This window comes from Schistocerca serialis, chromosome 6 (assembly GCF_023864345.2).
Source record: "Schistocerca serialis cubense isolate TAMUIC-IGC-003099 chromosome 6, iqSchSeri2.2, whole genome shotgun sequence".
Lineage (NCBI taxonomy): Eukaryota > Metazoa > Arthropoda > Insecta > Orthoptera > Acrididae > Schistocerca > Schistocerca serialis.
Window position 1 is genome coordinate 190,653,593 of NC_064643.1, and position 288,358 is coordinate 190,941,950.

Consider the following 288,358-nt stretch of genomic DNA (forward strand, 5'->3'; position numbering starts at 1 on the left):
TGTCGAATATTTACGACCTGAGACAGTGATTGTGTCAAAATTTTTACAGAAAGTAAAAGTATCAAGTAGTTGCTGTTACTGTTAATTATCCTGTTTATTAATAATAGATCCGTTACAGGCTTCAAACCCGCAGATTCATCTTCAGATGATGTAGGCATATTTATTTTAGGTCTTTTAACTGATGCTGATGAGACATCGGCGGTTTCCAGCCACAGAGAAAGCTACTCAAGGCAGTAATATTCTGCAGTACAGACAGATTTAAGAATTAGGATTTTTATAAAGAAATAAACAGAAAATGACAGACAATATTAAAATAACCGATTTATTTGCTTACTGTATCTTATGCTGGCTGAGAAAGCTTTGTGTGTGCATCCAGAAGGCTGCACATTATGCAGAACTACTGTCCAGAATGCACACTTTTGCATTTTATTAAAATAGGTGAATAATTATATTTCAGCGTAATCCACTGTATTTTTACAAAATTCTTGCAAAGGAACATAATACATTTATGCTATTGTTTGCATCATGAAACATTTGGCTACAGACTGATTTTATCAACTGTTACTTAATCTTATCTCTGTCCAACCAGCAGTGCACTTATGTGTGTTTCATTTACAACTGTAAGTTTGAAAAACGAATATCATTCTTGATATAGACAAATTACAATAATACTGTCTCACAGAATATAAATTATTGGTACCCTGAAGTGATTTATATATAACAAGAATCCACAACAATCCACTCAGAGACAATAAATTTTCAGTAAATGCAGCGATGATACACAAATGTCCATTAACGTAAAATTTGTTTGGAAACGAATCAATAAAAATTGAACTTATTAATAGTACATGATTTCTTTTATCCACATACCCCACACTGAAGCAATATGGTATTCTTTGAAACACAAAATGAATGTGTCCTTTTGAACATGGCAGATACAGTTACAGTATTTAATTAGCTGTAACACTCCTGCTGAAACCCAAACATTTTTGACTTATTGTGTGTGCTCAATAATCGTCAGTGGTGGCCAAAGAAGAGAATGAATTTACATCTTCAAACACAAACATTGGTTTAACAGGAGAAAAGAAATAAAATTACAATTGAAGCCCCTTTGATAACAATTAATATAAATAGTGTTTAGATGTAGAGCTTAGAGATAGGTGCATCCACCGAGTTTTGTCAAAATTGTTCCGGAAACTTGCTGTGATTCGTTGGAACTTCTCACATGTGAACCAGTCAATTTTACAACACTTATATCAGTTTAAAAAGGCACTTCAGTTAATTTAACTACGATATTGTGTCTCAGGATTCGACAACACGTGATAAGAATCTTTACAGTCACTATTAACACAAACTCGTAGCAGAAACTCTTGTCGTTCCTGTATGTTGCCAACGAGGAAAAGATTCGGCTTCTAAATTCTAAATCTGCAGCCCGTCATATAAATTACAATAGAAAAATTACGCCTTTGAAAGACGCTTCAGTTACAAACAGTTCAATGACATAAATGTGGTCTACTGAACATAAGCTGAGTAGGATTATTTGGACAAAAGAGAGACCTCTGTATTGAACATCTAAAATCAATTAGACATGATCTCATAAACTACCTTTGGAAAACATTTATAATGGATTTACATTGCTGTCTCTCCTCAGAACAAATACATCCATCACTCATGCTGTTACTCCATAATTATCAATTTCAATACAATGAATTGTTTTCCAATATTTTTCCCAAGAATTTCAGCAGCTGTACCTGAAGTATAATCCCACGGAGCCCATATATTTAATACACTCTCAACTAATTTAGCTGGCTTTCCACAACTGCACGTTGCATCCACGTTACAGTCACGTCATAGAACTTGGATGAAAACAGTGGTGTTTCTTGAGAAGTCTGCTCATACTTTCCATTACTCTTCAACATTTGTTATTGGACCATTCGTCCATAGATTCCATGTAATGGCAGTATGTTAAGTACTACACCTTGCTCGGGTTTTACTGGGCGGAGACAAGGCAGTCAATAACGTTTCCACGCTTGACTATAGGCAAGTTCGCGTCACTAAGGAGTCCACATGACGGCGGATCACACAGCCCACAGGCCCATCCAAGTCCTTGTGTGCCCCGGCGAGCTTCCGCCGTCATGTCCAGTAGATTGGAGCACCGTCCCAACTAAAGGCTTCGTGGTTGTCAACAGGACGCAATCATCTCTTGCGGCGGAAGCGGAGGACGATCAGTTCGGCAAGCCAGCACAACATGGTCACCAGGATCAGCAGCGACAGGATGTGCATGCACAGCGGGTAGTTCTCCGTCTCGTCTCGGACGTAACCTGTGGACATGAAAAAGGCGTTAAGTATCAATGACTACATGCCACCTAAAAGGGTCAACATCGTAGCCCAGACCGGTGTTAGGTGCAACATCAAAGGACTTTGCGAACCACACCATCCGGTTAGCGCAAAATGTTTCGAGACTGGATTAAAAAATAGAGAGATCGAGCGGTTATAGCCACTTCAGTGCGGAACCACCCGGCTGCTACGGTCGCAGGTTCTGTGGTGTCACCACCAGACACCACACTTGCTAGGTGGTAGCCTTTAAATCGGCCGCGGTCCGTTAGTATACGTCGGACCCGCGTGTCGCCACTGTCAGTGATTGCAGACCGAGCGCCGCCACACGGCAGGTCTAGAGAGACGTCCTAGCACTCGCCCCAGCTGTACAGCCGACTTTGCTAGCGATGGTTCACTGACAAATTACGCTCTCATTTGCCGAGACGATAGTTAGCATAGCCTTCAGCTACGTCATTTGCTACGACCTAGCAAGGCGCCATTATCAATTGCTATTTATCTTGTGATGCATGTACCGTCAGACCGATGTTTACCAATTATGGATTAAAGTTAAGTATTCCAGAAGCTACGTACTTTTTTTTACTAGACTCAACTCCTTTAGCTGTTCCAGACCTCACGCCAGCCTGCGTGAGCTTAAACGCGTGCCTTTCGGCTTCCTCCTAGTGGCTTGGCTGTCTTGCCAAGTCACAACAGGTTCGAATCCTGCCTCGGACATGGATGTGTGTGATGTCCTTAGGTTAGTTAGGTTTAAGTGGTTCTAAGTCTATGGGACTGATGACCTCAGATGTTAAGTCCCATAGTGCTTATAGCCATTTGAACCATTTAAAAATTAGAGGAAAGTTAAGACGGTGGTTTTAAAGTTCCAGACGTCTATACAGTCTCTTCTCACTAAATTACACCGCACAGACTGTCCATAACACCATGTGAAACTCTGGAGAAATCCTTCTTTAAGTCGCAAGTCAGATCGTCTCGCTCTCAGGTTATGTCGTCAAAGAGTTGAGCCGTCATGTGAATTCCTGTATTTTGTCGTGTAGGTTCGTACTGATGACACCAAGACTCGTATCCATGTCATTCTTTCCACAAAAGAACTGTCCCCGTTTTGCGTTTCACTCAAGTCGCGACAGGCTTTCATGCGTCCTTGTTTTTATCCAGTAGTGACGGTGTGCGGAGCAAATATTGCACACACGTTTCTCTTCTTCAGAACATTGAGGAGAACACGTTGAACAATTGACTTAGAGATGTTGCTCCACTGAGGTTCGTGACACAATGATATTGACATACTAAGGCCTCACGTCCTTTATTTAACACTGCCTGCTCAAAAGTTACTTGTCGAATCGCACCAGTTGCTTACGCTAGTTGTTAGTTCAAGCTGCCACTGTAGATAGCTGTGCCTATGTCACTTGTATGTCAGGAATAGAACCAGTCTCTGAACTCTTTCGACGGGCGGTGTAGTCAGTCTTTAGCTAGGGTAAAACTCTCTAAATCATTCTCTCATTAATTCATCTTTCGATATCACGCCCCCCCCATACACAAAATTGGTCTTCTCTAGTGTGTTATAGACAGCCAGTCATTTAATTGCAATATTAATTAGATTATTAGACCGTTATCACATGAGCGTCATGTCCTCTCGGAGGGGGAGGGGTGTTCTTCCGGTGTGCGTAATAGACACAAGAGACCAGATAAAACTGATACACTTACAGCGTTTCTCACTGCTGTATCTGCTGACATCGATTATTACTCTTGTTACCAGCAGGTCCACTCCACAGTGAACACAAACCATTTGTTGCTGCGCCTGAGGGTTTCGCAACTAATTTTCTCGATACAGCACTAAAAAATAAATACTGGCGCTCCGAGTAATATTATACAAACGCCACGCTCCTGGTCTATCAGACCTCGCTACTTCTATTTTCGCCGATATCAGTGTACATTTTGCCGCGCAATCATGGCTAGACAACAAACATTTATAACGGAAATTAATAAAATTGCTTCTGTAGCACGGTGCCGCCAGAAATGTAACAAACATTTTCACGTTCCCCTTGAACTTTGAAAACTACGCCACCGCGTATTAACAATTAGAACAGCAAGTTTCTATCTTAGCAGCGGAGCGGAACATACTGTTTTAAGCATTTTATTGCCTTCTTAATTACAAGCCAAGCTGGCGTTTCTTCCGTTACAGTCATGAATACAGCAGAACAACAGGAGAATATGCCGATGAAAGCGTGACAAGGGGCGACATTTATAGCGCTGCATCTACTAAAACAACTACGAATTCGAATTAATACGATACTTTTTCAACGTGCTTCGCATGTCTGCTTCAGAATTGGATGTTAACATTGGAGTATAAAAAAGAATAAAGTCACAGAATTGCAATAAAAAAAAGACTTACGCCTTTCCCTAGAAATACCGAAATGTCGAAATGTCTTGACGCATTATACGCCACGAAATACTTCACATACGATGTAGAATACTTTTACGCCACCTTGGAGCATAAGCGTGATTTCCATCATTCTTCGTACTCGTATTTTAGACGCTTTAGTTTTAGACAGATTCTGCTTCAGGATCGTTGAAAACCAGGAAGAAGCCCAATGTCACTCACATGTTTAATGGATTCGATATTCGCTAGAAAACAGAGTAAAGAATAGAGCGTGGGAATCCTGCTCAGTTCGGATTGTGGTATGAAGATCTATACGGACTTTAAGAGATAAGTTAGCATTCCCCAATAAATGGCGCCAGCTACCAGCAACTACAGAACTAATGAGCCTACGATGAAACTTTGTCTCTTAAGTAGAGTGTGTGCTATGCTGTCAACAAACAGTCAATGTAATTTGTATACTAGACGTATCTTGAACCTCAACCTAAACTTTTCTAGGATATACCTCTAGCCAACGAGACCAGAGAACACGCCTGACGGCGGTATTTTAAATTTACTTTTTTGTCAGTATCGCCATTATAACAATCTCCATCAATTAGATAACAATAACAGAATAATAGGAATCAAACACACTGGACAAATTCATTTAGCTTTGAAGTATTATAAGCTGCCAGACTGAATTAGACACTGACAACTAACTGCAGAATCATCAAATGACATGAGGAACAATCAATGGAACACTGAGAAATAAAGTGAGGAAAGACACAAAAATCAAGTTTAAGAAGGTAATGTCCATCCTCACATAGCGAAACTAGGACAGCTACTAAAAAGCAACAAAGCAGAATCCAAGAAATGAAATTTCTAAGAGGAGTTAACGGCTGTGCAAGATAGATAGACTAAGAAACGAAGACATAAGAGCTGAGCTTGACGTATATGCTATAAAAGAGAAGATCAAGTTTAATCGACAAAGCTGGCTAGAACACCTACAACAATGCCAGATTCAAGACTACTAAAACGAGCCTTAAATTTTAAGCCCTTAGGAACGAGATCCTTAGGAAGACCAAGAAAAAGACGGCTGAATACTTAGAAGAAGTAACAGACCTATGACCTAGACCATCATGAAAGAAGGTCAGATGTACGAACTAAACTGTGAAATATATCTTCAGTAATATGATGGTATTTGTTTCTACATTCCTTTATTAAATTGGTGACATACACACGGTATTTCAAAACTACAACCACAACGTTGAATGTGTTGTATGGGACGGTAAAAATAACTCTCTACAAAAAAAATCCGTGTCGGGACATTAGGGACTTGGGCGCAGTGACCCATCGAAGTTTGAGAATTGTAGCATCAAAATTTCGTTTAATAGATGCTGGGGTGTTTTTCTGCTTATTAGTTCATCTTACCGAAATAAATGTGTATCAGAGTAAATGGAGAATTTATTGTGTCTCACACGTCATAGATTTGGCTGCAATATGGTATCTACCAAGTACGGGAATGTTGTATGGCCGTGAAAAACTGATAATCAGGGCATTATGCTACGTACAAAAAAATAAAAAATTAAAAAAAGAGAAAAGACGCACCACGACAGACTTAGTCAAATCGAATGGAAATCGGTATATGTGATATACATGGACTGACAAACAAATGACTGAAATTTCAGAAAAACTGGATACTTATTTAAGAGAAAGAGCTTCACAAACTGAGCTAGTCAATGAAGCGTTGGTCCATCTCCGTCCCTTATGCAAGAAGTTACTCGGATTGCCATTGATTGAAAAAGTTGGTGGATGCCTTATTTTGAAGATGACAAGGATGTTTGTATTTTTGGGTCTAAAAATATAAAATATGATGACAATACGGAGCTTTTGGATGAAAACTAACTCACAATGAGCTAAATGGTAGCAAATCTAACTGCAACAAGTCAAGAGTATGTTATGAAGGAAACCAAGATTATTTCCATTGGTATAAAGGATGGGAAGATAACCTTAATACCAGGACATGATACAAATGGACAATTAAAAATTTTCTAATACTTGGGCTGAGGTGAGGGGCTGACAAAAGTCATGGGATAATGATTTGCACATGTACAGATGGCGGTAATATCACGTACACAAGGTATAGCCGGCCTGTATGGCCGTGCGGTTCTAGGCGCTTCAGTCTGGAACCGCGTGACCGCTACGGTCGCAGGTTCGAATCCTGCCTCGGGCATGGATGTGTGAGATGTCCTTAGGATAGTTAGGTTTAAGTAGTTCTAAGTTCTAGGGGACTGATGACCATAGATGTTAAGTCCCATAGTGCTCAGAGCCATTTTTGAACCACAAGGTATAAAAGGGCAGTGCAGTGGCGGAGCTGCCATTTGTACTCGGGTGATCCATGTGAAAAGACTTCCGACGTGATTATGGCCAGAAGAAGGGAATTAACAGACTTTGTATCCGGACTGGTAGTTGCAGCTAGACGTATGGGACATTCCATTTGGGAAACAGCTAGTGAATTCAATATTCCGAGATCCACAGTGTCAAGAGTGTGCCGAGAATATCGAATACCAGGCATTACCTCTCACCACGGGCAACACAGCTGCCGACGACCTCCACTGAACGACCGAGACCAGCGCCACTGACGTCATTGTCATTGTCATTGCTAACAGACAAGCAATACTGCGTGAAATAACCGCAAGAAATCCACGTGGGGTGTACAACGTACGTATCCGTTTGGACAAGGCAGCGAAATATGGCGTTAATGGGCTATGGCAGACGACGACCGACCGACTCGACTGACTTTGCTGCAGCGACTCTCCTGGGCTCGTGACCATATCGGCTGGACCCTTGACGACTGAAAAATCTTCGCCTGGTCAGACGAGCGCCGATCTTAGTTGATAAGAGCTGATGGTAGAGTTCGAGTGTGGCGCAGACTTCTTCAGGAAGCCACGGACCCAATCAACAAGGCAATGTGTAAAGCGGTGGAGCCTCCATAATGGTGAGTGCTGTGTTTACGTGAATGGACTGGGTTCTCTGGTCCAACTGAACCGATCATTGAATGGAAAACGTTATGTTCGGCTACTAGAGACCATTTATAGCCAGTCATGGACTTCATGTTCCCAAACAAGGATGGAATTTTTATGGATGACAACGCGCCATGTCACTGGGCCACAATTGTTCGTGACTGGTTTGAAGAACGTTCTGGACAATTCGAGCGAATGATCAATCCCATGGAGCATAATTAAGAGGTCAATTCGTGCACAACATCCTGCACTGGCACCACCTTCCAACTACCAAAAATGGTTCAAATGGCTCTGAGCACTATGGGGCTTCTGAGGTCATCAGTCCCCTAGAACGTAGAACTACTTAAACCTAACAAACCCAAGGACATCACACACATCCATGCCCGAGGCAGGATTCGAACCTGCGACCGTAGGGGTCGCGCGGTTCCAGACTGAAGCGCCTAGAATCGCACGGCCACAGTGGCCGACTTTCCACCTATCGTCTGTTATACAAGGCGGCCCATCTGAAGTTTCGGATGAGATTATCTCGAAAATTATACAGCAGGTAAAAATAGGGGCTAAGACAGGTTTGTAAGCTCGAAGGGAGACTTCAAATAATACTACACATGAACTCCAGCCCCCACCCCCTTGGGTGGGGCGGTGGGCAACTTTTAAATCATAAATTGAAACACCCATTTTTAATTGCAGATTCGGATTCTCCATAAAAAAGTAATCAAGTTTTGTCTGAAACAATTTTCAAACCATTTGCAGATGGCGATTAAATCGAGAAAAAAGTAAAATTGGGGATGAACTCTGATTTATTTAGAATTATCAGGAAAATACGCATCAAACTGATAAAAAATGTGCACCAGTTCTTTCGTTACGCCAAATTAAGCTATTTTTTGTACAAAATGTACTGTATCCTACTTTAAGCGTTAGCAGGAACAACGACATGGACGTAGTAGAATGATGTTGAGTCCCCTTGCCTCTTACATGTTGGGGCGCTTTATTAGTGAGAGTCCCCTTGCCTCTCACAATTTGGGGTGCTTAATTAATGACATTAGCTACGAAGAAATTGTTCAAAATTATCCCCATTTGCTTCATTGCATAAAGTCAATCGTCTGCGCAAGTTGTCCACAGTTTTGAGCAGCACATCCCGTGGTATGGCTGCACACGCTCTTCCAATGCTTTGCTCCATATCGTTTCGGGTTGTGGGCTGACTGTCATAAACCATATTTTTTAGCTAAGTAATGCAATTGTGAAGAGTTCCCTATTCCCTAACGAGATTTTAATACCATTCCGCCTCCCTCCCTCAAAAACATTTTGTAAAAAACATTCTGTAAAAAAAAAAACCTTAATTTGGCGTAATGAAAGAATTGGTGCAGATTTTGTATCGATTTGACGCGTCCTTCGTGGATCATCTAAATAAATCGGAGTTCATCCCCAGTTTTAATTTTTATTGATTTCAGCGCCATCTGTCAATGGCTTAAAAATGTTTCAGATAAAACTTGATTAATTTTTTATCGAGAATCCGATTCTGCAATAAAAAAAATTGAGGTTTCCATATAAGATTTAAAATTTGCCCCCCGCCCCACCCAATTTGGGGGGGGGGGGGGGGAACTGGGGGTCACGTGTAGTATCATTTGATGTCCCCCTTCGGGCTTACGAACTTGTCTTAGCCACTATTTTTACCCGATGTATAGTTTTCGAGATAATCTCATCCGAAACTTCAGATGGACCACCCCGTAGAAGCAGCATGGTTCAAATATTTGTGCAGGGGACTTCTACCGACTTGTTGAGTCGATGCCACGTCCAGCTGCTGCTCTATGGTGGGCAAAAGGAGGTAGGACACGATGTTAGGTGGTGTCCTATGACTTCTGTCACCTCATTGTAAAGCAGGAAAGGATTAAAAACCAGAGCTGTAGTAGTTACGGAACATTCAACAGGAAGAAGATGCTATAAGTGGAAAATTGAGCAGACAATTGAGAGGAAGACTGTTTAAATGCTTCGTGTGGACTGTGGTTTTTTACGGCGCACAAATCTGAAAACGGAAGGAAGATGATAATAGACTGGAAGCCTCTGAGATGTGGGTTTGGAACGGGATGGAAAAGATAAACCGGGCAGAAAGAGTTAAGAGTGAAGAAGTGTTAAGGAGAGTTGGTGAAAAAAGACAAACATTGCACTACATTTTATACAGAATATACGAGGGTGAGTCAACTGAAAACCTTAAATAATTTTTTAAATATTATTTATTGTGCAGAAGTGGCACAATGCTGAATCAGTTTTCAACATAATCTCCCTTACGCTGAATGCAAGTCTTCCAGCGCTTACAAAGCGCATAAATTCCTTTAGAAATAAATTCGTTTGGTAGTCCGCGCAACCACTCACCCACCGCGTGGCATACCTCTTCATCAGAACGGAACTTCTTTCCTCCCATTGCGTCTTTGAGTGGTACAAACACATGGAAATCACTTGGAGCAAGGTCTGGTGAGTATGGTGAATGAGGAAGACACTCAAAACGCAGGTCTGTGATTGTTGCAACTGTTGTACGGGCAGTGTGTGGCCTTGCATTGTCATATTGCAAAAGGACACCTGCTGACAGCAATCAACGTCGCTTTGATTTGCTTGCAGGCGGCAGATGATTTTTTAGGGTATCTGTGTATGATGCACTGGTGACAGTGGTCCCTCTAGGCACGTAAATCTCCAAAATGACGCCTTTTTCGTCCCAACAGAGACTCAGCATAACCTTCCTTGCTGATGGTTCTGTTTGAAACTTCTTTGGTTTTGGTGATGAGGAATGGCGCCATTCCTTGCTCGCTCGGCTGGTGGAAGTAAACCCAGGTTTCGTCTCCAGTAACGATTCTTGCAAGGAAGCCATCACCTTCTCGTTAAAATCGCCGAAGAAGTTCTTCACAAGCATCAACACATCGTTCTCACATTTCAGGAGTCAGCTGCCGTGGCACCCATCTTGCAGACACTTTGTGAAACTGGAGCACATCATGCACAATGTGGTATGCTGACCCATGACTAAGCTGTAAAGATGCTGCAATGTCATTGAGTGTCACTCGGCAGTTTCCCTTCACTATGACTTGAACTGCTGCAATGTTTTGTGGAGTCACAACTCGTTGTGCCTGACCTGGACGAGGAGCATCTTCCACTGAAGTCTCATAATTTGCGAACTTCCTACTCCATTCGTAGACTTGCTGCTGTGACAAACATGTATCACCGTACTGAACCTTCATTCGTCGATGAATTTCAATAGGTTTCACACCATCACTATGCAAAAACCGAACAACTGAACGCTGTTCTTCCCTGGTGCAAGTCGCAAGTGGGGCGGCCATCTTTATACTGACAGTGCGACGGTATGTGTGTACCTGCTCTATGCTGCCACCTACAGGCCATTCTGCACGCTGTTTGTAGCACGCTTACCAACTTACAGGATAACTGCGCGAAATTTTTATTTTTATTTATTTATTTATTTATTTATTGTTCCGTGGGACCAAATTAGGGAGAAGTCTCCATGGTCATGGAACGAGTCAATACATGAAATTATAACACGATATGACAAACAGATAAAATGAAATATAAGAAATATATTCAGGCGACACGTCATTAGTTTAAATAAAGAAAATCAAGAATGTAACACTGGAATTTGCTTAATTTTTTAGCTCTTCCAGGAGCTCGTCGACAGAATAGAAGGAGTGAGCCATGAGGAAACTCTTCAGTTTAGACTTAAAAGAGTTTGGGCTACTGCTAAGATTTTTGAGTTCTTGTGGTAGCTTATTGAAAATGGATGCAGCAGAACACTGCACTCCTTTCTGCACAAGAGTCAAGGAAGTGCATTATACGTGCAGATTTGATTTCTGCCTAGTATTAACTGAGTAAAAGCTGCTAACTCTTGGGAATGGGCTGATATTGCTAACAACAAACGACATTAAAGAAAATATATACTGTGAGGGCAATGTCAGAATTCCCAGATTTTTGAATAGGGGTCGACAAGAAGTTCTCGAACTTACACCACATATAGCTCGAACAGCCCGTTTTTGAGCCAAAAATACCCTTTTTGAATCAGAAGAATTACCCAAAAAATAATACCATACGACATAAGCGTATGAAAATATGCGAAGTAGACTACTTTTCGTGTTGAAGTGTTACTTATTTCAGATACTGTTCTAATGGTAAATAAAGCAGCATTTAGTTTCTGAAGAAGATCCTGGACATGGGCTTTCCTCAACAGCTTATTATCTATCCGAACGCCTAGGAACTTGAACTGTTCCGTCTCGCTTATAATATGCCCATTCTGTCTGATTAAAATATCGGTTCTTGTTGAATTGTGAGTTAGAAACGGTAAAAACTGAGTCTTACTGTGATTTAGCATCAAATTATTTTCCACAAGCCACGAACTTATTTCATGAACTACATTATTTGTTACTGTTTCAATATTACACACAAGATCCTTCACTATCAAGCTGGTGTCATCAGCAAATAGAAATATTTTTGAATAACCTGTGATACTAGAAGGCATATCATTTATATGAATAAGAAACAGCAGTGGCCCCAGCACCGACCCTTGGTGAACGCTCCACTTAACAGTGCCCAATTGGGACTGAACATCACTACCACTCTCAATATTGCGGAGAATTACCCTCTGCTTTCTGTTCTTAAAGTAAGAGGCGAACCAATTGTAAGCTACATCCCTTACTCCATAATGGTCCAACTTCTGCAGTAATATTTTGTGGTCAACACAGTCAAAAGCCTTCGTTAAATCAAAGAAAACACCTAGCGTTCGCAACCTTTTATTTAATCCGTCCAAAACCTCACAGAGAAAAGAGAATATAGCATTTTCAGTTGTTAAACCATTTCTAAAACCAAACTGAACATTTGACAGCAAATTATGTGAATTTAAATGCTCTAGTAACCTTGTATATACAACCTTCTCGATAACGTTAGCAAACACCGATGGCATAGAAATAGGTCTAAAATTGTCAACATTATCAATGTCTCCCTTTTTATAAAGTGGCTTCACTACCGAGTACTTTAATCGGTCAGGAAACCGACCACTCCTAAAGGAAAAGTTACAGATATGGCTGAGAACTGGGCTAACATACATATAACAATACTTCAGTATTCTGCTAGATACCCCGTCATATCCATGAGAGTTCTTGGTCTTTAGTGATTTAATTATTAACTCAATGTCCCTCTTGTCAGTATCATGGAGGAGCATTTCAGGTAACAGTCTCGGAACACTTTTTTCTAAGAGCGCTATATGATTCCCTGTTGGGACTAGGTTTCTATTTAGTTCACCTGCTATATTCAGAAAGTGATTATTAAATACTGTACATATATGCGACTTATCAGTAACACGGACATTCCCACTACGCACTGATTCTATATCCTCGACCTGTCTCTGCAGACCAGCAACTTCCTTTACGACTGACCATATGGTTTTAATTTTATCCTGAGACTTAGCTATTCTATCTGCATACCACATACTTTTTGCCTTCCTAATAACATTTTAAGCACCTTACAATACTGTTTGTAATGGACTGCTGCATTTATATTTTGACTGTTTCTAACGTTTTGATATAACTGCCACTTTGTTCTACAAGCTATTCTTATCCCTCTAGTCAGCCACCCAAACAATTTCGATTTGTTATTACAAATTTAAGGTTTTCATTTGACTCATTCTCGTAAACATGTTAGGACACTGTGTAAGAAGACACTGCTTTACAGATGTTTTAGGAGAGATGGAGAAAGGAAAAAAAATAAGAGGGAGGGAGTGCTACCAGGTTACTGATAATGGCAAAGGTGCGGAACATGTAATAACAAAAGGAATGGTAAGATACAGTGAATGTGGAAAGCCGGTATTACGTAAAGGTCTGTGTAACAAGAGGAACAGGAAGTATGGTGTGTCGTAATCCTACCTAGTGTGGAGGAGTGGGGGACGTCTGACCATAGGAGGAACTCCCTTACCGAGCAGAGGGCCGAAGGTGAGTATGGAGATGCCCTTGAAGACCATGTTGAGTCCGACTGCGGCGGGCACCTTCTCGTCGACGCAGGCCTCCGAGACGCACAGGTTGATGTTGACCACGACGGAGCCTCGGGAGAAGCCGCACAGAGCGCAGATGACGCACAGCGCCACCAGGTCGCTCGTCATGGCGATGGCTGCAACACGTCACAGACCGTGAGACGAGGTGTAGACCACATATCGCGTAAGCTCTTACACTACTCGACTTGTACAAATTGAAACTCATCACAACCAGTAGTTTCTACCACAACCTTTTGTTTTCTGTCTTGTCTGCCAGACTGTAGAAAATCCTGACTTTTGCCCTAACCCATTTTCTGAAGACAACACTGGCTCACATACTCAAATAACCTATGATTGACAGCAGCGTCAACATAAACTTGCAGTCTAAAACGGTCACAACAACGTCGAAGGAACCGTCGGTTTACGTTAAAAAAAAATGGAAATTATCGTATGGCATCATTGTCTGGGGGGCCCCTATTCGGAGAAGTTCGGCCGCCAAGTGCAAGTCTTATTTCATTCGACGCCACATTGGGCGACTTGCGCGCCGGAATGAGGATGAAATGATGATGAAGACAACACAACTCCCAGTCCACGAGCGGAGAAAATCTCCAACCCGGCAGAGAATCGAACGCGGGCTCTCTTGCATGGGAAACAAACACGGTACCACCCGGCTAAGCAGGCGGACGTATTACGGTTCTTAGCGCCGACAGTCATGGTTTTTGCTTTGTTTCTTGATACAAATTTCATATTTGTAAATATTTTGCTCCCACAGAGTTAACACTTCGAAAAGTGTCACAAATACAGTACACCTACGTTATTTACAATATAGTATTTGTGGAGAGGGACTGAAGAAGAATTTTTCTTATGTTTATTCACTACGTACAGCAATAAAATGATAGAAAAATGTATAAACCCTTAATAAACGAAGAAAGAAATAATGGCACTGTAAACTTTTCAATAATATCGAAAATGGTCTTGGATAATTAATGAAATGAAATGTGAAGTATGTTTAAAACTTGTAAGTACTGCATAGTATCATACTCGTGAATGACACACTTTCGTTCCCGTTACTGTATTACAAAAATTAATCAAAAATGGTTAAAATGGCTCTAAGCACTATCGGGCTTAACATCTGAGGTCATCAGTCCCCTAGATTTAGAACTGCTTGAACCTAACTAACCTAAGGACATCACACACGTCCATACCCGCGGCAGGATTGAACCTGCGACCGTAGCAGCAGAGCGGTTACGGACTGAAGCGCCTAGAACCGGTCGGCCACAGCGGCTGGCAAAAAATTAATCAGCAGCATCAGCAAAATGAAAATACAGAACTCTATACAAAAATTACAGGAAGGCCTACACTTTCTCCTATGTTTCGCTTTAAAATGTTGTACAAACGTGATGAACTGTATCTCTCATCTTGAAAATATATAACACACATAACCACAAAACGTCAGTAACGAATATGCTATTATTCCACTCTTATACTTTGATAAAATAAGACATTAGGGTTTTTAATTTTCTAATTTTGTACAATCACAGCAAAGACAGTGTAGTTTTGTTTTCTAAGCAGCTACTTTAAAATGCAAAACAGTGACCCATATACAGTGTACTGTCCCACCTAAATGAGTTGCCTTTGTTTGCTTTTGGCATTGAAAAGGTGCGTACACACTTTGTATCTGACGATGCATTCGTTTTAGCGCCTGATTTGAAACTAACAATCTGCAAAAACAAGAGTTTGAGAATAAGTGTTACATTGCTGTTAGCAATTCAAAAATCAGTAACAAATTAAATGAACATTGGACGTTATAGGTGATATATTTCTTCGAAAATATAATGAAAAATACGTCGTTTTATATGATAAGTCGCAATACGCGATGCCGTACTAAGAGTTTTTTTTAAATGCAGCCTTTAAACGGGTTTTAAAGGTGACCGATTTTGTTTGTATAACCAATACGTCGTTAAAAGCGATATCGCTATAAACGGTGTCGACTGTCAGTTCTTCGCATTTCAAGAACATCACACCTAAAGGTATCGCACTTAATCATTTCGTGTCACTATACAGCGTGCGGCAGAAACAGTGACTTCCTATAAAGATTTTATTTAACCATGAAGTTTTACAGTTACACGCTGCTAGAGTGCATTGTTTGTCAAAAGACTTCATACTATGTTATTAGACACGTCACTTTTTACAAATTATGTCCTTTAGGTGTCAACGACTGTCGGCAGTGCAATTCTCGGAACGAAAACGTACATCCACTATAAGCTTGCGATGTGTCACTTGTTATGGTTTAGATTTCGGCGTGAATGCTGTTTCTCAAGTTCTCACTAGTTGCCGGCCTGGTAACATACGCTTTGGGTTTCACAGTGGCCAGTTATACGTTACCAAAGCAGGAAATAAGACGCTCTGGAACCATTCTGCGTAATGGCCGTTCAAGTTGTGTGAGTGGTCGCACCGTCCTTTTGGAACCGTAACTGCACACGGATATTCTTATGACACTTTTCCTGCCTTAGGAACTGTGTAATATAACATCATCTGGATCTGATATTACTATGGCACTGCCGCCAGCATCATTCTCAAAAGAGTAAGGACCAACAGCAGCATTCTTTGTAGAGATGCCACACTACACAGTATCTTTTGCACTATCAAGTGTTTTCATGCATTTAATGAGGGTTGGTCGGCACTACGATTTTGTTTGTTCACGTAGCCCGATACATGGAACTGCACTTCGCCAGGCCCCATGAAATTGTTGAGGAAATCGGGATGAATGCTAATCATTTCCGGAGAATTGTGACGTGCTTCCCGATCTCTGGGCAACAACTGTTGCACCATTTGGACATTGTACGGATGGAAGTGAACACATTTCTGTCCGAGATGTGAAGGACTTGCGAATGCCGACGACTCTATTGCGCTGAACTTCGCTGAAAAGCAACTGTAACTGTTGCGCCCTGTTGCTCTCATCTCGTAAATCCATCTCGTAATCGCCTTGTGGCACGGAAATTAATTATTACGACCAGCGTCGCAATGTTGCCGTAACATACGCTCTGACCACACAATCACCCCATCTGAAAAACGTTTCTGTTGCGAAAGCACGATGTTCGTTTGACCAATGACTCCTACTGATTGGTAATGCTTTGAATCGCACTTCGCAACGCTATCTGCATCAACTCTCCAGGAATCCGTGTTCAAAAGTAGCGCCGAATTTACAATGGGTCATTGTTTCTGCCATATCCCGTGTATTTATCCAGTCGTATCTGTCGAACCCCCCATTTCATTTCACTGCATACTTGCTTCATGGGGATCTGGTGTGTCGGCGTAAACCACGGTCTTCCAAAGACTCCGCTGCCCATGTGGTGCTGTCCTCACAAATCCCTGGTAATAGCGTTTCGAAATCAAAGATGAAAACATCAGTAACAATGAAAGTCTGAGTCAGACCTGGAGGTATGGTCACATAGTCAAACGGTCAAGGTGATTACTCGCTGTAAGCAAGGAATTCATGCTCCGATTGCTCTCTGGAACAATTTTATTGTCACTACATATTCACATACAATCGAAGTAAGTGCTTGGCTTCCCTCTTTCCGACTACAAAGCAAGTGTTTATATATTTGGTACAAAAATTGGAGAGCGACATCCGTGAACTGCCTTCACTAAAATTTAAATACACGAGGCCAGGGGAGCAGTGCAACACAACAGTTAAATGACTGCTGAGCTTGACGTCCATGAAATGTTACACGCTGTCAAAAATTTTTGATGTTGCGAGAAAAAGAACGTGCAAAACAACAACAACGGGAATATCAATGGTGACGCCTGGTATACATCATCATAAGCTCAAGTGGATCACAGATGTGTATTACTCATCGACAGTGAATCCCTGTTTGCACTTCAGACCATACGCAAGTGATTCCAGTGAACTAAATATTGCACAATACCCAAGACAATCTCCTTCGATAAGGGAAGGAAGTGTCACGGTGACGGTAATGAAACAATGCTTATAGGACATTCCACGTCATGGCCTTCAGTGTTTAAGGGAATGTCATTCTCCTGGGTACGGCGTCAGGAAAACGAGCAAGCCGACACAGCAACAAGGATTGCTTGATAGGAAAATGTCCCTAGTATTGGTTAAAAACAGTCTTAGTTGCAATTTTATTTAATTTTTTTTAAATTTTTTAACGACGCGTTTCGCCTTATTTAGGCATCTTTAGGTTATCTTTTCTTGATGGACGCGTCGTTGAAAAAAAATCGCAACCAAGACTGTTTTTAACCAATACTGTTACGTACTGGTTTGCTGTTATGCCACATATGGACTGGAAGAATTTCTAAATGTCCCTAGTGGTTATGATCTGAACGCCGAGATCGTGAATAGCCCCGTGTGCCTGTCACGGGGGCAGCTGGGCGCGCTCACCTGACCGCAGGACGGCGAGGAAGATGGCGCCGACGAGGAAGGTGTAGCGCGCCTTGGCCTGCATCTTGTCCGTCACGGGCGGCACCGTGAGCCGCGACACGAAGTCGCCGCCGGCCATGAAGGACATGCACAGCGCCGTCTGCGCCAGCGTCAGCCGCACGCCGTTGTGCAGGTAGAACGGCAGCAGCATGTTGAAGTTCACGTTCGTCGTGTACACCGCCGCCGTGCCGATCGTCACGTTCAGGAACACCGGGTCCTTCAGCAGGTCCAGGTCCATGAACGCCACGAACCGCTGCAGCAGCGTCCGCCGCTCTGCGAACACGAGCACTCGCGTCAGCTGGGAAAACAGGTACAAGGGACCGCAGAGAAACGCCAAAATTACAGAAAAAACTGCCAAGGAGCGAGTCGAAACCGCTCTCTCAGGGTATCTTACAAACTTAATGATGTACATCAATAGTTGATCCACACCATGAACCGAAAACCACTACCATTTTTGCCTGTTATCGACACTGATGCTGGGAAGATATCAGTCCCAGGAATTCCAATATTTCTGAGAGCGTTTTAATTTCAATAATATAAATTGCATCAATAACGCAGGAGGCGGGCTACCATTATTATAACAATCATCATTACTCCATTTAGAGTGAGTGGATCGCGATGGTAAAAGTCAAATATCAGGCACGGAATGACGCATTTCAGAATTTATCCGTCATCAGATATGCAGGAGCGATTATTGCATGCAGATACGGCGTTTCAAGTTGTCTGTGAAACAAACATTCGCAGACTTTTTTTTTTACAACAGCGACCCAGCCCGCCTGAATGCAGAACTACCGATTGTTTTAATTTCAAGTTTGATGTCGGATAACAAATGACAAAAAAAAAAATAGTTTTTTGTGTGATATAGTTACAAATTTACGGTTTTCATGTCTCTACCTTTGGTTGTACTGTGAAATCTTTCTTTTTCAAATTTCATGATTCTAGGCCAACGAGAAGTATCATGTACCCCTTGATACGTGAGTTTTTCAAGTATCCAAATATGTGACATAAATGGGTGTATCTCTTGACTGCACTGACTTAAAAGCTTCAAATTTCTTTCTGGGCTTGCCGCAGTGGTAACACTGGTTCTCGTCAGATCACCGAAGTTAAGCTCTGTCGGGCTGGTCTAGCACTTGGATGTGTGACCATCCAGTCTGGCAAGCGTTGTTGGCAAGCGTGGTGCAGGTGCACTCAGCCCTTGTGAGGCAAACTGAGGAGCTACTTGATTGAGAAGTAGCGGCTCCGGTCTCGTAAACTGACATAGGGCAGTGAGAACGGTGTGCTGGCCACATACCTCTCCATATCCACATCCAGTGACGCCTGTGGTCTGAGGATGACACGGCGGCCGGTCGGTATCGTTGGGCCTTCATGGCCTGTTCGGGCGGAGTTTAGTTTGGTATTAACATACCTATGATTGAAGCTTTCAGGAGATAGTTACATGCAAAGTAAGAACACGAAACATTCATGGTCGCTGTAGTAGTGTCTTAGAATTTTAAGTTTGGTGTGTTGCTGGTTCGCATCTCACTGGATCCCATTTTTTTTTCTAACGTTCGTGATTTCTAATAGGTTCTCATGCTTTCTTATTAATTTAATAAAAGCATATTCTATGATATTCTATGTTATGTAAATATAAGTGCGCTCTTTCTGAAGAGTGAGTTTGTTCAATTGGCTTAATCTACAAGAAGGCTTGCACTATTCACAGGAAGCTGATATTTTGCACTTCCTTGTTTTAAGTCCTGCATTTCATATGTTGTAAGGATTCGGCTGCTGAATAGGTACAGTGATCAAGTAAGAATAATCTTACTATTAAAACGTTAGAACGGCGATATAATTTTTCTGTTATGTGTATAACTACTGTAAATTTGTATCGCATTGTTTGTAATGGAACTTTTATAAGCCGATGACCTTACTGACTCATAACATGTTCACGGATATTGAAGTTTTCATTTATGTACACAACAGACAGAAAAACATGACTATCATATGGAAAGGGAGGAAATGTGTTTTTAATGGAGCCAACATAGGAATCACTTAAGACAGTGATACATTCTTACCATATGACTCATATTCTGTGATGAATAGTGAGAGCAGGCGAGATGCCGTATAGACCTCTCACAGAAATGAAAACAACAAATAAACGGTGTGAACTATGGTACAACGCCGGCCGGGGTGGCCGAGCGGTTCTAGGCGCTACAGTCGGGAACCGCGCGACCGCTAAGGTCGCAGGTTCGAATCCTGTCTCGGGCATGGATGTGTCTGATGTCCTTAGGTAAGTTCGGTTTTAGTAGTTCTAAGTTCTACCGGACTGATGACCTCAGAAGTTAAGTCCCATAGTGCTCAGAGCCATTTGAACCAATTTTTTTATGCTACAACTTGGTAATTCAAGAGTCAAAACATTCAAACCGGAACGCAAGGGGCATAATATGTTGTACCTGTGTACAACAAATCGGAGGTACGTACGTCTGGACGTCCCTTCGTTACACGCCACTATTGCAAACTGACATTACGCCACGACACATACACAAATTTCAATACAGCGAATGACCGGATGGAAAGTTGAAATTTTGTGAAGAAGAAAACATTTGAACCGAGAGAGATTTCAACTAGAATCTATCGTGTTGCATCCCAACACCATGACCACAGAACCATGACGCGAAAATCGGTTACCTTCCTCGACATTCCACACATTTCTTTGGACGGTTCACTGTTTTGTTTTTCTTCTTTTTTCCACAGCTCAGTACACCTTTTTCCTATCTTCATGTTTTATTTGTGTTTAGTTTTTGACGGGCTATCCAATAGGACAACTTACCACTAAATCTGAGGGAGGGGGGTTCACGATGGGAAGTTTTCCTTGTTAAGTGTTCAGCAGAACAATGAACTCGGTATGCTCAACGTTTGACGTTCAAAAGCACGGTCTGTGTGCCTACGGCTTAAGGTGATGAACTGATTTATCATTACCTGAAATGACTCGATCCCAAATAAAATCCCTACCCCTACCTACATTATTACTGCACTTCTCTCTCTCGCGCATCAGTATTTTCTTTCCTGTTAAGTTCACTTGTAACGTGTCTCTCCCATCCCAAACCCACTCTCATGCCACACGTATATACTGGCAGTTCGTCTTGTCGAACAAAAAATCAGTATTATCTCATAAATATGCTGAAGCCCTCTCAAGATGAACTCTTCTAAACTGCAAATATCGATAAAAGTTAAACAGTTTAAATAGTTCATCACTCAGAGCTGTTGGACAACAAGTTATCTTTAATTTACAGAAATGATAATAAAAAATAAAAATAAAGATGAGAACTTAAAAAAAATGTAATCAACGATCTCTCCTTTCTAGCGTTTACTCTGTTTACAGTGTCCGATGTCTTCATGATGTGGCAAATTTATTTTTGTTTAACTTTGTGCTTCCATGTCCTTCCTGTAGCCCCAGAATCGTCAGTTAACCTAAATGTACGCGTCCACAGGCAGAAAAGTAGAATTTATGTGTTAGCGGAGAACCAGGAATTTACAAGGACTGCATCATGATTGGAATACCTGCTGTCCATTCCCCCCCGAAACACAAAAGTCCAGAGAGGGCAGCACGTTCCAGTGACGCAATCGAATGTAGCTACCGAATATATCAGCCGCCGAAGAAATATTAATTTACTTTCTAAATACTTCATGTAAATACTACAATGCCTGCGAAAGCTTAAAAGAGAATACATATGAAAATACATACGGAAAATACCTACGGAAATTGAGTTTTTCGACTAGCTATTCTGCCAATACATAGAATTTGTAACTGGCCCCAGAAAACCACAATCACATAAACACGAAATGCACTGAGTTATCTGATGTAAGGTACACACAGAACAAAGAAAGTATAACATACAAGGTAAAAATCACGGTAAACGTTCACTTTTGCATCGGAACACTCGTAAAGGACATGAATGATAAGATTCGCTGATGACATTGTTTATCCTTAGTCAAAGTGAAGCAGAATTACAGGATCTGTAGAATGAAGTGAACAGTCTAATGAGTACAGAATATGGATTGAGAGCGAATCGAAGAAAAACTGAAGAAATGAGAAGTAGCTGAACTGCGAATGTCAAGGAGCTTAACATCAAAACTGATGATCACGAAGTAAACGTAATTAAGTAATTTTGCTACGTTGGAAGCAAAATGACCCATGACGGGAGAAGATAGGACATGAGAAGCAGACCGGCCAAAAAAATCTATCAGAATCAAACATAGGCCTCAATTGGAAGAAGAATTTTCTGAAAATGCACGTCTGGACCAGAGCTCTGCATGGTAGTCAGTTATGGTCTGTGCGAAACTGGAACAGAAGAGAGTCGAAGCATCTGTGATGTGGTGACTGCTGATATTTTTAAAAATATTAAAGAAGTGGTATTAACGGCTCTCGATAAATCGACAAAAAGTATCGACATACATAAGGAAAAAGTATCGAGATATCAGCCAATAAAAATATCGGCCGCACATTGCAAATATACTGGTCATTTAAGAGTTGTATATTTAATTACTGATTTATTCTTAGATATTCTGTTCATCAACAAGGTAGCAACCTGCCTATTCCCTTAGAGCAAGAATTGAAAGAAAAACACTTAATTTCAAAATCTGTAAGTTGATAATGGGACTTTATGCAGATGAAAAGGGGGTATTACAATTCTTTTTTGGTTGACTGTTGTGTTATTAATTAACAGCTGCGTACATGGAGGATTGTCATCCAATATTTCATTTCAGTTAACCTAGTTCAAATGGCTCTGAGCACTATGGGACTTAACATCTTAGGTCATCAGTCCCCTAGAACGTAGAACTACTTAAACCAAACTAACCTAAGCACATCACACACATCCATGCCCGAGGCAGGATTCGAACCTGCGAACGTAGCAGTCACGCGGTTCCGGACTGAAGCGCCTAGAACCGCACCGCCACCGCGGCAGGCTTCAGTTAACCTCTCATACCTTATTTTCTTAATTTGTCATTGGCTACACGTCGAGATAAACCGTTTTTCACGCTGATGTAGGAAAATTGCGTGGTTACGCTAAACGTTGCATTTTCTGTTAGTAGCGCCGAACAGAGATTGCGACAGCATTTCCCCTCACTCGTCTCCACCCGCCGCAAGGACCAATCTTGTCATTTAGATTTTTATTCATCAGTTTTTGAAGAATGTCGATGTGAAAAAATAGCACACTAGCTGCATTAAAAGTTGTTTTTTAATACAGTTGGTGTGTTGTTTCTTCTCATCAGAAATGTTGTTATTCTACTCACATCGCCACCCTCCCCCCCCCCCCCCCCCCTTGCCCTGCTCCCTTGCGAAGTGCAATCGGACTTCTTCTTTTGTGGCACATATACTTGCTTCACCTTCTCGCAGAGAAAATGTAGTAAGACCCCTTCACACAGTGAAAGTAAAATTAGGTTCTACACCTGTTTAAAAGAACAATTACAAATGTTTAGCGAAAATTGGGAAAAAATGAAATATAAAATAAAAATATCAGTACTCGTATTGCTGTTTTGATATCGACATATCGGAGAAGAAAAAACCGTTTGTATATATCGATATTTTCTAGGTAATGTTCGATGTATCGATATTTTATCTATAGTCTTAGGTGCTACAGAAGAATGTTGCAAAGTAGGTGGACTGATAAGATAAGGAATGAGGAAGTTCTCTGTAGGATTGGAAAGAAGAGAGCATGCAAAAAAAAAAAAAGCTGGCAAGAAGAAGGGACAGTATGATAAGACATTGGGGAGTAACTTCCGTGGTATCGATGGAAGCTGTAGGGGGTAGAAACTGTAGGGTAAGACAGAGAGGATTGCACCAAAAGTAAGGTTCCCAATGAGCTACAGCGACGAGAGGAGGTGCTAGGCTAAATCCGACAACAGTACAGTGCGCATTGGTTCCCCCACTCTCGAGCCCGCCGTCCGCGTTTCGCTACGTCGCTCAGTGTTGGCACTGCAAACTCAGAGATGAAAGTGTTGACCGCCGCTCCCGCGAAGTGCGAGGTTCGAGCAGTAATCCTGTTTCTCCACGCAAGGAAGTTACCGCCTGTGGAGATTCATGAGGAATAAAACGTTTCATTACAACCGCGAAACAGAACAACAGTCTCGTCAGTGGCGTTACTCCGGTTTACCGCCACCAAAGAAATTCAAACAAACGCAGTCGGCAGGAAAGGTAATGGAGACTGTGTTTTGGGATCAGAAGGGGGTACTCATCGATTTCATGCAACTCCGGACGCCGTGCGGTCTAACGCATGGCTTTCCGGGCGGGAAGGAGCGGCGGTCGCCGGTACGAATCCGCGCGGCGGATTTGTGTCGAGGTCCTGTGTGCCGGCCAGTCTGTGAATGATCGCTACTGTCGTAGGTTCGAATCCTGCCTCGGGCATGGATGTGTGTGATGTCATTAGGTTAGCTATGTTTAATTAGTTCTAAGTTCTAGGCGAGTGATGACCTCAGAAGTTAAGTCGCATAGTGCTCAGAGCCATTTCAACCAACCTCGGACGACTATAAACTCAGACAGATATCGTGAAACATTGACCAAACTCCGGCGAGCAATCCAGAATCGCTGAAAGAACGATTGACGGAGGGAGTAGTGCTTCTTCACGACAATGCTCAACCCCACGTCGCTCGTCAAACACAGGAGCTGTAGGAGAAATGTGGGTGGACTGTCATGCCCCATCCCCCATACAGCCCGGACTTAGCCCCCAGCAATTATCACCTCTTCCTCAAGATAAAGGAACACTTAGGTAGCAAACGCTTCAAGAGCGACGATGAAGTCCGAGCAGAGGTCACGTGCTTCCTCAGCGGGTTGGCGGGAAACTTCTTCGGCTTAGGAATACAAAAGCTGGAGCACTGTCTTCAAAACTGTGTCGAAAAAAATGGAGACTATGTTGAAAAATAGACAAAAGTGTAATCTTTTCAACGATGTATAAATTAATAACAATTTGTAAAAAATATGGGAACCTTACTTTTGGTACAACCCTGTATAAGCAACAAATAGAGAAAGGTCCCACACACCCTTAGAGGGACTGCGACCCCAAAGCTAGTCACAAAGAACGAAAGATAAATACATGAAATACAGGGTGTTACAAAAAGGTACAGTCAAACTTTCAGGAAACATTCCTCACACACAAAGAAAGAAAATATGTTATGTGGACATGTGTCCGGAAACGCTTACTTTCCATGTTAGAGTTCATTTTATTACTTCCCTTCAAATCACATTAATCATGGAATGGAAACACACAGCAACAGAACGTACCAGCGTGACTTCAAACATTTTGTTACAGGAAATAGCCGGCCGAAGTGGCCGTGCGGTTAAAGGCGCTGCAGTCTGGAACCGCAAGACCACTACGGTCGCAGGTTCGAATCCTGCCTCGGGCATGGATGTTTGTGATGTCCTTAGGTTAGTTAGGTTTAACTAGTTCTAAGTTCTAGGGGACTAATGACCTCAGCAGTTGAGTCCCATAGTGCTCAGAGCCATTTTTTTGTTACAGGAAATGTTCAAAATGTTCTCCGTTAGCGAGGATACATACATCCACCCTCAGTCGCATGGAATCCCTGATGCGCTGATGCAGCCCTGGAGAATGGCGTATTGTATCACAGCCGTCCACAATACGAGCACGAAGAGTCTCTACATTTGGTACCGGGGTTGCGTAGGCAAGAGCTTTCAAATGCCCCCATAAAAGAAAGTCAAGAGGGTTGAGGTCAGGAGAGCGTGGAGCCCATGGAATTGGTCCGCCTCTATCAATCCATCGGTTACCGAATCTGTTGTTGAGAAGCGTACGAACACTTCGACTGAAATGTGCAGGAGCTCCATCGTGTATGAACCATATGTTGTGTCGTACTTGTAAAGGCACATGTTCTAGCAGCACAGGCAGAGTATCCCGTATGAAATCATGATAACGTGCTCCATTGAGCGTAGGTGAAATAACATGGGGCCCAATCAAGACATTACCAACAATGCCTGCCCAAACGTTCACAGAAAATCTGTGCTGATGACGTGATTGTACAATTGCGTGCGTATTCTCGTCAGCCCACACATGTTGATTGTGAAAATGTACAATTTGATCAGGTTGGAATGAAGTCTCATCCGTAAAGAGAACATTTGGACTGAAATGAGGATTGGCACATTGTTGGATGAACCATTCGCAAAAGTGTACCCGTGGAGGCCAATCAGATGCTGATAGTGCCTGCGCACACTGTACATGGTACGGAAACAACTGGTTCCCTCGTAGCACTCTCCATACAGTGACGTGGTCAACGTTACCTTGTACAGCAGCAACTTCTCTAACGCTGACATTAGGGTTATCGTCAACTGCACGAAGAATTTCCTCGTCCATTGCAGGTGTCCTCGTCGTTCTAGGTCTTTCCCAGTCGCGAGTCATAGGCTGGAATGTTCCGTGCTCCCTAAGACGCCGATCAATTGCTTCGAACGTCTTCCTGTCGGGACACCTCCGTTCTGGAAATCTGTCTCGATACAAACGTACCGCTCACGGCTATTGCCCCGTGCTATCCATGCATCAAATGGGCATCTGCCAACTCCACATTTGTAAACATTGCACTGACTGCAAAACCACGTTCGTGATGAACACTAACCTGTTGATGCTACGTACTGATGTGCTTGATGCTAGTACTGTAGAGCAATGAGTCCTGTGTCAACACAAGCACCGAAGTCAAAATTACCTTCCTTCAATTGGGCCAACTGGCGCTGAATCGAGGAAGTACAGTACATACTGATGAAATTAAAATGAGCTCTAACATGGAAATTAAGCGTTTCCGGACACATGTCCACATAACATCTTTTCTTTATTTGTGTGTGAGGAATGTTTCCTGAAAGTTTGGCTGTATCTTTTTGTAACACCCTGTATAAACGAAGTGTGCTTGTGGAACATCTTTCTCCAAAAGAACCCAACACTAGATCCAACATTAGTCTCCTCAAAACGTAAAGGAGCAGACGATGGGAAGAGCGTTGGAGGGACTTACTGGGCTCCGGCCTGGTCTCCTGCGCCTCCTCCTCGCCGGCCTCCTCTACTGTGGTGGTGAGCTGCGGCCGCTTCCGCTCGTCGATCTCGATGTCGATGACGTCACCGGTGCTGGAGCTGGCCAGTGACACGGCGGACGCGTTGCGGCGCGGGCCCTGCCTCTTGGGGGAGAGCAGGCCGTCCTTCTTGTCGGGCTCCCTCTCCCCCTCCTTCTTGTCGCCGTCGTTGTTGTTGTTCCCGTTGGCCTTGAGCGGCTCCAGCTCCTGCGGCACGGGCTGGCGCTCGGCGTGCCACTCCAGCGGGTGGAAGAGCAGCGCGCCGATGAAGCCGTGCATGGTGAGTCCGCCGATCACCAGCACGGCGCCGCTGAAGCTGAACGTCTCCAGCAGCAGCCGCACCACGTGAGGCATCGCCATCTGGCCGGCGTTGGTGCCCGCCAGCGACAGACCCACGGCGCGGCCGCGCGCCTTACGGAAGTACGTCTTCACCGCCAGGAAGTTGGACGGCGTCACCAGGCCCAGACCCAGACCTGCCGACATAGGTTTCACTTACTCAACACAACCTAGAACATTCTCAATCACAAGACGTTCGTGAAATTATATCACCTAGATCAAACATTGCTGCACCCCAACCAATAGCATGGTGGAAGACTGCGGTGCAAAAAGTACAAAGAAGGAGAAGGGCAGCTCGATTTGTATTATCGCGAAATAGGGGAAATAGTGTCACAGACGTGATACGTGAATAGGAGTGGTAATCATTAAAACAAAGGCGTCTTCCGTTGCGACAGGGTCTTCTCATGAAATTTCAATCACCAGTTTTCTCCTCCGATTGCGAAAACATTCTGTTGGCACCCACCTACACAGGTAGAAATGATAATCACGATAAAATAAGAGCAATCAGGGCTCGCACAGAAAAATTTAAGTGCTCGTTTTTCCCGCGTACGGTCCAAACCGTCAAAAAAAAAAAAAATTATGCTAAGGACAAACACGCACACCCATGCCCGAGGGAGGACTTGAACCTCCGCCGGGACCAGTCGCACCGTCCATGACTGCAGCGCCTGAGACCGCTCGGCTAATCCCGCGCGGCGCGTACCGTTCGAGAGTGGAACGGTAGAGAGACAGCTTGAAGGTGGTTCACTGAACCTTCTGCCAGGCACTTTATTGTGAATAGCAGAGTAATCACGTAGACGTAGATGAAGGGTTTTGATCTTCACAACGGTTGGAGCAAAAGAGCGCCCAATGACAGTTTAGACAGAGAGTAACAGAAATTTATGTTTGGCCCTACTCGGCACGCCTTGGCGAGAGGAGTACAGAAGCTGCGTTATAGTCTATATACGTAGCATTGGCGTCTGCTGTCGATACCACAAAGTTGCTCACCGATGGAAGTTCTCCGCACCACAGTCAGCGGCCTGTCTTTAAATGGATCGACGCACAAACACGGAGTCAGTTCTACATCATGCCATGGTCTAGTCAATGCCTAGTCCACAGCAAGCAGCGAGAAGGGTACCATGTCTGGCGGCAATGGGTTTAGAGACAAACAGAAACTTTCTGGCAGATTAAAACTGTGTACCGGATCGAGACTCGAACTCGGGACCTTTGCCTTTCGCGGGCAAGTGCTCTACTTAGAGACAATCAGGTAGACTCTTCAAGTTAATGTGTAGGTCCTTGCATATGTTTGTGGACTTTGTCTTTGAATAGTTCAAATGGTTCAAATGGCTCAGAGCGCTATGGGACTCAACATCTGAGGTCATCAGTCCCCTAGAACTTAGAACTACTTAACCCTAAGTAACCTAAGGACATCACACACATCCATGCCCGAGGCATGATTCGAACCTGCGACCGTAGCAGTCACGCGGTTCCGGACTGAAGTGCCTAGAACCGCACGGTCACCACGGCCGGCCTTTGAATAGTGCTACCAGCGTATTCTATAGAACGAACAGAGTTACGAGAAAGAGTTTCTATTAAACAGTGCTCCGATTTGTATTCCCAACGACAATCTATTTCAACACAAGTTTTAGGCTGGTTCTGTCTATTGAAAGGTGGCTACACTGAGTCACAGCGCCAGAGATTGCGCCAAAGATTATTATTCCGCTGCCTCCACTGGCGCAGTAGTAGTTCAGAGGATGTTGAGGGCAGTTGTTCTGTTGGGCGAGAGAGTAGACGATCTGAGTGTTGACTGAAATGTTGTACTGTTCGGTTGGTGTAATGTATAGATCGAAGAAGATGCAATAGTCAGAATATAGTTGAGAAAGGAGATGGGATTTGATTTATGAAGCCGGTGATTATGGAATATTTTCGTCAATGTATAATGATGTAAAAAGGTGTTAAAGTTTTCTTTAATAACAGTCCCTCTTGCTCACAGGTACAGTCAACAAAGCATCTGGCTCGTGTTCATTTATTAGACTTGTAATTCTGGTTTCTGTGTGCAATTATAGTATTTCTGGTTTCTATGTGCAATTATAGTATTTCTGGTTTCTGTGTGCAATTATAGTATTTCTGGTTTTTCAGTTAGTTCATTGTAAATGGCGTTTAAAACATTTTGTCGTATTGAGAAAGAACCAAGCCAGGTACATGTACTTTTCTGCCTCGTGATGGCTGGGTGTTGTGTGATGTCCTTAGGTTAGTTAGGTTTAAGTAGTTCTAAGTTCTAGGGGACTGATGACCATAGATGTTAAGTCCCATAGTGCTCAGAGCCATTTGAACCATTTTTTAGATACATGTACGTTGAGTCACACTACCACACACAGAACAGCTACACTTGTGCTTTGTTGTTTCGTAGTTTTTATAGTTGCATAGTTGCAGGGGACTTAATTAATCAATTGTGTTAACGGAAATTCCTTCTCATTCTTTATTTTTACTTTATGCAGTCAGATTGCGTGCTAATAATAGTCAGGGCCAACCGGTTACGAGACTTCGTAACCGGTCACACAGCTTGTAAAATTATTGCATTTATTCATTAATATTAGTCTTTTCTTTTTAATTAAGCCCCCATGCACTATGTACATGAATGTACCTACGTTCTGATCCACAGTCATCGCAAAGGAGAAATTTTATAACAAAAGGTAAGATTTGATTGTAAATGTATTTCAATTCTTAGATTTTACGCGTGCAAGAATGATGTCATTTATCACCTGATTAGAACCTAATTCATTTACGGCAACCTATCGCAACGGAATCTGTCCAAATACGACTAAAAACAATGATTTCCTCACATGGCGGCTCCAAAATCTAGAGTAAAGCTTTTCAAACAATGTGTCCCGACGCCCTGACATCTCGTGTAGTAGTATCAGCCGCGCGGAGTTTAGAGACAATCAGTTAGACTCTTCAAGTGGCCGCGCAGTTAGAGGCGCCATGTCACTAATCGTGCGGCCCCTCCCGCCAGAGGTTCGAGTCCTCCCTCGGGCATGGGTGTGAGTGTTGTCCTTAGTGTTAAGTTAGTTTAAGTAGTGTGTAAGTCTAGTTTGGTCCCTTAGGAATTCACACACATTTAGTAGTATCAAGGTTATCACGAGACAGGTAAATTCAGAACGTGAAACAAATGGAAAACTTGTGACAAAGTAATACAGAACATCCTTCTCTTAGTTCAGTGTAACCACAGAGCACGTATTAAACAAGTGCAGCTAATAACAAAATACATCCATCAATTCTTGATCATTTAGTGGGGCTGGAAGAGAGGATGGAAATTTCCCAACACTAGATACAAATCAGTGTGACTGGAAAAGAAATCCTTTCGCACTTTCCAGTATTTGGGAACTTTGACTTGATAAAGAAGAGGATCTGACAGGCCTGGAGAACAACCCCACTTTAAAACTTAACTACTAAGAAACAGATTTGTGCAACTTCAGGATTTCTATTCAGTCACCCTACTTCTACCTGAGTTAAAGAGCATGCAAAGTTTTGCTGTAGTTGTCTACAACATATTCGTGTGAAATTGCATTTCCTCTTATGACCAATACACAAATAGTTTAACGTGGAAGTTTGAGAAAGTTGTATGAGGAAATCCGTGACAGTTGGTCCAGCACTGAGCTAATATAAGACTTATTTGTAATGCTCGTCAATCCCATATGAGTCGTTGAATTCATAATAACTTTTGAAAGCAGTCTATCTGCGCAATTTTGTGCTTAAAAATGAAATATAGGGTGAGTCAAGATGGACTTTATAACTTTGGAATTATACAGAAATTTACATAATCGGTAGATATGTCAATTTGTAGCAAACAATAAGTTTCACATAAAAGTGTCACTTGTCAAAAAAATGGCTCTGAGCACTATGGGACTTAACATCTGAGGTCATCAGTCCCCTAGAACTTAGAACAACTTAAACCTAACTAACCTAAGGACATCACACACATCCATGCCCGAGGCAGGATTCGAACCTGCGACCGTACCGGTCGTGCGGTTCCAGACTGAAGCGCCTAGAACCGCTCGGCCACACAGGCCGGCGTCAGTTGTCATTTTGGTTCCATGTGACTACCACTTGTGACGCGGTAAACATCCCGCCCAGTAATCAATTTCTTTCCACTCTCCTTTCAGTGGCGCAGTAGATTCGATTTCTCAGGTCGGCTAAATTGTTTAGTAGTGTAGAAATAAACACACGGTCTTTAACGAAACCCCAGAGAAAGAACTCCAATGGTATCAGGAAAGGGGAGCGAGGTGGCTATGCGATTGCTCCTTCGAGGCCAGTCTACCGACCTGGGAGGCGATTATCGAGGAAACCTCGAACTTCTGTGAGGAAACGAGTTGGTCGCACCGTCTTGCTGACAATAAACGATCCTATCTCGGTCATCTTCATCGACCTGTGAAATTTAAAATGTTTTCACACATATCCACATACACAACACCAGTGACAGTTTTCTCCATGAAGAAGATTGGTTGGTTGATTTGTTGGAGGGGACCAAGCAGCTAGTTCATCGGGCCCTTCGGATTAGGGAAGGATGGGGAAGGAAGTCGGCTGTACCCTTTCCAAGGAGCCATCCCGGAATTTAGGGAAATCAAGGAAAACCTAAATCAGGACTGCCGGATACGGGTTTGAACCGTCATTCTCTCGAATGCGAGTCCAGTGTGCTAGCCACTGCGCCAACTCACTCGGTCATGAGGAAAGGGCTGTACACTTTCAATTTCCTAAGGGCGCAAAACATATCAACTTTGGAGCTTTCACGAACGTATTCCAGGGTTGCATGTGAATTTTCGTTGTCTCATATTCTACACTTGTAGGTGTTCACCACGACACTGATATGAAATGTTACTCATGACCGCAGATTAATGTGTTCAGTAATGTCTCGTCGTTCTCTATCCGATGCAACATTTCCGCGCAGAATTCCCCACGAGCAACCTTATCTGCATCGCTAATGTGCTGCGCCATTGTGAATCTGTATGGTTTCAGGTATAAATGTCTACGCAGTTTTATTGCGGAACGTCAGTGTGGTGTCACCGCGAGACACCACACTTGCTAGGTGGTAGCCTTTAAATCGGCCGCGGTCCGTTAGTATACGTCCGACCCGCGTGTCGCCACTATCAGTGATTGCAGACCGAGCGCCGCCACACGGCAGGTCTAGAGAGACTTCATAGCACTCGCCCCAGTTGTACAACCGACTTTGCTAGCGATGGTTCACTGACAAAATACGCTCTCATTTGCCGAGACGATAGTTAGTGTAGCCTTCAGCTACGTCATTTGCTACGACCTAGCAAGGCGCCAGTACCAGTTACTATTGATACTGTAATATTGTACCGTCAAGACCGACGTTCACCATTTATGGATTAAAGTTAGGTATTCCACCAGCTACGTCCGTTTTTTCTAAAGTCTACTTTCCCTGTCCTGTCCCAGACGCCAGCCTGCGTGAGCTAAAACGCGTGCCTTTCGGCTTCCTCTTGTAACCCGGTGTTGGCTCTCCTGCCAACCACAACAGTCAGTCTCGCATAACCATATACTCGCAGGCGACGTGGTGATTTGTCATTTCGCAGTGAACAACCTGTCTCAACAAAGTGCTTCTGCCAAGAGTAAATTGTAGACCTGCTTGGAGTTTGTTTAGCGTATTCAGTACGAAATTTAAGCCGAACAGTTGTTGCCGAGTTCGTCTCATGAAACCTAAACCCACAGGGAGCACACTCCGCACCAGCGGAATTAGCCATTTTAAACGTACATTACACTGGCGCTCCTGGTGGCGGAATGAGGTACTGATGTACTACATGAATCGAACTTGAGGCTCTTTGCTACAAAATGATGCATCTACCGATTCTATATCATTGTTGTAAAATCCTTTTTGACTCGCTCTGTATCAAAATTATTATTTCATTGAAATATCAATTGTTACAACAGAATCGCTTTTATTAATATTAATGAACGGGAGTCTTGTGAAATCGTAAATATTAGAAGGGTGTCGCCATGAGGAAAAGTTTGGAAAACATTGATCTAAAGATAGAGATTGATGATGATGAGGTCCCATACTCCGAGGGGCGTAGGGGACGGTGCCCGAGATCCGCACCGCCGCATAGGCAAGTTCCTAGCGGAGATGGTTTGCCATTGCCTTCCTCCGACCGTAATGGGGATGAATGATGATCACGAAGGCGACACAACAACAGCCAGTCATCCTGAGGCAGAGAATATCCCTGACCACGCCGGGAATCGAACCCGGAACCCCGTGCGAGGGAAGCAAGAACACTACCGGAAGACCATGAGCAAAAGTTCGTTTCCTTATTTTGCAGCAAAGAAGAAAATTTAGAGCTACATTCTGCCAGATTCGCAATGAATTTCAAAGAACTCAGTAAACCTCAAGAACAGCCAGAAGAAACACTGAATGGTTTTTCTGCCTTATGTCAATGGAGTGTGCTTTAGGATCACACTGCAACGGGCAGGAGACTAGCTCTCTTCCCCCCCCCCCCCCCCACCTCTTCCCCTCTTCCGCCCTCCCCCTTCCAAATCACATGGCGTGACCCCATAGCTTCCAAAGCGGGGTAAAGCTGCCTACGCAGCGAAGACAAGCCGGTGCCCTTTCCAATCTACATTCTTACAACCAACCCGCCGGATGCCCTCTTGTTGACTACCTTAACTGTGAGCTCGGAATACGTTTCGTATTTGGCTGTGGCTGAATTTCTCTTTGTGGTGTGACGGACGTGGGCCTTATTCACGGATTTGCAGTCTTTCACAATGTTCATTCTTTGTGTAAAGACTGTTAATCGGAAGTTCGTGATGTGCGCTGAACTCTCAACTTGTACCGAACTCGTAACTAGTCTTATACGAATGACGGTAACAGATGAGCTGCTCCACACACTGTCCATCGATGTTGGTATCGTTTTATTAGACCCTGAATAAATGAACTGATGAATAGTTATTTTCATAATGTTTTAAGTTGCTTGAGGTGGATAACTTGGAACGTTTAGTTTCGTAGGCAACGCTGTCGCCGCCGAACTCATGATTCGCCTTCACAGCTTTACTTCTGCTTGTACATCTCTCCTACCTTCCAAAATTTCCAGAAGCTCTTATGCTTACATAGTGGGAGAAGAAAGAAACTGAGGAGAAATGCCTTAGACACAGCCTAAGGCGGCGTTTCCTTACTGAATCCTTCATTGTGCGGTGGACTGCGCGCATACTCCGCTGCAGACTCAGCGATGCATTCTGGGTTCTTGATGTTGTTCGCAGAACACGGTGTTCTGCGCAGGGAAGTAACAACGTGAAAAAAAAGTCATAATGAAATACTATGAGATCTCTGTAGGGTCGACAATTCGCACAGGACTCACAGTTGACCTCCAACATAAACAACTACAATGCTTTGCGCATAAATAGGCAGAAAGATCCATTGTTGTTCGCTTAGACGACTGCTGGTCAACGTCACGCCTTTTGCGAATGCAACAGGGAAGGGGGAAGCTGCAGTCGTACAAGTACTGTTTGCTTTAGACAGCGCTTAGCTTCTGGAATATAAGCGCAGATGTAACTGTATGGAGCAGATAGGTACCTGCCATGCTTGGACAACAGGGGGCGCGCAGGTCGCTAGCCAGGTGCGTATCATTCCACAAAAATCTAAAAACGACGGCAATAGCTAAGACGAGTGCCGAGGTAATACGCTCGGCGCATTGACATGCTGTGATACTACCCGGAAACAACACGCTTACCTTTCGTGACATGAAAAGTGGGCTTCTAAGCCGACGTGGCACATCATTCGCCATCCGCTTGCAGTCTTTTTCAGGTTTCAACTGCACCACTGCTCCGAACACTCCACTCTAGAAATGAAAGTAACAAGCCCAGTGACTGGTATGTCCGATGATTTCTTTGCGATTAGAAGTTGTGAACGTCAGATAAATCAAGATGAAACGAGGGCACAGGGTGATGGCAAATTTACGATCCTGGTCTGCACCAATACGCTAAGGTAAATGTGTACTGAGGCAGAGTTGTGGTAATGAACAGTCATATTGAAGGAAAATTTAGGAACACTGCAAAAGCATGGGGTGCTCCTAGGGGTACGTACGGCAGTAGCTCTTCTGCGTTTGTAGCTGTTCTATGTAAAACCGTACAGAGTAGGGGTATTGGAAAATATGTTACTGTCAGTACTGTTAGGTTTTAGCCTGCCGAAAATATCCACTGTGGTGTCACCGCCAGACGCCCATTTGCTAGGTGGTAGCCTTTAAATCGGCCGCGGTCCGTTAGTATACGTCGGTCCCGCGTGTCGCCACTATCAGTGATTGCAGACCGAGCGCCGCCACACGGCAGGTCTAGAGAGACTTCCTAGCACTCGCCCCAGTTGTACAGCCGACTTTGTTACCGATGGTTCACTGTCTACATACAATCTCATTTGCCGAGACGACAGTTTAGCATAGCCTTCAGCTACGTCATTTGCTACGACCTAGCAAGGCGCCATTATCATTTGCTATTTATCTTGTGATGCATGTACCGTCAGACCGATGTTCACCAATTATGGATTAAAGTTAAGTATTTCAGAAGCTACGTACCTTCTTTGCTAGTATAATTACTTTACCTGTTCCAGACCTCACGCCAGCCTGCGTGAGCTTAAACGCGTGCCTTTCGCCTACCCGTCACAGTGGATTGGCTGTCTTACCAGTCCACAACATCCACTATATGTACGTAAACGAGCTTTATCCCTGCACTCCCCGAACGTTTAATTCAGATGTCGTACGTTCCTCGTTCTATGGTCACTTTGTAGATCCTCCTAATTTATTATAGCGTTACGAAATCTGTGCGTTATTTTCTTGTATGGACGTTCCTATTTTATTGTAGCTTTATGAAATCTGTTTCGTTGGCGAAACATTGGTAGTGAGTTTTATTTTGAAATAATTATAACGCTTCAACAAGAACCCAAGTAAAGCCAATATACGCTAAGTCACGGGATACCTCACAATATCGCATCGAACCTCATTATTTGTTCAGGGGATTTCCGAGGACTAGCTCAGTGCACGCCACGTCGAGTTGCTACACTAGGCTGGGAAAAAAAAGAGGTCCTGCCTGATGTGAAGAGGTATCCGGTGACTTTTGCCACGCCTTTGTTTGATAAAACAACGTGTAAATAGGCTGTTTTGGTTTTTATGTGGGTAACTCTACCATCTGGTGAGTAAGATGTATGAAACTGGCGAAATACCCTCAGATTTCAAGAAGAATATAACAATTCCAATTCCAAAGAAAGCAGGTGTTGACAGATGTGAGAATTACCGAACAATCAGTTTAATAAGCCACAGCTGCAAAGTACTAACACGAATTCTTTACAGACGAATGGAAAAAGTAGTAGAAGCCGACCTCGGGGGAGATCAGTTTGGATTCCGTAGAAATGTTGGAACACGTGAGGCAATACTGACCTTACGACTTATCTTAGAAGAAAGATTAACGAAAGGCAAACCTACATTTCTAGCATTTGTAGACTTAGAGAAAGCTTTTGACAATGTTGACTGGAGCACTCTCTTTCAAATTCTAAAGGTGGCAGGGGTAAAATACAGGGAGCGAAAGGCTATTTACAATTTGTACAGAAACCAGATGGCAGTTATAAGAGTCGAGGGACATGAAAGGGAAGCAGTGGTTGGGAAGGGAGTAAGACAGTGTTGTAGCCTCTCCCCGATGTTATTCAATCTGTACATTGAGCAATCAGTAAAGGAAACAAAAGAAAAATTTGGAGTAGGTATTAAAATCCAGGGAGAAGAAATAAAAACTTTGAGGTTCGCCGATGACATTGTAATTCTGTCAGAGACAGCAAAGGACTTGGAAGAGTAGTTGAACGGAATGGATGGTGTCTTGAAGGGAGGATATAAGATGAACATCAACAAAAGCAAAACGAGGATAATGGAATGTAGTCGAATTAAGTCGGGTGATGTTGAGTGTATTAGATTAGGAAATGAGACTCTTAAAGTAGTAAAGGAGTTTTGCTATTTGGGGAACAAAATAACTGATGATGGTCGAAGTAGAGAGGATATAAAATGTAGACTGGCAATGGCAAGGAAAGCGTTTCTGAAGAAGAGAAATTTGTTAACATCGAGTATAGATTTAAGTGTGAGGAAGTCATTTCTGAAAGTATTTGTATGGAGTGCAGCCATGTATGGAAGTGAAACATGGACGGTAAATAGTTTGGACAAGAAGAGAATAGAAGCTTTCGCAATGTGGTGCTACAGAAGAATGCTGAAGATTAGATGGATAGATCACATAACTAATGAGGAGGTACTGAATAGGATTGGGGTGAAGAGAAGTTTGTGGCACAACTTGACCAGAAGAAGGGATCGGTTGGCAGGACATGTTCTGAGGCATCAAGGGATCACCAATTTAGTATTGGAGGGCAGCGTGGAGGGTAAAAATCGTAGAGGGAGACCAAGAGATGAATACACTAAGCAGATTCAGAAGGATGTAGGCTGCAGTAGGTACTGGGAGATGAAGGAGCTGGCACAGGATAGAGTAGCATGGAGAGCTGCATCAAACCAGTCTCAGGACTGAAGACCACAACAACAACAACAACGTCACGTAGCGCTCTGCGTTAAAATTAGACTTACCTGCAATAATACTGTAGGTGACGATCATGTGCCAAAGGGAATTGGCGAAGCTGGTGAGGATGAGCCCCGTAGAAACCAAGACTCCCCCAGCTATGGCCACCTGACGCATCGTGTACTTCTTGAGCAGCGGGCCCGTGAAGAGTCCTGCAAGAAGAAGGAGCGCATGAGTACATCGGGGCCCAAAGTTCCCCACGTACATTCTGAGCACCACGGTTTCCCGACCCGACAAGTGCAGTTAGTATGCATGTGAATGTGCTAGACAGACTTGTGGTGTTACTGACCGGGAGAGACCCCGAAGGAAGCCCACCTAATCGGAAACGGTTTCCCTCCTCATCGTTCAGTGGACCCTTTCCCCGTGATTTATAACAGTTGTGTCATAAGTGTATCTGTTCAGTGTAGGTGACGGTTTATCGGTGCGCGTATAGCGAGCTGTCATATAAAGATAAGCGAAGGGAGAGGATGAAACCCTGTGGCGGCACGTGGCTCCTCGCGTACAACCAATAGGGTGACCGAGACTGACGACCCAGTCCGACGAACGGTTCCCACCATCAGTCACATGCTCACTTAAAGCACCGCAGAGGGGGTAGGAACTTCATCCTGAAACTTGGCGCAAAGTCTGGTGATGAAGAACTTTGAGCAGCCCACTGCCGCCCAGACAGGGAAGGTGAATATTTCTTCCACCTCCAGGTGGCCGAGAACCACAGCAAGGACGTGCGTCAGCGACTTCATCTACAGAGGCGGCTTCAGTCAGTCGTGAACTCTGATTCTGTCACTTGTCACAGGTCAACGATTTTTTCACCAATATTACTACGCATATATAACTGGACACGTTGTTGTTTAACATAGTTTCCAAAAATCTTTAAAAATTCTTCACCGGTTTACCTCAAATTTTTACGCGATACTCTTACAAACATTCGGACAAACACAGGAAATATAGTTTTTAAACGACAAAGCACATGTTATCTTTTGTAAGTAGGCTGTTTAGGTTTTTATGTTGGTAACGCCACGTAGCGCTCTGTATGAAAATCCCTGACTGTGCTGTGTGCAGTCTGTGGCTGATTTGTATTGTTGGAATATTTGCTGTTGTAATGTTGGGCAGCTGGATGTGAACAGCGCGTAGCGTTGCGCAGTTGGAGGTGAGCCGCCAGCAGTGGTAGTTGTGGAGAGAGATGGCAAAGTTTTGAGAACGGACGATCTGGACGTGTGTCCGTCAGAAAAAGGAAGTTTGTAAGACTGGATGTCATGAACTGATATATATATTATGACTTTTGAACACTATTAAGGTAAATACATTGTTTGTTCTCCATCAAAACCTTTCATTTGCTAACTATGCCTATCGGTAGTTAGTGCCGCCAGTAGTTAGAATCTTTTATTCAGCTGGTAGTATTGGCGCACGCTGTATTGCAGTAGTTTGAGTAACTAAGATTTTTGTGAGGTAAGTGATTCACGAAAGGTATAGGTTATTGTTAGTCAGGGTCATTCTTTTGTAGGGATTATTGAAAGTCAGATTGCGTTGCAAAAAAAAAAAAAAAAAAAAAAAAAAAAAAAAAATTGTGTCAGTTTACTGTTGATCAGAATAAGTAAAGAGAGAAATCTCTGAGTAAGTTCAGTTTTACTCACCTGTTTGAAAATCAAATAACGTAGAGGTTTACCAGCACAGTCATTTTTCTAAGGGGACGTTTCACTTTTAAAACCAACTGCGGGAAAGAAAATGTTTTGCAGTGCAGTGAAAAATGTATGGTTTCGATTTCTTTATCGTATTTAATTTCAAATTCGATCCTAGAGCACGTAAACCATTAGACAGATTTTTTTCTCCAATAGATATTCTCTCTCCTCAGATATATTTTCAAACAAAAATTGCATACACAACAAAGTACTGTTCTGCTTCTTTCTTGCTGGTGGTTTTCAGAAAACAGAAGAGAGGAATTTTATGGTTTATTGGCCTATGATTAGAATACTATTACGGAATCTCAATCGTACCCATCCACAAATTAAAACTATCTTAAATACTATCATCGAAGATATTATCCTCACAGATCCAACAGCTGAAGTCTGCCTCATACCCCGTATAACAACGATACGTATCGATTTATTCACTCATTTTAAGTGACTTCAGCTCTCAATCAAGGTTCCGTCGTAGTAACAACAAACAAGGCTCAAGATCAGACAGAGGAGTAACATGACCGATGGGTGGTGGTGGTGGGGGGGGGGGGGGGATAGGGGGAATGGCCATAGAGATGGGGGAGGAGTAGAAGGACAGAGGGGCAAGGGGTGATGCACAGAGAGAGGGTGAATGGGCGAGATGGACAAAGAGAGAGGGCACGAGAACATAGAGAAAAAAGGGGGCGACAGATTAATATGTATACTTTGTTCCATACATATTTACCAGTTGCAAACTACTACCGGGTTCGCGAGTACGTTACAGATACAGATGTAAGGCAAGGTGATGGCTTCCAGACCTCATCAACTGTGTATTAGAAAAACTGAAAGAATATCAAGTATCATCAATAAAACTGGGAAGAAAAAACACTTTTTTGATCTAAACTGCCTGGGGTTTGCAGGAAGTTTTGCTGTACTATCTGAAAATGTAGTAGATGCAGAAATACAGGTAATCTCTTAGAACACACTGCCTATAAATCGCGTTTAGGAATCTCTACAGAGAAGGCCATATTTATGGCTAGCAGTATGAAGAAAGCTAATTGTATGCGGATAGACTATGGTCATATAGAAAATGACAATAAGTTCACGTATCGATGAAAGATAAGCTAGTTAATTGGTTACAAAAATCTGTCATGACTGAAAGAATGCACATAATGGACGAGGAATATGGAAATAAAAAAAAATTATAATAAAACATATCAAATTGTTCAAAAATAATGCATCACAACATGGTAGTGAAATCAGAATGTCTCTAAGCAAGTGGTGTCCAACACTAAACTTTAAATTAGACTGACTAGAAATATTATAAGAATTACAAGTCCAATGAGATGGAAGTAAGCCTTGAAATTAAGAAGCAGTAATTCAATATATGTAATCGTATAAAAAATTATACTAACAACAAGAAAAATAAGATCATTTGTTTGTGCTTCGTGTGGGAAGAATGCAAACAGACTGACGGGACTGAATTTCAAGTGCTCTCACTGGGGAAGGAAATCGTAAACAATCTGGATCCGAGTTGTTGAAAATATTGGCGTATAAAAGTGGAAGAAGCTGCATCAAAAAGACATATTTTCAGAAGTAAAGTGTTAAATTTAGAAGGATTACAAGGCAAAAGTAGTAGGCCAACATACTTGAAATGCTCTGAAGAAAGAAAAGAGGCGTGAAAATATGCCAGAATATTCGGATAAAACAAAAGGACAAATAAGAAGTAACTGCCATTATGTCCCTTGTGGCCAAAACGGAAGGGAGAAAAGAAAAATAAATTTAACATGACGAGCGCCTTAACTGCGGTCATCGAAAACATTATTAGTTCGGGATGTAATACAAATTTTATGTCGTATGATAATAAAATTAGCTTATATTTCCGTTTTATGTTCTCTTTAATGTAAAAAGAATGAGTTTTATACTTAAAGAAGTTTTGGAAAAATGTCATGCACAAAATCCAAAGGCCACATCATAGGGCCTTGAACATATTTTGATACTTTGATGATGTCGTGGAATTTTATGCCATGAATGATAAAGTGATGTAGTGTCGGAATTCATGCACGAATTAGAGGTGTCCTACTGCTGAAAACTTCTAGCTAAGCATTGAAATTATTTACGAATTTTGACTAAGTGGGTTACAGAATTAATAGAAATAATACAGTGAAACTTTTCAGTGGTAAATAATGTTCGTGAACTGCGTAGAAGTTTAGTGAAAGTCACAAGAGTGAAGAGCAAGGACTCCCTTTGAAATGAAACAAAGGACCACTTTGTTAAGTATTACAACTACATAGGAGTCTTTTTCACATACTAATATAGTAATCGTTGCAATTCAGTTCCCTATGACAAGTAGCTGCACTGTCAAAAAATATTCAACGACCTTCTAGGTCGCTTAATATATGTTCACCAGTTACAACGGTTCGGCTTCTGCCGTGATCAGATCAAAACTTAGAGCTCGTAATACAAAATTCAGTGTCAGTTACACTATTTCTGATCTGTTGACGGCAGCAACTGAAACGTCCAGACCGCTCTCTACATAAAAATTCACAGTGATAGCTGTGGCATACAAGCAGCTTAAAGCCTTTACAAATATTACTGTACTTCAGTGTGTGAGACTCTGGAAGAAAAGTTATCACCGTCTTCCTTTAACACAAACACCGTGCTTCTGGACACAAATTTTATTTACACAGGTCAGCTTGGTGTAATTTTGGGGCCATATTACTATTCACTGCGGAATTTTTTTTGTTAGTTGTAAAGATAGCTGCCATGATTGCCAATCGTTGCACTACCGTTGTACTGGAGGATTTCAGTTTATGTCTACGCCTCTGACACAACAATCTTTCTTGTTACATGGACTCCAGTTTGGCTAAAACCGATACGCTGCCTGCGAAAGTACGAGGAACGGTAACCAACATACACTGATAAGCCATAACATTGTCCACTGTCCACATTGTCCACTGTCCACTGCCGCCTGGTGGCGTTACGGGCTCGTGACGTGGTAACAAAAGAATGCAAGCGCAGCAGAAACGGACGAGAGATCACCTTAACGAAGATAAGGGCTGCAAATGGAAAAATCCACTGAGTTAAGCTACTTTAACAAAGAGCAGAGTGTTATTATACAGAGCCTGTGAATGACAGTCTCTAAAACGGCGAATCTGGTCGAATGTTCACGTGCTACTGTCGTGAGCGTCTACGGGAAGAGGTAGGGCAGTGAAACTACCACTAGGCGCTAAATGGTTGGACGTCCACGACTCTACAAAAAAGGTAACTTCCGGAGGCTTGTCTGCTTTGTAAAGTGGGATAGATGGTGATCATGGCATCTCTGCCGAAAGAGCACAATGATGGTGCACTCCCAAGTGTTTCAGAGCAAACCGCTCATCGTGCATTGTTGAATGTGGAGCTCCGCAACAGACCACTGCTACGTGTTCACATGTCGACCCAATGATGTCGTCAGTGATGACTGCAGTGGGCACAGGACCATTGGAATGCGACCGCCGATCAACGGAAACGTGTCGGCGCTTCGGGTGAATCACATTTGCGCTGCACTATGTCGATGGTCGTCTAAACAAACGAGGTGAACGGCGGCTCCACACGTGCAGCGTACCACGGACGCAGGCTGGTGGGAGCAGTATTGTTCTATGGGAAACATTCTCCTACGCTAGCATGGGACCTGGGACAGTAATCGAACCACCTGCATCCCATCATGGTTGATGCCTTTTCTGACGGCGATGTCGTCTCTCAGCAGTATAGTTGTCCGTGTCTCGGAGCCAGAACCGCGCCACAGTGGTTGTAGTGAACTCACGTTGATGTGTCGGTGACCAAATTCGCCTGATGTAAATCGTATGGAACCCATCTGGTCGCTATCGAGCGCCATCACCGCATACGCAAATCAGCGGCCCGTTATCTATGCGAATCTGTGCGTAGACATATAATGCCACATACCACCACAAACCTATCAACAAACTGATGGATGCCCGATACACAGAATCAGTGATGTATTTCATTCCAAAGATGGGCGGACAAGCTATTAAGTATATGGTCATAATGTTTTGGCTCATCCATGTATGCGGCGATCGTGTCTGCCTCCTGAGTATTTTAAACCAAGGAAACCCATTAATATCTCCAACGATTCACCTCTAGAAGCACTTGCTGAAGGGTTGATACTGAATTACCTCGTTCTTAAAATTGAAGCCGTTCCATGCACCACGTCAGAGCAGTTTACATAAAAGTTTTAAAGCTACGTCTTCTCTTTTTCTGGCTTGTCGTAATAAGAAGAAGAAACGCAAAACTAATATAAGTACACACTCCGTCCAAACAAATCGTCCAATATAAGCAGCAAGTAGATTTGGAAAATAATTCGCTATAGACATGCTGGTCTCAGATTTTTGTAGCTGCGTATATAATTGGAAGATTCCCTGTGAAATTCATGGTGGAGGGTATGATTTATTACGCCACGTTTATCGTGGAGGAGCATACCAGGAATTAATCTGTGCTACCTGTTATTATTTGGACTACTTCTTGGGACTCGAGAGACAGATGTTTAGGGAAATCAAGAAGGTTTGACGGGCATATGAGCTGCCTTTCTTCAAAGCGGCTGTGTCTTCAGATTTTCCAGCATTTCTGTGAAGCTCTAAGTCGAGTCAAAGGAGCGTGGCCCTCCTTCCCTGTACAGTCGATATTCTCTGCTCTCCAAGTTAACGTAACGCCGAAACTGACGAAATATTTCAATATGGGCTACAAAAGGCGCTGTTACAGTATCCTTCTATTGAATCGTTGCTTCCTATTTGCTTCACGTACAACTGAGCACGGTTATTCAAAAGTCCGCTTTTACGCAGGAGCAAATTGTATGAGCTGTTAGTATGAAGGGCACTGAACTTACACTGACACGTAAGGAAATGTTCAGATGGAACCAATATCAGGCAGCCTGTATGACGTACCTATACAAAATGACGGAGAAGGTTCTGATGGCGGTAATTTATTTTTTATGAATTCTGCAATAATAAGTAATAGTGTACGGTATTGTGTCACTCAGGTGTGGCAACTTTCTTCGGGATCTGTTATATGCTACGATTCTCTAAAAAAATATTTAAATAAAGGAAGGATTCTTAATTCATTTTTAAAGTTTGTTTATGGGTATAGTATTTTTTGTATAAAAAAAATAAAAAACCATAGTTAGTCATTCAGCATTATTTCATCTTTCAGAATTGTTTCTCCATCGATGTGTAAGACATGACTTTGTAAAAAAGAATATTTTTACGTCTTGCAGCTTCTCTTTATAGTTCTGTAAGGAACAGATCTCCTCTTGTTATTCATAATAATTATTTTGACGTTCCGAAATTAATTGACTATGGCACGTAATTTGACGGTTGCTGCAACGTCTAATGTGCTCGTATAACACTTCACAGTTAATGCTTTCAGATTGTACAGTGTTGCATATGAAATACAAATAGCATTTCGAGATTATTTTTTTCATGTGGAATGGAAGAAACATCTACCTCTGCTCAATAGTAACTGGGGTTTAACATGTAATGATAGTCCACGGTCGATGAAATCATCATATTCCATGCTGAATTCATCGATTCTGCAGCGTGAATCTCATTCATACACCTACTAATAAAAAATAAAGTGAAACACGAGAAGGGGAGGAAAAATAAAAATGAGACCTTTCCGGTAGAGATGGTATGTGATTACAGAATCGAATAAAATTTGCAAAGACCTCGCCAGTATGAGTCCACTTATCAGTATAATGTTGCACACCTTCTGGCAGTGGCGGCTCGTGACGAAAGAAGATGGTGGTGCATTTTCCTCACGAAGCAAAACATCAACAAAAGACAGAAAATCAGTACACTGATCATGTTTTTGTAATGCCTGATATAAAGAGTCGCCCGCTCGTGTCACTCCTGCATCTTCTCATAATAAAACCAAAGGGTGTACACAGAAAAAAGTATTACTTTTGCAGTATAAAGGGAATTACAATCAACTGCACCTCTATGTACTCAAAAAGGGGTAGGCATGCCGTACTAACATTTTTTTAGCGGGATTGATGTTAACGCCGTTCAATTTTATCTCTGAATTTGAATGTGGTGGTGATCACTTGTAGCACCGAGAACTGCTCGGCCACCCGGGCCGGCTGGTTTCACAGGGATCTAATGAAGGGTAGAGCCGTAACACATCTGAAATGTTACGTCTACTGTTCAAAGTGCCGTCAATGCGAACAAGAGGTGATCGAGACGTGTAACCAATGGCACCCCATATTATCAAGCCGGGTGATACGCCAGTATGGCGATGACGAATACACGCTTCCAATGTGCGTTCACCGCAATGTCGCCAAACACGGATGCGACCATCATGATGCTGTAAACAGAACCTGGATTCATACGAAAAAATGACGTATTGACATTCGTGCACCCAGGTTCGTCGTTGAGTAGCCCTACTCCATCGCAGGCGCTCCTGTCTGTGATGCAGCGTCAAGGGTAACCGCAGCCATGGTCTCCGAGTTGATAGTCCATGCTGCTACAAACGTCGTCGAACTGTTCGTGTAGATGGCTGTTGTCTTGCAAACGTCCCCATCTGTTGACTCAGGGATCGAGACGTGGCTGCACGATCCGTTATATCCATGCGGATAAGATGGCTGTCATCACGACTGCTAGTGATACGAGGCCATTGGGATCCAGCACGGCGTTCCTTATTACCCTCCTGAGCCCACCGATTCCATATTCTGCTAACAATGATTGGGTCTCGACCAATGCTAGCAGCAATGCGCGAAATCGCGACAGGCTACAATCCGACCTTTATCAAAGTCGGAAACGTGATGGTAGGCATTTTCCCCTCCTCACACGAAGCATCACAACAACTTATTACCAGGCAACGGCGGTCGTATGCTGTTTGCGTATGAGAAATCGGTTGGAAACTTTCCTCATGTCAGCACGTTGTAGATGTCCCCACTGGCGCCAACCTTGCTCTGAAAAGCTAATCATTTGGACATCACAGCATCTTCTTCCTGTCGGTTAAATTTCGCGTCTGTAGTACGTCATCTTCGTGGTGTAGCAATTTTAATGGCCAGTAGTGTACACCATATTCATCCTTGCTGTCCTTTATAATAAATTTTTCTTCATCTAACAATCACAAGTCAGCAGAGCACTGAATACTGTACAGCCATCACCTGCCACATTTCAACTGAGAATGTATCAGACTACGCAGAAGCAAAAATTTTGCCACAACAATACCAAAGATTGTGCAACAGTAACGTAACTCGCTCGCTTTCCCTCTCCCTCTCTCTCTCTCTCTGATGTGCACATCGATTTCTTACAAAATACACCTCACATTCTATTCTTCTTTCCTTCGTATTTGCAAATCATTCCATCACTCTTTGATTGAAGTCTGCAATTCCTAAAACGAGGTCTCGTTCAATAGAGAGCTTCGCGAGTGCTGACAGTCTTTCTTGGTCCTTAGCACTCCGCAAGAGGGTTTTGACGCGTTTCAACGAAGAAAAACAACGTTCTGCTTCTGATGTGGTCAGTGGAATTGTAATTATCGCTTTCAGGAGTTTTACAGATTCCCTCAGTGTTTTACATAGATTGTCTGTTATGTAATTCAGAGATCTGAAAGCTCCACATATACTTTTGAACTCCTCTCTTCCATAAATAACAGAGAGTTCTGTTCGAAGTTTCTTTGCTTCCAAAATAGAGTAGCGTTCAATAGCAGCTCTGAAAGAAGTTTCTGGAAAACTGGAAGAGTAAGTTGCGAATTTCTCTGGTAGAAAGAGAGAAGCTGCAAGTAGGTGTCCAGTGAATTTCACTCTTTTTATTGCCTCACAACTTGACTTCTTTTGCCTCCCGCAGTAGATTACACATCGCTGCGCCATCTTCAGTTTTCCCTCTTTCATTCTACTCGTGTAAACCTGTTGAATTTTCTGCACTAAAATTAATGTGAAGGAACGAAAAACACCAGTATGTACTCTAAGGGCAATTCCGACGCACCACAGAATCGAATACAGTTAATAATTAGATTCAATATGTACCTATTATCGGTAACTTTTTGGTTGTGTAATGCCACGGACCTTCTGTATGCACTGTCTAATTGGGTAGCTATATTTACATTGCCTAGATTTGCCACATTAAAAACGTTATTTATATAGTCTGAAGAAAGTTCGTGTTTTCTAATTTTGTCATGGAGGTGCTGAATGTCACAGACACCGCGCTTAGACCATGAAAGATCTCCTCCAAAAAATAAACAAGGAAAACAAAATAGGGAATTTTTCATGTCACAGCCACACAGCCATTCATGCTTGTTGTACAATTCAGTGTTAAATTTCCTATTGAATTGGCGGCTTTTCGTTTTAACGGTGTGCGAAATTGTTAAAGCAGGAGTCGGCCTACCTAGCCTCTTAATTTCTAATTTTTCTGCAAACTTCCATGAACTGAAGGGTTCAGAGAGCTATGAAATTACCTGATTCATTATTTCACGTATTCACTTGTCACTTGAGCCTCAAAATTCAGGTGCCAGCACACGCTAAAATAACTAACACAACGCACAGGAAATAGTTCGCTCGCAGCTACACCTGAACTGGTAAGGTGGCGCGAGAATCCCACTGTGTTCGAAGATCGGATAGTTCCGTTTCGCTTCAGAAGAGTTCGGGCCCTCTTCCTGCGGCTGGCAGGTTGGCGCGGGTGAGGTGTTTATACACACAAGGCCCTCATTCGAGTACAGTGTTGCCTAGCGTTGCCCCCGCACCCCGCACCCCCTCTGAGACACCCAAGTCTGCGTTTGCAGCCACAGTGCAGCCCCCTGTCGCTGTGGGCACATTCCGTCCAACTCCGCTGCGTTCGGCGTTTGGAGCCCGGGCATTTCAAAAGAGATAAACAGAGCGCTACTTCTCCACTAGTATAGAACGCTCAAAGGCAAAGACAGTTGAACAAAATTATTCCTTGGGGGTAGCGAAAACCTGCAAACCTATACAGGAGCCGCCCCTGCCTTCTGGCCTGGAGGAATGCACCGATTCGATTGTAAAGGGTGTCATAAACCTATTGTATACTCTCCTCAGCCAAGATAACGCTGAGCTGTGGTAACTGATCTTTGATATGCTGGACACTGGCACAGGAACGTAATTGACGTCCGAGCTGGACACACACGTTTTCTATCGGTGGCAGATCTGGGGATCTTCCTGACTTCGGGAGTACCTCAACATCGCAAGGATAGTATGTAGAGAAACGTGCTTGGTGGACGAGCATTTCCTTTCGAAAAATGACACCACGATGGTGTTACATGAGAAGAAATACTTGCGGACGCTGAATGTGTGTGGCGCACCGTTGCCCCACCAGGGTTCCCTTAAAGAGTACCACCTTTATCAGAAGTTGGACTCGACTGCCCCCCTCACGATGACACCAGGAGTAACACCATGTGAGGTGTATTTTGTAAGTCATCGATGTGGACATCAGACAGAGAGAGAGAGAGAGAGAGTGAGAGAGCGAGAGCAAGTTACGTTACTGTTGCACAATCTTTGGTGTTGTTGTGGTAAAGTCTGCGTAGTCTGATACATTCTTAGTTGAAATGTGGCAGGTGATGGCTGTACAGTATTCAATGCTGTGTTGACTTGTGACTGTATCTGTTAGACGAAGAAAAATTTATTATAAAGGACAGCAAGGATGAATATGATATACACTACTGACCATTAAAATTGACACACCACGAAGATGATGTGCTACAGACGCGAAATTTAACCGACAGGAAGAAGATGCTGTGATGTGCAAATTATTAGCTTTTCAGAGCAAGGTTGTCGCCGGTGGCGACACCTACAACGTGCTGAAATGAGGAAAGTTTCCAACCGATTTCTCATACACAAACAGCAGTTGACTGGCGTTGCCTGGTGAAACGCTGTTATGATGCCTCGTGTAAGGAGGAGAAATGCGTACCATCACGTTTCCGATTTTGATCAAGGTCGGATTGTAGCCAATCGAGATTGTGGTTTATCGTATCGCTACATTTCTGCTCGCGTTGGTCGAGATCCAATGACTGTTAGCAGAATATGGAATCGGTGGGTTCAGGAGGGTAATACAGAACGCCGTGCTGGATCCCAATGGCCTCGTATCACTAGCAGTCGAGATGAGAGGCATCTTATCCGCATGGCTGTAACGGATCGTGCAGCCACGTCTCGATCCCTGAGTCAACAGATGGGGACGTTTGCAAGACAACAACCATCTGCACGAACAGTTCGACGACGTTTGCAGCACCATGGACTATCAGCTCGGAGACCATGGCTGAGGCTACCCATAACAGCGCATCACACGCAGGAGCGCCTGCGATAGTGTACTCAACGACGAACCTGGGTGCACGAATGGCAATACGTCATTTTTTCGGATGAATCTAGGTTCTGTTTACAGTATCATGACGGTCGCATCCGTATTTGGCGACATCGCGGTGAACGCACATTGGAAGCGTGTATTGGTCATCGCCGTACTGGCGTCATGGACTGTGTGGCTGGTCCCAGCGGAGGTTCGAGCCCTCCCTCGGGCATGGGTGTGTGTGTTTGTCCTTAGGATAATTTAGGTTAATTAGTGTGTAAGCTTAGAGACTGATGACCTTAGCAGTTAAGTCCCATGATATTTCACACACATTTTGAAAGTACTGGCGTGATGGTATGGGGTGCCATTGGTTACACGTCTCGGTTACCTCTTGTTCGCATTGGCGGCACTTTGAACAGTGGATGTTACATTTCAGATGTGTTACGACCCGTGGCTCTACCCTTCATTCGATCCCTGCGAAATCCTACATTTCAGCAGGATAATGCACGGCCGCATGCTTCAGGTCCAGTACAGGTCTTTCTGGATACAGAAAATGTTCGACTGCTGCCCTGGCCAACACATTCCCCAGATCTCTCACCAATTTAAAACGTCTGGTCAATGGTGGCCGAGCAACTGGCTCGTCACAGTACGCCAGTCACTATTCTTGATGATCTGTGGTATCGTATTGAAGCTGCATGGGCAGCTGTACCTGTACACGCCATCCAAGCTCTGTTTGACTCAATGCCCAGGCATATCAAGGCCGTTATTATTACGGCCAGATGTGGTTGTTCTGGGTACTGATTTCTCAGTTGCTTGAAAATGTAATCACATGTCAGTTCTAGTATAATATATTTGTCCAATGAATACCCGTTTATCATCTGCATTTCTTCTTGGTGTAGCAATTTCAATGGCCAGTAGTGTATGTATGAGAAGGAGAAAAGAACATAAATGTTAATAATGTTACTAATTTTGAAGGCAGGAAGATTGAGGCAAGACTGCAGCACTTTACAGTAAGTCTGCCGTAATAATTATTGCCAGATAGTTAACTTGCTCACAGCTGAGAGAAAGACCACCCCACTTCCCTGAGTCATGCACTAACATATCAACTGATTAAGCTGTTTGATTTTTGCAGAAATTCTTTGTTAACATTGTACACCTTTCAAATCATTGATCACTTTGTCAAGCATGAATATTGTTCAGATCAGTCTTGTGTGTGAAGATGATGTGAAATTTTACTCTGTCTTTCTGAAGACATACTTCATTCTAAAATCGTTGTCTTGGAATGTAATTTCGTATGAATGATTACTCTCCCCATACCACTGTTTATTATCACCTTGTACTATTGGTATGCAACAGTTGGATTGTTCTTTGGTAGTTTAATTTAAAAAACAGAAATCTAGCTTAGTCGCTGCCTACTTGCTGCTGGCTGTTGTGCTTTCGACAAAACTGGTACAATGTTGGTAGGACGCGAGATAAGAGAAAATTTTGATTAGGGCGAGATAGTTGTTTTAATTCATTTGCGCATTTATTGTCAAGAAAAGTTTTATTCAGACCAATTACAGTTCAGTTTAAATTTTGTGCTACTTTGTCAAAGGTTACCATACGAATATAAGCTGAATAACAGTTCATAGTTTTTGTAGTACGTAGATTTTTTTTATGGAATGGAAGGTAAATTTGGACTAAATGTCATACAGAACCGTTTAGTGGGGAACTTACAACCGTTGCGGCTCTGCAGAAGAATGGGATCTTTCCAAAGGTCGTCCACAGCTCCTGGTCTAGTGAGTATCGTTGCTGCCTCTGGACCACGGGGTCCCGGGATCGATTCCCGGCCGGGTTGGGGATTTTCTCTGCCGGGGGACTGGGTGTTTGTGTTGTCCTCGTCATTTCATCATCATTCGTGACAATGGCTACATTGGGCTGTGTAAAAACTGGACTGTGTCAAAATCGGGACCTTGTATGGGCGCTGCTGACCGCGCAGTTGAGCGCTCCACAAATCAAACATCAAACGTCAACACCTTTCCCAAGATCACTGTTATAGTCGCCGACGATGGTCGTCCGGTGTAGAGCAGAAGCGCCATTTTTAGCTGAAAGCAATGCGACGCCACAGATCAGCAGTCCATGCTTCCCAGTTACGGCACCACTCCAAACGCAGCCGTCTGTGTTGCTGATGATGATGATGATGATTAGTGTTTTAGGGCGCACAACAGCGAGGTTATCAGCACCCGTTCCCAAAAGTTCAATTCAGAGCCGAATCGTGAGAGAAGTGGTATTGTTCAAATTGCAAGATTGGACACAGCACATCAAAACAGGGAGATAAAACTAAAAATAAAATATCAGTACAAACAGGGAAAAATAAGTAACGGTGGCTGAGTGACCACTTACAAATAATGGGTGACCAAACCACTGGACAGCACATTAAGACTTCAATCCCAATATTTTGGGAAGAAGGCCAGACATCACACAAAAACGTAAAACTCTAGTGACACTCGCCTCATTATTAGTTAAAAGAGAGGGTAGGTCTGGTGGGAAACTGAAATCTTCCCTCAAACCCGCATATAAAACACACTCAGTTAAAATATGCCGTATCGACAACTGTGTCCCACAGTCTGTGTTGCTGTGTTGGCAGCAGTCCATGCATGGGACGATGATTCCCTTGTGCTGCTGCTACTAGAATCCGACAAACGCTGCATGGTGAGATGGAATGTTGCGGTGAGTCCGTTACTTGTTTTCAGATTGTAGGTATAGATATGAATGGGTTACTATGTGCTTGGTTCACAATATGCCGATCCTCCCTTGTTGTCGCCAGGTGCGGTCGACAAGAAAGTAGGTAACGGGTATGCCTGCTGTGACGTTCCCAGGCAGTCCACTATCTGGACACAGTGACATTCGAGTGCTCTACAAATCTGGATATTGCACGATTCGACCAGCCGTCCAAATGGAGACCGACAAGGAGGTCCCTCTCAAACACTGTGGATGTTGATAACGGTGTCTCACAGTAGCACGGTGTAGCTCCGTATCCTTCACAGTGATTATTTAACATCCGACATCATTCACACACCCTTACATACCCTGTCAGGGTATTCCAATCAGGTCGCCATTCTTCTTGTCACAGAAAATTGCAAGTCATATCGCTTTCAAACCCTCCAATAGTGTGTGCGTGCACAAAGTTGCACTGACATCAGAGTACGTCTTCTGGGCGCTTCCCTTTTTTTGTCAGGCAATGTATGTGCGTTCCCACACTTAAAATTTATGAGCACTTGTCATCTTCGCTAGCGTGAAACGCATCTCTTCTACTGAAAAAAAAAAACGCTCACTAAACTAAACTCCACCCGAACACACCATGAAGGCCCAACGGCACCGACCGGCCGCCGTGTCATCCTCAACCCACAGGCGTCACTGGTTACGGATATGGAGGGGCATGTGGTCAGCACACCGCTTTCCTGGCCGTATGTCAGTTTCCGAGATCGGAGCCGCTACTTCTCAATCAAGCAGCTCCTCAATTACAAGGGCCGAGTGCACTCAGCTTCCCAACAGCGCTCGGCAGATCGGATGGTCACCCATCCAAGTGCTAGCCCAGCCCGGCAGCGCTTAACTTCAGTGATATGGCAGGAATCGGTGTTAACACTGCGGCAAGGCCATTGGCGAACAAGTTCTCACAGCTCTTAAAATATACATTTCAGAGCCCGTGTTTAACTGACTTTTTTCCTTGTTTTGGTCCATACTACCTCCTCCCAAAATATGAAAAGCAAAGACCATATAGCAGAAGAGATATGTTTCATAGTATCGAAGGTGAATCGAGTGCTCATACCTCTTAAGGTATGCTTTTCAGGGCCCTTATTTGCTAGACATTTCTTCCTTGTCTTGGGGTAAGGAAGCCGGCCGAAGTGGCCGTGCGGTTAAAGGCGCTGCAGTCTGGAACCGCAAGACCGCTACGGTCGCAGGTTCGAATCCTGCCTCGGGCATGGATGTTTGTGATGTCCTTAGGTTAGTTAGGTTTAACTAGTTCTAAGTTCTAGGGGACTAATGACCTCAGCAGTTGAGTCCCATAGTGCTCAGAGCCATTTGAACCATTTGGGGTAAGGAACATGTCACTTAAGTTTGTCGATGTTTTTTTCGGGACATCCTGTATATGGAAGACACATTTCATTATCTGCGGTCAAAATAATTATTCCAGAAACGTAAATGCGTGTTGAACATCCAACACTCTTCTGAAGGTATACATTGAATTAAGAAGTACGTTGCGTCCTATGGGACCCTATTATAATAAGGGGCTACTTTGGTACAAGATATTAATTCACAGGGACGTTCTCTGTAAGTAGGACTGCATAACCGTATATTTTGCAGTTGCAAGCATTGTCTTCTTACAGAGTGTAATGGAAAAACTAAATCAGTAATGAATTTTCGAGAGTATCTGCTGAGAAATAAAAGCAAAGAAATTGAAACGGAAAGCATCCGAAATACAGGAAATATTATCGGCTGTTGTGAGCAGTGCGTTTGAATAGCAGCACTTTCTACACGGCAGAACATTTTTGTCACAACGAACATCGACACAAGTAACATTCGTCTGAATGCGGTCTTACACCGCACAGTGTTGCCTCCAGGTAGTAGCGTAACGCAAAACCGTCGTGACGGAGCGACTCACCGGAGAAGTTGGTGACGGCGCTCATGATGTTCATTATGAGCGCTGCACTCGTCGTCTCGTGCCCCATGGACGTCAGCTTGTCTCCGAACAGAAGGCTGAAGACGGAAATCAGCGACTGGCACGTCATCTGGAAAGCGAATTACAAATAACACATTAATTAAACGTTCGCATAGCAGAACTTACTTTGAAACGTACTGGCGAGTTAAGACTGGGTGCCGGACCGGAACTCGAAACCGGAAGCTATGGCTTTCGCGAGCAAATCCGCTACCGACTGAGCTATTCGGTAGAGCATGTCGCCGCGTAAGACAAAGGTTTCGGAGTCGCGTGCCAGTCCGACGTACAGTTTCGTTTTGCCAGAAAGTTTCTAAAAACAGCACACAGCTTCAAGGTGAAAATTCAGCCAGAAGAAAGACTTTTAGTCGCTTAGCTTACGTATTACATCTGTTAATAGTTCCAGGCACAGAGACCAGGTCTATGGATTAAACTATTCACTAACGTTTCGCCCGTGCCTGCGGGAAAACATCGTCAGGGGGAACATATTGGGAATTAGATCGAAAGCTGAATAGACCCCGAATTCATACGATGCCTTTGCATGTTTACGAATGCATACAACTGTTCTTGACGGGTGGCCTCCCGTCTATTCTAATTCTGTGGTGAAGTTTACCCGAGGACGTACGGAACTGAATTGTAAGAGAAAGCCGGCCGGTGTGGCAGAGCGGTTCTAGGCGCTACAGTCTGGAACCGCGCGACCCCTACGGTCGCAGGTTCGAATCCTACCTCGGGCATGAATGTCCGTGATGTCCTTAGGTTAGTTAGGCTTAAGTAGTTCTAAGTTCTAGGGAACTGGTGACCTCAGTAGTTAAGTCCCATAGTGCTCAGCGCCATTTTAACCATTTGTACGAGGAATTCCTCGAGCTTGTCTCTTCCTTGTGACCCTATAAATAATGTGTAGTCAACGTGCCGTAAAAAATTGACGTCCTATCTCAGAAGCCGAGACCTAGGTTGTTGTAATGAACAAATGCTGCTAGTATCACCTTTTCCCTTATGAGTGATTACCGGTTTCGCTCTACCCAGTAGATCATCTTCAGATCTGGCGCGCGAAGTGTAGACAAGCTACAGCTTGCCGCGTCAGATCTGAAGATTATCTGCAGGGTAGACTGAAAACGGTAATAATTAACAAAAGAAATAGTGACGCAGGCGGTGTTTGTTCATTCATTATGACGCTAAAAACACGTATGTTTCCAGTGGACCGTTGCCAGTGTTCCATTTTTTAAAAAATAAAATTCCTCCAACTGTACTTAAGATTTTTTGTTTACTTCGCTACTAGTTTCGGCGTTGCATCAACGCCACCTTCAGGCCCGTACACATTGCTGAAATCAGTTATGTGTGGCTCAGTCTACAAGTAGCTAGTTACTGCCTGCCATCCATGTGGGCCACATGTTGATCTCACACCGCGGACTTCTAGATTGAGCCACACACAACTGATTTCAGCAAAGTGTACAGGCGTGAAGATGGCGTTGATGCAACACCGAAACTAGTAGCGATGTAAATAAAAAATCTTAAGTACAGCCGGAGGAATTTCATTTTTAATAAAAATTATACCAGCTGTGTCCCACCTTCATCGAGTTTAAATGTGGATATACGAAGAAGCGTTCCATGTTCATATTGGCCTCCAGTGAGAGTGGACTGTTCTTAGCGCTATTGGTCATATGGGGGTAGCATACACGGTGTAAAAGAGAAATATGTCGATGTCATAATGTTACTGAACAGGTTGGTAGTTTCTAAGCGGAATTCATATATGCTGAGTCTTAAGTATTCCTGTAGTAGCGCTTAAACAGCCACGCAACGTCAAAGTGAACATGTATGTCAGAACCTTCTAGCCGGAAACTACTGAGTAGTTGCACAAAGTCTACGGAGTTACGAATGCAATGTTGTTATTTGATAAGGTGAGCGCTATTAATTCCTTACGGTATTGTTATATTTTTGGCGACGTATTTCTTGATCTTTGAAACAAGGACGTCGATCGCTCGTAGAACCAACACTGACTCCGAACATTCCTTCCCAGCAGATGAGATTCCGTTACTGTGCTTAGCTGTTGTTACTTGAGGTTCCGCTATTCTGCTCGCCGTACGCTGACAGCAGGGTCAACCTCCTTCCTCTCCCCCTCCCCCTACTCCTCCCCCCCCCCCCCCCCCCCAACCCTACCCACCCTACCCTAGCAGCTATCTTTCCGCTCCACTGTTTGCCGAGGCCTCTGGCTCCAGTAATCCTTTTATCTTCTCGACCAACACGCTTTGCCTCTCATTTGTTGTGGAAATGGTGAAACTGTTCTCTTAAATGTCACGAGATTTATTTCGCTCCGTAAGCCGGGAGGAGTAGGAATTCACACATGCAGCTAGAAATGCCACCACATTATCCCAGGTGAGCAGAGGACGCGGCGTTGGTACCTGAGTGATACAGTATTACATATGGTCACTAGTCTCTAGATTAATAGCGAGAAACGATATTACGTAACAGATGGACGGAATGACGAGTGTGACTTAGGAGTCGAAGAGTAGCACAAGGTTTCACAGCTTCTGCCCACGCACCGATAAAGAAATATTGATTTTTGACTGCCGATTCGTAAATAATTTTGTTCTTACAGACAATAAGACTACACTATAGTAAACTGTATAAAACACTTCGGCAGGCTATGATACAGAGGATAAGATGAGTAAGAAGTGTGTTGTACACTTTCCCTGTTATGTACTTTCTGGCTCCTTTATACGTAGAAAAATGACAGGAAAACAATAGTGTTAATTCGTAATGAAGTACGAACCTATAGTATTCTACGCATGTACAAAATCCATGCATTGTTTTGAAGAGGTGCCGAATGTCGGTTTGTGCGATGAAGTTCGATGCCTGTTTAATTGGCGCAGTAAAATTTTCACAGTAAAAAGTCAATGGAAATTTCTGCAAGTGGCGGTCACGAGAAAACAAGTGAAGCAAGACACGAAATTTAAGTGGATATAATGCTGAATGTATCATAGCTCGTATACAATTTGTACGTATTGGAAAACATACGGAAATATATATAAATGGTTCAAATGACTCTGAGCACTATGGGACTTAACATCTGAGGTCATCAGTCCCCTAGAACTTAGAACTACTTAAACCTAACTAACCTAAGGATGTCACACACACCCATGCCCGAGGTAGGATTCGAACCTGCGACCGTAGCGGTCGCGCGGTTCCAGACTGAAGCGCCTAGAACCGCTCTGCCACGGCGGACGGCTATGCAAATGGTAATAAAAGTGAAAATATCAGTGATTAATTATAACTACGTCTTATGATACATATTTCGTTTATAAGCAACAAAAGAGGAAGAATGTATACACTCTCTGACAAGAAATGTGAAGGACCCAGAAGACAAGGTCGGATATCGTAAGCGTGCTGTATATACTGGGTGTCCTTAATCAAAGTTACAGTTTCAAAACGTTGTAGAAAGAAAACTGCTCAGAATGAAGTCAAATTTTAACAGCACGTTATTGACGGAGAGAGAAACGTCATGGCACAAAAAAATTCAACAAAAATTTGACCAATAGACACTCAAGGGTATGAAAAAAGTTACTGGTCCGGTATCTGCAAAGTGTCTGGAGAAAATGATTACAAAATTCGAAAAGACAGGTTCTTTTGAAGTCGTATGTGACACAGGATGAAAAGCAATTGATGCGACGTCTGTCAAAGATGTGGCCACAGCACTGCAGGACCGCAAAGGACTTGGAAGGACAATGGGATGGACCGGATAGTATCCTGAAAAGAAGTTGTAACATGAACGTCAACAAAAGTAAAACTAGACTAATAGAATGCAGTCGAATTAAATCAAACGATGATGAAGGAATTTTACTATGCAACGAGGCACTAAATGTACAAGGGGTGTTCAGTAAATTATGCAACACATTTTTTCTCGACCAATTTCGGTTAAAAAAAGAGTGGAATATGTGATGGCACACTGTGGAATAGTTACGCTGTAGCCTCTACACTTTCATGAAGCTCCAGTAGATGGCTGCACTGTACCAGCCTTCAAAGTAGCGTCTGTAACAAAGGTGGGACCCAACTAGAGAGCAATCATTGAGTTTCTTTTGGAGAAAAGATATTCGTAGGTGCTTGCAAATTATATACGGAGGCCTGGCAGTGAACAAAAGCAAGGTAAGTCATTGGGCGAGGCGTCTGTCGTCGTCGCAGCAAGGTCGCGCACACCTGTCCGATCTCCAGCGTGCCTGCCGGCCGCACCCAGTTGTGACTCCTACAGTGTTGGAACGTGCGGACACTCTCATTCGACGTGACGGACGGATCTCAATGAAACATCTTGTTGCTAACATGGTACCACTCTACTGCTCGACGTCGGTCCCAACGTCTTGCTGCATCAAGGACCTCTCCATCATCCACGTACTTCATTGGCCTTCGACTGCGTGTGGCATGACGGCCTCGTGTATAAACTTTCTGTACACGGGGTACCGACGTCACACGTGGTCCTGCTGCGCTCCTATCTCTCAGGACGAACATACCACGTCCGAGCAGACGGAGTCATCTCCACCGATCGGCAGATTCGCGCGGGAGTGCCGCAGGGGTCGGTTCTCGGCCCCCTGCTGTACTCCCTCTACACAGCCGGCGCTCCGCGGGTGGCACGCGTGGAGTTAGCACTTTATGCTGGCGACACGGCGCTGGTCACCCGTAGCATGAACGCGGCCGAGATGCGCCGTCGCCTCCAACTCGGATGTGACGTCCTGGGTGCCTGGTCCACTAAATGGCGTTTAAAATTTAACGCTGCGAAGAGCCAGGCCATCGTCTTCAGCAGAAAGAGGCTGCCTCCGGACCTGCAGCCGGTCACGGTCATGGGAGGCCCCATCCCATGGTTGCGGACTGGCAAATACCTCGGGGTGACGCTCGATCGGCACCTGACGTGGCTGCCTCACGTCCGTGACGTCAGGGGGCGAGCAATGGGGCGCCTTCGTGCGCTGTACCCACTGCTCAACCCTTCCTCCACACTCCCTCCACGCCACGGCCTCACTCTGTACCTGGCCTTGGTTCGGCCGATACTAGAGTGCGCTGCCGTGGTGTGGGGCAACGCTGCCGCCACGCACATCGCGACGCTCCAGCGCGTCCAAAACAGGGCGCTGCGCCTTGCCCTCCACAAGCCGCCTCGCTACCCAGCGAGGATGCTTCACGAGGAAGCAGGCGTCCCGCTACTGCGGGATCGCTTCCGGCACGTCGCCAGAGTGTTCTACAACACTGCAGAACACTCTGGCAGCCGCCTGATTCGTGGGCTGGGCCGCCAGGTCCACCACAGGCCGACAACACGTTGGCCCGACCTCCTGCAGGAGTAGCCAGAGCATCTCCAAGGACGCTCACTGAGGGCAGCTCAACCAGATAGGCAACACAGTTCAACCCTGAGGTCAAAGCAGGAACAGCAGCTACGCTGCTTACACTGCCCCCACACCTGGCAGATGACGCCAGTGTTTTACAGCAGCAGCGTACTTCATTGAGCCAAACAGATGGAAGTCGGAAGGTGCGAGATCCGGGCTGTAGGTCGGATGAGGCACAACAGTCCAGTGAAGGTTTCTGAGCTCTCTCTGGTGCGCACACTTGTGTGAGGTCTTGTGGTGTTACGGAGAAGGAAAAGTTCTCTTGCATTTTTTTTTTTGTGGCGACGAACACGCTGAAGTCGTTTCTGCAATTTCGTGAAGGTTGCACTATACACTCAGAGTTGATCATTGTACTATTAGGGAGTACACCAAACAGAATAATGTATTTAGAGTCCCAGAAGATCGTCGACCTGACTTTGAACTTTTTCTTCGGAGAAGGGGTTGTGTGGCGCCGCTCCATAGATTGCCGTTTTGTTTCTGGTTCGAAATGATGAACCCAAGTTTCATCGCCTGTGACGACGTTCGATAAAAGTGGTCCAAATGGCTTTGAGCACTTTGGGGTTTAACATCTGAGGTCATCAGTCCCCTAGACTTAGAACTAAAACCCAACTAACCTAAAGACATCACACACATCCATGCCCGAAGGAGGATTCGAACCTGCGACCGTAGCAGTTGCGCGGTTGCGGACTGACGCGCCTAGAACCGCTAGGCCACCGCGGCCGGTACAACGTTCGAAAAAAATTGTCACGATCAGCCTCATAACGTGCAAGGAAATCCGCACAGACGGTCCTTCGTGGCTTTTTACGATCTTCTGTTCGGCGGCGAGGATCCAAGTGGTCACACACCTTTGAGTACCACAAGTAGTGGGCGTGAGTGTCAGCACTACCAACAGAGACGTCCAGTTGAGCAACAAGATGTTTGATTGAGATCCGTCCGTCACCCCGAATGAGTGTGTCCGCACGTTCCAACCCTGCAGGAGTCACAGCTGTGTACGACCCTGATGCGATGACGATAGACGCCTCGCCCAACGACTCACCGCGTTTTTGTTCACTGCCAGGTCTCTGCAACCTCCTACAAATATCCCCGATGCTCTGGTTTTCCACCAAAAGAAACTCAATGACACAGCACTGCTTGGAGCGCACTTACGTTACAGACGCCATTTTGGAGGGTACGTATAGCACTGTCGCCTATCGGAACTTCATGAAACTATAGGGGCTGAAACGGAATATTGCACCATGTCCCCATAAGAAAATCCGGATTTTTTTTCAACCGAAATTGACCAAGGATAGAAAAACGTATTGCATTACATACTGAACGCCCCTGTAAATCATGTTGTTAGTCCCGCAGACCTTCCAGGAGCAAGTATCAGGGATTGATTTTGCTTACAGATAAAAATATGGATACTCACCATTGGAGTAAAAGAGAACTACGGTTAATAATAATGGTTTTTGACCTGAAAACGCTAATTTCCTTCCACAGTTCAAAAAAGTTTCATTTTGGCGCCGGTAAAGCACTGCCATGTTCAGTCAACTTTGGGAGCTTTGACCACTTAGTTTTTTTTTTTTTTTTTTTTAATAGTTACTTAATGCAACTTCCGAAAGGTTTAAGTGCTGTGAACATCTCCCTTCTGGTGTTTCTCAGAACTGTTCTAATTAGGGAGCTAAAACCCAGTGCAGCTTCCCGACCGAAGTAGATTATTCTGGATGTTTCTTTCGCGAAGAAATTAGGAACGCTTCAATGTCTGGCTTTGGGACAGAAAGAGTGAATCAAGCTGCCACAAAAATCTTTGGTCATCTAGAAAATAACATTAAAAGTCTGACAGATAGCCAACCAGCATTTCAAAGCAAATTAAAAGAATTTTTGAATGTCAGCTCCATCTACTCAACAGATAAATTTTTAGTTGTGAAGTAGTACTTGTAAAAAAGAAATAGGTATGAGGTAGGAAAACAATTATATTGTGTAAAGAAAACTTCATGTTAAGCTGACAGCATTCATGCTCCAGCTCTGTTTTTAATGAGAGGGAAGCTAACACCTCTGGTTTGAATCCACTGGGACAGAGACTTAGGTAAAATCGTAACTGACTTCAGCGACTAGGTGTTACTATAACCTGCAGTCGGCGGATCTAAATTTTCCTAATAATGTCCTTGGCACGTAGGACACACAGAAGTGGTGGGATGAGGGACAGTACAACCGCACTATGTGGAAGAGAATAATTCAACTGTCATGTTTTTCAGGATATCGTGAAAGATTAGCTTATGCAGCGTGATAAGGCTGCATCATATCGCTTGAGATATCACATAATGCAAGCCCTCTCTATATCGTTTGCAATACTTACGTCGATGGAAACGTCGGACGAACTTTCTCACTAGCATCAGTCCGCCGTGTTCCGCAGCATTCAACAATATTGTCTGCATCTCGTACCAGGGCCCGATGCATGATAGAGGATAAGGTACTGTGTAAGTGCTTGCAAACACACATAGCTCTCAGCGGTATGAGCCAACACCTATTCGGCTTCAGAACTGGCAAATCAATAGATGATGCCGTCAATCAGCCCCTACACATAGTTAATACTACATCACAGGGATACGCCATGGCAATAATGATTGACACTGTCGGGGCATTCGATAATCTCTGGTGCCCCGCTGTGTTTCAAAGGTTAAGACATCGTGAGGTACCACAATCACTGTAAAACGGCTTCCTACACTACTGTAAAGACCGAGTAGTCGAACGGCAGATTTACAGCCGAAAAGTAATTAAAAGAATTACCAAAGGCTGTTCTCAAGGGTCGACCTGCGGCCCCATCTTCCGGGACATAACAATCGAACCCCTCCTATAAGTTCCAGATGGGGATGACAGGTTAGACGGAATTGTCGCCTACGCAGATGATCTATTAGTTGTAGTCACTGCAAACAAATGAGCCCAGTTAGAAGAGAAAGACAGTGGAATACAACAAAGACTTATACAATGGTGTCACAACAGTAAACTCAGGATAGTCGATAATAAAACAACATACACATTACAGAAAGGATCGCTCCAAAGGAATCCTTCAGTTAAAATTGGGGACACAAACATCAAACGAGCACACGTTAAGCGCTATCTTGGGGTACACATAGATGAGAAACTGAGTTTCCACGAACACATAAGGCTAAAACAGACGCATCAGAAAAAATACTACACAAACTGGTGCGGCTAAATTCGAAACAGTGCAGACCACCTCTATCAGTCATACGGACATACCACTGTGCGCTCTTCGAATCAGTACTCACAAGGGAACCTCCCCATAGCACCCCCCTCAGATTTAGTTATAAGTTGGCACAGTGATCAATTGAGAAAACAGGAAGAAGTTGTGTGGAACTGTGAAAAAATAAGCAAAATATACAAACTGAGTAGTCCATGTGGAAGATACGCAACATAAAGGAGGACGGGAGCTCAGGAGCGCCGTGGTCTCGTGGTAACGTGAGCAGCTGCTGAACGAAAGGTCTTTGGTTCAAATCTTCCATCGAGTAAAAAGTTTAATTTTTTAATTTCAGTTTATGTGACAAACTCTTATGTTTTCATCACTTTTTTGGGAGTGATTATGACATCCACAAGAAAACCTAAATCGGGCAAGGTAGAAGAATCTTTTTACCCATTCGCCAAGTGTACAAGTTAGGTGGGTCGACAACATATTCCTGTCATGTGACGCACATGCCGTCACCAGTGTCGTATAGAATATATCAGATGTGTTTTCCTGTGGAGGAATCGGTTGCCCTATGACCTTGCGATCAAATGTTTTCGGTTCCCATTGGAGAGGCACGTCCTTTCGTCTACTAATCGCACGGTTTTGCGATGCGGTGGTAAAACACAGACACTAAACTTATTACAGTGAACAGAGACGTCAATGAACGAACGGACAGATAATAACTATGCAAAAATAAAGTAAAATTTTCACTCGAGTGAAGACTTGAACCAAGGACCTCTCGTTCTGCAGCTGCTCACGCTACCACGAGACCACGGCGCTCCTGAGCTCACATTGTCCATGATGTTGCGTATGTCGCCCATGGACTACTCAGTTTGTATATTTTGCTTGTTTTTTCACAGTTCCACACAACTTCTTCCTGTTTTCTCAATTGATCTGTGTTCAGTTTATCAAGGCCTATCCACTGTGCCAACTTATAACTAAATCTGAAGGGGGTGCGATGGGGAGGTTCCCTTGTCAGCTTCGCAGCTAGCACGTGGCACTTAGACTAAACGTGGTCACCAACAAAGCATATGTCAGAAGAGGGCACGGAAATGTCTTACTTAATCTATCTGGGGCCTTCGGCACCACCTCAATGGATGCACCGTGCGTGGTGCTCGGAATATTCCCCATTGATATCGCGATCAAATACAGAGCTGCACGGTACCGATTAAAGATGGGGAGACTAGATAAGGTACACACAATAATTGGTGTGCCGATACAGACAATACGTCACCTTAAAAGTTGGCGTTTAGATACATGGCAAGGTGGACGGGATTTAAGTGATAAGGGACGTAGACTGCACAACTTCCTCCCTGACATAAAAGAGCGGTTGAGAATGAAATATATCGATCCTACCTGCGGCATGATATATTTCTTAACCGGACACGGGCCTTAACCCACGCACTTAAGCCGCGTGAGTCTGAGGCAGACACCTACATGCACATGCGGGGAAGAAGGTTCCCCAGAACACACTGTCTTTTTCTGTGCGCATTATGCGAACAATAGACATACACTAAGACTACACAGAAACAGACATAGATATATACACAGCAATAAGAGACGAAGAAGAATGGGTACAGCTAAACATATAGGCAAACAGTATTTCAAAAACGACACAAGAAGAGTACCTGCGGACACGACATAACAGATATGCCTTTATGCAACGTAATAACAATCTCCAGGGGGTGGACAGCGATAGCCACAGTGACAGCGAAAACAGTGACAATGAAGAGGAACATGGGGAGGAAGACGAGATGTGACAGTAAATAAGCATAAGGTGCTGGTGATCCAGCCAAGAAGTCACGAAATGCTGTACACGAATGAGCAATTCAAATTTCTCCTCTATCCCATCACCTCTTTATATTCTTCTTAAAAAAATTATTTATATTTCAACCTTAAAATATTGTTGTTTTGAAAAGTATTATTTGTAAAATATTTTAGATAAAACAAAACAAAAGAAAACTGCAAAAAAGATGAAAAAAGAAATTTGTATGTTGTACGACTTGTTTGAAAACATCAGGTAACAGGTCTATAATTTGGCAATAAATAAATAATAAAAAATATATGATAAATAAAAAATGATAAATTTCACATGTCCTCACAAACAAAAGCCTAGTGGGCTTCGTTGCACAGAATGTGGAGGATATGAAACTGGTCCACTTCTTCCCATATGTTTGTCACGTAATACTGTGAAAACAAGAATTACGACTTAAATGGAAACAACCATCAGTGTATTTTCAACATGTCCTGTAAGAATGTTTCATCTGAAACAGTAATATGTTTTGTTCGCTTGTGTTCCCATGGTGAACGTACTGTAAAAAGTTGTAGAAAATGACTTCTAGAAGAATGTGTCGTGAATGTTTGGCAGTACCTTTATGTTACGTGCTAAATAAAACGATTATCATATCTACGTCAACGTCGTAAAATGTGAAGTGCCTGGCGAGATGAAAGAGGCCTCCGTCTGTTCGAGATGAACAACCAGTATTATAAATACTTCCGGAAGTATCAGCATAATCAGCAAACCAGTAAAATATTTAATCTCGGTATTAATGGCCACGCAGAGTGAACCATCTTCCAGTTCCGTTGGCAAATGCCCCATCCGCCCCAAGTTTTGGTAGGATGGTCTGTCTTTCAGACCATGGTCCTTAACAAACTAATAACAGCTGAAAATCATGAGTTTCACTATTCAGAAATTAACAGCCGTTACATCCTGATCGCAGGTGATCATGCGAGGAACAGCCTTGACGTTTTCGCCAGCAGTGTTTCAGTACTTTGTAATCAGTCGTTAACGTGAAATGCATATTAAATAGGAGGGCTTTCAGATATGATGCTTCTTCGTTGGCTGGCAGTTCTGATTTTTAGTACCGCAACATGGTCTTAAAGAAAGCAATAATGTTAGAAATTTGTTCCTTCACTGCGGCCAATATCGCTGAGCCGGAAACTAAGCTGGCCATTCGGTAGTAACCAAAGACTCCAGATCATGTCATGAGTAATAAGTGTTTGCAGAATGAGATTTTCACTCTGCAGTGGAGTGTGCGCTGATATGAAACTTCCTGGCAGATTAAAACTGTGTGCCGGACCGAGACTCGAACTCGGGACCTTTGCCTTTCGCGGGCAAGTGCTCTACCGACTGAGCTACCCAAGCACGACTCTCGCGCTGTCCTCACAGCTTTACTTCTGCCAGCGAAAGGCAAAGGTCCCGAGTTCGAGTCTCGGTCCGGCACACAGTTTTAATCTGTCAGGAAGTTTCATATCAGCGCACACTCCGCTGCAGAGTGAAAATCTCATTCTGGAAACATCCCCCAGGCTGTGGCTAAGCCATGTCTCCGCAATATCCTTTCTTTCAGGAGTGCTAGTTCTGCAAGGTTCGCAGGAGAGCTTCTGTGAAGTTTGGAAGGTAGGAGACGAGGTACTGGCAGAAGTAAAGCTGTGAGGACGGGGCGTGAGTCGTGCGTGGGTAGCTCAGTCGGTAGAGCACTTGCCCGCGAAAGGCAAAGGTCCCGAGTTCGAGTCTCGGTCTGGCACACAGTTGTAATCCGCCAGGAAGTTTAATAAGTGTTTGTTTTTTATAGTTCAACATACAGTCACAGTTGTAAAGCTGTCTTATTATGACAGAACACTGAGACCTACCTGTAATTTATTTGATACACTAACGCCAGCCGCTGTTAGTACTACTGGATCCCAAATCCATAACTCCCGTGGAAACACACTTACTTAGCGCTCGTTTGTTGACCAATGTTGCAGGTCCACGGTTTCATTTTGGTTGACTAAGGTATTTCGAATAAACTTTATAAATAACAAACGAAACCTTTGCGTAATGGCCGTTTATTTGGCTTCCAAAATGGAAAGAATAGCACTCAGCTATCTGGCTACATCAGTGTTGCTTCACGCTAGGAAGAAACAATACAGCGTCATCTTGAAAACAAATGCACATCATTAGCTGTCAAAGCGTCCGATAACTATACCCGTCAATATCATGTCACGACTCTCTCCTTTACCGTCCAAGTGCCCACCTTTAGCTTTCATTTTAGTCGCTTTTCATGTTGCTCCCAATCTCCTAATTAGAATTACGTGTCTTAAGAATATAATTACGTGTTGTGTAAATGTGTGTTAATGGTTAATTCAAATGGCTTTAAAAGTCCCTCTTATATTGTCGGTTCTTTTCACGTGTTGAGTGGTCAAAATGAATTAGACCTTCTGCTATATCACCTTTATTACTTATTATACAACACTTCGAGTACAGGCTCCCTCAACAGAGTCCCCACTATCGGCAATACACCGTTCCCTTCTTTCTTACACTTTTGGAAAGCCTCCGATACTCGTTTTCTGGGACGGCACGCAAGTCTCTTGTCGCATTGCCCTGAATCTCCTTTATGGTTTTGAAATGACGTACTGTCAAAGTGGTTTTAAGTTCTAGAAACAGGAAAAAGTCTGTTGCGGAGAATACAGTGGAGAGGCCGCAACGGGAGTGTGACGTTTTGCTAGATAGCTGCGGTCGAGTGACGCGTGAGCCGGTGCATTGTCATGATGCAACATCCAAGTCCGGAATTCCCATAATTCAGGCCTCTTCCTGCATCTCTCGTGCGCGCTGGATTTGTCAGCAGCTTCTCGAACCACAGCAAGAACTCTCTCGAAACGGTCATCTGTTGATGTGTAAGGTCGTCCATGCTTCGGATCGTCACCGACCGACAATTTGTCTTGTTTAAAGCATTTAAACCACTCTTAGCACAGCGTGCGTCTCACACAGTCCGCCCCTTACGCTTGGCGTCAGAGAAGCAAATTGCTCACTTCAGCCGCTGTGGTTCGCTTACTAAAAAGTGGTCGCTGGCCAGTATACGTACGGTTCATTTTAGTGCTATAAGCACTATGGGACTTAACATCTGAGGTCATCAGTCCCCTAGAACCACTCAAACCTAACTAATCTAAGGACATCACATATATCCATGCCCGAGGCAGGATTCGAACCTGCGACCGTAGTGGTCGCGCGGTTCCGGACTGAAGTGCCTAGAACCGCTCGGTCACACTGGCCGGCCATTTTAGGTCATAAATTCCTGTGTACGAATTGTAACTAACATATCGAAATTATTTTTAACGCTTGAAGGATAGCCGTATCTCTTTCCAGTCCAAAGTAAATAAGCGATATGTATTGGCATTTGGCCACAATGGCCCAAGATGCACCACACATGTGTCTAAGGCCCCTCACTATGTGGAGTTGTGCCTCGTGTTTTTCTTTCGCACGCTGTTTACAGTTACTCACACTCTTTGTTAACATTGCAGTAATAGGTATTTCATTTCAAAAGTAGAGACAGACGTTTCTTTGTTCGATGGGCGAAGTTAGCTGTGTATTATAAATGTCACTTTTGTTGTCTACACTAACAGTTCTCCTTACGAAATATATAGTAACTATTATTGTTAACAAAGTTTTTTTAAAAAGTAAAATCGACCAGATAATTTATGTAGCAACTGAATAACAACAGAAATTCAAGACATGAAAGAAAAAGTGTCTTTATCGTTCCAGTACAGCGAGAAACATTTTAGAATCTTGGTTTGATTTGTAGTTGCGAGGAGGTTAGGCAAATAGGCTCAGTTTGCTTTCTCCCTTTTTTTTTTTTTTATTTGGGACGGTAGTCGTGATGGAGCCTCGATAGTGCACTAGTGGTGTCCGTAGGACAGAAAATCTTAATTAAAAAGAAGGAAAAAGAAAAGGCACTGAATGTACTAGGTGCATCCAGCAGCGAGTAGTCGGTTGCTGCTAAAATTTTTTACGTTGTCTTTAACGAGCTACGAGCAGATGAATCGAAATTTTTCATCTGTGTCTGAGTGTGTTTTTAAGGCCTTGCTGGATTACTTTGCTCTCTTAGAAACGCATTATAGAAGCAAGACAAGAATATCAGATTAACTGTACCTTCACTGGAAATATATCCTATAAATCTGATGTCTTATATAAGACATAATATGAGCTGACAAACGCATTTCCCTTTACAAGTAATTTTATTGTTCTATACTGATTGTTATTTTCGGTTGTTGTACCTGTAAATTCGTCTCAAACATAAAACAAACTAATGTGACAGTGTTGGTTCTTTCAGGCTATCCGGAAACCCACTGTACAGAGTGCTTACGGAATGCCGTTTTTTTAATGTTCTCTTTTACTCATGTATCACTCTTTACAATACCGTAATTGTCCAATGCGATCGTGTGGCTTCATTCATGTGATGCTGAAACACGTATGTATTCATTACCAGCGATGGCGAGGCATGACAGAATCTCTGACCAGAGAGTTATTTATCGTTGCTAGTCTGCGCTTGACCGCGCGAGAGTTCAGTTGTGTGTGGCGAGTGGGCAGAGAGAGTAGTCAGTTGGAGAATAGTAGCAGTCTGGTACAGTTGCGAGTTGCACTCTGTCTGCAGTAGTAGTCAGTCGGCAGTAGTTGTACCGAGCGGACGGTTGTACTGAGCAGGCGTCGCCATGCGTCGACGGCGTGCTCTTCTTCCGAATCTGGTCAGGATTGTGGTGGACGATGTGTATTGTTGTTGAAGGTAATGAAGCAGCATTGCGCTCAGCTAATAACGTATGTTAATTATGTTATATTGCTAGAGAAGGCCGAAATGCACGCGTTAAACTCACGCAGTCTGGCGTGAGGTCTGAAACAGGATACGTAATGAATGCTATAAAGAAAAGTACTTAGCTGCTGGAATTCTTAACTTTAATCCATCATTGGTGTACATCGCTCTTGACGATACAAGTTAGACTCTTTAGATACATGCAATATACTGTTAATGGCGCCTTGCTAGGTCGTAGCCATTGACTTAGCTAAAGGCTATGCTATCTATGGCTCTGAGCACTATGGGACTCAACTGCTGAGGTCATTAGTCCCCTAGAACTTAGAACTAGTTAAACCTAACTAACCTAAGGACATCACACACATCCATGCCCGAGGCAGGATTCGAACCTGCGACCGTAGCGGTCTTGCGGTTCCAGACTGCAGCGCCTTTAACCGCACGGCCACTTCGGCCGGCTATGCTATCTATATTCTCGGCAAATGAGAGAGTCTCCGTCCGTGTAGTCGCTAGCAAAGTCGTCCGTACAACTGGGGCGAGTGCTAGTAAGTCTCTCGAGACCTGCCGTGTGGTGGCGCTCGGTCTGCGATCACTGACAGTGGCGACACGCGGGTCCGACATGTACTAATGGACCGCGGCCGATTTAAAACTACCACCTAGCAAGTGTGGTGTCTGGCGGTGACACCACAAATTGTAATTAATTTGTCCAAAAAATGATGCCCCAATAATAACCTTTTATAAAGTAACTCATTTAAAGAAAAAGATTCATTTCAATTTAAAGAATATTTCCTATGCATTCCCTCCAAGAATCAAAATTAAATGTAGGCCAGCATGGCACGGAGCTGTGCCGAAAAATAAGAGCAGATATAGATGCAGTTTTACTGAGGTAAGAATTTATCAGGTTTAATTATTTCACAGGGCCGGAGGTCAGCGCAGCTGCCCTTATAAAATTTTTCAGGTTTAATTATTTGTGTTGAGATTTTACATTCAGTTCATGCTTCATTATCTAATTAATATTGTTGTGGGTTTTTGGTCAATTTTCATTTATCAATTTTGTGGGGAGTTCACACATGGTTTCATTTCACATTTTTTATTAAATATTATTTTGTTGGGAGGTTACGCCTGGCTTCATTTCAATTTAACGATATTTTGTGGGAAGTTAACACTTGGATCAGTTTTACTATCATTGACTTTTATTTCTGTGGGGAGGTTACAATGCAATAGAATCAATATCATTATTGCCTAAAATGAGCGAAGGAACACTATCCTTTGCCATACCTGATAATAAATGATAATTCATGATGCCACCAATGTTTCAATCTAATCGGTGATTCATTGCAGTAGTTATACATGTTTACAATAAAATAATTAACACATTAGATGTTTATTGTTACAGCAATAATAAGTGTATTACACATGTATCTCGATATCCGTAGCATCGATCAATCACGCCGCGAATACTTCAGAAATCACATTATCGCTAACCCCGTAAATATTTTGTACGCCTACTCCATAGATGTATATTTTTTTTTAGAAAAACTAGTTATTGAATCCCACAATAACTGCAAGTGAACAAATCTTTTTCCTGGATTGTGTCAGAAGCAGCAAGATGGGACTAGGGGCAACGAATGCGCAGATTAACTGCGGAAAATGCTGCAGCATCTACTTCTCATCGACATAGCCAGACCATACACTGATTTTCGTAGTGCGCTCGCCAGCCAAGCAAAAACAGGAGTTGGTAGACACAGATCGTAACACGAAACGAACATGGTACTAGCCGATTCGGCAGCAGATTACACGTCGCCTTTGGTTTCTGACCTTAGCGCTCAAGAGAAGCTAAATTGTTACACTTGAAAGACTAAGAGCAGGACGTACGAATAATAATAAAACAAGACGATTGTAAAATGTAATTCCTACTCCAAGCTGCGCTTTCTGACTCATTGACTAGGACTCTATACGTACGTATATTCATAAAATGTGATAAATACCGTCATCCAAGAACAATTACACAGTACAATATTTTAAAAATTGAACTTTTCTCTCTTAGAGTAGCTCTAGTTCCATGAATAGGTCCATTGCCAAATATATTTGCCATTTCATTCGTCTTTGTAAAAGGAACTTACATATATGTATATAAACAATTTTATGTTAAAGTTTCGCGGCTTTTATTGGTACGGGGCAGTGAGACTAATTGACTTTGTTGACTCCCTGTCTTTTAATTACGTTTTATATTTGGCATTGAAATCAGACCAGTGTCGTGTTTGCATCATTATGTGCAATAATTATGTAAAGTGAAATGGGCTCTCTCTGGAATCAAATAAAACAAGATAATAAAATAAAAACAGACACGAGATGTAACGTCTCAGCGCTAAGAGAAAAGTAGGAGTTTCTCAAAGTTTATCACTACTGACGTATCTCTGAATAAAAATTCGTTACGCGTTTGGGGAAAGTAAATCGCTAATTTTGTTACAATTTCGACTGATCCTTTAACCCAATGTATTATAATAATGGAAAGAAAAATCTTCCAGTAGATTTTCTCTTTCTACGTGTATGCCCTGAGAAACCAATAAATAATTCACGAAAAATGTAATGCCACGCCGTATCTTTCTTCTTTCTATCGTTGTATTCATCGATCCTTATTAAGTCACGGCAAAATACTAACACAGATCATTTACAGAAGAATGGAAAAACTCGTAGAATCTGACCTCAGGAGAGATCAATTTTGATTCCGGAGAAATGTAGGAACACACGAAGCAATACTGACCCTATATAGTTTAAGGAAGGGCAAACGTACGTATACAGCATTTGTAGTCTTAGAGAAAGCTTTTGGCAATGCTGACTGGAATACTCTCTTTCGAATTCTGAAGGTGGCAGGGGTAAAATACAGGGACCACATGCCTATTTACAATTAGTAGCGAAAGCAGAGGGCAGTTATAAGAGTCGAGGGGCACGAAAGGGAAGCAGTGGTTGAGAAGGGAGTAAGACAGGGTTGTAGCCTATCCCCGATGTTATTCAATCTGTTTATTGAGCAACGGTGAAGAAAACAAAACAAAAATTTGGAACAGGAATTTAAGTCCAGGGAGAAGAAATGAAAACTTTGAGGTTTGCCGATGACATTGCAACTTTGGCAGAGACATCAAAGATCAGATGAACGGAATAGACAGTATTTTGAAAGGAGAATATAAGGTGAACATCAATAAAAAAGCAAAACGAGGATAATGGCATGTAGTCAAATTTTGTCAGGTGATGCTGAGGGAATTAGATTAGGAATTGAAATGCTTAAAGCAGTAGATGAGTTTTGCTATTTGAGCAGAAAAATAACTGATGATGGCCGAAGAAGAGAGGATATAAAATGTAGAAAGCTTTTCTGAAGTAGAGAAATTTGTTAACGTCGAGTATAGATTTAAGTGTGAGGGAGTCTTTTCTGAAAGTATTTGTACGGAGTGTAGCCATGTATGGAAGTGAAACATGGACGATAAACAGTGTAGACAAGAAGAGAATAGAGGCTTTTCAAATGTGGTGCTACAGAAGGCTGCTCAGGATTAGATGGGTAGATCACGTAACGAATGAGGAGGTACTGAACAGAATTGGGGAAAAGAGAAATTTGTGGTTCAACCATACTAGAAGAAGGTATCGGTTGTAGGAGACATTCTGAGGCATCAAGGGATCACTGGAGGGAAGCGTGTGGGGTAATAATCATAGAGGGAGACCATGAGATGAATACAGTAAGCAGATTCAGAGAGATGTACGTTGCAGTAGTTAGTCGAAATGAAGGGTCTTGCACAGGATAGAGTAGCATGGAGAGCTGCATCAAACCAGTCCTCGGACTGAAGACCACAACAACAGCAACATGTTCCAGGCATAGGCCCTCATCTCCACCTCCACTGCTAAAATATCCGTGTCCATTTTCTCTGTGTCTGGAGGACAAATTGTAGAAGACAGTTTGTAGTCACACATAAGACAAAGCAACGCAGCCTGCTGTCAGCTGGTCACCCTGATCCCAGAACTAACTGCCTCTAATCAGCTGGCTCCTTTTCGCAAACCTGCCGCACCGTCCGTGTGAACTGCCGAATTCATCCCCGCGGCCCATAGCAATGCGTCATCCGCCACGCGACTTATGGAGATGCAGTAGGCAAGCGGCGAAATTCAGCAGCCGCAGTCGTTCCGTGTTGGCTGCTGCATGTACCGAGTGCGCCAAAGCGATGGGTTCATTTACCTCGCAACTGAGGTTCCGCAAATACACTGAGATGACGAAAGTCATGGGATACCTTGTTACTGTCCTGTCGGACCCCCTTCTGCGCTGCGTTGTGCAGAAACTCGACGAGGCATGCACTCAATAAGTCGTTGGAAACCCCTGCAGAAAAACCGAGCCATGCTGCATCCACAGCTGTCCATAATTACGAAAGTCTTGTCGGTGCAGGACTTTGTGCACGAACTGACCTCTCGACTATGCCCCATAAATGTTCGATGGGTGACCAAATCATTGGCTCTAATTGTTCAGAATGTTCTACAAACCAGTCACGAACAATGGTGTACCGGTGACATGGTGCATTGTCATCCATAAACATTCTGTCGTTGTTTGAGAATGGCTGCAAATGTTCTCCAAGTTGCCAAACATAACCGTTTCCAATCAGTGATCGGACCAGAGGACCAAGTCCATTCCACGTAAACACAGCTCACAGCATTATGTAGCCACCACCAGCTTGCATACTGTCTAGCTGATAGCTAGCGTCGCTGGCTTCGTGGGGTCTGCGCCACACTAAAACCCTACCACCAGCCCTTAGCATCTGAAATATGGGACTCATCCGATCAGCCAGGGTCAAACCGACATGGTCAAGGGTCCAGGAGAGGCGCTGCAGGCGATGTCATGCTGTTAGCAAACACACTCGCATCGTTCGGCTATGGGAGCCACATATCGACACACTGTCTTAATTGATGCGTTCGTCGCACGGTCATTTCTGCGGTCATTTCACGTAATGTTGCTTGTCTGTTAGCACTGACAACTTCACGAAAACGCCGCTGCTCTCGGTCGCTAAGTGAAGGCAGTCGGCCACTGCGTTGTTCATGGTGAGTAGTAATGACTGATATTTGGTATTCTCTGCACCCTCTTGACACTGAGTATCTCGGAATACTGAATTCACTAAGGATTTCCGAAATGAAATGTCCCATACTTTTGTAAGTAGGCTGTTTAGGTTTTTTTTTATTGGTAACGCCACCTCTGTATGAAAATCACTGGCTGTGCTGTGTGCAGTCTGTGGCTGCTTTGCATTGTTGTAATACTCGCCATTGTAGTGTTAGGCAGCTGGCTGTGAACAGCGCGTAGCGTTGTGCAGTTGGAGGTGAGCCGCCAGCAGTGGTGGATGTGGGGAGAGAGATGGCGGAGTTTTGTAATTTGTCATGAACTGATATATATATTATGACTTTTGATGATATTAAGGTAAATACAGTGTTTGTTCTCTATTAATATCTTTCATTTGCTAACTATCCCTATCAGTAGTTAGTGCCTTCAGTAGTTTGAATCTTTTATTTAGCTGGCAGTAGTGGCGCTCGCCGTATTGCAGTAGTTCGAGTAACGGAGATTTTTGTGAGGTAAGTGATTTCTGAAAGGTGTAGTTTAATGTTACTCAGGGCCATTCTTTTGCAGGTATCTTTGATAGTCAGATTGCGTTACGCTAAAATTATTGTGTGCCAGGTTAAGCACAGTCGTGTATAATTGTTTGAAGTTGACGTTTCAAAAGTGATTCTGATCTTTTATTTTTGTACTCATGTCATAATTCCTGTAACACTGATGTATATGTTTATTTCTATTCTTTTGTAAAGCCCCTATTACTACAAATATTATCTGTATTGTTATGTTTTTAATGATGTATTTTGTACCTTTGTTATTGTATTTTTATGTTACCAAATTGTAATTGTTACCAGTTCTTCAAATTAAGTAACATTTCACTGCACACGTTTCTGTTGGTCATAGTACATGAACAATATGTGAGAAGTAGGGACTGATAGTGTTTGCACGTGTGTTAATAATTCAGCAAGGGACTGGATAACAGCATTGCTGGTTCTAAGGACAATTCCAAGCACTTTGTGAGTGCACAAGTGGTGGTTTATGGACTTGCTATATTCTCCGCCAGACTCTTCGATGGTGATTGTGCACCTGCACAGTCGCAACAGATCGCAACAGATGGCTGCTGGCCATCTCTACAAGGACTACAGTGGGTCTGCACCTTCGATGGCCCACCAATACCGTCATCTCTACCAGGACAACAGTGGGTCTACATCTTTGATGGCCCACCAATACCATTATTTCTACAAGGACTGCAGTGGGTCTGCACCTCTGGTGGCCCACCAATACCATACTCTCTACCAGGACTACAGTGGGTCTGCTCTGTGATGACCTACCTACCAATACTCTTCCAAACTACGACTGACTCTGCTGTGGGTTTGCTCTGTTGTGGCCCATTATCTGTCAGCATGTCAAGAGTCAGCACTGTCTTTCCGTTGGAAGGACAACACTACTTCTTCAAGACTGCATGGAAATCCACTACTTCCGTGTGCATTTTCTTTTACTGCTCAGACTTTGAGAAAAACTCTGCATTTTACTGTGATGAACAATGTGGACTGTCTTTATGGACTGTGAGAAATTTTTAGCTTTTGACCAACATTGTATCAATAAGTGTGTGCATTTGATTTCTTTGTTATTGTAATTATGAAAATTTTTTTTCAAATCTGTATTGGCCACTGCCCAATCCAATTTGTAAAAATTTTTGTGGGGAGCATGGGGGCTATGTAAGTAGGCTGTTTAGGTTTTTTTTATTGGTAACGCCACCTCTGTATGAAAATCACTGGCTGTGCTGTGTGCAGTCTGTGGCTGCTTTGCATTGTTGTAATACTCGCCATTGTAGTGTTAGGCATCTGGCTGTGAACAGCGCGTAGCGTTGTGCAGTTGGAGGTGAGCCGCCAGCAGTGGTGGATGTGGGGAGAGAGATGGCGGAGTTTTGTAATTTGTCATGAACTGATATATATATTATGACTTTTGATGATATTAAGGTAAATACAGTGTTTGTTCTCTATTAATATCTTTCATTTGCTAACTATCCCTATCAGTAGTTAGTGCCTTCAGTAGTTTGAATCTTTTATTTAGCTGGCAGTAGTGGCGCTCGCCGTATTGCAGTAGTTCGAGTAACGGAGATTTTTGTGAGGTAAGTGATTTCTGAAAGGTGTAGTTTAATGTTACTCAGGGCCATTCTTTTGCAGGGATCTTTGATAGTCAGATTGCGTTGCGCTAAAATTATTGTGTGCCAGGTTAAGCACAGTCGTGTATAATTGTTTTAAGGGGACGTTTCACTTTTAGCTCCGACTACCACTCCGAATTCAGCCTGTTAATTTCCAAAGTGCGGCCATAATCACGTCGGAAACTTTTACACATGAATCACGTGACTACGAGTGACAGCTCCACCAAAGCACTGCTCTTTCATACCTTATGTACGCGACACTGCCGCCATCTGTACAAGTGCATATCGCCGTCCCATGACTTCTCTCCTCAGTGTGTGTTCCGCTCCTGTGATCTCAGCCTAAAACCTGCCGCTACGTACGATCAATAGCTGCAGCGCGCTCCCTCTGCCGGTTGGAGCACTATTTCGAAAATTCGATTTCCTTTTGAACTCACCTCGTTTGTTTATTCAGTCGGATTCGAACGCAGCCGAAGGGCTAAAAACATGCAAAATTGTTCGATAGAAAAAAGTTAAAATAAAAAAACCGAATGTTATCACAATGTACATCAAACGATTTGGTCAGAGGATTCTAAGGAACATATTACATTGGTTTTCGGTGTACCTTTATACATTTTTTTATTTAATTTATAGTAATTATAACATGGTCTTTAGGGTGCAACTACTAACTAGAATATATTTTGACCAGATGTTTCGACTGAAATACATCCATTCCTTCAAAACGCTTTTCTGAATAAACATTGTTATACGAAGGGAAAAACGCCGCTCTGACTGTGGGAAGTTTGTTATTACAGCCACTACAGATTTCACGCCAATTCAGGCGCCTTCGCTGGTGATCTACTCGGGGGTTAGAAAGGAAGTGTTTTACGATCGCTCTTTATACACTGGCTTAATAAATATTGTTGTATGGAACCGAACACTCCGCTTCATTAGATAAACTGCATCTACAACATTATTTTACACTGTCCTGAAACCTCTTCCCGCCCTTCACGTCATTGATAAATTAACAACCGCTAGAAGCGCTTGTCAAATTGATAAAAAGGGGGTGCCCCTAATACAAAATAAAATGAATATTTGGTGCGGAGAGAATAAAATAAGCCGTACAAAGCCCACCAATAAAAACATAAACTGGAGGCGATGCGGGCACGGCCATAAGGAAAACTGAATTAGCGACACCCCTATGCAAGCACTCATGAGGAGAACTGCACTGGCCGTGGTACCCGAAATATCCGCTAGATGGCGCTAGTGAAAGTGGGGCTGGAACGCCGAACGGTGAAGCGTAAAAGAGGAGGAAGTGCCGTACATAAAAATAAATAAAGTAAATATAAGTAAAAAGATCGATAAAAAGAGCGACGGAAAATTTCAAGCAACTTTATGTAGTGGCCGAAAGTATCTGTTTTCTTACATCAGAACTCGTATTTGTTGTTGTTGTTGTGGTTTTCAGTCCAGAGACTGGTTTGATGCAGCTCTCCATGCTACTCTATCCCGTGCAAGCTGCTTCATCTCCCAGTACCTACTGCAACCTACATCCTTCTGAATCTTAGTGTATTCATCTCTTGGTCTCCCTCTAGAATTTTTACCCTCCGTGCTGCCCTCCAACACAAAATTGGTGATCTCTTGATGCCTCAGAACATGTCCTACCAACCGATCCCTTCTTCTAGTCAAGTTCTCCCCAATTCTATTCTATACCCCCTCATTAGTTATGTGATCTACCCGTATAATCTTCAGCATCCTTCTGTAGCACCACATTTCGAAAGCTTCTATTCTCTTTTTGTCTAAACTGTTTATCGTCCACGTTTCACTTCCATACATGGCAACACTCCATACAAATACCTTCAGAAAAGGCTTCCTGACACCTAAACCTATACTCGATGTTAACTAATTTCTCGTCTTCAGAAACGCCTTCCTTGCCATTGCCAGTCTACATTTTATATCCTCTCTACTTCGACCATCATCAGTTATTTTGCTCCCTAAATAGCAAAACTCATTTACTACTCGAATTTATTACATGTAATTTACGTTATGACGAACAAAGGAGTTGTTATCTGAAGCTGTCGATTCGTAATTGAGTGAGTGGTAGCAACCGATCGCTGATATATCGAGATTTGGAATTGAGTGAGTGGTAGCAGTCGATCTCTGACTTATCGAGCTGCAAGTTTAGCATAACTATATCACGAAACTGACGACGATTTCGGATACGAAACATGCGGTACTGTACTCGAAGATTTCTGCACAATGAAGCACTGTGTTTACTACGTCTGTCGCACTCTGACTGTATCTGATCTTTGCTCGGCAGCTGGATGATTCAGCACGACTCGCTAGTCTGGCAGCCTCTGTTATCCGTAACGAAAACAGGAAGCCCGCACGGCACTTTATCAGCCAACACGAGAATCTCTTGTTTCTGTTGGCGCGCACGCGCTGTTGAGGGCAGCTGCCAGCCAACTCGCCACCACCAGGGCAAAACGTTTCATCTGTTTCTTTTGTCTCGTCGATATTAGCGCGGTGACGAAGGTAGAGCAAAACTATGTCCGGTTCTCTAGTGGTAGCTCGATGTGCTGAATCATTTAATAACTGGAAAATGTTTCCCAAGACTTGCTGGTATTCAAATACACTACTGGCCATTAAAATTGCTACGCCAAGAAGAAATGCAGATGATAAACGGGTATTCATTGGAAAAATATATTATACTAGAACTGACATGAGATTACATTTTAACGCAATTTGGGTGCACAGATCCTGAGAAATCAGTACCCAGAACTAACACCTCTAGCCGCAATAACGGCCTTGATACGGCTGGGCATTGAGTCAAACAGAGCTTGGATGGCGTGTACAGGTACAGCTGCCCGTGTAGCTTCAACACGATACCACAGTTCATCAAGAGTAGTGACTGGCGCATTGTGACGAGCCAGCTGCTCGGCCACCATCTACCAGAAGTTTTCAGTTGGTGAGAGATCTGGAGAATGTGCTGGCCAGGGCAGCAGTCGAACATTTTCTGTATCCAGAAATGCCCTTACAGGACCTGCAACATGCGGTCGTGCATTATCCTGCTGAAATGTAGGGTTTCGCAGGGATCGAATGAAGGGTAGAGCCACGGGTCGTAACACATCTGAAATGTAACGTCCACTGTTCAAAGTGCCGTCAATGCGAACAAGAGGTGACCGAGACGTGTAACCAATGGCTCCCCATTACCATCACGCCGCGTGATACGCCAGTATGGCGATGACGAATACACGCTTCCAATGTGCTTTCACCGCGATGTCGCCAAACACGGATGCGACCATCATGATGCTTTAAACAGAACCTGGATTCATCCGAAAGAATGACGTTTTGCCATTCGTGCACCCAGGTTCGTCGTTGAGTACACCATCGCAGGCATTCCTGTCTGTGATGCAGCGTCAAGGGTAACCACAGCCATCGTCTCCGAGCTGATAGTCGATGCTGCTGCAAACGTCGTCGAACTGTTCGTGCAGTTGGTAGTTGTCTTGCAAAGGTCCCCATCTGTTGACTCAGGGATCGAGACGTGGCTGCACGAGCCGTTACAGCCATGCGGATAAGATGCCTGTCATCTCGACTGCTAGTGATACGAGGCCGTGGGATCCAGCACGGCGTTCCGTATTACCCTTCTGAACCCACGGATTCCATATTCTGCTAACAGTCATTGGATCTCGAACAACGCGAGCAGCAATGTCGCTATACGAGAAGCCGCAATCGCGATAGGCTACAATCCGACCCTTATCAAAGTCGGAAACGTGATGATACGCGTTTCCCCTCCTTACACGAGGCATCACAACAACGTTTCACCACGCAACGCCGGTCAATTGCAGTTTGTCTATGAGAAATCGTAGGAAATTTTCCTCATATCAGCACGTTGTAGGTGTCGCCACCGGTGCCAACCTTGTGTAAATGCTCTGAAAAGCTAATTATTTGCATATCACAGCATCTTCTTCCTGTCGGTTACATTTTGCGTCTGTAGCACGTTATCTTCGTGGTGTAGCAATTTTAATGGCTAGTAGTGTAATTCTGTCTGGAAGGCACGCGACGTTACCGCTTTGTGTCAGCAGAATAAAAAAATGTTCAAATGTGTGTGATATCTTATGGGTCTTAACTGCTAAGGTCATCAGTCCCTAAGCTAACACACAAACTAAATTATCCTATGGACGAACACACACACCCATGCCCGAGGGAGGACTCGAACCTCCACCAGGATCAGCCGCACAGTCCGCCTTAGACCGCTCGGCTAATCAGTAGAATCAAACTAGAAATATGGTCCTTGCATTAAGATAAATAACGACAACTGAGCACGTTATTTCCCAAGTAAACACTGATGATGGTAAGAAGAGTATCCTTGTTTTACATACCAATCACGTAAACTGGAAGATCATTTGACTAATTTCACTAATTTACCGATCGGCATCAATAACACGCAAGTTAATAAATAACGCTAGTTACCTTAAATTATTAAGGCAGGATGTGCAATGAGTGGATGCTGTGTGAGATGCAGTCCAAGCCGTGTTTTTCTCGAGACACTGCCTGTTTAGCCTCCAAGGAAATTATTTTTCTGCTGATTGTGTTGAACTGAAAGTGAACGAAGAACACAATTTTTGTAGTTTAAAATATTTCTTCATGGAAAGCTGCGCAAGTGTTCTCGAAATATGTCGCTGTACTCAGCCATTCAGGCGATGCGACCGGAGACCTACAATGGAAATCACAATGAACCTATACGTCTACATCCATAGTCTGAAAACCATTGTGAAAATGCACGGTAGAGGTTAATTACCTTTCTACCACATTCACTGCCTTCCAAAAAAGGGAAAAATCTGGTAGTGGAGGACGAATAAAAATAGAACATCACTATCTGAGATGGTACGTGATGTTATTTCAGTGATGAGAAAATAGATTTACAAACGACTTAGCATTGTGCCCCTTCTTACCAGTATGACGTTACATCCTCTCTGGCCTAGTGTACCCTCACCCGCAGCAAACTGACCCACAACTGCTGTAACTAGTCGTTGATAAACTCGATACTGGTATTGGAACGTATTTGACGCCCACCCCTAAGCATGTTCCACCGGGGACAGATCTGCGGACCTTGCTAGCTACTCAAGTTCCCCAACACCATCTAGACAGTTCATGGGGACCCGCACCATGAGTAGAGGAACGTTGTCCTGTTGGAAAATGGCACCCCGCTTATCACGCATGAGGTATAAAATATGAAAACTCAGGACGTTCGTGACATACCGTTGTTAGAGCAGCGTGCCCTCAATCTGTGCCAACTGTGACCTGAAGTCATAGCCGACAACTACCCTATCATGACGTGGGGATGGGAACCGATACCGGTATTTTAGTTGTTGATAACCAGTATCTTTCGATATTTATTTGACCTCGTTTTTAACAGGTGTACCTTTAATAATAGCCAAATAAAAGCACCGAAATATTACAGCATGGCCAAAATTTGTCGTTTTTAAATAAACCTTTCCTTTAAAGGAAGGAGTAATTTTTGTTGATGTAATTTGTATTGGTGTGAAATATTGCATTATTATAGAGAATGGGGAAAGCGATCAGTGCTGTTTTAATCACAACGCCAACAGAAACGAGCAACAAGTAACTACACTATGTGATCAAAAGCATCCGGACACAACTAGAAACAAACGTTTTTCATACTAGGTGCATTGTCCTGCCACCTACTGCCAGGTACTCCGTATCTGCGACCTCAGCAGTCATTAGACTTCGTGAGAGAGCAGAATGATGCGCTCCGCAGAACTCACAGACTTCGAACGTGGTCAGGTGATTGGGTGTCACTTGTGTCTTACGTCTGTACGTGAGATTTCCACATTCCTAAACATCCCTAGGTTCACTGTTTCCGATGTGATAGTGAAGTGCAAACGTGAAGGGACATGTACAGCACAAAAACGTACATGCCTACCTCGTATGTTGACTGACAGAGAAAGCACACTGTTGAAGAGGGTCGTAATGTGTAATAGGCAGACACCTGTACAGACCATCACATAGGAATTCCAAACTGCATCAGGATCCACTGAAAGTACTATGACAATTAGGTGGGAGGTGAAGAAACCTGGATTTCATGGTCGAGCGGCTGCTCATAAGCCACACATCACACCAGTAAATGCCAAACGACGCCTCCCTTGGTGTAAGGAGCGTAAACACTGGGCGATTGAACAGTGGTAAAACGTGGTGTGGAGTGACGAATCACGATACACAATGTGGCGATCCGACGGCAGGGTGTGGGTATAGCGAATGCACTGTGAACGTCATCTGCCAGCGTTTGTAGTGCCAACAGTAAAATTCGGAGCCGGTGGTGTTACGTTGTGGTCGTGTTTTTCATGGGGGCGGGGGGAGGGCTTGCATCCCCTATTTGTTTTGCACGTCACTATCATAGCACAGGCCTACCTTGATGTTTTAAGCACCTTCTTGCTCCCCACTGTTGAAGAGCAATTAGGGGGTGGCGACTGCATCTTTCAACAGATCGGGCACCTGTTCATAAACCACGGCCTGTGGCGGGCATTCGCCATATCCACACCCTGCCAACGGATCGCCACATTGTGTACCGTGATTCGTCACTCCACACGACGTTTTTCCACTGTTCAATGGTCCAATGTTTACGCTTCTGACACTAAGCGAGGCGTCGTTTGGCATTTACAGGCGTGATGTGTGGCTTATGAGCAGCCGCTCGACCATGACATCCAAATTTTCTCACCTCCCGCCTAATTGTCATAGTACTTGCAGTGGATCCTGATGCGTTTTGGAATTCCTATGTGATGGTCTGGATAGATGTCTGCCTGTTACACATTACGATCCTCTTCAACTGTCGGCGATTTCTGTCAGTCAACAGACGAGGTCGGCCTGTACGCTTTTGTGCTGTGCGTGTCTTTTCACGTTTCCACTTCACTATCACATCGGTAACAGTGGACCTAGGGATGCTTAGAAGTGTGGAAATTCCGCGTATAGACGTATGACACAAATGACACCCATTCACCTGACCACGTTCGAAATCCGTGAGTTCTGCGGAGCGACCATTCTGCTCTCTCACGATGTCTAATGATTGGTGAGGTCGCTGATACGGAGTACCTGGCAGTAGTGGCCAGCACAATGCACCTAATATGAAAAACGTTTGTTTTTGGGAGTGTCCGGATACTTTTGATCACATAGTGTAGTTGCTTGTTGCTCGTTTTTGTCTGCGTTATTAAAATAGCACTGATCGCTTTCCTCATTTTCTATAATAACCCAATATTTCACACCAATGCAAATTATATGAATAAAAAAGTTACTGTTTTTTTTCTTTAAAAAACAGATGTGCATTTTAGCAGTCAGTTCTGGACACACAGTGTCAACTAATATATGTGCAACCGTTATGTGTCAGTATTGTTGCGTCACATACCGCAGTGGAGCAACATCTCTACTTCATGTGTCCAAGACATTCTCCAGTACGTTTAGCAGAAGAGCAAAGTGTGTGCCAAATTTCTCTCACACGCCCTGACTTCAGGAGAAAAATGGCAGCTTGGGTCCCTGCGTCTTGCATGGACTCAAGCTGCGATTAGATCTAAATGCAGAACATAGACGATCCTTTTCTGAAAAATATCGTCACGGGTGTCGAGACATGGTGTTATCAATACGAACCTGCTACAAAACGACAAAGGGTCAACGCTTTGACAACATAACCGAGATTCATGCCAATGTGACAGACGAGAGAAACAGCTCCCAAAGAAGGACTTCTCTGATAGTTTCACGTGTTTGATATGAACGTCCTATACTTTGCACTCAAGTAGGGAGGAATCAATCTAGAGCGTGTGAAGCAATAAAACTACCACCTCAACGTTTGTGTCCTTTTTCATCAAACCACCCTCGAAATTTTTTGTCTGACGCGGTATACACCTCTGTGCGCGCTATAATTGTTATGGATAAGTTAGACGTTCTTCTCTGTATTCGAGACGATACAAAGATGATTCCAGACAGCTTGCAGCACTGTTGTCAGTTTTCAACTGGGAAGCGCTAAAAACAATAGCCGTCCACAGAGTTGTGACAACACTGAGCCGTTGCCAGAGGTACGCTTACAAAACCGCATAACATTATTGGCTGAGGTAGGTGCTCGAAGCTAACGCCCCCAGCCCACTACAACTGCCAGGGATCAACTTAGCGCCAACCCAACTTCCAGGCGTGAGACGACCTCAGCCTAAATTTCCACCACATCCGCAACCATTTCCTTCGTAAGTGAGCGCATTTCTCTTCATTATCGTTACTAGTTGTTTATAGAGATCCTCAGTTTTCTTTGTCTCTCACCAATATGGCTACATCGAGAGTATGGTCGGTCATAATTGCCTGATCGAGTCTTATCTCTCTCAGAAAAATTTACTGCTGTATTTTGTGCTTTATCTCAATGCCTGTAAGGTATTTTCTGCGCGGGAATACAGTCTAGTTTCAAAATATTTCTTAGTGTCAGACCAAATGGCTCAGTCTGGAAATTTCGCATATAGTCCCTAAAAAGGAAAAGCTCTATACATTCCTTTGCCTTATCAACATTTATCTTATCTTCTGGTCAACACCGATACACATACGTGCTGGCAGTAACGTTTTCGGGATACTACGGCACGTTAACATAGCTGAGTTTTGTTAGCAGTGCTGTTGCGTTGAGGAATGGAAAAATTACACCTGCTCTTACTCTGTGCACTGGAAATTCATTATTCAGTAGAAAAGTAAAGGGTGTCCCATAAAGAGCGCAATTTTTCGATTGACCGCCGCCGTTAGTTGTTAGGTTGCCGGTCCTGAAAATTAAGCGACTGTCATCTGTTGCTAATGCGATTACCGATTGTCATTGTCAGTTGGCGCTTGGGCGTTTTATCAGCTAGAATCGAGCTGTGTAGGATGGATCAACGCATCCAGATTTTGAAAGTGCATGGTGAATGCTGTGCAGAAACCGTTCGAAGACTTCGTGTAATCTTTGGTAGGAGAAATGCGCTAATGTGTCAACAGTGCAGAGACTGGTAGGGAAATTTGTAGATACAGGATCGACAGTGAACACCAAATCACCTGGACGTCATCGTTCTCGTCGATCGTTAGAGATGTCCAACGAAGTCGATTTGCCGCCGTTCTCAACGGTTAGCCATTGCGAGAAGCCGTTTACATCAAATTTTAACTAAAAATCTGCATTTATATCCTTTTACGATCAAACTGACACTGATGGACCATTTTAGGCGTCGAACATTTGCCGACTGGGCATTCACAAAACAAGAACTCAATACGTAGTGATTTTCATAACAAAATAATCTTCAGCGAGGAGGCACAGTTCCATATTATTTTATGTTATGTCATGTTAACCGGGGACCTAGCAACGACGGAGAGGCTCCGTCCCCGCCGCAGCTGCAGTGGTCCGCAACCCCACGACGACTACCTCAGTCCACCCCTCCGCCGCCCCACACCGAACCCAGGGTTATTGTGCGGTTCGGCCCCCGGTGGACCTCCCAGGGAATGTCTCACACCAGACGAGTGCAACCCCTATGTTTGCGTCGTAGAGTAACGGTGGTGTACGCGTACGCGGAGAACTTGTTTGCGCAGCAATCGCCGACATAGTGAAGCTGACGCGGAATAAGGGGAACCAGCCCGCATTCGCCGAGGCGGATGGAAAGCCGCCTAAAAACCATCCACAGACTGGCCGGCTCACCGGACCTCGACACAAATCCGCCGGGCGGATTCGTGCCGGGGACCGGCGCTCCTTCCCGCCCGGAAAGCCGTGCTTTAGACCGCACGGCTAACCGGGCGGGCCACTTCCAGCTTAAACGTACTGGTAGAGTACGTCGGAACGACCAGCCAAGACTAGATACGAGGCGTTCAGGAGTACAGACAGGGTGGCAGGATTCTGGGAGACGTGCGAGGTATGCAGATGAATATACAAATTGCGCAGGTCGGCCGCAATAGACAACGCTTGCAACGATTGCAGCAGCGTATTCCAACGTTTATTAAACTGCCGTCGTTTGTTGCTAGCCGGACGACTTCAGCAGCGTGGCTTCTCTAGATGCGCTTGTTACTCGCTTGCTTTCGCTGAGGCAGCCCCCTCCTTCTCCTCCCCCCCCCCCCCCCCCGCCCACCAGTCACCAGCACGGCACACGCACGGCTGAATTAAAACGCGCCCACTTGGCCCCCGCCGCTGTATTTATTTTGCCGCTGCCACGCTGGGCGGCGCTGGCGTCGCGCGACTTCGCTCCCGGCTTTTGTCCTGGCCGAAGCTGCTTAAAATGCTTTAGTCGCTGCATAATCTTATTATCTCTCCACCCCATTGGAGCGGCCAGCGCGGAATACGAAACACTTAGGCTTATCTGTGTGGGAGGGGGTGTGGTGGGAAGGGGGAAGAGTTAGGGGCAGGGCGGAAGCGCCGACACACACACCTGCGGAACCCGCCAAATTCTCTATCGGCGGCCACGATGCCCGCTCCTAAGCCCTGTATCGCGAGTTCCGTTAATATCCGATAAGTAGATTAGCCCAGCTAAAGAACGCGTAGCCCTGTGTGCCGAGTGATAATGTTCTCGAGGATTTAGTTGGACCGCCGCGATTCGGCAATAAACCTATTATTCTGTAACTGTGTGGTCTGAAATTCCTCTAAGAGACACAAAGAGTCATCAAATAACTTTCCTTATCGATGTACTTGTAACTATAAATTTATTTTATGTAAGAAATTAAGTATTAAGGTTCAAAGCGGCCGAGAGCAAGGTTTTGGCCACCGTGTGAAACTCAGATAAGGACAGACTTTTCTGCATCTGCATCTATACCCCGGAAATCATTATGAAGTACATCACGGAGGGTACATAGCATTGTAACTCCGCTTGTGGAGAGCAGGGAATATGGCTGCTTAACTTCCTTCGTTTGCGGTATAATCAGTCAATCCTGTCTTCTGTGTCTTTGAGGCGACTGACTTTCTTCTCTAGCTTCGTCACTTAATACTGAAGCTTTATAACTGGGCTTTCGTGAGATAATTTGTATCTTCAAGCGACTTCTGTGGTTGATCCTACGATAAATGCCGTGCTTTTAACATGTCAGGAACGCACTACAGTACAGACTGCAATTTTGTCTGTTATCTGATCTTGCTCCTCTTTATAAAAGTCTCATCATCGTGAATTTGGACATAAGCCCTTCATAATTTCACTTCTTACGGTTTACTATTCGCCTATACAGGCGTGAGAAACCGTCTCCAAACACACACATCAAAAAACGTTTTGCATCACCTTGGTTCCGAGAGTTCAGGAACCTGTACAGAAAATTGGAATAGAGATCAACATAAACGTCATTTCCGCCCTTTTTATTGCTCATGGAAACCACACATCGTATGTTGTACCACCATACAGCGAGACCTTCAGAGGTGGTGGTCTAGACTGCAGTGCACACCGGTACCTCTAATACCCAGTCCTCTTGCATTGATGCGTGCCTGTATTCGTCGTGGCATACTATCCATAAGTTCATCGAGGCGCTATTGCTCAACGGCGATTCGGCGTAAATCCCTAAGAGTGGTTGGTGCGTCACGCCGTCCATAAAAAGCCCTTTTCAATATATCCCAGGCATGTTAGGGTAGAACATGCTGGCCACTCTATTTGAGCGATGTCGTTATTCTGAAGGAAGTCATTCACAAGATGTGCACGATGGGGGCGCGAATTTTCGTCCATGAACACCAATGCCTCGCCAATATGCTACCGATATGGTTGCATTATCGGTCGGAGGATGGCATTCACGTATCGTACAGCCCTTACGGCTCCTTCCATGACCATCAGCGGCGTACGTCGGCTCCACACATAGCCACCCCAAAACAGCAGGGAACCACGACCTTGCTGCACTAGCTGGACAGTGTGTCTAAGACGTTCATCCTGACCAGGTTGTTCCAAACACGTCTCCGACGATTGTCTGATTGAAGGCATATGCGACACTCATCGGTGAAGAGAACATGATGCCAGTCCTGAGCGGTCCATTCGTCATGTTGTTGGGCCCATCTGTACCGCGCAGCATGGTGTCGTGGTTGCAAAGATGGACCTCGCCATGGACCTCGGGAGTGAAGTTGCGCTTCATGCAGCTTATTACGCACAGTTCGAGTCGCAACACGACGTCCTGTGGAAGCACGACAACCATTATTCAACATGTTGGCATTGCTGTCAGGATTCCTCCGAGACATAATCCGTAGGTAGCGGTCATCCACTGCAGTAGTAGCCCTCGAGCGGCCTGAGCAAGGCATGTCATCGACAGTTCCTGTCTCTCTGTATCTGCTCCATGCCTGAACAACATGGCTTTGGTTCACTCCGAGACGCCTGGACACTTACTTTACGAACTGCGGTATTGACCGTCTAGGCTCGGTTGAACTACAGACAACACGAGCCGTGTACCTCCTTCCCGGTGGAATGACTCGAACTATTCGGCTGTCGGACCCCCTCCGTCTACTAGCCGCTGCTCATGCATGGTTGTTTACATCTTTGGGCGGGTTTAGTGACATCTGAACAGTCAAAGGGACTGTGTCTGTGATACAGTATCCACAGTCAACGTCTATCTTCAGGAGTTCTGGGAACCGGGGTGATGCAAAACTTTTTTTGATGTGTGTATATCCAGCCTCGACACTGTACCAGGCCAAAGCGTTTATAGAGCTTGAGGATTCCTGCTGAATATGTCTAACAAAAAATGGTTCAAATGGCTCTGAGCACTATGGGACTTAACTTCTGAGGTCATCAGTCCCCTAGAACTTAGAACTACTTAAACCTAACTAACCTAAGGACATCACACACATCCATGCCCGAGGCAGGATTCGAACCTGCGACCGTAGCGGTCAGTTCCAAACTGCAGCGTTTAGAACCGCACGGCCACACCGGCCGGTATATATCTAACAGACCAGCGTTCTGAGCATTACGCTTCAGTATCGATTTGAGGGGTGACATGTTAATGAGAGCAGTGACGTAGATACCAGTATGTCTCATTTATTTATCTTGAAATTAACAAAATAAAATGTGAGTTTGCCGTGGACTTAAAGATCATTCAGAGAATGAAAAGTAGATTTCCATATGCGTATCTTTCTGCTCATCATGCCAGTAGGCTGCCAAGCTACGGAACATCAACTACAAGTTTCACAGCACTCCTCGACTGTCAGAGAGAAAAGCTCTGTTTCACTATCATGTCTGTGTGCCACACCACTTACTGTTGGCTCAGCGTCTTCATGACGATATGAATGTACATAAAATGATCCTGGAAAATGCAGTTTTTCTTAATCTTGAACAGTGCGGTGACCAAACAGAAGACACAGCTGAAACTTGTGTACAGCAAATTTAAACGATGTAATTTTTTGAATTACTATGTTCCTGAGATTGTTGACCACTACTGACTGCATCACCACAGAGGAATTGTCAGAAACGAATTTTATTTGATTAGTGCCCGAACTACAGTAGCACAAGGATACAATCAGCTGAAGGGTTTATATCAGACATACTGTTGCAATTTTTTTTTGAGGGGGGGGGGGGGGAGGAAATTACTCCCTCCAATGCAAGACAAGAATGTCATAGGCACATATATTCGAATACCATTCGTTCCTTCGTGACTAATGAAGCACGTCCCACCCCACTGTGTGATTTGAGTAAATTTTACAAGTCAGTCGAAAGCATTAAATTGTTATATAGAGGAATTCATAAGCTTGATCATGAATAGTAGTCTACTTGACAATGGAATGATATGTTATCAGCGCACCTGGATACATGTAACGCGCGGTAAACTCGATAACATCAGTATCGTTTCTCACACAACACGGACAAGGCCTCAGATAAAAGGCATTACTAACTTAGGCGATTACGTGATCAGAGATGCAACATTACATGGAGCTCACATGGAAAGTTGTAGACGCATTTGAATCGTACACAATTCAACACTTTTTAGATACTCCCTGGGAGTCTTTTCGGCGACATGCCTGAATAAAACCCTTTCGTTTTTCAACCCATGTGAATTTGGAGGGTTCTGTGCCATTCCCGGCAACTAGTAACTTCTGAAAACGTCGGGAGTGACACCTTCTAAGCTTGAAAACCGAGAGCATTTCATTCGCTTCTAGCGGGAATATTAAGTTTTGTTTAACTGTAGCGATGAATACGAGACACAATGCTGCTGTAAAGAGGCGTCATAATATTTACATAAAATACCAATTAAGTTTGTGGTCTGTGGTGACTGGAAATAAAAGCCTGCTAAACAATGCCAGGAGGAATGCATTACTGACAGCACTTTTCTGGTCTCCAACCAATCTGTATAATCGTCTCTATAGATTTTGAAATGAATGATTGACATTGACTGTTGACGTATATCGTATCTCCTGCCGCTGAATTTATAGACAGTTTACATGTTTTAGGAAACTGACAGAGAAAATGTGACACAAACATCATCTATATATAGTTAAAAAAAAATCCTGAACTGAGCTAAATAAAAGTGTCATTTCTGTTCCTCTCAATGCGTATTTCTTTCAGTTACCTTCTGCATTATAATGTAGTAGTTCTTTCTGTATATGGTTAAGTTTTATTGAGCAATGTTATTTGACCGTGATGGATCATCTGTTTCCAGTCAGAAAGTTCACAGTTCGTAGTAACTGACGGAAAGTCATGAGTGAAACAGATGTAATATCTGGCGTTCCCCAACGAAGTGCTGTTCCTGACCTACATAAGCGATTTAGGAGACAATTTGAGCAGCCTTCTTAGTTTGTTTGCGGATGATGCCGTCATTTACCGTCTTGTATAGCAATCAGCTGATCAAAACCTATGGCAAAATGATTTAGACAAGATATCTTACACGGTTCGAAAAGCCGCAAATGACTCTAAATGACGACAAGTGTGAAGTCGTCTACTTGCGTACTGAAAGAAATCCGCTAAATATAGGATGCACGATAAATCACACAATGTAAAGGCTGTTAATTCAGCTAAATACTTAGAGATTACATTTATGAATAACTTAATCGGAACGATCACTTCGAAAATAAGACTGCGATGTATTGGCAGATTGCGTAGAAAATTCATCAGTTCTGCTGAAGAAAGTCATCGTATCACGCTTGTCCGCCCTCTTTTGGGGTATTGCTGTGGCGTATGAGATTCGCATCAGATGGGACTGACGGAGGTCATCGAAAAAGTCCAAAGAAGGGCAGCAAGATTTGTACCGTCGCGAAATACGGGAGAGAGTGTCACAGATATGATACCCGAACTGGGGTGGCAATCATTTAAACAGAGGCGTTTTTCGTTGCGGCAGGGTCTTCTCATGAGATTTCAATCATAAACCTTCTTCTGCGATTACGAAAATATTTCGTTGGCACTCATCTACATGGGAGCAATTGACAATCACAACAAAATAAGCGAAATCAGAACTCACACGGAAAGACTAAATGCTCGTTTTGTTGGAATATTCGCTATTGTAGTGTTGGGCAGTTGGATATGAACAGCGCGTAGCGTTGCGCAGTTGGAGGTGAGCCGCCAGCAGTGGTGGATGTGGGGGAGAGATGGAAGAATTTTGAGAGCGGACGATCTGGTCATGTGTCCGTCAGGAAAACGAAATTTGTAAGACTGGATGTCATGAACTTATATTTATAATGACTTTAGAGCACTGTTAAGGTAAATACATTGTTTTTTCTCTATCAAAAGCTTTCATTTGTTAACTATGCCTATCACTAGTTAGTGCCTTCAGTAGTTATAAGCCTTTATTTAGCTGGCGGTATTGGCGCTCGCTGTATTGCAGTAGTTCGAGTAACGAAGATTTTTGTGAGGTAAGTGATTCATGAAAGGTATACGTTATTGTTGGTCAGGGCCATTCTTTTGTAGGGATTGTGTGTCATTTTATTGTGTGTCAGTTTATTGATGGTCAGGATAAGTAAAGAGAGAAATGTCTGAGCACGTTCAGTTTTGCTCAGCTGTTTGAAAATCAAATAACGCAAGGGGTTTGCCAGCACTGTCATTCATAAATTTTTCTATGGGGGGTTTCAAATTGTACTTAAGAGTATCGAACGGAACAGTACTGCTGACTGCAGTTGTACCAGTGTATCAGCTTTGCTGATAACATATTACAAGGAAACATTTAACGAATGATTGTTAATCATTGTCCGCTGCCTTTCTTCTGTTTCGTGTTTCTGGTTCCTGTTCGGAGGGTTTTTGAAACCACCAGTCCCTAAGTCGCGATATTATGAAAATTTGATCTGGCACCACTAGCGGGAGGCGTCAGTCAGAGGCCCACCAGGCAACGCCCGATAACGGATCCAGCCTGTGTACCGCTACCGCACCACACGGACGCTGCAGGTGAACTGGCGCGTTGGCGTGGCGCTTTGGCAGTTGCGGGCAACTTTGGTGTGATGTTGAGAAGTGCCGTATAACCTGGCAGATGAAAAAATGAAATGTCGTGTGACGAGGGCCTCCCGTCGGGTAGACCGTTCGCCTGGTGCAAGTCTTTCGATTTGACGCCACTTCGGCGACTTGCACGTCGATGGGGATGAAACGATGATGATTAGGACAACACAACACCCAGTTCCTGAGCGGAGAAAATCTCCGACCCAGCCGGGAATCGAACCCGGGCCCTTTGGATTGACAGTCTGTCGCGCTGACCACTCAGCTACCGGGGGCGGACACCTCGCAGATAATACTAATTGTGACCTCACACCTTTTACAGATGGTGCAGTTATGTATTAAAAAAAGTACTCCCTAAATAGAGCTGCGCCAATATTCGGTCATACTTTGAAAAAAATGTGTCTAAAAGTAGCTCAAAGATCGACAGCTTGGTTTAAAAATTCAGAAACATAAAATCTGCAAAACTGTTTAAACCACCCAAAGTCAAAGTAAGTTACTGCACAAACAACGGAATACAAAACAAAGTAGTTCATAACACTAAAATAGCCAACCCACTTTTTCACAAATCTGGTATATATAAATTAACCTGTGACAGCTGCTCCTGCAACTATGTAGGGCAAACAGGACGAAATTGACAAATTCTATACAAAGAACACGCAGAAGCACTATGTTTAAAAAATGTGAGTAATTCTAGTTTTGCAGCCCACCTAGCACAAAACAGCCATTCAGTTACAAACATCAAAACAAACCCCCATATCCTACAAATTACAGACAGAGTAGTAAAAATGGACCTCCTGGAACAATTAGAGATTTTTCGGCCGTAACAATAAATCACCCCACGCCATTTTAAATGGACAAGCGGTATTTGCAAATAACCCAGTTTCCCAAACTTTCAAAGAATCATCAAACCTGAAAAACTAAGTAACTCACAAAAAACCTCTGTCTCTCCTTCACTCTCCCTCCCTCCTCTCTCTCTGTCTGTCTGTCTGTCTGTCTGTCTCTCTCTCTCTCTCTCTCTCTCTCTCTCTCTCTCTCTCTCTCATTCTCTCTTCCACATTGGCATTGGCACCCCGCTCAACGCTCTCTCTCTCTCTCTCTCTCTTTCTACACACACATTAATGTTATTTAAACAAAAGATAAATGAAATGTCAAACAAAATTTCAGAGCTAAAATTGAATATGTAATATCTTCCAAATTCATTGTTTAATTGATTTTATAAACAGCACATGTCAGTTTTGCCATACAATTACAAATTATTTTTGCAGTAGAGAAATAGATACACACTTAGGGTCGCCAGTGTGTATAACAAGAGCTGAAAACAGGCTCTCTGCCCCAACACAAACTCTTTGACATAACTTTTGCGTATGTCGCGACACTGCTGTGAAAATTGTTAGTGTCTGACAGTTGGTGCTACACTAGCGCCCCAAGCGGCTAGAAAGCAGTCGTAAAATTGGAATTTCTTTTTAGTTATGTTTCCACTTGGTTAGCGAAATAGTTATTACATCCTTGCGCCCCAGGCATTAATAAATTATCAACAGACGTGAATGATCACGCAATACATGTAACAACAGCCGAATGTCCCCGGCTCCGTGACATACGCTGCAGCTTAATGATGAAGAAATAGTATCGAATAAGGGTATAACTGCGGCTTACTCCTATGAAAACAAGAGAATGCAAACACATATTTCATGCATAAGAAGAATATATTTCTTTCCTTGTCTGTTCTTATTATGACAGGCATTTTTATTGACACCTAAGGATTTTGTAGGGAGACTAATATTTCGCACAGTCTTACACTTCACTTGGATTTCTAATATGTGAATATTTTTGTATATGTAATTACTTTTGCTTCAAAAGTGAATGTGTTGAAGACTCTTGCCGTTTGTGGCTCATGTGGAGCAACAGTTGTTGAACTGGTTTCTTCTATATAGGGGAAACAGTTATATTGCTTTTTTTTCTTTTATTAACGTCTGTGTAGTTTTTCCTTTAGCTACAGTTGTGGTATCTTATCTGCTACGTTAAATAATGTAGGTATTGCATTCCATTCACGTTCCCTATGTCCCACATTCACTGAGTTGGCTGGAAGTATAGTGAAGAAAACTTAAGCCCGCATCTCGTGGTCGTGCGGTAGCGTTCTCGCTTCCCACGCCCGGGTTCCCGGGTTCGATTCCCGGCGGGGTCAGGGATTTTCTCTGCCTCGTGATGGCTGGGTGTTGTGTGCTGTCCTTAGGTTAGTTAGGTTTAAGTAGTTCTAAGTTCTAGGGGACTGATGACCATAGATGTTAAGTCCCGTAGTGCTCGGAGCCATTTGAACCATTTTGAAGAAAACTTGACGTTTTTGAGTAGATATACGACGTTTTGCTGCAAAAGGTCAGGTCTTCTGCTGTTTACTAGTATTTTTTGTTCTTAAAGAACACGATATTCTCCAGTAAATATCTGTAAGTTACAAGAAAACAGTAAATAAACTGTTCTATAATGTAGCGGTTCACACCTCCTAGGGACGTCAGGAAACCTAAAAAAAAAAAGACAGGTGTGTCTTCTTCTTGTTGCTGCTGCAATTTATTGCGCTACAGACTCTCCCGTTCGTAAAAAGCATACTACAAATTGCGATTCCATTTTGGCTTTCGCAAGATCTCGCCGAACTCACACACATCCATGCCCGAGGCAGGATTCGAACCGGCGACCGTAGCAGCAGCGTGGTTCCGGACTGAAGCGCCTAGAATCGCTCGGACACAACGGCCGGCATCTTAGCGTACTGTCATTTGCCGAAAACCTCGTTTCGATATTTGAAGCCGTTCACGAAATAAAAGGAGTTTTACGTCTCATGTGACTTACCCTTTCCAGTCACAGCTGCAATCGAGTAATTGATATAACCAACGAGTGAGGTGGTGCAGTAGTTAGTACACTGGACTCGCTTTTAGGAGGACGACAGTTCAAACCCGCGTGCAGCCATCGTGATTTAGGTTTTCCTTGATTTCCCCAAATCGCTTCAGGCAAATGCCGGGATGGATCCTTTGAAAGGGCACGGCCGATTTACTTCCCCATCATTACCTAATTCGATGGGACTGATGACCTCGCTGTTTGCTCCCCTCACGCAAATCAACCATCCAACCCACCAGTTGATACAAATACATCGGTGTACTATCTTGCAGGCATATGAAATGGAAAGATCGTGTAGGCTCACTCACAGTAAAGAATAGTAGTGAACTGCAATCAGTCTAATAAGAAGATCGCTTACAAAACAGTAGCTCGACCCAACTCAGAATACTGCACGACTGTTTAGTACCTGTACAAAATAGATCTGACTGGGGATGCTGTCACCGAATTGTCGACCCACGGGAGTACATCACGCAGATGCTGAAACAACCTAAACTGCCAGGCGCTTGGACGTCAGCTACCCAGCAAAAACTTCTTACCGTCTTAAGAAACAGTATTAAGATATCTAAAAATATACCTCAGCCCATAGTGTATCACTTCCGTAGTGGCCGCGAAGAACAGTTTCGACCAATTACACTCCAACAGTCATCCACATCGCGCTCCATACGCGAATCGGACGGGGGAGAGAATGCAACACGCGGTGCCATGACTTCCAGGGTGCGTTGCAGAATCTGGATGTAGATGTAAAGCGGCAACGGCGAATGTTCCGTGTACTACACTGAGAGCGCTGAACCAACATAACGTAAAGAAGGGTAAAAGACGGACCTGCAAAACTACAGATCAGCATCTTTAACATCAGTCTGCTGCAAAACTCTTGAATATTTTCTGAATTCGAATACAATAAATTTTCTTGAGACGGAAAAGCTTCTATCTACAAATCACCACTGATTTAGAAGGCATTGTTCGTCCGAAACTCAGCTTGCTCTTTTCTCACATGATATTCTCCAAATCATGGATGGAGGAAACAGGTGGATTCCATATTCTCAGATTTTCGGAATACGTTTGACACGGTACCGCACTGCAGAACTGTTAACGTGGGTACAAGCGTATTACTTAGGTTCCCAGGTATGTGACAAGTTCGAAGATTTTTTAAGTAACAGAACCTAGTAAGTTGTCTTCGACGGTGAGTGTTCATCTGAGACATAGGTATCGACACGGTAAACTGAGTGCTCGAGTTTGTGGGATCCCCAACAGGTCGGATTAAGGGATGACATCGAAACAATTCGTTACGTGCTGTTAGATTTGTTATCAGTGGCTTCGATAAGCAGCCGAGTATTACGGAGATGCTTCGTGAACACAATTGGGAATCCCTGGAAGTAGGACGACGCTCTTATCGCGAGGCACTAACGAGAAAATTCAGAGACACAGAATCTGACTGTGACTGCAGAACGACTCCACTACCTTCAACGTACATTTCGCGTAAGGACCATGAAAGTAAGAGAAATTAGGGATCATATATCGTAGAGGGAGACCAGGAGAAGAAAGATGTAGGTTGCACAAGATAGAGTAGCATGGAGGGCTGCAACAATCTAGTCTCTGGACTGAAGACCACAACAATAAACAACGAAGGGATATAAACAGTCTTTTTTCCTTCCCTCCATTTGCGAGTAGAGCCGAAGGGAAATGATCAATAGTGGCATTCGCAGAATGTATGTACACTCATGCTCATAAATTAAGGATAATTGCAGAATGTGATGCCACACAACGTCGCACTACACAAAACCGGCGCTAATTGCATAGGCACAGACGGAACACACATGGCACAGATCTGTAAGTCCACGGTATTGCTGATAAACTGAGAAAACTGTCCCGAAACACATGTGCTACAAAACGCCACTGTTTCCTGCGCGTGTACCCTGACATCAATATAGAATATGATCACCATGCACACGTACACAGGTTGCACAATGGGTTGGCATACTCTGGATCAGGTGGTCGAGCAGATGCTAGGGTATAGACTCCCATTCTTGCACCAGTGCCTGTCGGACTTCCTGAAGTGTCCTATGGGTTTGAAGAGGTGCAGCTATACGTCAACTGAGAGCATCTCAGACGTGCTCGATGGGGTTTATGTCTGGAGAACAGGCAGGCCACTCCATTCGGCTGATATCTTCTGTTTCAAGGTACTCTTCCACGATGGCAGCTCTGTGGGGCCGTGCGTTATCATCCATCAAAAGGAAGGTGGGACCCAGTTCACCCCTGAAAAGGCGGACATACTGGTGAAAAATGACGTACCGATACACCTGACCTGTTACAGTTCCTCTGGCATAGACATGCAGGGGTGTACGTGCACCAATCATAATCCCACCCCACACCATCAAACCACGACCTCCATACAAGTCCCTTTCAATGACATTAAGGGGTTGGTATCTGGTGTCTGGTTCACGCCAGATGAAAACCCGGCGAGAATCACTGTTCAGACTAGAACTGGACTCGTCCGTGAACATAAACTGGGACCACTGTACCAATGACCATGTACTGTGTTCTTGACACCAGGCTTTACGGGCTCTCCTGTGACCAGGGGTCAGTGCAATGCACTTTGCAGGTCTCCCAGCGAATAAACCATGTCTGTTCAGTCGTCTGTAGACTGTGTGTCTGGCTACAACTGTTCTAGTGGCTGCGGTAAGGTCCCGAGCAAGGCTACCTGCAGTACTCAGTGGCCGTCTGTGGGCACTGATGGTGAGATATCGGTCTTCTTGTGGTGTAGTACACTGTAGACGCCCCGTACTGTAGCGCCTGGTCACGGGTCCTGTCTGCTGGAATCGTTGCCATAATATTGAAATCACACTTTGTGGCACACAGAGGGCCCGTGCTACGACCTACTGTGTTTGACCAGCCTCCAGTCGCCCTAGTATTCTACCCCTCATAACGTCATCAATATGTGTTCTTTGAGCCCTTTTCAACACACAGTCACCATTAGCGTGTCTGAAAACGTCTGCACACTTACTTGCTGCGCCGTCCTCTGACATGCACCAACACAACTCTGCGTATGTGGACTGCTGCCAGCGCCACCGTGCGACGACCGCAGGTCAAATTCACCGCATGGTCATACCCCAAGGTGATTTAAACCCGCAAACCGCCCACCAGAGCGCTGTTTCACCATGTATCAGCATTATCCTTAATTTATGAGCATGAGTGCAGATGTAGATGTTGATGTACGTGTTAGAGTAAGTAGCGCAATAAATTTTGATGAGGCTGTGCATGAGGAAGAACCAACCGACATCTTATGGCTAAGAGTTCCGAAGTAGCCGTTCGCGCAAGACTGGACTGACAGCCGTCCAGTCACGCCGGTCGAGTGATCATCCGCGCTGCACGTGCAGCAGACAGGCAGTCTGCGGGCGCCAACCGTCGCTGTTGCCCGGCAACCAGCGGTCGCGCGGTCGCTGTCTGACAAAGGTGTCCTTGGCTGCAGCGGCCGGTCACGCGCTTCTAGCGTGCGCGCAGGCGCTTCCACGCGTGCCCGGCCCACGGCTGCACCTGCTTAGCAATGCCAATGCCGCCTCGCTTCCGCAGTGGGGCGGAGTCAGTTCCTAGGGTCCGATTCCAATCATCGCTTTTGAGCAATGACGTCAAACCTAAGGCAAATACGCTACATTTAGACAATCTCTGAAATCAAATGATCGTATTCGAAAACAAACGAATGTAGCGTACGATAAAATTTCAATCAGAGTTCACGCAATTGATTACGCGTTACGCATTGTATTGAAAATAACTGAAGGTAACGAAAATACATAAGAAGAGAAAAAGAGAAATATACATGTCTGGTAACGTAATTTATGCAAGCAAGAACAGCACAGATAACCTTTAAATCCATTACAGTGTAACGCATGGTGAAGTTGTAACATTGTGAAATAGCGTTAATCTTTTACAATAATTATTGAATCTAACTACCGCGGGCAATTGGGTGGTTTTGGATGGGGAGAAAGTAAAATGTAACACAACAATGGGAAAATGAAAGAAATAATAACGTATATGAAACATAAAAAGAACAATAGCCAGTGCCAAAGTAACGAAAATTCACAGAAAGTAACATGTAGGTCAGTTCTAGTTACCTATACGACCCATTCCATAGTTCATTATTTAGATTGTTTTCTCAAATTGTGTGCACTGAATGTAACGAGATTACAGCATATGTAGTTGCTCTCTAAGTACTGCGAAAAAATGACAAACATTGAAATCGATAACTAGAATTAAGCTACCGATTTCAACACCTACGTGGTTCATTATTTAGATCGTTTTCGCAGGAAGTGTGTGCACTGAAATGTAATATGATTTCTGCACTTGTAATTGCTATATGAATTTCTGCATAAAAGCACCTACTGCTGGATTCGGTAACAACAATTAATGTATGTGGGTCAATTCTAGCTATCAATTTCAGTGTTTGTTGTGAATCTACTAAATTTCTTTAATTGTGCACTGGTTTTTAAGGACTTGTGTATCGGTGGTTTTTCCACATTTTTAATTGTCATTTGCTTCATCCCCCCCCCCCCCCGCCTCCCCCAAAATTCCCACTTTCCCACCATAGTTCTGTGAGGTCCAATAAAAACTATTATAATTTAACGCTATTAGGACTTCACCAAGCGCTATAATGCAATAGAATATTCGCAAGTATGTTTCTCTTTTGTTTTGTTCTTATTTATTTCCGTTATCTTCAATTCGTTTCAATATAATTCGTGACTAAGTAAATAATCGCACGAACTGGATTGTAATTTTATCGCCTTTTCCTTTGTTTACGTATATCGTCTCCAGATTTCACAGATTGCCTCACTGAATCGTCCTTGCCTCTGGTGTGACGTCATTGTTCAAAGCCGACGAGTAGAATCGGACATACAGAATTCATCCGTTAGAGTCACCTCGCGACCGATGCTCGACATTGCCTGGGCGTCACATTTTTCCAGTAGCTTGTCAAACGCTCACCTCTTACAGAGTTTCATTGTACGTGAGCAACAGAATCATAGGAACCCCCGTAAGTCGTCGTAATGTATATTTATTCGCTGGTTATATGTGAGCAAATATGCAATATAATAGATTAAGACGGACACATGATGTGATTTTTTGTGAAGTAACACTGATTTTTCACTCCTCATCCTCAACATCAACATACTGAGCAGATACCAGATAATCGCCATAACTTGGTTCAAATGGCTCTGAGCACTATGGGACCTAACATCTGTGGTCATCAGTCCCCTAGAACTTAGAACTACTTAAACCTAACTAACCTAAGGACATCACACACATCCATGCCCGAGGCAGAATTAGAACCTGCGACCGTAGCGGTCACGCGGTTCCAGACTGAAGCGACTAGAACCGCACGACCACACCGGCCGGCAATCGCCATAACTCTTAATACTTTTATGCCTCTGTTACACAAGACGGTCAGTGCGTTCATGGAAAAATGGTTCAAATGGCTCTGAGCACTATGGGACTCAACTGCTGTGGTCATCAGTCCCCTATAACTTAGAACTACTTAAACCTAACTAACCTAAGGACATCACACACACCCATGCCCGAGGCAGGATTCGAACATGGAAAAATGTTTGCGGTTTCCTACGGAACCATGACTGTAGCAAAGCGTGCACCTTTTCGCTCGAAGCAAATCGACAGCCACGAATGTCTCTCTTCAGGACTCCAAAAGCATGGAAATCGCATGGGGAGGGATCGGGACTGTATGGAGGATGTGTAAGCGAAACTTCTGCAGCGTACTAGAAATAGCCTCGGCCGCATTAAGGCACTCACTGTCTTGCCTCGCAGTATTAATAGGTATGGCGATTACTTTTGAAATAGAAAACAGGTTACTTACTTTTTTCACATCTCTCGTTTTCATTTGACTGCCCCTTAAATAGAGATCGGAAGGCAGTAAAGTTGTTGTTGTTGTGGTCTTCAGTCTGAATACCATGCTAGCCTATCCCGTGAAAGCCTCTTCATCTCTGAATAGCTACTGCAACCTACATCTGCTTCATCAGTCTTGAAGAATAAGGGTATTTTGCCTGCTCCATCTCGAAATCGTTTGCGATATTTCTTTGACGGACGACCAACGTTTCTCTTTCCTATTTGGTTCTAAAAAATGGTTCAAATGGCTCTGAGCACTATGGGACTCAACTGCTGTGGTCATAAGTCCCCTAGAACTTAGAACTACTTAAACCTAACTAACCTAAGGACATATAACACATCCATGCCCGAGGCAGGATTCGAACCTGCGACCGTAGCGATCGTGCGGTTCTAAAATACTGAGGCTTTTATTACCCTATTATTAGACACACTTTCACTTGGTCTTCCCATTCCAGTCTGTATTTTTCACTGGTAGTTGTAATGGGTTCTGCATTTAATTCTTTTCTAATATCCAGCTACAAAAGGGAGGAACATCATCTCTGAAGATACGATTTTATGTAATCCCACATTCACTACCATACATCAGCAAGGGCAAGACTACTACTTTCCACCGTTTAATTAACTATTCTTTCTATTCGTTGTGATTTAATAATGTACATTGCATGGTTCCACAGTAACGTCTGAATCATTTTAACTCTACGTCATCCGATTCAGAAAATTTAAAATTGCACCCCAGATATTTCAATTCACTTACTTCTCGTATTATTTATCCATCTATAACAAATTTGACCCTTACGCGTTCCAGTCCTTGAAGTACCATCACTTTTCTTTTTCATCTGTCGATATTCTCATTCTGTATTTGTCGACAGTTTGGCTCAACTTACGTTCTGCAACCTGGAGGTTTTTCTTCGGACCCTCCTATTAAAAGCTCATCATCAGCAAATAGCGTCGTCATGAAATTAAAATTATCACTTTCTACTTTGACTTACTTAATTATAAGATCTATACTAATTTGACGTTTAATATAATCAACCATATATGAATGATATCGTCGATATGAAATTGAAAAGAGTGGAGGACAGAGGCAGCCTTCTCTAACACCTTGATTAATATCGCCAGACACTGCGTCCCATTCCTTACAGCAGGGATCTTCATTTTATTATTTTTGTACAATGAATGAATCGCAGTAATCAAATGCGCTGGAACTCCGATTATATTTAACGATTTCGCTAGCATTTCTCGTTTTACGTAGCCAAAAGACTTCCATAATCGATACAAACATAGTAAATTGGTAAACTGAATTCTCTTCTTTTGCCACTTACTTGTTCCAGACTCAAAATTCAATCAGAACCTACTGATATGAACCCCTTATTTGTAACAGCAATCTACATCTTGAATTTGCTAAAGTGTAAAAACCTCAGACTCTTTCTACGACATACACCCCCCTCTCTCCTTCCACCAAACGTCCATACAGAGTCACTATGGTAATAAATTGATTATTCTTTGCTTCTTATTTTAAAAAGACGATTCACAAACTACGAGGATAATACAGGAATTAATGACCTTCCCCACTTTCCTGCTGAGGAGGTTTATGTGGGGCTTGTATCCAAGATCGAATAGTTTCCCCCTCATTTTGTATAAGCTTTGCGTCAGTACTAGTCGAAACAAGTCGTTATTGTTCATTCTGTGATTTTTTTAAGTGAACTAAGTGACACGAAGTCCGGCCGGACTATGAGGTCAGAAATGATGTAGAATTTTTGAATGTTCGGCAGTTGAAACCTTGGCAAATTTAGTGTCAACTAATGGAACTGAATGGTAAATTAGCAGTAAACGAAACGAACGTGAGAAGTTGATGTGAAGTGTTTAATACACGAAAACTATGAATGACGAAGACCCAGATGCCCGTCACTCGTCACAGATGATACGAACACCTGAGTGAAGAACGGAACTCCGGCATCCTGCAGAACAGACGAGTAACGTTAGAGAGTTGCAGAATTCTTTCCCGGGGTGGCCGAGCGGTTCTAGGCGCTTCAGTCTGGAACCGAGCGACCGCTACGGTCGCAGGTTCGAATCCTGCCTCGGGCATGGATGTGTGTGATGTCCTTAGGTTAGTTAGGTTGAAGTAGTTCTAAGTTCCAGGGGACTGATGACCTCAGAAGTTAAGTTCCATAGTGCTCAGAGCCATTTGAACCATTTGAACCAAATATTTATCGTTCTTTGCTTGGTAAAATTATGTTCAGGGGGCTTTATTATAGCAAAATTCGTGCTCAAAGGCCTCTGCGGCATCTGAGAGGCCAACACAAAACACAGACTGGCTGCAGGAATGACATTTTTAACGCGGAATCAAACAGATGAAAGTGCCTTCCTCTATCACATTGTTATTGATACTAAGAAATGGGTGTCACACATTATGCAGAGACCAATCGCCAATCGCTCGGGTGGCAACCTTGAAATCCAAATTTATTTGATACTCTGCGAAAAATATGGCGAGCATTCCAAAATCGTAAGCGTGTAATGCTTTTTCCGGTGTCGTACGTCTTCACGACAGTTTGCGATCTCATACTGATGCAGCAACCACAGACTTCCTGGATCAGTGTGGATCGGAAATATTTGATCATTCACCCTGCACTCCGGACAGATTGTCTCCTGTTTCGCAAACCTCAAAGAGGTCCTCGGTGAGAAACATTTTGGACGTAATGGGTTGGTGACGAATGCAGTGGACAGATTGTCTGCTGGACTGGCAGCACCGGCTCCGACATGGGTATCTACAGCTCCTGGACAGATATTACAAATTTTCTGCTGACCGTACCAGCGGCTTTTGATGGGAAGGGGGAGGGGGGGAAGTAACCCAAGCGCTCAAATTTGCCATTTGCAGTGGTGCTAGCTGGGCGACTCCTGCGGTAACCTTCCATATAATAGGTGACAAATGGCTGCTCATCACAACTCCATCAGTGTCTAGCGCATGCCTAGTTTTCCCTCTAACCACACTTGTTTGGCTCGCGTACAGTTCGCATTAGTACCTCATAGTGCTGTCTTCTACCATGCGACTCTCGGCTCACTCTAAAGGATTCCACACAAGATGAACCTCAATAGCAGGATGCAAAAACCTGTCACCGGATGACCACCTTAAACTACCGTAGCTTCCTCTCCACTGTCTTAGCACAGTTTTGTTGATTCGTTTCCAAAAAGTTTTTCTCACAAATTCTTCCCGGTTAACAAGTGTTCGCTTGCTGCCCCATTTCCTCCTTGAAAAAATTTTGTCAGTTAAAGTTTGTTCGTAGGCAGCATACATTAGCTTGGGTTTATTCAACTGACAGAGACTTTGTGTGTATTAACTGCATTCCTCTTTTAATGGGGACAGCATTTTAGGACCACGTTTAATGAGTCAACTCTTTCGTCCCTGAGTCTTTTATAACACAGGTTTGGTGAATGACGTATTTCACTACACATGCCCATTATCACTGTTTTGCACGATATATTTTAATTGTCCTGATGTCCTCTCGTTCCCTAGATTATTTTATTGGAGAACGAATTTTGACACTTTCGACGTTCATCTTATGGTGAATATTTCCGAGTTTAGCCGTTCCATGACCAGCCTTTTAAAAGGTTACGCAACTAATTGATATACAGTTGGACATCGTACATTGTCTCTAGCCTTATGAATTGAAAAGTCGTTTGCAAAAACCTGTTTCTGTTCTCTCGCTATTACACACTAGGTGTTAACATCATTTTATAAAAACGCTTTTTGTATCAATACAGATTACCACCTGAAGACGCACCTATAATGGTGTGAAACCGGTTGTGTTGTCTAATAAAGAAACCTCTGTACAGCTAAGACAGGCCCGAAAATTTACATTCGGTTAAAAAAAACGTTTTAAGATTCTTTTTAAGGATTTTTTGGAGAATTCTTGGAAATTTCTGTAGAGTAACAGTGAATAAAAGCTTCTTTTCTTGTTTTGTTGTGAAGAATTAACCCCAAAACTGTTAAGTCATGGATGTGCCTAACGTAGTGTGTTCATAATGAAATTTTGTTTACATAAAACTCGACTTCCTCTAAAACAATTTGCTTTTCCTTTTCCTAATTCGTTCCGTGAATGCACTTCGAAATTCGTCTATCTTCTTCATTAGGCCTGTTTTCATTTCTGTAAAATAGTTTACCAGACTTGTTTCATATTTTGAGTTCATCAAGTATAACATGTGCATTTTACAAAGTTGTGAATGCTACTTAAAACTGCGCTGATTTTAAAGACTGTAGTGCATGTTAGCATACTTTTATTCCTGAGTGGCTTTGTTCAAAACGAATTTTTTCTTGTGTACACACAGGAGTCGTAACGTGTTTGCCCGCATCTCGTGGTCGTGCGGTAGCGTTCTCGCTTTCCACGCCCGGGTTCCCGGGTTCGATTCCCGGCGGGGTCAGGGATTTTCTCTGCCTCGTGATGGCTGGGTGTTGTGTGCTGTCCTTAGGTTAGTTAGGTTTAAGTAGTTCTAAGTTCTAGGGGACTGATGACCATAGATGTTAAGTCCCATAGTGCTCAGAGCCATTTGAACCATTTGAACCGTAACGTGTTTGCGTGAACAACGAGAAGAGAGGAAACGTGTTTTGAAGAACACGAAGTTAAAAAAAAGAAGAGAAAAAAATTTGTGAACACGGAGAGAAAGCAACAGTAGCTTCTAACCTCAGCAGCTTGATTCTTCGTATTCACAGTTAATATTTTAGATCAGTTTCCATGTGTTACGTCAGCCATCACATACTGTAAATTGCTATATTGCAGAGAGGAGGTTTACGCGTATGCTTAGCCGCTGTTTATCGGTCGTCTCGTATTATCACATATAGCAGCTGCGATAAACACGGCTCAGCCGATAAGGCAGCGCGGCGGCTGGTCCCTGGAGGCTGGCAGTGTTCCGGTCAGCTTGGAAGGCTGCCATGTTGTTCCCCAGCGGGCTGAGAGATGCTAAAAATACTGGCGCGCCAGCGCGGACCACCAGGTACCGACAGCCACGAGGAGTTTCGCACCAGTTAGGCCCCATTAGCGTCCGCGCAACCGCCACTATACCGTTTCGCGCCGCGTCAGCTTTCGCTAGCGGCTGTTATGGACAGTGTTAACACACTTATTTCTTAGCACCTGGTCTGATACCTGTGCAAGGCCAACTGATCCCTCGTGGATTTGCTATACACGGAATACAATGCGGAATAAACCACTTTCATAGCTCAAATTTACTTAAGACTCTGATTCCTATATGACTAGAAATGAGCTCATTCATTTCTGTTTACAAAACGGAGCAGAATAGATGCATTGTCTTGCACCTACGTCTATACTCCGTAAGTCACGGTATGGTGTGTGGTGGAGGATAGATCGCGTACCTCTGTCTCTTACTATACGAACCTGTGACGAAACGCGCTGCTGTCCTTTGGATCTTCTCTGTTTTCTCTGTTGACACTTTCTGCTACAGCTCGCAGACTGACGAGCAAAATTCAGTCGTTGCTAAGGTGAGGGTTCGTACGCTACCTTCTTCTTGGGTGGACTACACTTCACGAGGAAAATCCCATGGCACCTGTCTTACTTACGAGTAGCTTTATGTGGTTGTTCCACCTTAAATCGCTATGTAAGCATACTCCCAGCTATATGACAAAATGACTACTTCCAGTCCTAGATCGCCAATCGTATAGTAATAGGTCTTTCCAGTTATTTAAGCACAATATGCTTCATTACTTCACGGTGAGGGTCAGTTGCGATACCCGGCTCCGAGCTTCGATCGTCTGCTAGGACTTTCCGCACTTCATCACAATTTTATAGCGTTGCAATTTGTCTGTTTACGTTATCCGTTAACAGCCTCATGGGACTCGCGACGATTAATGGTCGTCCAACACTTGTTTGGGATACTTTTACCTATGAAGACTTCTCTCCGTTAATGGTGATCTGGTGGTCTCTGTTTTACAGTCCATTATTCCCAACGTCCGCCTCTTACATAATCGCAGAGACTACTGTGAGCTCTGTAGCTTTATTTTAAAGAATCAGTGTTCAGGAAGAAACTTATGTGAAGCCACAGTTTCTTTTTCACGCTTGATAAATTGCAAAGAGAGGATGGAGGTGAACAGGTAGATTTCTGAAAGGCGTTCGTCACAATGACACTGAAAGAATGACATCATTTGCAGCAGGTCGTTTCGTTGAAATAACGATCTTCTCTAGAATTACTGACCAGTTTCGCCCCTTAGTTCATTTTAATATGGACTAATGCCTGTGGACATATTCTCCTAGCAACTATATATCAAAAGTCACATACCGTGCACATTCACACAAGGTATGGACGCCAAAAGACGTAACTTCGGAGTAAACAACTGGAAATCACCTACACAAAGCTGTTTTCAGTCCGTCCATATGTTATAAGTATGAAATAATCTAAAATAAAATTCTCCGTTTATCAACGCTCTGGTGCACGCACAAAATAAATCAACATTAATACTGTTCGATTGACAACAAGAACTTAATCACACGGAATATATTCGCTTATGGATGATTGACTTGAACAATGATGCAAGGACAGGAAACAGCAACGTGTGTTTCCAAGAAAATGTTGTGGGGGCACTAACGTTTTTACTCTGCAAAAACTGTGTATCAGGTCAGGTTATTAGGTGCTGCCTACAGGCAGTTATCACTTAATGGTGGCAGAGAAAATCAGAACAACATATACAATATAAAACTACGACAGACTGGAACCCGAACCTTGAAGCCGTCATCTAGGAGCGCTAGTTCACCGAAGTGTGAAAGAGATCTTCTGTGATGTGGGGATTCTTGGAGAGTGGTACTCACAAATGTGGTGTTGCGACGGCGGCTCGTGAGCTGCGCGTAGATAGCTGATTAGGCTAGATCATTGCCCGAGAAAAATAACGTCCCAGGGTCGAGTGCTTGTCTGGCACAAGTTCTAATTTGAATTGATATTTCGAAACAGAGGGCACTTGGCTGTCGAGTCAAAGATTAATTCTGGAACCAATTCCACTTGGAAATCACACCTCTTCATCTTTCGGCTAATGGTACAGCAACCTCTTGAGTTGTTCAAGAAAGAACAGGCAGTCTCGGTTGTGAAATGGTTTTTTATTTATTTAATTCGTGAAGTGTTTCACTATCAAGGGTGTCTGATAACGGGTATCTGATGATGCACCTGTGACAGTAAAACGCATCACAAATTAGATAAGCAAAAAACCATTTTGCAACCCATACTGCCTATTCTTTCTTGAATATTCCACTTGATGTACTGAATGGCGGTGTTCCTTAAATGATGGTAAGTGCAAAGCATTATACCAAAGAAAGAATACAATAGCATCCATTGATCTGGTGAAATTACAGTTTCCTGGAGTCGTCAACTTTATCAGATAAAGTTGAGACCCATCTGTCAACTTTATCGAAGATAATGTTGAGACTTATACGTCTCCAGGAAAATGTAATTCCACCAGATCAATACATCATCTACGCTTGAGGTACAGGCAGGATTTCCTCATTCCGTACAAAGCTGGGGTGCTACTCCAGTGCCAGACTCTCGGCTATACTGACGATTTAAGAAAGAGAAAATGGGCTCAAGGTGTGATTTAAAGGTTTTGTTAGGGAGGGCAACTAAGAAGGGTAGTTCGTGCAGCTATGATGGCCACAATGTTACGGTGGTGTAGTGGTTAGCACCTCTGCCTAATAAGCATGAAACCAGTTTTCAGATCCTAGTTATGGCACAAATTGTTATCCATTGCTTCAGCTTCTACCCTTATTGAACAATAGCATCCGATAACAAGATTAACGGTAAACGGTTTGAGTCTGTCATATCCTATGAAGTGGGACGAACATGTGCCATCTGTAGTAGGGAAAACGAATAGACGACATAAGATTTTAAGCAGGGTTTTGGGAAAGAGGTCTACGTACAAGTCGCCACTTACAAGTTGTTAATGTGACTAGTTTTGGAATTCTTGGAAGCCATCTGTTGGAGTATATCTTTCATGTTACTTGTCTTTAGGCGAGTTGCATGTTGCTAGCAAAGACTCACCATGCATGCTCATCGACTACTATAAGTGACACACTCTTTGGTTGCCTATCAAAAGGATAGCTGCACGCGGTACTTCGGAGCGGTGTCTCAGTGCCCAGTCACAGCGGTTGAGATTTAAGTTAATGTTCCCATGTGACGGAGTGGCAAAGAACTGCTGGGTTAGTCACATAACGTGAACACTGCCTGCAATTTTCAAGATTCTGTTGGTTCAAATTCGACGAATTTGTGTAATGTTTTATTTCCGTTTGTGCGCTATAAAAACCGGCAGAAGTGGCCGTGCGGTTAAAGGCGCTACAGTCTGGAACCGCAAGGCCGCTACGGTCGCAGGTTCGAATCCTGCCTCGGGCATGGATGTTTGTAATGTCCTTAGGTTAGTTAGGTTTAACTAGTTCTAAGTTCTAGGGGACTAATGACCTCAGCAGTTGAGTCCCATAGTGCTCAGAGCCATTTGAACCATTTTTGCGCTATAAAGTACAGGAATTTATGACGAGACTGCGCTAACTAGCGTGTTTTAGCGAAATATTTCATCATCAATTATTTTCAGCTTTAGAGATGCACTTTCTTTGCGACGAACGTTAATTCATTTGTGTCAGGCAAGTGCCTGTGTTTCACGTTCATGGATCGATATCGGGCTTTCATTAACTCAGCAGTGAATATATATAGGTTATAACTCACCTTACTATCCCTCTCAGTTAATACTATCGCAGGAATTAGAGATTATATGCAGCGCCTTTTGTGGTATTTTTTATGATCTGTGGTCTTTTATTCTACGTGGTCCCATGGACGAAATATGTAATTTCCTTACATAGATTTTCGAGTTTATTTCATGAACATAATCAAAAGTGATTTCAAATTCTCTACAGCTATCTTTATATCTTTATGTTGAAGCTGCTTTTAATATATCACGTTTCCTTGGTCAGATGCCATGTACTCGCATAATCTTTGTGCAAAATCGTAGCTGAAGTGAGCAAACTGATTGAATAATTGGGTGTATTGGGCGTAATCATGTATTACTTAAACATTTGTTCATCATTCCCTATATTTATCGTTGCTTCATACTTTCGAACATCTCACAAATGAAAGTCAGATCGCGTTGTTATTCATTTATTGGTCAACATTTTATATACGAGGGGAATATCTTGAAAGCATGTTGTGTTATGTAAATTATGTACTCAGGTAAGTTTGAAATGGAGTTAGAGGCTTAGATCCGGCTGCTGCTTTTCGAGACCTTGCCAACTACTCTTGATAGCAGACATCGAAAGAAAAATGAGACGCCCTACTAAAATCGTGACATATCGGCACAGCTCGTAGGGAAGTGTAATGGAGATGCTTAGGGTGTTAAATGGGAAACGCTGTTGGATAAACTTAGAGAATCAGTGTTTGAAGAAAATTGTTTGACAACTCTGCTGTTTCTGACACATGTCATGAGTAGGAATAATGGGAATAAATAAAAATAGAAAGTATCCGGGCACCTGGCTCAAAATGACTTACAATTTCGTGGCGCCCTCCATCGGTAATGCTGGAATTCAATATGGTGTTGGCACACCCTTATCCTTGATGACAGCTTCCACTCTGGCAGGCATACGTTCAATCAGATGCTGGAAGGTTTCTTGGGGAATGGCAGTCCATTCTTCACGGAGTGCTGCACTAAGGAGAGGTATCGATGTAGGGCGGTGCGGCCTGGCACGAAGTCGGAATTCCAAAACATCCCAAAGATGTTCTATAGGATTCAGGACAGGACTCTGCGCAGGCCACTCCATTACAGAGATGTTATTGTCGCGTAACCACAACGGCACAGGAAGTGCGTTATGAGCAGGTGCTCGATCGTGTTGAAAGATGGAATCGCCATCCCCGAATTGCTCTTCAATAGTGGGAAGCAATAAGGTGCTTGAAACACCAATGTAGGCCTGTGCTGTGATAGTGCCACCCAAAACAACAAGGGATGCCAGCCCCCTCCATGGAAAACAAGACCACACCGTAACACCACCGGCTCCAAATTTTACTTTAGGTACTACACACGCTGGCAGATGACGTTCACCGGGTCACCGGGTATTCGCCATACCCATACCCTTCCATCGGATCGCCACATTGTGTACCGCGATTCGTCACTCCACACAACGTTTTTCCACTGTTCGATCTTCAAATGTTTACGCTTCTTACACCAAGCGAGGCGTCGTTTGCCAGTTACCGGCTTGATGTGTGGCTTTGAGCAGCCGCTTGACCATGAAATCCAAGGTTTCTCACCTCCCGCCTAACTGTCATAGTACTTGCCGTGGATCGTGATGCAGTTTTGAATTCCTGTGTGTTGGTCTAGATACATGTCTCTCTTTTACACGTTACGACCCTCATCAACTGTCGGCGATCTCTGTCAGTCGACAGACGAGGTCGGCCTGTAGGTTTTTGTGCTGTACCTGCCCCTTCACGTTTCCACTTCACTATCACATCGGAAACAGTGGACCTAGGGATGTTTAGGAGTGCGGAAATCTCACGTACTGACGTATGACACAAGTTACATCCAACCGCCTCACCACGTTCGAAATCCGTGAGTTCCGCGGAGCGTCCCATTCTGCTCTCTCATGATGTCAAATGACTACTGAAGTCCCTGATATGGAGTACCTGGCAGTAGATGGCAGCAAAATGCACCTAATATGAAAAATGTATGTTCTGGGGGGGGTGTCCGGATACTTTTGATCACGTAGTGTACCTAGCCACTCTTCCACCGCTGCATGTTCGAATTAAATATGAAAGTTGCTAATAGTGATTTGTTTTACCCTGTGCTATTCAATTTACAGTGGCTTTCTTAGGTAAAATATAGATGTGGATGTAGAGCGAATCTGCAGAGTAATTAACACGGTGGACCTGACTGTGTGAGCAAGAGGGTGCGATACTCTGTCTAGCTAATCTGCTTTTTTATGTGGTTTCTCTAAATCAAGCGAGAGGAATTGTCGGTGTGATTACTGTAAACGAGGCACGGCCTTTATTTTGTTGCAAGTCTTCTCCATATCGTCAATGTTGGTGAGCCATGAACGTTACACCAAAACCTTTCATTTCCTGTTACAGGGAGACCCATTCGGGAGCATCCAGAACGAGCCTGTAACGATAATGACGAATTTTGGAACTACTTGAAGAACAGTGTGCCCAGCTGTTCTTGGTCGATCGCTGCGAATGTCTTTGCGATGACGACGTGACGTTCGTTCTTTGAACACCTTTGATCGTGCTAGGCTGCAGTGTACGCGTTTGGAAGCGTTGTCTCTCCCACAGACGATGCTGACTTTAGAAAGCCGAATTCTTCTATAATCTCTGATACGCTGTGATCACGCGTCTTGCACCGATTACGTAGCTACGTGCAGCCGATTAACTGGCCATCTGGTGCCATGTTCACTACACTCCTGCCTGTAACAGACTGCTCAGATGTGATGTCTACAGTGGCGCCATGTCTCGCATCTAGTCGCACCATAGGGCGTCATACATGGCACATCTTTAAATGTGGCCCTTACCGTGGTTTCTGGCCACTCATTTTAGTGTAGTACTAGATACTGTAAATATCTGTAGTTAATTTCCTAGTTTTATTTGTCCTGAACACGTGAACAAGTCCATCTTTTTCTCTCCAAAGCAGAACGCAACATAGTATTCCCTTACGTCCCAAGACACACACACACACACACACACACACACACACACACACACACACACACACACACAAGCTCGATTCAGTTGATCAAGGGGAATACATTTCTTACAGAGCTTACGATTCGTGTCCCATTTTTACAAAGAGGTGTTAATGATTGGTAATATAGAAAACCTAAGATATCACAAATTATTTATGAATTTAATGTGAGTTTAAGTAGCAGCCACTTAATTAAGCACTTATACACACGGATAACCGTGAAGAAATCATTTATAATTTGCACAAAATGTGGCATACAGTGCTCGAAAGAAGGTTTCTCAAGACCTCTTCACACCCTGTTGCTCTTGCATGTGACCTAACATCTACCCATCTTCCCGATCTTCTCTTACCTGTTAGTATCAAAGACATGTATCATCCATTCTCCTGTCTTCATGTTGTACCCATCGCACATTTAACTTCCATTATCGCCATAACTACTTATTCCATCAATACTGAGAAAATAGGTCATAAATATGTCTTTCACAGACATTTATTCCATTATCCGTTTGTTTTCCTACCATTTCTATAGTTCAAATCACGCATCACGTTTTCTCGCTTAGGTCTCGCATTCAAGTTCCATGCCCCAGAGCCGTAAGTAGAAACTGGTGAAACACACCTTTTGTAAGTTTATAATTTGTCGTACTGGAAACTTAGCTCCGAAAACTATTTAAGCATCCCGGGCCTGCCTCAATTTTCTGTTTGTTTTGTCGTCATCCAGTCAGTGTCTTCAACTGCACTAAATACAAAAACTCATTAAGTGGATGTTCACGGCCAATGAAATCGACAACTGTGATTCGTCGCAGAGGTATTTTTCTAGGTTTCTTCTAGATACCAAAGATTTAAATGTTGTGTTCTCCTGCCATCTTATTCCTGATGTAGATAGCTGTTTTGATCACACTGTTGGAGAAACGACTACATCGACTGTAAGTTGCGTTAAGAAGTGATTTAGATGGAGTGCTTCGTGTACACTACGAAAGGTGATACCTGGGCTTCGATTAACGATAGTTACCTCGTATAATGCTGTGGCGTAAAAGCTTGGACTCCAAATCGGAAGCTACATGAAAAATAAGTTACTACATTGCCGCACAGTCAACCGAAGAGGGGTCGAATTGAAGTGTTTGCACTTGGGTGGTAAGCACACTACGTGGAATTGAACTCAGAACATCCAATTAAGAACACAGTCTTTTGTATTTTTTCGTTAGATTTGTATTTTCTCTCTGGCAAAATGGGAATGAAACATCTGCAGTCATGAAATTCGTCTCATTTGTAATGATAACATTCTAGTTAAATAAACAAAAATGAAATATTATCTAACCGGTACGTTATTCTCAGTTGTCTTCTCTCCTGTCACACTGACCCATCTGCCTATCAACGTTTTCCATGTACTCCTTTCCTCACTGATTCTACAGAGAACACTTCCATTGCTTATCAGTCGATTTCACTTTCAGGATCCTTCAGTAACATAGCATCTCTAATGCTTCTATTCTGTTGTTTTACGGTTTTCCACAAACCATGAGTACGTTCCATATCAGAAACTGCTTTGTCAAATTACGATGTGTGTTCGATACTTGTAGATTTCTTTTGGCGAGGAATGTCCTTTATATTTGTGCTCGTCCCCTCCTTATATCCTCCTTTCTTGAACCGTCAAGCGTTATTTACTTTCCTAGGTAGTAGAATTTCTTCACTTCGACTCCTAAGCAGTCTCTGATTTTGATGCTAAGTTTATCGCAAATGTCGCTTCTGACACTCTTCTTTCTATGGTGGTTATGCTGTTAATCAGTGAATATACACTCCTGGAAATTGAAATAAGAACACCGTGAATTCATTGTCCCAGGAAGGGGAAACTTTATTGACACATTCCTGGGGTCAGATACATCACGTGATCACACTGACAGAACCACAGGCACATAGACACAGGCAACAGAGCATGCACAATGTCGGCACTAGTACAGTGTATATCCACCTTTCGCAGCAATGCAGGCTGCTATTCTCCCATGGAGACGATCGTAGAGATGCTGGATGTAGTCCTGTGGAACGGCTTGCCATGCCATTTCCACCTGGCGCCTCAGTTGGACCAGCGTTCGTGCTGGACGTGCAGACCGCGTGAGACGACGCTTCATCCAGTCCCAAACATGCTCAATGGGGGACAGATCCGGAGATCTTGCTGGCCGGGGTAGTTGACTTACACCTTCTAGAGCACGTTGGGTGGCACAGGATACATGCGGACGTGCATTGTCCAGTTGGAACAGCAAGTTCCCTTGCCAGTCTAGGAATGGTAGAACGATGGGTTCGATGACGGTTTGGATGTACCGTGCACTATTCAGTGTCCCCTCGACGATCACCAGTGGTGTACGGCCAGTGTAGGAGATCGCTCCCCACACCATGATGCCGGGTGTTGGCCCTGTGTGCCTCGGTCGTATGCAGTCCTGATTGTGGCGCTCACCTGCACGGCGCCAAACACGCATACGACCATCATTGGCACCAAGGCAGAAGCGACTCTCATCGCTGAAGACGACACGTCTCCATTCGTCCCTCCATTCACGCCTGTCGCGACACCACTGGAGGCGGGCTGCACGATGTTGGGGCGTGAGCGGAAGACGGCCTAACGGTGTGCGGGACCGTAGCCCAGCTTCATGGAGACGGTTGCGAATGGTCCTCGCCGATACCCCAGGAGCAACAGTGTCCCTAATTTGCTGGGAAGTGGCGGTGCGGTCCCCTACGGCACTGCGTAGGATCCTGCGGTCTTGGCGTGCATCCGTGCGTCGCTCCGGTCCGGTCCCAGGTCGACGGGCACGTGCACCTTCCGCCGACCACTGGCGACAACATCGATGTACTGTGGAGACCTCACGCCCCACGTGTTGAGCATTTCGGCGGTACGTCCACCCGGCCTCCCGCATGCCCACTATACGCCCTCGCTCAAAGTCCGTCAACTGCACATACGGTTCACGTCCACGCTGTCGCGGCATGCTACCAGTGTTAAAGACTGCGATGGAGCTCCGTATGCCACGGCAAACTGGCTGACACTGACGGCGGCGGTGCACAAATGCTGCGCAGCTAGCGCCATTCGACGGCCAACACCACGGTTCCTGGTGTGTCCGCTGTGCCGTGCGTGTGATCATTGCTCGTACAGCCCTCTCGCAGTGTCCGGAGCAAGTATGGTGGGTCTGACACACCGGTGTCAATGTGTTCTGTTTTCCATTTCCAAGAGTGTATATATGTAGCATTTGCACATAAACAATTTCAGATATTACAGTTGTTTTAATCACACCAGCTCTCTCAGAGAATGAAAAACCCCTCCTAGTGAGAGTTCTTTGTGCATAACGAACTCGGTGGTATCTTTCCTCCTATGAACCGTAGTTAGAGCTTGCTAGCGGGAGGGCAACGTCAAGCTAGCCCAAAGTATTTCAGTCGGTTCCCTGAAGCGTAGCTGAGATCCTCGCTTGCCTCTAATTCGCTTTGGCGTTCCATACAAAGAAGATTAGCAGAGCGCCTGCGCTTTGGCGACTGGAGAATTTCCTCTCTCTTGGGGTGCGATGGCGCGTGGCGCATCTGCTCCGTCTACACCTCGGCGACGCTGTGAATGGACTAGCAGCAGTTCACAGCGCTCAGTCTGGGATTACAGAGAGTCCCTACCGACAGTCTGCTTCATAAAGCAGTGCTGTTCCTAAAATATGACTCTTAGCAAACGTAAAACTTCGAGTGACAGGTATTACACAAGGGATTAAGGGGGGAAACCACATTAGAAGGTTCAAAAAAATGCGATGTTTTTTTAATTGCATAAATCGTTAGCTTAAATATCCAAGAATACGCTGTCAAAATTTCAAAGCGAAATTCGCATTCGTTTAGATTTTATGAGCATAGAACCGAGTGCACATCGGCTTCATGTTCGAGCGCAGAAGATTAATCAAAGAATGAACGTTCCATTTCCACTAAATCGGAATTAGCTCCTAAGCACTTGCACTCCGGGAAGTCGGTAAAATGGCATCGTATTTAGCAACGGGCTTCTTCAATGAAGGAAATTCATCCCTTCTGATAGTCATGAACGAGCCAGGAATTGTTGTAGGCACGCAAAGCTTTAATTATGTAGAACAAATGGACAACCAGCGCGTGAGCCGGCAAAATCGACGTCGTTCATTGGAATCGAAGGAAGGTCAGAAATCTCGGAAAGCACTGCTGCAAGCGCAAAACGAAGCCTACGAGTAAGAAGAAGGATTGCTATACGGTGCCGGAGTCGCAGATTAATCGGTAAGCAGTTTACATTACTGTTAACTTCCTTGAATTTCTAGTTTCCGAGAATTTATTTTTCAAACGTGTTTATCTCGAAATGACTTTTTTCACATTTGCGTGCTGTCTAACTAAAAAAGTATAGCACCGATATTATGAAAATCGATGGTATGATTCTTTATAGTATTAAGAATTATATGAACCAACTTGTGAGATGATATCGTGATTTTAAGGGTATTTTTCTTTGCATAATTAGAGAAAAAATCGTGAAAACCGAATCAAATTGTTCCAACGCCTGAAAAATTTGTAATTTTCATTATTTTTACCTGCATTGAGGTTCATATTCTTAGAAAATAAGTTATTAATGTAAAATCAAAACCTTTTTGATTTCAGATGAAAATCAGTATTGCTACACTGCATGCAATTGGGGCACTACACCCACAACCTTCAGCGGACATCACATCGTAACTTTGTTATTTTTGGCTGAAATTATTCAAAAACATTCACAGAAACTTTTCGAATTATGAATGAAATGATGTAAAAATTTGATTAAATTCTAATCAATTCTTCCCACCCGAAAAAAAATCCCAAAAAATCAGTGTCAAACCGCCTCCTAATGTTGTTTCCCCCCTTAAACAAGCTGACCTATGGGAGGAATCTTCATTAAGACCTGCTATCTGAAATACACAAAAGGCTTTCCGGAATGTTTCCAGTGAATGAGGGCTGTAGGAGTATAATCTAGAGGTTCTATTTGCTAAACTATTTTATTCTTTTGCAAACCTTAACTATTTGCGATGTTATGTTCGTGTATAAGTTCTTAGTGTTTTTGTTTTGCGTGTTAGTATTCCGGTTGTTAAGGCTTTATTTATGATTGTCATTTTTTTTATTTGTAGTTCACTGTTGCTATTTGAGTTTACGTATTGTCATTTTGTTATAAGGAGATAGTGAGTGGAGCTACGGATGCTAGAAAATGAAGTGACAATTGGAGAAATCGGAGCACGTCAACAATTTTTTCTGTTTGAGTTCAGTAGACGATGGCATTAGCGGAGGCAGCCACAAACATTTGCGTCGGGTATGGGGATGAAACCATCGCGCAGAGCACACCAAGAAAATATGGTTTCTCGTTTTAAGGACGATCATTTTGACATTAGTGGCTCTTCACGTTCGGGAAGACCTTCTGGGTTGGATAAAGATGGGTTAAACGCTTTAATCCATAATTATCCACGTCAGTATACTCAATAACTGGCAAATGTGATGATCTGTGATGATGTCACCACTGTGCGACATTTGCATACAGTGAGAAAGGTTCAAACAACGGGTGTATGGGCACCGCATGCTCTAAGCCAAAATCACAAAAGTCAGCGGCTGGCCATATGTGTATCGCTGCTTGCTCGTCACCAATTGGCTCATGAACAACACCGACCATTCCTATCCTATATCTTTATTTGCGAAGAGAGATGGTGTCCTTTTGCTAACACAAGGAAAAGGAAGGAATTATTGAGACAATACAAAGCCGCAGCTCATCCTACATAGATCTGCGCGCACCCACAAAAAATAATGTTATGCATTTGATGCACAGGGTGCAGCCAACTGCAGGTGGTGGCTCATGTCGGTACCAATGGTGTGTGTCACTTTGGATCAGATGAGATTCTCTCTGGTTTCGAGCGGCTAACAGAAGTGGTAAAGGCTGCCAGGCTTGCTTGCAAGACGAAAGCAGAGCTGACAATTTGCAGCATAGTTGACAGGACCGATTGCGGACCTCTGGTACAGAGCCGAGTGGAGGGTCTGAATCAGAGGCTCAGACGGTTCTCCGACCGTGTAGGCTGCCGGTTTTTTTAGATTAGAGGGTCTCGGGAAAACACAAGAAGGGCTTCAGTCACAAAGGGTGCAAGCTGAACACAGGAAAAACGTAGATACAGGAACCGTTGGTATAACAGTTATAAACTGTCGTAGCTGTGTTGGGAAAGTACCAGAGCTCCAAGCGCTAATACAAAGCATTGATGCTCAAATCGTTACAGGCACTGAAAGCCGGCTAAAGCCGGACATAAGCTCAGCCCAAATTTTTGCCAAGAACCCAACGGTGATCCGAAAGAATAGGCTAAACACGGTTGGCGGTGGCGTGTTTGCTGTGTCAGAAATAGCTTATCTTGTCGCGAAATTGAAGTAGATACTTTGTGTGAGTTAGTATGGGTAGAGGTCATTGCTGGCAACCGGAATAAAATAATAATTGGAACCTTTTACCGACCTCCCAATTGAGATGATACAGTTGCTGAAAGGTTCAAAAAGAACTTGAGTTTGATTTCAAACACGTACCCGACTCAGACGATAATAGTTGGTGATGACTTTAATTTACCCTCGATATGTTGGCGAAAATACATGTTTAATTCCGGAGATACGCATAAAATATCATCCGAAATTGTGCTAAACGCATTCTCTGAATATTATTTGGAGCAATTAGTTCTTGAGCCCACGCGAATAGTAAACCGTTGTGAAAACACACTTGAGCTCTTAGCAACAAATAATCCTGAGTTAATAACGAGCATAAAAACCGATTCAGGGATTAGTGAACAAAGGGCTGTCGTAGCAAGATTGAATAATTTAATCCCCAAATCCTCGAAAAATAAGCGAAAAATATACCTATTCAAAAAAGCAGATAAAAATTCACTTGACGCCTTCCTGAGAGACAATCTCCACTCATTCCAAATTAATAATATAAGTGTAGACCAGATGTGGCTTAAATTCAGAGAAATAGTATCGGCAGCAATTGAGAGATTTATACCAAATAAATTAACAAACGACGGAGCTGATCGTCCTTGGTACACAAAACGAGTTCGAACACTGTTGCAGAAACAACGAAACAAACATGCCAAATTTAAACAGACGCAAAATCCCCAAGATTGGCGATCTTATACAGAAGCTCAAATTTAGTGCGGACTTCAATGATAGATAACTATAACAGTTTCCACAACGAAACTCTGTCCAGAAACCCGGCAGAAAAACCCAAAGAGATTCTGGTCGTATGTGAAGTATGTTAGCGGCAAGAAACAATCAATGCCTTCTCTGCACGATAGCAATGGAGATACTATAGAAGACAGTGCTGCTAAAGCAGAGGTACTAAACACAGCCTTCCGAAATGACATCACAAAAGAAGACGAAGTAAATATTCCAGAATTCGAATCGAAACAGCTGCCAACATGAGTAACGTAGAAGTAAATATCCTCGCAGTAGTGAAGCAACTCAAATCACTTAATAAAAGCAAATCTTCTAGTCCAGACTGTATACCAATTAGGTTCCTTTCGGAGTATGCTGATGCATTAGCTCCGTACTTAACAATCATATACAACCGTTCGCTCGACCAAAGATCCGTACCCAAAGATGGAAAGTTGCACAGGGCACACCAATATTCAAGAAAGGTAGTAGGAGTAATCCACTAAATTACAGGCCCGTATCGTTAATGTCGATATGCAGCAGGATTTTAGAACATATATTCTGTTCGATCATAATGAATTACCTCGAAGAAAACAACAGAAGTGAATTATGGCGTTCCCCAAGGTAGTGTTATAGGCCCTTTGCTGTTCCTTATCTATATAAATGATTTGGGAGACAATCTGAGCAGCCGTCTTCGGTTGTTTGCAGATGACGCTGTCGTTTATCGACTAATAAAGTCATCAGAAGATCAAAACAAACTGCAAAACGATTTAGAAGAAATGTCGGAATGGTGCGAAAAGTGGCAGTTGACCTTAAATAACGACAAGTGTGAGGTCATCCACACGAGTGCCAAAAGGAAATCGGTAAACTTCGGTTACACGACAAATCAGTCTAATCTGAAAGCGGTAAATTCAACTAAATACCTAGGTATTACAATTACGAACAACTTAAATTGGAAGGAACACGTAGAAAATGTAGTGGGGAAGGCTAACCAAAGACTGCGTTTTATTGGCAGGAGACTTATAAAATGTAACAGACCTACTAAGGAGACTGCCTACACTACGCTTGTCCGTCCTCTTTTAGGATACTGCTGCACTGTGTGGGATCCTTACCAGATAGGACTGACGGAGCACATCGAAAAAGTTCAAAGAAAGGCAGCACGTTCTGTATTATCGCGAAATATGGGAGAGAGTGTCACGGAAATGATACAGGATTTGGGATGGACATCATTAAAGGAAAGGCGTTTTTCGTTGCGACGGAATCTTCTCACGAAATTCCAGTCACCAACTTTCTCCTCCGAATGAAAAAATATTTTGTTGACACCTACCTACATAGGGAGGAACGATCACCACGATAAAATAAGGGAAATCAGAGCTGCTACGGAAAGATATAGGTGTTCAATCTTTCCGCGCGCTATACGAGATTGGAATAATAGAGAATTGTGAAGGTGCCTCTGCCAGGCACTTAAATGCGATTTGCAGAGAATCCATGTAGATGTAGATGTAGGTGTAGATGTAGGTGAACAGTGACGATTTGGTGTACTACAAATTGCTTCCCCGAAATGTGGCCATCACTGGTGACATTTATTGTCAACAACTGAGACGTCTTCTTGCAGACGCAATGCACGAACAACGACCAGGATGACAGCGTGAGGTGATGCTACTCCACGATAACGCCCGCCAGCATTCTGTTAGACTGACAAAAAACTCGATACAGGAGTTGAGTTGGGAAGGCATCCCGCACCCACCTTTTTCACCTGATCTTACCCCTTGGATTTTCAACTTCTCTGCTCTCTGTCGAACAACCTTCAAGGAATTTAGTTTCCGGATGAAAATGCGGTCCGAGCAGGGCTCGACGAGTTCATCGCCTCAAAACTACGTCATTTCTACAATCGCGGAATCGAAAAGCTACCTCAGCGTTGGCAGACTGTTGTAAACAGTGAAGGAGAATATGTTATTGGGGAATAAGGTCTCTGTCATGTGTATTCCTTTTATTTATGAAACTTATGGGAAAACGCTACGAACTTAAGCACCAGCCTGATGTAGTGACCGAGTTACTAAGAAACGATAAGATTACACATCAGTTATGTGGGTAACTGTTCCTTCACGTATGTCATAAGTTCAAATTCTGGTAATGTCGCCTCTAACGAATACTGTACAAGCGACTTCATCTCTGCGTGGTTACTGCAACCTATATCCGTTTCAGCCTACCCTTTTAAGTAGTTATGCCCTACGCTTCCCTCATTACCAAACTAACTATTCCTTCAGGCCTAACAATATGTCGTATTAACCTATCCCTTCTAAGGTCTGATAAATTGGTGGAAGTGTATCTCATCTCAGAGACAAGTGGGGTCCCATGAACTTCTTTTTCCACAGAAATAGTACTCTAGAAACATAAAGAGACTTTGACAAAGGTTAGTGGTCGCCAAAGTAATAACTGCGGTTTTCGAGACGTGGTCGCAAAGCAAGCTCAGCGTAATTAGCGATAATGTGTTTTAGGTTTTTTCTTTGTCTCCACTGTGCAATGCCTTGTAAAATGGCCAGCGTTAGATTACATCCTATTTTTGCTCACAGCTGATCTACACTCCTATAAACAATAGTGCGCACTGTAGCCTTTTACAAACCCATGCGCACGATGCATGCTTATGAACTCTGACAGATGAATAATTACCTCACCGCTCGCGGTTAGATTACTGATGACATCAAAAACTCGGATAAAACCTCCTGACAGCAGCTTTATCTTTATGCATTGTCAAAGACATTCTATTAATTAACAGATATATCAATCATTGGAACTGTATATTCGTATGTAACATTTTCAGTAATCTGAGACACTATATTCCAGCATCCAGAGCATTCCTCTCCGAGTAGTGGGTGATAAACTCTTCATCCACCTTAACATTATTTCCCGGTATACACATGTAATTAACGCTTTGCGCCCTCCCTCCTTACAGCATTATTAGATTTTATGGCTTCTTAAATTTACCTTCAACTGCTCGGTCTGATGGAACTAGATCTTATGCGATTGAATAAGAATCTGCCAAAAGTTGGCAACGCGCGACCATATGAATGAGAGGTACACGTATTAGGAGAATGATTACGAAAGATGTATATATATCATGAGAAATGACTGTTTGGTATATTTGACAGTTTAAGTGAAAGATTTACTACTGTGAGCAATTTTGCGAGGCTGAAGACATGAGGGATAATGTTATTATTTGGCTGCCACAGACTGTGTTGTTGAGCAGAGCTCATGCGAGCGAAGGAATCGGAAACAGTTATCGACCTGAGAGCGAGATATAGTGTTGTGTCGTGGCAGAGTGAAAAACTTGAATGGCGGACGTACCGCACAAAGAACAGACATACTCCCTGGTACATAACTGAGGAAGACGATTTTATTTGAAAAAAAAAAGGTCATCTGCAGTGAGTTTATTTTGCTACAAGAGTTTTGTTTTTAACAATATCTACTTTTTGTTGTCGAGCGTGAAAAATCAGTCATGTGATCATTATTTTGCTTAGCTTCCTTCCCCCACTGTTAGTTAAAGTATTCCAGTCAGAAAGGCAAAGAGTAAAGTTCAATTTACGAAAATGGAATAAAGGAGGATGAGGTAGTTTGCCGCGCAGTGGTTTATTTCAGATACAGGCACTTCACTTTCTTGCTGCGTGCCGACAGAGAAGAGACAAGGTACCCATTGCAAGGTAACAACCTTTAGTGGGGCGTAAATGAACCTTTTGAGAGACAATTTGGGACAATATTCATTTACAAAATTCCATATGACATGAGTTGGTGCGTTTTTCCAACAGGGCATATTTTTGTTACTCAACAGTTGGCCATTGTGTGTGATTGTTTCATCAGATAGCCATTCTATGTATTGTTTATAACTATTGTTTATGTTCAGTCTCATTTACAGATAGTCATATGCAGTTTAGATTAACTGATATCGAATACATCAACAGTAATTTCTATAGTTATGTTCGTATTTAAAAATGGGGAAGTAAAGGCGATTGTAGATCAGAATACATGGGAATTTAAAAGTACTTGCTTTCACATTGATAACTGGAGGTATTGTCACATAGTTTCCTAAGTCTACAGCCAAATACGTTTCACACATAACTACCGTTATTTATCGTAAAATAGTCTACAGGGTAACATATCATTGTCGATAGAATGCCCTCCTCTATAATACTTTCTAGTGTGGTGTTCCAAACAACTGTATTACCATTTTTTCCTCAACTACACCTCTATTATTCGGCCTAGTATCATCCACAGTTCACAACTGCTATAGGATTAAACAGAATTCATCAAAAACCACTGGACAGTACAGTATTGGCAGGAAGAACTCACGTGACTGAGAAAGACTCCCAGAACGACGATCCAGCCCCAGCCCCCGTCAGGGGGCACCAGCTCGTACTGAGGCGTCGATGATGCCGTCATCTCTGCCGCATCTGTAACAACACGGAAACGACGATATAATTTATGTTCAATTTGGCCATCAGGAATGCAACGCTCGCTCAGGTGGACAAGATGGAACAGAAACTGATGGCTGTTGTCGAATGTTTGTCCAGTGGTTCTAAATCATGATAACGAAGTGGTGAATTGGTTGCTGTCCCATCTAAGCAAACAGGTTAGTTTTCCCCCAAGTGTCTGTAGAGGAAACGCAGGTTCGGACTTTTAGAGCACCTTCTTGGCTGGTGGCGGAATTAGGCATGGAAGCCTCTGAGGCAAAATCTCTCTTACTCGTTATGACAACGATAAAGCTAAGAAAAAATGTTTATATATCGTTTACTTTCCAGTATGGACCTACATGGAGGCATTTAGAGAAACAAGAAATGTCCTCCGAACAGACAACTGAGGGTATATGAACAGCAAGATGACACTGGCAGAAAAGGATCGATCAGTAGGCAATACAAGAGGCATGGGCAATTCCATGTCAAATCAACAAGTGCTACAACCTGACCCTCTCAGATTTTTCTGAAACTAAGTATGCATATATTACTCATAAATCATGACACAAATTATTTTTTTCGCATTTTTCTGAGAAAAAGTTACCGAGTAATGGACCTTCAAAAACTGAAAAGATGACAAATTTTTGACTCGCGGAACAATGTTGTTTCTTTACAACTCGTGTTCTAATTAAGTTAGAACAATAAATTTTACTTCATTGGAAAGCTCTTTTAAGGAGCTTTTATATGATACCAAATATCGTTAGTTTAATATATCTACAAAAATCGTTAAAAAACAATATTGTTGATTTTACTGAATTTTGAAAAACTCTATTTTTAAAATTCTCAAAAAATAGATGTGAAAGATACACTTAACATCTACATATTCTGATAGTTTCAACTTGGGATGAGCATGGGATCACTATCAAAAGCAAATTTACATTAAGGGTAGTGCTTTAAAAATTCGTAAAAACTAATTTATTTTAGATATTAGGCCCACTTCTCACCAGCTGTATGTTGTTGTAAAATGTGGAAATTAAAAATAACTTATAATTGACAAAAGAACATATGTTTTACGCTTCTGTAATTAATAAATACAAAATGAAAACTTAAAATAAATAAATAAATAAAAAAACACAGAAAGATGAATACCTGAGATCAGACCTAAATTCAGTTAGTAATTACTATTATTTACAAACAGGCGTCCTATTAGTTCACTTCTTCATACTTCAAACTAATCAGTCTGTTGCACATCAACATTTCTGCACTGGATAACTTATTGTTCGCCCTGTAGCAGTTTGAGGGTTCACGATTGCCACTTCTTCCTTACTGTTTATGGAAAGAATGTCTGGATGACTCGGAAATGTGAAAGATGGTGACGGTCCATGTGGATGTAAGAAACTAACTGTGATTTCATCCTTCTACTGATTTTTTTCAAGTACACAGGTTAACCACCAGTGTCCATTATAATCACAAGCAACATATCCTTTTATGTCTTTGACCGGTATTGTATCACTATCAGCAATTGCCACCAGTTCAATTTTACTATCGTCAGAGTTTTGTTATTATTTTGTCCTTGCTAAAAGGAATAAAAGTGTGAAGTTTTTGTGTCCCTACAATTTTGCAGCATTTCTCAAATCTCTCCATAAGTTTCATTTCTTCATTTTTGTGATCTTCTTTAGTAGCATACTTGAAGTTCATTCCTTCTGTGTTATCCTTGGCAAACATATAAAGTTGTTTTGGTGTCATTATTTGATCACTGTACGGCCGTTGCAGACTTGCTCGAGCTGCAAGTCGTTTAACTGTTCCACCAACACCATCACTAGCTCCCTTCCCATGCGAGGTGGCTAAAAAATGCCATGCAGCTTCAGTTTGGAAATCTTCTTCATGATGGCACAGGTTGATAGAGTTCTTCCTATTTTTATAATGAGCTGCTGCTCCATCAGAGAAATAATATATTTTTCTTGGTTTTCTACCGAATTTAACAGTCAGGAAGTCCATCAAGTACGATTGGAACAAATTCACAGCAACAGTGTCATGTGTTAGGCATTCTGATATGTTTACAAGACTTGTGTGCTCGAGTTTGTTCCCATCCTTGTAATAAGCAACAATGGGATGAATCGTTGCTTGCATGTCTGTCCAGTGATAGCCTTGAACTTCGTCCTGGATGACAAAGGAGTAATTCTCAGAAAAGTCACAGATCGCTAAGATCTCGCCTTCTTTAACTTAATTTCTCAGTCTCTTTTGGAAGATTGATTGTTGACTAGCAACAAATGAATGTCGTGTAAGCGATTTTAATTTATCAAAAAAAAAAAAAAAACAATCAATAAAGTTGTCAGATGATTATCAATATCATTAGTATTCAACAAATCTTGTAAATATGTCTTGAATGTTTCAGGGCCAGGGCAGAATTTACATTCACCAAAATGACAAGCAGGTAATGACGGATTACATACAACTCTTGCAATGCAGTCTTTGTAAGTATTTATTGGATTGTCTTCATCCTTTGTCGGCTGAGGAATGTTACATCCAGTCAGCATGAGTTTGAAGTTTTGATGGGTAGTACACACACAGACACTATGTGTACCACTACTTCCAGCTAAAACACAATTTTTGGGACGTAGGTCTACAAACTTCGAAAATCCAAACTGGAACTCTGGACGGTTGTCTTTAAAGTTCGCGTAAATTTCTTACAAATTACTTAAAACTAGCCGTTTTTGTACTTGCAGTTTTTCTCCGTTATCTCTCACAAGCACAAAATATTTTTTCCCAGGCATTGCCGTGCTTATTTCACCAGAACAATAAAAGTTTCTAACAAAATCAGCAGTTGTTTGATCAAGAGTCTTGCCAGGTTTTGGGTTTGTTGAAGACAAAATTCCCTTGGCCTTCACCAAATCTTTTACTCTTCGAGCCACGTAATTTGTTACATTAAATTCACCTTGAATCTTCTTAACACTCCAGCTTTTAGGTAAAATGGTAAGAATTTCCATCTGTTTACTTCGAGATGTACATGTACGAAATTTATCTTTTAGCTGACTGATCATCTCAGATTCTACATGATCATGTACCTCTTCTTCTTTTTCGGAAGGAAGCATTAATACCTTTTTTGGAATTGTTGAAGTTAATTTAATCAGTTTTTCCTTAGGATATTTTGCTTCACACAGTTGTTTCTTCTTAATTGGCGATTCAACCTTTCTAAGGCCTCACTTGCTGCAATGTCTTATACGTCACTATCACATAAAAGCTTTTCACTTTCTTGCTTCACCACACAATACAGTAGATCATCATCATTTTCTGTGCTAGACATATCACAAATTTCTACTCTTGCAATTTTTCTACGGCAGTTGTCACACACTTTTTGATTTAAAGTTAAGTAAGGTTTTCTTGCTATCATCCATTGTGAAACAGGCCGTAAGTTTTTCTTGTGGTTGTTGTGGCCCTTTTCATTAAATGGATTACAGCACAAAGCTGAAATTTTAGGCATTTTATATTTCTCAAGTGAACAAACTAATTTAAAAAAATGTTTTTAAAGTTGAATGCCCCAGCTTTCTATATTCAATACTACACAATATTACTTCTCTATTCTTTCACTTCCTGTAAAAAAATATTTCATTATGTTAATATTATGCAAACATTAGCTGGTTGTAGGCATACAAACTTACAGACTCTTATGAGGTTTGTACAAAAGTACCATTAAGCTAGAATCAAAACACATTTCAGAGTTAATCACATAATTTCACTACAGCTGCCTCACAACAAAAGAACGTGTGGGTCACTTTCAACAATAGGTGAAAATTGCTGACAATATTAACCAGAGATAAAATACTGAATAGATTGCAGATAGTAACACCAAAGAATCATTTTATATATAATCTTTAACATGAGAGATGGCTTCCTTTTTTTCCCATGGTTTTACAGCTATTAATAAATAGTTAGCATCAAAGTTTAATATGCAGTTATTCATTTCAAAAGTACGATTTGTGGACCATGTAACAAAACCTAACACTGTAATATTTTCATATGTAGCAAAATAATAGAAATTCACCTATCTGACTGTGATTTTGGAGAAACGTGGTAAACATAAAATTGCTTTTCATTGTGATCCCATGGTCATCCCAAGTTGAAACTTTGAGAATATGTAGATGTAAAGTGTATTTTTCACATCTATTTTTTTGAGAATTTTAAAAATACAGATTTTCAAAATTCGGTAAATTCAACAATGTTGTTTTTTAACCATTTGTGTATATATATTAAACTAATGATGTTTGGTATCATATAAAAGCTCTTTAAAAGAGCTTTCCAATGAAGGAAATTTTATTGTTCTAGCTTAATTAGAACACCAGTTATAAAGAAAACAACATTGTTCGGTGAGTCAAAAATTTGTCATTTTTTAATTTTTTGAAAATCCATTACTCGGTAACTTTTTATCAGAAAAGTGTGAAAAAGTTAACTTGAGCTACTATTTATAAGTACTATAGGCATACTTAATTTCATTTAAATCCAAGAGGGTAAGGTTGAAAACGATGGTTTCATTTGTTGATTTGACGAGGAATGACCCGCATTTACAGTATATGACTTAAGAACTGACGTGACCAAAAGTCGAGCAGGACAAATGAAAACAGATGAAACGGAAGCTATGGAGGAATGGGAAAACTGTTTCGCAAATCTCTTGAATGTGGACGACACCATCAGCAGCGTTGCGACAGCAGCATCTGAAGAAGAAGTGGAAGAATTGTACAGAGAAGACGGAGTAACAACGGCAGCTGCAGATAATGAACTGCTGGGGATTGAAGAGGTAGACAAAGCCTTAAAAATGATGAAGAGAAGAAAGGCACCAGGAATAGATTGCTTACCTGCAGAGATACTGAAAGAGGGAAGAGAGATCCTGCAAGAGACTGTACGACTTAATATGTTTAATTTGGAGGAGAGGATCCGGGCAGAATGGAAGCACTCTGTCATTTGCAGAATACTGAATAAAGGAGAGCCAATGAGATTAAGTAACTATAGGGGAATTAAACCACGATAAATACGACCGCTTCAGCTGTATGACAAATCTTTATTTCTGATACAACTAGTTTCGCAGCATTAAACCCACGTATTCAGGGATCCAGATTTATAATTCATTCCAAACGTTGTTGAAGATGTGGATCTAACGCCGCGAAACTAGTTGGATCAGAAATAAAGATTTCCCATACAGCTGAAGCGGTCTTGTTCATCATAGCTCAATTCGATAGTACAAAATTTGGAGCCACAGAGGAATTACCTTACTATGCACAACATACATGATCCTTAGCACGATGAAGCAGCTAATAGGATACGTCGAGGAAGTACTTCGATTCCTACAAGCAGGTTTTAGAGAGGGAAAATCAAGGCAAATGCTATCAAAGAGCTGGGAATTTCGCAGAGATGTTCATTGTTCCAAGATGCGTATGGTAGTGGAAACAGGCAAGCAATACGGCAAGAACTGGAAAGGGCGCAGGTTCCCAGGAAACTAATAAAATTAGCACAAGCACGTATTCAAGAGACAAAAATCACAAAGAAGGTGAACGGAAAGACATCAGAGAAATTCAATGTGAAGTGTGGAGTGCAACAGAGAGACTGCCTCTCCCCCCTTCTCGTTATGCCGGTTCTGGAAAGAGCACTGAGAAAGGTAGCAAGCCTGGAGACAGGAATACCGCCAGGTAGAAGTATCAAGACTGTGCTGAATGATTTAGTTTTAATAGCACTGAATGAGCAAGACGTGGTTCAGATGACAAGAATGTTAATGGGAGAGGCAATGAGGTCTGGCTTGAGGATGAATATGAATAAGATCGGATACATCGTAGTGGGCAGAGAGAAAAAGCACACAGTTTTAGATGTAGATGGTAAAATTTTTGAAAGAGAGAGAGTTCAGATATGGAGGCAAGACTCAGTGAAAGGAGTGAGGTGGACCATGAAATAATGGCAAGAATCCAGAATCTACAAGACATCAATGCAGCCTGCTGTCTTATGCGAAGCAGAGATCTTCATTACGACACAAAAGATCGAAAGAAAACTCCTGAAATTTGAGAGTGCTGTTCTGAGACAGATTTTTACGCCAATGAAGGATGGAGACGGCAGGAGAAAAAAGAATAACCGCGAATTGGAGGAGTTGTACAAGTCGCTGGACATTGTGGATGTGTTTGGAAAGAGGAGACGGAAGTGGCATGGGATCGTAGAGAAGGCCAGATTGCCAGCCAGGTGGTGGATCATCACATCATAGGCGCCAGATCGAGGGGAAGACCACAACTGAGGTGGACTGACGGGTCAGAGAGGATATGTGTATGATGGGAATAGCTGGAGACGACTACATGAATCGAGGAAGATGGAGGAGGCTGACTGCGGTTCGTGTGGCCACCCTAATAAGTAAGTTTTTTGTCCAGTCCCTGTTGCATATTTATACATTATGACTAGCTTCGATCACCCCGGATCATCTTCAGATTTATATAGCTGCACCAGCAAACCCACTGTGTCTATGTCGATACTACACGCCAGGATACCGTCAAAGCTAAGGATTCGAGAGGATCGATGTTCTTAACCTGACTACTTTGGCCTGATCGATCCGCTTGTTGCCACGCCATGTAGCTGTTAGCCACGCTGCCTGTCGAGGTCTTTGCCAGTCGCCCATGGCCGTTTAACCGTTCGATACGGATAATGGAATCTTCAGCATGTTACAGACGAGTGGTCTAGCTTCATGTTTTTAACTACATCAGAGTAGCTATGTTCAAACAAATTATGGGAATTCAGTCGGTGACGCCTTCGACAAACACCTATGTTTCGACAGGTGCACACCCACCATTGTCAACACACAAATGCAACGAGAGAGGGCTCTGTTTAAGAAAATTTACAACCTCGGTATGCGAGACAGTGCGGAAGGACCACACACACACACACACACACACACACACACACACACACACACACACACGCACTCACGCTAACAGCGCATGGGAAACATGAACACTTAAAACTTTCTGTACGAGTTCTGACTTAGCCCATTTCTCTGTACTTAGTTGACGAAAATAAATTATTTTCACATTCAGAAGAGAAAGTTAGTGATTCAGATTTCGTGAAAAGATCTCGCCAAAAACAAAAACTCATTTGTTTTAATGATTGGCACCCCACCTCGCTTAATATACCCTTGAGACTTCCTTCCATATTTAGCGATAATACAAATCAGCTACCCCTCTTCGGACTTTTTTGATGTCCTTCGTCAATCCTATGTTGTAAGGATCCCGTTCTTCACAGCAATACTCTAGCGGAGGACGGACAAGCGTAATGTAGGCAGTCTCAAAGTAGACCTGTTGCATGATATAAGTGTCCTGCCTACAAAACGCAGTCTTTCGTTCGCCTTCCCCAAAACATTGTCTGTGTGATCATTCCAGTTTAAATTGTTCGTAACTGTAATTCGTACGTATTTAGTTCAATTGACAGCTTTTAAATTTGTATAATTTATCGTGCAACCGCAGTTTAACGGATTTCTTTTCGTACTCATGTGGATGAGCTCACATGTTTCCTTGTTTAGAGAAAATGTCCATTTTCGCACAATATAGATGCCATGTTCTAAATGATTTTGCAATTGGTTTTGATGGCTTTACTAGAGGTAAATAACAAAATCATCTGCAAACATAACAGAGCTGCTCAGATTATCTCCTAATAGTTTATATAGATTACGAACAGCAAAGGCCTGTAACTCTTCCTTGGGGAACGCCCGGTATCACTTTTGACGGGAAACGACGAATACTTCGCATGATTAAAAAAAGATACTCCATATGCATGCAATTTGATTAGAAGATTCTTTGGAGGAACTGTGTTAAAAGCATTCTGTAAATCTAGAAATATGGAATCAATTTGAGATCCACTATCAATGCCACTCATTACTTCGTGCAAATGAAGAGCTAGTCGTGCTTCAAAAGAATGGTACTTTCTGAATCCGCACTATGTGTCAACAGACCGTTACATTAACTCTGTCGTTCAGTTATTTGGCCAGAAGAAGAGCAGTATTCCAAGCTGAATTTATGCGAAAATCTCCGTCTCTATATATAAGGTCACTTGCTGATTTAATCTCAACTGCTTCCATAATAACACTATCCCAACAGCTGTAAGTGCACGCCACTTCTCTGTGTCGTTGCATTCTATCGAATGACTGTAGTCAAGGGAATGACAGATCTGCTCAGCTTTTGTAAGCGTGTGTAATGCTTATGCTCAATACACTGTTCCTGCACTGTTCTTGCGGTGTGACCAATGTATGACATGCAACAACTGCAGGGGTACGGTAGAGACCCGTCAAGAGCAAACCAAGTTCATCCTCTACAGGCCCATAAAGGGCCCTCAGATGGTTATTGAAAAACACACTTCACACATCGCTTCTGCAAAATATGACCAATCCTGCTGGAACAGTTACCTGCGTAAAACAAAAAGACTTACGTGTAACCTCATTATTTTAATCTCTCAGCCGAGTCACATATTGTCCATAGAGCACCGTGTATTTGATCGGTTTTTCACTAAAGCCAATATGGACAGAGTTGACTTCGTGGTGGCCAAACTAAACTGACAAACTTTCAGGGTCTAAGGTGACATGGGCCCCATGAACTAAGGTGCGAAGTACCCCTTCACGCTCAGCCGAATGACGAGAACTATCAGCCTGAAGATACAAATCATTGTGAGTTAGCTTCCGTTAAACGGCATTTCCCGACGAACCATCAGCCGCCTGGCTGACCGAAATATCGAGGAACGGAAGGCTGCCATTCTTTTGCACCTCCACCGTGAACCGAATATTAAGGTTAAATGCATTCGATGATCTAAAAAGTTGTTCAAATTCTCATTTCCATGAGGCCGAACAACATAAATTTCGTCTACATACCTGAAAAACATTCAGATTTTAATGGCACCGACGTCAGGCCTCGTTCTTCGAAAACTTCCATAACCAGACTGACGTTATTGGTGACTAAGGCTCCCCACCCAAATTCCATCTGTCCTTTCATAGAATAAAAGATGAACAGAAACCAAACCTTTTAGTATAGCTTTGTCAATTCAACATAAAACCTAAACTCAGTTAACCGAAGAATCAGACGTAACGCTGCTTGGAGCGGCGCCGAATGAACCCTTACCTAGTGCTGAAGTTAGCATGTGGGCGTTGTCCTCCGAATCTCTCGATCCCAGCTGTCAACAATGGCAGTCAGCTGATCTTTTTATCTGCTGGCTAAGTGGGATGAGATGACGCAGAGCTAAGCGTGACAAATGCATGTGTGCCTCGTGTGACGGCAATGAATCAGACCTTTTTCGGAATGCACTTTTTCCTCACACTGGTAGAACACTAGCTCTCTACAGAGCTTCACATCGTTATAATAAATAAAGTAATACGCTCACTGTAAGTAATTGCTGAAATCACTTGTTGAAACGCCCGAGCACTGCGCAAAGTATGTTTTATCTCACTGCCAAATCCACCGCCACTACAACACTCTATACGTTGAATGATGACTGAATTGTATGCTGTATTTATAGTACTGTTTTGTTATTTCTGGTATTGTTGTCATAGAAAATGAGACACTGTATTTCGAAACGAATTATTTTATCTACATATAAAGAAATAACCCTAAGCACTCTGTAGGATACCACGTTGCTGAAGATCAGTTTTCCTATTATATTTTGACAACTTGTCTATTCGTTTCCCTAAGGTGTGTTGGGCTACATGTCTCGCTTGCTGACAGCTTGGACTGTAATTGCACCCCGTTTACCGTCTTGCTATTCGGGTGTTAAAACTGTTACATGGGAAGGGACGATAGCATGAATGTTTTATGATTGTGCTTGACCTAAAATGTCCGTGCAAAATATTTTTTTGGTATTTTTAGTAAAAGTGGATCGTTGTCTCGGTCAAGTGTATTGGTGTGGGAACTGATGTACTTCAAGTCTGCGAACCGCTGTCCATAACAGAGACCGTATCCTTGTCTTAATAATGGAGATTTGTTTCTAGCTTGCTTCTGAGGCGTTCCCCATAGCAGATATATGATCCAAAGAAATATAAAGAAATTCATCACCGAAAATTACTGTTTAAGTAAATTAAAAGATTTGTCTCAGTAGCTTGTATATCTATACTCCGCTAGCCTCAGGATATACGTCTGTAATACCTGTCACCTATTTGTGAGTGGCTTGCATTAAGAACAATCGTTGGGTAAGCCTCTCCCATTCCGCGAAATGTATGCTGCACGAAGTATTATGTTGCCTGACGCTAGCTGGAAAGCAGGTTCTCGGAACCGTAGGAGTACACCTCCCACTGATGCACAACACTTCTATTCAAGCCAGCAGCCACTGTAGTATGATGTAAACCTCTACGTTTACCAGACGAAACTATGAAGTAATGAGTCGCTTTTTTCGATTTTTTTCAATCTCTTCTATTACGTTAAGCGTCCCAGACTGTCGAGAAATACTCGAGACCCGTCGAACATGAACCTGTTTGCATTATAGTTCCTCAGATTTCCTCAATCAAATCTCTGTGAGGCATCTGCGTTTCCTGCTACTTGTTTTATGTGGTAGTTTCAGTTCAGATCGTCCCAGACGCATGCAAGTGGCAATTTACAGTTCATGCTGTTTACAGTGACTGATTGCCAACCGTGTCATCGAACAATGTTGTGTCATTCTGTCTGTTTACGAGCAATAATGGCCGGCCGGTGTGGCCGAGTGGTTCTAGGCGCTTCAGTCTGGAACCGCGCGACCGCTACGGTCTCAGGTTCGAATCCTGCTTCGGGCATGGATGTGTGTGATGTCCTTAGGTTAGTTAGGTTTAAGTAGTTCTAAGTCCTAGGGGACTGATGACCTCAGAAGTTAAGTCCCATAGTGCTCAGAGCCAACGAGCAATAATGTTTATTTGAGCGTCGTTCCTCGACAGGTCGTCCTGCATTTCGCTACAATTTTCTGGTTTTTGGACTTTCCTATTCATAACAGCACCATGCACAAACCGCTTCATGAAGCCCCAGATGTTATACAGTAAATTTGTACGTATTTCGCAAGCTTACTGGTAAAAAAAGGAAAAAAACAAAAAAAAAAACATTGGCTGACTTCACGATTCACACTACTTTGCAGTATTGGTTTTGATCATGTTCTAAAGATAATGATCCATGATTTTTATAAACCGGGTGAAAAGTGATTTGTTTTCATGTACTTTGTGAATAAATGTGATTTGTTTTCGTGTCCTTTGTGAATAATAATGATTTTGAAAAAGACACACTTTTACGCCCTAGAAAAAAAATCAATGAAAATAGTTCTCAAGTAATTACAAATTGAATATCTCATGTTCTATCACAGCACAATAGTGTTCATGATCAATCATTTTCTTTAAGATACGTCAGCGGAAATGAAGAGCACAAGTCTTTGTGAGAGGTCCATGACAAGTATCAAACAGCTGCCAAACGAATCAACAAAACCGCCCTGCTTTTCAACGTCCTTATGGTGGACCTAGTTGACACTTTGTTACAATGTGTAAGAATTCTGCTGTACATTGACGGTCTGTATATTTATTCAACGAGTAATATTCTGTCTGATCGCCGGCCAAATATGTACCAATCTACGTGCAGAATAAAAATACAGGTATCTTTCGACACCGTCATGTAGGTAGTCTTCTATCAGGTTACTTTTCTCTCGAGAAGACGTTAAAGCTTGGACTAACATGTCCTGACTTTTTTAAGGTAGGAGACGAGGTACTGGCGGAATTACAGCTGTGAGGACGGGGCGTGAGTCGTGCACGGGTAGCTCAGTTGGTAGAGCACTTGCCCGCGAAAGGCAAAGGTTCCGAGTTCGAGTCTCGGTCCGGCACACAGTTTCAATCTGCCAGGAAGTTTCATGGCCTGACTTCTTTGTTAGGACTGTAGGTCGGTTGTACCATGCCACTATTTCGTATTTGTGCCTCCAGCCACGGAAAGAAATGTCGTGAACGGCAAGGGCGATCGCGATATCTCTCTGAATAAACCCGCTCTATCCTGGCGACATTCTATGATTACTATACAGGGTGACTTGAGAGGAAAGATACATGCATTCATCTGCAACCAAAGATCTTATAGGCCCTATTTGTTTACTTCTTTCTTTCGGAATTTGAAACACATGTGCTTTGTAGTTACTGCTATGTTGTTCTATTTCAGTGCCGAGAATAAAGAAATTTTACAGCAAATGGAGGTTTCAAGGCAACCAGTTCAAAGCAACATCGAGTAATACACATCATTTGGTTCAACAAATACCTACAGAAACTGGGTGTACAGGAACATAATAGACCTGGCTGTTATGGGGGCAGTTAACTCTAAGGACAGAGATCTTGCAAATAAAAATCTTCTTAGGAGATGTCCCCATGGTCTCTCACAGAATCCCTACGAAAGCTTCAACAGCTGTAGGGGGAGAAAGCACCGAGAACTGTATTTGTCCAGCCGACAGTGCTGAAGATTGTTGTAATGGATGCAGGAATAACTTCCAATGATACACATACACCGATAAGAGAACACATGATGACCACTGCTCACTACGACGTTGGATGCCGCCTGGTGGTGTTCCGACCACACGACGCGGTAACAAAAGTACTTAAGCGGAGCAGATAATGACGGGTGATGACTCTAGCGAAGATGTGGGCTGAAAATGGGGAAATCCATTGAGACAAGCGACTTTAACAAAGGACAGACTGTTATTACGGAGAGCCTGCGAACAAGTATCTCGAAAAAGGCGATGTTGGTCGACTGCTCACGTGCTACTGCCGTGAGCATCTGCGGAAAGAGATAGGACAGAGAAACTATTACGAGGCGCTAAATGGTTGGACGTACACAACTGTTCACAGAACATGGGGTTCAAGGGCTTGTCTGCAGATGGTGGTCTGTGGCATCTATGCAAGATGCTGGTGCATGCCCCAGTGTTTCGGAGCACACCGTTCTTGGTACATTGTTGAACATGGCGCTCCGCAGCAGATCACCCCTACATGTTCACATGTTGACCCAACGACGTCGTCAATTACGAACATGAGACCATCGGGATTCGATCGTCGATCGGTAGAAACGTGTCGACTCTTCGGGTGAAACACAACTTTGCTACACTAGGTCGATGGTCGCCCCTACAGACGCCGTCTTCGAGGTGACCGACGGCTCGAAACGTGCAGCGCTCCATGGACGCAGGCTGGTGGGAGCAGTATTACGTTATGGGAGACATTTTCCTGCGCTAGCATGGAACCTGTGGCAGTAATCGAAGACACGCTGACAGTTGCGAACCAGCTGCATCCTTTCATGTTTAATGTCTTTCCCGACGGCGATGTCATCTTTCTGCAGTATAATTACCCGTGTCTTGATTTCTCGGCGACAAGATTCGTGTGATGTAAATCTTATGGAACCCACCCGGGCCGCTATCGGCCGCCAGAGCCACATAAGCAAATCAGGGCCCCGTTATTTACACGAATTACGTGAGCTGTGCGTAGACATCTAGGGCCGCATACCTCCACAAACCTACCAACAAGCGGTATCAGTGACGTACTTCGTTCCAAAGAGTGTCAAAGAAGCCATTTAGCGGTGGTCATAATGTTTTGGCTCATCAGTGAATATACAGAATTTTATAATGGTAAATTTGCGGTATAAAGTAAGCTCTAGCCTGACTAACTACAGTGTTTTTCACGGCACTGTCAGTGCAGAGAAGTTTATTCTCGCGTTTAAGCGTTACCTCTGTTTGCTATCTCTAGATGAAGACAAAGAGCCGAAGTTTGTAAACAGTGCGTCTTATTCAGTCGAGTGAAATACAGCGCTGGAATCTTGCGTAATGGTGTTCCGCGAAACAAAGCCCTACGAGCTTTCTTTAGATGAGTTGAAACAACTTAGCTGTTTTTTTTTCAGTGAAAGTAACTTATTTACACATGTTTTATTCAGGTGACGGACCACAATCTTTTTTAATATAACAGTTCTCAATTTCGCTCTGTAATGACGATTTTCAGACCTGAGCAGACAGTTTACTAATCATATCGTTAGCGTAATTATGTAAAAATGGTGTACCCACAATAATGAACTAAACAAACTTCGTTGTGTGCATACAAAATTTAAGTACGACATACTCAGTTGCAATAGACACGCTAACGCTATGAAGGAAATTATTGCACTGGACTCTAATATCTTCCTCGTAGAGTCAGTATGTCTATTACAACTGAGTATGTGATAGTTCAGTTTTATATATGGGAGGAAACTTGTTTGGCTCCATATTGTGACCGTATCAGTTTTACATACAGCAACTCGATATGATTAGCAAACAGTGTCTACTCAATTCTGAAGATCATCATTACGGACCGAATATTATAATGTGATATATTAAAAAAAAAGAATTGTGATCCGTAACAAGAATAATCCGGTCACTGGTATAATTTTTCTGCGGTTATGTCACCGCTCGTGAAAATAACTAAATTATGATGGAATATACACTACTGGCCATTAAAATTGCTACACCACGAAGATGACGTGCTACAGGCGCGAAATTTAACCGACAGGAAGAAGATGCTGTGATATGCAAATGATTAGCTTTTCAGAGCATTCATACAAGGTTGGCGCCGGTGGCGACACCTAAAACGTGCTGACATGAGGAAAGTTTCCAACCGATTTCTCATACATAAATAGCAGTTGACCGGCGTTGCCTGGTGAAACGTTGTTGTGATGCCTCGTGTAAGGAGGAGAAATGCATACCATCACGTTCCCCACTTTGATAAAGGTCGCATTGTAGCCTATCGCGATTACGGTTCATCGTATCGCGACATTGCTGCTCGCGTTGGTCGGGATCCAATGACTGTTAGCAGAATATGGAATAGGTGGGTTCAGGAGGGCAATACGGAACGCCGTGCTGGATCCCAACGGCCTCGTATCACTAGCAGTCGAGATGACAGGCATCTTATCCGCATGGCTGTAACGGCTCATGCAAACACGTCTCGATCCCACAGTCAACATATGGGGACGTTTGCAAGAGAACAACCATCTGCACGAACAGTTCGACGACGTTTGCAGCAGCATGGACTATCAGCTCGGGGACCATGGCCGCGCCTGCCACTGTGGTCGAGCGGTTCTAGGCGCTTCAGTCTGGAACCGCGCGACCGCTCCTGTCGCAGGTTCGAATCCTGCCTCGGGCATTAATGTGTTTGATGCACTTAGGTTAGTCAGACTTAAGTGGTTCTAAGTTATAGGGGACTGATGTTAAGTCCCTTAGTGCTCAGAGCCATTTGAACCATGGCTGCGGTTACCCTTGACGCTGCATCATAGACAGGAGCGCCTGCGATGGTGTACTCAACGACGAACCTGGGTGCACGAATGGCAAAACGTCATTTTTTCGGATGAATCCAGGTTCTGTTTACAGCAATGTGATAGTCTAATGGTTCAAATGGCTCTGAGCACTATGCGACTTAACTTCTGAGGTCATCAGTCGCCTAGAACTTAGAACTAATTAAACCTAACTAACCTAAGGACATCACACACATCCATGCCCGAGGCAGGATTCGAACCTGCGACCGTTGCGGTCACGCGGTTCTAGACTGAAGCGCCTTTAACCGCGCGGCCACACCGGCCGGCTAGTGATAGTCGCATCCGTGTTTGGCGACATAGCGGTCAACGCACATTGGAAGCGTGTATTAGTCATCGCCATACTGGCGTCTCACCCGGCGTGATGGTATGGGGTGCCATTGGATACACGTCTCGGTCACCTCTTGTTCGCATTGACGGCACTTTGAACAGTGGTCGTTATATTTCAGATGTGTTACGATCCATGGATCTACCCTTCATTCGATCCCTGAGAAACCCTACGTTTCAGCAGGATAATGCACGACCGCATGTTGCAGGTCCTGTACGGGCCTTTCTGGATACAGAAAATGTGCGACTGCTGCCCTGGCCAGCACATTCTCCAGATCTCTCACCAACTGAAAATGTCTGGTCAATGGTGGCCGAGCAAGTGCATCGTCACAATGCGCCAGTCACTACTCTTGATGAACTGTGGTATCGTGTTGAAGCTGCGTGGGTAGCTGTACCTCTACACGCCATCCAAGCTCTGTTTGTCTCAATGCCCAGGCGTATCAAGGCCGTTATTACGGCCGGAGGTGGTTGTTCTGTGTACTGATTTCTCAGGATCTATGCACCCAAATTGCGTGAAAATGTAATGACATGCCAGTTCTAGTATAATATATTTGTCCTATGAATACCCGTTTATCATCTGCATTTCTTCTTGGTGTAGCAATTTTAATGGCCAGTAGTGTATTTGGACTAGCGTCCCAGCCGCCTTCTCCACGTGCCGCGAGTTCTGCTGTTGTGTCTGCTCTCTGCCTGGATTCCAACCAGACTGTGAACTACAGTTGGTCTTACAGTCGAGTCGAACCCCGACGCCCACTACGGCCTTTGATGCTCATCTGTTTTTCAGACCTGGCGCTGATATCTCCATCTACATCTATATAGATTCTCCGCAGGAAGCTTAACATACAGTTGTGGCTAGTTCGTGGTTTCTTGGGTATCCCTTGCATTCGCATCGCTGTTCGTGACATATATTCTGTGCGCTTTTTTTTGTTGCCGTTTTTACTCAGTGAACATCATGTCATCTGCAACTGTGTGAGCGGCTGCTAGTAAACAGATACTAAAAGGTGAACTTCGTATGTCAGCATTCTCAAAAAAGTTCTGTAACAATAAATAGGGTAGTATGAAAGTATCTATACAAAACTATATGTCAAAAAACGAATAGTAAAAATGTAATAATGTGCCACTGTGTTCGTATAACCATCCTAATTTCTGCATGTTTTAGATTAAAAAAATTCACTGATGATTTGTCGCCAAAACTATTTTCGGAGAATAAAGAAATTAACGAATAAAAAGTTGCTTTGCATCAAGGCCGACTAAATTTCTGATATTGCTGTTTTTCTATGCAAACACGGACCAAATGGAAGAGTTCCAAGATAAAGTTATTGTTTTTTATTCCTTGAGAATTATGACAAGAAAACTTGCATGTGTCTTAGCAAGCGACGTCTGTTTATCTGTTAATGAAGGAGATCATTTTTGTACAAACGTAACTGATAGCATCAGGAATGGAACAGCTAGGTTCTTCCTTGGGAATATTTAGGAGGGGATTTCCCGATATGCCTTTAGTATCGCAACTTCGCACTGCGACACTGCGGGATTTGGGGTTATTTTTAATGTGTTTCTGGTACAATACGTCCCAGACAACAGTATGAACGCCTATACGTGTGTTCTTGCGTACTGCACGAAATTAAAGCCTGTCTCTTGCTTGACAAGCATACCAGTTTAAAACTGTGGACGCGAGCTGCCTCGAGGTATTTGCCCCAGAAGAGACTTTTTTGTTTTACTGTTTCTTCATTCGCCGTGCTCCACGTCGGTGTACTAAGAATTAGCTGTATAAGCTATTGGAGGCAGACAATGGCCGCCAAAAAGCAAGAGAACAAGTCAAGGGATCACATGGCCGGAAATCTTTTGCCACAGAATTATTGAAAAAATTCTTTTGATGTCGTGGAGCAGCGTAAACAAGTTGGTGAATTCTTCCAGACCTGCAGAATGAGATCCAGGCAACAAAAAACGCATAACGCGTGTAGATGCAGTCCAGATTCGCCCAACCTGAATCCCTTGGTCTTTGGTCTGTTTATATATGCAGGCGAATTACTTTATGCACCGGGCATTTCATATGTATAGGCAATTATCATTTATTATGAAGACCTGAGCCTCCATTCGAGGCCAGTCTTGGTTCTTTGAAAATGTGCGATATAGTAAACACGAAACTTTCCGGCAGATTAAAACTGCGTACCAGACTGGGTCTCGAACAGGTAACATTTGCCTTTCGCGGGTGAACGCTCTACCGACTGAACTATCCAGGCTCTCACACCTACACTTCCAGTAGTACCTTTGTCTGCTTTCCAAACTTCAACTCGCCCTGCATACTTCGTCGGACTAGCACTGCTGGAAAAAAGGATAGAGGGAGTTAGTAGCTCAAGTAAAGTTGCGAGGGCGGACCGTCGGTCGTACATTGATTGCTCAGTGGGTAGAGCGTTTACACACGCAACGCCAGGGTTTCATATTCGAGTCGCGGGCCGGCATACGGTTTTAATTTGCGAGCAAGTTTCATATCAGCATACACTCTGCTGTAGGGCAATAATTAATTCTGGAAGTTTGTAGATGCACGAGAAGGACTTTTGTATATTTTCCTTTAGTTGACTGCGTTGTGAACAGCTCCTACGAGCTAGTAATTAGAAACAGATATGGTGAAATTGCACAACTTTGTTCCAGTGACAACACAAGCTGTGTTCGGTGTAAGAACTACGCCCCTAAATTTTGTCCAAATATATATGATAAAACCTGCGAAATTCATTTGGTTATTAATTAACTTACATTGAGAGCTCTCAAGTCTGATCTAACGGCCTGACACTCTTGACAACTTCTCAGCTATATTTGGGTCACTCTGTAACGTAATGCGCTCGGAACTGTTGGAATTCCCTAACGACCTGCATTGTGAAGTCAAATGAATGGCCCGTTCCGACTATAGTTCGTTCTGTAATACTGCCTTTGGCTATTGTTACTTCCAAGTCATTAAATATTACGTAACGGTCAGTTACTTAGAGTGTCACTTCTTCAGGCACGAGACCGATTAGTTGTAACACTGTCACCGACGAACTTCTCAACAGTTAAATCGAGAACAGTTTGAAACTTTTAAAACAGAGAACGGTAATCAGTAAGCTAGCCGAGTTTCTTTGCTGTTTCTGCTTGCATATTAATTATCAGGTTATCTTCTCTGTTTGCCGTCGCAAGCTACGACATAAGCTGTTTGGGCAATTTACTTCAGGCAAGATAACAGGGCTGGCACAAGAGTGTTTGATCTTTACATGACCTGAGTGTTACACATGGTCGCCTGTATTAAGAATACAATATTTTAGGAGTTACACTGGGTACCGCAGTTATGCAATGCATATCTAAATACTTTTTTCATACAGTTCATGACCGAAATCGATCGTCTGTCATAAAAACAAAATAATACAGCGATGTGTTATACGATGCAATATTTAATCTTTATCAAAGCTTCCAATAATTTTCTGATGTCTCTGGGACGAAATATCGTGCCAGAAAGTCGATGGGAACAGACTTGACCTCATCGACATTCTGCCACGATATTTCGGCCCAGAGACATCCGGCCATCTTCAGGTGAGTGGGAAATTATTGAAGAGCCCAGGTGCAGCCACAGTATTTATGCCGAATCGTGCGCATGCGAAATGTGCTGGCGTCTTTCGGCGCATCCGTCCGATGATTAACGCGCGGGGCAGCAGAGTGGTTTGTTCTCCCCTCGGTGGTGGAAATGAAAAAAATGATCGTGTGACACTGTCAGCCGGGAGGCCCTGTCCGAGGAGGTTCGCCCGCCGAGTGCAAGAGTTATTTCAGTCGACGCCACACTGGGCGACTTTTGTGCCGGGATGAGGATGAAATGATGATGACAACACAACACCCAGATCCCGAGCGGGGAAAATCTCCAACCCAGACGGGAATCGAACCCGAGCTCGCTGTACTGTAGGCAAGCACGCTACCACTTTTCTTGTTTTTTTTTTTTTTATGGATATTGCCGGGACCAGCCGCACAGTCCACATCTGCAGCGCCTTGGACCGTTTTTTTTCTTTTTTTTCGCGTTAGCGCTCTTTTTTTTCTTTTTTTTATTTACGCTCTATCCATCCTTTTTTTTTAATTAAGAAAATTGTACACTATCACACAACGCATTCAGGGCACTGCCAGTGCGTCGAGGCCCAAACCCGTCCCACCCCTTTTTTCATGTCCCCTGTTGAGTCATAGCACTAAGTGTGCAGAAATCTTAACACAAAACTCCCATTCTCCGAGGTTAGAAAGACAAAGAAACCTCTTCTCTGAGTAGAAACTGAACGCTGATAAAACTTAACAGTTCTTCTTGAATCACACAAATACTCTGGAAGTCGAACACGAGTAATTCTGAGCAAAATGTTTTGAAAAAAAAATCTCTTCGTGTAACATAGAAGTTCCGGAAGCAAGGTAATAGTAAATAATAATGAGAACACAAGTGACGTTTAATTTTCTTCTGTTCGTTCTCGTTCAAGGTGTTGTAGTGGTTCCACATATTTAACCAACACCCATTCTTTCAAATATGATCTTCAGCATGTTGCCGTAGTGCTTCTTGTGGTTGCGATACGTGCTGATTTTTGCATATTCACACTTCATGTAAAAGCGGAATTCTATCTCGTTGTCCGACCCGAGTTTGTTGATGACATAACTAACATATTTTCCCAGTAACCAGCTAATGGCGTTGGTTTTTAATTTCGGAAAGTATGTCATGTCTGGTCTCAGGAGGAGCGATGGCGTTATATATTCCGTCGAGGATCTAGTGAGAAAGGCGATTTGTTGCCTGATCCAATTCCAGTTATTCACATTGCCGCCACAGGTGAATCGGTGGATGAATGTATCCACCAGATTGCATTTTCCACAAAGGTGTGTCTGGTTTAAACCGATCCCATATAGTCTCTCGTTGGTGCTGATGCCATTGTTAACTGTTTTGTACCATGCGGAAATAGCGTCTGTAGATAGCCCGGCATAGTTGATGTTCCGCCATACAGCTTTCCAGTCACAATTAGGGGGTTTCGTTTCAATTTTGTTTCTGCCCTCATTCAACTTTCTTTCAAGTATGATGTCGCGCGCTGTGATACGTGTGTTGCTTCTGATTTCGTCACTAAGATAACTTGCTTCGAGGAAAAAATTTCCCACATAATGCAGACGGACATTAATCCTTCGCACATCAATCGGTGCTTGCAGGCTATGGGGTGTACTCAGCTAAGCAGGCGGACTCGGTGGGGGAAGTAAGAGATATGTAATCACTGAGCATCGAATGACCCCGTCGATTCCGCTGTAACTGGATAATTTTAGAGAGAACGGCTAAACTTCACGCCAAATAAGGGAGGCCGTGCACAGCTGTAGTGACAAGAAGCAATGAACTGAGGATACTGATGACCATTATAAATCAACTACGTTCTTTGCAAATACCGGAGTGTCTTCTAAAATAGGCAGACTGCTCAGGAAAAATTAAATGAAGGTTATCTTCTGTCCAGCAACGAAGAGCTTGGCCTTGGATGGATCCGTTATAGACGACTTACAACTGAAAAAAAGGGGGCGTTTACAAAATTTCCTGTGAGTGTGGTGCTGCACGTATAGGCCAGACGACACGAACTACCAGAAGTGTTGCACAGAACACTAAAGGTGCCAGTACATTTCGCATGCGCGAGATTCGGCATAAATACCGTGAATGCACCTGGGCTCTTCAGAGATTGTATACTCACTTGAGGATGGCCGAACGTTTCTGGGCCGAAATATCGTGGCAGAATGGCGATAGAATCCAGCTGCACACCCGAAAGTTATTAGAAGACGACAGAGGGATAGAGAAACAATTAAAATCGCCCAAAAGAGGAAAGGCCGCTGGACCTGAAGAGATACCAGTTCGATTTTACACAGAGTACGCGAAGGAACTTGCCCCCCTTCTTGCAGCGGTGTACCGTAGGTCTCTAAAAGAGCGTAGCGTTCTAAGGGATTGGAAAAGGGCACAGGTCAACCCCGTTTTCAAGAAGGGACGTCGAACAGATGTGCAGAACTAGAGCCCTATATCTCTAACGTCGATCAGTTTTAGAATTTTGGAACACGTATTATGTTCGAGTATAATGACTTTTCTGGAGACTAGGAATCAGCATGGGTTTCGAAAAAGACGATCGTGTGAAACCCAGCTCGCGCTATTCGTCCACGAGACTCAGAGGGCCATAGACACGGGTTTCCAGGTAGATGCCGTGTTTCTTGACTTCCGCAAAGCGTTCGATACAGTTCCCCACAGTCGTTTAATGAACAACGTAAGAGCATATGGATTATCAGACCAATTGTGTGATTAGATTGAAGAGTTCCTAGATAACAGAACGTAGCATGTCATTCTCAATGGAGAGAAGTCTTCCGAAGGAAGAGTGATTTCAGGTGTGCCGCAGGGGAGTGTCGTAGGACCGTTGCTATTCACATTATACATAAATGATCTTCTGGATGACATCGGAAGTTCACTGAGGCTTTTTGCTTGTGATGCTGTGGTATATCGAGATGCTGTAACAATGGAAAATTGTACTGAAATGCAGGAGGATCTGCAGCGAATTGACACATGGTGCAGGGAATGGCAATTGAATCTCAATGTAGACAAGTGTAAAGTGCTGCGAATACATAGAAAGAAAGATCCCTTATCATTTAGCTACAATATAGCAGATCAGCAACTGGGAGCAGTTAATTCCATAAATTATCTGGGAGTAGGCATTAGGAGTGATTTAAAATGGGATGATCATATAAAGTTGATCGTCGGTAAAGCTGTTGCCAGACTGAGATTCATTCGAAGAATCCTAAGGAAATGGAATCCGAAAACAAAGGAAGTAGGATACAGTACGCTTGTTCGCCCACTGCTTGAATACTGCTCAGCATTGTGGGATCCGTACCAGATAGGGTTGATAGAAGAGATAGAGCAGATCCAACAGAGCAGCGCCCTTCGTTGCAGGATCATTTAGTAATCGCGAAAGCGTTACGGAGATGATAAACTGCAGTGGAAGACTCTGCAAGAGAGACGCTGAGTAGCTCGGTACGGGCTTTTGTTGAAGCTTCGAGAACATACCTTTACCTAGGAGTCAAGCAGTATATTGCTCCCTCCTACGTATATCTCGCGAAGAGACCATGTGGATAAAATCAGAGAGATTAGAGCCCACACCCGAGGCATACCGACAATCCTTCTTTCCACGAACAATACGAGACTGGCATAGAAAGGAGAACCGATAGAGGTACTCAAAGTACCCTCCGCCACACACCTTCAGGTGGCTTGCGGAATATGGATGTAGATGTAGAAGAAGGAACACGCCAGGAAAATTTCAGATGTTTATCAAAGCTGTCCGTCACCCGCTACACAAAATATTTCTGAAAAAAAAGGACATAACACTTGTGTAAATCTTGCTACTGAACCGCCACGTACGTGATTAGCTAATCATTCCCCACAGGCTTTCTGTAGTCCACAGATGGCGGTTGTATAACCACCTTAGCCAGTGGGCATGACTGAGCACAAAAGACAAGAATGGTGACAGGTGCTATAAAATCCAAAAACAACATCTATCTCGTACAGGAAATTCCGGTCGCGATAATCCCCGTGCAGTTAGATGACGGTTGTATTACTATCTTAACCAGTGGACAGGACTGAGCACAAAAGACAAGAACGGCGATAAATCGTACAAAACCCAATAACAACATCTTTTTATATACAGGAAATTCCGTTCACGATAAGCTCCGTGCAGGTAGATGACCGTTGTATAACTACCCTAGCCAGTGAACAGAACTGAGCACAAATGACAAGAACGGCGATGGATGATAGAAAATCCAAAAACAACATATTTCTCGTATAGGAAATTCCGTTCGCTATAAGCCCCTTGCAAGCTTTTGAATATATTATTTCTGAGAACCTACAAACTACAATGTGTCTCGAAAATATTCATCCGATTGCACGAAACTATATATAACTGAAGTTAGAAATTTGGTATGAATTTTAACGTATCGAAAGGACTAGAAAGATATTATTCTAATAGTGAGCTTCCGGGTGTTCTGCCCAGTTGTTGTTCCCATTTTTTGCACAACATTTCGACGAGCGACCCAACCATCATCTTCGTATGCTGCGAGTTTTATTGTTATATGTACTCGGTGCCTGGACTGCAACCACACTGCCGGCCGCGGTGACCGAGTGGTTCTAGGCGCTTCAGTCCGGAATCGCGCTGCTGCCACGGTCGCAGGTTCGAATCCTGTCTCGGGCATGGTTGTGTGTGATATCCCTAGGTTAGTTAGGTTTAGGTAGTTCTAAGACTAGGGGACTGATGATCTCAGATGTTAAGTCCCATAGTGCTCAGAGCAATTTGAACCATTTGAGCAACCAGACTGCGACTGAGCAAACGATACTCGCGTTCCAGATTTCCCGGTACGTCGCAGCTTTCGTTACAGTATCGAACAGTGGACGTTCGATCTCAAAAATCTAAAAAAAAATGGTGTAACATACAATAAATAAGGTAGCATGAAAATATCCACAGAAAAATATATTTCAAAAAACGAATAGTAAAAATGTAATAATGTGCCACTGTGTTTGTATAACCATGCCGATTTCTGCATGTTTTAGATTAAAAAACCCACTGATGGTGATATTTGTCGCCGAAACTAGTTTGGGAGAATACAGAAATAAACGAATAACAAGGTGTTTTGCATCAAGGCGGACTCAATTTTTGATATTGTTGTTTAGGAATAAAAAAAAAAAGTTAAAGCTGTACAGCATTGGGTGGGCCACCACAAGGACTATTCCATCTAACTGAAAAATTTTGCTTCCTTCGTGCCCAGTTGTGAGAGTTCTGTCTAGAGTGTATTTCTCGAGGAAAGGAATTGGTGATAAAAACGTGTGTATTGTGGCCTCCAATTAATTTCAGTGATGACGATAAGACAGAAAGCAGAGGCTAAAACCTGGATTATCGCCAAAGGGGCATCTTAGCTTTTAAGTTGCCGAATCGTCATGATCAGCGTCACAGCCCTTTACTCCGTAAGACGCCGCGGATTCATTTTGGATTTAATCCATGGTGCACTGATGCAAGGTAGTCAACAACAGAAACACGACACTGCACTAGGCAGCTATAGTTCATCACCTGACACGGGTCCCGTACACGCGGCACAGCCAGGAGAGGATGCCATGGGGCCAAGAGCCACACGAGTAAATAGAAACAAACTGTTACGGAAAATCGACGCGAAATTTAGTCACAGTGTGTTCAAATTTCTACCGACATCTTGGAGTTCTTTGCATAAGGTCGAGACTAAATACGAAGGCAGTTCAATAAGTAATGCAACACATTTTTTTTCTGAAACAGGGGTTGTTTTATTCAGCATTGAAATACACCAGGTTATTCCCCAATCTTTCAGCTACACAACACTATTTTTCAACGTAATCTCCATTCAATGCTACGGCCTTACGCCACCTTGAAATGAGGGCCTGTATGCCTGCACGGTACCATTCCACTGGTCGATGTCGGAGCCAACGTCGTACTGCATCAATAACTTCTTCATCATCCGCGTAGTGCCTCCCACGGATTGCGTCCTTCATTGGGCCAAACATATGGAAATCCGACGGTGCGAGATCGGAGCTGTAGGGTGCATGAGGAAGAACAGTCCACTGAAGTTTTGTGAGCTCCTCTCGGGTGCGAAGACTTGTGTGAGGTCTTGCGTTGTCATGAAGAAGGAGAAGTTCGTTCAGATTTTTGTGCCTACGAACACGCTGAAGTCGTTTCTTCAATTTCTGAAGAGTAGCACAATACACTTCAGAGTTGATCGTTTGACCATGGGGAAGGACATCGAACAGAATAACCCCTTCAGCGTCCCAGAAGACTGTAACCATGACTTTACCGGCTGAGGGTATGGCTTTAAACTTTTTCTTGGTAGGGCAGTGGGTGTGGCGCCACTCCATTGATTGCCGTTCTGTTTCAGGTTCGAAGTGATGAACCCATGTTTCATCGCCTGTAACAATCTTTGACAAGAAATTGTCACCCTCAGCCACATGACGAGCAAGCAATTCCGCACAGATGGTTCTCCTTTGCTCTTTATGGTGTTCGGTTAGACGACGAGGGACCCAGCGGGAACAAACCTTTGAATATCCCAACTGGTGAACAATTGTGACAGCACTACCAACAGAGATGTCAAGTTGAGCACTGAGTTGTTTGATGGTGATCCGTCGATCATCTCGAACGAGTGTGTTCGCACGCTCCGCCATTGCAGGAGTCACAGCTGTGCACGGCCGGCCCGCACGCGGGAGATCAGACAGTCTTGCTTGACCTTGCGGCGATGATGACACACGCTTTGCCCAACGACTCACCGTGCTTTTGTCCACTGCCAGATCACCGTAGACATTCTGCAAGCGCCTATGAATATCTGAGATGCCCTGGTTTTCCGCCAAAAGAAACTCGATCACTGCCCGTTGTTTGCAACGTACATCCGTTACAGACGCTATTTTAACAGCTCCGTACAGCGCTGCCACTTGTCGGAAGTCAATGAAACTATACGAGACGAAGCGGGAATGTTTGAAAATATTCCACAATAAATTTCCGGTTTTTTCAACCAAAATTGGCCGAGAAAAAAAATGTGTTGCATTACTTATTGAACTGCCCTCGTAATTTCGGTACCACAGGTCCTGTCCTCGTTGGCTCCACGACTGTCCTCCGACGCCCATGAAACTCCGTGGACGACTGTGTTCTTGGTGTTTCATTACAATGCGGAAAGCGCAGCCTTCCTGAACAGTCGTGACTGCCTTTGACACAGGGGTTTTCTTGCGCTAGGGAAATAACAACAGTAGTCAATGGAGAGTAGTTATTCCGCTACGCCGAGTACACCCAAACAAGAAAGCAGGTCGCACTCTGTCAGGCAATCAGGTCATTGCTACCGTACCTTTGTATTGGAACATTCACTTCTGAAACTCCGCCATTTCCGCAGACAAACTTCTCAACCATTACCCGTCCACTTAAATTTTAGCAACCTTTCGTGACACGTTGTGAAAAACAGTGTACGACGAAATAGTTGTATCGAATGACAAAAGAACAATAGTTCACCACAAAAAAGAGTGAGAAACATGATGAACAGTATGAGATTTTCGCTCTGCAGCGGAGGGTGCGCTGATATGAAACTTCCTGACAGATTAAAACTGTCAGGAAGTTTCATGGTGAACAGTGTGTGGAAGGCGAAAACACAAAGATGTGATTATATGGCAGTGATAAGGTTCGAGTCCGCCCTCGGGCATGGGTGTGTGTTGTCCTTAGCGTAAGTTGGTTCAAGTTAGATTAAGTCGTGTGTAAGCTTAGGGACCGATGACCTCAGCAGTTTGGTCCCATAAGATCTTACCACAAATTTCCAATTTTTGTTTACTTTAGGGGCTTCATCCATGTTGACGTTGTGATAGCTGGACTCATTTCTTGCTGTATTATTTGTAATGAGTCCTCGTACACTTGGAGTATTACAAGTTAAGTAAATCTTCTGTTTACCGTATCAAGCTATTCGCTAATCATTTCTACTCCTGTCCAGCTTTCCTACAACGACAATTGCCGCACCACTCTGGAACCCACCTCTCCTTACCCTTGTGTGTGAAATGGTGCACAACATTAACCTTACTTCCATTACCAAAGTGACGACTCCTTGATGTTAAAGGATGTATCCTATTGACCGATTCCTTCTTTTAGTCTAGTTGTACTACAAATTTCTTTTTTCCCCAGTTCGAATCAGTGCCTTCTTATTAGTTATTCGATCTACCCTCTAATCTTCAGCATTCTTCTATTGCACAACGTTTTCAATGCTCCTATTGTCTTCTTGTTCGAACTGTTTATCATCTACTTTCACTTCCATACAAGGGTCCACCTCACGAGTCTGCATTTTATATCCTTTCTGCTTTAGCCATCGTCGCCTATATTACTGAACTCACCAGCTACTTTTAGAATCACATTTCCTAATCTGATTCTATCAGCATCACCTGATTTAATTCGACCAAATTCCATTACCATTGTTTTACTTTTATTGATGTTCAAGTTTCTGCATATCATCCATAGAAAGTGGTTTGCCGTCTCTGACAGAAACGCAATATAATCGATAAAATTCAAATTTTTTATTTCCTGTCGAAATTTCCCCTTCGTTTTCTTTATTGCTTAATCTTATGAAATTAACAAAAAGACAGTAACCAAAACAAGGAAAGTCTGTTCAAAAGTGCGCATATCTGTGTACGCGTTAATCAAAACCTGCTGCTGGGTACCATATAAAAACGTATTGTCGCTCGCCGTGCACTGAAATATGCTTGCATCCTCCTTGGCATCCATAAGATGTTCGGCATAATTCTGTTCAACATCTTAGACCGCACTCCTCCTGGGGCCATCCAGAGTGTGAGTGTGCTTCCGACGATACGCTCCTAGTCTCTGTTTAGTAGTATAGCCTTCTTCTGAAAACCTATTCATTTGCCCAGATCACTATATAAAACAATTACTGGATTAGTAGTTTCGATAATATCTATTGCCATCCTTAGATTCGTAAAACCGCACAGTGGTAGATATGTCATTCAATTCTTACGCCAGTGTGTCACATGAGACCCATACAATCTGCATAAAAAGTCGAGGCATTACAATGACATGCCGCGTGTTCTATCATAAAGTCATTGTAGTGCCTCAACTCTTTTATGCACAGTGTACAGTTCTCATGTGTCAGAGTGGTGTAAGCAATGTATGATGAACCTACCACCGCCCGGTTTTATGGATCTGAGGATGGCAAAACATATTGCTGAAACTAGTAATATAGTAATAGTATTTACATAGCGATATTGGCAAATAAATCTGTTTTTAAAAGAAGACTACAGTACAAAGTTATAGATAGGCTCCAGCACTGATCATGCCAAGTAACCACAGGTTTCAATTTATTTGTCTACTGGAAGAAAGCCGACGAGTTGAGCGCTGTATGCTAGTCCATTATCATCTCGAAAGACGAATTCACTGCCAAATGTTTACTGTAGTGCTGGATAGTAGGTTGGAGGACCCTGTCCCGATACTGCACAGCCCTGAAATTATCCTCAACGGCGTTGAGATGTTACCTACATGCGTACATGGTATCTGTCAAAATCCGACTGATCCATCTCCCTGGTGAACTTCTGGTACTGAATACATGAGACGCACATTGGCAGTGAGGAGAATCTGACGTCACGGATCCAGACTCTTATTCTTGACGTTCCCTTGTTAAGCTCCTTGGTGCATCAGCGGTGCTCTAGGTTTTGGACTGTTCTTCGCAGTGGGCGCTTAGAGGCTAAACTTATCATGTGCAAACAATTACGTACTGTCTGGGTCGACACAGCTCTACCGGTTCCTCCGAAAAGGCAGCGTGCAGCGCTATCTAACGGCAATAATTCGCAGGTAGCGATAACAAGCACGAGTTATTGAACGGGAGAAACCACTTGGAGATAGGTCTACAATACTTTGTCTCCCGATACTGACAGAATGTTAAAGTTACGTCGCTGTGATGTACACCAATTCGCCAGGCAACTTCTCTTACTGACAAGCCTTCTTACCATTATGTACCGAATTTGCGAACGGTCTCATCTTGAAATGACCCTTTCCAGCATGATGGCAGCCTAAACACTGTAAACAAGCCGCTTTATTCCGTTCAAAATCGTAGACACTGTAGCACAGAACGGCACTAATATCACTGTTTTACTTTTACCTCCAATACACATGCGACTCTGCATAGTGCTTTCCTTGGGTCAAATGAGTTTTGAGAGTGATGTCCGATAAAATAAAAACATATACACTGCAAATTATGCAGTTGGCGCAAAATTTCATATGAATGGTTTGCCGGCCGTAGTGGCCGAGCGGTTCTAGGCGCTACAGTCGCAGGTTGGAATCATGCCTCGGGCATGGGTGTGTGTGATGTCCTTAGGTTAGTTAGGTTTAATTAGTTCTAAGTTCTAGGGAACTGATGACCTCAGAAGCTAAGTCCCGTAGTGCTGAGAGCCATTTGAACTGAATGGTTTATGTGCACTGCCTGGCAAAGAAAATTAAGTTTCCAGAAATGGAGGAGGAGACAAAATGTAACTTCAGGGGTTGAGGAGGTACGTGATGTTATTTCAGTGATTACAAAAGAGAGTCAGATTTACAAATAACATGCCGGTATGAGCCTAGTTATCAGTATGAAATTGCCGTCCTCTGGCATGCTTGCAAGCACTGATCCTGTTGGGAAAGGTGTCATTTAGCCGATGTTCCTCCCATGAAGCAAGCTGACCCACAACTATTGTAACTTTTCTTTGATCTGGCGTTGGGGAGGAGTTGACGCCCGAGTTGATTTCTTACATGTTCTGTCGGGTACAGATTTGGGGAACTTGTTGGCCATGGAAGTATCTCAGTATTACACAGACAGTTCATAGAGGCACGTGCCATGGGTGGACATTGTTCTGCTGAAAAATGGCACCAAATCACTGCCGCATTTTAGTTAACACATAACGGCACAGAATGTCCATGACGTACCATTGTGACGTTAGAGTTGCTTTATGCACTACCAGCCATAACCCGCGATCATACACACACAATGACGTCAAGAGTGATACCGCAGTTCTTCTCCAAAACAATGGGAGAGTGGGACTTTTCTCCCGATCACCGCCACAATTACCAGCAGTGGTCGTCCGCGTTAGTGCAGAACTAAGATTCACTGCTGACCAGAATGCGGCGATATTCATAAGCCGTTTATGTTTTCCGGTCAAGGCACCACTCCAAACGCAGCCATTTGTGTTGGAGTGTTAGGGACTGCTTGTGTTTGGAAAGCCAATTCCGTAGTGCGGCTACTGCTAGACTCCGGCTAATGCTGCGGGATGACACAGACTGTTGCAGTGAGTCCGTTACTTGCTCTGAGGCGCCAGGTGCAAATGTGAAATGGGTTACGAAGTCCGTGGTGCACAACACGGTGATCTTCCCTCGTGGTGGTCAGACGGGGTCGACCAGAACCTTGATGAAGAGTATGTCTGCCCGCATATTCCGATGCAGTCCAATATTGCGCCAGTGTCACAACCGAACGCCCCTCAGATCTGGATATTGCACGATTCGACCCACAATGAGGCGTCTTCCAAACTCTGTGTGTACTGATAACGCTGTCTGACACGTTTTCTTCACAGCAGTAACTCCTGTTTCAATTATTTCTTCTGTGTGCTTCCCTGTTTTTGTCAGGCAGTTTAGTTGATTTCCCCATGGTCTGGAGGTTACTGAAGCAGAATTCCTAGTTTCGATTCAGTAAGACCAGAAAGGTCTAGAACGGCGTCTATTTGGTCTCTTGATGCAAAATGAGATACTGCTCGAGGTAAATAAGCCGCGGAATTTATACGAGCTTTTTACGTGACGCCCCAAGCGAGATGGCGCCTTAGTTAGCACACTGGACCCGCTTTCGGAAGACCACGGTTCAAATCCGCGTTCGGCCATCCAAGTTTAGGTCTTACGTGATTTCCCTACATCGCTCCAGACAAACGGCGGGATGGTCTACTTTGAGAGCGCACGACACAATCTGAGCTTGTGATCCGTTTCTAATGACCTCGATATCGACGGGACGTTGAACCCAGTCTTCCTTCCTTCTCCCCTTAAATTTGACGCCAAGTCAAAATCCTTTCAACATGAGGTTGGTCGCACGACGTTTTACCTCTCATTATCAACTTTGGGAGATGGGGAACAAATAAAAATTCCTGTGATTGTGTCTACTTCTTAGTATCAACGCTGCAGCGATATTATACTGTAACAAAGAGTCCGACATTCCTTAGGAACTAAACATAGCGTAAGTCTGTTCACCAGCAAGGGAGCGGTAGCCCTTTTCCTGTTTCTCAGCGGAGGTAAAGCATTTCATGATTGTTATTCGTAAAGCTATCCTGTGCACGTAACGGCCGTCCGAAAATGTTTCTGCAGCAGCCTCTGAATAGATGTCTTTTCAGTTCACCTCGTGCGATAATGTTCGGTTGCATAAAAATGTTACCGTCGTTGTTGTGAAATATGTCAACTAACTTTTTTGTAAAGCGGTACTGGGGCTAGGAAAGCACTCTAGGGGTTCTTACAAACGGCATTTGCAACGCTATCTGGGAACGTCCTATTGTTAAATGACAACAATGGAAAGTTTGTTCATCGTCATTCGGGAAAAGGAACTTGTATGTCTTCAAGTAAATGCCTACATCTAAATGTAAATATTTTTCTGTGCAGCAAGTTTTGAAGTAGTATGTAGTTTGGAATAACTTCTGTACCAGTAGTACATAGCATCTGTTCTACGCACCTCGCAAACGGTACGCCCATACAACTACTATATGTGTGCACATTTGCGAGATCAAAATTATAACATACGCAACGAAACATAACAAAGGAGTCTGCTGTGAGGCAGACGACTTTTCCTACTAGCTGCTGCGACAAGTAATACCATAGCAGGAGCTGAAGTCTTGAACGTTACTTGTGTGTCTTTTCACATAAGCAAGCCCGTAGTATTTATATCGATCGTTCTGACTAGCGTACCGACTTACATCTCAGGTCAGGATAACTTCATTGCATCCTAGAGCCTTGTGGGAGTATTAAGCTGAGAACAGTGTAAGCTCTAGGCGATTGACTCCTTGTTTTTACGTTGGTCACAGAAACCTCTCGATACTCAGTGAGTGAGAGAGGCCCTTCACTAGAAACCGGCGAACTCATATAGTAGCGATGTAGCACAAAGCATGACGTATTCGATACATAAGATTTTCTCCCTCAATACTATTCACAAATAACTCACTGCTAGCCAACGCTGATTATTGAATGTCACAACATTAGTGAAAATTACATAAACTGAAGGCCGCAGGAGAAACTGCGAGCTTTTCGCCAGTGTAGCGCTCTGGTTTGGATTGACGGCTGTTTCAGCTGAAGGCTGCGTCAATGTCTACAGCCTACAGAAGGTCAGACATCGTACATCAAGGTAAAAGCCTTAAGTGGCAAAATCCGACAGAAATCTACAGTGGTTTGATTGAAGTTTGCGGCGAGTTGAAAGCAGACTTAACAGCAGTTTCTCGCTGGTCTAATCATTTTCGTGGTGGTCATGTGAGCATAGCGATAGTATGCATACGGCAAACTACTTATAAAATGATTTCTTTTGATGAAGTGAAAACCAGAACCAACAGATAATTCAGCAACATCACACACACACACACACACACACACACACACACACAAGGTACAAATCCATACGTTTAACCAGGAAAACGAATGTAAACAGTAATGGTATAATATTTAGTTGTGTTTTAAGTCACGAAACTGTGTAGTGTTGCAGACCGGCATGTAATTGGGCGAAAACATTAGTTCAAACCCTGGAAAAGATGTAAGCAAACGACGCTTCCAGAGTTTATCAGAAATCATACAAAAATCATACACTTATATCTTTTTTAACGGGCTGTTTTAAAATCGAGAAGCAAACCAGAGTTGTACATATGTTTTCAGGCAGACGTCTGAAGATGTTACAGCTGAGTAAAACGAAACGTGTATGGAAAAATAATCGTGCATGTTTTCGCGGTCGCGAAGAAGGATTTAAAATACCTTTAACAATTGTCTGAAGGTAGCATTGTACGGAAGTGGATCGTGAACGACAGATGTTGCAGATAATAAGAGACTAGAGGAAATGTGCAATAAAGAAAGGTGAAGATTCGTTGTGAAGATTAGAATTGGGGACAAAATAAATTTGATACAACTTCACTAAAAGAAAGGATGGCATCTGTCAATGAGTCTGTATATTGTTCAGGCAGTAATGGGAACCAAGGAGAAAACTGGAAAGAGAATTAAAGTTCACGGGGAATAAATAAAATTTAAGAGGTTTGCGAAGGCACTGTTATTTTGTTAGGGAAGGCAAGGAACTTGGAAGAGCGCTTGAACGGAGTGGATGTCTTGAAAAGAGATCATACGAGGAACGTCAACAACAGTAAAAGAAGGAGAATTAAATGTAATTGAATTAAACCAGGCGATGCTTAGGAAATTGAATTACGAAAAAGAGAAATTGAAGGAGCAGATGAGTGTAGGTATTTGGACAGCAGTATAATGTAATGGTCGCAGCAGATAAGATATAAAATACAGACCGGCAGTAGCAATAAAAACATTACTGAAAAAGAGAGAACTGTTACATAGAACATAAACTTAAGTGTTGGGAAGCGTTTTCTATAGGTGATTGTCTGCAGTGTAGCCTCAGATCAGTATGAACGTGGAAATTGAACAATACGGTCAAGGACACAATGAAAACTTTTGCAATGCAGAAGAATGCTGAAGATTAAATGGTTAAATCGAATAATTATTGAGAATGTACTAAATCATATTGGCGAAAACAGAAATTTATAGCACAGATTGACCAACAAATGGAATCAGTTGAGAGGGCATAACCTGAGGCATCAAGGAATAGTCAGACTGGTAATGGAAAAAAGTGGGGGGGGGGGGGGGGGGGGAGCGGAGGTTCAAAATGGTTCAAATGGCTCTGAGCACTGTGGGACTTAACATCTGAGGTCATCAGTCCCCTAGAACTTAGAACTACTTAAACCTATGTAACCTAAGGACATCACACACATCCATGCCCGAGGCAGGATTCGAACCTGCGACCGTAGCAGTCGCACGGTTCCGGACTGAAGAGCCTAGAACTGCTCGGCCACCGCGGCCGGCTGGGGAGCGGAGGGGTTACATCTGTGGAGGAAGGTCGAATGTTGAGTACAGATAGCAGGCAGAAATGGATTTAGGATGAAACTGTTGTGCAGATATGAAGAGACTTTAATGGCGTAGACTGGCATGGAAAGCTACATGAAATCAATTTTCGGACTGAAGATGACAACGAACAGATTAACAAAATAGCAGCCTTTTGAAATCTATCTCGCAGTTTATAACCCTGGCCGATAATAGCATAGTCATACAACTGGTAGACTGTAGGAAAGTCACCACTAGGATTTCCCCACGATACAGGGCATCGAGCAGCGGTTGCTTGAGCTTGTTAACGTTGATTGCCATGTGACGGAAGCGTGGCCCTGAAAAACCAGAAATAGTCGGCTCAGCAAATGACAAGTCGGGCAGCGACAGCAACTCACAATCTGCCGTTCAGTAGATGGTAAGAGCGTCCCGGAGCTTGAAAAAGAGATTCAGTAACTTCAGCAGTTCGTGGCAAGTGGATACACTTTCAAGGTCAACTGACGATATTTTACGTATCGACAATGTTCTGTCCACATTTATTACTCACTTGAGAACGAGGACACATTCGAAACTAACTAGTAGTACTCATGTTGTAAGTAAGCTGTTTAGGTTTTTATGTTGGTAACGCCACGTAGCGCTCTGTATGAAAATCACTGACTCTGCTGTGTGCAGTCTGTGGCTGGTTGGCATTGTTGGAATATTTTCTATTGTAGTGTTGGGCAGTTGGATGTGAACAGCGCAAAGCGTTGTGCAGTTGGAGGTGAGCCGCCAGCAGTGGTGGATGTGGGGAGAGAGATGGCAGAATTTTGAGAGCGGACGATATGGACGTCAGAAAAAGGAAACTTGGTAGACTGGATGTCATGAACTGATATATATAAATATGACTTTTGAACACTATTAATGTAAATACGTTGTTTGTTCTCTACCAAAATATTTCATTTGCTAACTATGCCTATCAGTAGTTAGTGCCTTCAGTAGTTAGAATCTGTTATTTAGCTGCCAGTATTGGCGCTCGCTGTGTTGCAGTAGTTCGAGTAACGAAGATTTTTGTGAGGTAAGTGATTGGTGAAACGTATAGGTTATTGTTAGTCAAGGCCATTCTTTTGTAGGGATTATTGAAAGTCAGATTGAGACTGCGCCAAAACTATAGTGTGTCAGTTTAGTGACGATCAGAATAAGTAAAGAGAGTAAGGTCTGAGTACGTTCAGTTTTGCTCAGCTGTTTGAAAATCAAATAACGTAGAGGTTTATCAGCACAGTAATTATAAACTTTACCAAAGGGAACGTTTCAATGTCATTCCACAAATATGAAGTGTGTTGTTTGATCTTAATGAACGAGACAGAGCATTTTTAGTACAGCAATTAACGTAACGGCACAGAAATTATCTGTTTGTATCCGCTGTTACGACTGTATCAGCAAATTAACTGAGGTAGAATTTTGTCCTGCTGAACTTTGCATCTAACGATCTATAAGTGATGTTGCACAAGTAAAATGAAATCAGCAATATTTTATATTATTTTTATTGTACTCTCGTGATACAGAGCTGTATCACTTCTCGACATAGTAATGCTCCATGCAAATCCACTAGCGCTTACAGAGTGCCTGAAATTCCGCATCCGCTAATGAATAGTGTGGTATACTTCATAACATTGGGATATACGATACTGCAGTGGCTGTGTTGTTAAGAATTACGGTGCAATGTTTCATTGAACGTGCACACATGTGGAAATAACAGTCATTGCGGTGACTATGGCCGTCATGAAATACATTAAATGTATTCACAGTTGCGAATACGGACAAACATCAGCTGTAAAATGGAATGACGACATTGAAGATCTCTGCCCTACCAGGAATCAAACCCGGACTTCTTGCTTTACGCGAGCAATCACCTTAACTGCTTTACACTCCTGGCCATTAAAATTGCTACACCGCGAAGATGACGTGCTACAGATGCGAAATATAACCGACAGGAAGAAGATGCTGTGATATGCAAATGATTAACTTTTCAGAGCATTCACACAAGGTAGCGACACCTACAACGTGCTGACATGAGGAAAGTTTCCAACCGATTTCTCATACACAAACAGCAGTTGACTGGCATCGCCTGGTGAAACGTTGTTGTGATGCCTCGTGTAAGGAGGAGAAATGTGTACCATCACGTTTCCGACTTTGATAAAGATCGGATTGTAGCCTATCACGATTGCGGTTTATCGTATCGCGACATTGCTGCTCGCGTTGGTCAAGATCCAACGACTGTTAGCAGAATATGGAATCGGTGGGTTCGGGAGGGTAATACGGAACGCCGTGCTGAATCCTAGTGGCCTCGTATCACTAGCAGTCGAGATGACAGGCATCTTATCCGCATGGCTGTAACGGATCGTGCAGCCACATCTCGATCCCTGAGTCAACAGATGGGGACATTTGCACGACAATAACCATCTGCACGAACAGTTCGACGACGTTTGCTGCAGCATGGACTGTCAGCTCGGAGACCATGGCTGCGGTTACCCTTGACGCTGCATCACAGACAGGAGCGCCTGCGATGGTGTACTCAACGACGAACCTGGGTGCACGAATGGCAAAACGTCATCTTTTCGGATGAATCCAGGTTCTGTTTACAGCATAATGATGGTCGCATCCGTGTTTGGCGACATCGCGGTGAACGTACATAGGAAGTGTGTATTCGTCATCGTCATAGTGGCGTATCACCCGGCTTGATGGTATGGGGTACATTGGTTACACTTCTCGGTCACCTCTTGTTCGCATTGACGGCACTTTGAACAGTGGACGTTAAATTTAAGATGTGTTATGACCCGTGGCTCTACCCTTCATTCGATCCCTGCGAAACCCTTCACTTCAGGAGTATAATGAACGAGCGCATGTTGCAGGTCCTTTCTGGATACAGAAAATGTTCGACTGCTGCCCTGGTCAGCACATTCTCCAGATCTCTCTCCAACTGAAAACGTCTGGTCAATGGTGGCCGAGCAACTGGCTCGTCACAATAGGCCAGTCACTACTATTGATGAACTGTGGTATCGTGTTGGAGCTGCATGGGCAGCTGTACCTGTACACGCCATCCAAGATGTGTTTGACTCAATGCCCAGGCGTATCAAGGCCGTTATTACTGCTATAGGTGGTTCTTCAGGGTACTGATTTCTCAGGATCTATGCACCCAAATTTCGTGAAAATGTAATCACATGTTAGTTCTAGTATAATATATTTGTCCAATGAATACCAGTTTATCATGTGCATTTCTTCTTGGTGTAGCAATTTTAATGACCAGTAGTGTAGCTTCCGTGCACGACTCACGCCCAAAGTTCCGTAGGTTGTCGTTCATCTATCACAAGTCACAACCTGCACTGGTATTCATATGTAATTCCCGTGGTGAGGGACATTTTATTGCATCCATGTCCATAGAAACATTGCATCGCACTTTCTTACAATACAGACACTGCAGTATCGTATTTATCCACCGATACGAGGCAGCGAACTTAAACTAAAATGTCCTCCACCTATAGCAGATTTACATAATATGTGCGAGTGCAGGTTGTGACTTGTAAGGCATGGACGACAGTATGTCTAAGTTTGGGTCTGGTCGTGAGTCGTGCACGGATAGCCAAAACTGTTAAGACGATCGCTCGCGTAAAACAGGAAATCCGGGTCGAATCCAGGTCTGGTACAAATTTTCAATGTCGTCATTCCATTACACAGCCAAGGGTTGTCCGTATTCGCAGCTACGAATACATTTCACGTAGGGCTGGATATCTTGACGGCCAGTGCTACTTTGAGTGGCATAGACATACTGGAATCGCTAGGAATAGGATAGCTTATATCGGAAGGTACTCGAACTTCACATTTATGTCCACGCAATTGGTGCACGTGTAACGTCGGACTGTGTATAGTCTTGTTGCAGCAAAACAACACAAGGCAGCCAGCAGCCCGCGTCAAGAGAATTTGATTGCAGATCGAGAAGCCGGACTTTGTGACCGAGCGGTTCTAGGCGCTTCAGTCTGGAACCGCGCTGCTGCTACGGTCGCAGGTTCGAATTCTCCCTCGGGCATGGATGTGTGTGATGTCCTTAGGTTAGTTGGGTTTAAGCAGTTCTAAGTCTAGGGGACTGATGACCTCAGATGTTTAAGTCCCATAGTGTTCAGAGCCATTTGAACCATTTGATTTGCAGACCGAGGATGCTTTTGCTTTCTTTTTCAGTTTATTGGTTGTAGGGCTGTGCCCATGCATCCATCTGAATATTAATAGCAATTATGACGACACGAATGTGAGGGCAACACAACGCCCTGTCCTCGAGTAGAGAAAATCTCCGATCCGCCCAGTTATCGAACCCAGGCCCCTGCGCGTGTCAACCGGCAGCTATCGTGGCGGACGGGGATGCTTTCTTTAGTATTTCCTTGCATGATAGAATTCTGATAGTAGTCCCGCCCCCGATGAGTAGTGCTCAAGAGGATGTCCATCTCGTTTCCCGGCAATACTTTCCCTTCACCATGACAGTCCCTTCCAAAAGACAGTGATCGATACTTCTTTAATTTACTCTCTCTCCGCGTTATGGGTTGTAATATTGGGTCTAGGGTCGTTCCCAGTGACGATTCTAGTAAAGAACGCCGAAATTATTCACACGCATCAACAATTCGCTGTTTTAATTCAGGAAGCAGGTGGTGGTGTTCCCACCTACCAGAATTTGTGAAACCAGAGCAAATCAGAGTTAGTGAACCACAAACACCGCCTGAATCATACAATATGCTTTATTACGCGCAGCACTACATCTGAAGCACTCCTTCTTCAGGCCACAAGTGGCCCATCGGGACCATCCGACCGCCGTGTCATCCTCAGTTGAGGGTGTGGATAGGAGGGGCGTGTGGTCAGCACACTGCTCTCCCGGTCGTTATGATGGTATTCTACTACATCTGAAAATGATCTGCTAATCGTATCGAAAACGGTCATCGTTATTAAAAAAAATAGTGGTTCATTATACGAACGGAGACCGCGGTTTCTTGAGACATTCCGTCAATTATGAAATCATGTTTAATGTCGCATTGAACTGCGTCTAACGTCTTACTGCTGCTTGTCGTATCATAATGTCAGTAGGCGGTTCTCGATAACAGTGGCATCGAGATCTGGTCTGGAGTCACATCTAGATGTGCGTTACCCGGCCGACTAGTATAATAAGCCAGTACGTCTTGTTCATGTGGGAGACCCGTTTTCGCTGTCGTGTTCCTGGCTGAGCTTTGGCCATGTTAGAAGTATTGCCGTTGAACATTATTTTAAGTAGATTTTCTTGTGGTGTGCGCAGTGTAAAGCACTGACTGCACACAGACAAGCGCGGCGCCGCGAAACGGCATGAAGAGGGCAATGACCCGCGTGACAATGGAAAGAGCGGGTCGCGCCACACCTCAAGGAAGACCCGCTATCGACGCTGACTTAACCAGCCGCCCATCGCTGGTCGGCCCCAGTTCGGTCGCAGACTTCGAGAGCATCAGTACTAATGGCAAGACGATAAGTAGCCCGCGTTCTGCGATTAGTAATAGTGTACAACAGTAATTGTACGCAGGGGGCAAAGAAAGCACGTCAAGCCACCTCACAACAAGAACTTATGTTTCTTCCTTGTTTAGAAATATGCCTGCCACCGGTCGTCGCAACCTCTCCCCTTCTTGTTTGCGTCGACGCTGACTCCCACAGTAGCCGAGAGTACATGGTGAAACCAGTTTGTATTCCGGTTGGCTTGTAAAAGTCTACGATCCAGGTAGATATTGAAGCTACATAAACTGACGATTTTGGGCCAGCATACTCCCAAGCAAAGTTTAACTAGTAATTATTTTTGACACGCAGTCCAGGTTTTAATGACCATTGAGTGGTTATATTTCTTATGTATTCAAGTGTAACATTGGATTCAGGAGGAAACAAAAATTACTTTGTGGACCGCTAAACAAAGATCTGAGGAAAAGACTTGCCAAATGTTACATCTGGAGCCTTGCACTATATGGTGCAGAGACCTAGACATTGAGGAAGGAAGATGAAAGAAGATTGGAGGCACTAGAGATGTGGATTTGGAGAAGAATGGGAAAAAGTGAAATGGGAAGACTGAGTAAGGAATGAAAAAGTATTAAGAAGCGTTGGAGAAACTGCGTGCCTACCGAAGCCTCCCGACGTTTACCGACTTCTACCGATTCAGGACTAGGGAGAGGTCTGCCATCTAAAAGTTTACACACTGTACACACACACCGGAGAGTATTTCGTGGGTTGATCGGCTGTCGTTGCTTAGGAACAGCTGATTTTCAATTGGTATTGCTTTTAAAACCGCATCTTGCTAGTAACCGACTACTTGAAGCTGTAATTGAAGTGCGTTACTTTATTCATTTATTGGTTTCAAAACTCTTTAATAATTGTAATTGCGTATCTCAAGTTGCAACCTTAATGCGTAAGACGTTTAACACTTTTTTTTTAAATTTAGTTTTAATTCATGGTTGTTTCGTAGTGGTAGATTTAACCTGTGTTAAATTAACTGGAATATGTTTTTTAAAAGATAGTGCCAAATTTCCTTTCATCTATCTAGATCTACATGGATATTCTGCAAATTACATTTAAGTGCCTGGCAGAGGGTTCATTGAACCACTACGGTCGCAGGTTCGAATCCTGCCTCGGGCATGGATGTGTGTGATGTCCTTAGGTTAGTTAGGTTTAAGTAGTTCTAAGTTCTAGGGGACTGATGACCACAGCTGTTAAGTCCCATAGTGCTCAGAGCCATTTGAACCATTTGAACCATTGAACCATCTTCACAAATCTCTATTATTCCAATCTCGAATAGCGCGCGGAAAGAATGAACACTTCTATCTTTCCGTACGAGCTCTGATTTCCCTTATTTTATCGCGATTATCGTTCCTTCCTATGTAGATCGGTGTCAACAAAATAGTTTCGCATTCGGAGAAATCCTGTATCATTTCTGGGACTCACCCTCCCATATTTCGCGATAATACAAAACGTGCTGCCTTTCTTTGAACTTTTTCGATGTACTCCGTCTGTCCTATCTGGTAAGGATCCCACACAGCGCAGCAGTATTCCAAAAGAGGACGGACAAGCGTAGACAAGCGTAGTGTAGTCAGTCTCCTAAGTAGGTCTGTTAATGTTCTATGTGTCCTGCCAACAACACGCAGTCTTTGGTTAGCCTTCCCCACAACATTTTCTTTGTGTTCCTTCCAATTTAAGTTGTTCGTAATTGTAATACCTACGTATATTTATCGTGTAACCGAAGTTTAACGAGTTCCTTTTAGCACTCATGTGGATGACCTCACACTATTCGTTATTTAGGGTCAACTGCCACTTTTCGCACTATTCCGATATCTCTACTAAATCGTTTTGCAGTTTGTTTTGATCTTCTGATGACTTTATTAGTCGATAAACGACAGCATTATCTGCAAACAACCGAGGACGGCTGCTTAGATTGTCTCCCAAGTCGTTTATATAGGTAAGGAACAGCAAAGGGGCTATAGCACTACCCTGGGGAACGCCAGAAATCACTTTTGTTTTACTCGATGACTTTCCGTCAGTTACTACGAACTGTGACATCTCTGACAGGAAATCACGAATCCAGTCACATAACTGAAACGATATTCAATAAGCACGCAACTTCACTACAAGCCGCTTGTATCGTACAGTGTCAAAAGCCTATCGGAAATCCAGAAGTACGGAATCGATCTGAAATCCCTTGTCAATAGCACTCAACACTTCATGTGAATAAAGAGCTAGTTGTGTTTCACAGGAACGATGTTTCCTAAACTCATGTTGACTGTGTGTCAATAGACCGTTTTCTTCGAGGTAATTCATAATGTTCGAACACAATATATGTTCTAAAATCGTGCTGCATATCGACGCTAACGATATGGGCCTGTAATTTAGTGGCGTCTCCTTTGTGGAGACCTCTAGAAAATATGAACTAGTATTGTGTTAAAACCTTATTTACTAGAATCCAGCACCTATCGTTCCCATGCTCGACGCATTTGCTGCCATGATAAATATCCACCAACATGTAAATGTCACTAATCGTCCCTGGTTCAAGTTTCTAGGGTTGTCGTGTTTGCTCACTTCATGTGACGATGTTTGTGCCTGTGGATGATGTCTGACCCACCTAAGAAGTTCAATTTTAAACGTAGGAGTGTTGGAACCGGGAGTGCGCTTGGTCGCGGAAACAGTCGCCTGTAGTAGTTTAGAAGAATCCCACCAAAACTGAAGTGGTTTGGGTGGACGGTAATTTGGACTCTGCACCTCCTTAACAGGAAACCGTTCCAGCCGACGCATCGCCTCGCTCGACTGCAATGGTACTTACAGGCTTCCTGACGGAGGATTATGCACTTCCTTCAGCATCTTTCTTGCCGGCCGGTGTGGCCGTGCGGTTCTAAGCGCGTCAGTTTGGAACCGCGTGACCGCTACGGTCGCAGGTTCGAATCCTGCCTCGGGCATGGATGTGTGTGATGTCCTTAGGTTAGTTAGGTTTAAGTAGTTCTAAGTTCTAGGGGACTGATGACCTCAGTAGTTAAGTCCCATAGTGCTCAGAGCCAGCCATCTTTCTTAAATAAAGGACGCAAATTCCTCGTCATCGGTACGGAGATAAGATTGCTTCGCAGAGTAAAATTACGACTACGGTGAGTGATTTAAGGAAATTAACTTATTTGTGAAGTACCGATTTCATCTGCAGAATGTATGTGCGCTGAAGCACACTTTGCAACTCGTCCATAAAATGTCTGGTTCTGTCGGCTCGTGGACGTGTCAATGTAAGGCAGCCTTGAAGTGCTTTTAATTTAGGAACCACGTTGTGCAGGCCACTAACAAACCAGCTACCTATGAAGAGTTTGGAGACACTTCATGCCTCACTAGCCGAGGTCAATAATGCATGCTTGTATGCTGTGACCCCATTCGGAGGTTGCCGGATCGAATCCTCTTGCTGGAAGGAGTTTTCACCGCCACTGTTTGGTAGACAAGAGGACGTAAGTGGGTTGTGGAAGGTTCCTGATCACCAGAATTTCTGTCAGTGCCCTGGAATAAATTCATATAATCTCCGTGATGTCCCACAGAGTGAGGGCATGTGATACTGTTGAAGATTGTCACCTCCCCTCGAATTATCGGCTGGAATTTGCGTGTCGCGACACGTCTGTCGTCACTGCAGCACTGCAAACTGCTTTTCACTCCACGAAAATGAGAGAGCAAAATACACTTTGCGTTGTTATTGATGATATTGTAGAAAGCAGTTAGTATATTAAGGTAAGTAGTTGCACTTTACAGGACCTTTCATAAAAGATTTAATTGTAATAAATTAAGAAACGGTCGGTCGCTGTGGCCTAGCGGTTCTAAGCGCTTCAGTCCGGAACCGCGCTGCTGCTACGGTCGCAGGGTCGAATCCTGCATCGGGCATAGATGTGTGCGATGTCCTTCGGTTAGTTTGGTTTAAGTAGTTCTAAGTCTAGGGAACTGCTGAACTCAGATGTAAAGTCGCATAGTGCTTAGAACCATTTGAACAATTTTGAAATTAAGAAACGACCGATAGTTTCAGTAATGCTCATGATTTACTCATTCTTCTGGCTCCACTTATATATTAAACATATTAAAGGTGCATTAAGGAGTCTAAGACTGCCCACTACTGTAGCGTAAGCATTAATTACAAAACACATCTAACATACCCGACAACCGATCCTCTCCTCTCGTTTTCTGTGGCAATCATGTCACAGTCCTCTCCAAAGTTAGTACAGTTTTTACACATGGACTTCTTCGTGCAAGTTACTGATAATTGTTCATGTTTAGATTAAACATTCAACTGATGTTAGTAATACTCACTTCTGTGTGATGATCATATTCTGTATAAATTCAATTAGCATTTCAGTGTATGTAACCTATCCTGTTACACACAGCATTATTGGCCTTACTCACATGCTGAAGGACTGACTGAGGAATCATGAGAGCTGTAGAAGGTGAGTTCAGACTGTGAAAAACCAAACAGTTTTCTTTATATTAGAGGAAAACGATGATACCTAGCATGAAGAGTGGAAAAATGTTTCGGTGCTTGGTAGACATAAGTAAAATGTTCAGTTACAAAACTCGAAATATTTCTTGTCTATATGGTAAAGAATAATTGAAGTAACAACTAAAGAAAAATGACTGAAATTGTTAACGAACTATGATTTGTTTACAAAAATATTATTACTCATTCTCCTGCACTTAATTCATAAACAATGGGTTAAAATACGTCCTGTAACGAAAAAAAGTCCTATGTGTGCGACCTATCATTTTATCGTTGCTCAGGAATTTCCGAGTTTTCTTATGGGAATTGTACATCTCACGTCTACTCCTGCCTGCCTGTTAACAAAACGTACTGACGCAAATGAGATCTCGTTACAGGCCATTATAGAGCGGCAAACAATTTATATTGCAGTATAGGTAGTTTAGTTTGAGATTTAGTTTCTTGCTAGTAGCTTTTTTAGGCTATAGCAAAAATTTTACGTAATATTGGCGTAAACAGATGTGTTTAACTTGGTAGTTTTATTTTAATGCCTCGATGTTAATTTGGCTTGTACTCATGTTCTGAAAGCTTTTGTTTGTGATGTAGCTATTATTACAGTCGTCTACGAAGAGAAAAGCTCAGGGGCTGCTGCTCATTTTGTATTTCCAATGTACCCAGTCGTTCAGAGCATATATGAAATTAAAAAAAGAAAAAAGAGAGAGAACTGCACAAATAGACCAATGAAACTGTTAAAAACAAGAGTAGAAGCACCTTTGGAAGAAGAATGAATGTCTGCATCATAATTTGGTACAAAATTAAAGCAAACAGATGTATAGTGCTCTTTGCGCTACTCAACGCATATTCACATAGCTAAAAAAGAGATGTGATCCGAAAAAATCATATAGTGCAAGTTACACTCAGAAGATTTGACGTTGTCTGGTACTGTAACTTTGATAACACTCTTCTTGTTTTGTAACAATCTGGGTGAAACTGTTTCTATCTCACAGAGCATGAGCACCATTACACTTATACTGTATGCTACATTACTATGTTGTTGCAGCAGTGCCGGTAGTACACTGCAGTTAGAATGTACTACCGTTCATGTAAGTGGCGAGACACTACGTCAATGTTACTAATACTTCAAAACTGCAGACTAAAAAATAAATACGAAAACGAATGCTTGGACCATTGCAAGAAGGTAACATTTCATTTTGTTCTCCGATCAGTTAATGTGGATGAGAAACAAATCAAAGCATTTGGTGGAAAGCGATTGGGCTGGACCATAAAAGGCGAGGCACTGTAGATTTCATCAGCTGGAAAGAAAGCGAAATGTTTCTTGTGATGTAAAATAATTTTACCTTGTAAAAGACAAAAAAAGCTCAAATGAGTGAAAGAAAATTGGGATAAGAGCTGGAGTGTAGAAGAAGAAAAATGCCACCCTGATTTAGGTTTTCCCTGATTTCGCTAATTCGCTTCAGGCAAATGCCGGTGTGGTTCCTCTGAAAAGGCACGGTCGGTTTACTTCCCCATCCTTCCGTAATCCGATGGGACCGATGACCTTGCTGTTTGGTCCCCTCTTCCAAATCAACCGATCAAACTGCACTGACCCGAAAGGAGACAAAGTCGAAAAATAAGGCTAGGTTTTCCCACACGGTCCGTGTAGCCACTCTGACGTAGGTGCGTGGCAATCTTCAATTTGTGCACATCAGTACGATTCTGGCCTTCTACAAAAGTTGCGGTCATCACGTCAGACATGTGAACGGAGTTTAAATTTCAGTGAACACTGAACTTACATCTCGTATCGCTCACTGAAACAAAGGATGTGGCATTGACTCACTGGAAGTGACACTCGGTGTAATGAGGATGAGCTGCTCGTAGAGATAACATGTTTACTGGTAAGGCAGGCTGTGAATCACAGGAAACCCTAATAGTCCTTGCACCATAATGAACCATGACGTGGGCTTTGCACTGGATGAGTGTGCGTGCAGCATGTGGCGTTAGACTAGGAGTGGAGGTACACCAGTCCCCAGGCACACATGCGTAACTAATTAGGTTGACACCAGAACGTGTATAAGTTGACCAAAACCTGCTTTGCGATTTGAAATCTCTCCCGGTGTGTTAATCTGTAGAGTGGGCTACAGCATATTTTCACTCAGTACTGCCCAGTTGCATAACTTTCTGTGGCGAAGCAGTCAAGGTTAAAGAAGAGTCTGTTCTACAAAAGTGTGCAGCTGAAATATTCTGTCATTTGATTACATCTCGAGTGACCTTGTGATTCTCACATTACTCCGTAATTACACCTGTGGCTAATAATAAGAGTGAATTAAGGATGAGCTGTGGTTTTGACAATCACGATCCTAGAAGCCAAACTACACCAATCAGAAGTATACGGATATCCCTACCTAATGCGGATTTGACCACTACGTATCACGAGCGGTGGACCTACCAGTACAAAAGGCGTCGGGGAGTCTTGTGTTGTCAGTAGAGAAGCAGAAACAGCGGAACTGGCGAGCTCGATGACTTCGAACGTGGACTAGCCATTGGATGTCACCTGAGTAGCACATCCATCAGGGATATGTCAACCCTTGTAAAGCTGCGTTAGTCGATGTTACAAGTTAAACTCTACTTGCCACCACGTGTATTGGTATCAGTGAAGTACGGGGGAGATGGTGGTTTACGGTATGGGGGTGTTTCTTGTGATCACAATGTGGTCCCTGTACTGCGCTTAAGAAAATGGTGAATGCGGAACGATATGAACAAGTTTTGTAGTATTGTGTACTGCGTACAGTAGAGTAATGGTCCGAAAACGATGACTGTATCAGCATGACGGTGCACCCAACTATAAAGGTGAGGAAATGATTTGTGGACAGTAACATTCCTGAAATGGACTGGCCTATCGAACCTGACCCTAATGGAACACCTTTCGGATGAGTCGGAACGTCGACTTCATTCCAGACCCCAGCGTACAACATTTCTATTCTGATTTTGGCTCATGAGGGAGAATGGGCTGCCTTTCCTCTACAGACATTCAGACACATCACTGATAACGTCGTCAGCAGAGTTCAAGCTGTCATGAAGGCGAGCGGTGTACACGCCCCGTATTAATGTCCACTAATAGGTATCCGTATAGTTTTCATCACATAGTGTATTTTCTATATACACTTTGTGCTCCAGTTGAGGGTTCAGAATATACATATATATTATGGTGCAGACGTACTGGACAGGTTGAGAGCATACATCGAATAGGACGTTGGAAATCTGCAGAGACTGTAATACAACGTAAAGAACCATTTTCCTAGCCACTCTCCCTACATTGGAACATGAGAAAACGTAGCCGATATGCTACATTCTATCTTCCCAGATTCCTTCACCGCTGAAAATGCGAGGTGCGTAGTACATTCAATCGTGGCACAGATTGGAAAATGGAAAAGAAATAAGGGAACGCGGAATTTATTGGTTCAAGTCTCTAGACAAAATCCAGGCGGCTGATATGATAACCTGAATCAAGTATGCGGAATGTCTGGCCCCTCTTAACGCAACAATGTATCTTGTATGCACTTTCGCATGGTAGACTTAAGTACCGTTGGGCGAGATACACTGCACTGATATTTCCCTTATGTTTTGATCTGGTGATGGAGGCATGCCAAAACGCGATATACTTGTATATGTGGATAAATGAGGTGAGATCATGACAGTAACTTTTGTATAAATGCTGCTTCATGGTCGCCGAACTCTTTAACGATTTTCTGTCTTCCATTATCAAAATCTGTCGTAAGTTAATGTAACAACGGGGCGTGGCACGGTAATAGAGAACGGCGCATATAGTTTCAGTGTGTACGACGCGTCGTAGTGTAGATGAGGCGTAGAATACTGTAACGATCTATAGAACTTATTTTATGCTCCATATAATGACGTTTTCTGTAGGGCCAATGGTGCCGCCACAAAAATCCACATAGATCATTTGGAAAGCAGCTATCTCCTTTCGTTTGTGCGACAGCGTTGTTGATGCGGTTGTGCTTTGACTTCCAGAAATCCTTCGACACTGTACCGCAGAGTCACCAATTATTCTACATGCGGAATATACGAACAGTTAGGCGACTGGATTGGGAACAGAACTCAGTACGTCGTTTATAACGGGGAAGCGAAATAATGTCCCATATACCTCGAGGTATTCTGATAGGAATAGTTACTGACTGTTCACAAACGACCCTCCAGTAGTAATCGTGGAAGTTATATGAGTAGAAAATTACTACGTGGTGCAGAGAAACTACAGATAATCAGCGCATGGTGCAATGATTAATAATAACGGCCCCTCAATAAGCATAAGTGCGAAACAATACACGTAAATAGACTGGAACGTACGAAATAGGTTACTATGTGAACGACGATCAGTCACTGGAGTCCGTCAGAGCCTTTAAGTGTCGCCGGCCGCGGTGGCCGAGCGGTTTTAGGCTCTTCAGTCCGGAACCGCGCGACAGCTACGGTCGCAGGTTCGAGTCCTGCCTCGGACATGGATGTTTGTGATGTCCTTAGGTTAGTTAGGTTTAAGTTCACAATAAAGGATGGCAGCCAAAAACAGTTGCAGGATAGAATTTTTTTATTAAAATTCTTGACCAAGGTTTCGGTACATATAAACATACCTTCATCAGAAGTACATTTCTAAAATTACATCATGCACTGGAGAATAATGAAACAAATATGCCAAAAGGCGTCGTCAGTAATTAAAATATCATCTCCATTTGTACGACATGTGTAATGGGTACAGGATCAAAGCGAACAGTTTAACAATGTTACTTCGTCTACGAACTGTTGAGACACTCGTGTCTCAACAGTTCGTAGACGAAGTAACATTGTTAAACTGTTCGCTTTGATCCTGTACCCATTACACATGTCGTACAAATGGAGATGATATTTTAATTACTGACGACGCCTTTTGGCATATTTGTTTCATTATTCTCCAGTGAATGATGTAATTTTAGAAATGTACTTCTGATGAAGGTATGTTTATATGTACCGAAACCTTGGTCAAGAATTTTAATAAAAAAATTCTATCCTGCAACTGTTTTTGGCTGCCATCCTTTATTGTGAAGAATTTTAACAGTTGCTGCTGCAGCGATGTTTAAAATCTTGAAATTAGGTTTAAGTAGTTCTAAGTTCTAGGGGACTGATGACCTCAGTGCTGAGTCCCTTAGCGCTCAGAGCCATTTGAACCATTTGAACCAATTATCTGTCCGATGCGATTTAAGGTGGACCGACCATATAAATCCAGGTATAGAGAAGGCAAGACTGATGCGCATGTGACCGGAGTTCTATCAATTGTTCAGAATATTTTGACGGTCAGGGGTCAAGCTCAAAGGAGAACTGCACGCTTCGCTGCAGATTCAATTGGTCAACGACAGTGAATTACAGATATTTTCAGTAAACTGCATTGTGAAACGATAAAAAGTAGCGTTGTGTATCGTGGCGGGGCATTCTCACAAGTCCATTACGACTCAAATGTAGCGTAAGTCACGTTCAAATGTCGCGCAATTACAATTATCGTAAAACCAGAGAAATACGGGCCCATACTGAGTGATACCGACACATCCGGCTGGATACCAGCTTCCGGGACACGGGGAGGCGCGCGAGTACCGACTCGACGACGCTTGGCGTCCGTTATGTTGTTTTTAGTTGGATTCCCACATGTGACTAGGTGAATACGTTTTGGTAACGGCACCCTCCTCAATTATAGGTTTCACACTTGCGTATGTGGCAACACTAGACGCAGACGGATGGGTTACGTTATTCCGTCCTGAGGGAAGGTGGTGACGCCACGGGCATCTGGCCACCCTCTTGTATCGACTGCTAAAGCCAAAAACAACGGGCCAGCAAGAAGAAGGAGAAGAATACAGAGAGATACCAAAAGTATACAATACGCGAATGGTACGGTAATGTCTCTTGATACAGCATCTACCCTCCTCTGCACGCCGTATGGTGCTTAGCACAAACGTAGAGTTTCACCAATAGGTCACCGATTTCAAATACTTGCTCGTCATCGCGTGCACATTACAGCCAGTTTTGCCAATATTTATAACTTACAATAAAACACGAACTTCATAAATCGTTAATACGCGCTTAGTGTTCACCAAAGGACGACAGCTGGCCATGACAGCACCGTTCCAAGAACACGGATATAGTTCTGCGACGAGCCTTCTCTCCCGCCGCGCAGGAAAAGTACTGGTAATCATCCACCAGGGATTACATCAGTTTTCCCCGAGTCGCGCGCCGCGCAACTGAACTGGCAGCTGACTCACAGAGGCCCTGGTCTGAGCGTGGAGTTACGTTTCTCTTCCGTCACGATTTCAGCCTTGATAATGAGTACCATCTGTTACAGCAGAGGTTCAAAGTTATCTTGCTTGAACACTTAAAATACGCACGTAAAACACGTTGTGAGGGGAAATCATATTTTGTAAAGTGATGTAACACGGAGAAATATGCTGTGAAGTGTTTTCATTCTCATCTGGGAACACCATGTTGTAGTACTGAAGGACATGCTAATTTTTTTTGTATGTTAAATCCGGTCTGAGATGTAAAATTATTTTTGCGATATTTCAGTTTCCTATAAGTAGACAATCGAAATTTTACTGACCGTTACATTTCTTTTCATATGAGTTACATACCCTGCTGCAGCACAGAAAGGAAGGGAACCAGCGGAAAAATGCTGCTATCGAAGCACCACAAAATGAGAATATGTTCCTATTTATTAAAAAAAAACTGACTATAAAGTGGGGTACCAGATGTCTCATTCAATCTTCCGCAGCACCTTTAAAAATTTTCCCAAAAATTTCGGCTTTCGAACACATTCGCGCTTTTTTATGCTGACAGAGAAGGAGATAGTCTCAGTGAGAGAGAATCGGAAAAGTAATAAATATTTGAAGGTTGTGTCATAGAAAGAGGGAAGGAGATAATGGCAATGTGAAAGGAAGAGAATAACCAGTGGCAGTGGAACATAGTTGACCCAGCAAGAACAGTGCTAGGAAAAGAGTGAAGGAGACCGCGCCGGTGGGAGAAGAATACACAGGAGGAGGAAGTGGATGTGATTGAAAGCCAGTGAGAATGAAAGAGAGAGTCTATGACAATGACAAAAAGGAAGAGGAAGATACTGACAATGAGAAGACACAGCAGCAATGGGAAGGAAGGAATGAGATAGTAGCAGAAAGGAATAGGGAGACCGTGGCAGTGAGAAAGAGAAAGGAAAGAGTAGGAGACAACGAAAGAGACTGTGGCTCCTACACAGGAGACAGTGACAATTAGACACAAAGAGAAAATGACAGTGAGTTTACCTGAATGAGTGGATGAGAATGGGCAAGTAGAGTGGATGGAAATAAGCGAGTTGCAGCGATGGACTCATGGGTGCGAGCGAGTAATAGTTAGGGGAGCTTGTGGGAATTGAGGTGAGTTGCAAAAATAAAGCGCGTATATCTCCTCATACCAAAATTTTTGTGAAAATTTATGTAGGTTCTGTGGAAGGTAGAATGAGGTGGCTGGTACCCCACTTTTCGGTCGGAGTCTTTTAAATAAATAGGAAAGTACACGTACTTTTTGTGTTCCAAGCCGGCCGAAGTGGCCGTGCGGTTAAAGGCGCTGCAGTCTGGAACCGCAAGACCGCTACGGTCGCAGGTTCGAATCCTGCCTCGGGCATGGATGTTTGTGAAGTCCTTAGGTTAGTTAGGTTTAACTAGTTCTAAGTTCTAGGGGACTAATGACCTCAGCAGTTGAGTCCCATAGTGCTCAGAGCCGTTTTTTTTGTGTTCCGACAGGAGCGTTTTCCCGCTGGTTGTCAATACAAATTAACGTTATTTATAGCAGTAAAAGGCTAAAACGGTGGATGTCAAACTGCGGCCCTGGTTCTCAGTCGTTTTATATACTGAAACGCCAAAGAAACTGATATAGGCATGCCTATTCAAATACAGAGGTATGTAAACAGGCAGAATGCGGTGGTGCGGCCGGTAACGCCTATGTAAGACAATAAGGGCCTGGCGCAGTTGTTAGATCGGTTACTGCTGCTACAATGGCAGGTTATCAAGACTTAAGTCAGTTCGAACGTGGTGTTATAGTCGACGCAGGAGAGATGGGACACAGCATCCTCGAGGTAGCGATGAAATGGGGATTTTTCAGTACGACCATTTCACGAATGTACCATGAATATCAAGAACCCGGTAAAACATCAAATCTCCGACATCGCTCCGGCCGGTAAAAGATCCTGCAAGTACGGAATCAACGACGAATGAAGAGAATCGTTCAACGGAACAGAAGTGCAACCTTGCGTAAATTGCTGCAGATTTCAGTGCTCGGCCATCAACAAGTGGCAGTCTGCGAATCATTCAACGAAACATCATCGAATGGGCTTTCGGTGCCGAAGACCCACTCGTATGCCCTTGATGACTGAACGACACAAAGCTTTACGCCTCGCCTGGGCCCGTCAACACCGATATTGGACTGTTGATGACTGGAAACATGTTGCCTGGTCTCCTTTCAAATTGTATCGAGCGAATGGACGTGTAGCCGGCCGGGGTGGCCGAACGGTTCTAGGCGCTTCAGCCTGGAACCGCGCGACCGCTACGGTCGCAGGGTCGAATCCTGCCTCGGGCATGGATGTGTGTTATGTCCGTAGGTTAGTTAGGTTTAAGAAGTTCAAAGTTCTAGGGGACTGATGACCTCAGAAGTTAAGTCCCATAGTGCTCAGAGCCATTTGCACCATTTTGATGGACGTGTACGCTATGGAGGCAACTTTATGAATCCATGGACCCTGCATGTCAGCAGGGAACTGTTCAAGTTGGTGGAGGCTCTGTAATGGTATGGGGCGTGCGCAGTTGGAGTGATATGGGACCCCTGATACGTCTAGATACAACTCTCGACAGGTGACACGTACCTAAGCATTCTGATCACCTGCATTCATTGATGTCCATTGTGCGTTCCGACGGAATTGGGCAATTCCAGCAGGACAAAGCGAACCCTCCCCCTCCCCCCCAGACATGAAAATTATTCAGCATATCTGGGATGTCTTGCAATGTGCTGTTCAGACGAGAAGTCCACCACCTCGTACTCTTGCGGCCTTGTGTACAGCCCTGCAGGATTCACGGTGTCCACTCCAGCACTAGTTCAGACATTAGTCGAGTCGAAGCCGCGCCGTGTTGTGTCACTTCTGCGTGCTCGCGGGGGCCTACGCGATATTAGGCAGGTGTACCAGTTTCTTTGGCTCTTCATTGTAATAATATGCTTCTAGCAACTGACAGACGAATCCAGAAACTTTAAGGAATGTCAAGAGCTTAATAAGCATTTTTATTGCTCAGTAACAAAAATACGAATACTTAAACCGACGCTAAAAATTTAAGATGCGCTTGGTTTTAATTAATATTGGTCAATTCGGCGGCGGGCGAAGTTAAGTTTGCTGCTTACGTCAGAGAGGGCTAACAGAAGTGAGATGTCAACATCATATTGTTTGTCTTCCAATGCTGACACCTCACGAGAGTGCGCAGCTAGCATCGATCACTGCTGTGTGTAAACAACAAACGGAAGTAACATGAATTCGTGGATGCGCAATATAGAGACGGTCATCTTCAGGTATGACTCATGTTTGCAGCAATTAATATGTAGCCAAATTTAGGCTATTGTAATACAAAGCAACAAGTAAATGAAAAATGTCATTCAAAACATTAGCTTTGGTGTCTTATATTGCAGTTACTGTTAAACTGATATAACATACAAATTTAATGAAGTTACCACTTAAGATGCGCAGGGGAAGGTGTTATGAAGTTGCCAGGACAGTAAAAGTGGCCAGTGCTTATTTTTTGCCCTGGACAGCCCTGCTGCCTGCCTGGAGGTGGTCCAACTAGTTCTAATGTACATTGCCATTGTTGTCAGAGAGTTTTACAGAGGAAGCTTGTTCAAAATGGCTCTGAGCACTATGCGACTTAACTTCTGAGGTCATCAGTCGCCTAGAACTTAGAACTAATTAAACCTAACCAACCTAAGGACATCACACACATCCACGCCCGAGGCAGGATTCGAACCTGCGACCGTAGCGGTCGCTCGGTTCCAGACTGAAGCGCCTAGAACCGCACGGCCACTCCGGCCGGAGGAAGCTTGTTTCGTTACTTTTTAGTAAAAACGTTTTTGTTATTGAGTCATCTGATGGAAAATACGTCATTTATATTATTCTTGTTACTTGTATGAAGAGTAATAATTTTTTATCATATTAATTAGGTCTCCAGCATATGCAAACAGATGTGCTATTGTATACCGTGTTTGTGTGATGTAAGAAGCATCTGTGAACGATATGTATATGGACATGACATTTTGAACAAACTGTTTTATGTTTTCAAATATTTTAGCGATGACAAACGTTTATAACGTGCTGACTTTTATCCGCTTGACATCTTGTGCTAGAGTGTCAGCGTAAAATGGACATGTTTTAGAACATGTTAGAGACCTTAAGATGGCGGCAGTGACTCTTGAAACCGGTAGTCTTAAATAAAGAAATTTTATTTTAACAAATAAAACAGATCGCCCTTCGGTACTCTGAAAATGAGAAAATTCAATTCTTTTAAAACTTTTCGACACTTTTCCTCGACGACACCTCCCACAAAATAATGGTTCAAATAGCTCTAAGCACAATGGGACTTAATAGCTGAGGTCATCAGTCCCCTAGACTTAGAACTACTTAAAACTAACTAACCTAAGGACATAACGCACATCTATGCGCGAGGCAGGATTCGAACCTGCGACCATAGCAGCAGCGCGGTTCTGGAATGAAGTGTCTAGAACCACTCGGCCACAGTGGCCGGGCACAAAATAATGAAATAACGAATGTTTTATCGCTTACTACGTTTGGTTGTTCATGCAGTAATGTTACAGCGTCCGGTATGATGTTTAATTAATTATTTATTTATTACTAACTCTATACGAAACACGTGTAGCAGACAGTATCAGAAATGGTTCAAATGAGCACTATGGGACTCTACATCTTAGGTCATAAGTCCGCTAGAACTTAGAACTACTTAAACCTAACTAACCTAAGGACATCACACTCACCCATGCCCGAGGCAGGATTCGAACCTGCGACCTTAGCAGTCCCGCGGTTCCGAACTGCAGCGCCAGAACCGCACGGCCACCGCGGCCGGCGCAGACAGTATCCACATGTACCAGAGAATGTACCTCATACTTCAAGAGACATCACGCCAGAAACACTGAGTGCTTAACGTCAAATATTTAACTCTTTAACTCATTTGTTAAGTAATCAGACACTTGAAGCTGTTTTATGCAAGTGAGATCGATTCTTTATAGTATCACGCTGGAGGTTTACTGGTGCTATATTTGCAACCATTCTTCGTCAGTTTCTGTTCATCTTGTTGATTAGAATAACTATTATTCGTCCTTTTGTAACAATTTCTTTAGAAATACAATATTTTTGTCTCGGTTTATTAACTTATCTCCTGTTTCAATAACACGGTTTCTATGGCTTATGATCCATCATGAGATACAAAATACCAACGGCCTTGCGGCAGTGGTAACACCGGTTCCCATCAGATCACCGAAGTTAAGCGATGTCGGGCGGGGGTAGCACTTGGGTGGGCCACCATCCGGTCTGCCGAGCGATGTTGGCAAGTGGAGTGCGTTCAGCCCTTGTGAGGCAGCGGAGCTACTTGTTTGAGAAGTAGTGGCTCCGGTCTCGTAAAATGACTGGGAGACTGGTGTGCTGACGACATGGCCCTCTATATCCCCATCCAGTGTCGCTGGTGCCCTGAGGATGACATGGCGGCCGGTCGGTACCGTTGACCCTTCATGGCCTGTTCGGGAGGAGTTTAGTTTAGTTTATGAGACATAAAATACTTTGCTACGAGTAGTTCGTCATCGTGAACTGCAGTATCATAAGCAGCAGGCTCACAGTGATATCATTGTAAACACAATTAATTTTATTAAAAAGCACTATATGTATTAAAATCTCCAACAGTACTGACTTAACATCTTGTTGTGTCTAGACAAGACAGCCTAGACACATTGAGAGGAAGCCGAAAGGCACGCGCCACGCTAAAGCAGGATGGCATGAGGTCTGAAACAGGACACGCAATGAATGCCACAAAGAAAAGTACGTAGCTTCTGGAATACTCAACTCCAATCCATCCTTGTTGTATATCTGGAGATCGTGGCGATACAAGTGAGACTCCATAGATACATGCAATGTTACTAATGGCGTCCTGCCAGGTCGCAGCCACTGACCCAGCTGAAGGCCACTCCAACCATCCGCTCGGCAAAGGAGCGAGGCCTCGCCAGTGTAGTCGCCAGCCACGTCGTCCGCACAACTGGGGCGAGTGCTAGTCAGTCTCTCGAGACCTGCCTTGTGGTGGCGCTCGGTCTGCGATCACACAGTGGCGACACGCGGGTCCGACATGTACTAATGGACCGCGGCCGATTTAAAGCTACCACCTAGCAAGTGTGGTGTCTGGCGGTGACACCACACATCTCCATATCCTTTCACCAATTACTCCGCTGACTACAACCAAATACGCCTAGTACGAATACATACTGACTTCATTGGCGACCCCATGGAGTGCTGTGTGCACAACGACCATATATGTTGAATTAAAAGGAAGCGGCTTCAGTTATTGTGATCGCTTCTCAGTTTTGGTTATTGATAACTTGATACCAGTGTCTGAGTTTAATTTGTATAGCACTGAAGATGATCACCATGTGATCGAAAATCGATTCTGCTGTCAATAAAACATTCAATATTACGGACAACGCTGACTTTCCTTTTAATTTAACATACTGACTTGTTCACTGTAACAGATGAAGAACCGGAATAACCGATAAAAGCCTCAATGAAAATAAGTGGGTACTGTCCAATACCTTTCAAAATTAATTTAAAGTTCATCTGAATGATAAACAAGAATGTTATCGACTTCTTTTGCGAAAGACAAATGAAATTTGTTCTTATCTAGAAGACAAACAAGTCAATGAAATTCATCCTGCCACACGAGATAAACAAGTTAGTTTTTTAATACAGTCATTATACGGACACATGCTTACACTTGATTTGTACCCGTTGGAGGATAGTCTTTCTTGAACGTTCCACGTGTGTAATGTAAGTCAGTTATCTGGTGCGTGTTCCAGCTAATCGTGACATGATCCCATTTCATGAGCAGAAGTACAAGATGGCTGTGTACCACCGCACGAGTGGCTATACACGTGATGCTGCGCAGCTGAACCAAAAATACATCTCACAGTATTACGTGCGTGATTTACGCATCTTTTCTGCAGCTCTCACCTACCTCGGGAGGGTTTTGACGATGGTCGTTGCACGAACTGCCAATCCAGTGCTTTCATCTTCGTTACAGAAGTTGAAAGATTTATGAGGAAATGGCGTAGCTAATTTTCACAGTAAACACTTTCGTATCTATGAAAATCTTCATTGTACAATTCAGGATAATGAGCAGCAATAGTTTAAGATGAATGTACTTGCGGAATGATAAGCGGCTGTCTCGAAGATCAGGTCCATAAGCTCTCCTGACACGTATTTCAGGCTATGTCTACAAGGAATGCTCTTGTAGACTTGGTACTGAATGTTTACTTTCAAATAAGAGGATGCGTGTTGCTTCTGCTTGTTAATATACAAGAACACTTTAGTCACATTGTTCGAGATGCTCCGTATTATATATCGAAGTGCCAAAGAAACTGATATATCTGCCTAATATCGTGTAGGATCCCCGCGAGCTCGCAGAAGTGCCGTGAAATGAACTCGACTAATGTCTGAAGTAGTGCTGGAGGGAACTGACACCATGAATCCTGCAGGGCTGTCATTAATCCGTAAGAGTACGAAAGCGTGAAGATCTCTTCTGGACAGCACATTGCGAGGTATCCCAGATAAGCTTAATACTGTTCATGTCTGAGAAGTGTTTAAACTCAGAGGAATGTTCCTGGAGCTATTCTCTAGCAATTCTGTAATTGAGGGGTGTCGCATTGTCATGCTGGAATTTCCCACGTCCGTCGGAATGCACAACGAGCATGAAAGGACGCAGATAATCACACAGGATGCTTACGTACTTGCCACCTGTCAGAGTCGTATCTAGGCGTATTAGGAGTCTCATATCACTCGAACTGCACACGCCCCATACCATTACAGAGCCTCCACCAGCTTGAACACTTCCCTGCTGACATGCAGAGTACATGAATTCATGAGGTTCTTTCCATGCCTGTACATTTCCATGCGACCGATACAGTTTGAAACTCGTCTGACCAGGCAACATGTTTCCGGTCATCAACAGTCCAATGTCGGTGTTGACGGGTCCAGGCGAGGCGTAAAACATTGCGTTTTCCTTCGGCTCCGAAAGCCCATATCGATGTTTCGTTGAATGGTTCGCACGCTGAGACTTGTTAATGGCCGAGCATTTTCATCTGCTGCAATTTGCGGAAGAGTTGCACTTCTGTCACGTTGAACGATTCTCTTCGGTCGTCGTTGGTCCCTTTCTTGCAGGATCTTTTTCCGGCAGCCGCGATGTCGGAGACTTGATGTTTTACCGGATTACTGATATTCACAGTACACTCATGAAATGGAAGTAGGGGAAAATCCCCACTTCATCGCTACCTTGGAGATGCTGTGTCCCATCGCTCGTGCGCCGACTATAACACCACATTCAAACGCACGTAAATCCTGATAACCTGCTATTGTAAAACAACAACTGCGCCAGACACTTGTTGCCTTATATGGGCTTTACCGACCGCAACACAGTCTTCTGCCTGTTCACAAAATCTCTGTATTTGAATAGGCGTGCCTTTACCAATTTCTTTGGCGCTTCAGTATAAAATACAAATAATTTACACCGCATATATCGACGGTTTTTAAATTAACTAACATTACATTTGATCAATTTTATTGTAATGATTCTATTTTCACAAATGTTACGTTGAAGAAACAAAAAGAAATTTGGATTGGGGTCATATTGGTCCCAGTGGTACTCAGTGCAAAAACCATGAATAAATTTTAATGTGTCGCAGATTTGAAAATGAACGAAACATGATTGCGTACAGTTGACTCAGGGGATGAAAGTCCTATATTTTGAAAATGATAGTTTTGAAAACACGAGAGACAGACCTATACACTTCCAGTGTGATTATGCGGTCATGTTGAACCGAATGGCATTAGGGGATTAAGCATGAACACCTGGCTACTGTCTGCTTACGTCAGTGCTACTTAGCATACATGGGCAGAGCTTCTGAACAAGGTTGACACTGTTATTACACTGCCTTCGATTCACTGTATTTGAGGTTGGTTACACCTGGTTATCAGCCTCCTGGCTGACACTATTTCGTGCATTATTTGCAATAGTATTAGGCTTAGAAAACTATTTGTGTGTGGTTTAATTATGCCCTTGTATCTGTAACATAAACTTGTTTCCATTTTGTACCTGTGGAGTTTCTGAACATGACGAACTAAGTCTGCATTTACATCTACGTGAATACTCTGCTATTCATTAATGCCTGGCAGAGGGTTCATCAAACAAGTTTCACACTGTATTGGCAAAGGTCCCGAGTTAGAGTCTCAGTCCTTCACACAGTTTTGATCTGCCAGGAAGTTTCATATTAGCGCACACTTCGCTGCAGAGTGAAAATCTCATTCTGGAAACTTTCACACTATTTCTCTACCGATCTATTCCCGTACGGGGCGCGTAAAAAACGAACACTTAAATCTTTCCATGAGAGTTGGGATTTCTCTTATTGTATTACAATTCTAATCTCTCTCTATGTAGGTAAGCGTCAAGAGAATATTTACACGCCCTGAAAGTTGGTTCAAAAAATGGTTCAAATGGCTCTGAGCACTATGGGACTTAACAGCGGAGGTCATCAGCCCCCTAAAGCTTAGAACTTCTTAAACCTAACTAACCTAAGGACATCACACACATCCATGCCCGAGGCAGGATTCGAACCTGCGACCGTAGCGGTCGCGCGGTTCCGAACTAAAGCACCTAGAACCGCTCGGCCACTCTGGCCGACTGACAGTTGGTGATGGAAAATCCTTAAAAAGATCTCGCGGCAACGAAAAACGGCCTTGTTTTAATGAATGGCATCAGAAATCACGTATCATATCTGTGACACTCTCTGTCGTATTACGCAATGGTACAAAACGAGCTGCCCTTGTCTGAGCTATGCCGTCCGTCAGTACTATCTGGTAAGTGTCCCATAACGCGATACTCTTACGGTGAACGGACAGGCGTAGTGTATCTAACATAGATATTCTGCCAATAAAACGCAGTCTTTTGTTCCCTTTAACTCAGTTGCTCTATGGATTGTCTGGTGTAGCCTCTAGGTAGTATTCAATTCTAGTATTTTGCCGTAAGTGAAGTAGGCTTCTCACTCACAAGGTTTTCTTCTGTTCATTGCGTATTTATCAAACAATCGTTTAGTTACTGTTATGTGAATAACATTCAGTGACTTTCACTCATAGATTGTGTACTATTCATCGTGGAGCCGTTAACAATGCTTTTAATTGCAATTACGTGAGTCACAGGTGTTGACTTTTCACTCCAAATAAGCAGTCTAGCAGAGGAGTTAGAAAATACAACGTACGGTGCGATTCAGCAACTCGACTGCAAGGTAAAACAGCTTCCGTAAATTTAATGCTAGAAAATTACTGGTTCACCGTTATCCTCTTACACTTTCAGAATAAATCATGATCTTTCACAATAATGAGCAGAAATAGCTAATCAGGACAGGGCTCAGACCTACACTCACTTTGTGCTGAGGCGACACAGTCTACAGTACATGACAGAGCGTTTGTAGTAGACGCTGAAGACACGGCAATTTTGTATGGAAGGTTGCATTTTCTGCATCTCCAATATCGACCTAAATGCATTACTCACAAATGTCGAACACGTCATTCTCTGTTCTAGTAGTAAGAAATAACATAACATGAAATATTCCTCAACCTCTGAAAACTAACGTCACCACACACTGACATCTTCCCGAACTTGGCAGGGTGGCAGCACCACCCAACATGGAAAGCCATAATTATAAAATTTTGTAAAACAATGCCAGGGTTTCCCAACAATGTGTCACACTGTTGACACGAGGACTATCTAGACTATGTCTCGACAAGTGGGCAGTAGCCAGACATAAAGTACACTACTGGCCATTAAAATTGCTACACCAAGAAGAAATGCAGATGATAAACGGGTATTCATTGGACAAATATATTATACTATAACTGACATGTGATTACATTTTCACGCAATTTGGGTGCATAGATCCTGAAAAATAAGAACCCAGAACAACCACTTCTGGCCGTAATAACGGCCTTGATACGCCTGGGCATTTAGTCAAACAGAGCTTGGATGGCGTGTACAGGTACATCTGCCCATACAGGTTCAACACGATACCACAGTTCATCAAGAGTAGTGACTGACGTATTGTGACGAGTCAGTTGCTCGGCCACCTTTGACCAGACGTTTTCAGTTGGTGAGAGATCTGGCGAATGTGCTGGCCAGGGCAGCAGTCGAACATATTCTGTATCCAGAAAGGCCTGTACAGGACCTGCAACATGTGGTCGTGCACTATCCTGCTGAAATGTAGGGTTTCGCAGGGTTCCAATGAAGGGTAGAGCCACGGGTCGTAACACATCTGAAATGTAACGCCGACTGTTCAAAGTGCCGTCAATGCGAACAGGAGGTGACCGAGACGTGTAACCAATGGTACCCCATACCATCACGCCGAGTGATACGCCAGCATGGCGATGACGAATGCACACTTCCTATGTGCGTTCACTGCGATGTCGCCAAACACGGATGCGACCATCATGATGCTGTAAACAGAACATGGATTCATCCGAAAACATGACGTTTTTTCATTCGTGCACCCAGGTTCGTCGTTGAGTACACCATCGCAGGCTCTCCTGTCTGTGACGCAGCGTCAAGGGTAACCGCAGCCATGGTCTCCGAGCTGATAGTCCATGCTGCTGCAAACGTAGTCGAACTGCTCGTGCAGATGGTTGTTGTCTTGCAAACGTCCCCATCTGTTGACTCAGGGATCGAGACGTGGCTGCACGATCCGTTACAGCCATGCGGATAAGATGCCTGTCATCTCGACTGCTAGTGATACGAGGCCGTTGGGATCCAGCACGGCGTTCCGTATTACCCTCCTGAACCCACCGACTCCATATTTTTCTAACAGTCCTTCGATCTCGAACAACGCAACCAGCAATTCCGCTATACGATAAATCCAATCGCGATAGGCTACAATCCGACCTTTATCAAAGTCGGAAACGTGATGGGACGCATTTCTCCTCCTTACACGAGGCATCACAACAACGTTTCACCAGGCAACGCCGGTCAACTGCTGTTTATGTATGAGAAATCGGTTGGAAACTTTCCTCATGTCAGCACGTTGTAGGTGTCGCCACCGGCGCCAACCTCGTGTTAATGCTCTGAAAAGCTAATCATTTGCATATCACAGCGTCTTCTTCCTGTCGGCTAAATTTCGCGTCTGTAGCACGTCATCTTCGTGGTGTAGCAATTTTAATGGTCAGTAGTGTACCTGAATAATGATAATATTGAAACTACAGCTGTATTCAATAAACGACGTTGGAATACAATACAGCTGTTGGTTTCAATATTATCATTATTCAAGTATCTTCATTATACCTTGGAATGTTAAAGTGTGGGTCCAACCAGCCAAATTTTCCATGGTTTAAGGTTTACCACAAGCATTCAGACGAATGCCATGCTGAGTTGTACTCAACATCCCTATTTACGACATGCAGCAATAAAACACCTTTGTTAAACATTATCTACGTCACTAAATCTTAAGAAGCCCGCCCGGCTAGCCGCGCCATCTAACGCTCTGCTTCCAGAACGGGAAGGCGTGTCGGTCTCAGACACGAATCGGCCCGGCCCATTAGTGTCGAGGTCCGGTGTGCCGGCCAGCTTGTGTATGGTTTTTAAGGCGGTTTTCCATTTATCTCGGCGAATGCGGGCTGGTTCCCCTTATCCCGCCTAGTTACACTATGTCGGCGATTGCTGCCCAAACACTGTCTCCACGCACAAGTACTCCATAATTACTCTGCCACACAAACATTTGAGGTTAGACTCGTTTGGCAAGAGACGTTCCTGGGAGGGACGGGGGGGAGGGGGGGGGGGGGTGTCCAGGTGACCACCCACTGTGGGCCGAACCGAACTGCACAATATCCCTGCGTTCAGTGTGCGGCGGCGGTTGGCTGGGTGTACTGCTGTGGCCCGTTGTGAACCACTGAGGCCTATGGCAGGGCGAAGCCTCTCCGCCGTTGCTAGGTCCCCAGTTTAATACACAATACACACACAAATCTTAAGATGTAGACGACATGGAAATGATGTAACAAATCCATTAATACGAAGATCTGACACCTACCCAAATGCTTTCTTCGTGGGCAGACGTTCATACAAATGCTACGGATCCTACCTCAACGACGCGACGATTAACACCCTCAAGGTCCAAAGACTCGTTTGCCTTTAGTCTGCAGACGCGTTTTAGTTAAAATACTTACTATTCTAGGTATCAGAGTAATCTACATCCAATAAATATAGAGTCTCTAAGCATCAGTATTTTGGAATTTAGTAAATTCTATACTTTCAAATTGCAGCCCAGTCAGCAGTGGTGATAACCTAACCTATACGAAACTATCAGCCTCGACTGCGGTAATGAAACCAACCATTACCTAAGTTTCAGATCAAGTAATTGAGCCTTCTTCAGAAGATATACCTGATCCTACAATATGTCTACGAGGTCATGGTCTAGAAATAAAACTAAAACAGTCTGAATAGGCGTAGTCACATTTTAAAAATGTGGTACATAAGTACTATGTCACCACCAAGACTTGTATATATATATATATATATATATATATATATATATATATATATATATATATATATATATATATCAGTATAAATTTGAAAACTGCATAAATCACGGAATAATGTAGATAGAGAGGTACAAATTGACACACATGCTTGGAATGACATGGGGTTTTAATATATATATATACATATATAAGTCTTGGTGGTGACTCAGTACCTATGTACCGCATTATTAAAATCTGACCACGCCTATTCAGGCTGTTTTAGTTTTATTGCCCTCGTAGACATATTATAGGATCAGGTATATCTTCTGAAGAAGGCTCAATTACTTGGGCTGAAACCTAGGTAATGGTTGGTTTCATTACCGCAATCGAGGCTGATAGTTTCTTATATATACTAAATTCTGTCTGTCTGATGTGCAATTTAGCTTTTTGGTGTGACGCATATCAACCTCATTGACAGGCTTACACAGAAAATGGCAATTCCTGTGGAGGCCCATGCTTGCAGCTAGACTAATAGGTGACTGGGAGAAGTTTCGACTGCATGAAGGAGTTCCAGCGTCATGGCCGCTGGAATCGAATCACTGCAAACACGCTGACGAAAATGCATTGACCTAAAAGGAGTAATCGTTTAAAATTAACTGAATCTTTGACTGGAAATTCGAGATCGTTTCGATTTACCACACGGGCCATGAAAGGGCGTTTAAAAATGTGTCATGTATCCCTACAGGAGGTAGTATTGGTCAAAAGATACTAATGGTATGTCCGGAAACCAATACCTGTTGAGATGTGGGCCACACTGTTGTATCCTTCCCATCTGTCTGTTACGTAGAAGTAGACACTACAGGCATTGCTGCATTCCAGACACGTACACAGCACTTCTTTGCAGTGAATAACATACTTTTTTAAATACTTTTGGATCCAGCCGGATCACTCCTATACCGTCTGTGCATTGTCGATGAGTTGTGCATACACGAATGCCTTTCCATATCCCCGTAGCAAGAAATACAAAGGATTCAAGTGCAGTGTACGAGCAAGCTATGTTTTCGGATCACCTCGACCAATCCATCGCCCACGAAATGTTGTAGCGAGGACTGTCGCACGGTGCGTACCCCGTGGATCAGAAACCACAGTCGTTGTCCAGCTGTAAGGGTAACGTTCTCTAATATCGCTGGTAATTTATCGTTCAGAAAGTGGTGATACACAGGATGCGTCTGTCTATTTGGTAAAGTGTGTGAGCCTCTAACCAACAACTCCTCCCATACGTTGTTACTGAAGCGATGCTGATGCCTCACCACCATAACTGAACGAGGATTTGCATCTGGCCACACCTGCTTATTGTGGTAATTTACTACACCACCTCCGGTGATTCCTTTCTCGCCTGTAAACAAAATGGTGGCTGTGGATTGTAGATCTTCACGGCAGAGATATCCATGGATATTGGTTTCTGGACATATCATTATAGCAACTTTCCTTCCACGATTACCCAACACTAGCGCTTGTAGGAATATGTGATACTTGTTTTAAGCACCCTATATGATCAGTGAGAATAGTGAAGTGTCCACTGATGATACTACACCGATAGTGAAACATGTTTGTGATTTGGACTCACTAAATTGTGAACATTCCTTAGACCTGTCTCCCGATTCCGTCACAGAATAAAAGTCTCGCGGTAATTTAAGACGACTCTAAATGTTAACTGAAACTGTAAAGACTGTCTTTAAAGGCATATCATATGGAGGAAACACTACAAGAACTAAATGAAATGTATTCGCAGTGGCGAATATGGACAATCATCAGCTGTATAACGGAATGACGACAGTAAAAATCTATCCCGAACCGGAACTCTAAAACGGATTTCCCACTTATCGCTAGCAGTCACCTTACAGTTAGGCTATGCACGCACTATTTGCTGCCAGACCCAGACTTCCATACGTCGTCAGTTATGTGTCTACAACCTTTATATATATTCCCAAACAGGGGAGACATTTTACTTAAAAGTCGCTTACCCGTTGTCGACGGATACGTACGATATTGTAGTGCCTGTGTTATTCCGAATTGCAATGCAATGTTCCTTTGGGTATGCGTGCAAAGAAACATTGCATCGTGATTCGGAATAACATAGGCACTACAATATCGTAATCTGTCGATTAGATGAAATGTTGAAAAAAATCAGCTGTCATCGGATACTGTCTCTCCTATGAACGTGAAGTGAAATGCCGGCCGAGCTGGCCGAGCGGTTCTAGGCGCTACAGTCTGGAACCGCGCAACCGCTACGGTCGCAGGTTCGAATCCTGCCTCGGGCATTGATGTATGTGATGTCCTTAGTTAGGTTTAAGCAGTTCGAAGTTCTAGGGGACTGATGACCTCAGAAGTTAAGTCCCATAGTGCTCAGAGCCATTTGAACCATTTGAAATGAAATACTAAGATACCAGATTCGAGGTACAGGCGACTAACTTCTTGGACAATGCAACCAACGATGCAATGGAAATTTAATTAACAAGGACAGATGCTTTAGCTTAAACAAAGCTCGGAATCCGTTGCTCAGTTGGCTTCCGTCACTTCAGAAAAATGTTGATCCTATCTCCATGCTCATAGATACGTTCCTCTTCAGACTTTTTTGCTGAAGCGTATTGTCTTTTGTCATTTTCTTTACTTGCAACAACTTTTTTACGGTCTGGCGCAGCCTTATGTTTTGTCTTAAATTTCTGTGAGACTAGTATAAACAGGAAGGCTTGCACAGCCATTGACGATCTGAATAAATTCCTTTTAAGGATTAGGTCGCAACATTTTGAAACTAAAAGCACTATTAAAACTTTGGAGCGGTTCTCTCCAGGGTGACTTAAGGCAGTTTTATTTCTTGATGGCTTCGGAAAAAAATCGCCTGACCCGCGCACAACCTGTCGCGCTCAAAGTCTGGTTGGTTACCGAATATCGTGGAAAGAAAATAGCAAATGGGCTGCAGACCGAAATATTTCGCCAAGAAAGGCTAAGAGATCAAAGTATACTTTGTTGTAACACAGACAGCGCTGGCGCACTTAATCACGCTGATCCACGTTATTTGCAGGCGCGGAGCCCGTTGATCCCAACGGCGGCCGCAGGGTGTCAGAGTCCCGTCGCACGGCGGCTTAGAGCGTGGATTACGGGCGCAGCTGCGCTGACCCGCACAAAGGCCGGCTCACCCACCTGTTGCTCGCTACTGTGCGTGCGTCGACCTGCGGAGTCGGGTTCCACTCGCGTTCGGCTGCGCTCGGTTCCGTTCGCGGACGGCGTCCAGTCGGTAACTGGCTGGCGGCGGAGGCGCGCGCGCTACCAGTATGCAAGCAGCTGCGGCCTGTGCCAGACCCCCCCCACCACAGCGCACAGTGATTGCCTGCGTCACGCCAGCTGCGGACCCTGCCGGTGCCGATAGCGCGCAAGGCTTTCCGCGGCTTGCGTCATCGCCGAGTACACCGGCTTCCAGGCACTTGGAAGGCGTCCCTGCCTCAATCTACGTCGCTGCACGGCCGTCTGCCAAAACAGCTGAGCGCCACGTTGTCCCTCAGCTGTGGAGGCGTGGAATGCCTTCCTGTTTTCCCGTCACTGTTGACAGCGTACGTGGCTACTCAGGCGGAAGCGACTAGTGTTTTTCACAGGCCACTTCCGCGATAGGATGTGAAGGTTTTCAAATCCCCGCTGGCGTGTACGGCAACAATGCACTAAAATCAGGATTACAAGCCGATGATAGGCAAACTGATGACGTGACATCAGTGGACATCGGAAGGTCTCCATAAAAATGAAATGATCGTATGGCATTGTTGGCCGGGAGGCCCCATGCGGGGAAGTTCGGCCGCCGTATTGCAAGTCCTTTTCAGGTGACGCCACTTCGACGACTTGCGAGCCAATGATGATGAAAGACACTCCACACCCCTTCATCACGAGGTAGAGAAAATCACTGACCCCGCCGGGAATCGGACCCGGGACCCCGTGCGAGGGAAGCGAAAACGCTACCACAAGACCACGAGTCTCCATAATTTGCCCGATATTGACGGTGTGCAATCAGTGTACAACGCCAGCAATATCTTAGGGAAGTGAAACATGGAAGCTATCGCTGAAACAATTCACAATTGTCAACGAGCTAGATGGGGCATTGAAACAGGTTGATGAGAGAGAAAACTTTTGTGGAGAAGGCGATGGGGACATATGAAAGTAATATTGAGATTGGCTGGGCATATAATACGAGGATCACTCCAAAAGAAATGCACACTACTTTTTTAAAAATACAGTTTTCATTCTGCATGTGTGAAAGTTTTACAGTGTCTAAATACATCCTTCCCGCTTGTTTTCAAACTTAGTTTAACCTGTTCCCGTGAGTGGCGCCGTCACAGCATGTCTTCAAGATAGCTGCTACACCTGACGTTCGTCAGAAGCAACGTGCTGTCATAGAATTCCTGTGCTGTGAAAACGAGACAGTGGGAAACATCAACAACAGGATGAAAAAGGTGTACGGAGATGCTGCTGTCGATCGCAGTACAGTTAGTCGGTGGGCAAGCATGTTACGTGATGAAAGCGGGCACGGCAGTATTGAGGATTGTCCTCGCAGCGGCACGCCTCGTACCGCTCTCACTCCAGACAATGTGCAGAGTTAACGAATTGGTGACTGCTGACAGAAGCATCACAGTGAAAGAATTGTCAAGCTACGTTGGGATAGGGAAAGGAAGTGTTTGCAGAATACTGAAAGTGTTGGCGTTATGAAAGGTTTGTGCCAGGTGGGTTCCCAGGATGTTGACAATGGCTCACAAAGAAACAAGGAAAACGGTATGCAGCAAACTTTTGGAACAGTACGAGAATGGTGGAGATGAATTTCTTGGAAGAATTGTCACACGTGATGAAACATGGCTCCATCATTTTTCACCAGAGACGAAGAGGCAGTAAATGGAGTGGCATCATGCAAATTCACCCATGGAAAAAGAAATTCAAAACCACACCTTTTGCTGGAAAAGTTATAGCTACGGTGTTTTTCGATTCCGAAGACTCTTGCTTGTGGACGTCATGCCAAGTGGAACCACCATAACTTATGATGCATATGTGACGACACTGAAGAAACTTCAAGCTCGACTGAGTCATGTTCGACCACATCGGCAAAAGCAGAATGTTTTGCTGTTGCACGCCAATGCACGGCCACATGTCAGTCAAAGAACCATGGAAGCGATCACAAAACTCGGATGGACGACACTGAAACACCCGGCTTACAGTCTTGACCTGGCTCCATGTGACTATCATCTCTTTGGGAAACTGAAAGACTCTCTACGTGGAAAAAGGTTTGAAGATGATGACTCCCTTGTGCACGCTGCCAAACAGTGGCTCCAACAGGTTGTATACCGTGCGGGTGTACAGGCGCTGGTTCCAAGATGGCGTAAGGCAGTTGAGAGGGATGGAAATTACGTGGAGAAATGAAAATATTGTTCCTAAAGGATGTATCTACACACTGTAAAACTTTAAAACATATAGCATAAAAGATGGATTTAAAAAAAAAAATAGTGTGCATTTCTTTTGGAGTGACCCTCGTAAAACCAAAACAGGAAACAACAAAGGATGTTCCATGTCTGTCCCTTCGTAATAATAAAAGCCTAGAGGAAGGTGGATTCATGAAATAAGGAAACGCAGGACAAACGAGAATGCGAAAAGCTTAAGATTGTAGCGTAGTTCTCTTGCAGGAGCCTTGAGGAGATGCTCCTTGCTACTACGCTCTGACGCAGCCATCGGCTAAGAAAACCTCTGAGGTGACAAAAGTCATGGGATACCTCCTAATAACGTGTCGAACCTCTTTTTGTCCGGCGTAGTGTAGCAACTCGACGTGGCATGGAGTCAACAAGTTGTTCCAACTCTCCTGCAGAAATATTGAGCCTTGCTATCTCCACAGCCGTTCATAATTGCGTAAGTGTAGCCAGTTCAGCATCTTGTACACGAACTGTCCTCTCGATGATGTCCCGCAAATATTCGCTGGGATTCATGTCAGGTGATCTGGATCTCCAACTCATTCGCTCGAATTGTCCAGACTGTTCTTCAAACTAATCATGCACGGCTATGGCCCACTGACATAGCACACTGTCTTCCATAAAAATATCAAAATTGTTTGGGAACATAAATTCCATGCACAAACAGTTGCAATCAATCATCGGTTCTGTTGGACCAGAGTACCCAATCAATTTCATGTGAACACAGACCACACACTACAAGCTTGCACAGTGTATTCTTGACAATACGTGGCTTCGTGGGGTATGCGACACACTCGAATCCTACCATGAGCTCCAACCAACTGAAATTGAGACTCATCTACATCTACACATACATTTATACTCCGCAAGCCACCCAACGGTGTGTGGCGGAGGGCAGTTTACGTGCCACGGTCATTACCTCCATTTTCTGTTCCAGTCGCGTATGGTTCGCGGGAAGAACGACTGCCGGAAAGCCTCCGTGCACGCTCGAATCTCTCTAATTTTACATTCGTGATCTCCTCGGGAGGTATAAGTAGGGGGATGCAATATATTCGATACCTCATCCAGAAACGCACCCTCTCGAAACCTGGACAGCAAGCTACACCGCGATGCAGAGCGTCTCTCTTGCAGAGCCTGCCACTTGAGTTTGCTAAACATCTCCGTAACGCTATCACGCTTACCAAATAACCCTGTGACGAAACGCGCCGCTCTTCTTTGGATCTTCTCTATCTCCTCCATCAACCCGACCTGGTACGGATCCCACACTGATGAGCAATGCTCAAGTATAGGTCGAACGAGTGTTTTGTAAGCCACCTCCTTTGTTGATGGACTACGTTTTCTAAGGACTCTCCCAATGAATCTCATCCTGGTACCCGCCTTACCAAGAATTAATTTTATATGATCATTCCACTTCAAATCGTTCCGCACTCATACTCCCAGATATCTTACAGAAGTACCCGCTACCAGTGTTTGTTCCGCTATCACATAATCATACAATAAAGGATCCTTCTTTCTATGTATTCGCAATACGTTACATTTGTCTATGTTAAGGGTCTGTTGCCACTCCCTGCTCCAAGTGCCTATCCGCTGCAGATCTTCCTGCATTTCGCTGCAATTTTCTAATGCTGCAACTTCTCTGTTTTGTGACCAGGCCACGGACCACGGTACCGGGCCACGGTTTTCCGGTCATCTAGGGCCCAACCGATGTGGTCACGAGTCCAGAACACATGTGCAGGCGATATCGTGCTGTTAGCAAAGGCACTCGCGTCAGTCGCCCGCTGCCGTAACCCATTAAACACCAAATTTCGTAGCACTATCCTGACGGATATGTTCGTCGTACGTCCCACATTAATTTATGCTGTTATTTCACGCAGTGATGCTTGTCTGTTACCGCTGACAACTTGGTACGCAAACGCCACTGCTCTCGTCGTTAACTGGAGGCCATTGGCAACTGCGTTGGGTGGGGTGAGAGGTAATACCAGAAATTTGATATTCTCGGCACACTCTTGACACTGTGGATCTAGAAATATTGGATTCCCTAACGATTTCCGAAATTGAATGTCCCAAACATCTAGTTCCAACTCACATTCCGCAATCAAAGTCTGTTAATTCCTGACGTGCGGCCATAATCACGTCAGAAACGTTACCATATGAATTTCTTGAGAACAAATGACAGCTCCGCAAATGCAGGGCCCTTTTATACCTCGTGTATTCGAAACTACCGCCAGCTGTAAGTGTCTTATCGCTGTCCCACGACTTTTTGTCACCTCAGTGTAACATGTGCTGTTGAAAATGACGAAAGTGTCGAAACCGGTGTTGCCAGAAAGTAATATATCTGAGCAATGACTGAAAAACTTGAGATCTAATGTATGGAAACGTTAGGAAATGGTCATATTCAGCAATGGATGATAAAATACTGATGAGGATGATGTGATGATGGCAGTAACCTCTGTGATAACTGCCATATGTCATACACATGTTAGACGATTCTAAACCAGAGTATCTGTAGAACCCAGTACCCCATAAGTAATTAACTATCAAGGAAACGGCAGTGTAACTCCATGCTCAGTAATTGACGAGTTATCAAATGAAGCGGAGACGCGAAAACTGGTGCAGTACGCCTCGTCAGCGACAAAGACCGACAATGAGCAGGTGAGTCAGCTCAAACGGGGGCAGTTTGTTCGGCTTCCAAGAAATGGTTTTGTCGTACAGTGTCGTTTCATAAGGGGCATGTGCGTCTGAAAATGTTAAGTACAGGATTTCTGCACGCAGCAACGAAAGAGTTCTGTAACACGGAGTATTGCTACGTGTAGAGTGGGCGCCGTCTTGTACACTGCTGGCCACCGTAAATGCAACACCAAGAAAGACAAGAGGTAGCACAACAAGATTTATTTTGTAGATAACATGTTGACCAAGTATCAAATGATTACGTTTACAGACGTCTGTGACATGTGGTTCCTGCCAGAATCAGTAGCCAGGGTAGCCGCCATTGCTGGAGTTCACCGCTGCCACACGTCTCGGCATTGAGTCAAAGAGACGTTGGATGTGTTCCTGGGGTACAGCAGCCCAAGCAGCTTCCACACGTTGCCAAAGATCATCTGGTGTGGCAGCTGGGGATGTAATCTGGGTCACTCGTTGAGCAACCATGGACCACATGTTTTCTATCGGCAAAAGATCCGGAGAGCGAGCCGGCCAGGGAAGCACTTCAATCTGGTTATTGACGAAGAACCTTTGGACAACGCGTGCCACGTGTGGTCGCGCATTATCCTGTTGAAATATGGCTGTGGCCGAGCCCTGAAGGTAAGGAAGGACAACTGGCTCCAGCACCTCGGATATGTAGCGCCGACTATTTAAAGTACCGGCAATGCGTACTAGAGGCGTGCGAGAGTAATATCCAATACCGCCCCATACCATAATACCCGGTGCAAGACCAGTGTGGCGGTGCATAATGCAGCTGTCCAGCATCCTCTCTCCACGGTGTCTCCACACTCGAATCCGACCATCGTGGTGCTGCAGACAGAAGCGTGCCTCGTCAGTAAAGACAACGTCATTCCATTCTGCCGTCAACATCCGCCTGTCATCACACCATTGGCGACGGAGACGTCTGTGGTTCTGCGTCAATGGTAGACGAAGCAATGGACGTCTTGCGGACAGACCACTCTGCTGTAAACGGCGTCGAATGGTACGCGCAGACACTGGATGATGCGTTACAGATGCAATGTGCTGTGCTATGGTTCGGGATGTCACTGAGCGATCCGTCACTGCCATGCGCGCAATTTGCCTATCAGCACGTGCAGTGGTGCACCGAGGTGAATGCGATCGACCACGTCGGTCCGTCGTACCCTCCTGCATCCAACGGTCACATATCCGCATTACAGTTGTTTGGTTTCGTCCAACACGACTAGCGATTTCTCTGTATGATAATCCACAATCTCGGTAAGCCACTATCCTTCCTCTGTCGAACTCGGATACTTGATCAAAAGATGTTCGCTGTTGTCTACGAGGCATAACTGATCGTCTTGTGAAACAACCTCAAGGTAAACACACGTGGCGAACGTACACTCGTCGAAATCGCCAAGCCTTAAATGGCGCTATGAGGTGGCGCCACAGGCGCGCGTGATGTGCGTCTGCGCTGAAATTCTAATCAGTTGCATATCTCATCGCTGCAAACCCATGGTGTAAATTCCACTTGATTCGGATGCTTCCTTCAGGGTGTTGCATTTACGGTGGCCAGCAGTGTACATTCACGAACAGAAGCATATCTCGGCGTCGACTGGTCGTGGACATCCCTTCTTCAAAAATGGTTCAATTGGCTCTGAGCACTATGGGACTTAACATCTGAGGTCATCAGTCCCCTAGACTTAGACCCACTTAAACCTAACTAACCTAAGGACAACACATACATCCATGTCCAAGGCAGGATTCGAACCTGCCATCGTAGCAGCAGCGCGGTTCCGGACCGAAGCGCCTAGAACCACTCGCCCACAGCGGCCGGCTCCCTTCTTCCTGCTCGGAGTTATCGAGTAACGCGAGCACCACATGGTGGCAACTTACAGCATCGCAGTGGGACTTTGCGTCAAGTATTACGTGTATGCCACTGTCGACAGGTGTATAACGACGAGCAACGTAAAGAAGTTCTAATGTGAGGCACCTAGGAGGTACACTGAGACTGGGAACACGGTCACGTGATCGTGTTGTCCAAGCAACTGGCGTCTTAGACATAAATACGAGAAAGTGGATGAGAAGCATCAAGCAGATCTTCGAATACGCCAAAAAGCTGAAGGACTTCAGGCATCTACAAGGGGCCAGTCGCTTTAGATTTCAGCGTCTAGAATCCGTCTATGACAGGTACAAGACTCGCCAGAAATAAACTCAATTTTGAGTCACGAAATTCTTTTCTGGGCAACAAATGCACTAGATATGAACAGTTTTCCAACACGAACTATAAGAGTAATAACCAAATATAGCAATCGAGCTCATTGCGGACTTCTGCACGAAATATTGGAGCTTAAATTACGCCATGTGAATATATTTACCAGTCTGTTACGCAAACAAAAAATAACTTGATAATTACTGCACGACCACTTTGGCTACGACCATGGGTCAAGATCTAGACTAAACTTTCATTTAACAAGAGAGATTAAACATGAAACTCAAATCAGCATTTTTTACCGAGGTATAGTATTGTCCAATAAGTTTCCTAAAGAGATTTGATTACTATACTGAATGTGTGTAAAAAGGACAGTTAGAAAGTACCTTTCAACCAATGTATTCAGTATAGTATAGGATTAGATGCTTCGATACAACAGACTAGAGATTTGGCAGAAAAAGTAACACAAATAATAATAATAATAATAAAACATATTCTGTTATTTCACAATACACTTTCGCACAGTAATTTTTCTTTTTTCGAAGCTCTCACTCCAAACGTCTCCAATGGAAAATGGAAGTATTACATCTTGTTTCCGAGCTCAACATCAAACTCATTATGAAGAGATGCTGAGTCGTATTTTCCGGCAAGCAAATGGGCAGCTGTAGAATACAAAACAGAAATCAGATATTATCATGATAGTTCCGATGTCACTAGATAGTGTTTGTTAAACGTGTATACTGTGTGAAATGATTAGTGTTGAGCAATGAACTCTAGCTTTTTGCATTTAGCAATATGTGTGTTGTGTGCAGCAAGTGCAGTGATAGGTGTTGAGAAATGAATGAACAGTGTAGTCCTAACTAGCGGCTTACATTATTAAATAACTTCTTTGTAAGAATGTGTAAATAAATGATAAACCGAATGAGGTAGCATTGTTTTAAATGGACTGACCTTGTGTTGGGCAGGGTGCAGCTTTTCATTCAAATGCCTTCATTCTGATTTAGGTTTTCCCTGGTTTCCTTAAGTTATATCAGGCAAATGACGAGATAATTTGTGCTATAAGGCCACGGTCGACTACCTGTCGCTCCTTGTCAACTTAAACGAGTGAGTATGGAAATGCCTGTAGAAATGAATTGTGTTTTTCGTTCCTAAATTACAATACCATGACATGACGAATATCGTTGTAAACACGAGCGATAGAGGAATAAAACTACTATAACTGCATAGAAGAATAAAGCTACTATAACTGCATAAAACCGTAAAGGCTGCAAATTGCAATAAGCACAAGAAAGCAATCGATGGCGTGTTTTCAAACTATGATGTTTTCCGATGCAACCATGGTTACTGCCGTCTGACAGTTTACATTCTTGAACAGCATAGCAAACAAACGGCAACTGTGGACTCTGGGTGTATTGAATACGATCTCTTATCGAAACGACAAGCACTAAATCAGATACGCTACAGAGGAGGACGTAGTACCCAACCTGCAAGGAACTGTACATATTACGTTTCAGCAAAAGGCAACTTGACCACATTTGGCCAGGAATGTACAAGCATCTTAAAGAGAAAGAGGCGTTGACTGTGTGATCTCGAGGGTAAGGGAAAGGGTTTACTAAATCCGCGTTCTGTGACTCATTACCTCGCGATGTTAGAGATAGGTATCTTAGATGCACCTGTTGATTTTAGATGACTGTAATCGATGTTGATATAGTATGGTACTATGTTTCATGGGAGAAGGGAGAGGCCAAATACTGACAATGAAAATTTATTTTTTTCTCCCATAGAATCCGAAACGGTTACTTCCGTGTCGAGCGTCCCATCACAGACGTGTGTTAGTGACTTCGCCTAAGGAGGCGGTTCGACATCATGCTGTCCTCCAGTTGCCATCAAAGCTCTGTGGACACGGTTACTAACCACGGGAGGGTTAGGCACATCTCCAGAAATGTAAACAGGTCTTCTCTGAATCTGTGCCAAAAAGTTTAAAAGCACCCATTACATCACACAGGGGACTCATAACATACTGAATTCAAAATGTGGGAAGTCAAGTACTGAACAATGGAGAATTTATTACAGAGGATAAGGGTATGACGATACAGCACAAAAAAAAACAAAAAAAAAAAAACTGAAGTTGAGCCAATAGAAGAGAAGGTGTTAGATGGAAGACAGTCTGACGAAATAACATCTACCTTAACATCATGTAACAACACGAAAGCGACGAGAAGAGATGGTATTAACGATGAATTGTTAAAATTTGGAGGAATTGAAAAGGAGATAAAAGACTGTGCAGTAACAACAGAGGAATACGTTTACTGGACTCAGCATACTAGATATATCTTAAGATGTAGAACACAGGACTTAAAAACAGAACGGAAGCGGGTGTAGTACTGCGTGAGGAATAAATGGGTTTTAGGAAAGGATGCTCTACAATAGATGAAGTTTTTAATTTACTGCAGATAATACGAAAAACCAGAGAACATAATAAAAATACATTGCTTTTATCGGTTTTGAAAAAGCTTTTGAGTCTCAATAGACAGAAACTTCGGAACATAATGACAAATCGCGTAAATCTGAAACATCTAATACACACGATAAAAAGTTTGTATCACAAAACGACCATCGCTCCAGATCTAAACGGAAAAATGACGAAATACCAACTAACAAAGGAACACGACAAGGCTGCTGTATCTCCCTATCTTTGTTTAACATTAGCGTACATGGAATAATGCATGTATAGAAAACAGAATTTTCAAAAATAGTATACCTAGACATGAGGACTCTTTTAAATAATTTACTAAATGTTGATCATACAGTAAACCTACCACATAAAAAAGGGGACCTCCAGTAAGGAATTTACTTATTGAAACAAATAAGTGGAAAACTTGACATGGAAATCTCAATAAAAAAAGCAAACATAATGAACTTCGTGGAGAAAGAAGACTTTAGAACCAAAATATTGGTAGGTCAGAATATTTTAGAGCAAGTAAACCACTTCAGTTATTTATGATGTGAGGTGACGCATGGCTACTGCAAAGATATAAAAATTAAGCTTAGTATATTCAACTGGGTATGTGGAACAATTAACAGATACCTTAAAAACAAAACTCTGAAAGATAATCCACTTAAATTCTACAAAACAGTTGCAGTCCCCACTCTGCTCTTTGGAAGGGAGACATGGGTGATTAGCACAAAACGATGGGCCTTATTCAGGTTCAAGAATTGAAATTCCTGAGGCGAGTTAAAGGTTGCACAATAGAAGACAGCCTAAGGAATCAAGATATTAGGAAAGAACTAAAAAATTCTAGTGTGAGTAATAAAATTCTAGATTATAGGAGAAAATGGAACGAACACCTAGAAAGAATGGGGAGTGACAAATTCCCCTTTAAGGCTAGAAATTACAAGTGCCATGGAAGAAGAGATAGAGGAAGGCCCCGACACCGATGGGCAACGCAACAGGCAACTTCGCCTATACGTGAAGAGAAGAAAAAGAAGAAGATTTACAGTTGTAGAATTCTGATCATTTGTACATTGTTATCTGTGTTCACTGGGATACAGTTTAAAATGGCTCAAATGGCTCTGAGCACTATGGGACTTAACATCTGAGGTCATCAGTCCCCTAGAACTTAGAACTACTTAAACCTAACTAACCTAAGGACATAACACACATCCATGCCCGAGGCAGGATGCGAACCTGCGACCTTAGCGGTCGCGCGGTTCCAGACTGTAATGCATAGAACCGCTCGGCCTCACCGGCCGGCTGTATACAGTTTAGTTCAGTTGCGTATAGCAAGGCACTCGGACGAGTAAAACAATGTCTTTCCCTGTGGGGAAATCATATGATTTGTATACAAGCACTATGGGACGTAGACAATAGGAAAGATGGAAGTTTGGTTCGGTCCTGGAGGTGTGATCAGTTAACCGACGCGGTTGACGACCATTGGAGGGAAATCCGGGTTCGAGTCCTGATCCGGCACAAATTTTCATTTGTTACTAGTAAATTGTAATGCAGGTGTGCAATCGTAATGCATTTCACAATTCAATATTTCTGTCAGTCATCAGCAGTGTCTGTTTCTTCGGAAATGCACGCTTGCATCAAACTGCACAGACGCTGAAAAGTACAGTAATTGGCCGTGAATATTATGTTAGCTGCAAAAATAATTATTTAAAGGGATATCGTTGAAATGAATTCTATAAATGTGTTAGAAGTTACATATGCAAAACTATTCCTAGTCTGTTAGTTCAAAAAATGGCTCTGAGCAGTATGGGACTTAACTTCTGAGGTCATCAGTCCCCTAGAACTTAGAACTACTTAAACCTAACTAACCTAAGGACATCACACATATCCATGCCCGAGGCAGGATTCGAACCTGCGACCGTAGCGGTCGCGCGGTTCCAGACTGTAGCGCCTAGAACCGCTCGACCACCCTGGCCGGCGTCTGTTAGTTGCTCAAATAATTATTTAAAGAAATATATCTGAAATTAATTCTTTAAATGTTCTAGGGGGTAGCGTCTTTGATTAGTAATAAAAAACACTGGGTCTCGAGTTCGAACCTCGTCACTGCTTAAATTTTGAGTAAAAATCATCAGCCGAAGCATCCTGCATAAGACGTCACACTCGTTCTGCCAACGGCCTTGTCCAAGAAGGCGAAGGAGTAGGGCACTCCCTTGTCCTTGGGGTGGGAAACTGCCCCCAAAAGACGGAAGAATCAGCAGTGATCAACGACATGAGGATGCAGTAGGCGATGAAACCATTACGTTACAGACACATAATGTGTATTCACAGAACAGTGGCCTGTGATTGAAAATGATGTCATGATGGCAAAAGGAGTAGCCCCCATTCGGATCTCCGGGGGAGGAGGGTGGGGGGGGGGGGGGGGTTGAACATGAGAAAATACGGAATAACCAACCGAAGCGTAGCGACCTACAAATCGGGGTGTGGAATATCAGAAGTTTGATGTGGTAGGGAAGCTAGAAAATCTGAATAAAGGAATGCAAAGGCTCATTATAGGTATAGTGTGAGTCAGTGAAGTGAAATGGAAAGGAGACAAGGATTTCTGGTCAGACGAGTATAACGTGAATTAAACAGCAGCAGAAAATGTTATAACGTGAGTACGTTTCTTTATGAATAGGAAGAAGCCCAGAAAGTGAGTTACTGTGACAAGTTCGGTAACAGGGTTGTTCTCATCAGAATCAGCAGTAAACCAACATCGACAACAACAGTTCAGGTATACATGCCAACGTCGCAAGCGGAAGAGGAAGAGATAGAGAAAGTGTATGAGGATATTGAAAGGGTAATACAGTATGCGAGGAAAATGCAGACCTAATAGTGATGGGGGATCAGATTACGGCTGTACCGGAAAAAGCAGAAGAAAAGGTTACGGAACGCTATGAGCTTGGTAGTAGGAATCAGAGGAGAAAGAGTAATTGAGTTCTGCAATAAATTTCAGCTGTTAATATCGAATACTCTGTTCAATAACCACAAGAAGAGGTGGTATACATGGAAAAGACCGGGAGATACGGGATGGTTACACCTAGATTACATCATAGTAAAGCAGAGAATCCGAAACCAGAAACTGGATTGTAACTTGTACCCAGGAGCTGTTACAGACACAGGTCACAGTTTAGTAATGTTGAAGAGTAGGTTGGAGTTGAAGGAACTAGTCAGGAAGAATCACTGTGCAAAGAAGGAGGATATGGAGGTACTAAATAAGCTTGAAGTTTTATCAGGCTATAGATACCGCAACAAAAAAATAACTCAGTAGACATCCCAAAGGGTTACTCTTGACCACGTTGGAAGAGCTGGAAATTTTCCTTCATCATAGGAATAATCCTTCATCTCTTCTAAATGAACAAACATGTTTTCCTAAAAGAAACCTTTTCTATCTTTTTACAGATATAATATGGGACAATTTTGCTGTGTCTTGATCTTTCATTTTCTTAGATAATGTATTAAATATTTGTTTAAGAATTTTTAAGGATTTATAGAAAGAACTACAAATCTTTAAAAATGTTTTGATTGATTTTTTGTCAACTGACTCATCCTACAGTTTTAATATACTTTTTATAAAGTTTCCACCATTAAGAATTCATATCTTTTATTCTTATTACTAAGCTCAAACTTTTAATCAAAATCCCTCATGCTATAGAGATTATCTAATAGTGTAATTTGCTTGGATTTAAATTTTCTTCTTTTATCTATTCACATATGATTTCCAAGTTCTTACAAGCATTATAGAGTTGGTAACTTCAAGTAACATGTGGTATAACGCCAACAAACCCATGCAGTAGTACTTTACATCGATACGTCGTTTTCTACCTAGGTCTACGCCGACCGAAGGCTACTGCAACCAACAACATCACCATGAAAACAGCGTCCTTTAGCCATTAACAGCCACTTGAGCGACGTTTCCATTGTAACGGCTCCTCTACACATATCTTTGGTCGCCTGCAGCCGTTATACAACGTCTCCATGGAAATGGCGTCTTACAGCATAATCCTTGGCTACCAGGTGCCATCCTGTCGATATTTCCATGGAAACGTCTAGAATTACCACAAAGCGTCACCAGTTGGCTTTCTGAGATCCTACATCTGTTTCTATTGGCGCTTGTATTTTAAAGCCTTTCATAAATTTATAACAAGATTATTGAAGTCGTGTATTATTTATCTGAACAGTTATATTTGTTTAATGATATACATACAAGTGTCCCATTACTTTTACATTTTATTTAGAAGTTATGATGCTTTTTACGTAATTTAGGTTCCCATTGGGTGCACCTGACGCAATACAGCAAAAGCGCCCGCCCTCTTCACTATTTAACACGCGGCAGATTTGCCACTATTTGCAGTTCGCGTCGTGACCACACGCAGCTGTTCACCATGCCGCCACCTCCTGCCAAATGGGTAAACGCTACACTATAGTATTTCTGACCTTTGTACATTTTACGTAAGGATCCGGCCAAATATCACGCTAATGTATTCTACTCATTCATATATGGCTGGCCACCCTAATTAACAAGTACTTTCACATCTTCACAGGTTGTCAGGTATTGTGCGCTATATAATATTTCTTTGTAAGTTCCTGTACTCCTGTAATAAACGTATAGACTCAATCCAAGATCCATGTACAATAAAAGAGTCGTCAAGGCAATGGTCGGTTAAATGTCCCGAAACCGGTCATTTTAATAAATGAGGTATTCCGAGACCTTTACTGTTTTCACTAACTGAACACAGTAACCGTTCAGTTAAAGAGATACGACATCCCTAAAAATAGCAATCACTGAAGTGGAAAAAAAGTATAGGTAGGAGGAAGATAACTGCGAAGAAATTATGGGTAGCACTAGAAATACTTCAGTTGACCTACGAAAGGAGGAAGTATCAAAATGTTCAGGGACATTCAGGAATACAGAAATACAAGTCATTTAGGAATGAAATAAATATGAAGTGGAAGGAAGCTAATGCGCAATGGCTACGGTACATAAAAAAATGTGAAGAAATCGAGAAACAAATGATCGTCGGAAGGACTGCCTCAGCATGTAGAAAAGTCAAAACAACCTTTGGTGAAATTAAGAGCAAGAGTGGTAACATTAAGAGTGCAACGGGAATTATACTGTTTAACGATGGAAGAAGAAACAGGAGTCAATAGCGGATTCAGTATTAGACTCAGAATTTAAAAGAGCGTTGGACGTCTTAAGATCAAATAAGCAGAAGGGATACATAACATTCCGTCCGAATCCCTAACATCATTGACGGAAGTGGTAATAAAATGACTATTCAAATTAGTGTATAGAATGTATGAGACTGGCGATATAACATTAAATTTTCGGAAAAAAACCATCCCCACAATTCAAAAGATAGCAAGAGTTGGCAATAGCGAGAATCATCGCACAATCAACTTAACGGCTTATGCATTCAAGCTGCCGATAAGAATAATATACAGAAAAATGGAAAAGAAAATTGAAGATGTATTAGTTGACGATCGGTTTGGCTTTAGGAAAGGTAAAGGCACCAGAGAGGTAGTTCTGACGTTGCGATCGACTATGGCAGTAAGACTGAAGAAAAAACAAGACACGTTTTTAGGATTTGTCGACCTGGCAAAAGAGTTCGACAATGTAAAATAGTGCAAGATTTTCGAAATTCTGAGCAAAACAAGTGTACGGTGTAACGGTACGCCGGCCGGTGTGGCCGAGCGGTTCTAAGCGCTTCAGTCTGGAACCGCGCGACCGCTATGGTCGCAGTTCGAATCCTGCCTCGGATATGGATGTGTGTGATGTCCTTAGGTTAGTTAGGTTTAAGTAGTTCTAAGTTCTAGGGGACTGATGACCTCAGATGTTAAATCCCATAGTGCTCAGAGCAATTTGAACCATTTTTTTGTAACGGTAATATATAATATGTACAAGTGCAAGAGAGGACAATAAGAGTGGAAAACTAAGAACGACGTGCTCGGATTAAAAAGGGTGTACAATAGGGATTTAGTTTCTCGCCCCTACTGTTAAATGTGTATATCGAAGAAGCGATGATGAAAATCAAAGGAAGGTTCATGAATGGAAGGGATATCAGTTGCAAGATTCGCTAATGACATTGCTATCCTCGGTGAAACCGTAGAAGAATTACAGGATCGGGTGAATGAAATTAAAAGTCCAATGAGTTTAGAATATGGATTGAGAGTAAATCTAAGAAAGACGAAGTTAATGAGACGTAGCAGACATAGGTACAGCAAGAAACTTAACATCAGAATTGGATATGGATAAGTAGACGAAGGTAAGGAATGCTGCTGCTTAGACAGCGAAATAACCCATGATGGAGGGTGCAACGAGGACATAAAAAGGAGACTAGCACTGGCAAAAAGAGCATTCCTGGCCAAGAGAAGTTTACTAGTATCAAACATAGGTCTTAATTTGAGGAAGAACTATCTGGAAATGTTCTTTCGAGCACAACATGGTAGTGAAAACTATGGGAAAACCGCAGAATCGACGAGGAAAGGAATATGTGAAAAACACCGACAAGAAGAAGAGATGGGGTGTTAGGACATCTGTTAAGATTTCAGGGAATAACTTCCACGGTACTAGAGGGATCTGTAAAGGGAAGAAACTGTAGAGGAAGCCAGAGATCGGAATATATTGGCTGGTTCAAATGGCTCTGAGCACTATGGGACTTAACTTCTGAGGTTATCAGTCCCCTAGAACTTAGAACTACCTAAACCTAAGTAACCTAAGGACATCACAAACGTCCATGCCCGAGGCAGGATTCGAACCTGCGACCGTAGCGGTTGCGCGGTTCCAGACTGTAGCGCCTAGAATCGCTTGGTCACTCCGGCCGGCTCGGAATACATTCAGCAAATAACTGAGGACGTGGGTTGCAATTGCTGCTCTGAGGTTAAAGGGATGGCACAGGAGAGGATTCGTGGAGGGCCGCGTCAGACTAGTCAGAAGCCTTATGACCAACTATATGTAGACTAGGAATAGTCGTAGAAATGAGTAATTGATAATATTACCTATTCAGATGCCCATATCTCACGTCAGTATTTTTTAGACGTACAGCCACATAATTAGCATTTCGTGGGATATTCTTTTAAACATTTAAAAGACAAGAATGGTGACTAAATTCAGATGCTGAGTAGCTATAAATGCATTACACAGAAAGTACAATTTACCTTATTTCTAGGTTCTCAGGTACTGTGCTCTATATACTCTTAATGTTTTTACGCAACAAGTGCCTGTGTCCCTGTACTAAACATATAAACTCAATCCAAGATTCATGTGCAGTAAAGCAGTCGTACAAGGCAATGGTAGATATCGAGCACTTCGCTGCAATGTATACGGCAGAAGAGCTAGGAAGCAGACAAAGAGAGCAGAACATCGATAAAAAGAAACGAGGAACGTAATTCCATGAGCTGTTGCATAGAAACTGTCTGTCTGTCGTCTGTCTCTGAAAATGCGTATCTGCACTTAGGTAACAGGTTAATTAATTCTTGTGTTGCTGTTGCAGGCAGCTGTCTACATTGTTAATAGATCGCCTGCCACATTGATTGATGGAAAGACGCCTGTGTATGGTCAGGTGGAAAAAAATTTTCACATACATGAAGTTCTGGCTGCGAAGTGACGTCTCATATTGCTAAGAAAAAACGGCAAAAATTGATACTTGAAGTCCAGGAAACAGGTATTTTTCGGGTATTGTGAGATTGCGAAAGGGTATCGTCAGGTTGACCTTGACACATACAACATCATCAAGAGTAGAGGCGTATTTTTAGAAAATACGGAAAACTACTTACATTTACTTACATTATACGTCCAGAGAACAGTTGTGCGCTTTTGAGAAATTAAGCAAAAAAAAAAAAATAAAAAAATCGAAAGAGAATACAGAAAAAACACAGACATTGTGCAATTCTACAGATGATACTTTTTCCACGAGTATGAATGATGATGTTTAATATCAATCAGGTAATGATTATAATGATGCCTGTATACCTGAGGCAAGAATGTAGAAAGATACTACAATACACGAGTACTGTCTGTATCCAAAACAGAAAAGAGACTGTTCGATAGAGAGGGGAAGAAATGTGTGGCAGTTTATTTTGCCCGTTACATGTCAGAATAGTTGTCACACAACAGAACAAGGTTTATAATCTGCCCAGGTTCTTAGATATTGTCCGCTATTCAATATTTTTACGTAAGTGGCTGTGCTCCTTTACTAAACGTGTAGTCTCAATCCAAGAGTGATGTGCAGTGAAACAGTCGTATGAAGCAATGGTAGATATCGTGCAGTTCGCAAAGATGCATAAGGCAGAAGGAGCAGATCGCCGATACAAGCGTACTTTTGATATAAATTTAATTGACTAATCAATTAAATCGATCAGTTAATTAAATAGATCAATTAATAAAGTCTACCCTCTGGGAAACCTACCAGCCCACCCCCTCCCCTCCTCCTCCCCGAAATTGGCGGAAAAAAGGCTCAGTTGATCGATCATTTGGAGGGAAATCGACTGCAGTGTATGGAATATTGTTTAAACAATTTAGACAATGTGTAGAATATTCTTTATTTACACAATGTACGCGATACCAGGTGGTGTCTGGAACGTAATTTATTTATTTTGTTACAGAATTCGTCGGGGAAATTGGCTGCAGTGTATGGAATACTTTTTATTTCAACAATTTACAGAATAAAATACGTTGTGTGGAATATACTTTATTTAAATAACTGATCAGGAAATAGATTGCAGTATGGAATATTTAAACAATTACGGCGCTTTTCTATTCTGATCGTGCTTGGGAACGCTCACTAGGCTCAGTTTATATTTGCTGCCGGAGCCGGGGATGTTAAGGCTGTTATTATTTATTTTTCTCACCTTTCCAAGCACACTTGAGCCTATACAAAGCCAGGAAAATCAGAACAATTACATATCTAAAAGTTAGTGATATAGTTCGAAACCCACCGTCACTTTCTGCAGATGGGCAAATTAATAGAATCTCAGCAGCAACATATTTTGCACAGATCGAGAAACATACGGCAGTCATATTGCACTGACAGTTAAACGTTGCAAATCTGGGCTACAGATCGTGAATGTAATGAAGTGCGGTGTAGTAGCCGCCGTTTAGGTTCTTCCGTCTCCATCGTCACGGCACCGCAACGAAGGTCAAAACCGCCCAATGTCCTAATTACAGATCACGCTACTATTACCGTCGACCACGGACCACATATCGGCCTCCTTTGATCTGGCGGCTGGTTCGCAGGAGAGCTTCTGTAAAGTTTGGAAGGTAGGAGGCGAGGTACTGGCAGAAGTAAAGCTGTGAGTACCGGGCGTGAGTCGTGCTTCGGTAGCTCAGTTTGTAAGTAGGCTGTTTATGTTTTCTCTATGTAAGTAGGCTGTTTAGGTTTTTTATTGGTAACGCCACCTCTGTATGACAATCACTGGCTGTGCTGTGTGCAGTCTGTGGCTGCTTTGCATTGTTGTAATACTCGCCATTGTAGTGTTAGGCAGCTGGCTGTGAACAGCGCGTAGCGTTGCGCAGTTGGAGGTGAGCCGCCAGCAGTGGTGGATGTGGGGAGAGAGATAGCGGAGTTTTGCAATTTGTCATGAACTGATATATATATTATGACTTGTGATGATATTAAGGTAAATACATTGTTTGTTCTCTATTAATATCTTTCATTTGCTAACTATCCCTATCAGTAGTTAGTGCCTTTAGTAGTTTGAATCTTTTATTTAGCTGGCAGTAGTGGCGCTTGCTGTATTGCAGTAGTGGGAGAAACGAAGATTATTGTGAGGTAAGTGATTTAGTGATTTGTGAAAGGTATAGTTTAATGTTAGTCAGGGCCATTCTTTTGTAGGGAATTTTGAAAGTCAGATTGCGTTGCGCTAACAAAATATTGTGTGTCAGGTTAAGCACAGTCTTGTATAAATTGTTCAAAGGGGACGTTTCATATGTCGACCCTTAGCCTAGGATACCTCACTGGAGTCTTCTGATTTTTTCTTGTAGTTTGTGTATTTAGTGTAGCTTTTGTTTATTGCTAGCGCGTAATTGTAGAGAGAATCTCCTTTGTAGTTGTAGTTTTCATTGTTGTAGAGTAAAACAGTTGTGGCATGCATGTAGATTTGCACCAAGTATTTCGCAGCTGCAATTAACTAGACATTATTTCCATTGCTACGTTATTTTATTTTGCTCTTCAAATTGTGTTTTTCTGTGTTGTCGTGTGAAATACTGTGACAATAATGGCGTGTGAAAAACGTAATACTAGGCTCCAAAGTAAACTGAGAAATGACAGTGAAGACGAAGGCAGTGTGTTAGCGCCGCAGAGTAATGAATTAACTGATGTTCAAAGTAGTAATTTGGTAATCGTGCATAGGGAAATGGAGCGGGCGGCAAACAATGGCACGGACAGTGAAACAATTAGTGAAGAGGGAAGCATTATCGATCGATCGGTCGGCAACAGCTCGCCTCAGGAATCCGAAATGACAGGACACAATTTCGCAAATACTGTAGATTCAGGTTTTGGGTCATCACCGTTTTCTCAAATAAGTCAAGACACATTTTCTGCTTGTCAAAATGTGAATGTTGTCGGTGCAAATGCACTGCTGAAAAGCGTAGAGAAACAGATTCCAGACACTAATACATTATTATTGCAATTAATGCAACAAATGGAACAAAATCAGAGACAAACACAGCAAAAGCTTGAAAAGTTAGACACAATGGAACAAAATCAGAGACAAACACAGCAAAAGCTTCAAAAGTTAGACACAATGGAACAAAATCTTAAAAAGTTAGACTCATTGGAGCAAACTCTTGAACGAACACGTGAGGATTTAACTGCTGAGTTACATCACATTGAATCGAAATGTCAAAAAGTCTGTAATGACGTAAAAACACAAATTTGTGAGCATTTCCAACCTATTTTTTCGCGTCATGAAAATGCATTACAGAATCACGAAGCAGCCATAAAAGAACTGCAAACTATTGTTCATGAAAATCACAACACCTTGCAAGCTAAAATTGACGCAGTTGCATCTACCGATTCGGTTACGCAACTTGCAAAAAGTCAAGAAAACTTAAAAGACACAGTAGACACGATTGCAACACAAATGGACACTCTGAAACTTGGTTCAGAAAAACATACAGAGGAAATGTTTTCACTATCGGATAAAGTAGCCGAACTTTCAGATCAGTTCACTAACTTATCTACAAAGGTAGATGATGATCTGAATGACACAACACCTGTAGCCTTCACTGACACAGAAGAGTATGAACAAATTAGAAAATTCAAACAAAATCAAAATCAAATCAATATACAGTACAAAAGAGAAATCCGGGAAGTGCAAGATCAGTTGGCACAAGTAGTACAAGAATTACGTATTTCAGAGGACACTCGCGCCCCAATACGGGAAGAGGGACATACAAATACGGAACAGACACAAAATAACAACACAGGGCACTTCGGAAATTGTGAAAGAAGTTGGCAAGGTACGCCGAATTTTGAGATGGAACCGCCGAAACGACGTAACAATGACCGACATGCGACTCGCCGACATGATGATTTTGACTATAAGCTGTTCATTACTACACGTAAATTCAAAACATTTAAGAATTCTGGCAACGACATTCATCCACAAGCATGGCTCCATCAATTCTCTCATTGTTTTCCTCCCAACTGGTCGTTAGAACACAGATTAGAATTTATGTGTGGCTACTTAGAGAATGAACCAGCTGTAAGAATGCGATCGGTAATTCACGATTGCCACAGTGAAGGAGAGTTTTACCATGCCTTCCTCTCAGCATATTGGTCTCAAGCCACACAAGACCGTGTAAAACATAGCATCATGATGATGAAACACTTTGAACAGTCTGAATTTTCCAGTCTTGTGAAATATTTTGAAGACATGTTGCACAAGAATCAGTACCTGACAAACCCATACAGCCCCTCAGAACTCATCCGCATTTGCTTAATCAAATTACCTGAACATTTACGACACATTATTTTGGCAGGGCGTTGCAAAGACGACATTGAAGCTTTTCAGGGACTGTTACAAGAATTAGAAATTGACACTGACAATCGCGGAACGCGAAACCAGGAGCACAACAATTACAGGTCACATCCGTCACAATTTCGTGACGACAGAAGCAATAACTATACACGACAAGCCTATTCTTACAACGTAAATCGTGACCAAAACAGACACCACCCGTATGACAACCACTGGCAGAGTAATAATAGTTACAGAGAAAGATCGCATCTCCGTGGTAATGACTATCACAGAGACAACCATAGAAACAGACAATATGGTAATCAGAACTATTATTATCAAGGGAGACAGAATAATTTCAGACGCAACAGTTCAGCGCGCAGTTACGATTCAGGAAGAAATTCTCCACCACATGACCGACACGAAAGAAACTGTGTAAACTACCGACAAAACGACAGACCTGAATTCCATCAGAACTGGCGAGCTTTAAACAGAGCTGGGCCCTCTCGGCAAGGCGAATTTGTAGAAGTTAGGTCTCCAAATCCCAATAACGACGCGCGCCAACAAAGAGACAGACAATGACTCGCACAGCAGGCAGCCGCGTGCGCCAGGTGGCTCAGAGAAAAATAACATTGACGCTAACCTTGAGCAAGATTCCAGTATTCTTTACGGACGAATACCGCATGATAATTGCATTCAAGTTGAAACTCTGCGTATTAGGAAGAGTAAAGGTTTACACCACATTTCACATGTAAAACCATTTATTGAAAGATAATCTGCTTTTTAACTTTGTCTTTGTCATATAACTTTTCACTTCACATTTTTAGTATGCTTTGTCAGACTTAAGAAACTGTTAACATGCAACAATGTTTGAAGTTAAATATCCAGTCTAGAACCTAGAGAACATTTTTAAACAGAAATTACGAATGCATTGTTATAGTGAACAGACGACACAGTGTTGTATTTGTACATTCTTGCTTGTTTGTTGCACGATTACGTAACGACTATGAGGCTCACATACTTAGAACATTTACCAGTACTGCTAATGAGATTTTAATGCAACATTTTGGTTTATTTGAAAATACATTCTGAATTTAAAGTGCTTTCTGAGAGATACCAGATGACACAGAGGTTAGTTTATGTGACAGCTACACGATTTTTATCACGACGCTACTAATGAGTGACAATTTACAATGTTGCTTTTGCGGTGTATCTGTTTTATATCTGCACAGTTTTCTGAATTCTTCTGGAAAGAAAAACATGTTTTAGTAGTAACTTTTGTGGTATAGCTACAATGAGACTGCCTTTTCCGTAGCACTACAATACGTTACAGCACAGTACTTTCTTCATCATGGCAATAAGCGTAATAACTAAGATATCTATACATAAAGCATTTCACTTTTGTTTATCATGAGGTAAGTACATTGACTTCTGCAGAACTTAGCTTTCGGAGGACGATAAGTACGACACTTCCACAGAATTATCTTACAGCAAGATGCACATTTAGCGCTACAGGACACGCATTTGAGTGATTAATCTTATACTTAAAACACTTATTTTCAAAGATTTTTTAATTACAAAGAAAGTTTTCCGTGATACATTTCATTCCATTGCTGTAATTTGTAACACCTGAGGATATAATTACATTTATCCTCAGGGGGGTACATGCTTACTTTGTGTACCATGTGTGTGGCAACCACAAGGAACCCTAGCTAATATGGTATTTGCTTATACAACTTTACACATCGGTACCATATTTCTCTAACACACAAATTACACAGCTATCTGATTATTTAACTGAGAGAGACAAACATTTATTTTACTACATCAGTGACACATGTTTACGCAATTTCACAGTTGTGTAACTTCACACTTACGAAATTGTATTTTGTCTGTACTTTGAGAAATGCTCACATTTTTTCGGATTCATTGTGATACTATGAGAGCGTTGAGATATTTGGTAAGGGAGCATGATTTTAAAGTACGTTTGAGGAAGATGACACTATTGAAATGAGCAGAGAATTTTTTTTAGGTTTTGAAATTATTGGAGGAAGCTACGACGATTTTGAGAGTTGATATTATTACGACGACGATGTGTATTATACTGTTGATGATACCATATATGAGGAATTTGATTATGCTACGTGTTTCTAATAGGGACTCTGATTTATGAAAAGGATGTTGGAAACCAAGAATCATACTTTAAGAGTTATGACATGTGTGAATCATGTGTGAATGTATCACAATGCCACTGAACACTTTTTGGACACTGTTATATTCATAGGATTTTGTTTCTACACATTTGCAAAGTAAATTCTCGACCTGTGAAATTTTGTATATATGACTGTCACTGTAGCGGTAAATATTTCCGTACGAAAGTTAAGTGACCACCTGCACGTAATGCGTCGCGGGCACCCAGCTGTGTCAGACGCCTGGAGAAAAAGCCATTATTGCGAGCCCTTTTCAGCGGCACAGGTAGAAAAAAAAGGGGACGTGGGACGTGTCAAACACCTGGAGAACAAGCCATTAGGGTGTGCCTTTCATCGCTAATGCGACACCCTCGTTACTTGAAAACATATGATTACTCGCACTTTGTGCTAATTACTGAAATGCTTATGAATTGATGGGAAATATTCGTACATCTGCACACCTGATTACGACAAGCGTCTTTCTACGAGAGTTGAGAGAATTTCTACTAACTTACGAAATGCCACATGACTATTGAATGATGTTTTTATGCTTTGCTTTTCATAGTTGCTTATTTCATTTGACATCTGGTTTCCAGCTGTGTTGCAGCATTGCTTTTATAAAATAAAATGCATTTGCTAATGTGAACACTTTCTGTCAACAGATCTATTAAATAATTATTTTATGATCCACATTCTTTAAAAAAGGAGCACTTGGAAAGGAAAGAACAATAAGAAGGAACTAGTAACTGCATTCATAATTTTCTTTTCAAGTAATTGGTAACTTTTTGGTAGGATAACTTCTTTTGGTGCACCACTTTAATTACTTAGACATTAAGATGTGATTATACATTTCCCTTATCTGCATTGTTGTTTTTACTGTAATATTTTTTCTGCTTGAGCTATGTCATGTTTAGATTTAAGTTATTGCATTTGCTGTTGCTGTTTGCCAGGCATAGTGCTACTAAATTTCACATTACATTACTCTGTTAAGCCAGTTTTACAACTGATTTTTTTTGATGCTGCTCATTGGCTCATATTAGTTGTAATTTTGCATTTTATCTGTTAATTTAGATTTACTGTAGCTTGCTTTGCAATTTCCATTTTTTTTCTCATTGCTGTTTGTGTTAATTGTTATGTGATGCTGCATTGCCTCGTCCCTTAGTTTAGCATCTGAGCTCAGTAGATTTAAGTTAGCTTAAGAGGGGTAGACTATATAAGAAACTAACTATGATGAATTGGAAGAAATACATTTAGACGCTATAAGAAAATGGTTTGGCCAAAAAAAAAAAAAAAAAAAAAAAAACGGTATTTTAGGTAGGATTTTCTTGGAAATAAATGTTGAGGTAAGAAATGTGTGAACATATAAATACAGAAAGCATGCTTAGATAGAATTTTTTTTGGTGGAAACAAAGGATGAAATAAGAGGAAAGATATATGAAGTTTTGGGTTGGACTGCAGTACCAAATGTTACATTGAAAACGAACCCTGTCCTTTCCTATTGGTGTTATTCCACTATATGTTTGTGTACCCTTGTGTATTTGTTTTCTTCCTGTCTCTGTGTAGTTTCATAGAATTTTTTCTTCTTTTAATATTACGCCACATTCACTATGATGAGGAATACTGTTATCCTCGAATATAATTGGCATTAATAATATGTTATTTACCTTATAAATATGCTTACACATTATTTATTCTGTTTAATGCTCATGTGTGAAGTTGATGTTTCAAAAATTATTGTGATCTTTTATGTATGTACTCATGTCATAATTCCACTGATGTATATGTTAGTTCGATTCTTTTGTAAAGCCTGTACTACAGATGTTATCTGTATTATTATGTTTTTAATGATGTATTTTGTACCTTTGTTATTGTATTCTTATGTTATAAAATTGTAATTGTCACCAGTTCATGATATTATTAACTTGTTAGTTACATTTCACTGCACACGTTTTTGTTGGTCATAGTATGTGGACAATATGTGAGAAGTAGGGACTGTTAGTGTTTGCACGTGTGTTAATAATTCTGCAAGGGACTGGATAACAGCATTGCTGGTTCTAAGGACAATTTCAAAAACTTTGTGAGTGCACAAGTGGTGGTTTATGGACTTGCTATATTATCCGCAAGACTCTTCAATGGTGATTGTGCACCTGCACAGTCACAACAGATGGCTGCTGGCCATCTCTACAAGGACTACAGTGGGTCTGCATCTTTGATGGCCCACCAATACCGTAATCTCTACAAGGACTACAGTGGGTCTGCATCTTTGATGGCCCACCAATACCGTAATCTCTACAAGGACTACAGTGGGTCTGCACCTCTGGTGGCCCACCAATACCGTAATCTCTACCAGGACTACAGTGGGTCTGCTCTGTGATGACCTACCTACCAATACTCTTCAAAATTTCGACTGACTCTGCTGTGGGTTTGCTCCATTGTGGCCCATTACCTGTCAGCATGTCAAGAGTCAGCACTGTCTTTCCATTGGAAGGACAACACTACTTCTTCAAGACTGCATGGAAATCCACTACTTCCGTGTGCATTTTCTTTTACTGCTCAGACTTTGAGAAAAAACACTGCTATTCTACTGTTATGTACGATTAGGACTGTCTTTATGGACTGTGAGAAAATTTTAGCTTTTGACCAACATTGTATCAATAAGTGTGTGCATTTGACATGTTTGTTATTGTAATTATGAAAAATTTTATCAAATCATTATTGGCCACTGCCCAAAAAATATTTTGTAAAAATTTTTGTGGGGAGCATGGGGGCTATGTAAGTAGGCTGTTTATGTTTTCTCTATGTAAGTAGGCTGTTTAGGTTTTTTATTGGTAACGCCACCTCTGTATGACAATCACTGGCTGTGCTGTGTGCAGTCTGTGGCTGCTTTGCATTGTTGTAATACTCGCCATTGTAGTGTTAGGCAGCTGGCTGTGAACAGCGCGTAGCGTTGCGCAGTTGGAGGTGAGCCGCCAGCAGTGGTGGATGTGGGGAGAGAGATAGCGGAGTTTTGCAATTTGTCATGAACTGATATATATATTATGACTTGTGATGATATTAAGGTAAATACATTGTTTGTTCTCTATTAATATCTTTCATTTGCTAACTATCCCTATCAGTAGTTAGTGCCTTTAGTAGTTTGAATCTTTTATTTAGCTGGCAGTAGTGGCGCTTGCTGTATTGCAGTAGTGGGAGAAACGAAGATTATTGTGAGGTAAGTGATTTAGTGATTTGTGAAAGGTATAGTTTAATGTTAGTCAGGGCCATTCTTTTGTAGGGAATTTTGAAAGTCAGATTGCGTTGCGCTAACAAAATATTGTGTGTCAGGTTAAGCACAGTCTTGTATAAATTGTTTAAAGGGGACTTTCAAGTTGGTAGAGCACTTGCCCGCGAAAGGCAAAGGTCCCGAGTTCGAATCTCGGTCGGGCACACAGTTTCAATCTGCCAGGAAGTTTCATATCAGCGCACACTCCGCTGCAGAGTGAAAATCTCATTCTGGAAACATCTCCCAGGCTGTGGCTAAGCCATGTCTCCGCAACATCCTTTCTTTCAGGAGTGCTAGTTCTGCAAGGTTCGCAGGAGAGCTTCTGTAAAGTTTGGAAGGTAGGAGACGAGGTACTGGCAGAAGTAAAGCTGTGAGTACCGGGCGTGAGTAGTGCTTCGGTAGCTCAGTTGGTAGAGCACTTGCCCGCGAAAGGCAAAGGTCCCGAGTTCGAGTCTCGGTCGGGCACACAGTTTTAATCTGCCAGGAAGTTTCAATGCAGTACACTGATGTGCAGAGATGCAGACAACTCGTAAATTACCGAAATAATCCAGTACACAGCATACAGACGTGCAAACTATTCGTAGATCACAGAAATAATGCATATGTAAAGCTATGCACAATGCTGTAACTCCCGAAAGTAATGCAGTTTACAAACACTCAGTGCACATAAAAAAGCAATGTATCAACGACTCGAACCATAATTCTACTGGATGGAAAGCATATGTGCATCCTCTAATACATGCAAACTGTCCAGATGCGGGAGAGAAAGATTAGGTTAGTGTTCTTTATTTATTTTGGTCGGGAAACTGACGTAAATATCGATCTTAATTACGTAATTGATCACTAAGATCAATCCTAACTACACAAATATATGCGTGATGCTACACAAGGACGGCATAAAATCGCAATATAGTGAAAAGCTGACGATACCACACAACTGGTTTTATCCTGCTGGGAAAAAATTTCGCAGTACCACTCCAAAACAGCGACAGAACCGCTCAAACTCTATCGTACACTTACAAGCTAGAGTGAGAAAGGCTGGAGTGTAAAGTACTACCTTTATTCTTTTTGGTAGGAGATACGTTCAACTGACTAGATGGGTCAAAAATGGCTCTGAGCACTATGGGACTCAACTGCTGAGGTCATTAGTCCCCTAGAACTTAGAACTAGTTAAACCTAACTAACCTAAGGACATCACAAACATCCATGCCCGAGGCAGGATTCGAACCTGCGACCGTAGCGGTCTTGCGGTTCCAGACTGCAGCGCCTTTAACCGCACGGCCACTTCGGCCGGCAACTGACTAGATGTTGGTGTTGGACAGAAAGAAGTATATTATCTGCCAGCATGTAGCATCTGTCGCTGTTTGACATTAGAGTTCAGATGCATTTGGGAAAACCACCCTTTTATCTCCAATTGTTTAGTTAACTATACTTGCTCTTGTGTTGGTGAAGGACCAGGACATCAACCAGGATATCAAGGAGGACACCATACTACCTCCCCTCAGCTGCAGGAGTAAGCTCTTAGAGCAAAATCCTCTCCAAAATTTGAAATTCCCACCCATTTTCCAAGAGGATAATGCACCATCACGCAAAAAAGTCGGAAATGGGGGGGGGGGGGGCGGTGACCCGTAGAAGCTTATCACCAGGGAGGCGTGGTATGGGGTCATGCCACATTCCTGCCAAAAGCCGCCATCTTGGATAATGGTACTCATGTCAGCAGCTGACGTCACGACCACCATCTTGGATGACATCATGCACTGTTTCCGCCATCTTGGATACATCTGGGAACAATGGAGAGTGAGGTGACACATACATTGCTCCACTACTAGCACGCACTGTTCATATCTGATCATGGTTCAGAAATTATAGTATGCTGACATCTATGTACAATGATTGTTAGTAATGGCGATTGCCTCTTACAAAGATAGAGATAGATGCATAGCAACTGTGTTTGACATGTAAAATTACAGTCACACCGCCACTAGCTCCATAAACAGGATACCTGTGAACCAGCTGTATACACGGTGATTACAGTACCTCACAGACACCTGTCGTTAGCTTAGATATAACATAGTTAAGAAACTGAAGACTCGATTATGTGTCCAAGATGTGTCAGGGAATGGGAGTGTGTTGTATAAATCTTCCTTCATCTAAAGGAGTATGTAGAAACAGGATGGACATTTTTCGTCACACATGAGATGGAAGTCGTCTGTTGCCTGAGAGGTTTACTGGTAATAGTCGCAAGTAGACAGGACTCTAAGTCACATACAGAACACACAGGTGTTAATGAGTCGAATGCGGTTTATGTCACACCACTGATGGATCCCGACAGAATAAAGGAAAAAAATGTCAAATGACCTGCAGCAACATCTCCCTCTCTCTCTCTAGGATGCATCATCAGTTTACCATTAAATCATACCTCGTTACAACTCCATCTCAACTCATCACTCCATCCACTCTCCATCATCCTTTAATGCAGATGCAAGTAAATTTAGAGGCAGATGGCTCTTCTTTTTCAATAAACCATCGAAGTCAGCAGTAAACTCGCGTGCATCACTATTACCTTAACAGACATGCAGTAGAATGTTGCTTCGACGAAAGTAAGGCTACTTCCCTGGTTTCCAACGCTTCCATGTCAACATTTTCTTGTATTCCTCTTGCTGGCACATACTCGTTCCCATGTATAAGAATTGTTCTGTACCAAGCGGAAGTCATGCAAGTACTCCCTCAATTTCTCCGAATTTCGGTGTATTTTCCGTTAATTTAACGCATTTTCCGTCATCTTTCGTAATTTTATCGATTTTATGTTACTTGTACCCATGCGATCATGCCATCATTTCTCGTTTCGTATTCTAAACTTGCTTGTTAATGTCGTAAAATTGCCAACACTTAGCGCAAATGCCCTGTTTCTGGTGGTGGTGGTGGTTGGGGGGGGGGGGGGGGGGGGCGACATAGCCTAACACTGTACTCGAATGAATCCAGTCACCTCCAAATACATATTGTACCATTGCAATGTGCTTGCTTTGTTTGCTGTATGTCTGTGTCTGTGTCTGTGCATGTGTCGCAGATGGCTCCCATCACCCAGAGTAGGCATGAGTTAGCGGTCGAATGTGGATCTGCCATGCGTTATACCCGATGTGATGTAGGGTCACGAATCCACAATATACCATATCTGGGATAAGGTTTGAAGGTGGATCTGCCATAAATTATATCCGTAGCCATGCTGGGATGCAGATCCACAATATAACACATCTGGGATAGGGTTTGAATGTGGATCTGCCTCGCATTATATCCAGAGTGTTGTTCTGAGGGGGATCCACAACACATCACATCTGCGATAGGGCTCCAAGGTACACCAACTACTACAAGTTACGTCCGGAGATGTGTTCTAGCTAGAATCTGTGTTTCATTCTTTCAATCTAGTATCTGTTGTAAATTTTCCAACTCATGTGCAGCAGGATAGTAGGTCACTTAATGATAACTTTTCATAGACAGTGCTCAGGCAGAAACAATTAATGTGTACCCAGTTGTTAATGGATGCACAGGTAATGGAAATAACACAGATAGCACCTTACAGGATTCAGGCAGGTTCATACAAGGTACGGATGATTATTAATGCAAACAGGATACAGAGCTTTAAGTGCAGCCCTGAAGAGGTAGAATGGGATGAAGTACACACAGAAAATGATGCTGATACCAAGTTCAATTTATTCCATTGTAAATTTGTCTCAAATAAGCCATGGATTACTAAGGGAATTAAGATACTGTGTAAGAGGAAGAGGGAAATATATGGACAAGCCAGAATAAGTCAGGATCGGACACTACTTGCTTACTACAAAAGATACTGTAATATTTTAAGGAAAATCATTAAGAAGTCGAGAAGCTTATGTGTTCTGACAGAAATCAATAATGCTGATAATATGATTAAAACTATATGGAATATTGTCAAATAGGAGACAGGGCAGCCCAACAGTGCACAGCATACCATAGCAATAAAGCTAAATGATGATGTTGTGAGTGATAATTCACAAGTTGAAATTATTTTTAACGGTCACTTTCTGAATGTAGCAGCAAAAATAGGGTTAAAGAGCTCAGCTGAAGAAGCTAAAATGTATGTTACAAGTGTCACTCCCCAGGACTTTAGACCTTTAAAAATAGCACCAACATCCCCAACTGAAATTAAGGGAATTATACTGAAAAACAAGAGCTCATGTGGTGTTGATGGAGTCTCTAACAGAATTTTAAAGTGTTGTTCTAATTTAAGAAGTGCAGTCCTTAGTGATATATGTAATGCTTCGCTGACACAGGGAATTTTTCCAGACAGATTGAAATATGCAATTGTCAAACCTCTTCATAAGAAAGAGGACAAGAGTGACTTACATAATTTTAAACCAATCTCATTCCTGACTTCGTTTTCTAAAATATTCTAAAAATTTATGTATTCACATTTAAATGAAAATAATTTACTCATTATGTTACAGTTCGGATTCCTGAAGGGTTACTGGACTGAGAATGCTAGCTACACATTTACCCATCAAATAGTACAAGCCCTAAATAACAAATTATCACCAGTTGGTATTTTTTAAGATCTCTCCAAGGCATTTGACTGTGTGGATCATGTTACACTCTTAGAAAAACTCAGGTTTTATGGAATTGAAGGCTATTCACACAGCTAGTTTGAATTATACTTAATGAACAGAAAGCAAAAAGTTGTGCTGAATAGGACAAATAATGTTGGGAGGGTGGTAAATTCTAATGAATGTAGAGTTATCACAAAGGGAGTCCCACAGGGTTCAATCTTAGGTCCTCTGCTTTTCCTTATGCATGTGAATGACCACCCACTTAACGTTCAGCAAGCAGAACTAGTACTTTTTGCATATGACACGAGTGTTATAATAAATCCCATTCCAGAAAAAGCAGCTGAAGATATTGTTAAAGATGTGTTTCAAAGAATTATTAAGTGGTTCTCAGAAAATGGACTCTCCCTTACTTTTGAAAAGACTCACTATATCCAGTTCTGCACACCAAACAGAGTCATACCGTCAATTGATGTAGCATATGAACAGGGCTTAGTTAACAGGGCAGATTTCTCCAATTTTTTGGTGTTCACATTAATGAAATCTTGAACTGGAAGAAGCTTATTACTGATCTCAAACAACTAAGTTCAGCTTCTTTCGCTCTTCGTATAATCGCTAGTCTTGGTAATAAACAGATCAGCCTCCTAACGCATTTTGCATATTTCCATTCAATAATGTCCTATGGAATAGTTTTCTGGGGAACTCACCATTTAGACATAAAGTATTGACTGCACAAAAGAGAACAGTGAAAATAATTAGTGGTGTTCACCCAAGGATATCATGTAGGCACCTTTTCAAGGAGGGAAAAATGACCTTTCCTATCCGTTATTGAAGCTGTCAGTTGCTCAAAAAGGAGTACATTATTCAGCAACAAAAATCTTTGATCATTTGCCCAACAACATAAACTGTGTGGCAGGTAGCAGATCAAGTTTTAAATCTAGCTTAAAATCATTTCTTTTGGACAACTCCTTCTATTCCATGGACGAGTTTCTATATCAGACATGGTAAAAAAAAAAAATTGTACCTCTAAATGTAGTTGCATGTGTAGAACTAAAAATTTCAGTAATATTTATATTAGCACTATTCATGTATATATATATATATATATATATATATATATATATATATATATATATATATATCTTGTAATCTGACTTGTTCCACATCATATCGATAAAATAATCCGGAAAATGATTCATGGAACATGAAATAACTAAAATAAACTGAAACTAAATTATGTTCGAAGTTTGATCCAACAGTGGGAATACCATGTCATGTGAGCCATCTGCGACACATGCACAGACACAAACATACAGAAAACAGAGCAAACGCACTGCAATGGTAGAGTATGAGGTTGGAGGTGACTGGATGCATTCGAGTTCTCAGTAGGGTTCCTCAAAAAGAACATTGTGTTCCCTCCAGAGATTTCCGTTTGAACTACTTAGTGACTGTAATCAGACTGCTGTAAAAGACGAATTACTCGCCAGACAAAGTGACTGTCATGCTCAATTTAATTAATTACCCTATATATTTGACATCAGTGTCATGCCGCCTGGCGAGTATAGGTGATGGCTCGAACACTATGGATATTATTCTTCACTTTTTTTTTCGTTGCAAAATGGTACAAATGGCTCTGAACACTATAAGACTTAACATCTGAGGTCATCAGTCCCCTAGAACTTAGAACTACTATCACACACATCCATGCCCGAGGCAGGATTCGAACCTGCGACCGTAGCGGTCGCGCGGTTCCAGACTGTAGCACCTAGAGCCGCTCAGCCACTGCGGCCGGCTTTTTCGTTGCACGAGATCTTTTAACGATATTTACATCATCCACCTATACAGGGAGGGATACGCATCGTAATAATATCACATTTATTACCGAATTTATAAAGCGATACGTAGTATAAAACTTACGTTTACAACTTCTCTTTACTGTTGCCTTAAGAGACTACAGATGTGGCGAGTCAAATGGTTACCTTAAGAGAGCGTCTGAAAGTGAGGCGTCCTGTGACGGTGATAGATCTTAGCAAACCATCATGAGGCAAAAATGAATTTAATATTCTAGTCCTGTGATGCACGACGTGACTGATAAGGAAATATATTTTTGTACTTGATGAAAAGATACTTAGAAGAAATATAGCCTATGCTATAGCTTTGTACAGAATTTTCACAAAAAGTAACGATATTTTAGAGTTTTGAAAACGCGTGAATTCTCCGATTACTTCTATCTTCGAAAATAATTCGCACAAAAGGGAAGAATCTAGATTTCGCGTGTATGGTCAACAATATCGTTGCCTCTGATTGGGTAAAGTATGCATTTTAAACTGGTGGGTCTATGTCGGAGTGGAATTGTTTAGAACTACTGTATACGTCAAAGCTGCAGCTGCTTGTTCCGCAGTACATAGCGGCTGCCTGCGAGTTCGGTCAGGAGGAGTCAGCATCCGGAAGTAACGGATAGCACAGCTTTTGACGTGTACAAAAGAATGCGCCTACCTGTCTGACCTTGCCTGCAGCGGCGAGGGCTGGTGAAGTGTCCAGCGAGACAGAAGCAGATGTCTGTGTGTAACGTGAGAGAAGATTCAAAATGAAGGACGTTTGCGCTGGAGGTACTGATAACATGCTAATTGCTACAGTCCAACTGCCCCCGGATGCCCGCCATGGATGGGGGGGGGGGGGGATGCACTCTGGCATACGTGCACGCCCAAAACTTCGGCTGCGGCCGCGGAGGTAATTTACACTGGCCTCTTTACGGGGCTCTGGCGGTGTAGATGGGGGATGGTCGCGCTGCCTGTGGACCTCTTGACAGGTGCGCACGGGGTGTGCAAGTGTTTACAGCTGTCTGCGACTTCTACTCATGTCAACTACTGTCACGAACTGGACTGTGGTTTAAGTGTGTCGTGTTTAGTGCTTCTCAATACACTGCAGTGGACTCTGTCGTGCAGTGGTATTTGCTGTTGTCTCGATTCTATCATGCCGCAGGCCTTCATATTTCCGAATGTGGCGAGGAGAACCAACGTAGGAATTCTATTGAGCTTGAAAAATCCCAATCGCGACGTCAGATTCCCGACTGATCGCGGTCTCTGGCATCTAGCCATGACAGTTTATTGCTACGGACTGGATCGTGTTCTCCCCGCCGGTGCGGACGGAGGCTAAGGTGTAAATGGCGAATGGCGCGCGCCTCGCGATCGACAGATTGTGTTATCGGCAGGATTTATTTTTCATGAGTTATGTTTAGTGGATCTTTATGGTAGAGGATGGGAATTGTCCACTCAGACGTTGGTGCGTACAAGACCTCGAATATATTTAATGCTACAGTCCATTTCTGGTGGAAATTTCATTACACGTTTTGCATAATGTTAGTGTGCGATACTCATACGCTGAAAATATGTTTTTGACGAAGAAGGATCATGCTAAAAGCAGTGAGTGTTTTAAGCGATCTATTTGATTGTTGTGTATTGTTAAACACTTAATTTGAAAGGGTAGTGCAAATGGCTTACTTCACTCTGTTTTCGGTATTGAAATTATCAGTTCTCCCCTTGTCTCCAGTATTAGCCCATAGTAACATTGTATTCTGAGGAGAGATGAAAACCTCTGTCTGCGTGTGTCGGGACGTTGGTTCACACAAACAATCAAGGAGTTGCCTCTTGAGAAAGATAGAGACAGGAAGTAAGTCTGAAAATTCCCGAGCAACAGAATGCCGCCACTTGATGCTTGTTTGGGGCCAATGAGATCAAAGGAGGCCGAAATGTGTTCTGTGGTCGGTGGTATTTAGTAGTTTGATCTGTAATTAGGACACTGGGCGGTATTGACCTTCGTTGCGATTCCCTGGCGGTGTAGACATGCACGAGAGACCCCGAACGGCCACTACTATACTGCACTTCATTACATTTATGACCTGTAGACCACTTTTGCAATGTTTTACTGTCAGTGCAGTATGACTGCCGTATGTTTCTCGATCTGTACAAAATAGTTTGCTGCTGAGATTCTAGTAATTTGTCCATCTGCAGAAAGTGACGGTTGGCTTCGAAATATACCATGAACTTTTAGATATGTAATTGTTATCATTTTCCCCACTGTGTATGGACACCAATGTGCTTTGAAAGGTGAGGAAAATAAATAATAACAGCCTTAACATCCCTGACTCCAGCAGCAAGTATAAACTAAGCCTAGTGAGCGTTTCCAAGCGCGACGAGAGTAAAAAAGCGCCGCAGTTGTTTGAATATTCTATACTGCAATCTATTTTTTGATCAGTTCTTTAAATAAACTATATTCCATACACCATCTTGTATTCTGTAAATTGTTTAAATAAAGAGTATTCCATACATTGCAGTGAATTTCCCCGTATTATTATTCAACTAAATAAACTAACTATATTCCAAACACCGATAGTATCGTATACAATGTTTTAATAAACAATATTCCACACATTGTCCAACTTGTTTAAACAATATTCCATACACTTCAATTGAATTCCTGACAAGTTCTTTAACTAATCAAATAAACTACGTCCTGTTCACCGTCCTGATCTCATAAATTGTTTAAATAAACAGCATTCCACATATTCTCTACATATTGTCTATTGTTTAAACAGTATTCCATACACTTACATCGATCTCCCTTTAAATGACCGAACAAATGAGTGTTTTTCCTGCCAGTTTCCCAGAGGGGGTGGGGAGGGGTGGGGGAGGGGTATTACTGGGGGTTTCCAAGACAGTGGATATAATTACTTGATCGATTTAATTAAGTAGTCAATAAAATTTTTGTCAAAAGTGTTCTCATATCGGCGAGAGGAGTTCGTGAGGGATGAAGGTAGCGGAGGTGGGGAAACAATAGGTTAAGGAGCTATCAATCAAAGGAGAACAATACGTTTGCCAATGAATGTATACTTGCCCCTGATGTAGGTAATGCGCACAAACAAATTGTGCTCATGCAGCCTTTGGACTATTACCCTCAGGTACTGTGCTCCTGTACTAAACGTGTAGTCTGAGTCCAAGATTCATGTCTAGTAAAATAGCCGGACAAGGCAATGGTAGATATCGTGCAGTTCGCTACGATGCATGCAGCAGAAGAGCAAGGAAGCAGATAAAGAAAGTAGAACATCGGTTACAAGAAACACGCAATGTAATTCCATGAGCTGTTGCATAAAAACTGTTTGTCGTCTGTCTCTGAAAATGGGTCTGTGGACTTAGATAAGAGTTTTATTGATTTTTGTGTTGTTGCTGAAGACAGCTATGTACATTGTTAATAGGTCGCCTGCCAAAGTGATTGGTGGGAAGACGCCTGGGGATGTATGGTCAGTTGGAAAAAGTTTTCACATACGTGAAATTCTGGTTCCGAAGTGGTGACTCTTAATCCTAAGAAAAAATGGCATAAATTGGGACCTGAAGTCCAGGAAACAGCTATTTTCAGGTATTGTGAGATTACGAAAGGGTATTGTCCGGTTGATCTTGACACATACATCATTAAGAGTGGAGACGTATTTTTAGAAAATACGGAACACTGTAAAAACATTTACTTACGGTTGTATGTCCAGAGAACTGCTACAATACGAGAATAGAATCGATGACCAAAAAGAAAAAAAAAAAAAAAAAAAAAAGGTTTTGCAGTTCAGAGAGGAAGAAGCATGTGGCAGTTTACTTTGCTGAATTCCATGTCAGTGTCAGAGTGGTCCTCAGGCAATTGAATTGAAGAGGCTTTGTTATTTTGTTATTGCTCATGTTGATCAACGAAAGAAGACGATGGATGAAGAGTACGACTCATCAATGATAAATAAAACTGGTGGATCTTCCTTAAGGAGAAAAAGTTTTATTTCGTGAGTACTTAAAAAGATCATAATTCAGTGTAAGGCAACATTAGTGGTTAAAGGACCTAGGGCTATATTTTATTTTTGACACATGGATCTGTGGTGTCACCGCCAGACACCACACTTGCTAGGTGGTAGCCTTTAAATCGGCCGCGGTCCGTTAGTGTACGTCGGACCCGCGTGTCGCCACTATCAGTGATTGCAGACCTAGCGCCGCCACACGGTAGGTCTAGAGAGACTTACTAGCACTCGCCCCAGTTGTACAGCCGACTTTGCTAGCGATGGTTCACTGACAAATTACGCTCTCATTTGCCGAGACGATAGTTAGCACAGCCTTCAGCTACGTCATTTGCTACGACCTAGCAAGGCGCCATTATCAATTGCTATTTAGCTTGTGATGCATGTAACGTCAGACCGATGTTCACCAATTATGGATTAAAGTTAAGTATTCCTGCAGCTACGTACTTTCCTTGATAGTATAATTACTTTACCTGTTCCAGACCTCACGCCAGCCTGCGTGAGCTTAAACGCGTGCCTTTCGGCTTCCTCTCATTGTGACTTGGCTGCCTTGCCAAGTCACAACAGGATCTATGCCGACAATTGTAAAAACGGCGATGGTACATTAGTCCTTACTAATGTAAAATTGCTACCTTCTTATATTTGTCGAAACCTAGGTAAAGAATTTCTTTATCCATTGCAACTGGTCGGATGTTTATAATTTTATTACGTAAAATCGTTGCTGTTGTGCAGCTATATTTAAAATATTGAGGTGGTGATTATTATGAAGTCTAATTACAAGTTGTGAAGTACGCTTCGGTTGGTTACCTCTTTGCTTGAGCTGCTAAATACGACCTAAATGTGAATCAGATTTATGCAGGAAGCGTATTCTGGAGTGGAACACTGACGCTGAAATTTGTGTTCCACAACAAGAGATTTACTCAGAAGGCGGCCAAGGACGTTTACTGCATAAGTTTTTCACTGTGGTTGATAAAAACTGGGAATATGCTGCGTGCATAACGACTTCGCAGTCGACAGAAGATTAATCGCAGTGATGACATTGGTGTTCTGAAGAACGTTAACTCTCACCTGAGTGTGCCGAGAACAATTTCTTCCTTCCCATTGATTAAGGGCTAAAGAGAGAAGAGCAATTTTCATGAGTATTTCGATATGTAATCCTGTTTCAGAACTGTTTGAGTTAATCTTCCCGAATTCCTTCAGCGGGTTTCAGCTCGGCATCTAGTACAGCGATGACAGATGTAGATTTTTTTGAGGTCTTCTCCAGTAATGAATTCTTGCGAGTTTCTGATTTATGACAGAATCCTATGATAATGTCACTGTCGAAATCGAAGAATTTATGACATTTCAATTTGTACAAACGTACCGTATCGTTTTAGCTTCTACTGAGACTGAACTGTTAATTTCTACATCGAGTGTTGACCATCTACGTGCCTTTTCGCATTTTGCAAATTATATTATAATCCTGATGAACAAAAAGTGATGTTATTCACCAGTTCATATTACACGTGGTGCATCATGCCACCGATACGGTGACCTAAAGAAAACTTTTAATTAGTCGTCATCAGCCCTGTGGCCGCTCTTTAACAATTCTCGTCAAGACGCATTGCTTTCTTTGTTGCTTCATGCATATACAGTTTTCGGTTACTTGTAACATCCATGGCTAACTGCCCCTCTATGTTAAGTAGAGCAGTTAAGACACTTCAGGAGACGAGATCGTTAAGACACAATATGTAGGGCAGTGGTTTACTCACCGGTAAGCGCTTCCAGCGGAGTAGGACACGCGACATTTCCTTGTAAGGAAACAACACGTTTCCTTGTCTCCCATTAGCAGATCTGAGGCCAGAGTAACAGAAGCATCGCGTCGCCTTGTAAGGAAGCGTGGCTTTTTCTGGCTTCCCACAGGCTTGCTAACAAAGAACAGACGCCATGCTAAGCTGAAGAAACCAAAAGCACACACACAAAAGGACATAGGATGCGGACATGTTACGCAGATTATTATCCACCTGTAAAGCTCATCACTGATGTCTTAAAGAACCAAATTCCCATGTATAAAAACCGAGTGAGGTGGCGCAGTGGTTAGCACACTGGACTCGCATTCGGGAGGACGACGGTTCAATCCCGCGTCCGGCCATACTGATTTAGGTTTTCCGTGATTTCCCTAAATCGCTCCAGGCAAATGCCGGGATGGTTCCTTTCAAAGGGCACGGCCGACTTCCTTCCCCGTCCATACCTAATCCGATGAGACTGATGTCCTCACTGTCTGGTCTCCTCCCCCAAAACCAACCAACCAACCCATGTATAAAACGGCTTCAAATGTCTGATTACATTAAAAATGAGTTAATGCGTCGAATATTCGACATTAAGTGTGTATGATAGAAGAGAGAAAACCGTAACTAGGACCACGGCTGTAAACAGTCGTAGGAAACACTCGATGACAGTAGCAGGTGAACAAGGCAGCCATCCAGTTTGAAACGAATGGTGTTTTTCAGTTAACCTTAACCATCGTTAAAACGCATTTAAACCTATCTTCTTCCGAAGGACAAGAAACCTGCATACAGTGTGATAATATAAATCACAATCAAAATATCATGGACCAATAGTACGTGTCATACAGAAACTACTACCTACAACAAGTGCAGGCCTGTCACAAACAACATGATACACACCAACATAGGAAAAGTAGTACTTACAAACTTCACATTAGCAGTGAGTCATTTAGGAAAACGATCTAACATCTCCACATGAAATGTGTCGGCAACGGTCTGTATGTCAATTTGTAAAAGTTAAGGTCCCTAAAATCAAGGGCTTGTCACATCAGTAAAATCAATTACGTAAAATGCCAGACCGTGTTTAGAGCTACATGCCGAATGAGGGTGAGTGGATACTACGGAAACAAATCCTGAGGTGCATGCGCCAATAAACATGTACGCTTGACGCCATAAACAGCCAATAAGCAGAAGCACATTGAAATTGCTAACAGAATTATAGAAATACTCCAAGCGAATAAACAAGTATAGAATAAAATGTTGTTGTTGTGCTCATCGGTCCAGAGATAAGGTTTGATTCATCTGTCAATGCTACTCTATCCTGTGCAAGCCTCTTCATCTCTGAATAACTACTGCAACCTAAATCCTTCTGAATTTGCTTACTGTATTCATCTCTTAGTCTCCCTCTGTGATTTTGACCCTCCACTCTTCCCTTCAGTACTAAATTGGTAAACCCTTGATGCCTCAGAAGGTGTTCTACCAACCAATTCCTTTTTCTAGCCAAGTTGTGCCACAAATTCCTCTTCTTCCAATCCTATTCAGTGTCTCCTCCTTGTTACATCTACGTCTACATGGATATTCTGCAAATCACATTTAAATGCCTGGCAGAGGGTTCATTGAACCACCTTCACAATTCTCTATTATTCCAATCTCGTATAGCGCGCTGAAATAATGAGCCCCCCTATCTTTCCGTACGAGCTCTGATTTCCTTATTTTATCGTAGTGATCGTTCCTCCCTATGTAGGTCGGTATCAACAAAATATTTTCGCATACGGAGGAGAAAGTTGGTGATGGGAACTTCCTGAGAAGATTGCGTCGCAACGAAAAACGCCTTTCTTTTAATGATTTCGAGCCCAAATCCTGTGTCATTTCTGTGACACTCTCTCCCATATTTCGCGAGAATGCAAAATGTGCTACCTTTCTTTGAACTCTTTCGATGTACTCCGTCAGTCCTATCTGGTAAGGATCCCACCTCACACGGCAGTATTCTAAAAGAGGACGGACAAGCGTAGTGTAGGCAGCCTCCGTAGTAGATCTGTTACATTTTCCAAGTATCCTGTCAATTAAACGTAGTCGTTGGTTAGTCTACCCCACAATATTTTCCATATGTTCCTTCCAACCAAAGTTGTTCGTAATTGTAATACCTAGGTATTTAGTTGAATTTCCGGCTTTTAGATTAGACTGATTTATCGTGTAACTGAAGTTTGAGTTCCTTTTAGCACTTATGTGGATGACCTCACACTTTTCGTTATTTAGGGTCAACTGCCACTTTTCGCACCTTTCAGATATATTTTCTAAATCGTTTTGCAGTTTGTTTTGAACTTTTGATAACTTTATTAGTCGATAAACGAAGTGTCACCTGCAAACAACCGAAGACGGCTGCTCAGATTGTCTCCCAAATCGTAATCTACTCATTTAATCTTCAGCATTCTTCTGTAGCATCACATTTCGAAAGACTCTATTGTCTTCTTGTCGAAAGTGTTTATTGTCCATGTTTCACTTCCATACATGGCTACACTCCATACAAATACTTTCAGAAAAGACTTCCTGACACTTAAATCTGTACTCGATGTTAACAAATTTCTCTTCTTCAGAAACGCATTCCTTGCCATAGCCAGTCTACATTTTATATCCTCTCTATTTCGACCATCATCAGTTATTTTACTTACCAAATAGCAAAACTCATTTACTGCATTAAGTGTCTCGTTTCCTAATCTAATACTGTCATCATCATTTAAATCGACTATATTCCATTACCATCGTTTTGCTTTTGATGATGTTCATCTTATATCCTCCTTTCAACACATTGTCCATTGCGTTCAACTGCTCTTCCAGGTCCTTTGTTGTCTTTGACACAATTACAATGTCGTCGGCAAATCTCAAAGTTTTTATTTCTTCTCCATGGATTTTAATTTGTAGTCCAAATTTTTCTTTTGTTTCCTTTACTGCTTGTTCAATACACAGACTGAATAACATCGGCGATAGGCTCTCCCTTCTCACTCTCTTCTCAACCACTGCTTCCCTTTCATGCCCCTCGACTCTTGTAACTGCCATAAGGTTTCTGTGCAAATTATAAATAGCCTTTCGCTCCCTGTATTTTACCCCTTCCACCTTCAGAATTTGAAAAAGAGTATTCCAGTCAACATTGTCAAAAGCTTTCTCTAACTCTACAAATGCTAGAAACGTAGTTTGCATTTCCTTAACGCAATAAAATGTTAACAAATACAAATAATACACTCCTGGAAATGGAAAAAAGAACACATTGACACCGGTGTGTCAGACCCACCATACTTGCTCCGGACACTGCGAGAGGGCTGTACAAGCAATGATCACACGCACGGCACAGCGGACACGCCAGGAACCGCGGTGTTGGCCGTCGAATGGCGCTAGCTGCGCAGCATTTGTGCACCGCCGCCGTCAGTGTCAGCCAGTTTGCCGTGGCATACGGAGCTCCATCGCAGTCTTTAACACTGGTAGCATGCCGTGACAGCGTGGACGTGAACCGTATGTGCAGTTGACGGACTTTGAGCGAGGGCGTATAGTGGGCATGCGGGAGGCCGGGTGGACGTACCGCCGAATTGCTCAACACGTGGGGCGTGAGGTCTCCACAGTACATCGATGTTGTCGCTAGTGGTCGGCGGAAGGTGCACGTGCCCGTCGACCTGGGACCGGACCGCAGCGACGCACGGATGCACGCCAAGACCGTAGGATCCTACGCAGTGCCGTAGGGGACCGCACCGCCACTTCCCAGCAAATTAGGGACACTGTTGCTCCTGGGGTATCGGCGAGGAACATTCGCAACCGTCTCCATGAAGCTGGGCTACGGTCCCGCACACCGTTAGGCCGTCTTCCGCTCATGCCCCAACATCGTGCAGCCCGCCTCCAGTGGTGTCGCGACAGGCGTGAATGGAGGGACGAATGGAGACGTGTCGTCTTCAGCGATGAGAGTCGCTTCTGCCTTGGTGCCAATGATGGTCGTATGCGTGTTTGGCGCCGTGCAGGTGAGCGCCACAATCAGGACTGCATACGACCGAGGCACACAGGGCCAACACCCGGCATCATGGTGTGGGGAGCGATCTCCTACACTGGCCGTACACCACTGGTGATCGTCGAGGGGACACTGAATAGTGCACGGTACATCCAAACCGTCATCGAACCCATCGTTCTACCATTCCTAGACCGGCAAGGGAACTTGCTGGTCCAACAGGGCAATGCACGTCCGCATGTATCCCGTGCCACCCAACGTGCTCTAGAAGGTGTAAGTCAACTACCCTGGCCAGCAAGATCTCCCGATCTGTCCCCCACTGAGCATGTTTGGGACTGGATGAAGCGTCGTCTGACGCGGTCTGCACGTCCAGCACGAACGCTGGTCCAACTGAGGCGCCAGGTGGAAATGGCATGGCACGCCGTTCCACAGGACTACATCCAGCATCTCTACGATCGTCTCCATGGGAGAATAGCAGCCTGCATTGCTGCGAAAGGTGGATATACACTGTACTAGTGCCGACATTGTGCATGCTCTGTTGCCTGTGTCTATGTGCCTGTGGTTCTGTCAGTGTGATCATGTGATGTATCTGACCCCAGGAATGTGTCAATAAAGTTTCCCCTTCCTGGGACAATGAATTCACGGTGTTCTTATTTCAATTTCCAGGAGTGTACTAACATACGTAAAGACCCTTATAGGAGCGTCAGGCCATTATCGTACGGAAGTGATGACCTCTTTGTATAAGTACGAGCATAATGACTGCAAAGAGGTTAATATCACCTTCAGTACATCATCGTAATAAAAGTAATAATGCCATTGCTTAAGCACTCTATGAAACAAAATGATATAAAGAACAAAAATTCATAGGTACCCGTAGAGTGACAAACGTAGCAAGTGTAGGTGGCATCAATATCATAGCAAGACATAAACTGACAAACGAAACTTTATGCACAAAAATTGTGTAATAGAGTTTTGAGGAAATGCCGCACTCTCAAGGCTACCGGCAGTCGTATGAAGATAAATCCAAGAATGGACCGTTGGGAAGAATTAGAGATCTATAAACATCTAGACTGTAAACAGGGCAGTTTACAAAAAAAATCATACGACTGCTGGTAGCCTTTGGGAATGATTCATTTCCTCAAAGTTCTCTTATACAATTTTTGTGCACACAGTTTCGTTTGTTAGTTTATGTTGTGCTAAGATATTGGTGCCACCCACTCTTGTTATCTTTGTCACTCTGCACGTACATATGAATTTTTGCTCTTGACTCTCGTTATGTTTAATAACGTGCTTATGCACTGGCATTATTACTTTTCTTACGATGATGTACTGGAGGCGACATTAATCTCTTTGCTATCATTATGTTTGTAATAATGTACTTATGCATGACATCACTATTTCCGTACGATAATGTACTGATCGTTCTATAAGGGAGTTAAAACATGTTAGTATATATTTTTTTGTACTTGCATTTTTCGACATTTTATTCTATATTACTAGCTTCCCTGTTTTGGTATATATGATGTTGTTTGTAGGTAGTAGTTTCTATATGACACGTAATATTATTCCATGGTGTTTTGATTGTAATTTATGTTATAGCATTGTACGCAGGTGTCTTGTCCTTCTGAAGGAGACGGCTTTAAATTATTGAAACCATAGTTAAGGTTAACTGAAAACCACCATTTATTGCAACTAGTTGGCTGTCCTATCCGCCTTCTATTCTGTAACCATTCCTGAAGTGCATCCATGTTCAAAATATTGAAGTCGATGAGAACTACAGTTATTGTATATAAAACGTGCTACGTTATGTGCTTTATTCATATTAGTTGATAGTTCCACGATAAACCGAGAGAAGGCAGCTCTATAATTTCTGATTCTCTCTAGTTAAGTCTTTGTCACAATGTGTACATGTAAACAGTGGTACGTGTCAAAATTATCGGGTTTTGAGAAAAGGGTGACACAGAGCCGTACTGTATTCATCTTCTGCTACTACTAGTTTCGTGCACAAACCATTATTTTGGTGTGAAATAATGAACAATAGTACCCGCATGTCACACAAACTGAGACATGGAATCACGCTTACTGGTATATTTATTGCAACTGAGCACATCTAGTATCGAAAAAGTTCATAGATCTGGAGCTGAGACCGGTTCAACAGCAACAAAGTAACTGGACGTATTTAATACGTAAACAGCTCATCGACAAGACATACTCACGTCTTTCATATCTAGCTGACGTTTTATGACCGAAAGAGACAGTAATAATAAACAAATACAACGCAACGCTGCCATGAATTTTTCAAGACATATAGCCACCTGAAGAAAATGTTTGAAAGACATGGATGCCACTAGAATAACGAAAGTGATGTTAGAGCCAGCAAAATGCTTTTCAGAGACGATGTGTACAAATCCGAGAATGTTGTGAATAAGTACGACTCAGATAAAGGTTCTGAATATTTTCCTCAACGCAAATGCGGTTCAAAACTTCTTGCTAAACATGTAAATGTGATAAATTATTTTAGTAAGTAAACTTTGATAAGTTAAGTCCCTTTTCATTGCTTACGTTAATTTTCGTGATAGCGTAATGGCAGAAACGTTAAGGGCTATCCTTAATATTGTTTTCATGCTGTAGTAAGACGTCAATAACATTAATTTCATATTGAGCTGAATCATACATTAATTTTTGAAATTTTGTACATAATTATTGCAAATATTCGTAACGGAAATAACAGTATCATAAACTGAAACAATATGGACATTTTAAATTTATAACTTTGAGAGGTTTCACAATAATGTTTCGTTAACTCGCCCGGAAAGTAAACAGTGCTAAGTCAGTGCTAACTGCAGTCATTTTGTAAGTATACAGTATCCAGTGCCGAGTGAGGTACTTTTAAAAATAAAATTTTGGATAGAATTTGCTATTTTAAAATTATATCGTTACTCTAGGAATATCCCCAAACAAAGACATATCTGTATAAAAAAATCAATGTGGATGTGTTTCAAATATATTATTCATGAGATTTTAATGAAACGTTACTCTGCAATTTCTAGAAACAATCAGCTTGTCTCTTACCATTGTCTATAACTAAGGTCTTCAACTACATTGGTTTTATTAATTTAGAATTCTTCACTCGAGGACTAATGAAACATTCGGGGTAAAAACTGGTCAGTCACTCGAATAGTATAGTCCGGGTAGTTTGAGCCCCGTTTTAAAAGAAGATGCTCAATGTTTATGACGTCATATCTCACGAACTGCGTGTCTTACAATGAAATAATTTTGCGAGTAAATTCAGTGGTATGTTAGCGAGAAAAAGTGTCGAAGAAGTTTGAAATTACGAGTACAGTTTGTTGCAATTTGTCAAGTTCTGTCATTAAACCAGTACTGGATGTATATAGTCTGCATAGTTTGCGCTAAGCGAGTTACACATCAAGACACATACACCGTTCTTAGCTGTTATACTTGACTTATTTGATAAGCCTTTAACCCAATTTTATACCTCACAATGGGTGGATTAAGACTGCACTTTACATTTTTAATTTGAGAGATAATTATATGACAAACTGAAAATCAATATACGTAGCGGATACCACGGCACTGAATGTTTTAAAAGAAGGTGGACTTTTCCTCTTTTAACAAAATTATTACAGCAAAAGTGGTAGACGCCACATCTTTCAGTCAAATTTTTGTCGGCTCCGAAAGCTGTTAAATAGGCAACGTTCAATAATATACGTTGAGGTAACAAAAGTTGTGGAATACCTCGTAATATCGTGTTGGACCTCATTATGAACCGAGCGAGGTGGTGCAGTGGTTAGCACACTGGACTCGCATTCAGCAGGACGGCGGTTCAATCCCGCGTCCGGCCATCCTGACTTACATTTTCCGTGATTTCCCTACATAGCTCCAGGCAAATGCCGGGATGGTTCCTTTGAAAGGGCACGGTCGGTTTCCTTCCCATACGTAACGCGGAATTGACCACTAGATGCCAAGAGTGGATGACCAGCCAGTATAAAAGAAGGTGTGTGTGGGGGGGGGGGGGGGGGGAGGGGAGGGGGTAAAGAGGCAGGAACACCAGAACGGCTCCGTCAGGAGAGCACAGCGACTTAGAACGTGAGCTAGTCACACGATGTCACCCGAGTTACAAATCCATCAGAGACATTTCAGTCCTTCTAAAGCTGCTCAAGTTGACTGCAGGCGATGTGACAGTGAAGTGGAAACGCGAAGGAACAGCCACAGGTAAATCAAGACCACGCAGACCACATGTACTGACGACCAGAGACTGTCAACCATTGGAAAAGTGGTTGTGAAAAATTCTGTGAAATCAACGGAACGAATCACTCGTGAGTTCCAAAGTGCTATCAGAAGTCCAGTTAGCACACTGACTGTGCGAAAGAAGTTTAAAGAACGGGGTACCGTGGTCGGGCATCTCCTCATAAGCCACACATTGTTATTGAAAAGCGACGCTTGAGATGCTGTGAAGAGAGGTGCCACTGGACAGTGGATGATTGGAAAAAGTGTTTTGTAATGATAAATCACGCTATATCCCTTATGAATCGGATGTAAGGGTTAGGGTTTGGGGAATGCCTGAGGAAAATTACCTGCCGTCATGTGTAGTGACGATAATGAATTACGGAATGGATGGTGTTACGGTACGGGGGTGATTTTGGCGTGGTTCCCCTATTGCGCTTAAGAAAACGCTAAATGGGAAGGGATATGAGAACACTTTACAGCATTGTGCACTGAGTACAGTGGAGTAACTTACTGAAAGTGACCCCGGCAGTTCTATATATCTGAGTGGTATGTATTCTGTCAGACATGTAAACATGAAAATGTGGTAATGCAATGACGGAACAGTGAAACACATCGAGCCGCGTTCTGCCTACACGTAAGCTAGCAGCTGCAGTCACGCTAAACTGAGAGATCGTTCGCCGAAATCTTCACGTAAATTTAAACTTGCATTGGAGAAAACAGCCGACAATGCATGAAGCGAAAGAGAGCGATCACTGGCTGCCATCTGCATTGGGCCAACAAATGAAGACAGAACAAAAGGAGGACAATGATATGCTGCACAAACTGCGGACGTCAAATGGCTCCCTTTTCCTGCCTGCACGCTTTGTGAACAAGCACAAATACCGCTTCTGGGTAGACGATTAATGAAATTACTGAAGATGCTCTACACAGCTAGCAGTATGACGTTGTAGAGTCCAATTTTGACACGCAAAAACACTGGACATTGTTTATCCGAAAACAGAGCTACGCTTAAGATCGATAGGCTGATATCTTGTATTTTTTTGTTGCAGCTGCATTTCATAATTTTCAACTACTTCTGAACGCCTGAAGGACAGTTCGACAATTAGAACTGATTTACAGTCAATGGTGATTGTGGGGACAGTGCGATAACCATGTCATCTTAAGATTAGGTGATAATCTCTGACCTTCATGATCGTGAGATACGTCCACTTCTTAGTTTTTTGCTCGTGGGCTATCTCAACAGCGAGCTCTGCGCCAATTGACCAGCGACACTGCATGAATTAAGGCAATGAGTTAATACGACAGTAATAGTATTCCAGTTAAGATACTCAAGTGAACGATGAGGATCTCAATGGAAAATAGGACCAGTGTATACGTAGACGAGGTTCTGAATATGTAACTCTTTCCTCTTACTCATTTTTCTGTTCTGTATCAGTTCCTTCCTCTAGGTTGTTACTAATAAGCAAAGACGTTGTTCGAAAGTCTTCAGCAACACAGCAAAGTTTTCAATGTTTTAAAATCATATCTGTCTATTATGATATTCTTCTACTATCTGCTCCTCGACACCAACTCAAAGTATACGTTATGAAGCTAAACAATGAAGTTTGGATTTTTCATTAACCAATATTTTTCCCAGATACACAGCCTTGCTACTTTCAGTGGCAGACATCAGTTCACTTCCATATGACTGACGTCTTTTATCCATGGTACGTGCAGCTTTACCTAGTGAAACCGCAATGCCAAATCTTCCAGTCAATTTTCAGTGGCCATATTAACCATTCAAATATTTATTCCATGACACGTGTAACATTTCACTCCAGGCGGACGATAGAATTATTGGTAAGTAATTATTATTGGTAAGTAATTACTATACTGTAATCTTTGTACTGAATGTCGATCTAACGTCTTGTATTCTCAATATTCTTACCTAACTTTCACGACTGGTTTAAGTTGTAAATCATTCAATAAACGTTAAATTTACATCTTGTTACATGCAAAATGTTTTGGTTATTGGGTTTCAGAAGCCTGTTTATTCCCTTCTTCCTTCAGCGAGTTTTCTACACCATGCGACGTCTTTCGCATCCAGATTTCCACCTCCTATCTTACAAGTCCTCTTGTTGCATGAGTCACACCTCACTCCATAGTTCCAGTGATTCCAGGATCTCCCTCTTTCTCTGTGTCGCCGAGGTCTCCAGTGCCGTTTTTCAGAAGGGCATATTTCCTCTGTCATTCTTCTAAGATGTCCATAGGATGTTAGGCGTTTGTTCTGAATTGTGTCTACAACAACCTTCGAACTCCCATCTGTTCTTGTATTACGTTGTAAGAGGTCCATGACTAAGGAATTTATTGCTAACGCACACAAGCAGATGTAATTTCGATGGATTGCTCACGCGCTGCCTGCGATATGTAAGCTCTAAGAGAATCTTAGACCAGACAGCAGTTTTGGCTGCAGTAGGAACTGTGTGGCAGTAGTAGTAGTAGTAGTAGTAGCGAGCAGTCGTGTGTATGGAGTTGGCTGGGCCGGTCGTGGGGAGCGATGGCAGTGCCTGAGCGATGTAGTATGAGGTAAAAGCAGCCTCTCACATATGTACTATAGTTATATCAAGTCCCATGTAAATGTTTTTTTAAAATCTGTTAATAATAATCTTTCTTATAAAAATTAACTTTTGACAATCATTCATCTTAATTTAAAGAATTTACAAATTTCTCCAATCCACGGTCATCCCGATTATTGTAAAGAAAAATCAGTTGCTTCTTTTTATACTTAACAAATCTAGCGGCCAGCGTTGCACTGGGCTGTGCCAGAAAAATTTCTTATAGGAGCAGATATATACGCGTTATCCGACGACCTTATTGAGGTAAGAATTTTCAGTTTACTCAGTATGATCTTTCAGGGCCATGACGCAGCATTGCTGACGTCCAAATTTACCAGTTTAGATTCATAGTCAGTCAGTTACTGAAAGGTTATATATGTATGAGTCACATTTTTATCAAAAGATTAGTCACGTTATTATTGCGAGGTTACGGAAAAATAATTTGTTGGGAGGTTACACTAAATACGAATGCTATACATATATATATTTTTACTGTTGGTAGGTTACACTTGGCGACCCTGCCAGTGTAGCCTCTCAACAAATTATTATTCCATAACCTCGCAATAATAACGAGAGTAATCTTCCAATAAAAAAGTGACTCATATATATAACCTTTCAATAAATGACTGACTGTGAATCTAAACTGGTAAATTTGGACGTCAGCAATGCTGCGGTCATGGCCCTGAAAGATCATACTGAGTAAACTGAAAATTCTTACCTCAATAAGGTCGTCGGATAACGCGTATATATCTGCTCCTATAAGAAATTTTTCTGGCACAGCCCAGTGCAACGCTGGCCGCTAGATTTGTCATGTATAAAAAGAAGCAACTGATTTTTCTTTACAATAATCGGGATGACCGTGGATTGAAGAAATTAGTAAATTCTTTAAATTGAGATGAATGATTGTCAAAAGTTAATTTTTATAAGAAAGATTATTATTAACAGATTTTAAAAAATCATTTACATGGGACTTGGTATAACAATACTACATTTGCGCGAGGCTGCTTTTACCTTATACTACATCGCTCAGGCACTGCCATCGCTCCCCACGACCGGCCCAGCCAACTCCATACACACGACTGCTCGCTACTACTACTATTACTACTGCTACACAATTCCTACTGCAGCCAAAACTGCTGTCTGGTCTAAGATTCTCTTAGAGCTTACATATCGCAGGCAGCGCGTGAGCAATCCATCGAAATTACATCTACTCGAGTGAGCTAGCAACAAATTCCTTAGTCATGGAACTCATACAACGTCATTTCTTATTTTGTTTCTGCTAGTTATTTCACAACTTCGTTTCCAAAAGTCCCGTTACCATTGCTTTAAACGTCATCTCACTGACCCTGGAGACCTCCCACAGCTCAGCACCATACAGAGCAATGCCCTCAACTGTGCGGTTAAAGGCGCTGCAGTCTGGAACCGCAAGACCGCTACGGTCGCAGGTTCGAATCCTGCCTCGGGCATGGATGTTTGTGATGTCCTTAGGTTAGTTCGGTTTAACTAGTTCTAAGTTCTAGGGGACTAATGACCTCAGCAGTTGAGTCCCATAGTGCTCAGAGCCATTTGAACCAATGCCCTCAACTATGGATTTCTAAATGCTCTTTTTCGATTTTTTTTGATACGTTTTTATACCACATAATGGAATGCAGCTGCTTAATTGTCATCTTCCCCTTCCTGTTCTGTGCTTTATGTCCTCGTTGCTTCCGTTCTTGTCCGAAACGAATGTCCCTAAATATTTATATGATAGACTACAGTTTGATATAGATCTATCACCATAATAAGATCCCTTCCTACGCCACCGACTACTAATAATTCAGTCTCTGTGAAGGTTATTTTCATTCGGTGAAATTTGTTTCCACATGCCAATCCTTTTTAATGTATTGAGTAGCTCATTTTCTTTCTCGAGGAAAATGACCTAATCGTCGGCGAAATTTAGAGACAACTGGGTGTCCTTGCCGATTCTAATTCTTAATTTTTAACTTTATTCTCCTCTTTTTCATTATTTATTGATCTTTTTATTCGATACAATTACTTTTACATTCCTTAGACTGATATTGAGAACGTGCCTGTACATCGAATTAGACTGCACCTCTAAGAAGAACTGGAAAGTTTTATCATTATGAGAAACGTCTCTGCTGCCACCTGGATACCTTAGCACACTAATTTATTCTCCATTAACTTTAATTTGTAAATGAAATGTATATCCAAGAAAGCTTTTGTAAGTATTTCATCTCAGTGTATGATGAATGACAGTGAATGAAAACGAAAAAAAAAAGAAAAGGTTGACGAACACCGATCTCTTGCCAGTTTTCACTGCAGTTTTATTACGTTTTGTAATGGACGTTTTACATTCTTCTGGTGATCAGAAGATTCTTGCGGATAGGTTGGTACAGGGATTACCAATTCAGTCAGCTATCTAAATGTTTTACAATGGACGTTTAACGTTCTTCTGGTGATCGGCAGATTCTTGCGGAAAGATTGGTACACGGATTACTAATTCAGTCACATATCTAAACAGGAAACTTTCCAGCTTTTCTTCGCATTCCCTCGTTACGCGATCGTATATAATTTCTAAGAAGGATTATAGCGACCAGAACATTAGGCCAGTAGAATGGTATTTATTTGACCTATTTGACATCGACTTTTTCGATAAATAAATGAAAGGAGTGACTGATCTTTTGGATAATTGCTTTTTTAAGAACTAAATCGAGATGATTCAATAATCTGTTATTGTCGTCTTCTGCTTCATTGCGTTCTCCCTCGCTTCAACCCGTCTAAAGTAATTCTGTGTCCATCTACATGTCTGTAATTTAACAAGCATTATTTTCTTATTCAAATAATGTTTGGTGTCCAAGTGCATGATTCACAGTATGATGCCTGTTACATTTTAAATAGATGTCCTCGCGAAGAAAACCATTTTAGTGAGAATCGTGGAGACTACTACGCGTTTATTTATTGACAGTTTTCCATTATACAATATAACAGGCAATAAAGTTTTATCCCAACGAGTTAAGCGTCCTGAGGCCTTTATTCTGAAGCTCCATGTAAAGTGGAGTCTTTCATGCTTTTATTTATCTCCAGTGTGGAGTGATACAAGGTGCAGAGGAAAACACTGCACAGTTTCCCCGCCAGGACGTCCCCTTGAAAAGTTGAGACCAAGTTGTGTCCCTAAATAGCGCCTTCTGTTTCTCAGTATCACAGTGCAACCTTCATGGAAAATATAAATTTTACTTAGGCTGCAAAAGATCGCCACCACTAATATGAATTTTACGTGCTGCATGAAATGTTAAAAAAAAAAAAGCAGAATAGAGAACAATATGAATGTGACAAAGGGCCAGACGGGCTGGTTAAGCTCCGATCCATACAAATGGGAAACAGACGTGGAGGTTATTGAAAGGAGTCGCCCATTTCACGTTTCAGCTAACCACCGTCCCATGTCTTACAACACAGACGGGACGAAGTTAGCAGACAGCTACGGACTACCTTACAGAAAAATGAGAAACTTCATTTGCGCTGGTCACACTGCCAACCATGACTTCAGTAAGATCTTCATTGCCGCATGGTAAGGGCAAGGACCCAGAATTACCTGTAAGTGACTGCCCTCTACTGCGTTTCCTACGTTTTGTGTTTTCTAGCGGCTTTTAAAACAGATCCGCGTGACAGCAATACAGTAAGAGGGATTCTCTATTTCTAATCGTAGTGATATGAGACATTGGCTTTTAGAAGATCTACACTCTTTTTCTTTTTTTTTTTTAAAAAAAAGATACCTCACGCAGGAATTATCTGAATGACACGAAAATCGATAGATGTGATGTACATGTACAGAAAAACAGGTGATTATAGTTTAAGAAAAATTAGATGATTTATTCAAGAGAAAGAGCTACACAAACTGAGCAAGTTGATAACGCGTTGGTACATCTCTGGTCCTCATACAGGCATTTATTCGGCTTGACAGTGATTGGTATAATTTTTGGATGTCCTGCTGAGAATATTGTACCAGATTCTGACCAAATGACGCGTTAGATCCCGAACAGTCTGGAGGGCCCTGCACATTATGCTCCAAATGTCGTCGTTTGGGAAGAGATCCGGCGACCTTGCAGGTCAAGATAGCGTTTGGCAAGCACGAAGACAAGCACTAGAAATTCTCGAAGCGTGCGAGCTGGCATTATCTTGCTGAAATGTAGGGCCAGGGTGTCTTGCCGTGAGGAGCAACAAATCGGCGAGTAGAATGTCGTCGACGCATCTCTGTGCTGTAAGAGTGCCGCAGTGGCAAACAAAAGGGTCTTTCGATAAAAAGAAATGGCACCCCAGACCATCACTCCTTGATGGCGGACCGTATGGCTGGTAACAGTCAGGTTGGTATCCCATCACTGGTGTCTGGGGCGTCTTCAGAGACGTATTAGCTAGACGACGGTGCTCAGTTCCAAGCGGGACTCAGCACTGGAGACAATAAGTTCCAGTCAATGAGGTTCTAGGCGAAGACATGTCTGGAGACATCCCGAAACGCGGTGTGATAACAACCTGACTGTCTCCTGACAGACGGCCCGACAACCAGCAGTGCCGATCTGGAGAGCCATTTCTTTTCAGATCAGGACCTCGTTGATAGTCATCCGCAGCACCCTTGCAGTACAGCGATACGCCGACGATATTCTGCGCCCGGTTTTGTCGTCCTTCATGACAAACCATCCTGGGATTACGTTTCAGCAAGATAACACCCGCACGCATACGGTAAGGGTTTCTACTGCTTGCCTTCGTGCTTGTCAGACTCTAACTATCCTGCATCTCGAGATCAAAAGAAACTGAGCCTCTAATGCTTCAACGTGAATTACAGATTTTTATACCAGTTCTTTAAGTGTTACCCAGGGTGCACTACTAGGAACCTAACCGCCTCACACCCCAAAGCTATTAAGAAATTCACTTAAAGAGTCATTGCCACACTTGCGTTCTATGAGCGCCAATATATAAAGTCAGGATATTTTTCATTTTAATTAATACCTCCAGGTTCTGCTTTATACGAAACTAATTTCATGTACTGCATTCCTGTAATTTTTCTATATTTGAAGTTCGTCACTTCCTGCTTCATGAACGAATTTTAAAGCCAGACAAGACTTTTCTTTTTGTTTTTTTTTTAAATTTTGGTTTCGAGTTGAATTTCCTTTTTATTCTTTTGACTAGAATTTTGGTTTCGAGTTGAATTTGATTCTGTACGTCAAGAAATCTGTGTATATCTGAGTTACTAGAGTAGAACTGACTAATGTACTTGCTGTGGAAACTTTCGCAAGCATTGGTGATTCTCTGCCCTCATGGATGGAGAAATCAGTGCGTTTTCGTCTATGTGAGTCCACTAAGTAGCCAAAAAACGTTTGTATTTTTTCATGCACAGGCATTGCGGACATTAAACTCTCAACAACCACATCAGGATCCAGCATTGGTAAACTAAATATGTAGGCCAGAAACTTTCCGATTTCATTTCTGGCACAGTAGTCAGGTTCAAGTCCAAATGTTTGTATCTTTCGCCGCCAGCTCTGTTCTAGACGAAATTTACATCTTTGGATTCTTACATAAATTCACACTTCAGTTACAGTTTTCATATTAGTTTCCTCAAAAACTGAAAACATTGTTGAAGGAGATAATTTTAGACCAAGACAGCTGCTGGTAAACCATTCTGGGAAGATGAAGCTTTCTTATCAATCAACAAGGAAAAAAAGCCATTGGAATGTAAAGTCCATTAATAAGCCTATGCATCGTAAATATTTCAAAAAGTTTGTACAATGCTTGAAAATTCCGTCAACGTGTTATTTAAGAATCATGATGTTTTACAATCTTTCTGTCATCATCATTATGTAACAACATGTCCGTTAACGTTTTCAGAACAACAAGAGCCTCATAAATACTAGTAAGTAATTTTGGCAGATTTTCCCGCCAAGCTTTGTAAATGTATTTACGTAATCTGTCGACGTCTTTAATATTTATTTCTTCGGCGTGTCCTCCTTTCAGTTGACAGTATAGTAGTTTTGTTGACGTCTTGCATATTACATCTTCTGTAGCTCTCCTTTTAAGATCACAAAATATTTTCTGCCTCTGAATTTTGTCACCAGATATTTCTGCGCAACTGTGGTCGTCTTGCACGCCTGTGTCATCAACGGAGGCAGCTTTAATAATACTTTCACAGACGTTAATGTTGCACGTCCACCTCGCTACAACACTTTTTAAGAACTTTTGGAATCCGAAAGCGTAATCATTCTGGAGTAGCGTTTTCCTACCCAGCCTATAACTGCATTCGGGTAGCAGGACAAGTTCCCAAATTTGCGGGTCTGCTACGTGAGCCGACAAACGAAGCCTGGGAGGGATGGGGGTGCATACCTGCTTCTAGCTACACATATTCGGGAGGCATCCGTCCTGTCACCTGCTAAGCCCACCTTGTTAGGGGAGGTGTGGATCCTGCGCACGATGTCGGTACAGCTCTCAGCTGCCTTCACAGCCGCAATCGATGTGGCTTGTTAATTATTGTCTGCCGTGGCCTCCGACACAGTGTCGCACGCTCCGCAAATATAGCGGCGTCAGCGGCGAAACACGGACTGCAGATGACCGCAGACCACTATCCCACCTTCTGAAAAGTCGAAGGCAGCCAACCAGGTGGTCGAGAAGACACCGCTAGCCACCCCTAGCGAAACCAACAGGAAGGGGCCCGCGATTCTGCCGCTGGCTGCTCCCCATTCTGTCCATACCCAGGGACCAGAAATTGCAATGCCGCCAACAGCAGCAGCAGCAGCTGTATGAACGCCATCTGCTCCCAGGGGCCTGTCATACAACCGCCGGCTGCTCCCAGAAACATCCACACTGTCGAGAGCTCTGCTGAGGCACCTGAAACGTCACTTGCGCCCGTTCGGAGCGCCTCCCTTCTCAAGGGGGTGACAACGAGAAAGCAAAGACATCAATCGATGCCACCAATAAAAACTGAGACGCCTAAATATGGACGACAGCAAACCACCACACTGGATCTGCCAATACTTATCGAGCGTGACACCAAGTGCTGCGGTCCTTACCGGCTTAGAAGATAAAAACATACCAGCCACAATTCCACGAGCAGTCCGGAACGCCGATTCTTGCGGCTACCAGAGAAAACAGAATCCGCCCACAATAGATCATCGAGCACTATCTGCAGCAACAAACGAAAGGAATGACATCACACCAGTGATTGACATCACCAAAATCTCCTGGATATTTTCGTTACTTTATCGCACAAGCGGGAAAAACCTAACCGTCACTCACGCACTTCTTTTTCACACAGCGAACTTGATTCAACGTCAACCACAAGAGAATACAGCATACTCCCAGCAAGTAACGGCACAGGCACACCCTTACAAGCTCAAACTACCTCCAGTTGTGACAGGAATTTGTGCGACACTGGCCCTAATGAGGGTTGTAGGCTCCTCTGCAGAGGCGCTACACGTCCGCAAATAATGCCACAATGCCCGGGACAGGGAGAAATAATATAAATAAAATAGCTGGACATACGTAGCTGGGGCCGGCCAGAGTGGCCAGTTTATGGTATGATGTACACCACGTGATTTTTTTGTACGTAAGGTTTGGATTTCAAGTGCATTAAGATTTGCTGTACGGACTACTCGATATGGACCAATATATAACAGAAAGAATTTTTGACATAGATTGCGGGCTTTATGGGTTAGCCTGTGGGAGCGGACCAGAACTTTGTCTCCTACTTGAAAATAAATATTCCTCTTTTGTGACTTCAATTGGCGCAGCCGTTGGTGAGCAGCTTGCTTAATATTTTGTTATGCAAGTTGAATAATCTCATGATGCCGTAGACAGCGAGAGGCTGATGTTGATTCTTTAAAACAAGATGTGGAGACAACTGTGTGGAAGTATTTGGTAATGAATTTATTACATCCTGAAACATGTGAAGGTATCTCTCCCAATCATTGTGTTTTGCATGACAAAAGATCTTGATAATTTCACCAATTCCTTCATTAACCTTGCTGCGGGATTCGATGAAGCATGGTATCTGGAGATAAAAATGGGGGAAATTTTGTGAGTCTGAAGACTACGTCGCCAAGTGCACCAACGAAATGCGGCCCTTTGTCAGAGATTACTGACGCTACATGCCCTACTTCTTTCAGAAACTGTTTAGTAAAAGCACATGAAACAGTGCAGGCCGTAGCTTTACGTAATGGGGTGAAAGTGACGAATTTTGAAGTTAATTCTACGCATAGAAAAACATAGGCATAACGTCTGTTTGTAGTGGGAATTGGGCCAAATAAATCAGCGGCTGCTTGCTGACGAAGACGTACAAACTGGGCCGAAGATGTAAGGAGGAAAAAATAGATACGCCATGAAACTGTTGTAAGATTTCATCCAAAGTTAGCGGCCTATCCGTCTCTGGTATGATGATCGTATTGATCTGCCTTGAATCCAAAACAAGACGAATTGAACCACCCCGTTTAGACACAACATGTACTGGGGAATTGTACTGACTGGTAGCACGTTCAATAATATTGTGAGGTAACATAGATTGGATTTCCTGTTTGACTTTGTCACAATGAACTAACGGTATCGGATAAGGTGGAACAGCAAAAGGGGTATGGGGTTTTACTTGAAATTCATATAAAAAAATCTTTGATTGTGCCTGGAGCTGTGTCAAACACATGAGAAAGCTCAGTTAAAATGTCATGTAAATCTTCCGTTTCTTGGTTCAAATGGTTCAAATGGCTCTGAGCACTATGGGACTTAACTTCAGAGGTCATCAGTCCCCTAGAACTTAGAACTACTTAAACCTAACTAACCTAAGGACATCACACACATCCATGCCCGAGGCAGGATTCGAACCTGCGACCGTAGCGGCCGTGCGGTTCCAGACTGTAGCGCCTAGAACCGCACGGCCACCCCGGTCGGCTCTTCCTTTTCTTGACTTGAAGCTAAATCAACTACCTTGATTTTATCTTGAATAATGTCACTAATTTCCGGTGTCGTATAGTCATTGTCAATGTTTGGGGAAGGAAAAAAAATTGACGTCAGTGTTATGTCCGACGGGAGCTGAGACTGAATGAAATTAATTTTGTTAAGGTCTTGTTCTGCTTTCGACAAATGTTTGTGAAAGTCCAAAAAGAAGCAAACTCCATCATCGTAGAGACGAATCCAGTGATCTTAAAAATCTAGAATTGCTTTATATTTGTTCGAAAGATCGATCCCCAGAATGACGTCTGTAGTGAGAAGCGGAACTATTAAGAATGTAGCGTATAAGAAATGTGTGTCGACTTGAAACTGCACATAACATTGCTGTTCAATATCTACACTTTTGCCGGATACAGCACCACTGACCTTAGTATGAGAAAGCGGAAGTGTTGGAATGGTAGAAACAGCTGCGCATTTTTGAAAAGCGGCCTCACTAATGACAGACATGGGAGAACCCGAATCAAGTACTGCAGAGAATTTGTGTGTGCCTATCGAAATATTAATGAGGGGATGATGAACAATTGGTTGTAGTTCGATTTTTTCCAGCAGAATAACCTCTCGTATGTCGTCACAACGGATAACTTGTGATGTAAAATTTTCAGCGGAATCATGGCACCGCTCGCGCTGCAGTGAGCCCAGTAGGCAGAGCAGTTAGTTGCTATTGTTGGTGTTCTGTCTCACGCTGATGATCTCCATTGTTTCGTGGATTTAGTGGACGAACTTCTACTAACTGTACTGTTCTACCTGATGAATTATTGAAATCGTGTCCGGGGTGGAACCGGAAATCAGGTTGATGAAATGGTACTCGCCTATCATTGCCGTGGTTCTGTCGGCTGTCATTGGTTTGTCTCTGGTTATGTCTTGGATAATTATCATTACGGTTTGACTGTACTGATGAGTGGGTCGGCCATCGAAGGCTTGTCGCCGTTGGTAGTAATCATTGGTTCCGTATGGTTGATGGCGGTTCTGGTGCCACATTTGGCTTCTTTGTACAAAAGAAGTGTTGGAATTATCCTGCTAATTCTCCCAGTTTCTTTCACTGTCTGTGGAAGAATACTGCAAGAGAAATTGGCTGTCGGAGTCAACCACATGGCTTTGTGAAGGTTGAATTAACATGAACGAGTCATGGGAAACTGTTTCTCATTGGCTTACTGTGTTCTGGGAATCCGAAGGCAGAAGAGGAACCGATGCGGAATTTTGTAACTCTGTGGCGTCATTACTTGCCGCAGTTAGCCGGCCGGTGTGGCCGTGCGGTTCTAGGCGCTGCAGTCCGGAACCGCGGGACTGCTACGGTCGCAGGTTCGAATCCTGCCTCGGGCATGGATGTGTGTGATGTCCTTAGGTTAGTTAGGTTTAAGTAGTTCTAAGTTCTAGGGGACTGATGACCTAAGGTGTTAAGTCCCATAGTGCTCAGAGCCATTAGAACCATTTGAACTTGCCGCAGCATTGTTGTCAAATACCTTATCAGTTTGTGAAGTAGGATTAGATGACAAAAGTAGGTCATAGTCCGGTTGTTGTTGCTTACGCGATTTTGAGGAACTGCGTAACTGTACTTTATCACCCTTTCGATTTGTTTTGGACATCTTGAGGGAGACAATATGGCGGACAAGAAATTCAGAATGGTCGTAATTCACAAGACGATATTTTGTACACAAAAAGTAAAATAATTAGAATGGACACATAAAATCAGTACAAGCAGAAGCAGAGTAGAAATAAATATTCACAAGCGTAGCAGCAAATGCAATATTACGCAACTAGCAATGCAGCGCACAGCTGAAACAATGGTGGCAAAAGGAATGCTCGAAAACAAAGTCTACAGTTGCGGAATATATATCCAAGAACGTCACCACGGAGGATGTCGCCAAGTGAAAGTGTCATGTCCAAAATTATCTTTAATAGTGGAACTATCTAACCAAAATTGTTTCCTTTTTAATTAGTGAAAGTATCAAAGATAAAATTGTTCCAGAATAATTATTCAACAAACCTGCATCTGTCTGCGTCTGCGAAATTGTTTCGTGGACTCCTCCATTTTGCCAGTAATGAAACATGTATGTCACTCAGCAGTCAAGTTTAAGAGAATAATGCCGTTTGTGCAATGACATTAAGATCGTACTGAAAAATTAACTTTTGACTCTGATGTTGACTTAACGGAAAAATATCTCAACTTGAATAATGCCAACCTGCCAGTTGTGCAGTGGCATAAAATTAGTTATTTGAACTAACTGTGCTCTGATAACTTTACTTATACCAAAATCGATTTCAAACCGTGAACTGCACATATATATATTGCATAGAGGCCTGGCCTCATTTTCTTTACGTTCTTTCATTTGGTGGGTAACTTTACTGTACTACTCATTTTCATATTCAATACAAGCAAAAGGATGTGGATTATTATTCAAGCTGTTAGATTTAATCAAAATGTTGATCTCAATATATATACAGGGCTATTGCAAATTATTGAAGCGATTTCATAAATTCACTGTAGCTCCATTCATTGACATATGGTCACGACACACTACAGATACGTAGAAAAACTCATAAAGTTTTGTTCGGCTGCAGCCGCACTTCAGGTTTCTGCCGCCAGAGCGCTCGAGAGCGCAGTGAGACAAAATGGCGACAGGAGCCGAGAAAGCGTATGTCGTGCTTGAAATGCACTCACATCAGTCAGTCATAACAGTGCAACGACACTTCAGGACGAAGTTCAACAAAGATCCACCAACTGCTAACTCCATTCGGCGATGGTATGCGCAGTTTAAAGCTTCTGGATGCCTCTGTAAGGGGAAATCAACGGGTCGGCCTGCAGTGAGCGAAGAAACGGTTGAACGCGTGCGGGCAAGTTTCACGCGTAGCCCGCGGAAGTCGACGAATAAAGCAAGCAGGAAGCTAAACATACCACAGCCGACGGTTTGGAAAATCTTACGGGAAAGGCTAAAGCAGAAGCCTCACCGTTTACAATTGCTACAAGCCCTGACACCCGATGACAAAGTCAAACGCTTTGAATTTTCGGCGCGATTGCAACAGCTCATGGAAGAGGATGCGTTCAGTGCGAAACTTGTTTTCAGTGATGAAGCAACATTTTTTCTTAATGGTGAAGTGAACAGAAGACACAATGTGCGAATCTGGGCGGTAGAGAATCCTCACGCATTCGTGCAGCAAATTCGCAATTCACCAAAAGTTAACGTGTTTTGTGCAATCTCACGGTTTAAAGTTTACGGCCCCTTTTTCTTCTTCGAAAAAAAAACGTTACAGGACACGTGTTTCTGGACGTGCTGGAAAATTGGCTCATGCCACAACTGGAGACCGACAGCGCCGACTTCATCTTTCAACAGGATGGTGCTCCACCGCACTTCCATCATGATGTTCGGCATTTCCTAAACAGGAGATTGGAAAACCGATGGATCGGTCGTGGTGGAGATCATGATCAGCAATTCATGTCATGGCCTCCACGCTCTCCTGACTTAACCCCATGTGATTTCTTTCTGTGGGGTTATGTGAAAGATTCAGTGTTTAAACCGCCTCTACCAAGAAACGTGCCAGAACTGTGAGCTCGCATCAATGATGCTTTCGAACTCACTGATGGGGACATGCTGCGCCGAGTGTGGGAGGAACTTGATTATCGGCTTGATCTCTGCCGAATCACTAAAGGGGCACATATCGAACATTTGTGAATGCCTAAAAAATCTTTTTGAGTTTTTGTATGTGTGTGCAAAGCATTGTAAAAATATCTCAAATAATAAAGTTATTGTAGAGCTGTGAAATTGCTTCAATCATTTGTAATAACCCTGTATATATATATATATATATATATATATATATATATAGGGTGGTCCATTGATCGTGACTGGGCCAAATATCTCACGGAATAAGCGTCAAACGAAAAAACTACGAAACTAGTTTAGCTTGAAGGGGGGATCACAAAGGGAAAAAAGTGGTCCATCTAAAACATTCATATATCTTTACGTACTACATGAATATGTAATAAAAATGGGGGTTCCTATTTAAAAAAAAACGCAGTTGATATCCATTTGACCTATGGCAGCGCCATCTAGCGGGCCAACCACAGCGCCAGCTGGTTCCCCCCTTCAAGCTAAACAAGTTTCGTAGTTTTTTCGTTTGACGCTTATTTCGTGAGATATTTGGCCCAGTCACGATCAATGGACCACCCTATATATATATATATATATATATATATATATATACAGGGTGTCACCTAACATTACCGCTGGATATATTTCGTAAACCACATCAAATACTGACGAATCGATTCCACGGACCGAACGTGAGGAGAGGGGCTAGTGTCATTGGTTAATACAAACCATAAAAAAATGCACGGAAGTATGTTTTTTAACACAAACCTACGTTTTTTAAATGGAGCCCCGTTAGTTTTGTTAGCACTTCTGAACATATAAACAAATAAGTAATCAGTGCCGTTTGTTGCATTGTAGAATGTTAATTACATCCGGAGATATTGTAACCTCAAGTTGACGCTTGAGTACCACTCCTCCGCTGTTCGATCGTGTGTATCGGAGAGCACCGAATTACGTAGGGATCCAAAGGGAACGGTGATGGACCTTAGGTACAGAAGAGATTGGAACAGCACATTACGTCCACATGCTAACACCTTTTTATTGGTATTTTTCACTGACGCACATGTACATTACCATGAGGGGTGAGGTACACGTTCGACGGGCGTTTCATAGGACGTGGAGGATGCATGAATTGGCCAGCCCGTTCTCCTGATCTTACACCTCTGGACTTCTTTCTGTGGGGTACGTTAAAGGAGAATGTGTACCGTGATGTGCCTACAACCCCAGAGGATGTGAAACAACGTATTGTGACAGCCTTCGGCGACATTACATCAGCTGTACTGCGGCGTGTACGACATTCATTACGCCAGAGATTGCAATTGTGTGCAGCAAATGATGGCCACCACATTGAACATCTATTGGCCTGACATGTCGGGACACACTCAATTCCACTCCGTAATTGAAAACGGAAACCACGTGTGTACGTGTACCTCACCCCTCATGGTAATGTACATGTGCGCAAGTGAAAAAGACCAATAAAAAGGTGTTTGCATGTGCTGTTCCAGTCTCTTCTGTACCTAAGGTCCATCACCGTTCCCTTTGGATCCCTACGTAATTCGGTGCTCTCCGATACACACGATCGAACAGCGGAGGAGTGGTACTCAAGCGTCAACATTAGGTTACAATATCTCCGGATGTAATTAACATTTTACAGTGCAACAAACGGCACTGATTACGTATTTGTTTATACGTTCAGATGTGCTAACAAAACTAGCGGGGCTCCATTTAAAAAAGGTAGGTTTCTGTTCAAAAACATACTTCCGTGCATTTTTATGGTTTGTGTTAACCAATTACACTAGCCCCTCTCCTCACGTTCGGTCTGTGGAATCGATTCATCAGTATTTGATGTGGTTTACGAAATGTATCCAGCGGTAACGTTAGGTGACTCACCCTATATACACTCCTGGAAATGGAAAAAAGAACACATTGACACCGTTGTGTCAGACCCACCATACTTGCTCCGGACACTGCGAGAGGGCTGTACAAGCAATGATCACACGCACGGCACAGCGGACACACTAGTAACCGCGGTGTTGGCCGTCGAATGGCGCTAGCTGCTCAGCATTTGTGCACCGCCGCCGTCAGTGTCAGCCAGTTTGCCGTGGCATACGGAGCTCCATCGCAGTCTTTAACACTGGTAGCATGCCGCGACAGCGTGGACGTGAACCGTATGTGCAGTTGACGGACTTTGAGCGAGGGCGTATAGTGGGCATGCGGGAGGCCGGGTGTACGTACCGCCGAATTGCTCAACACGTGGGGCGTGAGGTCTCCACAGTACATCGATGTTGTCGCCAGTGGTCGGCGGAAGGTGCACGTGCCCGTCGACCTGGGACCGGACCGCAGCGACGCACGGATGCACGCCAAGACCGTAGGATCCTACGCAGTGCCGTAGGGGACCGCACCGCCACTTGCCAGCAAATTAGGGACACTGTTGCTCCTGGGGTATCGGCGAGGACCATTCGCAACCGTCTCCATGAAGCTGGGCTACGGTCCCGCACACCGTTAGGCCGTCTTCCGCTCACGCCCCAACATCGTGCAGCCCGCCTCCAGTGGTGTCGCGACAGGCGTGAATGGAGGGACGAATGGAGACGTGTCGTCTTCAGCGATGAGAGTCGCTTCTGCCTTGGTGCCAATGATGGTCGTATGCGTGTTTGGCGCCGTGCAGGTGAGCGCCACAATCAGGACTGCATACGACCGAGGCACACAGGGCCAACACCCGGCATCATGGTGTGGGGAGCGATCTCCTACACTGGCCGTACACCACTGGTGATCGTCGAGGGGACACTGAATAGTGCACGGTACATCCAAACCGTCATCGAACCCATCGTTCTACCATTCCTAGACCGGCAAGGGAACTTGCTGTTCCAACAGGACAATGCACGTCCGCATGTATCCCGTGCCACCCAACGTGCTCTAGAAGGTGTAAGTTAACTACCCTGACCAGCAAGATCTCCGGATTTGTCCCCCATTGAGCATGTTTGGGACTGGATGAAGCGTCGTCTCACGCGGTCTGCACGTCCAGCACGAACGCTGGTCCAACCGAGGCGCCAGGTGGAAATGGCATGGCAAGCCGTTCCACAGGCTTGGGAGAATAGCAGCCTGCATTGCTGCGAAAGATGGATATACACTGTACTAGTGCCGACATTGTGCATGCTCTGTTGCCTGTGTCTATGTGCCTGTGGTTCTGTCAGTGTGATCATGTGATGTATCTGACCCCAGGAATGTGTCAATAAAGTTTCCCCTTCCTGGGACAATGAAATCACGGTGTTCTTATTCCAATTTCCAGGAGTATATATATATATATATATATAGGGTGTTACAAAAAGGTGCGGCCAAACTTTCAGGAAACATTCCTCACACACAAATAAAGAAAAGATGTTATGAGGACATGTGTCCGGAAACGCTTAATGTCCATGTTAGAGCTCATTTTAGTTTTGTCGGTATGCTCTTCCACCTACGCTCAATGGAACACGTTATCATGATTTCATACGGAATACTCTACCTGTGCTGCTAGAATATGTGCTTTTACAAGTACGACACAACATGTGGTTCATGCACGATGGAGCTCCTGCACATTTCAGTCGAAGTGTTCGTACGCTTCTCAACAACAGATTCGGTGACCGATGGATTGGTGGAGGCGGACCAGTTCCACGGCCTCCACGCTCTCCTGCCCTCAACCCTCTTGACTTTCACTTATGGGGGCATTTGAAATTCTAGTCTACGCAACCCCGGTACCAAATGTAAAGACTCTTTGTGCTCGTATTGTGGACGGCTGTGATACAATACACCATTCTCCAGGGCTGCATCAGCGCATCAGGGATTCCATGCGACGGAGGACATTTTGAACATTTCCTGTAACAAAGTGTTTGAAGTCACGCTGGTACGTTCTGCTGCTGTGTGTTACCATTCCATGATTAATGTGATTTGAAGAGAAGTAATACAATGAGCTCTAACATGGAAAGTAAGCGTTTTCGGACACATGCCCACATAACATATTTTCTTTCTTTGTGTGTGAGGAATGTTTCCTGCAAGTTTGGCCGTACCATTTTGTAACACCCTGTACATATATATTGCTAAAAGTTTCAGTTATATACAAAAACTACGATTTCCAATATTTTTACAGCACAAATCACTCTTACAAAAAATTTTACACAACGCTTACTGCGTCAAAACGTGGACATACAAATCCTAACTCTGAATATTATCTAACAAAAACCATTTTGAAACCATTTTGTAGCTTCTCCCATTAACGTGCCAAAGTTTGCTCAGTGCACAACCTGAAAACTGCATAGCGCGAGTCCCACCTTAAACCTGTCACCACGCGTCTGCTTCCTCCGGGCGCCGAGTTTTTTTCTGCACACGCTCGGCTCTCTTAACCATCAAAGATCCTCCTACTCAAAGATATTATACTCATTCCACCTTGCGTTGGCAACTATTGACTTATTTTCTGTATCTACCCTGATCAGACCTTAGCACATACCTTTCACGTTCACAAAATCCTTGTTGGTCTGTTCGAGATGGTTGCCAAGACAGAAACAAGGAAGAGATTAAGTAAGTTCTGAAAAAAGCTGAGTTGATCGTGCTACTTCTGTCCTCTCATCATGAGAGCGCCACAGCGATACTGTGGGAAGCACTACAAAAAGCGTAGCGCATCTTACAAATCTGAAGTCGGAGAATGTATTCAGAGGAATTTGCATACTTCTCAGCGCATATAACGTTCGTTGAAGCAGTGGCTGATTTACGGAAAGTGGGGCGTAAGCACAGGCTTTTCTTTCATATCCAATTCAGAAACGGAAAGTGTAACTGTGGGTGGTCTACGGCGCGCAAATAAGTGGGCAGAAGTGTTCCTGTTTAGAGAGAAACCATTCAAATGTGCATTTGTAATCGCGGCTTCTGAATTGTGAGCAGAGGAAATGCGGAAATCGCAGATCGAATTCGTAAACTTATGGGTAACAGTTCTACTACGAAGAGTGGGCGGCATTTGAGAAAGATATGACGACAAATGGTTGACAAGGAGACAGTACCAAAGAACGAGAAATGCGATTAAAGTGGAAATATGTTCCAGGCCATCGTTAGGACTCTGTGAAGAAGAACGTGCATTCTGTAAATTACTGTACACTGTGAATGCAGTTGCTGTTTTCTGAGCAACTTCTATCTGTATCCCAGAACACTTTTTGAGTTAGGGCCGATGCCACCGCTGTGACGTCACAGTGCTGCTCTGCAAGGCACAATGGGCGAGTGGACGAGGAGTGCTGCGAAGGTGATACTGGGTGAAAGGGAGATGGGAGGAACCTATTCAACTGTCCGTGACGTCACAAGGTCATTATGCAAGCATTGTCAGTGCATCAGATGGGAATACATGTGTAAACTGAGACAGGCATAAGGGCGTCCTTACTCACATGTACACACACACACACACACACACACACACACACACACACACAAACACTGCAATACATACCTTATTGTAGCTAAACACGAATTTGAGCATCTTGGTACAATATCAGCTTACTTGTTGTAGACTGGACATATGTTCCAATCACTGTTAGAAGTTTTCGATGGTTTGAAAGACGTAATTTCGCGTATTTCTCTCAATAAGGTATTTGGATGTAACGTTTCAGAAGTTTTGAAATAATAATGCTTAGTATAGTTTCCATCGTACTACGACGAACGAGATATTTATGGTTATAAAGTGAGTTAAAGAGCACTGAGCTCTCATTTAAATATATGGTCGAAAGAGTCAGCCTCCAGGAATTGTGAAACGAACCCTGTCGTCCATACCGCGTGGCACAAGGGGCGCATATTCACCACTAGATGGGGAAACTCACAGGCGTCTATTGTCTATGGAGGCCCAAGCGCGACAGACGAGAACTTACGTCATAGGGAAACCAAGTAGAAGGTTTTTGTGGCCAGGGATAGGTAGCAGTGTTAAATATGGCGGACCTAAGATAGGCCATAAAGCGAAACATTTATGGAAACTATTTAATTCTGTAATAATTCAGGGAAGTTTCATGGCGATCCCAATGAAACTTGAATATTGATCATATCTATAATAGTTTAGGACTACTGTCAAAGCGAAATTAACAAGTTGAGCAGTGCGTGGCTCGTGTTCACGCCATCATGTATTTTACACCCTGGTTTTAACATACTTCCACCTCACAAAGTTAATTTAAATTACTACTGTCACTGAGATACTGCTTTGCCTGACCGTGAGCGGCGTTAGCATCGCGTATCGATATATCCCCTCTCGTAGTATCTTTGCTCGACTGCTATTACTTCCCGGTCGTTGTCTGTCGTAAGCCAGTTCGTCGCGAGTTCGGGTTGCGAGTCCGGGCTGCCAATTGAAACGCGTCTGGAGCGCAGTCCAGACTTGCCAGTTCTGGAGTTGCAATGCGGCACTAGTGCAGTCGGGTTGTAGCTGTGAGGTCTGCCTCGATATGGCTCGCCCGACCATTGCCGCCACGCATCACTTGAGCCGGTCCACGGTCTTGGTGGATCGTAGGTCGGTCGTCCTACCGGACGACGGATTTCGGCTCGCCGATCGTTCATCAGTCGGCTGTGTCTGTGTGCGCATCGACTCCCGATTTGTCACGTGTGTGCTTAGTTACTGTTGGGTAACGTTCAGGTCTTCGCGCAGTGTTTGTCAGGTTGTGTGTGTAGTTGGCGTTATTTCCACTGACGACGATTTTAGTTGTTTTTCTTGATGCAATAATTTACCAACAGCCGTATGTATTGTAGAAATTTATTTTATTTTATGAACTTCTCTGGGCTACCAGTTTCGGCATTACATTGATGCCATCTTCAGGCCCTTTGTACAATGAATAGAAGAAATGTACTATTATAAAAAATTGTAAAGAATATAGAACATACGTTAACAATTGACAGGTATCATGTTAACTATGTAAGTGGCTCAAAGAGATATATTGTATATCATTAAAACTATATGTAACATTAGGGCACATATGCTTCTGCCTATGTCATGCTGTTGTTAATAGTTTTCACTGTTTTATTCAAATAAAGCATGATATATAAACATATGTGTACGCTATTATTCATAAAACTATAACACACAGTAGTAATAGGCCATGCAACACATTAGATGTACTGCATACATTCGTATGTCCAGTGGAACAGATGAATAATTTTTTAAAATAAAAATTAACTACTATAAATAACAATAAAATAAATTAAAATACAAGAAAATGTTACAACCATGTCAGAATATGTAGTTACTTATGTGTGGTCTAGGTCGTATTATGTGTGGTACCTGCAAAATTGCTTATATTCTCATAGATATTGTTAGGCCAATGTTGCCATACATCTTCAAATGAGATGCTTATAATACTTGAGTACTGATGATAATGGGGATTGTAGTATAATACTTTGGAATTTTGCGTGCTATACTTAGATGCTATTTTGATATTTGCCAATATAAGGCATTTATGGTGAATACTACATTTTTTTCCCTCCCATGGAAGTTGTCCGCTGCCATAACTTACAAATGTGTCCAACATCATTTTCTAACCCTTTTGGATTCCTGTACTGTTCAACTATCGTTGCACTCTTGAGTTGGCACTTAAACAATTTTATACTTGATGCAACGTTGCATTTCCTGACACTCAGCTAATGGGTATAAGTCCGTTATTGTCTGACTTTAACTAGTCAAATATTTTGACCAGTTTTTAGGTACCGTGATATTTTGACACATGCAGATAGTTTCTGATTCATTGAGGTCATTAGACAGAATATGATGACACTGGATGACGTACTTAAGATCCGGATAGTCATCTCATACGTTACTGCACCTGCCCTTAATGCAACCTCGGAATCATTTGACATGGTTATATATGGGCTCTGAGCACTATGGGACTTAACATCTGTGGTCATGAGTCCCCTAGAACTTAGAACTACTTAAACCTAACTAACCTATGGGCATCACACACATGCATGCCCGAGGGAGGATTCGAACCTGCGACCATAGCGGTCACGCGGTTCCTGACTGAAGCGCCTAGAACCGCACGGCCACAGCAGCCGGCCGACATGGTTATACGTCACACCCTTAGTCTTATGGATTGTATACATTTCATTTTGAGATTTATCCTCATATTAATCCACTCAGCACAATGTGGGGTTGTCCTACATAACGGTCCTAATGAAACGTCTACGATGACCAGGTGTTTGATGATTTGATAGTACGATTGCATTGGTTTACTTCGTAAATGCAATTAGGTTTTAAGACAAACTCTTTTGCGGCAGCTGATTGTCGTACCACACATAATACGACCTAGACCACACATAAGTAACTATGTATTCTGACATGGTGAAAGGTGGCTACACTGAGTCACAGCTCCAGAGATTGCGCCAAAGAGTATTATTCAGCCGCCTCCACTGGCAGTGGTAGTTCGGAAGTTGCCGTGGGCAGTGCTTGTTCAGAAGTTGCTGTGGGCAGTAGTAGTTCTGAGGTTGCCGTGGTCAGTGCTTGTTGAGAGGATGTCGATAGCAGTACTAGTTGTGAGCATGTCGTGTGCAGTTGTTCTGATGGGCTAGACAGCCGATGCTGTTCGATTGGGGATGTTGTAATGACCAGAGTGTATTTTTCGTTAATATATATGAGGTAATTAAAAAAAAAATTATATTTCAAATTTACTGAATAACAATGCCTCTTGGTCACAGGTTCAGTCAACAAAGCATCTGGCTTGTGTACATGTATTAGAGTGTAATTCTGGTTTCTATGTGCAATCATAGTATTTCTGTTTTTTTTTTTAAATTACTCCATTGTAAATGGCGTTTAAAGCATCTTGTCGTATTGAGGAAGAACCGTGCCAGATGTGTACGTTGAATCACACTTCCACACACAGAACAGTTACACTTGTGATTTGTTGCTTTGTAGCTTTTATAGTTGCTGGAGACTTAATTAATCAATTGTTTCAACGGGAATTTCCTTTCATTCTTTATTGTTATTCTATGCAGTCAGATTGCGTACTAACACTACTCAGGGCCAACCGGTTACGAGACTTCGTAATCGGACAAACAGCGATTAAAATTGAAATTATTTGCATTTTATTTAATTAAGCCCCCATGCAGTGGTTGTCACATTTTCTTGTATTTTAAATTTGTTTTATTGATATTTATATTAGTTAATTTTTATTTAAAAAAATTCTTCCACTATTCCACTGGACATACGAATGTATGCAGTACATCTGATGTGTTGCATGGCCTATTACAACTGTGTGTTACGCTTTTATGAATAATAGCGTACACATATGTTTATGTATCATGCTTTATTTGAATAAAACAGTGAAAACTATTAACAGCAGCATGACATAGCAGAAGCATATGTGCCCTAATGTTACATATAGTTTTAATGATATACAATATATCTCTTTGAGCCACTTGCATAGTTAACATGATACCTGTCAATTGTTAACATATGTTCTATATTCTTTATATTTTTTTATAATAGTACATTTCTTCTACTCATTGTACAGGGGCCTGAAGATGGCATCAATGTAATGCCGGAACTGGTAGCACATAGAAGTTCATAAAATAAAATAAATTTCTACAATACATACGGCTGTTGGTAAATTATTGCATCAAGAAGTTCGTGCCAGCCGTCGTCCCACGATCCATAATGGATCAACGAAGATTTTAGATCTTGTCGGCATTCTGAGAGGGGTCGGTCTGTTGCTGCGGACCAGGGAAGTCATCTCCGCTCGGTGCAGTCGGCTGGGGCCGCTGGCAGCCCCTGCGCAGTGTCGGAGCGTGTGTGGAGCTGTCCGATCGCTACGAGCTTCGTGTTTCACCGACCCAGGACGTCAAAGCTGAGTAGCGGTTTGAACCACCCAAGCCACGTCCATTCATGTTGTGGTGATTCGTTTTGGTGGTTTGCTGTTGCGGAGGTTTTCCCGTGAGCAATACCGAGTGTTTCTACTGCTGAAAATTAGCCGCCATGTGGTGCAATTAACTATTTTGTTTGACTACAATTCGAGTGCACCAGTGCAATTTTCTGCCAGTCAGTGCTCTTTTGGGTGAAGTTAACTATGGGACCCTGTTTCAAATTCAAGTGTACCAGCGGAATTTTCTGCTTAGTGGCCGTTAGTGTTCCGGTTACCTGCCCTGCCTAACGTAATTTCGGGAAGCGTCCTTTCCTCACCTGTTGTCGCTGTCCAACATGGTGTGTAATTTTGACAGCTAATACATACTCCATTGTGGTTTGTCGTATTTTTATCCTTTTGTGTTTGAGTTCTGATGTACTGATTGACGGGAAGCAAGTCGTTGTGGCAGTCGGTCTGTTGGTGTTCCCTGGTTGGGTTCCGACGGATCAAGTGTAGTTGGGCTCAACAACTGTCTCACCTAAGTGAATGTGGGCAGACCGACCTCCCTGGGGGCTCCTGAATGCGGTTATCTTTATTGTCTTTCCCACCGGTGTTTAATTATCTGTTTCCAGCTGCTTAAAATTCATGGCTTATGGTTATTTTTGCTTTTTTTCTTAAAAAGTTTTGCAAAATTAACTGTTGGCTTTCAGTCTTGTAACCTTATTCTTAAAATTATCTTTCAAGCTTAAACATTGTGGCCTTGTGCCTCTAAAAGTCTATGGTAATATATTTTAAAATTTTGAAACTTAATTGTGGCCTTCAGCCACTTGTATTGCACTTTCCATACGTTTGTTCTATCTGCTTTGCTTTGAGGCTTTTCACCTAGCTGTGACAGATCTATTTTTAATTATTTTATTGCTATTTTAATTGGAATTTTATCGTGTTGGTTTTTATGATTTCTTGTTTGGAGGCCTTCAGCCGTGAAAGAGTTGCATTTGGTGAAGGTTCGGCTATGTGCCGCTTTGGTTGTAAATGTGTTATTAAATTACAATTAGAAGGTGAAACTGACCCCAACCTTATTTGGCCCTTTCCACAGTCCTAATTACCTGTTCTGCCCAGCGGGTTTAGCGGGCGTTTCACAAGTTTTGTAACAAAGACCAGAAGGCTAAAATCTGAACGCTTTCGTCTATCTTAACGATCGACATTTCATATAGAAGCGCATCATTAAAATGACAAATGTTGTAAATATCAAACTCTGTAACTTTATTTGTTTAAAAGGTATAGTAAATTTTAATTATCAGTATTTTCAGTTAAGCATCAAATAGTTTCATCCACACAAAACACACTGAACGATGACAGCATGACACCTTATTGAATCATCAGGTAATAGAATATTTGTTGTAAAGTTTAGTGCATAAAAGTTACTTTTGTTGTTTGTTTATATATCAGAAAGCCCATTGGTGCAAGGTTACCGGCCGTGATACTCAAAGTTAAGAAGGAAATTGTATCGGTCTTATGTAAAAGAATTTAACGTTTATTATTTAATGGATATTATTGTTACTTTATTTAGAACGTGTAAGTGGTCAAGCTTTGATTATTTAAATATGTTAAAATGTAAAGTAATGTAGAATAAGCTGTATTTAATTAGATGGACGGCTTCAGGAAAGGGAACTGCGCTAGCCAGTTGAGCGAAGAGTTTCGGCGCGCGGGAAACGCGGTCGGAGACAGGCAGAGGACAGTTCTGGTCTAGACACCAAAGGGTACAGTTCGGATTGAGACACGAAAGCGGACAGTCGGTCTTTAGGTAGCTAGGAAGTGAATCGACTTAGAAAATGTCGTACTGTGTGGTATCGCGGGACATAGTCTCTGAGCGGTGAGCAGCCGCGCGCCTGGCGTGAACTCTAACTTCTCGCGTAGTTAAGGAGGTGGAGTATTGGACTTGGGTTTCGCGATGAGATTGTGGAGGATCGAACTATATCAAATGGATATGCACACGAGTGTAACAGTAACTCTAAATACTACCAATTTCGCTATTAGTTTGCTTTCTGAATAAACATTCTAACCAAATCGCAACTGTGTGTCCTACATCATTTATGGGTCGTTAATTTAGTTCCCGATATTATTATTACTGTTATTGTATCTTATGTTAACTTTGTAGCTAGCGAACTTGCCATCAGCCAGACAACTTAACCAAAGGGTCACAAGTGTCTAATTTAGGGCGTGTAATGTGACAGCTGCTGTGGCCGAGGGGTTTACGCGCTTCAATATGGAAGAGCGCGACCGCTACGTTCGCAGGTTCGAATCCTGCCTCAGGCATGGATGTGTGTGATGTCCTCAGATTAGCTAGGTTTAAGTTGTTCTAAGTTCTAAGGGATTGATGACCTCAGCAGTTAAGTCCCATAGTGCTCAAGCCATTTGATTTGTAATGAGACACGTGCGGTTCAACCCCTAGTCGAGTTTGAGCCAAGAAATTTCGACGAAGAGGAACCGCATGTGACCCCAAACATCTACAGGATGTTGACTCGCAATAATAAACAGAAAAAAGTTATCGTATTTGTGCAATTTGTGCAATTTTAATCATAAACGATATTATGTTTGTGTTTCAAATACGTTTGTACTGAATAGGACAGCTTTTCGTACAGAAATCAGTGGCGGCTAGTAGTCATACACACTCACAGTTATTACACAAACTGTTTAAGCTTACTGGATCGTTTCAGCTTCTATTACTGTATGTGGGGGGGGGGGAGGGGGTCTTCAAGAGTAAGTTGCTCATTATTATGGCAAACCAAGCAGCTTCTGGGTGCTGCATTACGCGTCAGGGTGACACAGGTACGAACACTGCTTTTCGACATAGTCAGAATGTCTACATGACTTTACTTTCTACCAATCGTTCAGTTCCTCGTTGACAGAAGTCGGCTGCTTGGTCACGGAGCCATTTGAGAACCACTGTGTGAATTTCCTCATCGTCAGAAAATCTTTTAAAATCTCTTCCATCCCTCAGCCCTCTCGCCACCCCAACTGTTCGTCGTCGGTCGCTATGACCTCTGTGGACGATATCGATGACTCTCCTTGCCGATCAGTATGACTCACATTTGTAGGGCATTGATAAGGAAGTTGGCACCATTTCACTACGACTGGACGGGGCACTGCATTTGTTCAATAAACCGCCAGAGTTTTGCGTTGCATCTGTGAACAGTTTAGACGTTTTGCTCACGAGAGTCATAGTGTCCAGTGTACTTCAACTCTGGACACATTACCAGTTGCCGCGCCATTTAACTCCCATTCTGTAGAGCACCTGTTATTCTTACCGCAGCAGAACTTTGTCTGCACGAAAACCGGACCATGTGGTCTCTTCTAGAGTGCTGCAACGCTCTATGTTTGATCAGTTGTAGCCAACCAGCTGAAGGGAGGATCGAGTCGCTGATGGCCGGGGCCACATGACTCTGCTCACTCACGAACTCGCTCCATGACTGTCGTCTGGACCCCGGACATGCGAATAAACGAGCATGATCGGTCTTGGATGACGCTTCATGCCACCTCACCTAGCGCAGCTACACCACACCTCAAAATCCAGTGGCACACCTCTAGCTCCCTCCCCCCCCCCCCCCCCCCCCCCCTCTTTCCATCTATCTCCCTGTTTCTGTGTTGTTTCCTTGTATTTCTTCCTTTCTTTCTTTGTTTTTTATTTTATTTTTTCAAAACAAAAGTAACTTCTCCAAGAACCATTACGTCACGCAGTTAACTTCGTGCAGCATGTGGAAAATAATTTAGCATTCAGTAGAAGCACAGATAAGACTCTAGTCCTGACAGAAGATTTATTCTGCCTGTGAATAACAGGAAAATACGCACACGTTAAATGAATACTATCCCTGAAATATAGGTGACGACTGTCTGTATAAAGAAAAATACAGACAGCATTCTCAGCTGTAAATTTTCACTGTTCACTTGAGACAAAGTATAGTTAGTCTCGATCAGCAGTAAATCACTGATGCAGACTGGCTTTAGTTGGCCGTGCTGATTTGTTAATACGAGTGATGCGTCACCTTTACTAAGCTTGGTGGGGTACATAAAATACGTCATGTATCTACAGCCGTCCCTGGTAGGCCTTTTCCTGTCTGTCTGTCACTTTAACATGTCATCATCATTCCTAGCGTGAATTAAAATCTGCGGATCTACTTCATATGTTGCGGACAATGCTATTTTACTAGTTCGTGAAACGATCTCTCTTTCTAGTTGGAGATGAAGCTGCATTTGACGTGTCTATATGGACAAAAATCACAGAGAGAAGTAATTCAGAACTGGATGAAGGTGTATTCGGAAACATATATTGTACATTTATGAAGTATTATATAAATTATAATACTTCTGTTTGGTTATGACACTATTCAATAAATATACCAGAACGATTGCGTTAATGGTCGCATGCAGAATCTGCCAAATTAACACAGTTTTGCCACACGTTGGGAAGAATTTTTGGCTTTTCATTTATGTGAAGCAATTGGTCATCGTGGCAACACGACCAAAGGAACGTAGGTGCTTTATGGTTGGAACTAATTACTACCTTCTCCTGTAGGAAAGTAAAGGCTCGATTTTTTAATCCCTTTTAACTGTTATTAAGGCAACATATTTGTTAATATACCGTAATTAAGCTAGTTAATTACAGTTAGTTAATACACTATTAATAGCTGCAGTAATTTAATTCTACTCACGATCATTTTCGTTAACATGAAAGATCTGCTTCAAACCAAAGAAGTACTGACTACATTACAGGTTATTTTCGCCTTTAAAGTTACCTGTCCCCTCTTTGAACTGTTTCAGGGATTCAATAATTCTTCGTAATAGCTCGTCAGCATCATTTACCAAGAAGCTATCTTTTTCATCAAGAGTATGGTTAAGTGTGTGTTCATACAACGAGCAGAAGTAAGAAGCCGTTCCTAGTTTTCCAAAACTTTTATTTTGTTGGCTCCCTGATCGGAGACAAAAAATTATGCAACATACCCAGCAAAATGTTCCAGTCAGCCATACTCTCTTCTGCTTCTTTTTGAATGTTATTACCATCACCTTAACTTCTGGCAGTTAGGTTGTAAGTAAAATACTGCTGAAAAGACCCAAATTTCTGTGCACATAATCTGTTGCAATCTTCAAATAATGCACCTCCTTGTGTGAATCGCTCCACATATCAACTGTTGGATTACATGTTAGAATAATAGTTTCTTAAATAATAGGAGGCATTACACTGTTTGAAATTGCATCAATCCTTTGACATCTCTGCTTATAGTAAAGGAATGTTTAATCTTTCTATAAAAATTTGTCTATACATACGAGACAAATTAATACTTTGGTTTAAAACGTGTACATTAGGTATCGCGTTCAACTGCTGAGTAGAACTGAATGTTGGCTGGCCTTTTGTTACTCATATAAACAGTTTCGTCGAATAAAACTCTATGCTTCATGAAATGCAAAATTTGAACTAAAGGAAATGGATTTAATTAAATACCAAAAAAAAAAACTAATTGTGTACCCAACGAAACCTATGTAACTGAAACTCACGACAGAAGCGCATTATGAACGCTGCGTGATGTAAAGTGCAATGTCCGTCTTGGAATATCCAGAAAAATAAATTACTGCTTTACTCAGAAGAAAATAAATGTTTGAAATTACCAATACTGTTCAATGAAAATTAATCTACTTGCCAGTACGACACCTGACAATTCCGACTTCACACTGTTTCCAACAGGGCAAGATGAGATCTGCCCTGAAGAAAAAATGACTTACCTCTTGTTCAGCATGCTGTTTTTGTGGCTGGAGCTCTCATTTTCTGGAAAGCAAATACAAAGCAGCAGATGCAGCAGCTAAAGAAAAATAATACTTTCGTTTTGCTTGTCAGAAAGAATCTGTGACTTCGTGTGTCGTAAACAAGGACTGTGCAGCATCAAAAGACTAACAATTGCGAAATTCTCACATTACAAAAGATAGGGACACTTCAACCAATTATGCGATTTGTGACATAATTAAAACTAAGAGATCAAATTAACACTAATCACAAAAGTTATTAGTTACCTGAGGGACAAAGATTTCCTTCAGTTAACTATTCTGATAAACAAACATTTCATTCCTGCGCGTGCCTTCGTTACTTTTAAAATTTCTACAAAATCTTCTCCATAAATGTAAAGAACGCTAAAGTATCATGAGTGGATTTTCATTTCCATAATAAAGTATTCCAGATAATTTTTCTGGGATTCACAAATAATAAATCTCAATACTCAACTGCTCGCTGTTATGCCTCAAATAACAATCTCGCAGCGCTGCGCAAATGACTGACTAGCAAATTAACCTAGTTCCTTGAATATTTCACCAGAGAAATCTTCACAAGAAACAGCATTAAAAGGTTCCATGACTTTCACATACACATTTTGCTCTTATACTATTTTTCATTACTGCCCATTTCCCTGAAAGAGCTTTGTCACTGTAGACTTATTGCAACAGTGTGTTTTTTAAGTGAGTGTACCCGACTGGGAACACAACAGTATAGAGAAGTTAACGCACCATATACAGAAAGTGGATTTGCTGTTTTAGTCTTTTAAACCGTCCCGTTTCTTCACTGTCGATGCATTGGCTTCTATGGTACTGCACTGGCTTCCTTCCCTTGCGTGATTACAGGCGAGAATACTGTCCAGGCAATAGTTACCCACAGATATGGACACGTTTAACGTATTTGGAGTCAGACATTACCTAGGATTCGGTCATGGGTTCTATACTTGACCACAACCATTGGCATGGGCAGCCTATCCAGCTAGGATGTGCTCGCCTCTACTTGCATTTCGTACCCGTTTACTCGGACATGAAGGAGTCCACTCTCTTCCGTTAATGCGCCACTGTTGCGCAGTAGTCTTGAAGTGGGAAGATATATGTAACCTAATTTCTGATGTCCCTACGTACTTTCATAGGTGTCAGTTTTCCTTTTTAATTATGATGCACCATGTACAAGGGGCCATGAAAAAGTTTCCGTTCGAAGGCCACATTAATCTCTTGCATACAGGTCGATACTTATATAACCGTATGGGATTCGCTAAGTGTTGCTTATACGCTGCAGTAACAACCTCAAACGGAAACTTTTTGATCGTCCCCTGTATATGAACGTAACTTCTCAAAAATATATGTAAATATATGACCATTTGTTCCAGGATGTATTCACAGCCGTCACTTAATAATTAAACGGGGTTGTTTCCCTATACTGTTGTCAAATTATTTAGTTTTTATTAACCGCGATTGCAGTCCTGAATACAAACGTCCGCCGGCCGTGGTGGACGTGCGGTTCTAGGCGCTGCAGTCCGGAACCGCGGGACTGCTACGGTCGCAGGTTCGAATCCTGCCTCGGGCATGGATGTGTGTGATGTCTTTAGGTTAGTTAGGTTTAAGTAGTTCTAAGTTCTATGGGACTGATGACCTAAGATGTTAAGTCCCATAGTGCTAAGAGCCATTTGAACCATACAAACGTCCACATAAATACAGCCGCTAGTCCAAACCTTAAGAACTTGCTAATGGTGTAAAAGTCATTAGTCACATGAATAATCTCCAAAGCCAGATAGAAACCACAACAGTAATGTATATCTTGCGTTCGGATAGTCCCCCTTGACAGTTGGGTACTCCTTTGATGTTTGGACTAACGGCTGTATTCATACCTGTGTGGGTATTTGTGTCTAAAACTCCTGCCTGAAGACCAACAAAAAATCAAATGGCCCTAAGCACTGTGGGACTTAACATCTTAGGTCATCAGTCCCCTAGACTTAGAACTACCTAAACCTAACTAATTTGAGGACAACACACACCTCCATGCACGAGGCAGGATTCGAACCTGCGGTTGCAACAGCCGCATGGTTCCGGACTGAAGCTCCTAGAACAGCTCCGCCACAGTGGCGAAGACAAACAGTAACACTAGAAATTGCAATTTCAATAAATGAAAAATCAGTATTTGACAGCTTCAAGAGGAATAAACCATGTTAAATATATGAGTACTGTAAACTTTATTCAGTTTGACTTATGTACTGCATAAACAATAAGTTTCACTTTTTATATTTTAGCGTAGTGGACATTGAGAAATGTGTACTTCTTTATTTTGTCCTCCTGATCTTCATGAGAATCACTATACAGGGTGTTTATAAATGAATATCGTAATTTTAACGCTTTATAATATTTATTACATTAAACTTACAGTTATAAATGATGTGTGACATGAAAGAGCAACTCAAACGGTTTTACCAAGAACCTTATAAATGTTCACTAGCATAGCGAAGTACGCGATTGGTTGAACTTCACTGTACCCAAGCGCTGGACAGGCCGCAAGGGGTCTAACGACAGGGCTTGCTTTGAATGGCCTCCACGTCCACCCGACCTAGCGCCATGCGATTTTTTTCCTTTGGGGCTTCATCAAGGATCGTGTCTCCGCAACCAGCAGACCTCACTGAATTAAGAAACCGGATTGAAGCAGCTGTTGCTACAATCACTGAAGACACACTTATCAACGTTTGGGACGAACTCGGCTATAGACTTGATGTGTTCCGTGTGGCAAATGGTGCTCACGTTGAACGTTTATAAGGTTCTTTGTAAAACTGTCTGAGTTGCTCCTTCATTTGACATATCATTTATAACTGTAAGTTTAATGTAATAAAAATGGTTGAAATGGCTGTAAGCCCTATGGGACTTAACATCTGAGGTCATCAGTCCCTTAGAGTTAGAACTACTTAAACCTAACTAACGTAAGGACAGCACACACATCAATGCCCGAGGCAGGATTCGAACCTGCAACCGTAGCAGCAGCGCGGTTCCACACTGAAGAGCATAGAACCGCTCGGCCACATCGGCCTGCTTAATATAATAAATATTATAAAGCGTTAAAACCTCGACATTCATTTATAAACACCCTGTACTCTAAAACTAGTATGGACTGAACTAATATTATTTTTTCAGTCGTAACCGAGTGCATCAGCACGATCACTTACACCAAAGAGTGTATGAATAATATGTGTGCACGTTTCTTAAAGGACTCCATACGAAAATCATGCACAAAAGAAGAGTCAATCAGCTCTTTCTATCGCTCTCTCTTTCTGTGTGTGCGTTTGCGTCGGTGTCTACACACTATAAAGTAGAATCAACTCCACAAAGCAGTTATAGTGATTGTGAGCAAATTATAGGCTAACCACATCCTAATCACGTTCAGTGGGTCACATTTCAACTAAACGTGCTGGCTGGGAAGATAATGGTACCCTTCATTAATAGAGGGCTTGCGTGTCCCACGCTACATGCAGCCGGGCGTTGTCCTGCTGAAGTATGGCATGTGCAAGTGCACAAAGGGAAAGCAGCGCATCGAGATCTGTAACGTTCTTGATTCTGTGGTTACTGATGTGACTGACGTCGGTACCTTGTACTCGCGATTGCGTAGTACCTAAGGGCGCTTGTTGTTAGCACGGTATGTTGTTCACCTGTGCGGGTCACCAGATACTCGTAGCAGCCACCACGGGAGCATGTGAGTTATATACATACAGTCATCAATGCAGGACCGTCTGAAGAGAGATTCATTCGAAAAGTTTACGTTGTGTTACTCAACTCACCAGAAACAGTGTTCACATGATCCTTCACGTCTGAGAACCAAACTTGCTTCCGAGGGGGTAGAGGAAAAAGAGAATATGCATTTACAATATAAATAAATAAAGCTTTAGAATCCGCAGAAAAATATGTGTCCTTTCGTACACCTTGAGAAAGTATGCAACGCTAGCGACTATAACAAATAAATGGAAATTATGAGAAATTTTAGTCTACAGAGCCATAACACCAATTTACGGAGAATCTAACCATAGTAAAGGTAAGCAGCGTACAAAAAGGAAGCTACAATTTTGAAGGTATTAAAAACCGTGTAAATGATCCTAATCTCTAATCAACAATTGCAAAGAACAAACAATAAATCAGAAGATACCATAATAAATAATAAGATACCATAATAAATAAAGCTTTTTGGACAGCGCAGGTTTGATAGTTTCAGACGAAAGAAATCGCCAATGACTCTTAATACTTTTTTCCGTTTCGTTCTATCCTACAATTTTTTCGGATATTGCTACGATATTTTCAGCTCCAAGTAGGTACTATAGTCAGTTGTAGGGTGGCTATAATTTCGCACCTCACAAGAACTCATCCACATACTTTGCGGTGATCTACAAACACAATTAGGTATCATGTGATAGGTTGTACATCGTATATATGAATATATAATGGAGACTGACATTGTCATATACGTCTTATAAATAATTGTTAACGCTTATTTCATGAAAGGTGACGGAGTGTCTTCATTATAAAAGCGACCTAATGAATAATTGCCTATACTCGTAGAGGGTGAAACGTCAGTGGAGATGAAACGGCAGGCAGCACTCAAGCTCTTGGTGGAAGGTCCGCTTAAACACAGGAAGTAGCTAGACGGACGTCGTGGCACTGAGCTCTGGAGCGCAATAGGATGACGGCCGGCCGCTATTGTAGAAGAGGCCGGAAGGATAACCAGATAGTACTTCCGAATGCAGAAAATCTTGGACGCAGGTGATAGGAACGAAGAAGCAGCGCCTCGGAAACCACGCAGGCTGGGTTATTTCCAAGGATTTTTACTCAGAAGCGTACCATTGTACGAGTATAGGTTTTTCCTCGCAAACTTTCTGCGCTGGACGACAAAAGACTTAAATATAGTTGGTCGGCGTTCGGAAGAATCTGTAGAGAGGGAGAATATTCCGTGGTTTCGGGAATATGATTCGTTTTCGGAATTACGATGATGGGGAGCTGAGCCTAGCTGGGAAGCCGGCGTTGGAGAGACGAGGTCTTCCGTTGTGAGCGCCCCTGTGTAGCGGTCGCTCGATATCAGCTTTCTTGACACAGACGAAGTTGCTGTCTTTGCTCTCAGAAGTCTATAGTTAGAACAGTTAGGCACTGTAGTGTTGCGAGCTTATACGATTCTGCACTTCGCCCCCGGGTTGGAAGTCGTTGAGTACGCAGCATTCAGTGATTGAGAGCACTTCTTCTGCCTATGTTTACGTTATTAGAACTTCGTCCTTGTGGCTGGGAGTTCGCGTTTCTCGTCTGTAGAACACAGAGAGGAGAAGACAGTATTAGAGTGTATTAGTCAGAGGACCGCCTTCTGCCATCCTAGTGTTTGAAAGAGTTTTATTTTGTGGCTGGAGTTCTTCCATCGACGTAGTCGTGTACGAGAACCAGCACGCCGACGCACCAGACGCAATACATACGGTGATATCGCAAACTGACTCGGCTTGTTAGGGCTACAAAGCTAAACAGCTGCGATCACGTTAGTTTCTTTCCACTGAGGTTCCACACGACTGTAGATCATCTTTGAAAGTAGTGTCTTCTAGTGTTTGGTACGTAGATTATGTCAGTCATTTCGCGTTATTTATCTTAGGTCGCGTGGCCATAAAAGGGGGCAGAGTGGGCCAATTGATTAATAATTTTACTTAAGAAATATAGACCTTTGTCAGAAAGGGTGTTTCTTTTTTAAATCTGCAATAAATATATAATAAGAAACAACGTTTATAATTTAGTAGTATTAGTTAGCTTCATCATTCATTTATGTTTAGACTGTAATTTATGGAATTACGAGTTCCTAAGATCTGATTCAGGGGGTAGTCAGACAGGGCCAAATCATCATTTTAGCGTTTATTATTTTCCGTTGCGCACATTCATTTTACACCAGCCTGGAGTAGCATCTTGGACAGTAGTCTCTACAATCCTTGTCTATGTCTTGAATTTTTCCCCTTAGTCACTCCTTCTAGTGCCAAGTTCACTTTTCCTGTATACCGAAGCAAATGTCCCACTAACCATTCTCTTAAATGGATCTAAGCACTATGGGACTTAATATCTGAGGTCATCAGTCCCCATTCCCTCCGTGTGACAAGAAATTTCCGTGATCTTATTATCTCGCCTATTTTTTTTCGAGCTATTTTGTTTGGTGCATTACCTGTCCCCTTAATTGTAAACATTCGTCTGATCACTACATTTCAAACGCTTCCCGTCTCTTCTTCTGTGGATTTCCGATGATCTACGCCTCACAGCCATGCAGTGTTCTGGTCCAGACAAACTCTTAGAGGCACTTATTTCGCAGTTCAGTATCAAAATCTGATACCAGTAGAGCTCTTTTTCAAAGATGCTTCCTTTCCCTTCTGATATCTTCCTTGCTTCGATCGTCTTATGCAATCATACTTGCTAGATACGAGAATTATTTCACTCCTTCAGTTACCGGCTCGTTCCCAATTTTCAGGCTAAGAAGGTTCTTTCTCCTACGCCTCATCACCGTTTTTACTGTGTTTATACTCAAGTCATGTTCTCTGCAAAGTATTCTTTCCATTCCTTTGAACACGTCTAAGTTTTCTTTTCATCCGATCATGAGTGCTCTGGCAGAGGTGTCCCCCTTCTATTCTGCTGCGCAATTTGCTTTCATTTCGTTCATTGCTACTTTACTTACAAATTGAACAGTAGTGATGATAAGCTGCAACGCTCTGTGTACCATTGTTAATACCTCTGGACCTTATATAACTATTGCAGGATCGGCAGTTTCTATACTGCCATCGTGTCTTCGGAAAGTGAAATGAGTACAGCTATCTGCGGACTGGCCGCCAATGTGCGTTTCAGTCACTTTAGGAAGACCACTCAATCACCCATCGTAAATCGACCGACAGCGCTTCATTTGCAAGCTGAGGTCACCGCTAATGGTCGCGACCTCTACGTAGGTAACAGCATTCATCCGCGCCTCCTTAAAGGTAGCGGAGAGCTGGGGGGAGAAGATATGACCAGTATGTGTTCTAATTTTCTTCAGTTTGCCTTCTATTACTAAACTCAACCTGCGAACTGCCTTCTCCTTCCTGCAATGAATCTGATCATCTTGTAGTACGTCTTCAGTTTTTCTTTCTATTCTTCCTTACATTATTCTGACCAGCAAATTTCAAGCGTTACTTGTCAGAGAAATCGTCGAATGTTTTCACATTTGTTTGCAAGTGCCTTCTTTTCAAAATCATAATAATGTTTTCCTGGAACCTGGCGAAAATTCACCCTTTTCGTAGGTTTTTTTACGCCAATTCAAATAACCTTATTCGTAGACTCCCACAAATTTCAGTGATACGGAATATCATCGAATTCTGCTGACTTGTTTGAAATCGAACCATTCGGTGCTCTGTCGAACTCTAATCGTTTTACTGCATCACGTATTTGATGCCCATCGTCACTTCTTGGAAGATACACATGCAAAGTAACATATGAATTCAAAATGGAAATTAACGCCAAAAGAAATGCTGTTGTGGTTCTAGCAGACAGGAAACATAAACATTAAAATTATAGGAAATGAAATAAGACAACGATCATCATATACATACGTAAGTGTTAAGGTGACTGAAGACATCGAGGAAGTGAGGAAAAACCTGGTTAAAGGCCCCACTGTGGACGTAGCGCGTTAAGGTTGAGGAACGTGGATGACAGGAGAAAAAGGAAATAAAATATGTTGAAGCATTTGAAATGTGGTGTTGTAAACGCCTGTTAAAGATAAAATGTACGGATAAGTACACCAAGCAGAAAGTTTATCTAGTACCTGGCGATGACATAACACACAAGAAAACGAACGAAACAACCAAAGTGAGAAGGTCATATAATACACCAAAACAGTTGCTTTTGTAAACATTATGGAAAGGACTTTACCGTGAAAGAAAGCTCCGGGAACTCGACGATTGACATTTATGAAACAAGTCATAAATAATTCATGAGTCAATAAATATACAAAAGAGAAGGAATTAGCTTGTAATACATCCAGATGGATAGCTGCCAAACACTCTAAAGACATGATAAAGGAAGAACAAAAATCGTTTTTTCCACGTTTTCCATTTAATGGCTCTTTCTTTCGTCAGTTTTGTGTGAATTATGTTGTTATTTTTTTTCACATTCATGTAGACTTGGATCACAAGGTCCATCGTAGCTTGAGGAACAAATAATAAAAAGACCAAATAAGTATAATATAAAATAAGATGCTCACATTAGACTACGTAAATAGAAGATAATGCCATCAACACTATAAAATAACGTTCAAGGCGGTAACTTCCTATGGGACCAAACTGTTGAGGTCATCCGTCCCTAGGCTCACACTACTTAATCTAACTTAAATTAACTTACGTTAAGAACGAACGCACACACCCATGCCCAAGGGAAGACTTGAATCTCCGATGGCCGGAGCCGCGCGAACCGTGGCAAGGAGCCGAGACCGAGCGGCTACCCCGCCCGGCTTTATAGTAGACACACATCGGCAACTACATAGCCATCCACCCACTCACTCACTCACCCCCCCCCCCCCCCCCACACACACACACCAATCCTTTCATCCATCCACCGACTCACCCATCGGCCCGCAAACACACACACCAGATATTTACTGTAGGCACACACAGAAATCACATTCTCAGAGATACGAAAATGCGGCTTGGCATTACGAATAATCTACGTAACACATTCGTCTCGTTGTGAGATAAAATTCAAGAGAGATAAGGAGGTTGTCTGAGATCTGTCGTCGTGTCAGGAAAAACATAAGGATTCAGTGAAAATGTCTAGAGAGAGCGTGAAGTTGCAGTTACTGCATACTGGGGTGTTTCATTTTCTAGGATGGCTGGTACATATCGTTGGTGAGTTACCATTTCATCTAGACAACGTGACTGGAAGGCTTTTATTACCTCCAAATTTTGAGATCATCTAGAGTCACTGACGGTCCTGATGGTGAAATGTAACACGGAAACCTGTTCAGTGCGAATGAAAATGAGTACAGCTGGCGGTGCTATCAATAATAGATATAAGATACAACAATACGTGTTGTCCCAGTATCTACCAGAAGGATGTACGGAGATAATTCCGAGAGTTTGACTCTCATTTGAAAAAGTCGAAGGCTGCCTACTGTGCCAATCGTTATCACAGTGTCTACAGCCTCGATAATATCGAGCGTATCTCTTCATTAGCAGAATTTTTAAAGGCCAGTATAGTCCAAGAAACATCTAACTGAAGCATATGAACTATATTCACGACATCAAAATATCGAATACACATCAGCCAGAACATTAAGACCACCGTCCTACTATCGTTATAAACCCGTCACAAATGGTTCAAATGGCTCTGAGCACTATGGGACTCAACTGCTGAGGTCATTAGTCCCCTAGAACTTAGAACTAGTTAAACCTAACTAACCGAAGGACATCACAAACATCCATACCCGAGGCAGGATTCGGACCTGCGACCGTAGCGGTCTGGCTGTTGCAGACTGCAGCGCCTTTAACCACACGGCCACTTCGGCCGGCCAAACCCGTCACACGCACGGTGCATGCAGTATTAGTGAGCGTGCTGTCCGTGTGTAGACTAGGGAAGGCGAGCGACCTGTCTGAGTCGTAGTGGCCTTGAGGCTCTGCACGAGAATCTCGGAAACTGCACGACTTGTCGGATGTTCCGGGAGTGCTGCGGTGAGTGTCTTTAAAAGGTGAAACCACGTCAGACGTCGTGGTGTTGGACGGCTACCCTTCATTACAGGTGTCGGACTTCGTAGGCTGGGTAGACAGGTAAAACAGGACAGGCGGCGAACTGTGACGGAACTAACATCAGACTTTAATGCTGGGTTGAGAACAAGCGTGTCTGAACAACGATGGGCCACCGCGGCCGACGTCCCTTGCATGTGCCAATAACACCACGACATCGACAGCTGTGACTGAAACGGGCACTTGGCTACCGGCACTGAACGTTGACGCGATGACAGAGAGTTGCATGGTATGATGACTTCCGATACCTTCTTCATCATGCACATGGAAGGCCGCTAATCCGTCCCCCTCCAGGGGAACAGCTCCTTGGCACCTTTACTGCGGGACGGAGACAAGCTGGCGGCGTCTCCATTATGGCCTTGAGAACATTCACGGGGTCATTCGTGGATACAGTGAGGCTCCTGCAAGACACCATGACAGCCAAGGAGGTTGCAGACCTCGTACACCCCTTCATAATCATGTTTCCCGACAGCAGCACCGTTTTTCCACAAGGTAACGCTCCATATTACAAGGCCACGAGTGTGATGGGATGATTCGAGAAACATGGTGCCGAGTTCCAATTGATGTGCTGCCACCCCCCCCCCTCCCCACCTACCTCACCACATCTGAACCCCGCCGAACACGACAGGGATGTGGTTGAACGTGGCGTCAGAGCTCATCGTCCTCCTCCCCGGAATTTACGGGGTTCCGGTGGCTTGTTTGTATATACATGTGGTGCCAACTCCCTTCAGCAATCTACCAAGGACTGCTTCTACGGCACGACGCGTCGCCGCTGTTACCCGTGCCAAAGGTGAACATAGCGGTTACTACACTACCGGCCATTGAAATTGCTACACCACGCAGATGACGTGCTACAGACGCGAAATCTAACCGACAGGAAGAAGATGCTGTGATATGCAAATGATTAGCTTTTCAGAGCATTCACACAAGGTTGGCGCCGGCGGCGACACCTACAACGTGCTGACATGAGGAAAGTTTCCAACCGATTTCTCATACACAAACAGCAGTCGACCGGCGTTGTCTCGTGAAACGTTGTTGTGATGCCTCGTGTAAGGAGGAGAAATGCGTAACATCACGTTTCAGACTTTGGTAAAGGTCGGATTGTAGCCTATCGCGATTGCGGTTTATCGTATCGCGACATTGCTGCTCGCGTTGGTCGAGATCCAGTCACTGTTAGCAGAATATGGAATCGGTGGGGTCAGGCGGGTAATACGGAACGCGGTGCTGGATCCCAACGGCCTCGGATCATTAGCAGTCGAGATGACAGGCATATTATCCGCAAGGCTATAACGGATCGTGCAGCCACGTCTCGATCCCTCAGTCAACAGATGGGGACGTTCGCAAGACAACAACCATCTGCACGAACAGTTCGACGACGTTTGCAGCAGCATGGACTATCAGCTCGGAGACCATGGCTGTGGTTACCCTTGACGCTGCATCACAGACAGGAACGCCTGCGATGGTGTACTCAACGACGAACCTGGGTGCACGAATGGTAAAGCGTCATTTTACGGATTAATTCAGGTTCTGTTTACAGCATCATGATGGTCGCATCCGTGTTGGGTGACATCGCGGTGAACGCACATTGGAAGCGTGTATTCGTCATCGCCATACTGGCGTATCACCCGGCGTGGTGGTATGGGGTGCCATTGGTTATACGTCTCGGTCACCTCTTGTTCGCACTGACGGCACTTTGAACAGTGGACGCTACATTTCAGATGTGTGGCTCTACCCTTCATTCGATCCCTGTGAAACCCTACATTCCAGCTGGATAATGCACGACCGCATGTTGCAGGTCCTGTACGGGCCTTTCTGGATACAGAAAATGTTCGACTGCTCCCCTGGTCACCACATTCTCCAGATCTCTCACCAATTGAAAACGTATCGTCAGTGGTGGCCAAGCAACTGGCTCGTCACAATACGCCAGTCACTACTCTTGACGAACTGTGGTATCGTGTTGAAGCTGCATGGGCAACTGTACCTGTACATGCCATCCAAGCTCTGTTTGACTCAATGATCAGGCGTATCAAGGATGTTATTACGGCCAGAGGTGGTTGTTCTGGGTACTGATTTCTCAGGATCTATTCACCCAAATAGCGTGAAAATGTAATCACATGTCAGTTATAGTATAATATATTTGTCCAATGAATACCCGTTTATCATCTGCATTTCTTCTTGGTGTAACAATTTTAATGGCCAATAGTGTTGGTAGGTGATTATACTATTCTGACTGATCATTGTATGGAGGCTGTGGTAATCATTCAGTGTAGGCGCTAGTAGTAGAATAGACGTTCTTAATAAAGTTGTGGCTACACATCAGACTCTTCGTACTCTGTCTTCTGCATTGCAGAGATTGAATAACACTATGTTCAACAGCATGAGGATGCAGAATAGATTGGGAACGACTGTATTAAAGAAACTGTATGTATGCACAGGTATGTGGCCTGTAATTCACAAAAATGTCATGATGATCCCTCCATTGGCAAAAGGTTCCGGACATGCCCCGCTCAGATCTCCGGGAGGGGGCTGCAAGGGAGAGGTGTCCATGAAAAATATTGATTAACCAACGAAAGGATAACATTTTACGAATAGGGGCATGGAATGTCCAAGTTTGAACGTAGTAAGGAAGCTGGAAAACGTGTAAAGGAAAATGCTCAGTCTCAGACTACATCTACATCTACATGGTTACTCTGCAATTCACACTTAAATGCCTGGCAAAGGGTTCATCGAACCATTTTCATGCTACTTCTCTACCATTCCACTCTCGAATGGCTCTGATTTCTCTTACTTCATTATGATGATCATTCCTCCCTACGTAGGTGGGTGTCAACAAAATCTTTTCGCATTCGGAAGAGAAAGATGTTGATTGAAATTTTGTAAATAGATCTCGCGCCTTTGTTTCTGTGACTGCCACTCCAACTCGCGTATCATATCAGTGACACTCTCACCCCTAATGCGCCATAACACGAAACGAGCTGCCCTTCTTTTCACTTTTTCGATGTCCTCCGTCAATCCTACCTGGTAAGGATCCCACACCGCGCAGCAATATTCCAGCAGAGGGGACAAGTGTAAAGTAATCTTCGTTGATCCATTGCATCAAGAAAGTGTAATGTAGGCTGTGTCTTTAGTGGGTTTGTCGCATCTTCTAAGTGTTCTGGCAGCAGAACGCAGCCTTTGTTTCGCCTTCCCCACAATATTATCTATGTGGTCTTTCCAATATAAGTCGCTCGTAATTGTAATTCCTAGGTCTGTAGTCGATTTGACAGCCCTTAGATTTGTGGGTGGGTTACTGAAGTGAAATGGAAAGAAGATAAGGACATCTGGTCAGATGAGTAGACGACAATATCACCAGCAGCAGAAAATGGTATAACAGAAGTGAATTTCGTTATGAGCAGGATAGTAGGGCAGAGAGTGAGTTACTGTGAACAGTTTAACACACGCAGACGTCGCAAGCAGAAGACGGAGAGACAAAGAAAATATATGAGGATACTGAACGGGTAATTCAGAACGTAAAGGGATATGAAAATCTGATGGTCATCGCAGGTTTGAATACAGTTATAGTGGAAGGAACAGAAGAGAGGGTTACCGGAGAGTATGAGCTTTGTTGTAGGAATGAGAGAGGAGAAAGACTAACTGAGTTCTGCGTAAATTTCAGACAGCGGTACAGAATGATCTGTTCTCATAAGAGGAGGAGGTACACTTGGAAAAGAACGGGAGATACGGGAAAATTCCATGTAGATCATATCATGGCCAGGTGTTTCAGATATTGGATTGTAAGGCGTACACAGGAGCAGATGTAGACTCACACCACAATTTAGTAAAGATGAAGAGTAAACTGACGTTTAATAGTCAGAACGAATCATTACGCAAAGATGTGGGTCGAAATACTAAGAAATGAAGAGATACGCTTGATATTATCTGAGACTCTAGATACTGTGATAATGATTGCCTCAATAGGTAGTTCAGTTGAAGGGCAACGAACATCTGTAAGAAGGCCAGTCATAGAAGTTGGACAGAAAAACATAAGTAAAACGTAGGTAACTGCGAAGGAACCACGGGTAACACAAGAATTAGGAGGGCTATCCGGAATGTAACACATGTTTTGGTCTTTCGCGGCTATGGGCGGGGCTACAACCATCACCTGCGTGGGCTTTGTCTCTTCTAATTCGCTTTCTGAGACGAGTTGAAATGTTCGCTGCAATAGAAGAACCAAGCCGCTTGTCAGATGCGCTCTGCGATTAAGGATTTGTTGGCAAAAAGCTGCCAACCAAAAGACATTTATCTCGACTTATGTGTACGGACTTGGAGTAATGAGTGAAAGCCGAGTGAGGCAATGGTGCATTGATTTTAAAAAATGGCCGTAACAATGTTCACGAAGAGGACCGTAGTGGTAGGTCTAACCTTATGACTTACGGAATGGTAAATGAAATCGATGATAAAATTCGTGAAAATCGTAGTTTGACAATTATGGAACTTTCACTGCGTGTTCCCCAAATTTCACGTAGTTTGGAGCACGAAATTGTGGCGGAGAAGCCTGCACAAACTGTCTGCTAGATGTGTTCCCAAAATAACGGAACACCACAAAAAAGCAGACTTGCTGCAGTAGCGACCTTACTCAAAGATTACGGGAAAACTGGTAAAAAGGTTATCGATCGTATCGTAACTAGGAACGAAACCTGGGTGAAACAAACAGGCATTCGATGGAATAGGGACACATAAATTCTCCCACGAAAACAAGGAAGTGTTTGCAAACGCTACTGTGTTTTGGGATTGCTTCCTGGACTCGGGTAGGCGCGCCGGCCCCGGATCGAATCGGCACGGCGGATTAACGACGACGGCCGGTGTGCTGGCCAGCCTGAATGTGGTTTTTAGGCGGTTTTCCACATCCTACTAGCTGAATACCGGGCTGCTCTCCACGTCCCGCCGCAGCTACACGACTCGCAGACATTTGAAACACATTCCCACTATTTCACGATTTACGCTAGACGCAGACAGCTGGGGTACACTAATTCCGTGCTGGGGGGTACAGGGTGGCGGCAGGAAGGGCATCTGGCCACCCCTTACACTTAACATGCCAAATCCGGTTAACCATGGCCGACCGTGCGTAACCGCGGGACAAGGTGCAAGCGATAGAACTGTGCTTTGGGATTCTAAGGCAGCTATTCTCTTTGATTTTCTTGAACGTGGGAGGACAATTAACTCAGAGAGGTACTGTCAGACACTGACAATACAAAACAAGCGTCGGGGACAACTTAGGGCAAAAGTTTTGTTTTTTTCACGACAACGCACGCCCACATATGGTCAGTGTACCCGAGAGCTCCTCCTGTTGTGGACTGGCAAGACAGCCAATCCACTGTGACGGGTAGCCGAAAGGCACGTGTTTAAGCTCACGCAGGCTGGCGTGAGGTCTGGAACAGTTAAAGGAATTGAGTCTAGCAAAAAAGGTACATAGCTGCTGGAATACTTAACTTTAATCCATAATTGGTGAACATCGGTCTGACGGTACATGCATCACAAGATAAATAGCAAATGATAATGGCGCCTTGCTAGGTCGTAGCAAATGACGTAGCTGAAGGCTATGCTAACTCTCGTCTCGGCAAATGACAGCGAAATTTGTCAGTGAACCATCGCTAACAAAGTCGGCTGTACAACTGGGGCGAGTGCTAGGAAGTCTCTCTAGACCTGCCGTGTGGCGGCGCTCGGTCTGCAATCACTGACAATGGCGGCACGCGGGTCCGACGTATACTAACGGACCGCGGCCGATTTAAAGGCTACCACCTAGCAAGTGTGGTGTCTGGCGGTGACACCACACCTCCTACTGGGTTTTCAATGGGTGGTGTTTCAGTCATCCACCATACAACTTGGATTTCTCGCCGAGTGACTAACACATCTTCCCAGCAATGAAGAAACGGCTCGCTACACAGCGCTTTGATATCGACGCCGAACTGCATGCCGGTACAAATCAGTGGTTGCAGCCGCAGGCGGCAGGTTTCTACAGAGACGGTACTGAAAATCTAGTGCCACTGTATGATAAGTGCCTCACTCTGAATGGCGATTACGTAGAAATATAAGAGTGTAGCTCTAAAAAGTGTATAATGAAATTTGGTTTCCCCATATTGTTAATTTTTTGTTTCCAAACGTTTGTTAATTTCTAGACAGCCCTCGTGTTTCAGTTTATCGACGAAAAAAGAAAGTAAAACAATATTCAGGGAATTTGAAGAATACAAAAATAAAGTCACTAAGAATAAAATAAATGGGAAGTGCAGGGAAGCCATTTTCGAGACTCTTAGTTCTCACGGTACTGTGTACTGCGGCAATTTAGGTAGCAATTAATATGTGAAGAAATATAAACCCTTTTAATGAAGTGTGGTCTGGGAAGGGACCGTGCCATGAACACCACGAACTCATCCCCATGCAACCCACCGGATCGTACCTATTCTCGAACTCTTTAGTGATCCAGACGCAAAATTCAGACATGATGTTAGACGCAAATAACTGGATATGAACCATCTGACATATCGGAGATAGTAATGTTATCACGTGAGTTTGTCACACTGGAAAGCGATAACATACTTTGTATTATATCCAAAACACTTATTGAACACCTCCTGATATCAGCAATTCGTGGCCACTTGGGGGCAGATGGCACTGATTGCACGTCAATCACTGCAGAACGATTTTTAGTGATTGACGGCAAGGTTATAATTTTTCTCATATTTTGTTCTCTATACATGCTGAACATATCAAACTGAGAAGTACGTAGGCCGACCGTTGTTGCCGAGCGGTTCTAGGCGCTTCAGTCTGCAACCGCGCGACGGCTACGGTCGCAGGTTCGAATCCTGCCTCGGGCATGGATGTGTGTGATGTCCTTAGATTAGTTAGGTTTAAGTAGTTCTAAGTTCTAGGGGACTGATGACCTGAGATGTTAAGTCCCATAGTGCTCAGAGGCATTTTTGTTTTAGAAGTACGTAGTAGGTTATGGTACGACTTGGTAATGATATGCGACATATTCCGGACATTCGTTGTAGGAAAGACGTGTGAACTGTTATCCACGACTTGATTGTGGAGTGAATAGGGCAGGACAGAAAGTGAAATGATCAGAATAAATATCTGAAAATTGCTAGTAACCGTCCTCTTTGTTAAGTTAAGAAAGACAAGCGAGAGAGAGAGGCTGTATATTCACGTACCCGAAACAAAAATGGTTATCAAAATAATGGAAACATCAGATCAGACGTCAGTAATGCGCCGATGGGTTATTTTACCTTCTAGCATAGCTGCTTTTCGCTGTCGAATGGATACACGGAGATCGATCATTGCTTCCAGGATTTCCTTGTCGCTGGTTACGTTTCACTGCTCTTTACCAAGGCTGAATAGAACATTTGCACTGGATTCTCTGCTAGAGATCGAAAATGCGGTTTTCTGTAATGTTACACCCATTAATCAGACTGGCTACACGCAAGAACTGGAAACGACTGACATTCAAGTCTGACTCTGCAGTGAATATACACTCCTGGAAATGGAAAAAAGAACACATTGACACCGGTGTGTCAGAC

The 288,358-nt window shown here is 42.9% G+C and overlaps 1 protein-coding gene across 1 annotated transcript; it reads right to left on the reverse strand.

Moving 5' to 3' along the window:
* Positions 1 to 301: 301 nt before the first annotated feature.
* Positions 302 to 192,902, reverse strand: LOC126484322 (monocarboxylate transporter 12-like). Its single transcript, XM_050107764.1, has 8 exons — positions 192,780 to 192,902; positions 125,356 to 125,456; positions 54,669 to 54,795; positions 38,106 to 38,249; positions 27,135 to 27,662; positions 18,117 to 18,428; positions 13,660 to 13,851; positions 302 to 2,321 (listed from the first exon to the last, which is right to left on the reverse strand). The coding sequence occupies exons 2-8, from the start codon at positions 125,443 to 125,445 to the stop codon at positions 2,197 to 2,199; spliced, it is 1,518 nt and encodes a 505-aa protein (XP_049963721.1). The 5' UTR covers positions 125,446 to 125,456; positions 192,780 to 192,902; the 3' UTR covers positions 302 to 2,196.
* Between the last annotated feature and the right edge of the window lie 95,456 nt (positions 192,903 to 288,358).

Excerpts from the sequence above, each read along its gene's own strand:
- LOC126484322 (XM_050107764.1), bottom strand. The coding sequence starts at position 125,445 with ATGACGGCATCATCGACGCCTCAGTACGAGCTGGTGCCCCCTGACGGG. Across the intron at positions 18,429-27,134 it reads GGAGACCAGGCCGGAGCCCA|AGCGGCGGACGCTGCTGCAG; the intron begins GTAAGTCCCTCC and ends TCGTGTTCGCAG. Across the intron at positions 2,322-13,659 it reads CACCTTCGGCCCTCTGCTCG|GTTACGTCCGAGACGAGACG; the intron begins GTAAGGGAGTTC and ends TCATGTCCACAG.